Source organism: Anabrus simplex, chromosome X (assembly GCF_040414725.1).
Source record: "Anabrus simplex isolate iqAnaSimp1 chromosome X, ASM4041472v1, whole genome shotgun sequence".
NCBI lineage: Eukaryota > Metazoa > Arthropoda > Insecta > Orthoptera > Tettigoniidae > Anabrus > Anabrus simplex.
In genome coordinates, this window is record NC_090279.1 from 188,527,187 (window position 1) to 188,815,544 (window position 288,358).

At 39.0% G+C, this 288,358-nt stretch overlaps 2 protein-coding genes across 4 annotated transcripts; both read right to left on the reverse strand.

Annotated features, from left to right (window-relative positions):
• Positions 1 to 77,363: 77,363 nt before the first annotated feature.
• Positions 77,364 to 224,137, reverse strand: LOC136886298 (fatty acid synthase). 3 transcript variants are annotated; one of them, XM_067159028.2, is made up of 35 exons: positions 224,093 to 224,137; positions 212,457 to 212,654; positions 202,431 to 202,583; positions 200,258 to 200,431; positions 194,872 to 195,072; positions 186,764 to 187,002; positions 182,888 to 183,118; positions 177,297 to 177,626; positions 174,272 to 174,502; positions 171,612 to 171,801; positions 167,259 to 167,488; positions 165,628 to 165,929; positions 163,275 to 163,419; positions 159,759 to 159,875; positions 157,582 to 157,702; positions 153,455 to 153,700; positions 150,610 to 150,771; positions 142,416 to 142,741; positions 137,607 to 137,903; positions 134,792 to 134,985; positions 131,134 to 131,370; positions 127,643 to 127,769; positions 126,269 to 126,445; positions 124,078 to 124,257; positions 120,000 to 120,198; positions 115,797 to 115,977; positions 109,615 to 109,742; positions 107,178 to 107,428; positions 100,330 to 100,594; positions 96,377 to 96,532; positions 91,786 to 91,986; positions 89,525 to 89,778; positions 87,559 to 87,816; positions 83,548 to 83,790; positions 77,364 to 77,659 (listed from the first exon to the last, which is right to left on the reverse strand). In XM_067159028.2, exons 2-35 carry the CDS (start codon positions 212,650 to 212,652, stop codon positions 77,555 to 77,557), a joined length of 7,047 nt encoding a protein of 2,348 aa, XP_067015129.2. In that variant the 5' UTR covers positions 212,653 to 212,654; positions 224,093 to 224,137; the 3' UTR covers positions 77,364 to 77,554. The 3 variants fall into 3 exon arrangements, with proteins under 3 accessions (XP_067015129.2, XP_067015128.2, XP_067015127.2); XM_067159027.2 differs by having other exon boundaries at positions 126,269 to 126,442; positions 150,604 to 150,771; XM_067159026.2 differs by having other exon boundaries at positions 150,604 to 150,771.
• A 43,308-nt stretch (positions 224,138 to 267,445) lies between these two features.
• LOC137503176 (uncharacterized) lies at positions 267,446 to 279,601 on the reverse strand. The gene is made up of 3 exons (XM_068230668.1): positions 279,474 to 279,601; positions 276,309 to 276,434; positions 267,446 to 267,548 (listed from the first exon to the last, which is right to left on the reverse strand). Exons 1-3 carry the CDS (start codon positions 279,591 to 279,593, stop codon positions 267,462 to 267,464), a joined length of 333 nt encoding a protein of 110 aa, XP_068086769.1. The 5' UTR covers positions 279,594 to 279,601; the 3' UTR covers positions 267,446 to 267,461.
• Between the last annotated feature and the right edge of the window lie 8,757 nt (positions 279,602 to 288,358).

Consider the following 288,358-nt stretch of genomic DNA (forward strand, 5'->3'; position numbering starts at 1 on the left):
GCAGATACCGCAAAGATTGTCAAGCATGGTCCATAGACGGACGAAACGACAATAAATAAATAAATAAATAAATAAATAAATAAATAAATAAATAAATAAATAAATAAATAAATAAATAAATAAATAAATAAATAAATAATCTACAAGTTAGAGAAGCTACAGTAGAGGTCTTAGAAAGAAGAATCCTCAGAAAAATTATGGTTGCTGTGCAAGCCGAAGGTGGATTGAAACTTCGGAAGAACAAAGAAGTTTACCAGAAAATGCAGAGAATCTCTGAGACCATTAAGAGGAGGAGGAGGAGAAGGCTGTGAGCTTGTATTCGGGAGATAGAGGGTTCGAATCCTGCTGTCGGCAGCCCTGAAGATGGTGTTCAGGAACTAATTTTGAATAAATAAATTCTATGCTAGACTGGAGAGAAGAGAGGGCTTATGTTTATATATTTCTAAATATTTGAGTGTAACTTGATATAATCTGATGATAATGAAATGTCGTATGGCTTTTTAGTGCCGGGATATCCCAGGACGGGTTCGGCTCGCCAGGTGCAGGTCTTTCTATTTGACCCCCGTAGGCGACCTGCGTGTCGTGATGAGGATGAAGACAACACATACACCCAGCCCCCGTATCATTGGAGTTAACCAATTAATGTTAAAATCCCCGACCCAGCCGGGAGTCGAACCCGGGACCCTCCGAACCGAAGGCCAGTACGCTGACCGTTCAGCCAACGAGTCGGACAATCTGATGATGACCTTTCAAGAGTAAAACATGACACTCTTTTATTTAAGTTGTTTCTTTTTGAAGTGTAATACTGTTACCGTAAGTTTTGTTTTTCAGACAGTTTATAAATTCATTTATTCAAAATTAGTTTTTGCAGAATGAAGAATCTAACAGTAATATAAAAGGATTCAATTGATGTATTAGGAAAAGACATCAATGATTCCGGACTCTTAGATAAGTTCACCTTGAAATATACTCCTTTGAACTAAAGGGATAGAGTAAAACTTGCTCAAAGCGGAATCGTAAAGGACCAATTTTTTTTTCCGAATTAGACAAGCTTCCGCATTACACAAAACATCATCGCTGTTTCTTTTTTTTTTCTTGCCTTTAGCACCGATCACTACCCCCGTTACACAAAATATGATACTCTATTTTTAAATATTATTTAGAACTTCGCATGGCCTCTGCTATCCAGATTGATATACGTAGTACACTGATTTGTCAGTTATTATCCCTGCGATTTGTCATTGCATGCAGTATGGTACATAATATATAATTCTGGCAGTACCTTAACACTATTTCACAATACTTTCCACCACAACACTCTATACAGTACTTCACAACACTAAGGCTTTTTCCACAGATCAAACAAAGAAACTTGTCCCCCTGTGGGTGGGGTACGCAGACGAAGAATACACCCACGGTATCCCGTGCTTGTAGTAAGAGGCAACTAAAAGGGGTGACCAAGGGATGATTGAATTGGAACCATGAAACTACTTGTGATTAGTATCATTACGCGGGGAACATCATGCGTCGCCTTTACTTGCGAGTAGTAAGAACCATTATGTTAGGTAATGTTCGTGATTAGTAGCAGCAGAGAGCGGTTTACTGTGGGTTTCTAGTACCTGTGATTAGTACCACTATATGAGCGACACCGTTGGTCTACGTGGCCTCTATGTGATATTTCTAAATATTTGAGTGTAACTTGATATAATCTGATGATAATGAAATGTCGTATGGCTTTTTAGTGCCGGGATATCCCAGGACGGGTTCGGCTCGCCAGGTGCAGGTCTTTCTATTTGACCCCCGTAGGCGACCTGCGTGTCGTGATGAGGATGAAGACAACACATACATCCCATCTACGGGATAGTACGAGTCCCTGTGGTTAGTACACCCATGTGAGGAACGCCATGGGCTTGCATTGCCTATGAGTGGTGCCATTATGTGAGAAATACCATAGGTCTGCGTTATCTGTGCGATGTACAATACTTATGAGTAGTACCATACTATTTGGAACACCGTGAGTCTACGCTACTTTTGATTAGTACCGCAACTTGAGAAATAACATGGTTCTACTTTACTAGCGATAAGTACCATGATGAGGCGCGGCTGACCTGGATTTTGAACCCCTTTACACAAGAAGCATCATCGATTCAGGATTGTACTGTGGAATTAGTCGCTTGATCAGAATTGCTATTGTTTTAATATAGTTTCTGGGAAGTTGAGGCATTGCAGGTCGGATCCACTGATTGTTTTAAAATCCATATTCATCCATTCATTCTTCATCATCACGTTTTGAATTCTGGTCAGTGGATGGATTTTGGACTTTTAAATTGACATTTCATTCGTCTCATTTCGTACCATTAGATGTTAGGCCCTTTTAAACAACAAGCATCATCAAATGGACTGTAGGGCCTGTTCGTGGATTCAAATGTTGTTTGAATCTTCTCCTTTTTCTTCCATCTCCTCCTCTTTGTCGGCCTTTCTCTCTGCTAGAAGAGCTGTAGCAGATTCGAAATTGGGGTGTGTTCTAAGTGCTGTTCATCTGCCTCGCAGAGAACGGTTCTTGCTTCACACAGGTAGGATATTGCCGATGCGATTTCAAGCACTTCATTCGTTCAACCACCTGCAGCTCTCCAAACACGAGCGTCATTTAGTCCAAACAATGACATCGATCACACCAGCACCGCAAATGCGCATCAGTTCCTTATACCGCATTGTACAAGCAGATTTTAAAGAATTCTTTCATTCTTCCTTTCCGTTTCCGACTTGAGGTGATTCCGCATTATACACAGATGTGAAAATGATTAGACTCAACACTCATGTTGAATATTTGCACTGTCACACTCAGGGCCGGATTAAAGAGGGGGGGGGGGCTAAAGGGGCTGCAGCCCCGCGTGCCAAGGGAACCCGGCCCTTGGCCGAACCTAAAATTGTATAAAAGGCCCGCTGCTCCACCTCCGTGCATGTATATGAATATTTACACTCGCAAATTATCGAACACGCACTGTTCCTTTCTTCCTTCCTTCCTTCCTTCCTTCCTTCCTTCCTTCCTTCCTTCCTTCCTTCCTTCCTTCCTTCCTTCCTTCCTTCCTTCTTATCAGCTGTCCGCGTTAGTATTACTTAACTGTTGGAATCAATTGCCGTCCGGAGACACGAATCCTCGCTACTTACGCACTGTAAATATTGTAAAGGTTATTGTTGACGAAAATTTAAATCTGGCAGCTTGCGAGTACGGGCTGAGGGGGAAGAGGGAAGAGGTCTAGGAAGTGAATGAGAGGGAACAAGGGAAGCACGGTGGAATGCGCATGCTATACTATATCCTTGCATCAGTTCACCTCTGATTATTGAACCATTCGTAAGTTACAACTGTAATGTTCTTGTAAAATGGATAGAAAATATTCTAGTGGTGCCAAAAAACGTAAGTTCTCTTTTGTATGTCGATTTGATAGTGATGATGAGACAAATGTAAAATATGTTTTGACATTATGAAATATTAACATGAAAAATAGAGAAAAATTGTAGTCTATTTCAACACTTCCGTATTCATCAATTTTAATGGAAGTAGTTCTATAACGACTTCAGTGTGCTAGCCTTACGTGACGGTACGAAGAAGGCCCCCCACATTCTTAAATAGCCCAGGACCCCCAAACACCTTAATCCGGCACTGTTCACACTACATATTACTTGCCTGCTCACAAAAATCTTTTTGTGCTGCAGTGGAGCGCCTTTACTTGTTTGTCTATGTAAAGTAAATTATAGAACACGTTACATTTTATTTCAAACACATCAGTAATGCCATTATAGTCAACAGACTCCGCTATTAACATTAAATCCAATGTAGACGATTTTTAATTTCTCTTTTTAGTGTAATTAGATAAAATGGAGTAGCCTCCATGGCTCAGGCGGGAGCACGTCGGCCTCTCACCGCTTAGTTCCGTGCTTCAAATCCCGGTCAGTCCATGTGGGATTTGTGTTGAACAAAGAGGAGGCGGGACAGGTTTTTCTCCGGGTACTCCGGTTTTCCCTGTCGTCTTTTATTCCAGCAACACTCTCCAGTATGATTTCATTTCATCTGTCAGTCATTAATAATTGCCCCAGAGGAGTGCGACAGGCTTCGGCAGCCGGCACAATTCCTATCCTCGCCGCAAGATGGGGGCTTCATTCATTCCATCCCTGACCCGGTCATTGACTGGAAAACAGGTTGTAGGTTTTCTTCTAGATAAAATGGAATTACATTGAGTGGTTTTATGAAAGGCAGGAGCACGGTCCAGGCAGTGAAATACCTAATAAATCAGGTAGAAGAAGCCTTAAGACACAAAGGAGGGAAATATCACGCAGTCTTTGTTGATTTCAAGAAGGCATTCGACTCAATCGACAGGCGAAAGCTAATCGAGAAAATGAAATTGACAATCGGCGAGAGAGACCCACTAGTCAGAATAGTTGAAGCATGTCTACAGAGGAACATAATCCGAATAAACAACAACGTAGAAATTTCTGAAGACATAATACAGACGAACGGAGTTATGCAAGGGGATCCCATGAGTCCCACACTTTTCAACATTTATACAGCAGATGTGAACCGCATAGTAGAGGAAGGATCAAAAGCAGAGCTGATCCTATACGCAGATGACATGCTGATCGGAGCGAAAGAAAAGGAGGATGTGCAAAGGGCAGTCCGCAGACTAGAGACCTGGGTGGAGGAAAACAGCCTACAGATAAATGAAGAAAAGACAGTACAAATGACCTTCAGAAAAGGTGGGAAATCAACGCCCAAAGACAACATAACATTACACCAAAAGCCACTACAAAAGGTACGAAATTACAAATATTTGGGAATAACACTACAGACAACGGCGGCGTCCTTTGGTATACATATTCAAGAAAGAACGGCAGCAGCAATCAGAGCCTCATACAGCATCCAAAACATTTCAAACCTATCAATCAGCACGGCGATGAGACTTTTCAAGACGACAGTAGCGCCAGTGATTTGAGATCGTGTGGGAAAAGCTGAAGATTGGAGACCTGATGAGAATAGAAAGAATAAAAGCAATGTTCATGAAGAGGATTACCCGAGTCGGAAAGACGGCGCCATCCCGGATGGTATACGAAATTATGCGGGAGACGTTTTTCATAGAAAGAATTCTACCTACAATCAACGGAAGCAAGCAGGGCACTAGTAAACATCAGGGAAAGGAAGAAAAGTGAAATTGACCTAGACTTCTACGCCTCACTACCGATGACTGACGATAGATGGACTAGAGAGTGCAACACACAGCGCCACGTGATAACACGACTCTCCATACATGGGGTTCACCACAAGATATGCGTAAACCAGAAGTTCCATGAGCCAGACGAAGAGTGTACGTGCATTTTGTGTGGACAGAAGTGTAGTAGATATCACATCATAACATGCATGAAAAGAACCAGGACAATTACAGACTATAGCAAAGACTGAAATGTGAAATTTATTTAATGCTCAAACTTGAGTGTACATTTCTCTATTAATTAATTGAGTGGTTATGTAATATTTTCCTTTACTTGAGCGCTGGTAAAATTCACTCTGTTTGTACTATTTACTATTGGAAGCTGACGTTGTAGGATTAGCAACAGACCAAACAGAAATATTTAATTTCAACGTAATATTTAAAATATTATATAGTATTTCACAAAGATTAGTAAATAGGATGACTATTTGACTGAAAATAAGATCGTGTCGGTGCGACGTAAAACCCCTAGAAAAAAAAAGTTCCATGGAAAAAATTAGAAGACAAGGGAGGGCGAAAGCAAAAACTAGGGTAATTTTATTTGTGTCTTCTTCTTTGAGTGTAAAGCAGACCCTACACGGTCAGTAATACTGACAGTACGCATCAATATTGTAGCTGTCAATATATTGGTCAGTACTAGTGCACTTGCTTATCATTGCGGTATTCTCACTGTACAAATAAAAAGTCAATAATCGTCAATACGGAAGGAGATTTATAACTTGAAATTGCGGGATTCTATCAAAATGGATCGTAAAAGACGGGCATGTGTACCTATCATACTAGCACTCTGCACAAAACGTAAACAAGAAGAACCGAGCTCGATAGCTGCAGTCGCTTAAGTGCGGCTGCTATTCAGTATTCGGGAGATAGTGGGTTCGAACCCCACTGTTGGCAGCCCTGAAGATGGTTTTCCGTGGTTCCCCATTTTCACACCAGGCAAATGCTGGGGCTGTACCTTAATTAAAGCCACGGCCGCTTCCTTCCCACTCCTAGCCCTTTCTTGTCCCATCGTCGCCATAAGACCTATCTGTGTCAGTGCGACGTAAAGCAAATAGCAAAAAAAAAAAAAGAAAAAGAAAACCAAGAAGAGAAGAGTATTCTCATATGAAGTTCTTCTTCTTCCTCTTCTTATCTGTTTACCCTCCAGGGTTGTTTTTTCCCTCGGACTCAGCGAGGGATCCCACCTCTACCGCCTCAAGGGCAGTGTCCTGGAGCTTCAGACTCTGGGTCGGGGTATACAACTGGAGAGGATGACTAATAACTCGCCCAGCGGCCTCGGCTGCTATGCTGAACAGGGACCTTGGTGGGGGATGGGAAGATTAAAAGGGATAGACAAGGAAGAGGGAAGGAAGCGGCCGTGGCCTTAAGTTAGGTACCATCCCGGCATTTGCCTGGATGAGAAGTGGAAAACCACGGAAAACCACTTCCAAGATGTCTGAGGTGGGAATCGAGCCCACCTCTACTCAGTTGATCTCCCGAGGCTGAGTGGACCCCGTTCCAGCCCTCGTATCACTTTTCAAATTTCGTGGCAGAGCCGGGAATCGAACCCGAGCTTCTGGGGGTGGCAGCTATTCACACTAACCACTACTCATATGAAGTTGTTGAGGGAAATAAAATATATATCGAAGCAGAAGATTATCAGAACTATCTCCGATGACTGAGGTAGACCTACTGTACTTTTGCGAAGTTACTAGGAATGGTAGAGCCTTTACTAATAAGGCAAAATACAAGCATGCGGACCTATTTATCGGCGGCAGAAAGATTAGCGGTGACAATGAGGAATCTTGCAACTGGTAGAAATGTTGAAGATTTAAAGTTTTCCGCTATAAGGTCACCAGTTACTACCAGTACAGCAGTTGTGGAAACATTTGAAGTCTTGTGTTACGTTTCTTCTTCTTGCTTCCGAATTTGGCCAACTATGGACCGCGTAAAACTTAACGCTTTCTGGCCAGTCTTCTTCTTTTCTCTTCCCAGAACTTCTTCATTCGTTCACTCCTTATTTTTCTCTGCTCCTCAGATATTACAAATTTCGGCCTGTTCTTCCACTGCTCTTCATGAAATTTGTGGTCATCTACTCGAGTTCTGAACTTCTTTCTGTTGAGGATCAATTCTGGTGTTATTTTAATTTCTTCTGCGTCCTTCTTAACCTCCTCCACCCATTTCGTTGTTCCCCTCAATCCAGTTATATATTTAAATATTCCTTTAGTCAGGCGGTTGTCATTCATTCTGACGAGATGTCCGTATAATTTCAGTCTTCGTTTTCGCATTGTGTCCGTGATCTTTTCGGAATACTTGTAGAGATGCTCATTTCTCCTTTTACTCCATGTCCCATCCGTCGTTTTCTGAGGTCCAAGAATTTTCCTCAGAATTTTTCTTTCTTTCTTCTCAATTTCTTTAAGTTCCCCTTTTTTATTTAATATAAGGCATTCTGGACCGTACAGCCCCTCTGGTTTTACAACAGCATTGTGTGTTACGTTTATTCTGGCAGCGTTTCATATAGCTCGATGAACTTTTGCAATAGGCCTACTTGGCGGTTCCACAAGCACCTCCACTTGGCCTTAGTGAGAAACACATTTGTTGTCCATTGCTGCTCCGTTAACACTGACAGAAATAATGACAAGCGCACTCACACGGTCAGTATAACTGTCAGTATCCCCACCACTCTACAGTACTGACGCTCGCAGATCAGGAAATCCGGATCTGCTTCAGTACTGGCCTTTATTCCATCATTCCAGACCGCACGCGATCAGTATTACTGTCAATATTTTTCGGTACTGACGGTTTTATTGACCGTGTAGGGTCTGCTTAATAATTTCCACGCCTCTGTACAAAAGTAAGAACACTGTAACGCCGTAAGCTTCGCGGGACCAAGAAAAAAATGACCGTAGTGGACAAGTTTCTGCGATATTCAAGTTCGGCTTTGAGCACGTTTTACTGTAATACATAATTTTCATGTTGGTATGTTTAGTTCGTAATCCTGCGCGGTTTTTGGTCGATATTGCAGGTGTGTTCACGGGCTCCGTGTACAAAGACTACGGCCTGCTCAAGAACGGCTTCCCTGCAGAGAACGTGGTGAACGGCTCCGTGTCTGTGGTCAAGACTCACGAGTGGGGGCCGGCCGCAAGGAAACCCTTCAACAAGGCGGTGCTGCTGGTTCGAGCCCCGGGGGCGGCCATACAAGCTGAGTTCAACCGGCAGAGTGGAGGACACATCGGGTTCGCATCCCCGGACCGCTACAAGCGAAATAAGGGAAAATGTGAGTGTTTCTTTTCATACTGAGTACATTTATGTAGTTCTTTTTATTTGTGTCTTCATATTGAGTACATTTTTGTACTAATTTTACTTGTGTCTTCATACTGAGTATGTTTACGTACTAATATGTATGTGAGTCTTCATATTGAGTACACTTACCGGTATGTACTAATTCTATTTGTGTACATTTTATGTACTAAGCAAAGCAAAGCAAAGCAAAGCGAAGCAAAGTCACCTCCGTACAGGCCATGAAAGCTCTGGGAGGAGTGGAAGGTAAAGGCTTCCACCATTGTTAACCTCGACACGTGATGGGGTAGAGTGTTTAGCTCTACGGCCGGCCGCCTTTGCCCCCAGGAATTAACCCAGTACTCATTTTTTGTGTAGACTGAGTGAACCTTAGGGCCATATGCACCTCCGGAAGTGGAAATCTCGTTTCTTAAATTTTACGACTTCCTGACGGGGATTCGAACCCACGTCCTTCCAGGCGAACCGAGCACGCCTTCACCGCCTCGGCCAGGCAGCCCCTTTTATGTACTAAACTTAATTTGATTTGTGTCTTCATACTGAGTACACTTATGTACTAATTTTATTTGTATTCATACTGAGTACATTTATGTACTATTTTTATTTGTTTCATTATATTTGTTTGTTTGTTTGTTTGTTTGTTTGTTTGTTTGTTTGTTTGTTTGTTTGTTTGTTTGTTTGTTTGTTTGTTTGTTTGTCTACGTCTTCGCTTGCGTACTTGCGTGCGACTTTTGCAGGAAGTGTTCGATGATGATCAGATCATCAAGAAAGGCTTACGGTCCACTCGTTCGCCTGATTTAAACACCTGTGACATTTATCTTTGCGGAATATATCGACGGAAAAGTTTAGAGAAACAATCTTCGAACTGCAGAAGAAATGAAAATCGAAATTAGGAACACTGAGCGTTCCATCTGTGTCCATTAACTGCAAAGTGTGTTTCGATACCTCATAAGATGTGAAGCTTGCATCGCAGCTCAAGGACATCACGTGTAACATCTGCTGTAAATACTGGTGAGTTCAGTTTCATTTACCAGCTTTATTTATTTATTTATTTGTTTGTTTGTTTGTTTGTTTGTTTGTTTATTTATTTATTTATTTATTTATTTATTTATTTATTTATTTATTTATTTATTTATTTATTTATTTATTTATTTCCACTTCCCTGCGCTGCTGTTTCTCGGTTGCCCACTACGAAGTCTTAAAATATACTTTATTAATTTAGAGTTTCATTTGCACAACATTTAGCATTTGCCAAGATGTCATTGAACAATGATGATTAACGTAAGAATTAAGCGATGTATTATTTACAGTATCATCAACACTGCAGGGTCAAGCTTACGACGTTCGCGTAGCTGTCTCAATTCTTCTGCACATTTACTTTAGGTCTTATTCGATTCCTTATTGAGTCTACTTTCTCCATGTGCTTTTACCCGTTTGTTACTCATATATTAAGACATATTTGTAAAGTATGCAAAAATTCGCAAATTTCAGTCATAATGACTAAAATACATGTTTTATTATTTTCAAATTTACAGTCTCGTTTTAATTTTCCTTCTGTTTTATAATAGACCTCGTTGAGACAAATTACCTCTCGCTCGTCTCTGCGCGAGATTTAGGCGCCAAGCTCCACCGTGCGGTAACTTGCCTTTCGAACTGCAAAAAACATACCTTAGCTGGCGGCCATCTTGTGATGGCGTCAGGCGCATTCGTTCAGCAGCCGTGGTCACGACTTGTATATTCATCCTTATACTATGATGTAATATATAAACTCATTGATGAGCGACGTAGCGCTTTCTGTCTTAAACTCGTCAATTAGTATTTTAAGAAACAATCTTCGGCGAATTTCTTTTAAATCCAATAATTGTTTTTTTTTTAAAATCTATATCTCCATTACTTAGTTTTAGCTGGTACAAGTTTACTTTGTCTTTTAGGCACCCTCTAAACTGAGTAAACTATGTACTAAATATATACCGGGTGGCCAAAATAAAACTGACCTGGACGGTATTTACAATACGTGGTTTCCCATTTTTACATTAGCCAAATACTGGGCATGTACCTTAATTAAGGCCACTGTCGATTCCTTCCCGGTCCTAGCCCTTTCCTATCCCATCGTCGCCATAAGACCTATCTGTGTCGGCGTGACTTAAAAAAGAAAAGAGAAAGAGTTCTGATAAATCGAAACAAAAATTGAGTGTATCGACGAAGAATGGCAACGTTCAAGAATTTCGAGAAAATGAAAGACATTTTAGACCTAGTAAATATTATTATTATTATTATTATTATTATTATTATTATTATTATTATTATTATTATTATTATTATTATGTTTTTCGAATTGAGCCTCTATGGAATGCGCGTTAACAACCAATCTCATTTTTTCAGTGTCTGTGTCTTGTTCGTCTGCCGGCTTTGACATCCTGCCAGTATCTCTTGAACCCATCGATTGGCGCTTTCTTTCGCAATTCTGATAAAGGGTCTCTCCGTCTTCTGGGTTCTGTCTCCATCACAAAACCCTGATAGCTTTTCCTCATCATTCTGAAACTATCCCTGTCACTGATTTCATTCTCCGTAATGCCTACCTCTCTGATCTTTCTCACACTCTTGGAACCATCTCAGCTTAAATGCCTTTGGTTTTAGAAAATTCCAGATTTTCTTTGTAGCCGATCATTATTTATACAGAAGATGTGCCCACAAAACAGCCGTCTTCTCTTTCTTATTGCTGTTGTTATCGGTTCCATCTTGCTGTTCACTTCTCTACTGGATTAAATCGAACCTGTCCGTTGCCAAAGATTTTCCGTTGTAGCCTGCATTCTCTTACAAGAAGTTAATTGACCTGCCCTTTACGATTAATGCACAGGGTCTCCGAAGCATATAAGCCTTCTGATCTAACAGTGCTATAATGTCTTTATTATTATTATTATTATTATTATTATTATTATTATTATTATTATTATTATTGTTACGGAGTTATCCGTGGAATGCAGAGGTTAAAGAAGGTGCGGGCTGGAATGGGTCTAACTACAAGTCCGAAAGATGAATTAAAATATCAATAAAGGTTATATTTTCAATAGACAACAAGATTTAACAAATTTTCACTAGGTGAAATAACAATGAAAAATCAGGTACAATGATAACTTTACAAATGAAAGCACAAGTTTCAGGGGATCATAACAAGATCTGGGCCACGAGCCCTAAGTTTTATAATTCCTGAGCTCTCCGCTCACAACCACAATTTACCAAAGGGCAGAAAAACCCCTAATTACATGGAGCACTTGCTCCCACCTAGTAATGTCAAGCCTCCTAGAGGCACCTTTCAAAACACCATAAAGAGCTGACCCGCTCTCAATCTTTCAAGCCTATTAAAGGCAATACAATGCTTTACAATCACTTGCCATAGAGGCGCAACTTACAAGAATTAAACAGGGGTATCTCGTACCTAGCCTACAGGGCCTTAAAAGAAAAATAATAGGTTAATTAAACGGCCCAAAATACCAATATGAATGGAGGCGTTGCTCGCGCTCCTACATGAAACCTTATAAAACCTAAGGTGCACTAGGCCGATGACACAGGGGCTATTCCCAAACTAGGGAGGTGACTCGTATAAGAACATTTTAATACATTAAGAGAAGAAAATCGGTTATAAAAACGTAGTCACCTAAACTCAAAATGAAGGGGAGCTCGAGAGGGTAAAGCACTCTCTATCCCTGATTTACAGTTAAATAATAAGAAACTTTTACATAAGCCGGCACTAAGTTACATTTTTCGAAAGGTAGGTTACATTGAAAAGGTTTCGGACCTTCCCCGAGGGTTAAACTGCTGAGCTAACAAGAAATAAAGATGTTAAAAGGCCATTACCTTGTAGAAGAGCTGCTGGCGGATGAAAGAGGCGCTTCCCGCCTCCTGCTATACTTCCATACACTAAGCTAGATGTTGTACGAGTGGCGGAGAGCCAGGAAAATCAGCAGTTTTTATACTCTCGGGGAAGATTCGAGACCTTTCATGAATGATTAAGACACACCCACGGTCGTTTATTGGGTAGTTTACAGTTACACATCAACATTGGGGAAGAAAGACTCCATTGGCTGAAAATTAATGACAGAAATTTACGATTGGCTTGCGGAAAGAAAGATAAATATTGCCAACCCACAAATGAAAGAACAACATTTAGTAAAGAACAAACTTATGAATACAAAATATCTTCAAGAAAAGTTCCTTCACTTCGCACCAGGGTGCATGATCATAGTTTTTGGTAGAGACATCTGTGAGAGAATGTCCGCACTTCTTGATAATTAGTAAACAAAAACAATTCGAAATTAACTCAGTGACATCTTCTGATAAACGGTTGAATTAATTCAGTTTTAAAGTTCAGAGTTTCAGCTGTAGAGGAGTACTTTAAGGCGGAAAATTCAAATGTGCGGCGTATAGGTGTACCAACCGGTACAATTATTATTATTATTATTATTATTATTATTATTATTATTATTATTATTATTATTATTATTATATGCGAAGAAGTCCATTAGGACTACACAAAACACTTAGAAGCGTGCATTTGCCTTCTTTAGTGCCCATATTTCTTTCATTCTTTTACTGTGGGCTTCCTTTCTATCTTCAGTCCAGGTTGTTCCGGTCTTCTTCTTTGTTCTTTCCTCTTGGTCAACTTGCAATTTGTGAATTTTCGGATCTGAAGTGTACCATGTTTTGGACATCTGTAGGTGTAGTTCCTACCTGTTTCAAATCAGTTTTGATTTCATTGTGTCTGTTTTGGCTTTACTCCTGCTTTGTTTGGTGTATGTCTATTAATGAGAGACTGAGAGAATGTACTCCTGGCATCCTATATGACAACCAAAGTTAGTACTGTGCCGAGATGAGAAGAATGCAGTAATGAAGAATGTGGCCTGCAAGCACGAACTTCCTGTTCTGCCCAGACAGATCGACTCTTATCTGCTACATGAAAATATTGATTCACACTTTGCAATTTGCTAGATTATAACTGACAAGAACGAAGAGCTGCCAGTAGAAGATAATACAAAGTCGCTTGGGTAGTAGCGGAGTTGCTATGGTAACCATTGCGTCACTGGCTCTGCTGGTGAAAACCCTTTCGCCCCGTGCCTCACCGGGCATGTGCATTCTTCTGATCTCCCACCAATACATACGGTAGAGATCCTATAAACCAATTAACCAAGCACTTTCTTATCTGTTGTTTGAGTAAATATTGATGTAACCCGAAAGGCCACACGTCGATCTCTGTAATTCTTAGGAACGAGGTGTCTCAGTTATAAATTGCTATAAATTGGACCGTAAATTGAGCATTTCTAAATGACGGCTTATTTCGTCATCTAAGTTAGACAAGCTAAACAAACCTATCATACTTCTGTGTCACCGCGGTGTTGAGATAGCAGCTTAGAAACCTTGGTTTTGCACTGAATCTTCCGTTGTTATCTTGGAATTTCCTATCCGGAACTTTCAATCGTCCCGCGTCTTTGTTATTGCAGCTTCAATATTTAGCAGTTATTGAAGATATCATCTGCAATCATCGCGCGGAGAAGTACTGTAGCAGCAGTAGCTAGAGATAAGCTGAAAAAAAAGATCCGTTCAAATTCTGATTTTTAATTCGTCAAGGTTATAAAAGACATATTACGTCCTAAACATGCAAAATATGTACAATTTGACCTCACTTTGTCCCAAATGTCTTCATTTAAGTGTGCATCGGTCACTTCTTGTGACGCAGAAAGGTCATTTTCTGTGCTGATAGATAAACGGATGAGCTTAAATCAAGACAATTTGGAGAAATTGTTTTTTGTTGGTTTCAACATTGGTTTCGAAAGGAACTGAATTTTGATAGTGCATAATTAATTTTCAGTTTATTGTGCCTATTCTGAGATTTGATACCGCATGGAAATCCGGGTCTTACTCATCAATATGAGCTATCTTTCATTTTCCACATTTTTCTTTAGCGAATTATAGATTCTAGATTACTCATATAGATCATCAATTTTTACATATGTAAGAGGTAAATGAATATACACAGGAAAGGCAACGTCTGCCGGGTTTTGCTAGTTTTACGAAATAGATCCACAGCCCAAAATGGTAGCCATGCTAAATTTACTAAATGATGCTCTATTGTCGAATTAGTACGTATATAATCCAAGAGCGTAGTAACCACACGCTATGAGCTTGCACTGCTCTAACTGCAAATAACTCGTGTTAGCAGAGCAATCAATAGTGTGAGATGTCTCCTTAGTCCATTGTCTTTGATGTCAGAGTAGAAGTTACCTCAACATGGCTGTGCCCTTACATTAGGCACGTTACACACCACATGGTTAATCTGAACCACTGGCGGCTCGTGCTGAATTATCTTGGTAGTTCTGCTCTGTAACGCCCAGCCCGTTGCAGTAAGCGTAATAGACAAATCATACGGGAAGTACCAACTGAGTTCGTGTGCATCCGTCCTCCTGCCCCGCAGAAACACCTAACGTGCTCCTCTCTATATGTCTTATCAGCTTTGAAGTTCCAGAAAATTTACGTCTGAATTTGTAAGACTTCCTGATTTCGAGTGACTTCGAAGATATAAACAACTGATTTGTACAATAAACAAGAGACTAAAATGTTACAATAATAAAAACTTTCTTTACCTTATCGAAAAAAATGTTGATGCAGTATGGACACACTCATATTTATAGAGATTCCAGAACCTGCATATCGGCGAAACTTTTAGTGGCACTTCGTTTTACGGGAGTGAAGAGTAAGGAGGGAGCAGTGGCGGCGCGTGACTTTCATCACTGGGGGTTCAAAAGAAGAAAAAATTGCCTCCCCCCCCCCAACCTCTCCTCTCCCCATCTCCGCCAGCTTCTCTTCCGTCGTGGGCCGTAACCTCCTAAACTAAGATGACATACGTTCTAGAAATGTGATCAAATACGAGAGGAGCAGAAAATACGGTAGGCCTACATGCCGAGTTTTACCACATGCAAAATAAGAAATAACTGCTTCATTGAAGTCCGCAGAGTCTCGAACAAAGTTCCTTTCAATTGACAACATAGCAAGAGCAATAAATCTATCCTCGGTCATTGTGCTGCGCTAGAAAGTCTTTATTCTCTTCAGGGTAGAGAAACACCTTTCTGCTTCCGATGTCGTGGGAATAGTAACAACTATATTTAAAAGTTTTCATTGGTATTGCCTTGCCGCTATTCTTTGCCTCAATGATTTTTCTCTCCAAAAGGTAATTATTCCAAAGAAGGCAAATTAATAGGTGTTTAGTAAGTAATGATATGTTTGGGACAAGATATTAATTGGAATTTGACAGTTTAATGTGACTTTTGGTAGTAACGATGCTTTTCAACACTAGCGCTAGTTACGTGCACTATTCTCTGTTGCCTAGTCAAATTCCCGTAAGGCCAACAGATGGCAGGCACATACCCCAACCCCAACAACACGACTAGCTAGTCTTGAGACAGTGGCCTATTGCGCATGCGTAAAGAACAGAGATCCGTTTCTGCGATATCCTGGTCTTGCCTTAGTGCTGGCTTTCGTCCCCTTGCACCTCGCCACTCCCTTCGCCTATGTACGGACGGAGAGATCGCTTTTGCAAGGGGGTTCATTCCAGACAAGTATCCAGCCACAGACCTTGCGCAGCTCACATGAATTAAAAGCTAGTACGAGTATATTACGGATAGAGGGATTTAGCAAGAACTTCGAGATTGACAAGGGAGTTGTGAAAATTACGTCGTTGAGTACAATTTGATATAAACTGGAGGCTCATTGCTCCATTGCGCTATACCAGAAACCGCCACTGGGAGGGAGCTACCCCGGTTCCGGTAATACTGCCAACTGAATGGAAATAAAATCTGAATTGAATCGATAGTATGATTTTCTAAACCGTCCTTTCTGTGTAGGAGTTCTAGGTTGTTCCTGTGATGTACTTTGATTTTCCTCACTCATGTGCGAGCTTAACCTATATTTTGACTTTGCTGAATATACTGCCAGATGTCTCATGGCGATGCATATTCGATGTATTTATATTTTATTATTATTTTTTTTGTCAGAGTTTGCCAATACGAATCTCGAAGATAACCGAGGTCTATCGACTCAGCACTAGGGAGCCGAAGTATCACTAAAAGTTTCGCGGAAGGTACAACCTAGCGAACCGGATTGCTGAACGGAGGGGAAACATAATCTCGTAATATAAGGGATGATCAAAAAGTTTCCGTTCAACGGACATGCAGTCCTGAATCGGGATGCCAATCAGGCAAAATCGCCGTGAGCATTGAGTCACTCCTCCCACCGACAACCAGGTTGAAGATCCCCGCGTCGCAAAACACCGTGAAAAAGTATGTAACCGCCCGCTGCACATCTTCGTCCGAGAGGAAGCGTCTTTTTGAGGGGATCGAAGGCGTGATAATCGCATGGGAGAGACCAGACTATAGGGTGGGTGGGGGGTGTTCGGGTGTCTCCCACTTGATTTGAGTTGGATGAGGCTGGCCTCACAGATCGATGGCGTCTTGTGTCGAAACGCGACCCGCGCGGAACTTGGTGCACCACTCCACAACGGTGGTTTTCGACAGATATGCTGCCCCGTACACAGTCTTCATTCTCCGGTGGATGTCCACCAGTATTTGTCCTTCGGCAGCCAGGAATAGGATAACAGCACGTTGGTCCTGTTTGGACGCATTTGGTAGTAACATCGCCATAGTTCACGTGGCCGCATTCAATGCACGCACCTCGGCACGACAAGACTGCCACACAGATCCCTTTGCCAACATGTTCGTGCTTATACACCCGCAACGGGAATCGCGCTGCGTTGCTTTTCCGCTGCAGCAACGCCCTCAAACGGAAACTTTTTGATCACGCCTTATACTAACGTTCCTGTTTTCATTTTCATGGCTACCTACCTTCGAGGAATTCACTATCATCATGGGGAAATGTCTTCATGATTACCTGTAGAAGGTTCATTCAGTTACTGATGTAATTAATTTTACGGCTTGTCTCACATTGCCAGCTGCATTACGGAGAGTGAAAGACTACCTATTGAAACTTTTGTCGGAAGGAGGTCTGTTTAAACCATTGAAATAATTCTCGGCCACAGTGTTATCTAATAGCAAGGTGCCAACCCGGAGCAGTGACATCTCAATAGAAATCGTCATGCCACGTCTTTCCTTTCACATCCAGCAACACAAGGTCGTCCCGAAAAGGGTGATAGTTCAAGAAAGGAGAAGGTGTGTATTACAGCCGCGCTTGGGGAGGAAGTAGCAACGATTTCAAGAATTGGGATGTATCAACGATACTGCTCCTCCAATATATGCGAATAGGCCAGCCGTGCTGCAAGGCGTGCAGTTCATACAGAACCTTATGGGCGACTCTTAGCCCTCTATCGCAGAAAGTTGTAGTTAAGTGTGCTCTCATGCTTAACCTGATGAGCTGTTGTTCACAGAGTCTATCCATCGTAATTTTGGTCTTCCGCGTCCTCTCTTCGCTGTCATCTTTCATCTGCTGACATGTCCAAATCACCTCAATCTGTTCTGTTCCAGTTTGGCATGTAGTTTTTGCACGTTTAGCCCTTTTCGTATGTCTCAGTTTCTCACTGTATCCTTTCTTCCCTTGAATACCATATTCCTTAGGAATTTCATTTCAGCTGTCTCTATCCTACTCTCATCTCTCTGAGCCATTATCCAGGTTTTTGCTACAGATGTCATTATAGGCGAGTAATATCCCTTGTACATTACTACTTTAGGCCTCATTGGTATATCTTTATTCCATATTAATCTCCGTACGTACCTGGTGGTAAAAGGCACTCCCCAATTGAATCCTTCTAAATTTCCATATCCAGTCTTTCATTTTCTGTCAGTTCTCTTTCCAAGTATTTGAAGTGTTCTTCTATTTCCAGTTCTTTGTTTCCAGCTACTAATACTAAATTGTTTTCATTCCTCCCCTGAAGGGGGAGGCGGGCCTCCTAGACGGTGACGACCATCCCCTCTCCGTCTCCCAAATGCAGAGACGTAGAGGCACGCTAGAGCCGTGGCCACCCCTCCTCTGTTCGGGCGGCCGGTCGAAGTGCAGAGCTGCCAGACCACTTGTGGGCCGAGACCCACTCTGCAACCCCCCGACCTTGTCTCCAAGTTTGAAAACTCTTTTTCCTTCTTTACTTCCTCTACTCTTCAGCTGTTGTTGTACCTCCTCGTCATCTTCTCGCCAGTCCGACTCGTTGGCTCTGGCCTTCGGTTCAGAGGGTCCCGGGTTTGATTCCTGGCCGGGTCGGGGATTTTGACCTTCATTGGTTAATTCCAATGACTCGGGGGTTGGATGTTGGTGCAGTCTCCAACATCCCTGCAACTCACACACCACACATGACACTATCCTCCACCACAATAACATGCAGTTACCTACACATGGAAGATGCCGCCCACCCTCATCGAAGGGTCTGCCTTACAAGGGCTGCACTTGGCTAGAAATAGCCACACGAAATTATTATTATTATCTTCTCGCCAGATCACAACACGAAAATGGCAATTTTCAGCCTGTTTCCAGTCATTCGACCGGGTCGGGAATGTAATGAATGAAGCCCCCATCCAGTGGCGAGGATAGGTATTGTGCCGGCTGCCGAAGTCTGTCGCACTCGTCTGGGGCAATAATTATAAACTGACAGATGAAATGACATTATATTAGGAGTGTGTTTCTGGAATGATAGATCACAAGGAATAACGGAGTACCCGGAGAAACTTGTCCCGCCTCCGCTTTGTCCAGCACAAATCTCACATTGTGTGACCGAGATTTGAACCACGGAAACCAGTGGTGAGAGGACGGCGCGTTGCCGCCTTAGCCACGAAGGCTCAGACATTCCGCCAATATCTAACGCTCTTTGTGTAACCCCTACGATGCGTGATACTGTAGCTTGTGAATCTCCACCCTCAATCAATGCCACGATCCTGGTTCAATCAAACTGAGAAATATGCATTGCAAATGAAACGTAAACACTAGCTGAAGCTCGCAGTCTTCGCTTGAAATTGCATAGTTCACACACCGTAGGCAGTGACATTTGTTGTATTGTAAACAAGCAATTGAATTACTGTGTGTATACCAGGGCCTTTTCACGGTGCATGCACCCGTGCATTGCGCGGCGCAAGGTGCAAAAGACGACTTCGCTAGATTGACCAGAGTGCAGACTCCCACTCCTCGATTTGGAGCAACAGCGCTGTCTCTCTTTCCCTACGCCTATCTCGCTCGCTCCGTAGCGCTCCAAATCAGAGCCGAGTTGAGCCGAGCTTAGCCGAGTCGCCCCGAGACGAAGAGCTGGTCCGAGCCCAGCCGAGTGAGACCGATGCACGGTGCAGATAACCTCTGCGCCTCAGTTTGCACGCGTGAAATTTTGCGAGATTGAGATGCCCTGGTGTATACAGTGATCTCTATCACTTACAACAGGACTACACATGCCCTGCCACATAACGTACCTACTGTCGCGCAAAAAAAAAAAATGTATAGACACCCGAGTTAATACTTTAATAACAAGTTTATCCTTTGCCCCACATAGAAACAAGCTACGCCAAAATTTAGCTTATCTAATTCTACGTTTAATTATGTGGAATAGATAATTTTATCGTACCCAGTAAAAATTTTAACGCAGGTTGAACAAAAAAGTGCCGGTATTTTTTCCCATTTCCAACGGAGTACTCACTTTGAAATTTCATAACTTTAAAAAGAATTGATCTTACTTTTATAGTAACTTATTTTTGATCTGTATACCAAGTTTTTGTTTCATCTCATATTTGTGAAAAAGGATGTAAATTTTGTGAAACATTACTGGGTGATCATGGCTTGTTATGAAGCTCATGAGCAGGGAACGGATTTATATGTACTAATAATTATTGAAATATGTACTTATATATTTAGTAATTTTTATTGAAATATGGAATTATATATGGACTTAAAATTACACATATAACATTAATTTCTATTTAATATCAAAGTTCAAAGAAGCTAAACAAAGTAGATCTACATGCAACATAATGTTGCACTTCTCATTTTAATATATTTGAAGAACACACAATCTTTTATTCTCTGTTAACAAAACAAAAAATGTTCTTTTGAGTGCTGGAAAGTGAATCTTCTCCTATTATCTCTACGGACAGATTTATATTGACTAAAACTGCGTTCAACATCGGAAGAGGTAATGGGGGCATAATTCAACTCCACAATATCTGCTGGGGTTAAATCCAATGTTAATTTTACACTTAAATCTCCACACAGAATTGCAGCAACCTTTGTCATTTCTTCATATCCAGGGTTCTTTGAAAGTACAGTGGCCATCTTCATGTTTGCTACATCCTGCAACTTTACCTGTACCACGATTTAGTTGTTCCACAGTTTTATTCACAATTTCACAACTTTCAGAAAGTGAGAGATGCGAGTTTTGGAGCCTTTTCTATGTTTTTATGATGCATAAAAAATTATGCTGAATGTAACATAAGTCATTTCTCACGCTTGTATAGCAGACAACTGCTTTCGCGGCTTCAATTGAGGCTGCATCTTCAGAGTCCGTGGCATGCAGAACGTTCTTAATACAGTCTATATATTCAACATAATATTCAACCGCTTGCAGCCACGTACCCCACCTAGTTAGAATCGGCTTAGGCGGCAATGGAATCTCTGGGTACATTTCTTTCAAAAGATGAACTCTTCTGTGGGCTTTGAGAAAAACTTTTTTCACTGAGGAAATCAATAAATCTACTTTGGGGTAACTGCGTCTTATCACTTCTGCCACACGATGAAAGGCATGTGCTACACATGTTAAATGAGCCATCTTAGGATATACAACACATAATGCTTCTCCGGCTTTTATCGTATAAGGTGCGGCATTGCTAATAAAAAGTAACACTTTATTATACTTAACGCCCTGTGGCCAGAGGATACCCATAGCCCCATTGAACAGTTTTGCCATAGTTCTGTTATCGCACTTTTCTAGAATATCACAGTGTAAGAGAATCCGTTTAGAATAATCTTCGCTTAACAAACCAATGATTACGTTGCCAATTAGCCTGTCATCTTTGTCTGTTGTCTCATCAATGGAAACCCAAATTGGAAAGTCTTTAACTCTTGCCTTTCAACGTATATGGTTGAACAGTACGTTTTTCTGAACGTTGACTCATCCGGGATGGATCGTTTAGTATATTTCTCGAGGAATTCCCTGAACCATTGATTATTCAATTTGAAGAGAGGTATGTCAGCAGAGATGAGAGCACGGCAGAGATCGGTGTTGAACTCGGACGTTACACTGGAAGTTGCTGGTTGTGTCAGAAACAATTGTCTCTGCTTGGAATATCGTTGTTTGTTAGTCTGGAGTTTACTGTTGAAACGTGCTGTTGCACAAGGAACCTTTGAGTAGATGTCACTGTACAATGACACAAATTACAAAATATCATCTTAGTGTCAGTTGATAAACCATCTTCTTTAAATTCCGATACGCAACTTTTCAATTTTAATCTGGATGACTGAGATACTTTAGGCATATTGTAACAACGTTATTGTCTTCAATGAATATCAATATACAACTGCACACACTGAACGTACAAGAACACTGTGATCCGTCTCGCTGCTAATTCAAACTGCGAATGACTGGTAGTGAACTAGATGGAGTTATGAAGCAATCAAAGGGAATGCCCGAATTACGAACTAATCCGGAAACCACTAGCACATCGTCGATGAATGAGATTTCCCTTGTCACGAAATTATGGCACAGACACAGTCGATGTTATGTAATGCGGCTTATCAGTGCTGTAAGTGTGATTCAGATAGTCACGGTACTGACCGGCTGATCTCCACCACTTCCGGGCTCAACCTCTCTCTTTCTTCGCAACGCTTATCATCAACCCAATCGTGGACAGGTGTGATAATGACCTGCACACCAGTTAAAATATTAATTTTTCGAATATAGATTTTTAATTTATTTCTCCATTATTGAGAGGACTGCTAATTTAATATAATTTAATACTTTTTTAGCCGAAATATGGACTATATTGATTTTAATGACGAATAATATGGAACATATGTGCTGAACTCCAAGATATGGAAGAATATGGAAAAATGAATACTCCATTTTTCAACTCCACGTGTCATGATTCGTAATTCGTAATTTTAGCTTCCCAAAGAGAGATGTATTTACATATAAATCCGTTCCCTGCTCATGAGAATAAAACCAAACCAAACCAAACTCCATGGCACTTCAGCCCTTGAAGGTCCTTGGCCTGCCGAGCGACCGCTGCTCAGCCCGAAGGCCTGTAGATTGCGAGGTGTCGTGTGGTCAGTACGACGAATCCTCTCGGCCGTTATTCTTGGCTTTCTAGACCGGAGCCTCTATCTCACCGTCAGATAGCTCCTCATTTCTAATCACGAAGGCTGAGTGGACCTCGAACCAGCCCTCAGGTCCAGGTAAGAACCGCTGACCTGGCCGAGAATCGAACCCGGGGCCTCCGGGTAAGAGGCAGGCACGCTACCCCTACGCCACAGGGCCGGCACCTGCTCATGAGAATGTCAGAAAAAAATTAAAACGGCTTTTTGCCTGCATGCAATTGTTGAGGAAAGCAACGGGAAACTTCCTCACTGCTTATTTCCCTAGTACGTCTCTTCAGTGACACCTAGGCCATTTATGACAGCTAATGGTGAACCTGTTGAGGATCCAACCAGCCTTCGGGCTGAATACCCAACATACATACATACATACATACACATGGAGTTGTTGATCCCACAATATTCCCAATTTCTCTTGAGGTGTATATCAACCCTATAGGTTCAAACAACTGAAACATATTTATACGAGCAGTGGTCGTTGGGAACTACAAAAAATGAATATTAACTCAAAATGACATGTGCCTTTGTATTACTTCTTTCAACTTAATATTGTTTAGAATAATCGAATTAGTCATACACTTAATAATAAATGACCGAGCGGATGGTTGCGCGAATTGAGTTACGTAGCTATCAACTTGCATTCGGGAGATAGTGGGATTCGAGCCCCACTGGCGGCAGCCATGAATATGGTGTTCCGTGGTTTCCCATTTTCACAGCAGGCAAGTATTGGGTCTGTACTTTAATTAAGGAAACGGTCGCTTTCTTTCCTATCCTATCGTCGCAGGAAGACCTATCTGTGTCGGTTCGACGTAAAGCAAATTGGAAAAGAAACGACACCGAAGAATTTAAGTAAGCCACTCTGTCGTATCAGAACACATTTTGTTATACCACAATAGTTACTTTACTATGTTAATAGAAGTTTACGATAAAGTTCGTAATGGTAGAAAGAGGCCAAACAGTTTGTTTCCTATTATAAATTCTTCGACAGAGGCCGAATATATCTTTAGAAATTCACTGGGCTAACGATCGAAGCGAGAAATATGCTGACCTCGCCCAAGGTGAGCGAGAAACTTGTACTAGTATGTAATGTTCTATTATAACCAATGCATTCGATTCTACGAATATCTCCTTTTAGGCCCTTAACACACGCACGGAGAAACCAATATTTTCAAAATTTTGAGTGATGATTTCTCCTAAGACTATATATTGGTGATTTAAATTTGGTGGTGATGGCTATAGTTGGACCCACGAGAGTTGAAGTCTGACGTTTAGCGCCACCGGCGAGAAAAAAATTGACTAACTGTGCTCGAAAATGATCTGTTGCTATGGCAACGATAACAGAGATGCCCCACGCGGGTTGGCTTACTCTCAGTCTCCTTTGTGCTATTATTCGGAGTAGTACTGTGTTAGTTGTTGCTGGTTTATGTAATTATTTACGTGTTTGTTTCCTGAATATTATTTTCGTTGTTAGTTTACTTTTGTAAGTTAATCACTGACCAGTTGTACAGTTCTATTCTCTATTCTACATGTGCATGCATTTGTTGAGGTTATTGTCACTTTAGTGATTATGAAATCTCATGTTTATCGGCAATGGCGTGGTCTGTCTTAAATGCTGGAATTATTAGCACGAGTTTAGGAACGTGTCAAAGTTTATTTAATTGCTTTAGGCCTACATGTTTTATTAAATATTCAGCCCTTATGAAAGAGCGATATGTCGCAGATGGAGGTAACTACGACAACGCAGCGTACTTCGTAGTTACTGCTTTCGCCGCTGAAATGCCAGACTACAACTCTTGTGAGCCCAGCTATAGACAACTGTAGAAGTTAAATATTTCAGTCATGACTCCCATTGATAGGATAAAATACTTTATCGATATGGTTATAGATCTTTGTTGTAGCAGCTAGTTTAAATTAATTTACACAAAAAGGAAGATCATCATATCAATAAAATAGCAAATGATGCGAAAGAAATAAGAATCATGAGAAAAAATGTAAATCCATTGAAAACAATAGAGCAATGGAAATAAAGAAGCAGTGAGGAAATATACCAGCAACTGATAACAGAGCAAATATAACAGAAACAATAAGAATAACAAGACTAACTTAAACACTACCCTGTACAACGGTTATGCTATGAGGTTTGCATAGACCTTAGGCTTATAGAACTCCTAGAATTTATGTTAATGTTTCTACATTACGGAAGAACGGGTTGCATGACGTTTCCTACAAATGAAATTGGTTTGCATTGTAACCTATTACTGCCTTAAAATCCGATGTATAATGCTAACAGATTGACAAAACAGAGATTCAAGAACCTTTGGAGAAAAAGTCAACAACGAGCTGAATACAAGAGGTAAGAAAAGATTTAGAAAGAAATAAAGAAGGAAGAGAAGAGAAGAGAAGAGAAGAGAAGAGAAGAGAAGAGAAGAGAAGAGAAGAGAAGAGAAGAGAAGAGAAGAGAAGAGAAGAGAAATTGTTAAAATTAACGTTTTAAAAATCTAAGTGTTCCAAGGGAGAATGAAAGAGAAACCGGGTCCAAAGTGATCTTGAGGAGAGAGGAATAAAGCACAGTGAAATACTGGAAAGAACGAAAGAAGAAACAAGAAGGAAGGATCAATTGAATTAGACACGTAGTCCCTATCAGGCCTCTTCGTAAAGAAGAAAGGATGCAAACCGAGTGCTAGGATTTTTATAAGGATTTACAGATCTTTTCTCCAGCCTTCTGTACTGAATATATTATTTATTACCTCAGTGAGGAGCATACTGGAATATTCTGCAAACGAGTTGTTGTTGTTGTTGTTGTTGTTGTTGTTGTTGTTGTTGTTGTTTGAGTCATCAGTCCATAGACTTGTTTGATGCAGACCTCCACGCCACCCTATCCTGTGCTAACCTTTTCATTTCTATGTAACTATTGCATCCTACATCTGCTCTAATCTGCTTGTCATATTCATACCTTGGTCTACCCCTACAGTTATTACCACCTACACTTCCTTGAAAAACCAACTGAACAAGTCCTGGGTGTCTTAAGATGTGTCCTATCATTCTATCTCTTCTTCTCGTCAAATTTAGCTAAATCGATCTCCTCTCACCAATTCGATTCAGTATCTCTTCATTTGTGATTCGATCTATCCATCTCACCTTCAGCACCACATTTCAAAAGCTTCTATTCTCTTTCTTCCTGAGCTAGTTATCGTCCATGTTTCACTTCCATACAATGCGACGCTCCACACGAAAGTCTTCAAAAACATCTTTCTAATTCCGATATCAATGTTTGAAGTGAGCAAATTTCTTTTCTCTTCCTTGCGTGTGCTAGTCTGCATTTTATGTCCTCCTTACTTCTGCCATCGTTAGTTATTTTACTACCCAAGTAGCAATATTCATCTACTTCCTTTAAGACTTCATTTCGTAATCTAATATTTCCTACATCACCTGCCTTCATTCGACTGCACTCCATTACTTTTGTTTTGGACTTGTTTATTTTCATCTTGTACTCCTTACCCAAGACTTCATCCATACCATTCAGCAACTTCTCGAGATCTTCTGCAGTCTCAGATAAAATAACAATATCATCGGCAAATCTCAAGGTTTTGATTTCCTCTCCTTGGACTGTGATTCCCTTTCCAAATTTCTCTTTGATTTCCTTTACTGACTGTTCTATGTAAACATTGAAAAGGAGAGGGGACAAACTTCAGCCTTGCCTCACTCCTTTCTGGATTGCTGCTTCTTTTTCGAAGCCTTCGATTCTTATCACTGCAGACTGATTTTTATACAGATTATACGAATTATGACTCTTAAAAATAATAATCTATCTTCCGTGAAAACTGTGAGAGAAATGTGAAATTGTAATTGTGGTTTGTATCCTTGTTGCTGAACTAAGGGAGAAAGATCCTTGACGTTTCAATATGTGGTGCTCTTGTAGATTCTTATAAATTAAGCTAGAAAACTGATCTTTAAGATAAAGGTTTCAAGTCCAACAACCCTAAAGAAAACGTGGCAGCCCGCTGTCGTTGAAGATTACCGGCTAAATTCATATCTAAAGGGCCGCTAGATCTTGAGCAGAAATTCCATAATGACGTGCGAACAGCGCCCTGTCTCTGAGACGTGTAATACCAGCCTGCGGGCTGACAGACAATGCAATGGGGAGCCGGTGTCTTCACCATGTCAAGAAGTGACTACAAAGGAGCCTTTCGCGCTGTCACAGAGACTGTGGTCAGGAAACAAGTCGATACCACGAGCTCATCAGCGCCTTGCATGAATGAAAACCAATTATCATCTTCCACGTTTTAATCACTTTCTTATGTAAGATCGTTAGACGGTTTTTTTTCTGAATTCCACGAACGGAAATAAAATACCTCTCGCGGACCAAACACACACCCTCTGTGGGTGAGGGAGGCAGACGAATAATACACCCACGGTATCCCCTGCCTGTCGTGAGAGGCGACTAAAAGGGGCGACCAAGGGATGTTTGGATTAGAACCATGAAACTACTTGTGATTAGTACCACCACGCTGGAAACACCATGGGTCGTTATAACTTGCGCGTAGTACCACTATGTTAGGTACCAAATAGGTTTGTGATTAGTAGCGCTATATGAGCGACACCAGGGTTCTGGCTTTCCTATGATTAGTACCCACTATATAAGGAACACCACGGGATAGTACGAGTCCCTGTGGTTAGTACACGTATGTAATGAAAACCATAGGTTTGCGTTGCCTGTAAATGGCGCCGCTATGTGTGAAACACCATAGGTCTGTATTACCTGTGCGAATTTCATTACCTGTGAGTAGTACCATAATATGTGGAATACCGCGAGTCTACGATACTGTTCATTAGTATCGCACCATGTCAAATGCCATGGTTCTACTTTCCAAGCGATAGGTACCATTATGAGAGTGCGATGACCTATATTTTGGACCCCTTTAGCTTGCAAGCATCATCGATTTAGTATTGAGCTCTAGAAGCAGCCCCTTGGTCAGTATTACTATTGTTTTCCGTCCGTTTCTGAGACTGAGGCATTGCGGGTCGTCTCCACAGATTGTTTTTAACTTCATATCCATCCGTTCATTTTTCGTCCTCACGTTTTGAATTCTGGTCAGTGGAGGATTTTATATTTTTATTTTGTCATTGCATTTCGTCTCATTTCGTACCATCAGGGGCCGATGACCTCGATGTTAGGCCCCTTAAAACAACAACAATCATCATCATCATCATCATCATCATCATCATCATCATCATCATCATCATTTTTCTGAACTTGGTATAGTGATTGGTAAAACAATTCACACACTATGTGGTAATAATAATAATAATAATAATAATAATAATAATAATAATAATAATAATAATAATAATAATAATAATAATAATGGTGGTGGTGTTGACGATACTAGTAGTTAAAACAGAAGCACTTTATGCATCTGAAACTGTTATAATTGGTGACAGATCTCGAATACAGATGATCGAAAAACAAGAAAGAAAAATCCTCAGGAAAATCTTAGGATCAAAATGCGAAAATGGAATTTGGATGAGAAAGATATTGTAAGAAATATATAAAGATACACTAAAATCACAGATACAGTCAGGAAACGGCGATTGCAATTTTGTCATCATTTATATAGAGTGGATAATAACAGGCTCACAACTTAGCCTTATCAATAAAAAATGACAATAATTGGCTAAAAGAAGTCAGTGAATACCTAAATGATATTGGCAGTAATGAAGAAACCGTTCAAGATAGAATAAAATTTGGAATCTTCATTCACAAACACACATTTTCTGTAGAGTATGGACTGAACAACGTAAAAATGAGAGGATGAAGAGATACTGGGAAGAGAAGAAGAAAAACCGAAAAGTACTAATTACTTCAAACGCGCTCATTAGCTATAGACTGGTTTGCTGCAGCTCTCCATGCCACCCTATCCTGTGCTAACATTTTCATTTTAACGTTACTACTACATCCTACATCTACTCTAATCTTTTTGTCATATTTATACCTTGTTCTACCCCCTACTGTTCTTACCACCTACACTTTCCTCAAAAACCAATGGAACAAGTTCTGGATCTCGTAAGATATGCCCTATCATTCTATCTCTTCTTCTGGTCAAATTTCGCCAAATCGATCTCCTCTCACCAATACGATTCAGTATCTCTTCATTCGCAGTTCGATCTATCCATCTCACCTTAAGCATTTTTCTGTAACACCACATTTCAAAAGCTTATATCTTTTTGAGCGAGTTATCGTCCATGTTACACTCCCATACAATGCCACGCTCCAGACGAAAGTCTTCAAAAAATATTTCTAGTTCCTATATAAAATATTCGAAGTGACCAAATGTCTTTTCTTAGGAAACCTTTTACTTGCTTGTGCTAGTCTGCATTTTATGTCCTCCGCACTTTTGCCATGCTTATAGTTATTTTACTACCCAACTAACAATATATATACTTCTTTTAAGACTTCATTTCCTAATTTAATATTTCCTGCATCACTTGAATCATTCGACTGCACTCAATTACTTTTCTTTTGGACATAACTTATATTCATCTTGTACTCCTACCCCAAGACTCTGCCCGTACCGTTCAGCAGTTCCTCCAGATCTTCTGCAGATTCAGATAAAATAACAATATCATGGGTAATTCTCAATGGATTGCGATACCATTTCCAAATTCCACTTTGATTTTTTCCCTATATATGTATATAAACATTAAAAAGGAGGGAGACAAACTGCAGCCTTACCTCGCTCCTTTCTGTATTGCTGCTTCTTTTTCTGCTTCTTATTTTATGCTGGCTCCTAACATTAACGTATGACCATTATGTAGGTAAAGTAAACTTGTCTCCTCAAACTGAGGTGGTGCATCTCTTTTCAGGCACACTCCTAATGGTATTTCAACCACATACGAGCTCTCCTGCTATTCTTAAATTTTTGGCAGTAGCGGGAATCGAACCCGGACTCCCGAGGACGCGAGCTAATAACTCTAACCGTTACACCACGGAGGCGGAGGATATAGCTTGCAAACCTTCCATCATATAACCTCATGTGAATACTAGAAGTAACGTAATGGCGACAGACATTCCGCTTTGAAAACAAATGGGGCTTTGGAAAATAGAAACCATAGAAGACATTCTATGCAACAAGCAGCAAAGAGAAAAACACCATCGGAACTATGGTGTTGCAGGAGCAAGTTATACAGATCTGCACAAACGGTGTGCCTTGATGGTTGCCTGTATGATTTACATCACGGGGTACATCCGCAATGAGTTCAAGGGGCAATTTATACAGACCCGCACATGACATTTGTTATGATGGTTGCATGACAGTTTACGTCACGGCGCTTTTTCTTTCCGGTGGAGTGGGGTAACATAGCCAGCGACATCAAATTTCTCTCCTCTCCTTGCGAAGAAAAGAAAAGAAAAAAAAACAGAAACAGAAACGGGAAGAAACTATGAGCAACTCGGCATATGGAACAAAAACGCTTACTAGGAGGTGTGTAACTCAGTTGCAGCACTTCAACCCCCTTTGGGGGTAGCAGTGGTAGAATAACACCCATAGTATCCCCTACCTGTCTTAAGAGGCGACTAAAAGGGGCCCCAGGGCCTCTCAACTTTGGAGGGTGGGTTGGTGACCACGGGACCCTTAGCTGAGTACTGGCATTGCTTCCACTTACTTGTGCCAGGCTCCTCACTTTCATCTATCCTATCCGACCTTCCTTGGTCAACTCTGTTCTTTTCCGACCCTGACGCTATTAGGTTTGCGAGGGCTAGAGAGTGTTTCATTTTCACGCCCTTCCTGGCCCTTGCCTTTCTTTGGCCGATACCTTCACTTTTCGAAGTGTCGGAACCCTTCCAGTTCTCTCTCTGTTTAGTGTTATATAGAGAATGGTTGCCTTGTTGTACTTCCTCTTAAAACAATAATCACCACCACCACCATCTTCCAGCACTTGATTTAGGGAAATGTTGAGTGTCAGTGTCTTTTCTTAAGAAATTATATCAGTGATATGTTAGCATTTCCTTTGTGTTATTAGTGGAGCCCTCATTTCCATGCAAATGCATGCCTTTAAATAAGCTAGTTACACTTGTTAATCTTAGCAAATATTCCACTTAAGACTTAACGGTTCCAAATAATCGTTCTTTTACCTTGAATGTTTTGACCCTTTTAGGAGAAAATTCATGCATAATGCATATTTTGACGAATTTGGATTTAATAGTGAGTACTGGGAGCTTTATATTGTATAATGTGACTTTTCTTCTGACTTTGGCTCATAGGCCTAGGCCTATATAATGTTAAGGTCCGACTCGTTGGCTGAATGCTCAGCGTACTGGCCTTCGGTTCAGAGGGCCTCGGGTTCGATTCCCGGCCGGGTCGGGGATTTTAACCTTCATTGATTAATTCCAATGGCCCGGGGGCTGGGTGTTTGTGCTGTCCCCAACATCCCTGCAACTCACACATCACCCATAACACTATCCTCCAACACAACAACACGCAGTTACCTACATATGGCAGATGCCGCCCATCCTCATCGGAGGGTCTGCCTTACAAGGGCTACACTCGGCTAGAAATAGCCACACGAAATTATTATTGTTACCGTATTTTGGTGGATCAGCAGAGGTGAAAGGAGGTGCGAGCTGGAATGGGTCTAACTACAAGGCCGAAAGATTAATTAAAATTTCAATAAAGGTTATATTTTCAAAACTTAACAATTTTCACATAAAAACTTCAGATTTTAACAAATAACAAGACCAAGAAAGCCGAGATTTAGAGAGACCTTAACAATCTGGGCCATAAGCCCTAATTTTTACAATTCCTGAGCTCTCAGTTCACAACCACATATTACCAAAGGGCAGAAATCCCCTTATAACATGGAGCACTTGCTCCCACTTTTAAGTCTCAAGCCTCTCTGAGGCACATTTACCACAAGTAAGAGAGCTAACCCACTTTCAATTTTCTGACTAACAAAGGCAACCACCAACATTACTATCAACTGCCCTCAAGGCACACCTACAAAGAAACAGGGGTGTCTTGTATCCAATCTACTGGGCCTTCGTGGAAAGAACAGATTAATTAAATGGCCCAAAATACCAAGATGAATGGAGGCGTGTACTTGCACTCCTACATGAACACGTGTTAAAACCTAAGGGGCACTAGGCTGATTAAACAGGGGCTAATCCCACACTAGGGAGGTGACTCGTATAAGAAAAATTTTAATACATTAAAAATAGAAAATCGGTTATGAAAACGTAGTCACCTCCAATCAAAAATGAAGGGGAACTCAAGAGGGTAAAGCACTCTCTATCCCCAATTTACAGTTAAAATAAAATTATTATTATTATTATTATTATTATTATTATTATTATTATTATTATTATTATTATTATTATTATTATTATTATTATTATTATTATATAGGCTAATGTTTAGGTCATGATAGTGGTTTTTTTATGAATGCTGGTTTGCAGAATTTGGGATCGTTTTTGCACGTTATATTTCTATTATTGAGAGACTGAGAGAAAAAGAATGTATTCCTGGCATCCTATCTGACAAATAAAGTTAGTATATACGCTAGAGATACTATAATCCAATTAATCCAATTTCTGAATTTGCCATCAACGAACTTAATAGTACTGATCAGGCGTAATATCACTTAATTGATTTTATTTGCCGCTTTTAGGTCGTAGACAGCTTTCCAGTAGATGCCGCTGCTTGCGTTAAATATGTGGACTTCAGGAAAAAGAATGTACAGCGAGACTTAAAGTATATAAAACGAAATTTTGGCAAATTGTCTCCTACGATAACGAAGTTGTGTACTTAACGAGTTTTGTACGACGGCGAGTCCATGTGTCGAATGTTTAGCACTTATTGAAGACATTTAAATGTGTCTGTAATCATGGCAAGGAGAAGTAGCTGCGGCAGATAAGCTGAACAAAGCGATTTGAACATCCTGATTTTGAATTCTCCATGCTCATAAAAGAATTATTGTGTACAATTTGACATGACTCTTTGTTGTAAATATTGTAAATATGCACCTGTCTCCTGTTGTGACGTAGAAAGATTATTATTTATGTGTTTAAGAATGTCCTTACAGATAAACGGATAAGACAATTTGGACAAATTTGTTGTTCAAAGCTTCGAAAGGAAATGCAGATATAACCATGAATGAAAACCCACAGCCTGTTTCCAGTCATTCGACTGTGTCAGGAATGGAATGTATGTAGCCCCCATCTAGCGGCGAGGATAAGAAATGTGCCGCCTGCCGAAGCCTGTCGCACTCATTTGGGGCAACGATAGATGACTGACAGATGAAATGAAATATTAATGGAGAGTGTTGCTGGAATGAAAGATGACAGGGAAAGCCGGAGTACCCGGAGAAAAACCTGTCCCACCTCCGCTGTGTCCAGCACAAATCTCACATGGAGTGACCGGGACTTGAACCACGGTATCCAGCGGTGAGAGGCCGGCGCGCTGCCGCCTGAGCCACGGAGGCTTTGAAAATATAACGATGCTGAACTAACTTTTGATCGTGCATATTTTCCAGTTTATTGTGCATATTTTGCCGTATGATAGTGCATGAATGCATTCATATTTTGAGATTTGTTAGTGCATGGAAATCCGGGCTCTAGTTATTAGTAACATAACAATTTCATGTTGAACTGACACGTAAACTGAAAACCGGTAGCCAGCTGTTAACGAACAAGAATTTGCATATGTCCATGTTCATCTGCATAGCTCTTTACAACTTACCAAACAGTCTTGCATTTGCAGCCCACCCCGTGGCCATGGTCGTTGAGCCATCAAGTCTATGTTGTCTGACTTCGTGATTATCCGATTCAAATCCCTTCGGTGAAAAAAAGAAATCACCATCAGAGTGAGGCCGGGAAGGTAGGAGAGGTGGTGGTGTACAATTTCTAATCAAGAGACCGTGCCAAACGTTTGGATTCAATTCGAAAACTCTCCGCAGCTTTCATGTGGAGTAAAGCCCACCACACACAGGCACTCTATTTGGAAAACAAAGGTGGCTTTGGAAAATAGCAACCATAGAAGAAATTCTATACGAGCACAGAGAAAAACAGCAGCACAACATTGGTGTTGCAGGAGCAAGTTATACAGTTCCGCACAAACGGTGTGCGTTGATGGTTGCCAGTATGATTTACATCACGGGGTACATCCGGAATGAGCTCAAGGGGCAATTTATACAGACCCGCTACGCTATGCTACGAAACCCAACGGAAAAAAAATCGCTCCAATGAAGTTACATGCAATAGCACACACAGACTGCTATGCTAAGCTGTGCTAACCTAAGCAATACCAAGCTAAATGTTTCAGATCGCCATGGAAGCGATTTTCATTGCTGTAGCTGGCTTCGCGCATGCGCACGATCACGTTCTTGCCCGGCATCTAGCAAACAGTCGTTCCATGTTTGTGGACTTCGTGAATTACCTCAATACAGTAGCTATTATATTGCTTAATTGTCTCTGTGTTTATTAATTATCATGGAAGGCAGACGAAAGGAACAAAAACTGATTGAAGAGGTAAAAAAATACACTTGTCTGTTAAATTATTAAAGATAACCATGAAAGACAACTGTTGGCAAGAAATAAATTAAACTCTGGAGCTTAATTGTACTTTATTTATTGCTTTTATATACACTTTTAACATACGTTCTATGATTTGATTACTTCATTTTTCTTAATATTATCCTCAGTAATAGATGGAAATTCATGAAACTATTCCTGATTTAGATGAAAATAATCTTTAATTCAGCATTCCATGCAATGCTTAACTCAAATGATGAAATTCACCATGAATTATTCTCCCTCCAATTTCACGTATACAGAATCTTCTCTTCTTTCTGTTTTTCTCTTCCTTTATTCTCCACGACAGAGGCCAATAAAAAAGCCGCCTCTTCAATTAATCCACCCCATTTAAACGTCTTCCTCGCATAGTTTAGCTTAGCTTTTTATTCGTGATATAGCACAACCTAGCTTGGCATTACTTAACATAGCGTAGCTTAGAGTAGCTTAGCTTTCTGTGTGTGGTGATCTTAAAGCTGTTGATGGTATTCGTTCGTCGAATGGAGACGTTAAGCCTTGAACAGACCCCTTGACTCAAAAAGTTTGAGACACTCTGTATATCCATTTCATCTAGAATCAAAGTAGAATTACCGAGCTCGATAGCTGCAGTCGCTTAAGTGCGGCCAGTATCCAGTATTCGGGAGATAGTAGGTTCGAACCCCACTGTCGGCAGCCCTGAAAATGGTTTTCCGTGGTTTCCCATTTTCACACCAGGCAAATGCTGGGGCTGTACCTTAATTAAGGCCACGGCCGTTTCCTTCCCACTCCTAGCCTTTCCCTGTCCCATCGTCGTCATAAGACCTATTTGCGTCGGTGCGACGTAAAACAAATAGCAGAAATATATATATCTGCAATATGTTAATGTTGTATATCCCACTACCTACCTAAACTTCATACGGTTTTCGGAGACGGCGAAATGCCGGAATTTGGTCTCACAAGAGTTATTTTACGGGTCAGTAAACATTAACTCCCCAGACTGTTGTCCTCAGTGATTCTGGGGGAAATTTATAGGCACTGCCGGTAAAAAAAACCTTTCTGTGTGCAGGAAAGTGTGAAAATGACATTTTCTTACTACTGGAAAGCCGAGGCCGCGCTCTACAATCTAACCAAAACATCATATGTAGCATTTAAAAGTTATAGCTGCTATTCCACAGAATATTCTACTTCCTACGTGACAGATTATTACGTAGGTTGTCCAGAAATTACGTTTCCCTATTTTTTTCAAGTAAAGTAAACGTATTTAGCCGGGAAATATGAGAATGCGGGACAGATCTACGACATAGCAATCATATACCGGGCGGGAAAGTCAGTAGCGCCACCTGCGAGTTTCGGTCTGTGATGAAGTTTCTACGGAAATTGCGACGAGCCATTCAAACCAAGAGGCGTGGGATGCTCAGTGGAGGTGCAATGTTCGGCGCTCAGGTGTTTGATCATCTGCCATACAGTCCTGATCTTGGCCCTAGTAACTTACATATTTTCTTGCACTTCAAGAAATTACTGTCGTCCTGTCAGCGTTTTGTCACGGACGAAAAGCTGAAGACGAATGTCACACGCTGGTTCCATTCCCAGGCGGCAGATTTCTACGACACCGGCATACAAGAGTTGATTCCCTCAATGCTGGTGGTGATTATGTCGGAAAATAGCTCCAACATTGCTGAATCGGGTGCCAAGAAAGTTTATCGTCTAACTATGTTATCTTTAAACCAAATAAGGAACTTTTATATCTGGGTGGCCCTCGTGCATTAATTCATGCTAACATAAAAGAAGCGAAACAAGTAACATGCTGAGTGGGAGTTTACATAATGTGTGTGTGTGTTTTTTTTGCTAGGGGCTTTACGTCACACCGACACAGATAGGTCTTATGGCGACGATGGGATAGGAAAGGCCTAGGAATTGGAAGGAAGCGGCCGTGGCCTTAATTAAGGTACAGCCCCAGCATTTGCCTGGTGTGAAAATGGGAAACCACGGAAAACCATCTTCAGGGCTGCCGATAGTGGGATTCGAACCTACTATCTCCCGGATGCAAGCTCACAGCCGCGCGCCTCTACGCACACGGCCAACTCGCCCGGTTACATAATGTGTGTGTAAGCGCGCGCGCATGCGCATGAACTATTCGTCTGGCAAATATTTTAAAATAAAAGAACTATGTAATATAATGAAACCAAAACCAAGGGCCTTGGCCTACCAAGCGACCGCTGCTCAGCCCGAAGGCCTGCAGATTATGAGGTGTCATGTGGTCGGTATGACGATTCCCCTCGGCTGTTATTCTTGGATTTCTGGACAAGGGCCGCCATCTCACCTTCACGTAGGCTCAGTGCTGGCGGTGATTATTGTTTTAAGAGGAAGTACAATTATGTAACCATCCTCGATATAACACTAATCAGAGAGGAAACAATCGAAGGGATCCGACACTTCGAAAAATGAAGGTATCGGCCAAAGAAAGAAGGGCGTTAAAACGAAAGACTCCGTAGGCCTTGACTGCTGTAATACCGTCGGAGTCGGAAAAGAACAAGAGTTGACCAAGGGAGGTCGGATAGGATAGATAAAAGTCAGGAGCTTGGCACAAGAGAGTGGAAGCAATTCCAGGAGTCGGCAGAGGGCCCCGTGATGGCCAACCCACGCTCCCAAGTTAAGAGCCCCTTTTCGTTGCCTCTTACGACAGGCAGGGGATACCATGGTTGCCATTCTACCGTCCCCACCCACAGGGGGATTACGTAGGTTGAGTGGATCTCGAACCAGCCTTCAGATACAGGTAAAAAAATCCCTGACCTGGCCGGGAATCAAACCTGGGACCTCGGCTAAGGGTCAGGCACGTTGCCCCTACACCGCGGAACCGGCCGCTACGTGCAACATCTAACACAATTATGTCAATTTTGTAGCGAATATTAACATTCTGTAGATATTTAAAAATCAAATAGAAGCTAAGGAGTAATGATAAGAAAGAATTGTTCATAATTGTGGTCTGTAACTAAATATTTTAAAAATGAAAGAGTTTTTGTCTCTCCTGTAAAACTGTATGTTTTAAACATCTTCCCGTTAGCGACGGTATTCTGTTCATGTGTTTTCCCTTTATTCTGTTCTGTTTTATACTATTTTTCATATGAATCTGTCTTATGGCTGTGGATCATCCAAAAATATGTGTAACGGGACAAAATGTGTGACAAAGTGTCGTCACATTAATCGCTACCACAGGCCTTGGTTTCATTTATTTATTTATGGTCATTAGCTTTTCGCGAAGGGAAACTTTTCCTTTTCATAGATACAGTGAACATTTCCATCGAATGTCTGTACAATGCGTTACATAGCGGTATTTTGATCAAGCTGCGAAATTAGCCGAGAATTAGGTTCAGAGTTTCTTGTTGTTTTCTTTATTTTAGTTATTTGCAGCGGTGGTCTGAAAGCTATATCACCGTGTATACTGGGCTTTGCATTAACAAGGCGTTTTTATGTAGCCCAGCTGTTGTATCGCGTGATTGGTACGTGTGTGACCTGCCACCTGTCGATGTGATCGTAAAGCTACTTTATAACCTCTATAAAAGCGCACGTAGCTGTTAGCCTATTACAAGGGGCCATGCTTTAGGTAGCAGGACCTCCCACTGTCTAGGACTAGTTGTTAGCGTGCTCTGAAATACCCTCATTCTTATCTTGACGGTCTTATGGTGCATCTGTGATCTCAGTGAAGGTAAAAGCTAGAAGATTCAATTAGTGTTTCTTCAGACAGAGCTGAGTAGTTAGTTCAATTCAATTCATTTTTTATTTATTGTCTGTATAACTTTACAGTTGTCAGACGACTTCGAGCTATACCCTATACACAACCAAAAACATGCATTCTAATTTATATACACCCCTGTCTTTCGTAAGAGGCGACTAAAAGGGGAGACCAAGGGATGATTAAATTAGAACCATGCAACTACTTTTATTAGTACCACCACACGGGGAAAAGCATGGATCGCCTTTACTTGCGAGTAGTACCACTATGTTAGGTACACAATAAGTTTGAGACTAGTCGCAAGAGTGGGTGGGTCACTATGGGTTTATAGTACTCGTGATTAGTAGCACCATATGCAGAAAACCACGGGCTTAAGTTGCCTGTGATTAGTACCGTTGTGAGAAACACCACGGGATAGTACGAGTCCTATGATTAGTACCCACTATGTGAGGAACACCACGGGACAGTACGAGTCCCTGTGATTAGTACCCACTATGTGAGGAACACCACGAGATAGTACGAGCCGTATAATTAGTACACCTATGTGAGGAACACCATGGGTTTGCGTTGCCTATTAGTGGCATTATTATGTGATCCAATTGAGAGGTTTTCATTCCCCTCCTTGATGGGGGGGAGTGGCGGGCCACCCAGAAGGTGACGCCTTCTCTCTGCCCAGGTGATTTGTGGGAGTTTGGTGGGTTGTGGGAGTAGGTTGCAGGGAGGTGAGGATTGACTTGTAGAGGAGGGAGGGGAGGGGATTTTTGAAACGCCATAGGTCTGCATTACCTGTGCGACGTACAGTACCTGTGAGTAGTACCATAACATTTGGAACACTGTGAGTCTACGCTACTCTTGATTAGTACCGCAGCTTGAGAAATAAATGGTTCTACTTTACTAGCGGTAAGTACCAATATGGCCGGCCCCGTGGTGTAGGGGTAGCGTGTCTGCTTCTTACCCAGAGGCTCCGGGTTCGATTCCCGGCCAGGTCAGGGATTTTTACCTGGACCTGAGGGCTGGTTCGAGGTCCACTCAGCCTACGTGATTAGAATTGAGGAGCTATCTGACGGCGGGATGGCGACCCCGGTCTAGAAAGCCAAGAATAACGGCCGAGAGGATTCGTCGTGCTGACCACACGACACCTCGTAATCTGCAGGCCTTCGGTTGAGCAGCGGTCGCTTGGTAGGCCAAGGCCCTTCAAGGGCTGTAGTGCTATGCGGTTTGATTTTGGTTTGGTTTTGGTAAGTACCAATATGAGGGCCCGTTGACCTGGATTTTGGTTCCTTCGGACAACAAGAATGATCGATTCAGAAATGTGCTTTCTAAGCAGTCCCTTGGTCAGTAATACTAATTTTTCAATATAGTTTCTGGGAAGGTGAGGCATTGCGGGTCGGATCCACTGATTGTTTTAAGTTCATAATCATTGTTCTTCATCTTTTTGAATTCTAGCCAGTGGATCGATTTTTGAATTATTTTTAACTTTCAGTATTCTGAGTTGGCTCCGCTGATTATTTTAAATTCATATTTATCTTTCATTCTTCACGTTTTAAATTCTAGTCAGTTGATGAATTTTGGTCTTTTAAATTGTCATTGCATTTCGTCTCATTAGGGGCCGATGACCTAAATGTTAGGCCCCTTTAAACAACAAGCATCATTATCATCATCATCATCAACAACAATTTATATACAAAATGAAAACCAGGCGTTCTGATTTATAGTTCATTTATGGAATATAGGTAAGGTAAGGGTTATTCTGCCCGAAGGCAGGTCCGAACCTCCGCAGAGGTATTCCTGAGTCGGAGTTTACGTCCGGTAGGGTGGCCAGTTCCTTTCCGCTCCCCCATTCCCTTACCCCCCACCAACAGCGCGTGGCAACCCATCCAACTCCTGGCCACGCTCAATGTTGCTTAACTTCGGAGATCTCACGGGATCCGGTGTTTCAACACGGCTACGGCCGTTGGCTATGGAATATAGGCGCCTGTTAATTACGAGATCTTTTAAAGACTTTTGATATTTTTTATATTCTTAGGCAGTTTGTTACAGAGTAACATGCCCTTCATATACGGGCTATGTTGCATCTATTTAGTGCGGTGGAAACTCGTGTGGTAATCATTCCTAATTCTTGAGTTATAATTGTGGACCTCAGTGTTACTTATAGTCAATGTTTTGTTATGATTAATAAACAGAATAGATTTATAGATATACTGGCTGTAGTACTCGTCGTGTTTCCCACCTATCGGAGATGAGTGGCAGCAGAAGAGACAAGTCACGTCACAGCAATGGTCAGTGCAATGTTATTGTTGATGAGTTTTATGAGCTTTCGGTATTGTGGGTCTTCACATTTAGTTTTCTTCCGCCACGAACCTGCTACGCTGTCGTAGCAGGGGGAGAGGTGATACTCCTACGTGGCGCGCCCCAGGTGGCGGATGGGGGGGGGGTCCTAACCGGCTTGACGGCGGACTTGAAGGAAATAAAATACCTCTCGCGGACCAAACACACAACCCCCTGTGGGTGAGGGACGCCGACGAAGAATATACCCACGGTATCTCCTGCCTGTCGTAAGAGGCGACTAAAATGGGCACCAAGGGATGATTGTCTTGGAACCATGAAACTACTTGTGATTAGTACCACCACGCGGATAGCATCATGGGTCGCTTTTATTTGCGCGTAGTACCACTATATTAGGTACCAAACATGTTTGTGATTAGTAGTACACAGGAGCACCGTGCAGTCGGCTTTTGCAGTACCTGTGATTAGTACCCACTATATGAGGAACACCACGGGATAGGGGAAGGTCCCTGTGGTTAGTACTCTTATGTGATAGGTTTGCGTTGCCTGTAAATGGCGCCGCAAAGTGAGAAAAACATAGGTCTGTATTATATGTCGAATTTCATAACCTCTGAGTAGTACAATAATGTGTGGAATACCGCAAGTATCTGCTACTTTTGATTAGTACCGCAACAGGACGATTACCATGGTTCTACTTTCCTAGCGATCAGTACCGTTATGAGGGGCCGATAACTTGGATTTTGCAAGCATCATCGTTTCAGTGTTATGCTATAGCAGCAGTCCCTTGGTCAGTAATCCTATTCCTTTACGTCAGTTTGTGTGAATGTAAAGCATTGCAGGTCGCATCCACTGATTGTTTTAAATTCATGTCCATCCATTCATTCTTCGTTCTCACACTTTGAATTCAGGTCAGTGGAGAATTTTAGACTTTTAATTTGTCATTCCATTTCGTCTCATTTCGTACCATTAGGGGCCGATGACCTCGATGTTAGGCCCCTTTAAACAACAATCATCATCATCATCATCATCAGTTTTCTTCCGACGCTTATGTGAAAGAATCTGAACGAAGAAACGTCACCGTAATATTTGTCCCAAATGGAAGACAATAATTGCTTTTTATCAAATAAAGTGTAAAATGAGCGGTAAATTAAGAAATACCGTCGTTACTAGAGAAATATGTATACGTACTTACGGGCTGTAGACAGGACTCCCTTATGTTGTATTCCGCTGCTCGTACCGTGTTTTGTTTCTTTCTTGAGGTCCAGGGCTTTGTCTGTGAATTCTCATGATCTTTGTCAATATGACTAGCGCCGGCAGTTCAAACAGCAAAATAGCATGATCCCTGGGCCAATAAATATATCACCTTAATAAATGAGTTAGGGCACAAAAACGAATGAGCAACATGAAGAAAAGACATCTAATTAATTCAAACAACTTCAGTGAGCAAAGACATCACACACGAAAGTGTTAGACAAACTAAACACGTACGGAAGCGCTGCGACGTAGCAGAAAAAATAGTTGTAAGGTATAATAATAATTGTTACCGTGTTTTGGTGGTAGGTAGAGGTGTAAGAAGGTGCGGGCGTGAATGGGTTTCAAACTACGGAATCAAAGTTAATGTAAAATTTAACGAGGTTATATTTTCTTTTCAATATTAAGTAATAACAAAGAACAGGTACTTAGTAGCCGAAACACAATTTGAAATGTACAATTACAGGGGTTACAGAGTTTGGGCTTCGAGCCCTGAGTTCACACTTCTTGAGCAACTAGCCCAACTTTCCGATATACAAATTTTAATAAAGGGGCAGAAGACCCCAATCAAACCCTGGAGCACTTGCTCCAAATTACATAGTAAAGCCTCCTCGAGGCATGCAACACTCCGTTTCCAAAAGAGCCACACGCTCTTTAATTTAAGCCTCTCCCAGGCCACACCAAACTCCACCTTCAAGTTGTCCTCAACGGACATAAACACAGGGGTAAAATACCCAATCTACTGAGGTCTATTAAATGAAAAGCAGGTTAATTAAATGACCTCTAAAACAATTTGAGAGGAGGCGAACTTGCACTCCTAATACACTTGGTTTTTAAGACCTACTTTGGCTCTTAGGCCACTGATGCAAGGGCTAATCCCATACTACAGAGGTGACTTAGAAAAGAACAATTTGTTTTACGTTATCGAAGCATAGGTTGAGAAAAATAAGTTCACCTCAAAACAATATGAGTGGGAGCTCGAGAGGGTTAGCACTCTCTATCCCAGTATGTAGCTTTACAAGAGAATAGAAGAAAAGAGTAGTTACATTTTAGGAAAAGGTTACATGGTAGAACGCTTCGCACCCGCCCCGAGAGTTAAACTGCTGAGCAGGAAAAGAAAGAATTTATTAATCGGCCATTACCTTATTGTTGACCGCTGCCGAAGAAAGAGGCGCTTCCCGCCTCCTGCGATGTACTTAACACACTGAAAGATGGAACAGAAGTGGCCCGGAGACCCTAAAATCAGCAGTTTATATCCTCTCGCGGAAGGTTCTAGGCGTCAGGGGAAAGAAAACACCCTCCCTCAACGTTTTTATTGGATAGGACCCCGCAACCGATACAAGTTGGGGGAAGATACACCAGATTGGATAGAAATTAATAGAAGAAATTCGGGATTGGATACATTCATAACAAGGGGAAGAAAGGGGTAAATATTGCCAACTTAAACAATGACAGAAAGAAATTTAACAAAGAACAAATTCTTGAAATTAAATTTTCTCCAAAAAAATAGTTCTTTGACTCCGCACTAGGTTGCACTATTGTAGATCTTCAGTAGTGTCCTCTAGAAGAGAAAGTTCACACTTCTTACTTCAAGCGAAACAAAAACACATCAAAAATGACACAGTTCAAAAACTCAAAATTTTCCACGTGGTGACCTCTTCTGAGAAGGTAAAGAATTAACAGCGTAGATAAAGTTCAGACTTCCTCCAGCAGAGGAGTTTCAATTGGCGCACATTTTAAAATAAATTGCGTGGAGGTGTACCGCCTGGTACAATAATAATAATAATAATAATAATAATAATAATAATAATAATAATAATAATAATAATAATAATAATAATAATAATTTCGTGTGGCTATTTCTAGCCGAGTGCAGCCCTTGTAAGGCAGACCCTCCTATGAGGGTGGGAGGCATCTGCCATGTGTAGGTAACTGCGTGCTATTGTGATGGAGGATAGTGTTATGTGTGGTGTGTGAGTTGCAGGGATGTTGGGGACAGCACAAACACCCAGCCCCCGCATCATTGGAATTAACCAATGTAGGTTAAAATCCCAGACCCGACCGCGAATCGAACCCGAGACCCTCTGAACCGAAAACCAGTACGCTGACCATTCAGCCAAAGAGTCGGACAGTTGTAAGGTAATAAAGTATGTATCCATATTATTATCTACAGGTAAAATATTTCGTACTATTTCTTAATATACCGCAGATTTTACACTTTATTTGAGTAAAAGTAATTATTATCTTCCATTTGGGACAAATATTACGGTGACATTTCATGGATCCAATTCGTTTACGTAACCTCTTCCGATTCTGGGATATTAGAGCATCTAATGCAAAGGTGTTCTTCCTTCTTTCTTGTCTTATTCTTCAAGCGATCGTTTATCATCATCTTCACAATTTTCCTTGTCGATACGGTCCGATGACCACACAGTTTTACAACTTAAGACACGACACAAACCATCGCCAGTTGACACGATTAAAGAATACTTTCGGACCGATGACCTCGATGTTAGGCCCCTTAAAACGACAAGCATCATCATCACCAAACAGTACTTTTCATGCTAGCAATGCTCGGTTTGATATGAACTAACCAATAAAAGCCTAATTCATGAACTCTATTATCATTTTCGGTAGGGTAAAACTGTATAAAACATACATGATTGGAACTTTTATTCTCTATAACTTGTGTTATGTAATAGCCCATTTTTCGATTGTACCAATAACATAGTGTTACAAATAAAACTCCATCTGTTTCGTTACCCCAATTTATTCCACGATGGCCCCACACAATTCTCATTAACCATGAATGGTCACTCTTACTAATTACAAGTCTATTCACAAGTCCCTCTTCCTTACGGCACAGCAGGCGGTCCAGCCCGTTGCTATACCTGCGGACGCTTAATCCTTACTTTCGCTTTCCCCAAGTCGAGTCGCCTCATGCAGCAGCTGTGTGTAGACCGCGGGATCTGAACACAGGGCTACAGGCATTGACACACAAGGACTGTTCTTTGGTTCAAATCCACAGACAGTCCAGTCCAGTAATTCGCTGAGCCTCAGTCCACAAAAATACACGAACACACAGTACAGTCTTCCGTTCTGTCGTCTCCACCCACTCACTGGGCTCTCCGACACCGCAACAACAACTCCTCGTTCAGACCTCGGTGTGACTCTAGCCAACACCTCTGCCGCCCTCTGTCCAGCACCGAACCCCAACTCACCGAGTCTCACACTGACTCCACCACGAAGTCCAACTCTGACTGTCCGCGGCTAGCCTCCCTTTTTATACCTCGGGTGATTTCAGCAAAAATTTTCGAGAGGCCACTACAGGCAGAATATTCCCGTTGAATCTCCAAGAAATACACAGGTAAGCCGGCCGCCAAAAATAATACACGGAAAGGCCGGCTCCACCCTACAAGCCGGGAAATAGCAGGTCGTGTGAGTCACTAGCGCCTTCCTGGAAGTACCGAAAGGGGCAGGCACGTAACAATATGTATTTAAAAATATAAATTTTAGGCAATTTCCCCTAAACTACCATTTCATCCAGCGTGAATAAAAAATATTAATAGCCTAGACTGTAGTACCTTATTCCCAGATTTTGCATACTGACTTCCAATAAAAGCTGTGCACCCATTTTCTCGTGGTTCGACGTTGATATGGACTTAGCAACAAAAATCAAAATTCATGAATATCTCTGTCATCACAGCTGGAACGATAGAAGTATATTAAACATAAATGATCAGAAATGTAATTCTATACAACTTTAGTTATGCAGTATTTTAAGATAGGCCAACTAATAACATAAATATTTGAGAATTAAATTTTAGGCCTTCTCTTAAACTACCATTTCAATCAGCGTGAATAAAATTATTTACACCTTAGATTGTAGTCCCTCATTCCCAGACTTTACATACCGATTTTCATTAAATTATCTTCAGCCATTTTCTCGTGATGCACATACATACAGAGAGACAGACAGACAGACAGACAGACAGACAGACAGACAGAGATAATGAAAAATTAAAAGGTGCATTTTCCTTGTTTCTGTGGACACAACCGATAGAGAAATGCAATTCTTTTACATTCTGAGCAATGTACAGACAAAACTCTTATTTTATACTAGCAAATGTACCCGTACGGTATTCTACATTGTATGCGGATATCGAAGTAAATTACTGCACACGCACTGAAAAAGATATTTGTAAATTGCATGTCTCTTAGCGTTTTTCGAGAAACAGCATGGGGAGGTCCCCATACGTTGTCTCCAGTGTAAAGTGCGAGTTACGGAGTTGTGATGATAACGTCAGGTTCACTTGCCTACTGCCATTCACAATCGATTTGGGAAGTTTTCATTATAATTGCAGGCCTCCGTGCCTACTGCGCATCACAATCGTTTTGGGGAGTTTTCGTTACAATGGCAGGCTCCCTTTCCTACTTCCAGACACATTCCAGTTGATGAGTTTTTATAATAATGGCAGACACCTTCTCTGCTGCCAGTCAAAATTGAGTTGTGCCGTTATCATTATCGTTATAATGACAGGCCACTTTGCTTAATGCCAGTCACATTTTAAATGGGTAAACTTGTTGCCAGACACAATCGGGTAGGGGAGTTTGAACAAAATTGTATGCTCCCTTGCCTTCTGCCAGTTAAATCGAGAAGGTAATTATTCATTTCAATGGTAGGTCCTCCTTATTAATGCTAGTTACACAGGAGTTGGAGAAGGACCCCATTCCTACTGCCAGTCAAAGTCGATGTGGGGAGTATTGATTACAATAGCAGACGCCCTCCTACTGACAGTCACTACCGATTTGTAAAATTTGAATTATAACGGCAGACGCACATTTCCTAGATCGCTACAAATTGACTTCAATGAATATATATAGATCGATATACGAAAGTATATGCACGTTTATAATTTTGCAGACCTTCATTTACAGATTAACTGCTGCTAAACAGTACGTCACATCGACAAACGAATTGCACTATAAGACGCCTCTTTCAGCGGTCTATATGTTTGATCCTATGACATTTTCTCGTATCTCCTCTACTTGTGGGTTAGTTTGAGTTAGTAACGTTGAATACGGCGAAATTTGGGTACAGTTTTCTAACAGTGCATTACTTTTCGTATACATATGTGACAGCTAGAAACACAGAATTTGGCTTACATATGGCCACTGGATGGGACAATGTTCTTGCCGAATTTGATGATTCTATCTTTCCTGTAAGTGTGTAAAACTATAAAATGTACATGTAAAAATTACCAAATTCACCTAAAATCGAGAAATGCAGCTCTATCTAAAGTACAAAGGATCGTGATACGACGAAAGTTATAGGAGCAATGTTTTAGATCTCGTCATGCTGAGTTCGACTGTGCCATCCGTTTTGTTATACGACTTGCCGTTTAGCCACCAAGTACCTCAAAACGAAGGTCTGCACTATTATTAATATTGCCTCCATATTTCGACATTTTTCGGGAGAAAAAGTGAACAATCTAAACATATTGGAATTTTTCCGTCGGTTACAGACTAAAAGCTATAATTTTGCCAAATTTCAGTTTTCTAGCTCGTCTGGCAGATTGTGTCGCCATCTTGATTTGGGAGAGGGGGTTGTAAATTAGGACTTTTGGGAAACGTTTAAGCCAATGAAACCTATAGGTTATCACTCTGTATAAGTATATCTGACTGCATTTTCTTATGCTGAGCCCCAAATTTGAAACCTCCAAGGAATTTCGAGAATTTTCAATTTTTCTACGGATCCTGAAGTCATTAGCTTCTCTGGTACCAAGTTTTAAGTTTCTAATATGCTTGGAAGTGCCTCAATAATTCAAGTCTATTTTCATTTTTATACATGCAGTATATATAGATCACCCCAAATCGCCTTCCTTTTATTAATATAGATTACATTTCACCACCTTCCCTAGTGGTTCTAGGAATATCTTGCGTCCATAGTATTTTTTCCAGATAGTAGGTAATATTTGTTCCAAATTTAGTTGACAGCTATGCTGCAACATACAAATATCCATAATCTCGGTCATTTTCGACGTGTTCTTTTCTTCAACCCTTCTCTCCCCTCTGCCAATTGGGGCTTAACGACTATTAATTTCAGCAACGAAAACTATGGATTCGACACTGTTTTTGATTATTTTTCTCTCTCACCCCCCCCCCCCCTCGTCCCCCACCACCTAGGGACGAGAAATCCGGAATGTCACTATTCATCTCAGCGACCCCAAAAACTATGGTTTCGACACTATTTTTGATTATTTTATATCTCACCCCCACTCACGATATAAAAATAAATTATAGAAAAGTATATAAAAACACTCCTGTATTCAAACGCAATGTCATATCAAAATTTCAAAGCTATCGGCGAAGAACTTTCAGAAATTAAAGATTTTGAACAAACATACTTTTACACAATTATTTATTTATTTATATATTGAACCCTTTAGGTCCATATTGAGGGATACCTACCTTCCTTACCTATCAGCAAAGCTCATGAGATCTGTCTCTTGGGTCGTTTCGGGTTCTTCGTCACTTGCTGAGGTAAAGGTAGGGTTCATTAATTCTAATCTATCTACTGGAATGAAAGGTCTATTTAAAAGATTCCTATTTATTCAGGGAAATGAAGTAATTTACTTTGTCAACGATGTCATAGTCAATTGTGTCCACTGGACACCACAATCATTTTTACATAAATGTCAGAACACTGGTGTGAGACTTTAACGTAACTGCCTGATGAGCAATCTTACTAGAAACCATTATCTCAATTATTAATCATTTAAGAAAGGAAAGTCTGGAAATCCTTAAATTCGGCTTCCATGTGAGACCACATGTACCATCATAGTGATTCGTTATGGTCCAGCCCTCGTAACACGAACTCTGGACTCTGAGTATAATTAAGGCCGTCCAATCGGTGTGTGCCACACAGTGGTTCTACGGCATGGACCCTTAATTGAATCGATGTGACCTGCGTCTATGTCATGGACCGACATCTAATCTTCTAAGTTACTTTAAAGTCATTGTGGATGATGACCGCAAGGAAATGATGCTACAATGGCATATGGCCCTAATCTAAGTCACTGAGGTTGATGACCCCCTGATCATCCAAGTTTCTAGGCTGAAGGCTAAACACAATTAAGTTACATCGGTTGATGACCAAAGTTTCCACTTTACTATCCCCAGCACATTCACTGCTCAATCAATCAAAGTTCAATAATTACAACAATAGCAATGCTCACAAACTTTGTGGCAGTAAAATCCATTTCCTTCGGATATGTCCCTTTAATCTTTACTTTTTATTTTTAATATTCCCCAGACAACAAACTAAAATTTCCAGAATGCATCTCCAAGTTATTCGCTTGATTAAAGTTATTTCAAATGCGGTTTCACTGAATTTAATAATTTAATAAATTTAAATGATTTAACGAAATGTTAACAAACAACAAATTTTATCTCCGCGGACTCTGGTTTCCTCACAAATTTCTACGCAGCTGTGATGTAAAATTCAATATTGCGATGTTTATCTGGCTGGAAAAGAATTTGTTACATCATTCATGTCCAGCTATATATATCTCGTATCGTGATATCACACTTTAAAATTCTAATCTAGTCCTAACCGTTATTAACACTTGGATATCCTAATAATCTACGTACAAACCAAACAACTCGCCATATAATTACGATGTCATATCTCGTCATTACCATTATGAATTTTGCACACCCCTCACAGACAAATCGATCATCACGACCATCGCTCTATATTTTGGACAACCCTGAAATCGGGTTACTCTGTTCCTTATACTCAAAGTTCGTGATTTCAAATGTTCATTACGTCCCCAATTACAGTATTTCACAAGACTTAGATCATTACCGGCTATGAATTTTCAACTAAATCCAGCATTTTAACGTTTCCCTGGCCGAGAATACAGTCTCAATACCAAGCCTGTCCCGTTAGATAGCTGAGGTGTCTCACCCCCCCTCGCTCGCTTGGCAGTTACAGGAACCACCTGGTTTATTCACAGATGACTGACTTCTCAAAATGCTCCCTTTAAACTCTGCCGACATGATTCAACAAATACGATATTCTAACCAACAAAATGCACAGATATGCTTCAAGATGCCCACACTAATTATACGCGTCGCCAATTATACCGCTATGGATTTCTATGAATTTCTTTCCATTCTCAACATTATAAAATATTCCTCGGGTTATCATATCCCGGCTTCAATGACAGGACTCTAACCTGATTCGCACATCTCATCTCAACTCATATAAAACATTCCTCGGGCTTCCGTATCCCGGCTTCAATGACAGGTCCAACCTGATTCACAAAACTAACCTCTGTTTCCCAGCTCCACAATTATCATCGACAAAGAACTGGAATAAAATCCTCACTAGAAATACCGACGTATAATATCACACAATGCATTAATCATGAATAACTTCGCATAAATGATATCGTATTTAATAACTTGATTTTTACGAGAAATGACTGAAACATTCTACTAGATCTTTTTATTGTCAGTCAGACATAGTTTAAAATGGGCATTGAAAAAAAAAGAACGTTTCTCTCCGTGACCAAATTCCTCACCCTAGGCTCTCACCCGACAGCGCGCTTCCACTCGATTGAAAATGAGTAACCATGGATTATTATTATTAACGTCAAAATTGCAGACAGAAGAATTTTACGTCGAATGAACATCTTACTCCGACATCACAAAATACAGGCAGTACACTCACACGGATGACGATCTACATTGGACGTGATATCACTTCAGAACCCTATTCAATAACTTTTTACAACATTATACGGCCCTCGCAAGACTTCAAAAATTTATCCAAGTGGAAAATAAAACAAATGACTCTTTCAGTCGTACTCTCACATTTACCAAAACTTAGTAGGGCGACCACTGCGTCGTATATCCCCATTCAAATACACTTTTAGAAATCACGATACGAGATATAAGAGGTAGTAAGATGGAAAGTCACATTACCTTATGTAGTCACACCATTGTTCGTCATAGGGCTCACCTGCGACCCTGGCATTTTATTTAGCCATTTTTACATTCATGGCTGTACATATCATTGTGTTTCTTCAGGTTTCCTGGAATAAAGCATTAAAAAAAAGAAAATACCCTTCACTTGATTGCTTGAACGCACACGATGGATTATAATTATTCCCGCACACGAATTACTTAATCACATTAGAATATTTCAGTACTTTGACCGTCCTATCTGATACACTTATTTCTCTCAAGAAAACTATCTCCCCATGGAGTCAAGACTTAGCCACACTGGCTAAAATCTGCAGTCGAACTCAGTCTACTTTCGTTGATTTGATTTCGCAGAGCAGCTCAACAATTTCGTCCGCTTTGTATCACAAATGCCGGAGAAGGAAGCTTCGTCATGGCGTCCCTTCATATTTATAGCAGTTACCCCCTCTCTTCGGATCTCTCCCTTTGCCGCCAAGAAAATTTCTCTAAATATTCTGACTTACCTAAACTGTAATTTCAAGAGTTTTGAAAGTGACTACATGCTTGCTACATTTCTGGCGGTAGTGTTCATGGACATTTAAAAATTTTACGGGTTCGATTTGTGAGATGATTGACCTCCTTTGATAGGCACTATATTTTTTGACTTGGCGTGGTCACGCCATGTACACGCGCTTTGAAATAGTTCGTAAAATGACTTGAGATTCTTCCGCCGTCGACACGTGTGGTTGACGTCACGTACCCCATAGCGTGGGACCGAAGGTAATCACCCCCTCGTCACGTGTCAAATCCATGCTATCAAGAATCCAACTTTTAATTTAATTGTTATATAATGCATAATGTTTTTAGGGCACAAAGGTCATGGGTTCAATATATGGAAGAAAATGTCATAATATTATGTTTTATGAAATAATTTTTGTAAGTATTTTGATTCGGAATGTGAAAGATGATCTTTAAGAGTTTTCTTTTGCAGAACAAATAGTCGTTCAAAATATTCTCTTGCCACACAACCCCGGACAACTACCCCATAGCTCAAGTGAGTACACTTTTAGTAATACACCTGTATCTACAATTTTTGATACCTACGTACGAATTAGACACGACGGAGCAGTGTTTAATGTTATATTACAAAATGATGACGATAAAATCTATATGTTTATTTATTTATTCTTGACTGAGTGAGTTGGCCGTGCTGTTAGAGTCGTGCGCTTGCATCCGAGAGATAGTGGGTTCGAACCCCATTGTTGGCAGCCCTGGAAATAGTTTCCCGTGGTTTCCCATTTTCATACCAGGAAAATGCTTGGACTGTACCTTAATTAAGGACACGGCTGCTTTCTTCCCAATCCTAGTCCTTTCCCGTCCCATCGTCGCCATGCTGTATCAGTGCGATGTCAAGCTAATTGTAAAAAAGCTCCCATCTCCTAGCACCGGATCACTTGAAACTGGTTTCCATTGTAATCCAATTTTTGTACAAGCATTTGAATTTTTTGTTACAATTTTTATTTTTTAAAATTTATTACTACATTAAATTATCAAAACCAAACCAGAGGAAAATGTGAAGACCTATGCAAAAGTTCGGAATCCCACAGATAGCCTGTCTTACACAGGCACTGTGCGATGGATATGCTTGTCAAGTAGAACATAAAGAGAAGCTGCCTGAACCTTTTTTTGTGAAATCTGGAGTAAGACAACTATGTCTACTGTCGCCAGTCTTGTTTATCATGACAATGGATTGTATTTTTGAAAGAGGCAACGAATAGAAAGCGGGGCATTCAGTAGGGATTAAATAACCGATGGAAGAACTGGATTATGCGGATTATCTCTGTCTTCTTACAGAATGTTTTCGGAATATCAAAATCGAACTGAATGACTTAAAAATAAAAGATGAAGAAATAGGCTTAAAGTCAAATAAAAAGACTTAGGGAATCGTAACAATTCTACTTTTTTTTTTGCTAGTTACTTTACGTCGCACCGACACAGATAGGTCTTATGGCGACGATGGGACAGGGAAAGGCTAGGAGTGGGAAAGAAACGGCCATGGCCTTAATTAAGGTACAGCCCCAGAATTTGCCTGGTGTGAAAATGGGAAACCACGGAAAACCATTTTCAGGGCTACCGACAGCGGGGTTCGAACCTACTATCTCCCGAATACTGGATACTGGCCGCACTTAAGCGACTGCAGCTATCGAGCTCGGTAATTCTACTTTGACTCTAGATGAAATGGTTATACAGAGTGTCTCAAACTTTTTGAGTCCATTGAAGCAGGTGATAATAGGTCCACAACTGATTATATTGAGATAAGGAACGAATGGTCGGAAATGCATATTTACTGTGTTATAGACACACACAGCATAACAACAACATAGCTCATAGTAATTGTTCAAAGTGACAATCGTAAGAGTCAATGCATATATTGCAACGGTGCAAGCAATTCTGCTGCACTCTCGCAAAGATCTTGGGTGTCTGTTGTTACGCTGGAACAGGCAGCGGGTGATAAACAGCATACACCCCTGACCAGCAAATGGACATACTGTACACTGGAATAAGTATCACACAAGATACAAAGTGTTCAACAAGAAACACAACTATGAAAAAGACAAAACTAAAACAGGTGTAACAGGCGCTACAAGGGACCCATGGACACAATTCAAATTTTATTGATTTTAACTTGTTATTAATATTGTTCATCATGCTTTTTTAATCACATTCTTAAACTAAGCAATGTCCAATGATTTGTACATGTTATTTTATCTCATGTTCTTAATACATCTGAGGATGATTGATACCGATCGAAACCTGTACTGCAAATAGTGTATTTTTAAGCATAATTACATTGTACTTTTAATAAGCAGTATTGATTAGGTGGAATTATCCCCATTTTACAATCATACATATGTTGTTGCATTAAAAAGTTTGGGAGATCTGATTCTTCAGGATTTGGATGGAATATTTCAAGGCAGTCACTGCAATTTCTTTTATTAATACCTGATTGAGGTGAAATGTTTTGCAGAACTGGACAAAGAAGAGAGGAATCTTCCCTCTATCACCAACCATTAATCCTATGTTTCGATATCATCCAGCGGGTATTCTTGTTGATAGAAATGGGATGGTTGGTTCATATGTTGATTTGTTTTCCTCATGCACCACATTGAGTTGTGTTTCGGATGTCTCGAATCTGATCGGCGGATGTGTATTATAAAGCCCTGTCAGTGGTCTTTGAAGGCTATCATGTCAGTTTGGTGGATGCTGCCTGTAATAGAGAAAACACATACAGAGGGAGAGAGAGAGAAGGAATTTAAACACTATAATAGTATGTTTATTTTTTTCGATGTTGCAGTACATTAAACTTTATAGTCTTAAATTGGTGTCTTTTAAGAATTTATCAATTGCTCTAAACACCTCTCTGGTTGCTGGGATGTTAAAATGCACTGCTGTATATTGAGTGGTAGTTGATTGAAAGTAAAGTTGTTATTAATTTTTTCGCCGGGCTGAGTGGCTCAGACGGTTGAGGCGCTGGCCTTCTGACCCCAACTTGGCAGGTTCGATCCTGGCTCAGTCCGGTGGTATTTGAAGGTGCTCAAATACGTCACCCTTCTGTCGATAGATTTACTGGTACGTAAAGGAACTCCTGCACGACAAAATTCTGGCACCTTGGCGTCTCCGAAAACCGTGAAAAGTAGTTAGTGGGACGTAAAGCAAATAACATTATTATTATTATTATTATTATTATTATTATTATTATTATTATTATTATTATTATTATTATTAATTTTTTCCGCTGCATTTTGTAAAGATGGCATGATAAGTAGATGTGGTTGAGGTCAGCAATTGCTTGGCGGTCACAGTAAAGCGAGTCTAGGGCTCCTATCCAGTAGAGGTGGTTAGCAAAACTGCCGTGATTGAACAGGGGTACACTTCAGTCATGCAAATTTTCAGATGACCCCCCACCCTCCAGCCATAATAAATATTTACGTCAAAAGCAGGCCATGTCCGGCTGCATTCATACAGATTATTTTCCTCTCCTTCTTGATTTACGTAATTTCATTTATTAGTTAATAGAATTGAAACTGATCTCCTTGTATTCCAGATTGGCAGAATTTTGTGGCTATCAAGCTGGCGGCATGGCGCTATACGAACCTAGACTGGCTGCTCAACTTCACGGGACCAATACACGTCATGTTCTACGAGGACATGCTACGAGACATAGAACAGCAACTCCGCGCCCTCTTAGACTTCCTGGACATCCGAGTTACGGAGTCAGAGCTCGCCTGTGCGTTGGACAGACAAGAAGGAATCTATAGACGTAAGAGGAGAGTTATAACGTTCGACCCCTATTCGGGAGCCATGAAGGCAGCCCTCGCTAAGGAACAGGAGGCTGTGTATGGTGTAATACGTAGTTCAAGGCCTCCCCCAGTGAGGTGATGAACACCTCGCCACGGAGTAAGCAATAGTATCTCCGGACATTGTTAAGAGCTCACCCCGAGTGATACAGAAGACTCTTTCTCACAGTCACAGATATCTACTTCGAATCAATATTTTAGTTTATATGGCCTTAATTGATGGAATGGATGTACTTCATGCTCAGGAGTAAGTTGTAATGCATTACACATAGAATGTAATATAAGAAAGAGGTGAAACATGTACGTAGTTGTAAGTGAATTTACACTGATGAGCCATTATATTCAAGGGAGATGTGCATGAAATCCTTCAAAACAATGAATTTGTTGCTGTTCAAAATGCTAGCTTATTATATTCGGAATCTAATCCCAAAAGGGTTTGGTTGAATTAAATTCCTATGGATATTAATTTCATTATGATCCTTAATGACAAACATTCACAGTTTCTTTAGTGGGACTCATTTTCTACAAATCTGTGTAATACATTAAATTAGTCATGGGAAACACACAGGAATAGAATGTACCAGCAAATGCAGCGCGCCAACTTCAAGTAATTATTGGGGGGAGCGGGGTGCATGATTAACTTGAACACAGGCATGTGAAATTAGGAACAACTGTTAATGCAAACATTCTTATATAATAATGATATTCACAAACAGAACAATAATAGAGCTTGTTTCTCAAATATATTTTTGAACAAATCTCATGTAGTGAGTTTTCAATAACATTCACATGTAAACAGAAAAATATAAATCGATTCATAAATATTATGAAGGATTGTTTTATGTACGAAGCTATGAAAAATTATCACAAGTAAAAAAATTAGAACTTGCTTCATAAATACATTTTCTGAATAAATGTACTCATCAACCTTATCATCATTTTCCCTTATCCAGCTCCTGCCGGGTCGGGGTATTTATGGCATTTCTCCATCTTCCTCTTTCCTTTCACCACTCCTCTTCTACGATTTTGTCCCAGTCTAAATATCGTCTTCTTATGCCGCTCTTCACTGATTCAGTCCACCTTGTTCTAGGTCTTCCTCTTGCTCTCTTGCCCTCGCACTTTGCCTCTAGCATCCGTCTTGGAATTCTATTCTCTTCTATCCTCTTTACATGCCCAAATCACCTTAGTTTATTCTTTTCAACTCTCTCATTTAGCTTTCCTATCCCAACTTCCTTCCTAACATCTTCATTTCTCAATCTGTCTTTCCTATCATACTTCTTAGGAATTTCATCTCACTGCCTTGAATTCTACTCTCTTGCCTGCTAGTCAAAATTCCAAGTCTCAGCTGCATAAGTCAGTATGGGTACACAGTACATTTTGTACATTATCTTTTTACCTTTCCTTGGTACTTCTTTGCTCCAAACAAGTTTTCTTACACTTTGGTAGAATGCATTACCCTGCTGTACCCTCCTGCTTATCTCCATGTCCACCCTAGCATTTTGCATTAATTCACGTCCTAGGTATTTAAAGCTGTCCACAATTTCCAGACTCTGACTACCAATTTTCACAGTGCCCTTTCCTTGCCTTTCCCCTCTCGACATCACCATAGTCTTGCTTTTCTCTGTACTGATTTTTACGCCATATTATTTTCTCAATTATTTCGTTTTTGTTGCTGAACTTCTTTGCTGTTCTTTCCCCAGATCACATCATCACCTGCAAATAATTACTGTATATTGTTCATTTCATGATACAAAATGTGAAAAGCTCTACCACCAGATGTACCACCTGAACAGTCTCCATTGGAAAATGTTCTCTGAAGGAATGGCCGCTTTCTGATCACATTTCTTGATATAAAACTATCTACCACCTTCTCCAGATTTAACGCCTTAGCAGCCTCCGAAGACTACCAAACTCCATGTTTTAAGGGGTCTTAACATCTATGAGAAGAATATTTGGAGGGGCAAAATGGCACTCTGCCCCACTAAGATAATTTTTTTTTGGTGGTGGGGGTTGGGGGCAGAAAACGTCTTGTCCCCCCCGAAGTCGGTGCCACTGAGTGTGGTGGCAGGTTGATGCATGTGTCAATTCTAAGACTCTTGAACATTTCATGTGGTATGCTGGTACGTTCCCTTCTTGTGTGTTTCTCATCATTAACACGTTCCCTGTGGCAGTGAATTTTGATGACTTAATTTTCCGTTGCATCGGCCCTCCGGTGACCCGATGCTGCCTTTAGTTTTTATCGGTTCAGGTCACCGGTGACTTGATGAATTTGACTTTGATCAGTCCCTACTAAACTAAGGTTCAGTTCAACCTAGTCAGCGATAGGGGACAGACGTGCTGAGTCGAGGTGCCGGTAGAGCCGGTGTGGAGTGTGACCGGTGTGTGGAAAAGTAAGACGCGAGGGAAGAGGAAGATGATAGGTGTGGAACAATATCGTGCAGCTATTGGAAGATGGCAGGAGAGATGGAAGAAGGAAACAGCCAAAAATAAAGGAGGTAAAGTGGAAACAAGAATGATGGGCGAGATGATATTGGTCGGTTAAGATATATTCTATTATGGATCTGGTACCCCTAGCCTCCCATGTGTAGCGGTGAATAGCCTTATGCTTGAAGAATGTATTCGTAACAGCTAAACCCATACTAGCACAGAAGTCCAGCAAACGCTTCCCATTCCCATTAGCTTCCATATCTTCCCCACATTTACCAATCACCCTTTCGTATCCTTCAGTTCTATTCCCAACTCTCGCATTGAAATCGCCCATTAGCACTATTCTATACTTGCTGTTGACCCTGACCACGATGTCACTCAATGCTTCATAAAACTTGTCAACTTCATCCTCATCTGCACCCTCACATGGTGAATACATGGACACAATTCTAGTCCTAATTCCTCCAACTGACAAATCTACCCACATCATTCGCTAATTTACGTGCCTAACAGAAACTATGTTGCGTGCAATGGTATTCCTGATAAAGAGCCCTACCCCACACTCTGCCCTTCCCTTTCTAACACCCGTCAAGTATACTTTATAATCTCCTATCTCTTCCTCGTTATCTCCCCTTACCCGAATATTACTTACTCCTAGCACATCCAGATGCATCCTCTTTGCTGACTCAGCCAGTTCTACCTTCTTTCTTCCATAAGCCCCATTAATATTGATAGCTCCCCATCGAATTCCATTTCGTTCGCCAAGTTGTTTCCAAGGAGTCCCTCGCCTGTCAAATGGGAGTGGGATTCCATTACTCCCATAGGTCCGAGGTTTCCTTAAAATGTTCTGAGCTCGGTAAATTCATGAAGCAGGATGCTACCCTACTTGTACCTAGTCCAAGTGAGGATCTCTCCTCTAACGGGTTCTGGACCACCGGTAATTGTATAGTCCTAGCCGCCTGAGCACAAGGAGGGCCATGACTCAGAATATGTCCGAGATGCCCACTCCCATTCCATACCAACTGGTATCCCGACTCTCAGGACCACTTACTAGGCCACTCAGCCGTTGCGCATGGTTCACGAACTAGGTCGTGACTACAGTAACCCACAAACATGAACCTATGAATGGAAGATGCAAAAAAAATATCTTGGTGTCACCGGTGGGCCGATTGAAACTAGCAGTATGCCTCAATCCTTTACTTCAATAGGAACACTATGTTGCTATTAGTTTTGGGGAATGTGTAACTAGGACGTAGGTATTTACTCTGCAATTTTGGGAGGTTCACACCAACGGATAAGAGTAACATGATTCGGGACACATGGTGACCCGAACCGCAAGGAACATGTTAATCTACTATGTAGAGTTGTAGTAAATGAGTTCTAACAGGGAAATAAAACATTTCCAGACCCATGTCCTTATAACATATTTCCTTCTTCTACATGTGCGGAATGCATCTTGAAAGTTTGTCCATAACTTATTGTTACATCCTGTATATTCCAAACCCTTTAGTAGCTCAGGATATACATTTTTAACTGCAAAATTTCTCAAAAATTCATCATACAAAACAAAATTAGATTTTAATGGAGTGAATAAGGATGATTTTCCAGTATTCCCATGGCCATGTTTTACACAAGAAAGGGCAGTTTTCTCCATTCCTTGTGAAGATTTGAATGTTGAGGCAAGCAGTTGTGAAGTTAACATTAAATTCTGGAGACTTCTGCTACAAATTGTGACAGAGTTGATAGGCTTGTACAAGGGATGGCTAAAAGTTGACAAATTTTGAAACCGAATGAAATTGCAAGTTTTCTGAATTTTCCAAAGAATATCTGTAACGTGATTCTTTTAAGAAGTGACTTGTGGTGCAAAGAAGCCTTTAAACTTCATCCTAGGGACTGTATTACCAACTGAAAGCTTTAAAAGTCCAAAGATGGTTTTTTCCAAAGAAAATATTATTAATGATAAGTGTTCGTTTGTATTGTATATTAGAGAAATGTGATCTCTTTAAGTCAGCTGAGCTGACTTTGTTGTTTGTGTTGTACATGTTGACAGAGAGAGATATAGTATTACTATTATTTAGTGTCAGATTGATAAATGTCAACGTAGACATGGTATTGCACAATCAGAGAAAGCTTTACTTAACTTAGGCAATCATGAGTAACATACCATATCTCTTAACATCAGTTTTTCTTTTCATTTGAGTGGTAAGTCTGGTGAAATGACCAAAACCTGTAAAATGGTTGAAACATACTAACTAAGGCCATCCTCACACGAATTGACTGTTTAGAAATTTAGGTCCCCATACAGTTCATCTGGCGAGTGGTGAAGGAGTAACAGTTATGTGTAGCCGAAGCGCTGGAGGAGAAGACCCCTCACGTGGCTGTTTCGATTGCTGCACTGCACTCGAGATTATAAATGATGTCCACAGCACAGCATACAGGGACTCACTGCAAGTGCTATTCGCTCACCACTGAAACGCGGCTGGAAATACACAGGCCAGATCATGCGCTACAACTACCTGCATCACAACAGCAACCACGATATATATTAAACTATGTCAGTATCAGTTTGCACTGTCGGTATTAGTGTTGTGAAACATTGATACTTCAAACATGAATCTGATACAAATTTCTTTATGTTTCAGCATGAATGGGCTAATCTCTTCATAGAGTGCGAACAAGATAATTAAATCATCCCCACAGTTCGGTATTTTTGGGAAGAGTTTTTAAATATGCGCTGGTTATATTGTTTTTTTTTGGGGGGGTAAGCCTCCATGGCTCAGACGGCAGCGCGTCGGCCTCTCATCGCTGGGTTCCGTGGTTCAAATCCCGGCCACTCCATGTGAGATTTGTGCTGGACAAAGCAGAGACAGGACAGGATTTTTTTCCAGGTACTCAGGTTTTCCCTGTCATCTTTCATTCCAGCAACACTCTCCAATATCACTTCATTTCATCTGTCAGCCATTAATCATTGCCCCAGAGGAGTGTGACAGGCTTCGGCAGCCGGCACAATTCCTATCCTCGCCGCAAGATGGGGGCTTCATTCATTCCATCCCTGGCCTGGTCACTGACTGGAAAACAGGTTGTAGGTTTTTTATATTGGTTTTTGTGGGATTCTAAGTCGAAAGACTTATTATTATTGCTCTTGTTAGTATTATGTTATTAAATAGCATAATATACCAGTAATGTAACTAAATTAAGCTGAAGTAAAATAATGCTCAGAATACCTTTTCAAGTAACAGAAAGCTTAACTACATGCATAGTAGTAAGGTCGTAATGAAAATTGAAAAAAAAAAAAAAAAAAGAATGAATTTATTTCTTAATTATTTAGTTATTTTTCACATACATATTCAGTATAATATACAAATCATAAAATTTGTTTTTTATTCCACTACTATGCACTGAGAAAGTCCCTACTATTTAGCAGGTTGCATGAAATGGCTGCCAACTTCAGTCGCTCCATGTGAAGAACAGATGTTTAACTAGTTGCCCAACTCACATCACTAACCCGTCAAACCGTGTGAGAAAGGCCAAACTCTCCAAATAGTTGTTTTAATTTAAATATACAGTTGCATACATGATTGACAGAACGAGTAGAATGAAACAGTGTCATCACTTCCTCCCTTATCTATGGTGGTTAGTGGGTCAACTGTCAGTGAGTGCTGCGTGGGATATTGATGATGGCCAGACACGTGTTTGCATCTCCCAGTACATAAGTAGTAGTAGGCCTACATAAGATGTGTCCGACTCATTGGCTGAATGGTCAGCATACTGGCCTTCGGTTCAGAGGGTCCCGGGTTCGATTCCTGGCCGGGTCAGACATTTAACCTTCATTGGTTAATTCCAATGGTTGGGGGGCTGGGTGGGTGTTTGTGCTGTCCCCAACAACCCTGCAACTCACACACCACTCACAACACTATCCTCCACCACAATAACATGCAGTTACCAACACGTGGCAGATGCCGCCCACCCTCATCAGAGGGTCTGCCTTACAAGGGCTGCCACTTGGCTAGAAATAGCCACACAAAATTATTATTATTATTATTATTATTATTATTATTATTATTATTATTATTACAAAAGATGTAGGCGTGAAGTATGTTCAACCGTATTTCTATCCACGTCAAAAGACAAATACAGTGTCAGTGATGTTGGAAATCAAGCTGTGAGGATGTTATAAGTATTCTGTTTCGTTTTGGGTTGGAGATCAGGATACTATAAAGTACCCAGCATTAGGAATTCTTTTATTTTTCATTTCATTACTTGAAGTGTAGATTACTCTTCACAGCAAGGGAGACCCAGAGAGATGTTCAAGCTCGGAAATCTGCTAAGTATGCTTGTACACTTTCAAAAATAGCAGAGACCTACTGATGGTAAGAATTTTTAAAAATTCAGTTCGGTGTCTAATCAAGAGATTATAAGAATATTATTTTGAATTTAAAGTAAACAAGCTCTTTTGAAAGTGTTTTCCAGTTTTGTTAAAAAAGTTCTAAATCAACTAATGTTTGTAATTGTTATTTTCCAGTGTATTTCTGTTTTGAAGGCTTTCTGTGAAAATCAGGGCGATGGCAAATATTGATTATACCTTCTTGATTAGAAAGTTTGTAAATTCAGTATTTAAGTGTTTAAATACATGAACAGCTGATGATGGGATCCAATATGATTATTGATGTAGCCTACACTGGTGCCATGCAGTGGCACACACTGACGCTAGTTCTTCTACTCGTTCTAGTTATAAAAATTTGAAACATTCCCTTACTCCAAAATGATTCTAGAAGACTCAAAGAAACTGCAAAATATAGTTGTGAATACGATATCCTTAGGTATTCTAAATGTAAAATGAAGGGGCTGGTGCAGAAGGAAAAAAAAGTAAAATGGTTTTATGTTGCTGGCAAGTAATTTTTAATATCATTAAATTATTAATGTACCTATGCTAGGTTTGGCATTTTCTTATCTAAAAGAAAACTGCATTACTTTCATATTTATTATTACCCTTTGTATAGGGGAAAAACAAAAATATTATGAGTTTCTTGTAACAACAAATGAAGGAGAAAGAGGCCCTATAGAATAATATTGTTAAACATGGAGTCGTAATTAATTAATTAATCGACCTGCATTTATTTTAAGACATCACCTTACTTATGCCGGGCGCCTCGATTTCGTCTATCCTATCTCACCTTCCTTGGTGAACTCCTGTTCTTTCCTGACCCCGATGCTATTAGGTTCCAAAGACTAGGGAATCTTTCATTTTCACACCCTTCAAGGCCCTTGTCTTTGCCTGATATCTTCATTTTTGAATTGTCAGATCCCTTCCCTTTTTTCCTTTGGTTAGTGTTATATAGAGGATGGTTGCCTAATTTGACTTCCTGTTAAAACAATAATCACCACCACCACCACTGTAAGTAGAGTCAACACAGTAAGAAAAATGTTCATATTTTTGTAGCAATGTTCTACATCAAATTTCTTTGCAATTCCAGATAATATGTTCAAGTCTGGGAACATGGGGCAGAATGGGGACACTCCCTAACATTTAAAATAGTTGTTGACAAATGCATTTTGCAACCTGTGCTATGGAAGATAATCCTCTGGTACTTGTGCAAGCTGCAATAACATTCATTTTTGATTGTGTGATAAAAATATTTTTCCATTTTTAAATACAAATGGTATAATATTATTATAAGAAACTAATTAGTACAAATTAAGCATACAATAACAACATGTACATGTTCAGTCACGATGACAAAATTTACAAATGATTTTGTCATCATTGTCTTCTCCTACCCAAGCCCACTTAATGCACCTGGCACACTAAGGCTTCTTCCAGACGGTACGGGAATAAATCACACCCGTGTGGTGTATGCACGGGTGCACCCACTTCCGCTGTCTCTTTCACACACAGCGGGTAAATTAGAGCCGCGCAAAACTTCCCGCACTTTCAGCAGTTCCTTTTCAACACACTTTTCAGTGTAGGTAATAAATATGGATCATCATCATCTTCGTCTACTCTACCTTCTACACTTAAGATAAAGGAAACAAAGCCGGGGAATGTGGGTGCACCCAGTGATAGGACAGAGAAGTCAGATGGGAGCTACTGTTTCAGGACTTGAGAATGGATGATGGAAACATTTTTATAAACTACTTTCAGATGTCAATATCCTTCTTTGAAGAACTTTGGCATAAGTTACACAACCATCTCCTTCATGAAAACACCAAAATGAGGGATACCATACAACCTGCTGAACGCCTGAACTACTTACCATATGTATTCTTTTTCTTGTCAGACATATTCTTGAAATCACCAGAGATTTTGCAGCAAATCTTCCGCCATGCCTCTGTTGTGTTTGTTCTGGATTGGTATTCTACCAAAGATCGGTCCCACACCACTGGTCTTTCCGACTCTAAAGTTATCAAGTTCTAAAAGTCTACTTCAGGCTCCGCAACAACCACGGTAAATGACACAGATAAAAGCAAACAAATAAACTGAAAAATTGAAAATAAAGAAATATACCAAATTTAGCAACACTCCCGACGAGCGGGTGCAGATCTACTGACAACGCAGATGCGGTCGACCTGCTATGTGTGATGACATTCATAAATACTAATGTCCAATAAGAACTAACTGCGGGCACAGGACTACATCTCAGCTCTCCCGCGCGTGGTTACTCTCCACCTCCGAGTCATTTGAAAGATTCTCACTCTCTTCTTATTTTGTGACTATTATCCCTGAAGCTTTTTTTTTTTTTTTAATAAGGCAATGATGTCAGTACCTAGTCTTTGAGATGCCCTGGATTTGCTCTGCTGCCCTACTTTTGACAAAGGCAAATTATCATGAGGCACATGTGTGAAACTTGTCCCACGGTTTGAAAGCTTTGGGTTTTCCGCACATGTATGTCATTCCCCTGATAATTCTATGAAATGTGCACTTTGATATCTGTAGTATTGGCTGACAAGAAATGAGCTTCACACAAACATTCTGCGAATGTTGAATTTTCACAACTGCATTCAATATTCATTGACTTGGCCCACAAGGGCGACTTGCATGCACTCTATAGTGTGATGGCAGTAGTGCCAGACCTGTAGAATATGTACCGGTATGACCTAGGCCACCGTACCTCAATTGATAGAGCAATCGACCCAAAATCGAGAGGTTGTGAGTCTGGTGTCCGGTTGGCCATATTTTTCTGTACTTAACATCTCCTCAACGCGTACTAATTGTATATAATACCACCTATAAAAATATTCTGGTCAGTAGGCCAAATGCCTGTTCCTACCTTCCTATTTACTTGTCAAATCACTTTCAGTCACTACTGATCTGCATTGAGGGCAGTCACCCAGGTGGCAGATACCCTATCTGTTGTTTTCCTAGCCTTTTCTTAAATGATTGCAAAGAAATTGAAAATTTATTGATCATCTCCTTTGGTAAATTATTCCAATCCCTAATTCCCCTTCCTACAAATGAATATTTGCCCCAATTTGTCCTCTTGAATTCCAACTTTATTTTCATATTGTGATCTTTCCTACTTTTAAACACACCACTCATACTTATTCATCTACTAATGTCATTCCATGCCACCTCTCCACTGACAGCTCGGAACATACCACTTAGTCAAGCAGCTCGTCTCCTTTCTCCCAAGTCTTCCCAGCCCAAACTTTGCAACATTTTTGTAACGCTACTCTTTTGATGGAAATCGCCCAGAACAAATTGAGTTGCTTTTCTTTGGATCTATTCCAGTTCTTGAATCAAGTAATCGTGGCGAGAGTCCCATACACTGGAACCATACTCTAGTTGGGGTCTTACCTTTGTCCTTTCATAGTTTTAATGGATCTTACTTCTATTGCAAGCAGACCTGGCTAGCAACTGGAAACTGCATAATAATGATAAAAATAATAATATTATTACTATTATTATTATTGCCGGCCCCATGGTGTAGGGGTAGCGTGCCTGCCTCTCACCTGGAGGCTCCGGGTTCGATTTCCGGCCAGGTCAGGGATTTTTACCTGGACCTGAGGGCTGGTTCGAGGTCCACTCAGTCTACGTGATTAGAACTGAGGAGCTATCTGACGTGAAATAGCGGCCCCGGTCTAAAAAGCCAAGAATAACGGCCGAGAGGATTCATCGTGCTGACCACACGACACCTCGTAATCTGCAGGCCTTCGGGCTGAGCAGCGGTCGCTTGGTAGGCCAAGGCCCTTCAAGGGCTGTAGTGCCATGGGGTTTGGTTTTGGTTTTTTTTTACTATTATTATTATTATTATTATTATTATTATTATTATTATTATTATTATTATTATTATTATTATTATTATTATTATTATTATTATTACCTTAATTCTGCTATAGTCATATATGCCTCTAAACCATATCTGAGAATTGGTACAAAATGGGTGTTCAGCAAGAATTTTCATCTCATAACATTTGGCATACAGGTAGAAGTTATCTAAATGTTAAATATATCCTGCTGAATACTCTTAGCCATTTCTGAATACCATAGAGTATAAATAGTTGTGGATGTTGCAATTAATTACCCAACAACAAAACTGCACCAAGCCCTTCAAATCTTAGTGTTAGATCTTAGAATGATTTATTTTGGTTATGTAATGTGTCTTATTCTCGTCTTCATTTGTGTCAACATGAGTGTCTAGTGTTTTTCAAAACGTTCACTGTCAACGAGATTATTATCGGTGCTCTCCCATTTCCAAGAAATGTGTAGACAAAAGACTAACTCTGCAAGAACATTTCTTTAAATGGATTAAGATTGCAGATTCATCAACTATTCTGTCTGTTTTCACTCAGGATTTGAAAGATATAATTTTATTTAATATGTTTGTGACAGTGTAAAGCACTGGTGGTACACACACATTGTTCTCGGAGGCTGTCGTGTACGATCGGAGGTACACGTTTACATTGTTTCGTATCACTCTGCCTTTTCAGTAGATTCTTGTCATAATATGGTTCCAGGAGTTACAGTGTATGGCACAACTTGATCATGTCAGCGGCAATAATAGGATTTATGACGATGGGAAATAACTCCTGAAACCATCAATAATTGCAGGAAAGCTTGATGAGTACAGATCTCTGCAGTCTTACAAACTATACATATTATTGAATACATAAATCAGACACATTAATGTTCCTAAGGGAGCCTTGATGAGAAAAAGGGGCAGTCTGTGTGTGTCCCACCAGTGGTATTACTTGAGCGCTATCTCATTAACAAGCAGCGCATCAGAATTGTAACACTCGCTGATCATGGAGTAGAGTGAGATTTAATCACATCTTATTGGTGTGGTGAGGAGAAACATGTTCTGCTGCTCTGCTAACATTGTCACTTGCTGTTACCAAAGGCCTATAACTCATTAATGAAGGTAGACTTTGAGTAATATTATACAACATTATACTGTTTACCATGGGTAGTACTCAAAAATATATTCTTCTAAAAGGATGTATATTTCTATATATCTCAATCCACAACAATATCGATGACGGAAAATTCCATTTAGAGCAGGGAAGAGAAAAAGACTCTGTTGCGAAATGTTTAATTTTTTCCTCCTGCAAATGTTTGGAAGAAGACATCACAGAATTCCTCAACCTTTCAAACAGTTAAACTGTCTTCCAGTGTGAGAAAAATTTATAGAACAGCTCAGCTACAGAAACAATTCTTTTTATGCTTGCAATTTCCTTATTTCTCACTGGTTTCAGATGAACAATTATGTGCTAACATATGTATCATATTCAGCAATGAATAAGTGAATTTCAGAGGCCTACAAAATAATCGTTGTGAAAGGACAGATAGAAAACGACACATAACATTTATGTACAGTTCCTTATGAATATGCAATTTCAGACTTGAACAAGTTGTAAATTTAAAAGCCTACAGAGTAAATGAGGTATCTAACTCAGACTTGTCAAGTGCATTACAGTATCATTTTCATCTTCCCCCCCCTCATTCACAGAGCTTTATTTAACTTTTTTATTAACAGCTTTTTCAGAAAGGATTGCTCCAACTTAAGAAGAGAAAGTCAAGTCAAAGAGACTTCCATTTTTAGATATTCTAATGCCCTGTTAAATATTCTATTATTTCCATAAACCACACACATGTGGATTAAATAAAAGTTAAATATATAGATGATCTCATAATTTTAGTTTTCTTTAGACCAAAGGTACAGTAAAGATGGTCATTGACCTCTCTCTGTTTGTGCATAATAAAACCAAACTTTTTTTATGTCAGTTCAAGACTCTTCCCTTGTATTGGAGAAGGAAGCAAGGCACAGAATACATTATGTTCTTTTAATATGCATTTTATCTTTGTACTTTTCAATGAATTATTCCAAACCAGACTCTATCCTTTTCATTCTTTCCTTTTCATTTCATCTGCTGCAAGCTCAGATACATACTCACATACAGGTTTAGTTTGGACATTGTTGAAGAAATGGGGTGTCCGTATCCAAAAACGATTTACTACGTTTGTAATGGTTAAAAGTGTGATATGCCGGCCCTGCGAGTTCGATTCCCAGCCAGGTCTGGTTCGATGTCCACTGAGGAGCTATCCGACGGTGAGATGGCGGCCCGGGTCTTGAAAGCCAAGAATAACGACGAAGAGGATTTGCCGTGCTGACCACACGACACTTCATAATCTGTAGGCCTTTGAACTGAGCAGCGGTCGCTTGGTAGGTCATGGCCCTTCGGGGCTGTTGTGCCATGGGGTTTGGTTTTTGAAACTAAATGAGTGAATTAACAGTCTTTAAAAACATCACAACACATACGTACTTCAAGGGTAAGGTAAAACAATTGGATTTTAGGGGCTCGCCATCCATAAAAAGTTTGAATACCACTGATGTACAGTACAATTTTGCCTGCACAAAGGCTTGTTTCTCTTTACTACTTTACACATTTAGTATTTATGGACTTTGTTCTTTTCGTGTCTATTCTATGGTATGTATGTTCAGCAAAGGCTGTGAAGTTAAATTACTGCAGCTATTTAAAATATATGACTTTGATGGCAAGATGTAGTGTTTACAGTGCACTATGTTTTCAGGTATGGGCTAGAACAAATCTGATACTTTCAGTGACCTGTCTCAGTCTCATCCTTGGCTTTGACAATATGAAAGTGACCGAGGTATGAGTGATGCTAGTAATGCCATTCCTTATGCAGCCAGTCCCTGTTATGAATGGTGTGAAAATGTTGCTCATAGGGTCAGTTGGTGCACGCATTTCAGTGGGTTTGGCAGACTGATATGTAATAGCAACTTCTGGCTCAGTGAGGAAAGCAACATGAAACTACCTCACTCCCCATTTCCCTAGTATGCCTCTTCAGTGGCACCTAGGCTATCTATGACAGTTGTTCGCGTAGCTGTGGAGGATCAAACCAGCCTTCGGCCTGAATACCCAACATACATACATTTAAAATATCCCCTATTGAAAATAAAAAACATTTTCAAGCTATGACAATATCATAACTTGCCCAATAAGCCCCAAGCTATGAAGTAACACTATTAAGTGGAAGTAGCCGTAACTATGTTCCCATCAATAATTCAGTCTCCCAAGTGGAATATGCTGCTAATGCGTTGCTAATGGAATATGGTAAGGCTGAGTGCTCCCTCGAGGTCATGCCATTTATTAACTGTGTACACTATCAGGATTAAACTCCAAACTCTTTTGGAGATAGCGAGTGTTGCTTTAAAAGCTAAAACAACAAGGTTATCAGCCCCTCATAATACAGGATGAGTCTGTTGAAATGGACACCTCAAATAACTCATCAGTTTTCACCTTGAATATTGTTACTGAGGGGCTCGTAATTGAATTTATAGTACCGGTACTTTTCTAGGATGTCAGTATCTTTTTATACAGTGTGACCCAGGAGGAATGGTCAACATTCAGGGATATGACAGGAACGATCATTTGAAGCAAAAGTCTTCATATGGACATATGCCCTCTTCTGAATGCTTCCCGAGATAGAACACATATAATGTACATTTTGTTTTTGGACTAGTGCGCACTTAGGCCTATGACTTACCCACCCAACCTCTTTGACGTTTTATTCTAGCTCAACCTACCTCTTTGTTCGAGACGTCTTTCTGCCATTAAACTAGCCCATTGAACGTGCAGTTTTCCATGCTGTGTTGTGAGTGAAGTAGTGTGAGGGATTAAGAGTGTGTCACCGGGCAAGTTGGCCGTGCGCGTAGAGGCGCGCGGCTGTGAGCTTGCATCCGGGAGATAGTACCTTAATTAAGGCCACAGCCGCTTCCTTCCAACTCCCAGGCCTTTCCTATCCCATCGTCGCCATAAGACCTATCTGTGTCTCTGTGTCGGTGCGACGTAAAGCCCTTAGCAAAAAAAAAAAAAAAAAGAGTGTGTCAGAGGGAAACATCGGTTAACTGTGTTTGTACATGGGCTGGCTAAAATGTCACACATCTACACTAGTGAAGAATATGCAGATATGGTGTAAATGTATGTAATGCTCCTGCTGCTGTTGATGAATACAGTCGGTGCTTTCTGACACATCGAATTCCTGATTGTAGAGTGTTTACTAGAGTTTTCAGCACATTGTGCGAAACAGGTATTCTTCCAAGTTCACAATTTTCTTCTGAACATGTAGTTCAACAATAACCCGTGCAGGAACAGAATACATTGTTGAAAGGGTGCGGCGTAGTCACACAAACACATGTATGGCGAACATTAATTCTGGAAAACTTGTATCCATTTCAAAACATCAAAGAGGTTGGGTGGGTAAGATACATACATGTGCGCCACTAGCCCAAAAACAAATGTACATTAAATGTATTCCATTCGGAACAGGGCATATGTCCATATAATTTTTTTGCCTCAAATGACCATTCCTGTCGTATCCCTGAATATTGACCATTTCTGCTGGACTGAGATCGATAGCTGCAGTTGCTTAAGTGCGGCCAGTATCCAGAATTCGGGAGATAATGGGTTCGAACCCCACTGTCGGCAGCCCTGAAGATGGTTTTCTGTGGTTTCCCATTTTCACACCAGGCAAGTGCTGGGGCTGTACTTTAATTAAGGCCACGGCCGCTTCCTTCCCACTCCTAGCCCTTTCCTGTCCCATCATCACCATAAGACATAAAGCAAAAAAAAACATTCCTCCTGGGACCCCTGAAAAACAGTACTAACTTTGCTTTTTTTTAAAAAAATTGAGCACCACTTTTTCCATATTCTAGCATTAGAGAGATTCATATTTCATTTTCATGGGTGTGGTTATTTTCAAAATTTTACAAGTACTTTTTGAGGAACGTGCTTTAAGTTGTAATGATTTTGTGAGGTTCATGTTTATTGTATTTGAGCACCAAAATGTAATCCCAAAAATAACCTCATTCTCTCTAGAGTTTGTTAAAGAATGTTGCATAATTGGACAGTGGACATTGGGTAGAAGTTACAATAGAGAATACATGTGTATAGAAGTCCAATTTTAGTCCTGTTCTTCTACGGGGTCAGGTTGGTAGCAAGTTTTTACGACTGTATGCCCTACCCGACGCCAACCCTCATTAGAGGTGTTAATGATGTATGATAGTAGTAAGGGAGAAGATGAAACCTGGTGCCGGCATATTGCCTACTCCAGTCGAACAGCACCAAGGGGTCTACTCAAAACGTAACATCCCCATACAATGGACGAATCATCATTGACAGTGTCGTACACCCTCGCTCCATATGAGCACTGAGGAGAGGTTCGGAACTGAATCCAGGCTTTTGGCCGGGCTGAGACAGTTGAGGCACTGGCTTTCTGATCCCAACTTGGCAGAAAGCAGCACGACACCTCAGTGGCTAAGCTACTAGTGTCCCACCTAGAAGGCTGAGGTGCGAATCCCAGTCCAGCCAGGGTTGAGATTTTCGTCTCAAAAATCATGTGGTGTTAGGAAGGGCATCCCGCCTTACACTCCGGTTGTATTTGAACACAATCAAATAAATCAGCCTCATGTAGTTAGATTTCCTAGCACATAAAAGAACTCCTGTGGGACAAAATTCCAGCACCTCAGTTTCTCTGAAAAACCATAAAAATTTAGTTAGTGGGCCATAAAAGCAAATAGCATTATATTATTATTTATCACTGTTAATGTAACTGTGAGGCCTTGAAAATTCTCTCTGTTGAAATTTTTTTAAAGTTGAGGGGAGAAAGGTAATTTACACACTCCCTGCAATTTTCATGAGCCACAAGTGCTAAGACAGATAAGCCCTTGTGGTATTTCCTTGTCTCTTAACAAGGGTGACATTCCAGTGGATGTAAATAACCACGCTGCAATGCTTATTTTAAAGGATGTTATTCTAAAACTAGTCATGTAAACTCAGACGAGTTACAATAAGCATAAACTATTTATCTTTCAGGCCTGAACTTCAAATTTTGTTACAATACCACAAATACATTTATGCATGCAACATTCGATATCACTCTCGAAGTACCCTACATTTTTCCAAGCAAAATATAACCAAATATCACCATAAATAACTAACATGATGTAATATGACCAAAACAATAAAAAATGGTAAAATATATGCCTTGCAAAATTAGTCTAAATATGCTCAGAAACATCCAATTGTGCTTAATTCCAACAAGTACCCAAAACAGAAGAGGGGGTGGATAACATTTCCTGCATATCTGAAATCTACTGCTGAGGAGCTATCTGATGGTGAGATGGTAGCCCCAGTCTAGAAAGCCAAGAATAACGGCCGAGAGGATTCAGTGTGCTGACTGCATGATACCTCAGTGGCTAAGCTACTAGCGTCCCACCTAGAAGGCTGAGGTGCGAATCCCAGTCCAGCCAGGGTTGAGATTTTCATCTCAAAAATCACATGGTATTAGGAAGGGCATCCCGCCTTACACTCTCAGCCAACATTATAATGTAAGTTGCAGGCCTTAGGGCTGAGAAGAAGTTACTTGGTTAGCCAAAGTTCTTTGGGGCTGTTGTGACATGGTGATTTGTTTTATTTGGAACTAAACTAGAAAAATTACTCCTGATTTTGTGAACTTTCTCAAACTTGTTGACAGAACAAAATAATGAGATCTGAATTTTTTCCATTTGACTGACAAATGATGCTGAACATTGCACTTGTTGCTTTAGAAGAAGAAGAAGAAGAAGCTGTGATTTCTTTATAAGTTACACTGGTTGTTATTTATTAAATGTGGTGTTATCTTCCCTGTGTCATGTCTGTTGTTAGATAGTGTGTATGTTACTGTTGTCATCTCATAAGACATTTGTAAATAATGTTTATCATCTGTTGTTCAGATTCACAAGATGAATGTTTTGTAAATGATTTATTAAAGATGATGTCATCTTAGAATAGAATATGGATACAGTTCCATGGCAGTTTTCTTCATTTCTCTACCATTGTCCCAACTTTCTCCCCCTCCCTTCCCCAACTTTTTTTAAATATTTTTTTTTAATACTGTCTTCCAATGGCTCCTTGAACAGGATTATACTAAAATGGGCTGTAAACATTTTATTAGATATAAGGAGTGATGCGATGCACGGGGAAGGAAATTAGAAATCCATCATTAAGGTAAGTTCAGTCATTTCTAAAATCATTACGAAGGTGTACACAGAATAAAATATTTTCACACTTGTTTGTAATATAATATTCATCAATTCTAAAAATAAAAAAAAATAAAAAAATATTCTTTTCTCATTTTGGCAGATTATGGACCACATTAATTCAAATTCAACTTCATCTGTTTCTGGGCTTTGATCCTCACCCAGTACTTCTTCAACCAAAATTAAATTATTAATAACATTAAAAAAAATTAAAATGTGATTCAATAGAATCTGAAGGCCTATGGGTCTCCTTCGAGAAGACATGATACATGAGCAACTCGAAACAGCACCCAGATGGATGACAGTTGAGAGAGAAAGGATTCGTGGAGGAATTTAAGAGAGGCTCTGTTATCGAGAATCAAGAAGATGAACTTGGCATATGAACTACGAACACTTACAACAACAAGAACAACTCGATCAATGCAAAACTGAAACACTACCAGATGGTGATCCACCTGGAGGCTTTATACGCAGTTGAATGTTTCAATCTGATGAAAACAGGATTGATCAAGAAGTTGGAACTCCTGGAGAGAAAGATTCAGTGGATTCTGGGAACCCAAAGAACAGAGGATGGATCATACAGAAAGAAAGGAAACCCAAGAATTATATCTCAAGATTGAAAAGATCTCTGATACCATCCGAAAGAGGAGAGCCGTCCTGGAGTAATTTTACTTTGTGAGAAATTCTTCACAATGAATTTAAATTATTTTTTCCTTAGGTTCGATAAGCAGAAGCTCAATGAAATTTAAAATTACTGGGTAGGATAGTAATAAATTCAAATAAATTTAGATAAAACAAAGTATACTCTTTTTAGGAAAGAAAGAAAAATATCAGTAAAGGACACCATATTACTAGAAAATTAAACTTTTCACTTTGTAAAAATCAAGTGAAGAAATTAAACTGAGTTTGATAACAAATAATTTCAACACACACAGTTTATACTGATTTCCTTCTTCTGTCACAGTTTGTCCTTTCTATTTCAACATACTGTACAGCCCGTGCACCTCTCAAGGTCACTGCTGCTAGGTAAAACATTTTGTAACATTACCGGAACTTCCGTTACACATTTTGTCATATCATGTAAATTTTCGGATGACACCCAGGCCTAAGACCCCCAGACAGTTCCTCTTCATCTTCCTGAGTAGGATCACTAGGCCTGCTATGTGTGACAGGAAGGGGTACATAATCTGTTAATCAAGTATATTCTTGGATTTCGCTGGAAGAACAGGCCTTGGTCTGCTGGTAGCTGGACAGGGTGGAGGGATGGTCTATTCCTACTATAATAATTTTCTTTCTATGGTCCACAGAATCGTATTATTCAATACAAGAGTATGAATCACTTGAAAAATAACTTAAATGGATCCTCTGAGCTTGTTTTATTTATACTTCTTCTTTCCGACGAGGCCTACTACGGACCACGTGCCAATTTCAATTCGGTTCATCATACTTTGTTGTTTTCTCTTCCGCTCCTTCCAATATTCTTTCATCCTTTCACTATGCTGTTTTTTTCTGGCCTCGGACCACTTCGCACCAGGTTTCTTGTTCAATCTCCCTTCGAATCCTTCCGTACTTACTACCCTCTCTCTAAAAATCTCTCTGTCCATAATTTCTTCTTCTCTTATATTATTTCTTTCTTTACTTCTTGAATCCAGCTAGTTATTGCCTTTTTGTCCCAAAAGTACTTGAAAATCCTTTTTGTTAATCTGGAATCATCCTTTCTGTAAATATGTTCAAAAAATTGCAATCTCATTTTTCTTATGGTTTCTGTTATGTTTTCTATGTTTCACCATTAGATCTTAATTTCCATACTTCTGTTCTTTTCACAGAGCCTAAGATTTTTCTCGTTATTCTCCTTTCTAGTACCTCAAGTTTATCTACTGTAATCTATAGTTTAGTACCAGGCAGTCACTTGCATATAGGCATTCTAGTTTCACCACTGTAGTGTAGTGCCTTATTTTAAGATTTTAAGATAGACACTTTTTGTTATAAAAATTCTTTGTGATACCATATACTCTTTCCATCTTGTGTACCCTTTCTTCTACTGCAGATTTGTCTAAACCATTTTCTTGAATTATTTCCCCCGATACTTGAATTTTGTTACTCTTTCTACTGGACCAATATCTGTTGCCAAACATTTTGGAGTGTTCTTTATGTTTGTAATAAATTTTGTTTTTTCAATGGAGTTTCTCAACCCTGTCTTGTTGGCTATTTCTTCCAAGAGATTGATTTGTGTTGTTGCATTTGTTAGCTTGCTGACAATACAGAAAAATCGTGTGCAAATGTTAGGCTATTTATTTCAATGCCTTTGCTTTTTCTCCCCAAGGTTACCGGCAAAATGTTTTGTTCTTTTAAGCTTTACATTCCAAATTCTTACAATTTTCTCTAGAACACAGTTGAATAGAAAGAGTGCCAAACCATCACCTTGCTGTACCCCTGTATTTATCTTCATAGGTTTTGATATCTCACCCATAAATTTCATCTTTGAAATTGTGTCAGGAAGTGTTTCACATATTAGGTTTGCCAATTTAGTTTTCACTCCAAATTCACAAGTTGTTTTATCTATGGTTTCTCTATCAACCGAGTCAAAGGCCTTTTTAAAATCTACAAAATTTCACAACAATGTCCTTTGAATTCAATATCCTATGACGAATTATGAATTTTAAGTTAGATCTTGTTCAGAACGAATATCTTTTCAAAATCCAGGTTGATACTCACCCAGTTGCTTGTCAAGTGATGTTTCTACTCTATTCAGCAATATTTTTGAGAATACCTTATATGCAATTTGCAGAAGAGAGATGCCTCTATAGTTATCAACCTTTTGTTTGTCCCCTTTTTTGTACATTATTATTAATAATAAATAATGTCTTTTTACTTTATTTGTTTCATACCGCTCCGATGCATGTCTCTGGATTACTTCTACTTTTACGATTAATTTTCACACATTCCATCAACATTGTTGATTAGCAACCACTGCCACTCATATTTGTTGTTGTGTTTATAATTATAGCCCATGGCTGCGAACACTGACATAGAGATTGGAATAATTTACGAAGGGAGTTGTTCAATAAATTTCCAACTTCTCAGAGTATTTAAGAAAAGACTAGGTAAACAACTGAAAGGGAATCTGCCCCTTGGATGACAACCCTGAGTATGGAACAGTGACTGATTGATTGATTGATTGATTAATATTTCATAACATGTATTTCAGTACAGTATCATCAGAGATAAATGTATTGTCACTAATGTGAAAACAAATATAAATTAGAATGTGTGATCAGCTGAGCGCCCGTTGAGACTAGCCCAGTGCGGCCGGGCTGGCGTGACGTAAATGCGGGCAGCTTACGTAACAAGCATAATACCAATATATTTGGTCCGTTATTTTACAAATTTACTCATTCGGGACAAATATTTCAGGTTTCCTATGGGAATCAACATCTATATCATTTGATGGCCAGGCAGGTATCAATTTTTGAAAATGAGACAGTCTCATAGTGCACTGGCACTGCCGGTGGCTCCAAGTAGCCTATGCAGTGGCCTCCACGATATGCATTAGCCATGCGTCTTGGTGGGTGTGCTATTTACTAAATGATGAGCCTGATTTAGCACACTGGGGCGAAACGCTGGCAACCAGGAATGAGTTAGCTGAAAAATGTATAATGTCCAATAATGGACCAACTATATTGGTATTATAAATTTACTCATTTGGGACAAATATTTCAGGTTCCCTATAGGAATCAACACCTATATCAAGTGAAGGTGATGCCAAGCCTGCCATACAGCAATCTATCATAACAACGTAGTCGAAGGTCACGCCCCCTGAGCAAGACATGCCAATACATTTTCCCTAATATTTTCAAGAATATATCTCTCAAAGTGATGAAACCTTTGCTAGCGCATTACGGGTACATTATTGACAATCCATATATCTCAGTTTGTTTGTGACATGTTTCAGTTTTATGTACATATGATCAAAATATTATTTTGAATTTAAGAATTAGATTTTTTGAAGAGACTGTACATTTTTCTAGTCATAACATTTATGCAATTTCTTGTCAACACGATAATCCTCAGTGTATTAGCTTTACATAGATATATAAAACTTTGTAGATTTATTTCATACCTCACGAATGTATTGCATTTTATTTAGACTAAAAAGCTGCCAAATATGGCTGCCACCACAAGATTTAACATTGCCAGCTATAGGGTTAATGCATAATTTCAACTGCAATATTCAGAAGAGGTATAACATAGCTCTTGAGGGCCTATTGCGCTAGTTGAAAAAGAAAACAATTCTAGAATTTGAGGAAGGAAGATTTGAAGGAATGTCTTTTTTCATTTGGAGCTGCAAGTATGCGAGGTAATAAATCGTCAAATAAAACAAAGATATGAAAAATAACTTTTGTACATCTTCGTGCTCGTTCTTTATTTTGGGTGCTCTTAAAGTCTTCTATTTCTTCGTATCAATCTGACAAAACACATTTTTGACAAGACTCTAAATACTAAATGAGAAAGGAACAACAAGAATTCAGTCGCATCTTGTAGTGAAAGAGATCTCTCTTAGCTCACTCGACACTCCACTACAGGTTGAGGAACTCATTTATAATTCTTGCTGTTTCAGGATTCTCTATGATGCTGGCATGGTTCCCTTCAACTGTGCTGATTTCTACCTTCTGTTGACAGCACTGAAAACAGAAACCATTTGCATTTTGTTAAAAAGCTTTACTAGGAAGTTTGAGCTTTGAATGCATGAGCTGTAAAATGGTTGTTGCAATTGGTACTCAAACCCAAGACATTCTGTTTCCAGGTGGATTCTTGACAGTGCCAGAATTAAAGCAACTCCTTCAATAACTGAACGGGTGGTTGTGATTAAAAGATACTCTGGAGTTAACCAGAAATTTCCCCATGATAAGACTGTACTAAAACTAAGAGTAGTAGATGGAGGGTAGGTTTTGCGTGCACTGCGAAGAGAGAGAAAAGTATGCACATTGTTGGTGCAGTAGTTACACATAAAAATAATAGCAAATAAATGAAGGGCGACTGATAAACGTCAGCAATTTTTAAGGTTGTTGCAAGTACTTCAGCAGACAAATCATGTTATAACATTTCAACATACATGGTTTTGCACTTGTCAGTAATTATATTAATCAATTCATAAGTTATATAAAAATGATTAAATGTGTGTTTTGAAAGAATCTGATGATATTCTTCCAGAAAAGAAATGTATAACTTTCTATGATGATAATTATTGTTGTTTAAAGGGGGAATAACAGCTAGGTCAATGGCCCCTAATGGTATGAGGTGCAATGAAATGAAACGATAATTAAAACTTCAAAATGTATCCACTGACTAGAATCTAAAATGAATGATCATGAAAGCAAAACAGTCAGTGGATCCAATTCACAATGCCTTAGTTGCTGGGATGCTTTTTGTTTAAAGGGTCTCGGTCCCTCATAATGGTACTAATCCCATGGCGTTCCTCCTATAGAGCTACTAATCACAGACAACACAGACCCATGGTCTTCCGCATATAGTGCTGCTATTCATAGGTAAGGCAGACCCATTCTGAACACAGTAGAACCAACTCATTCGAACACAGTGCTCAGCACTTATTCCTGCTAGACAGCAGTCCATGCAACCAAGCGCCCGCTCCCCTGCCACAGTGGGATGCACATGATGGCGCTAATCACAGGCAACGTCCAGACCCGTGGTGTTTTGCACATAATGGCATTGCTCTTTGGTAACATAGACCAATGGTGTGCCTCACCTTACGGTACTAATCACAAGTAGTCTCATGGTTCTAATTCCACCATCCCTTGGTTGCCCCTTTTAGTCTCCTCTTATGACAGGCAGGGGATACCGGGGGTGTATTCTTCATCTGTGTTCCCCACCCACAGGGATTTTAATTGAAGGTATCTTTCAGATTTTATTTATTCACAAATTAGTATCGACAGACTGACAGTTATAAATTAACTCTGTTGAAACTGAAAAGAATGGACTTCACTATAATAAAAATTCCTATGATATCGGTACATAACCATGTGCTATGTCTATCTGCTCCAGGTTAAAAAAAGAATATTTCTTCTCCTTGAAAACTATTTTTCAAGCTGGCCCAGTGGTGACACCTGCTATTTTAGATGTGTAGAGAGAGCGAATTAATAGTAGATAGTCTTGTGATATAAATCCAACAATGAAAAATATATGACTTCTCAATCACTTTTAGTGAAATTGAAGCAATGATGTGTTACCTTAGCTGCTGATGGCGCTACACAGTACATTTCCTAAATTCTGTAAATCAAGCACATCATCTTTGTTCGTTAAGAAGAAAGCCATATTTTCCAGTGTAGACTTAGACAAATGAGACATAAAAACTTTCTAGTCTGTCAAAGACACAAAATATCCATATAAATTTTAACACTATAAACACACCTGTAAAAAATACACACTATTATACAAAAAATGACAGGTTTTATTCTACAAGAACATCCTCAGATTCTATCAAATCACTTAAATCATGCGTATATATGTAGAGTATTGTTTAAGTTGCGTAAACTTGTCAGTGATAGAGAATAAGGTGATAATATGAACAAGTATTAACAAATAATGATGATTTTTTTATAAAAACTCAACCATCAACTTTTTAACATAATGAAAAAATGTTGTACTTATCCGGATTGCCGAAGCTTAGTTCGATGTCGCCAATCACTATTATACAACTGTTGTTAAGGAGAGGCTAGTGGAAGGTTTTGGGCAAAGCATGTTATTCCGCAGAGAGCGGAGGGCAAGCATGGGAGGGGAGAGCAGGTCAGTTCCTTCCCCATGTTATAATCAGCATAGTGTACCAGGAGAAGGAATGGGGGGGTAAAGAAGTTATTAAACTTCTTCATGTTAAAATGTATTTTATGTACAATGGATAAATGCAATTAAATATTATAAATAAAGTGCGGAACTGGACTGGAAAGTATCTAATAGACGTTATTTTTATGATTAGCCATACTCTAAAGGCTCTTAACTGCTAATTTAAAGAGTAAGTATTGACCGGATGTTATGTAAGTAAAGCGAAGAGCATGGAATTCTTTAAAACTTAATCAAAAGGTATAGTCGAATGTTCCACCTTTACAATACTAAACAACTCTTTACTTATTTAATTAACATTTAAAAATAAAAAAAGACATTCCATGACTTTTAAATGTTAATTAAATAAATTAAAAAATTGTTTAGAATTGTAAAGGTGGAACATCTGACTATACCTTTTGATTAAGTTTACGAAAGACAATATGGGCTTTATAACGAAATTTATTTTATGCGTGATTTCTTTAAATGCGTATTGTTACTTAGCTTGGTTTTAGCTATTTTTGTGATGTAAATTTTTATTGCTTCCTTAATATTCAACGATTTACTTTTATTTTCGATGTGTAAAATTTTAAGAACTGTGTTGTCGTCTGTGAAATACTGTCAACTGTCGTATATGTGCTCTCTGAAGGCTGAATGCTGATTATATCTTATTGTGTTTTTGTGTTCTTTGTATCTTGCATGGAAATTACGTTTTGTTTGTCCTACATATGTGGCATTGCAGTTAGGTTCTTGGCACTTGAGTTCATAGACTCCTGACTTGGAGAGGCTGTCTTTTTTTGTTTAGGTCGCACTTGCTGATGTGTCTTGGCAGTGTGTTGTTTGTTTTAACGGCTACTTCTAGACCTTGTTTTTTTGAAAATATTAGCTACTTTGTATGTGTTCTTGTTAAGGTAGTTAAGAATCATATGTGGTAGTTTTCTGGGCATTTTTCTTATGTTTATTTAATAGTTTATCTACTCTGCCCAGAGGGTGGTTGTTTTCCTTCAAGATTTGTTTAACGATTTGTATCTCTTCATTGAAATCCGTTGTGCTCATTGGTATCGAAATAGCTCTGTATATCATTATGTTCACTCCTGCTATTTTGTGTGTGTATGGGTGATTCGACTTGTAGTCAGTAGTGTGAGACATCTGAGTGGGCTTTCTGTATACTTTGTAATACAGCTTATCATTATTCCTACTGATTGTGATGTCTAAATAGTTTATTTTCTTGTTAGTTTCTGGTTCCATTGTAAACTTGATGGACTTGTGTAAAGAATTTAGTGCGTTTAATAACTGGTGTTCATTAGTGACGTCATTATCATAAATGCATAATCTACGTATATGCTCCAGTGTACGATTCTTTTTGAAGTTGTTTAGAAAAATGTTAGTTATTATACCTGACAATAGAGAGCCCATGGTTAACCCTTCTTTTTGACAATAGATTTTATCGTTGAATGTAAAGCAATTTTGGATTAACGTCATTCTAATGTTTTCTTTAAGAAGATTTTCCATAATTTTAATGGATTCATCTAGTGGTATGTTGGTGTACATGCTGGTGATGTCAAAGGATATTATACATGTGCTCTCTGTTATTTTTAGTTTATTTAATTCTTCAATTAGTTCTGGGCTGTTTTTAATTGATTTTCTCTTTTAGAATTTGGTTGAGTTGTTTGCTTAAATTATAACTTGTGCATCTTTAAATTTATTATTGGTCTAATGGGACACGAGTTTTTGTGTATTTTGGAGAGGGCTCTTAGTGTGGGAAGTTTGGGATTTTTGATGATAAGGCTCTCTTTTTCTTGTCTTGTGAGAATAAAGTTTGTTTCCTTGATAGCAAGTTTTATTTCGTTTTGAAATTTATTGGTTGGGTGGTGTAGTTCTTTAATTCCATTGTTGTTGATGAATTCTATTGCTTTTTCTATGTACTCGTCTTTCTTCATTATGACCGGTGTTCCCTTTATCCGCTTTTGTGACGATTAGGTTGTCGTTTTAATTTTGTTCTTAACTGTTTTTAATACCGAGTATTTTGACACAATTTGGTTGTTTGGTGGAATTTTCATGTGTGAATATTTTTAGAGCTTCGTTGGTGGCTACGTTTATCATTTCTCTTTGTGGAGAAGGGATTTTGTCGCAAGCAATTTCTACGTCAGTAATTAGCCGTTTTATGTTGTTTTCGTTATGACGTTCCTGGAAATTGAATTTGAGTCGCTTCTCTAGCAGATTTTTTTTATTCTTTGAAAAGGTAGTGTCTGAACTGTTAATTAGTCTAGGGTGAAAATTAGCGAGTTTGTCGTGGTTATTGTTTTCTGTTTTTTCTGTTTAATGATTAGGTTACGTATTTTATTGTTAATGACCTTCTGTTTCCTGACTGCTTATTTTAATGTAATCGTGTAAAAAGTTAGAGAAGGATGTCCATTGAGTGTGGTACCAGAAGTTGCTTAGGTTTAAATGGATGCATAGAATTTGTTTGTTGGTTTCCTGTGTCTTAATGTATGTAAATTTAATTTTGTTTCTGATCCATAATAAATGTGATTGGGATGTTGATATTTTAGCTGAAGTTGTTGAGGGTTTAGCTTTTATGAGTATGTACTTAGGAACAAGCTTCAATTCTAAACATGTCTTATTAAATGTAACTGATGTGTCATTGTTTATGATTTTATCTTAAGTGACAAGTTTTTGGCTTAACAAATTATTTGGCCAGTCAGGCAAATTACGAACTTTTGAACTGCTGGTACATTGTTAGGTGAAAGCATGCCAGCTAGTTACAAAGTCACTGATATGGATTGGTTAGGTCTGTTTAGTGACAAAACCATTGGACTGCGATCAAGCAAAGGAGCCTAAGCACCCCCCCCCCACATACACACACGGGTTAGGCCCACGAAACGGCTTTAGGCATTTAGTATTCCATATGGTGATTACAGGTTGCATTTAGTAGTGTTTTTATTGTGCGCAGGTTGCTAACAGAATGCATTTGTCTTGATTGTTGGGAATGACATCATATCCGATTATATCACAGCCAATGGAAATGCTAGAGTGTGTTCTTCAGCAATGGAGAAGGGTGCGTGCCAAATTAAATTAGGTTATAAAAGTAAATTTACTTCTGGGGGCTGGTGGGTGGGTCTCTGGCTGCCGCAGTGAATACATCTCTCCTATACAAGGTATTCCACATAAGATTTGTACTAATTCAAATCCCGTATAATGCTATAAAACTTACTGAATTTCTACCCTAATCCTTCGATAATGTTACAGGCCATAGCAGTGTGCTCTGTTAGCAATGAAAATCCACAGACTGTTTCCAGTTTAAGCCAGAAAGAATGAATGAAGCCCCCATCTAGTGACCAGGACAGGAACTGTTCTGGCTGCTGAAGCCTGTTTCACTCCTCTGGGGCAGTGATTATAGAATGACAGATGAAATGAAATGATAATGGAGAGTGTTGCTGGAATGAAAGACAACAGGAAAAAAAAACTGAATACCCAGAGGAAAACCTGTCCTGCCTCCACCTTGTAGAGAACATGGAGCGACCGGTACTTTAACCACGGAACACAGCGGTGAGAGGCCATTGTGCTGCCAATAGCCTCTATAGTGAAAATCAAAATAGTCATCTAAAGAAAAAAGTTCAACATATTTAGTAAGCTGTGGTCTATTACTGGTGCCAAGCTTTAAAAGTAAACCTAACTTTGAATGAAGGAAACAAAAAATTATTCATTGGAATAGATCAATGATTTTCAAAATACTTACATCATTCAGCAGATTGTCGACTAGTCCAGGTAGTGACGGCACGGTTGGACGCAGCAGGAGAACCGGAGAGGCGAGTTTGGTAGGATGTTCCCAGCGGTAGGGCATGGTACATTTGATGAGAGCATCGGTGGCATCAGCAAACGCCTTCAGGTACGCCCTGCTATGATGAGTGTCAGGTGGGGCATGTTCCAGCAGTTGCTCTGTCCTCTCGGCCCAGTACATTTTGTTCAGCTCTCGTCGAACCTGAACAATTCACACCATCTGTTGTCATAATCTTGTTTCAGAAAATTAATTACATAATCCCTCTATTACACTAGAGGCCACATTTGTTATTTTCCCCTCCCAAACAAGCAGAACTCAGATCTATTCACAGTCATAAAGTGTCTAAAAGATGAATTTGAAATAGAAAGTGTTCACCACTGTGGGCGAAGGCAGGAAACAGAATACATCCATGATATCCCTTGTCTGTTACAATTTACAAACGTCATCATATAGATCTGCATTGATACAGTTTAAATTAAGAACTAGTGTTAGCTACCATCTACCAGCATTGCATGTCATATTTTCAAGAAATGTCATTCAAATTTTTACACTGAAAAAAGTTTTAAAATTTTTTTTACAAGAAGTGATGGACAATTTTATGTAAATATTATTTATTGTCTTCGGTGTATTCTCAAATAGTTCTCAAAGGACATGGGTTCTTCCATTTTTAAAATTATTAGACAGCAACAATGAGTATCGTACTCTGTAACGAGATGTTATTGCTGAAGAAGTCTTAAAATAAGACGAAACATGTTCCAAAGTATGTTTAATATATTTTAATATTAAATAGTTTTCACTTGTAAAGTGAAGTGTATTGATTGGGTGGACCATTAAATCTAACACTAGTTCTTAATCCCTTGTCTGTTGTAAGAGGGAAGTAAAAGAGGGATCCCAGGGGTTTTCAATTTGAGAACAAGGACTGATGACAATGGGACCTGTAGCTAGCTGAGCCCGGCACACTCCAGCCTCCCTTGATCAGCTCTTGTTCTCTTCTTACCCTAACACTATTAGGTTTACACAGCCTAGGGAGTATTTCTTTAGCCGATACATCCCTGGAGGTTTGGTACTCTTCCATTTTTTGTGTCAGTTGGTGTTACATTTCTAGGGGAAACCAGAGGAATGTGGGAAGGGGCACAGTTAGCCTAGTGGCTTACTGTTAGTTTCCCCTCTCCCCCCCAAATGAACAAGGTTTGATTCCGGTTCATCCCAGATTGGAATTTTCACCTAAAAATTCACAATGTTTCAGGAAGGGCGTCCGGCCTTAAACCCCCAGTAAAAACTCAAAATGAGCCAGGTTGGCCCCTGAGACCCCAGAAATTACTGGGATAAGCTGAGTAAAATTCTTGTTCCAGAAAAACCACTGTATAACATTAACCCTTTGGGGTCCAACATCATTAATTTTCGGTTTTAAGGTTTCACATTTTATATGTTGGACCGAAAATGGCACCGAGCTTTATGCAGGATTTAGCCTGGACATTTCTATGCTCCACACTGCCACCTACTGTTAATTGGTTTTAACTGAATTGCTTTTTCTTTGGAGATAATTTGTCCACTAGTGAGTTCATAATTTTTATCAACATGGCATCCACAAGACACGACATGAAACCCAATGATGTTTACGGACGGTTTTTTGACAGTGGCGATATTGACGTTAATTTGTTGATCAATTCTGAAAGTGAAATTAGTGTTCCCAAATCTCAGAACAATTTTTTGAGTGAGGAGAAGGAAACTGAGGTGGAGGACAGTGGCAAAAACAGTGACGTAGGGGGTGATGAACGAGGGTGACTATGATTTTTCAAAGTATTCTCACAACAGTGGTATGGAATACATGCCTTCCAATACAGGAAAGAAGCTAGTAGTTTTAGAGAACAGTTGTCAGATATATAATATGCAGCAAACGGCAGAAAATAAGACTGAAGTGAGTCATAAGCCTTTCAGGGATCTAGTTATCATGAGGCTTATGGTGGGATGCTACGAAACAAAATGCCCATAAGCATGGCCAATGGATCTGCTGTGATGAAGAATTTTGTCTGAATGGGAAGCTACATATCATAGATGCTCATGAGGCAAAATAAAACACACCTAAGGACTGCGTCGTGTGTTCTGACAGGAAGGTGAAAAGGATGCCGAAATAAGACATCATTTTATTGTGAGACCTGCCCAGGGTACCCAGGATGCATCCAAACAAATGTCTCTGGAAGTACCATACTATCTCAAAATATTTCTGGTAATTTTATTAACATGACTGATAATGAAGTTGTAATGTGCAGTCCATATTTTTAATGTAAAAATTCAGCATACTTATGTGAGTAGGTATTTCCTTCCCATACTTGCCTAATGTTCAATTGGACCTGCATAAGGTGCAGGTAAGAAATTAATTGGACCCCAAAGGGTTAAATCCATCAATAGTCGTGCAAAAACTAGCTGAACACACGCGCTTGCAAAAGAGTGTCTCTAGGAACAACCACTAATAACAAACTTGAAATCTATTGGTTGGAAAAAAAGTGACAATATAGTAAGGCAACAATGAAATCAATAATGTGACTAGCTTTCATGCAGCTGAGTTATGGAGGTTACTATCAGCAGCAGACAAGTACGCAAAGTGCGGAAGTAATATTACTACCAACGGGTACACAGTGTTAATCTCCCGGGCCCAGTATATGGGAGGCCAGGACAAAGGGCGAGCGATAGGGGAGTACCACCTACATAAAAAAACCTGGCCCAGTTGGTGGCACCTTGTAACAGTCCTTTGCCAGGGTTACGGTTAAGTTCTTAACAGTAGCTTCCGTAGTGCTATTGCAGTTGTTAAGCTAACAGTAGCTTTGGCGGAGGAGACCTTCGGAATGGCGTAGTTGGTGGATGAGCTGAACGAGTACTTGGTTTGCTGCACTGTAGATGAAGTAGACAACTACTAAAGGCTGACAAAATTGCCAATTTAATGACTGAATAGCCACTCAAGGACAAAGAATATGTGATAACTGGTTCGCATGTTTCCAAAGGGATATAAGCAGAGGTCAAGCACTCTACTCATGTAAAGAAAGCGAAAGCAAACCGACATGTCTCATTTCTTTTCATTCTATTCTTCATTATGTTTTAACACACATTTTTAGCGTCAATTATGTAAAAACTTTAACCCTTTTCTTCACTGAAGATGGCTGAAACAAGTTGAAACATGTATGACTATATTATTACTCCATCTAATAGTGGAGATGTGTATGTATTGAATAGGAGGAAACATTAAATTTTCCTTTGTAAAGAGAAAGAGATTAGTTGTTGGAGGGGGTGTTCTACAGAATGAGCCATAACAAATGTATAATTGTACACGCAAACTTTAGTTTGAGTGATTATTAAGATTTTAAAGAGAAAGAGATGCATATTTTACAATGCAACTTTAATGTTTTAGTTATTTGACAAGTCTGGCATTTTAATTGCAATTTATGTAGAAGACTGATTATTATATAATTTTACAATTTATTTGGTTGACAAATCTAATAATTTAATTTCAAATTGTTTAGTATAAGAAACTTCAAATATTTTATAGAGGAATTTCTTATACTTAATTATTTATATTTAATTATTATATACTTTGAGATAATTATTATATTCGGTGGTTTATTAGGCCGCTGAAGAAGAGAACAGTCAAGGTTCTTGAAACATGTACGGCATTTAATGATAGAATAAAACAACTTTGAATGGTATTGGCAAGGTGAAGTTATATAATTAAGAGTGATTTTCAATGGTGGCTAGATTTAAGCCAATACGGACCATACTGGTTAAAATAATAAATTTGTATTAGGCCTAAGAAGTCATCATAAAAGGATGGAGGAGGATTGTTTTGAACAATAATAGGATAAGCCATGGAACATATGAAGGAGGCTTGGTCATTCACACACCCCACCTGCTGGAGTGGAGAAATCAATGATGATGATGATGGCTAGTTCTCATACAGATACTACCGTTCTACCTTACCCTGTTTAGTTTTTGTGTCTCTTGTACTCCTAGAAGGGAAAGTAAGTGGAAGACTAGCCAGATCTGCATGCGGTCCAGGCCTTCCTCGCTGCCTCCACACAGTTGTACTATCAGGTTGGGAGTCGAGTCCAGCAGCACCACACGGCCTTTTTGTCCTTCGGCCTCCAACACTGCTGCCATCTCCAGAGCAAGTAACCCACCGAATGAGTGACCCACCAACATGAAAGGTGTATCAGCTGGTAGCTGGCTCTGCACATGCTGGAATAACAATAAAACAACAACACAATGTTGATCAATCACAAATACTGGATTTACATTCGTAGAAGTTAACATATTTCTCCAAATCCAAGACAACATTTTTCCCTTAGAATCTCATGTGAAGAATCAAGGGTCGTCTTGTATTCGCAATCTAACAATAAAAACACCACTGGCAGCTACCATGGAAATCACGCTGCTTCCCTTCCCCCCAGAATGTGCCAGAGGGCCTGGTGAGGAAAGTTCAGATGCTGTATGAGAACTGTACGAGCTGTATGCGATTGGGTGACGGACATTCATCCTGGTTCAAGACCGAAAGTGGAGTCCAGTAACGCAGTGCACTATCCCCATTATTGTTTATCACCATCATGGATGACATAATGAAGAACATCAAGAAAACCTGTGATGAACTAAATGCAATGGCCTTTGCTGATGATGTTATCATCTGGAGAGAAACTGAGGAACAAGTACAGTCGAAACTCAATGAATGGAAGGTTAAGTTCCAGGAGTTCAATCTCAAGATAAGTGAACTCAAAACAGTAGTGATGGCAATAAACAAAGAGGGACAACCAGCGAACATCATGCTAGGAAACCATCCACTAGAAAGTGTGGAAAGCTTTACATACCTCGGCAGTGTATATCTCGAGATACACTAACCACAAAGGAGGTGGCAAATAGAGTGCAGAAGAGCTCTCAGTTTTACCAGCAAGTACGAACACTCTTCTGGGATCCCAAAGTACCAACAAAATCAAAGCTGGTGATGTTCAATCAGTACTTCATACCAATCTTAACCTATGGTATAGAAAACTGCGCCCTCACTAAGAAAGACTCATCAAGGTTGCAGGCATCCGAGATGAAGTTCCTTAGGTCCACAATTCAAAAAATCAAACTAGACAAGTTGAGGAATGATGTGGTTTGGAAGGAAGCTGGGATTGTTACATCATTGTTAGATCGGATCAGCATGTCCAGACTGAGGTGGTTTGGGCATGTAATGAGGATGGAGCCAACAAGGACAGCATATGTTAACTTGGAGTGACAAGCGGCAGGGAAACGGATGGTGGGAAGACCAAGAACCCACTGGATGGACATCGTAAAGATGGGGATTGCAGATCGGGGAAGGACACTGGAGGACGTCATTAACAACAGAACATATCTCAATAAGACAGAATGGAAGAGGCTCGCCAACAGTACCCGGAAAACTGGAACTGTAAAATGATGATGATGATAAATATATTAGAAAAAAAAAAAAAAAAAAAAAAAAAAACTTCTACTCATTCTTCTTCTTCTTCTTAATTTCCCGTTACCAGTCTTCTGGGTCGGGTTATGGCGGACTTTGGTTCAATGGAAATGGCAGAAGAGGCAGCCCTGGACTTGGGGATAAATACGAGTTCAATCTGAAGAGGCCAATGGCTTCGGGCAGAGGAGACTCTTCAGAAGGGCTGATGGTCCCTTGGTGGAGATAATACCACAAAAGTCCATCTAGCAGCGTCTGCGTTCCATGTTAGGGGCAGCTGGAGAAAGTGTCTGTTTCCCCATTAGGGGTGGCGAGCCCATCACACTAAAAGCCTACAAAATGACTGAGAGTAAGTCGAGGCCTCAGAAACAAAAGGCAATATGTAACGTTTTTATAGCAAAAGTTTGGTTTATAATCAAACACATCGTGTATGTCATAACATTTGTAAAACTACAGAGGATGATTTAAAACACTTACAGGTAAGAGGAATCCAACCAGGTCCTGGATAGTTACTCCTGGAATGTGGTTAGCAAGCTGTAGAGCGTAGGATGGCCGAGAGAACTTGGATGCGAGAGGTTCGAGGAGCTTGGCCACGCTCACTAGACCAGGCAACAAGAAGACAGGTGAGCCACTATTACCAGCAGAGGGCAGTTTCACCAGCGAAGGATACGAATTCTGCTCCTCGGGAATTGTGGGCAACAGGAGACGAAGGTGCTCCAGCTCCTCCGCAGCTGAAACATTGGAAACAAACAGATTAGATCCACTTGCAAAGAAGTAATAATTAAACACATGGAGCTGAAAATGCCAGACTAATAAGGAAAATGAGATGCTTTAAGAGTGTCTTAACTTCAATTTATGGTGTAGTATTATATATACATATATGAGTAGAGGTATCTGTTTTTTGCAAAGTGCGAAAATTATTATTAATATTTAGAAATTTCATGATCCGTATTGAAGTGGGATTATAATATTTAAAAATTAAGAAGGTTCCTCCTATTTTGTATTGAATAGGAGGAACCTTCTTAATTTTTAAATATTGTAAAGTGCGAAAACACAAAATATTTGCAAAATTTTACTAATTCGGCTCAAAACATGGAATTTTAAACAAAGCTGCAAAATAATGCACAAAATTGTGTGGAATCACTATTTGATCCAAGAAGAATAGCGAAAGATGATTTAGAAAATGATGAATGGCTCTCATCTGATAAAGCAAATTCCCGTCGTACGAGAACTTTCAACTAGTGTTTAGGGATCTAGTCTGTAGTTCACGTAGAGCAAATAAAGATATTGACGTGACTGCTGCTGTAACATGGACATTTTGTGGAAGCCACAGTGAAGGCTTTATGGATCCCAGTCAGTAACGTTGATATTGTGCGGTCATTTTCAACGTATTGTAATGTAATATCTCATAGAACAGCTCTGACTCCCAGTAATATTGAACTCAAGTTATCTATGTCTTTTTCAGACTGATGTGTAAATTATGTAAACTTGTTAAAGTTGCAAGATTTTCTTTTTTTCAAATATCATTTTGATATATGTATTATAGTGTTTCAGCAGGAAAATGACTCCTGATAATTGTACATCTGTAAAAATAAACTATGTTTTACTGCAAATATGCTATCAACTATAAGCATTTAGCAAAATGATTGACGAAATAAAATTTAAAAAAATATATATACCAAAATTATTTAAATGACAAAATTAGGCAAAAATTTTCACCACAAATATGTGCCTCTACACATGAGGCATCTAGTATCAAAAGCCGGCACTAACAGCTTTGTCAATGAACCGACTGCAGGCCTTCGAAATGTGGACGTATCGCAGAATGTTCAAGATTCCATGGGTAGATCACATCACCAATGAGGAGGTACTCCATAGCGCCGGAAAATCTTGTAAAGTCGTAACTCTCAAAAAACATAGAAAATCAGCGTAATACAGTCTCATCTTCTGAAATTACAAATATAACTCAATACAAGTGATCGCAGAAGGTAAAAATGGACGTAGATGGAGAAGATCATCTTCGACGCCGAACCTCCGATAATGGTTCACGTCCACAATATGGCTACTGTGGTACAGAAAACACAAAATTGGGGAAAGTTTCTCAATGATGGACTCAACCTTCAAGAAGAAGAAGCCGAAATGAAGGCTGAAATTCTACGTACGCCTAGTAAGAATTGATCACAAACAACTGACCAAAAAGATCTTCAAATACGTCATGGCCACCTCTAAGAGGGTAGCAGAGATCAAGAAGGAATTACATAACAGAAGAGAGCTGAGAAGAAAAGTCGACAGTCTAAAATCATTTGAAGAGAAACCCCTAAAACGGAGGCCCGAACAGATCATTTCCGAAGAGGAGAGAAGGATGAGAAGTGAAAGAAGGAAGAGTTTTTGGGAAGAAGAAAGGTAAAGAAGCCTTAAGTTCTATGTGGTCCACAGCTGGTCAAATTTGGAAACAAAACAAACAAAAATGTGCCTGAGTGAGTGAGCTTCAGTTGTTCACACTTGAAGACTAAAGCCAATATCAACTGCTCAATGAAGTAGTTAGTTTTTGAGAGAAGTGTAGGCAGTAAGAACGGTAGAACAGACAAACAAATTAGAGTAGATGTAGGATGTATTAGTTACGTAGAAATGAAATGGTCAGGACAGGATAGGGTGGCATGGAGGGCTGCATCAAACCAGTCTACGGATTGATGAGTCAAACAAGAAGTACAAGATAACAGAACTGATTAATTACTCACTGCCAGTACGTCGCTGGATGTTCAACTCCACCAACATCTGGAGCCTGCTAACAGTCAGCTCGGAGACGTCTGTGGCGCTCATGTACAGTCCTAGCTGTTCCTTGAGTTGTTCTCGAATTACCTCAACAGTCATAGAGTCCAGGCCAAGATCCAACAGTTGAGTGTTGGGATGAGTAGCAAGGGTCTTCGCATCCTTAAAACCTATTTTTAAAAATACATAAATTTATTTATTCATTCTGACACCAATATGTGCATAATGGATTCATTTCAAAACTGGAAAAAAAAAAAAAAATATATATATATATATATATATTGATTGATTGATTGATTGATTGATTTTGTATGTATAAGGGGCAGTCAAATGTTGATACGTGTCAATACTGCCATTGCTGTGGTAGGAGAACAGCATAATGACAACTCACAGGTGCACGCAGTTGCTGGGTTATGTCTTTGTTGGTGCGTGGACTGGTCTAGTGTGTTCGTTCAGCTGTCGAAATGGACGCAAGCAAAGAAGAGCAGAGAAGTGTGGTTCATTTCCTGGTGGCTGAGGGTGCTGGAGCACGCGAAACTCATCGTCAAAGGTCTGCTGTGTATGGTGAACATTGCATGTCCATGGCGAGTGTGCATGAGTGGCATAGAAGATTTGGAGAATGGTGCACATCACTGCAAGACGATGCTTCAGCGATTTGGTTGGGAAATACTTCAACATCCTCCGTACAGCCCAGATCTTGTAATTTTCACATTTTTGGCAACCTGAAGAAAGACATTCCTGGACGTCGGTTTCGTTCGGATGAGGAAGTGCAAGAGTGGGTGTGATTGTGGATCCGTCAGCGACCTACTTCTTTCTACAAAACTGGAATTGATTGTCTCGTCTCCCAGTGGGATAAATGTATTAACGCTTTTGGTGATTACATTTGAATAAAAACCATTCCATGGATATGTTGTAGTGGGTGTTCGGTTTCCATTTGACTGTGACTGTCTCTTATAGGTGAGGCAATACAGACATGTTTACTTCACCCAGAAGGATAGAGTTTTGATTTTCCTTTAAAACCAAGAAATTTAGAAAATATTTTATTTTGAAATTCACAAGTTACTAGTACGGAGATTCCAAAATTAGACATAAACTGGTGTTCAGGTCTAGGGAAGTTCCTCCCCTTAATTCAGGCAACTGTTCCTTTTTCTTCCATTATCTTGTCTCGCCTATCCTCTGCTCCCTTGACCTTACCCTCAACTGTTGAAGGCTGCAGCTGAAAATTTTGGACCCATGACTTTATGTGTAGTGCTTCCTTGGTAAGTCACTGCTCTCCATCTGTTTCCTATACATATTTCACTCTTGTTAGCATTCTTATCCAAGCATTTAAAATTAAAACAAAAGGTATGTTCTTTATTAATAATTAAATCCATTACCAGTCACAAGTTTTATTCAATCTTCTTCAGAGTGCGTTTCAGAGTCTAGGCTCCATCATCAGGTGGCGAAATGATGGCATTCATTTGTTGCTCTACCCGATACACAACTCCTTCCAAAGAGAATTAACCTATTTCAGTTAAGAGTAGGGGTTGTGTGCGTTATGAATTTATAACATCTATGTTAAATGAAGAATATCCTGAAGATCAGACAGCTCACAAATAGATGACAGAGGAGCAGGCACTGGAGATTCTGCTAATTATTCTCACAATTGCTCCAGTAGGTAGATATCATAACAACTTCGATGGAGAGATAGAAGCTATCTTGTCCTACAAAATATGATTTATAGAGTCAATTCATTTGAAACAGCAGTCCTACTCACAGATTCACTAGCTGCCATACAAGCAGTATCCTCAAATATCAAACCCCATTCATCAAGAATTCATGACATTAAACATCTACTTACAAAATTAAAAACTGTAAAGAGAAACATCAGTTTACAGTGGATCCCTGCACATGTAGGAGTAGAAGGCAACGAACTGGCAGATAAACTAGCCCAAAAAAAGTCACTAGTACCTACATGAGAACCAAACATCTGGCAGCTAACTCAATCAAGAAGATAATCACAAATAAAACCTTTGAAAAATGGAAGAAAGGAACTACCCAACTTACTACATTGAAGAAATGAAAAAAAAAAGAAGACGACGTATGGGACAAAAATAAAAGCAAGCCGAGGAAAGAAGAAGTGGTGATCTTCACACTGGAAACAAGACTGCTTAGCTGCACATCTAGTTAGAATCAAAATTTACCCGACAGAAATGTGTACCATCTGCAAAATTACTAGGTCAGTGACAGACTCGAAACACCTACTTCGGTACACAGGACTCAATCCAACCCAACAAAAACAAGGCAATCTACCAGCCCTATACTGGACATCCAGAAACAAGACGAAACAAGACTCTGTTCCCTAATACATCTGTACTTTATTAATGTTATTTGTATATTACTGTTGTCTAGAGACTTATCAATTTTGTATTGGAGTTACTTCCCAATAAAGTCATAGGTTACAGCAACAACAACATCATCTAAAGTATGTTGGGTCAGTTGTGTGTGTTGTCTATGAAATAGCTGCTAAAGTTTAATATTGTTTTATCATTGAGCAGAATGGTGTATATAAAATCACCTGTAAAAACTGTGAATGTTTTTACATTGGACAAACTGGAAGAGGGTTTGACATCAGATTTCAAGAACACTTGGCAGCACATTGGCTACATAACCATGAAAAACAGCAATTGCTACACATCTACTTGGCAGAGGACATGAAGTATCAGATATTAAAAATTCTCCCACCATTTTACATTTACACTTAAAAGGGATAGAATTAAATATTTTAGAAATTCAAGAAATGTATAGAAATCAATCAATCAATCAATCAATCAATCAATCAATCAATCAATCACTACTGATCTGCATTTAGGGCAGTCGCCCAGGTGGCAGATTCTCTATCTGTTGTTTTCCTGGCCTTTTCTTAAATGATTGCAAAGAAATTGGAATTGTATTGAACATCTCCCTTACATTTCCAATTTCTTCGCAATCTTTGCAATTAACACATGCTCAATGATAAAACTGAAAATGAATATTTAAAAACACTATTAAACTTCAGCATCTACTGTATATTTCATAGACAACATACACACATAACTGACCCAGCATCTCATAATGTACTTAGCCCCTACTCTTAATTGAAATAGGTTAATACTCTTTGAAAATAGATGTGTATCGGGTAGAGCAATAATTGAATATCATAATTTCGCCCCGACGATGGAGCCTATAGTCGTGATATTGAAAGATGTGTTCTGACAGTTCTTAGAGGGAGCTCTGTTTACTGCCTGCCTGTGTGGGAAGAAGGGAGTAGGGGGTATGGTTGCCACGGAGATAGGCCTGTTGGCCGGCTCGTGTTGCTTGGAGTTGCCAAACCTCTCCGTTCTGAGTTACGTACAACACAATACAGTGGTCTGAACGAAGGAACAAGTGAGCCAGAAGTGAAGTGAAGGAGAAAGGAATGCAGAAATGTGGCAACACCGTGCAATGGTCCTCCCTCCAGCCGTATCTGTCAAAACGCTTGGATATTACAGGTACAGACACTGAAATGCATTTCAAAGAAGATTCAATAAAAATTGCGACTGGTAACAGATTTATTTTTACATAGTTCACACTCCCATGGAGCACTTTAATCAGTCATACAAATTAAAGTCTAATAGTATTAAATAGAGTCAGCAATTCAGCTTCTTCCTCCGCTCCCAAAACCTCTTCATCCTGTTGGATCTGGCTGCCCTTTGGTTGTCAGTAATGGTGTACATCCTTCGTTCAAATGTTATGAGTTTGAATCGTAAGTGTTTATTCCTGAGAATCTTCTTCTCTTCTCTGCCTTCAGTTTGGAGCATTGATAAATTTAATTCTTCCAAATTATTTGTGATCTCTGTGAACCAAGTGTTCTTTGTTTTATTTTTCCAGAAGTAACTAAATAACTGCTTCACTAGTCTGAATACATGAAAAAAAAAAAAAAAAAAGTAATTCTCCTTTTCCGCACTGTATCTATTATTGATTCACTTTCACGATATACCACTTCATTAGGTAATAATCTCCACAGGCCATCAATTTGGTGTTTCTTATTGATGATGTCCTGATGATTCCTCTAACTACTTAATTATTTATAAAGAATTAATTTACAGCCACGGACAAAGCCTAAACAAACCTTGGTTATGTTTAAAAAAGATGTGTTGTTAAGAAATGTCAAATTGCAATAAGTGAAGTTGCTTGGTGATATGCTGATATCATTTTATTTTGGTCATTCATAACAAACCACGAGAACAAATAATCTTCCACATGTGTAGACAACAATGTTTGTTATCTAGTTAACAACAAAAAAGCACTAGTGCTAGATGCAGCATATTGTGTCCATCACGTAAGGAGAAGAGATAGTCCTTACAAAGTGTAACTTTATTTCCACATTCATAGTTTTTTAAATATTGATTTTCTAAGTCATTTTTAGCAATTTCTAAAAGTTTAATTTATCTTTTTTTGTAGTCTGGTTTATTGATGTTTACTGTAAGTGGCCACAGAAATTAAAAATATATCATGTTCTTAGTGCTGACAAACTGAATTTAAACACTTTCCATCACTTACCAAGTAATTTGGCTGTCAGTTCCATAAACGGTGCAGGGCTGATCTCCACGATCTGTTTCTTTGGTACTAAAATGCTAGACACAAGTGGATTCGGCTGTTTCAGGAAACTGTCCACTGCTTCTAAACTCGATGGAAGACCTTGTACCAGTACATCATCTGTGAAAGACAATAATATAAAAACTTTAATAAATGTCTGGAGAATTACATGAAATCCTTTATCCAGTTGGAGCAGATTTCTCATCAGTTACCACTGCTTTTGATTAGCTACATTTCATTAGAACCTAGAATAATTTCTGGGAAAAAAAGGAAAATCATTACAGACCTGGAAAACCTTGGGCTACCAACTGAGACTGGTCACCAAACGTGGTCAATTTGACAAGTCTTCTCTGCCATTATACTTGGCTGTCTAGACCGAGTCTGCTATCTCACCGTCAGATAGCTCCTTAATTTTATTGGTCTCGCATAGGTTGGTTGGACCTCAGACCAGCCCTCAGATCCAGATAAAAAATCCCCGATCAGGCTGGGAATCAAAATCAAAGAGCCCCAGTACGTGGATGGCACACTACCCCTACACTATGGAATTCTTCTTCTTTTTCTACCACTTTTCCCACACCTGCGGGATTGCGGGTGCAAACTGTGTTGCACATGGGGATTTGGCCCTGTTTTCATGGCTGGATGCCCTTCCTGACGCCAACCCTATATGGTGGTGTGGCAGTATAATTTAAAGGGGTTTAGTATAATAACTGCCAACTATGACTTTTAGAATGCGTGGAATTTAAAACGTATCATTTAACAATGCACCATAAACTGCAAGACAGCAATTGGCTGTAATTTGTTAATTGTGGTACATCTAATATCTTGATTGGACGGCTTTTATTCTGTGACTACATTGTGCGATCGTCAACTGTCGACGTGCGTTGACTTGTGGACCTAGTCTGTGAACTGGGAGTTAGCAGCCGGTTATCTCCAAGATGGCTGTCTTTGGAGCAACGCTCTGTCTAGCCATTATGGCTAAAGGAAATGATTACCTTCCGTCCTAGTTAAGGGACTGAAGTGGTTATGGAGCCTCTTACTTACTGTGTACCTACTGAGTGATAAGTTATTTGTTTTGTTTTATTTACTCTTCAAGTAGGTGATTAGTACAGTGTAATTTAAATCCTTTTTTTAACTAATCATGTGTTGTACTACTATTTTATATAAGGGTGCCTGTAGGGATTATTAATGGACCTCTTCGTCGGTAAGTTTTGAAAACTTCATATTTTTGTGAAGCTACCTCGTCTACCATGACCAACCTGGCACAAGAAGTTCCCACAAATTCAAACATATCTGACTGCGTTATTGACTATAAAGCGCAAAGGTGATGCATTGTTAGTTCTTGTGGTATTGTATGAAAACGTTTCTAATTTCGTGTTCATTGGTTGAAAAATATTTGAAGTACTTTAAAAGTGTTCCCCTGTAAATTCCAAGGTGATATTCGCTATGTACTTTGAAGCCTTTAAAACAAAAATTAAGTGTTTTTCTTTGGTATTATATTTAAATACTGTTCTGAGTACAGCTAAAGCCTAATAGCATATTATTATCATTGTTAATATTTAAATTTGATGTTCTCAGATGTGTTCTACTTAACTTATTTTCTTGGTTTATAATAATAATAATTATTATTAATAGGTTTCTTGGTACCTAACTCATTTATTTTCTATAAAATATTGAAGGTGCTATTATCCTTTTGGGGCTTCACTTTCTTTAACGTTATGAACTTATTCTGCTTCTCGTAACTTTATTCTTGCTATTGTTGTTGTTGTTGTTGTTGTTGCATCATCTTACAATACAATGGTTATGTAATTGTTGTGTCAAGATGATGTCTATTGATGATATGATTTGATTTGCATTGCGTCATCGTTACGAGTTGTCACTGCCTTTCGGAAAGCGTTGTGGATCAGATGCTTGTGTGGTGTAGAGGTCAAGTCTTTGAATGATGATGACTGTGGTTAATTGTAGCCCATATTAAGTAACTTTTTCGAGGTGATTTAAGGAATGTGATCTCTATAATGTTTCTTCGGTTTAATTTGTGATGTGATTTGGTGAAATTAATTATTTTTGGTGTAAATGTGCCGTGTTTAGGCATGTCGCCAACTTGTAAATTTCCTAGTTTTCTCCTTTGCCTTCTGCCATTCACGGTGTTTTGAATTTGTTTGTTTGGATATTTCACCTTCCCTTCTGGTTAATTTTCTTTATTTTATTTTCGTGTGACCTTTAAATGGAGTTGTTATTATTATGCACTTCAATATTCTAGTAGAAAAATTTGCTTACTAAAAGGGGTACCCCGTTTTTTAAAATTGTTATTGAGAGCTCTCAAACTGGTATAGTCATATGACTATCGAATAAAAAGTTATTTTTAAAAAGGAACTGCAGTTCATGTGCAAATTTTTTAAAAAAAAGGTATTAAATGATTTGTGATTTAAAATTAGTTCAGTGAAAGAATTGATTTCTTCATATTCTTGATTTAATTTGTTTAGTTTAATTTAGTTGTTTTTTATTTAATGAATCATTTATGGGTGTTACTCTCCTCAACATGATAAGCAGCGGAGTCCATACAGGTGTAGTTGGATGACGTGGGGGTTGAAGAACTGAACAGGCTTGGCCTGCTAAAGGCGCCAATCTTAACCCCATCGAACATCTTTGGACGAGTTGAAACACCCACTGAGAGCGAGACCATAATGCCCACGATCTGCTCCCACCCTGTTCGAGATTTTACAAGAAGAATGGATGTCAATTCCTGAGGCAACATGCCAAAATATAGTGGACAGCCCTCTCAGAAGGATTGTGGCTGTCAGAGCAGCAAAAGGTGGTCCAATGTCATACTATGAATGTTGTATTCCGAAGTAACTTGCTAATGAACTTCTGTCTAACTTTTGGCAATATAATGTATTTTTCAAAGCACAAAATGTATGAAGCCAATATGACAGCATACAACAATGGACCTGAAGGAATTAGGATCACCAAATCTATTCACCACATCTAGTAACATAATACCTTTCTTACCAATCTGCTGGAAGGGAAAATCATGGGAAAGAAAGGTCAAGGACGACCGAGAAAAAAATTCCTTCAAGACTTGGCATACAGTTTTCATTATTGTCTCTATTGTGACATGAAACGAGGAGCTGAGGATGGAGAACATTGCCTTTAGACACTGATGATAACGAAATCTACTGGACCAAGGTGAAATCAGAAAAATCACACTCGCACGGGGTTTTGAGGATGATGAGAGAAAGACTAACCAACATGTATGGTCCCTGCTATGAATACACAACCATTCACTATATATGGAGGAATACTGGGCTAAAAGAAAAAAAACAATAAAAGTTTATTCCGCGTGATCCTAAGTGACCCATTCACGACAAATAATAATAATAATAATAATAATAATAATAATAATAATAATAATAATAATAATAATAATGGCGTGTGGCCACCGAAGTGGCCTCGTGCACATCTTTCGGCTTGACGCTGTATAGGCGACCTGCGCATCAGTGAGGATGGGACCCTACCTATGAGGAATTTCAATGCTGCCACACACACAGCCCCCAGGCCATTGGAATCTCTGGAATGAACCAATGATGGTCAAAATCCCTGTCCCGGCTGGGAATCAAACCTGGCACCCCCCCGGACGAAAGGCCAGCACAATAATCAATTAGCCATGCAGACGGACGAATAATAATAATAATAATAATAATAATAATAATAATAATAATAATCATAAAATAAATAACAACAACAACAACAACCTGCTGCATGCTCTCTTCCCACTTAATAGTCTAGGAGGTCCTTGTTAGTTTGAGTGGAACTTTTCATATACCCTCACAGTACCACGTAATATTATTCAGAGAAGCTACCATTGCTTTTCTACAGGGTATAAACAACATAAAGTATTGGCTCTTAAGACCATTACTCACCTAACTGAGAGCCATCCTGCAACTCTGCGATGGTTGGCAGCTGGATAGCAAGAGCTGGAAGTCCGTCCTTAGCTCGAGCTTCACACACCCGCTCTGCCGCTGACCCAGCCATGGCGCGGGCAGTTTGACGAACCTCTCCTCGCCCGCTAGCGGAACTTGAGAAGGCCACAAAATGTTTGAGGTCAGGACACAGCTGGCGTGAAGCTGCATCAAGCCGCCGTAGCGGCATTGCTAACAAGTGCTCCTGAGTAGCTGTGTTTGGTCCCTAGGGAGAAGTAACAATCAGAATTTTTAAATTAACTATATGACAATGGCTGCTGAAATGCATGTGCAGGTGGATTAAAAGGCTGAGAGCATTGTGTCAAATGAACATTCAATGTTTTAGCCACAGGTTCCCTTTCATCAGGACACTAGTAGAACATACCCATCTTTGAGAGCCAGTCATGTAAATTCATGCTGAAGTAATGTAGATCCTGCGATGGATATACACTGTATAATAAAAAAACAACGCAGCAGGAAGGAATTGTCTGATGGCGATAAAAAATTGGTGAATGTGAGGAACAGACATAAAAAAACAAACAAAAGTGCAGAACAATCAAGTGATTTATTGCAGAGTTAGAGCATTACAAAGTGAGGGTATCAATAAGGTGTTGGTCCACCGCTGGCCTGGATGCAAGCTGTCACTCTACGTGGCATAGACTGATAAAGTTCCCGGATGGTGTCCTGCAGAATTTCATGCCAAATGGTCTCCAACTGTTGGGCTAAATCAGCGACATTCACAATCCCCTTCCCATGACGTCCCAAATGTGCTCTATGGGGGAGAGATCTGGTGACCGAGCTGGCCAAGGAAGGATAGGGCAAGCTTGAAGACAGTTCATAGCAACACGTGCCGTGTGCGGCCGGGCATTATCTTGTTGGAAAGTAAGGCCTGGATGTTGCTGAAGGAATGGTAACACAACCGGCCGTAGAATGTCATCGACATACCGCTGTGCTGTCAGCGTGCCAGGAATGACTACCAGAGGGGTCCGGCTATCAAAGGAGATGGCACCCCAGACCATCACTCCCTGTTGTGGGGCTGTGTGATGTGCAATAGTCAAGGCAGGATCCCCACGCTGGCCTGCACGTCTCCAAACACGTCTGCGGTTGTCGTCAGGGCACCGTTGGAAACGGGACTCGTCACTAAAGACTATACGTCCCCAGTCAGCGCAGTTCCACATTGCTCGAGCGTGACACCACTGTTATCTGGCCTGACGGTGTACAGGCGTGAGTGGTAAGCGGCGTAACGGGCAGCGCGAGCGAAAATTCCTCTCGCTCATGCGTCTGTTAATGGTCATGGTGGACACATGTGTGCGGGTCACACGCAGGATCATTGATAACGACGACTCCGGTGCTGTGAAAGCTGTTCTGACAATCGCTCTGTCTGCCCGTGATGTTGTGGCCCTCGGTCGACCACTGCCGTCCTGACGCTGATGCCTGCCGTTGCTGACCCATTCTTGCCAGCACCATCTGATCGCCACATCACTTCGACCCACATGTTCAGCGACAGCTTGATTCGACCAAGCAGCTTCTTCAATCCGATCACACGACCTCTTTCAAACTCTGACATCTGCTCGTAATGAGCACTAATCCTTCGGCGTGGCATTCTTACAGCCGATGTTAAGATAGCGCAGTCGAATGCAACAGCTACTTTGACCATACGCTTCAGAATTGCGCCTTATATATACCTGATGCATGCACAGTTCAGACGCGTGGGAGCTCCCGCTATTCATTCATTGGACACGAAAATTTAATCATTTCCATGTTCGGTCCGAATGTCTTTGCATACGTAATTTCCTCACAATCGGACAATGCCTTCCCGGTGCATCACTTTTTTTTGTTATAGAGTGTAACAGCAGGTGATTATTTATGAACTTATTTCAATATAACAAAATTTCACTATAACAAATTAATTTCTGAGGGCCCCAAAATTTTGTTATACTGGTATTTTACTGCATAAATGTTAATTTTTCAGAAATTATTCTTGGATTTTCTTGAATTACTGCTTCTGATACTGCTACTTCCTTTTCCCATTGTTGTGTGAACCATAATTAGAACAAAAATTATGCAGTCTTTCATTCTGAGGTGGTTTCACAGTTTTCTTATTAAGTATTTTGGACGAGAGTTCTCATAGCTTATCTTTAATTTCAACCCAGTCTGAAACCATAGAAATCCCTACATTTAAATCTGCCAGTTCACAAAATACAGTAAGGCTGACTAATGTCTCAAAGCGTAGGCAAGGGTAAACCCAGCTGCCACATGGGAGGAAACAGGTGGATTAACGTGGCTCAGCGAGGTTGAGTATAAAGTGAGATGAAACTTCATGGCAAATTTTTACAACGGGATCTCTCCTTGTCAGAGGGGTTAATGAGATGAAATGAATTACGTGATATATGATAGTAGGAAGGGAGAGGATGAAACCTGGTGCCAGCACATAGCTTGGTCCTGTCGAATAGCACCAAGGTGTCTGCTCAAGGCTTAACCGTTCAAGCCGATGTTAAAAGTTGGCTGAGTTTTACTCTACAGCTGTAATAAATTTGAGAAAAATATCACAATTTTACATGCTATTGCAAACATTGCTATAACTTCTAAACGACTTGTCTGATTTTCTTCAAAATAAGTGGATACGCAGTTCATATCATGGAGATGTTGTATCTATGTGGCATGCAAAGTAAAAAATAAAAAAAAATAAAAATACCTAATTACCTTCTTGTTGGAATAAAATTTGAATCAACAGGTATCCATGACCACTCGGGTGAGCATTCACTTATATTACTATCATTATGTACATCATGCATAGTTTCCTGCTGTGCAAAATTGTCATCACTAACACTTTCATAATCACTTGAATTATTCTCATCAACAGTTTCACCTAACATGCATTCGAGAGGTGCATTAGATAAATATAGACCACGCGAGGACACTGCCATGTTGTTTACAATGATCAACATTGATGAAACAAATTCTTCTTGCGCCAACACAATGCCGCATTACGGTAGAAGATACTCCCCTACACAGAATGATGTCCTGTGCTGCGAACCGTGCTAAAAGTTCACGTTGACAACCAACAGATGGCACACAGATGTACATCTAAAACATCGCTAGCCTAGTCCGTACGGGTATACGTCAAACCGCTCCTGGCAAACACTTCGAACCGGCCTGAGTGGTCAACATCCCCATCTGAAAAAAGACTCGTCATCAACAGCATCATATTCCGTATGAATGCTGTGGAGAGATTTGGAACTGAATCCAGGTTTTTGGCACATAGTCTAGTGATTAGAAACTGTATACCGCCACCCCTCCTACTCCGCCGGCCAACATTCTAATAGGGAAATTGTTTTTTGACCAACAGGGTCCGAACCAGAAAACCACGGTGTCAGACCATATAGACTAGACGTTTTAACAACCATAGCCACTCGGGTATTATGCATATAAAGGATTCAAATTAAAAATAACTTATAGAGTTATGAAGTATCTGAAGGCAGCCACGTGTCGGCTAGAAGCTCTTTCATTCTGTGTTTGGAGCCTCAACTACATTCTGTTCATTTGTATTTTGCATATAACTAGTTATAATTTTACAGTTAAATACTAAGTTTTTATATTAAAAATTAATTTAAAAATGAGAGAATGCATAATTCCGAGGAATAACAACACTCAATTATTATTTAATTGCAAATAGTATTCTATCTGTTTTCGAAGAATTCCTAAACTGGATTTTGTTATATGTCATTACCTTTTTCAAATAACCTGTTATGTTAATATTAACAAAGAAGTTCAATATATGGGGCGAAGCTGAACTCCACGGACAAATTTTCGGAGGCTGTTCAGGTACACCTTCTGAGCATATTGGTGTAAAGGACACATGGTCTTTGGTGGCTCATTACAATGTAATTGCATTTCGTTTGGTTTGTTGCCCCAATTAGCTTTGTACATGTACTGCACTGAAAATAATAAATACTAGTTCTTGACAAATGCCAGGTGTTGGAATTTTGTAGTGCAGGAGTTCTTTAACGTGCCGAAAGCCAACGATGCCGTGATCATGGTGGTCGACCTTTTGAACATTACCTGTTAAGGGAACAGCTCTGCATTTGTTATGTACTGTACTGTACAGTACGCTGACAGAACAGATTGAACACACTGTGACAAAAGTGTACGTGTTTCAACTGAGGTAATGCAGCAGCATTACTCTGTGTTTCGTGTTGTTCATTTTGGTTATTGCATATTACAGGCTTTTTCACTGATATGAATGTATCTTCAAAGAAACAAGGATGACTGGGGTAACAAACCGAGTAAATTATAATTACATTATTACTCTGTGACGAGCAGAAAGGTCAGATCAGACTTGCAGAGAAGCCTCTTGAAGTAGTGGAAATGTTCCAATACCTGGGGAGTGAATTAACGGAGAATGCTCGACTGGATGCTGAGATTAGTAAGAGGATTTGAGCTGGAAGTTGTTTCCATCATAGTGTAAGAAACATGTTATGGGACAAAGATGTGCCACTGGAAGCAAAGGAAACTGTGTATAAGATGTATTACATACCCATAACAACATACGGAGCAGAAACTTGGACAATGACAAAAAAGGACAAGAGTCGAATACAGGCAGCCGAAATGTTTTTGAGGAGTATGATACAGAAGAGTAGAAGAGACAAAATAAGGAATGAGAAAATCCAGGAAGAAATTGGAGTGGAAAAAATGAATGATAGAAAAGAGAAGAGCCGACTAAGATGGTTTGAGAACATGAAGCGAATGAGCGAGGAAAGAATGCTAAAAAAGGTGATGGAAATGCAAATGCAAGGAAGGAGAGGCCGTGGACGACCACGATTGAGATGGAAAGATACAATCCAACGCAGTATTATAGAAAGAAACCTGGACAAGGGACACAGTGTTGGAGGAGGAGTGGTGGAAAGACCGAAGAAAGTGGAGAGGAACCATATTTGCCCCTACCCGGTTACAGCTGGATAAAGGGAAATGATGATGATGATGTACGAGCTACCAGAGACCATGGGTTCCTTATATCAATATATTCTGAAGGCAATGTTCTCCCTAGGACCTTGTACCAAATAAAAATGTAAATACTGTAAAGCTGTTTATTTAAATGATAAATCTTCATTATTGTCAGCATAACTGCATCAATTACATCAGAGTTTAAATGTTTAGCTTGATTATCGTGCAGCGCCGTGCACGAGCGGTGTCTGTATTAGCGTGGAATCGCATACGAGCACCCTGTTCCACATGCCATTACAAACCCGTATGGCACTCCACAGCAACCGAGTGAGTTCTAGTGTTATATGATTGTGAATGAGCAGTAGAACACTAGAAGTTGAAAATACTCAGTTATGTCTTGTGTGTGATAATAACACTGAAATAGTTCAATTTCAGCATTAATATTATTGTTAATGCCCTGAGGGGACTAAAGTGAAATTTTATCATATTCCTTTTATACATGGTATTCGCCACCCGGATACTCACTGCTGCCACCCAGCTGATAAAAATTTCTGGAGAGAACACTGGAAGATATCCCTGAACAACCTGTGAAAGCTTGTTGGTAGAGTTTGGCTTCACCCCGTATAGTAATGAATGGGATCCTAACAGTGCCCATGACCACCACTTTGAGAAAGAAGAAGATTCTTGAGATTTTGAGCTGCCAGACTCAAAACTCTCAAGCAAGAAAAATTTCCATGTAGGTATTGTCTATTACAGGGGAGGATTAATATCAACAGTTCTCACGATATATGATCATTAAGACATAACTGCTAGCCGATAGAGACCAGATCAAATACTGAAAAAGAGGAATTATATATAGTCTGTACAAAGATCAGTTTGCAGTGTTAAGAATCGAAGGCTATGAAAAAGCAGCAGCAATCCAGAAAGGAGTGAGGCAAGGCTGTTGTTTGTCATCTTTCCTTTTCAATGTTTACACAGAACAGGCGATAAAGGAAATCCAAGAGGAATTGAGAAAAGCGATCTGGAGAAACTGCTAAATGGTATGGACACAGTCTTGGAGGAGGAGTACAAGATGAAAATAAATAAGTCCAAAACAGAAGTAGTGGAGTGCAGTCGAACAAAGTCAGGTGATGCAGAAAATATTAGATTAGGAAATGAAGTCTTAAAGGAAGTAGATGAATATTGTAATTCGGGTAGTAAAATAACTGATGATGGCAGAAGTAAGGAGGACATAAAATGTAGACTAGCACAAGCAAGGAAGGGCTTTCTTAAGAAAAGAAATTTGCTTACTTCAAATATTGATACAGGAATTAGAAATACTTGTTTGAAGACTTTCATATGGATTGTGACATTCTATGGAAGTGAAACATGGACGATACCTAGCTCAGAAAGAAAGAAAGAGAATACAAGCTTTTGAAATGTGGTGTTACAGAAGAATGCTGAAGGGGAAATGGATAGATTGAATTACAAATGAAGAGATACTGAATCGAATTGGTGAGAGGAGATCAATTTGGTGATATTTGACCACAAGAAGAGACAGAATGATATGGCACTTCTTAAGACACCCATGTCTGGTTCAGTTAATTTTTGAGGCAAGTGTAGTTGGTAAAAATGGCAGGGGTAGACCAAGGTATGAACATGACAAACAGATTAGAGTAGATGTAGGATGTAGTAGTTACATAGAAATGAAAATATTAGTACAGGATAGGGTGGCATAGACAGCTGCATCAGACCAGTCAATTAGACTGATGACCCAAACGACAACATAGAGACCAACTGTAGTAGTCCCCACAGATCAATTAGAATCATACAATCATATTATTACAGCACCCACTACATAACATAGAGGAGAGAGAGAAACTTACAGCATCTCCAATGTGGAAAATAGCCGAGAGAGGAGCGACGCTCTTAGCTTCTGCCAGCAAAGCTTTAACACCCTCGGCTGATGACACGTCAACAGTAGAGATGTGCACGGTGACACCTCGAATTTTCCATAAGTGGATGCGTTGGTGCTGGAAGCCAGAAGTGATACCGTTCTGAGAAGTGAGTACAAGGTGACGGGCTCCTCTTGACACCAGCCAGTTGGCAAGCTCCAATCCATAACCCTCCAAATTACCTGCAACAAACCTTGTGTTAGTCATCCGAAACAGAATATGTCAGAATCAATGATGTTATAGGTGTACCCATAAACAAAAACTTGATTACAATAAATGGTTTGACACAACTAATAATGAAATGAAGACTTACTTTGCACTATGTATTATTATGACTCAAGTAAAAAAAAAAAAAAGCCCTCAGTGAAAATGAACTGGTCAAAGAGGAGTAATGTTGAAACTTCGCTATTCAGTAAAACAATGCTGTTTGTGCGCTCCTTATTTGTTTCAAGATTTCTGCATTTTCATGATAATGAAACTGAAGATAAGGTAAGAAAAGTAAGAAGTGTTGTGGAATACCTAAATGACAGATTTCAGTCCCTTATACCATGTTACTTATGATACAGTGCACTGTACATAGGATGTTCCATTTTGAATTGGTATTCTGTGTCGCAGATAGGCCTATAGCTAATATTAGAATTCAAAGGGTTAATACTGGATTAGAAAATACATGGAGGACAATGCTTTATCATGTAGTGAAATTAAATGGCATATGACTTTTAGTGCCGGGAGTATCCGAGGTCAAGTTCGGCTCGCCAGATGCAGGTCTTTTGATTTGACACCGGTAGGCGACCTGCACATCACGATGAGGATGAAATGATGAAGAAGATGACACATAAACCCAGCCCCCATGTCAGCGAAATTAACAAATTATGGTTAAAATTCCCGACCCTGCCGGGAATCGAACCGGGACCCCTGTGACCAAAGGCCAGCACACTAACCAATTAGCCATGGAGCTGGACTTTATCAAGTAAAAACCCATTGATAGAATACACTTATAAGAAAAGAAAACATTACGAAGATCCGAACCAACTACCAACAGTTAAACTATCAACAGAGGAGGAGTTTCCTGTGAATAGGGATATTATAATAATAATAATAATAATAATAATAATAATAATAATAATAATTTAGCCACATAACGAGGATGGAACAACAGACGCATCAAACAATTTTTTGTTTAATGTTTACAGATGTAAGTATGGCAATACAGGAGAGAAGAACTTTCTGAAGATTAATACAAGTTTTAAGGGTTTCCAGGAGAAACAAAGCAAGAAAAGGAGTTACATGTGGATGGAAGAGCAGAGGAAACAACAAAGCGGAAGAAAGAAGTACTGTTAGTGAGCAAGAAATGAAGCAGGAATTAAATAATGCAAACAAGCATAAATAAGTGCAACGGGTTACTTTACGTGGTTCTTCGATGGGGAAATTTGAAAGATAATAATAATAATTATTATTATTTTGCATCCCTCTAATTTCTATGGTTTTGGAGATGCAGATGGGCTTGAATTCTGTCCCACAGGAGTTCTCTTATTTGCCAGTAAATTTAGAGACATGAGGCTGACATGTTTGAGCCCCTTCATATACCACTGGACTGACTGGGATTGAACCTGTCAACTTGGGCTCAGAAATCAAGTGCTCTATCATTTGAAGCACTGAGTTTAGCCACCATAAATGGGTTCGGCATGCCTGTTATATGACCAATACCAGGCTTCTCTGTCAAAGCCTTCACACTGAACTTTGCTCTGGTACAAGATCCTATGGTGGCCCTATGAGACGCTACAGAAAAATACCCTTAACTGTGTTAGCAAGTTACAGAAGGGGCAAAAGAGGGATCCCCTTTCAACAGTAATACAACAAGCCTTGGAAGGAGGCCCCTTCTTTCCCACAGCTCGCCCTCTGGTGTGGAGAATCGATAAGATCACCAGATTATTTATTCACCGACAAGACAAGGATGACATTTTGTGACAATCAAACTGTATTCTCAAATCATTCTACAATACTGACATATTCATGAAACAAGGAGAGGTCACCTCAAACATGGAACCAACACAGAAATATGTGACCGTTTTAACGTGTATGGATTCTAGAGTGATTTGATGTTAACAAGGTGGAGTGGAAACTCAAGAGAAATCAGTGCTGCTGCATTTTTTAAAAGTTTTTAGTGGCCTGGCTTTCAAGATCAAGATCAAAGGTGCCATCAACACAACAAGGTTTTCATCACAAGTTACTCAACACTCGTGGTAACTAGTCATAAATGTAGTTTTAGGAATGCAAAATGGTTCATTTCGTCCCCCACCCTGTCTCCACGAAAGAGTCAAGCAGAATTTATTTTCTGGATACACCTCATTTGTAAATTGTTACTCACCAACAATGACATAAGAATGTTCTGGGTTGCAGTAAAACCGTGGGTGAGCGAGAATGGTCACCCTTTGGGACTCATCAGATCTGATCCTAATTAGTACCTTGCCGATATGCTTTCCGGTTGTCATGTAACTGTAAAAAAAAAAAAAAATCATTCTTAGGTTAGAGAAAATCATATTAATATTATCGTCATAAACGATCAAAAAATGAACATAGTTCTACAATTTAAATATCTTGGAAAAGTCATCATTACAATTTAAATGAGAAAAAAACATGGATAAATAAAACTAACAAAATGAAATAATGAAGCTTTTACAACCTTAGGTCTCAATATCAGCAAAACGAAGACAGTTGGCTTGGTGATGACTAGAAACTCTCCAACTGTTCATCTAAGAATTGGAGATGAGGAGATGGATATTGTAGACAACTTCCAGTATTTAGGTAGTGTTCTGTCATCAGACAATACCATACATCAAGAGATAGGCAACAGAATACCAAAAGCTTCCAAATTCTATCACGCTGTACGTCAAATACTTTGGGATGAAACATTTCCACTAGTTTCCAAGATCAGCTTGTACAAAATATATCTAGCACCTATATTGATGTATGGCCTGGAAGCAGCAACACTTACTGGACCAACAAAGAGTCGTCTTCAAGCAACAGAAATGAAGTTCCTCCGTTCTTGTCTACAATAAACAAAAATGGATAAAATAAGGAATGTGGATATCTGACAACAGCTTGGATTGGAAAGAAGCTTGCTGGAGACTCTAGAAATGAAAAGATTGTAATGATATTGTCACATGAAAAGAATGAACCCTCACAGGACTCCTTGAACATACTTTGACCACAATGTTCCTGGGAAGAGACCAATTGACCTCGTGATGTTTGGAAAAAACAGATAATGAAGGACCTTGAAATTAGAGATGTGAACTGGTGTCGCATATATGAGCAGCATCTGTGGATGGACAGAACAAACTGGAGGAAGCTTGTACACAACCGCACCCGGCTTGCTGGAGCAAAGAAATGATGATGATGAAAATGAAATGAAGCCCAATTTCTAACCTGGTTAACATATAATAAGAAATGCCAGTCAATAGACACTAAGATCCAACACTACAAAACCAGTAACTCTCCCGGAAGCTTGGTGTAAGGGTAGCGTGCCTGCCTCTTACCCGGAGGCCCCGGGTTCGATTCCCGGCCAGGTCAGGGATTTTTACCTGGACCTGAGGGCTGGTTCGAGGTCCACTCAGCCTACGTGATTAGAATTGAGGAGCTATCTGACGGTGAGATGGCGGCCCCGGTCTAGAAAGCCAAGAATAACGGCCGAGAGGATTCGTCGTGCTGACCACACGACACCTCGTAATCTGCAGGCCTTCGGGCTGAGCAGCGGTCGCTTGGTAGGCCAAGGCCCTTCAAGGGCTGTAGTGCCATGGGGTTTGTTTGTTTCTCCCGGAAGCTGCTTATGCTTATGAAACCTTGTTTCAAATTAAAAACAAAGGAGGGCCGATGACCTCGATGTTAGGCCCCTTTAAACAACAAGCATCATCATCAAAAACAAAGGAACTGATCAGCTCCTCAAAACTAAAAGAAGAATCATCAGAACTTGCATAAATAAAAAATACCAGGTCAAAGTAGTTTGGAGAATCCTTCCTAATGAAACTGTCTATCGAGAGACTGATCTGATCATCAGCACAATGAAGAAGAAAAGAATCTAGTATTTCTTTCACATCTTGCGACTGCCAGGAAATCGGCTTTTATGACAACCAGTGATGAGAAATCTGGGAAAGAAGATAGGAGGGCAATTGATCCACAAAATTATTATTACAAGTAGTAGTAGTAGTAGTAGTAGTAGTAGTAGTAGTAGTAGTAGTAGTAGTAGTAGTAGTAGTAGTAGTAGTAGTAGTAGTAGTAGTAGTAGTAGTAGTAGTAGTAGTAGTAGTAGTAGTAGTAGTAGTAGTAGTAGTAGTAGTAGTAGTAGTAGTAGTAGTAGTAGTAGTAGTAGTAGTAGTAGTAGTAGTAGTAGTAGTAGTAGTAGTAGTAGTAGTAGTAGTAGTAGTAGTAGTAGTAGTAGTAGTAGTAGTAGTAGTAGTAGTAGTAGTAGTAGTAGTAGTAGTAGTAGTAGTAGTAGTAGTAGTAGTAGTAGTAGTAGTAGTAGTAGTAGTAGTAGTAGTAGTAGTAGTAGTAGTAGTAGTAGTAGTAGTAGTAGTAGTAGTAGTAGTAGTAGTAGTAGTAGTAGTAGTAGTAGTAGTAGTAGTAGTAGTAGTAGTAGTAGTAGTAGTAGTAGTAGTAGTAGTAGTAGTAGTAGTAGTAGTAGTAGTAGTAGTAGTAGTAGTAGTAGTAGTAGTAGTAGTAGTATTATTATTATTATTTGATTATAATAAACTCTATGGCAGTATTAGACAATCAATACTGACAGCAATAAAAAAATTCATAGTCATGTGTCTAATCTGATATTTTTCTAGACCTCCATATGTGTTACTGATACTACCATTACACATTTTTATGGCACCCTGGTTGATATCCCAAAGTAAATATATTTTATGTAATGCATAAATTCTGAGACTAAGATGTATTAGTTTCTAATTCTTACACACTACACAGACACACAAGAACACTAGTTCGTAGAGTGATTAATTATTGAATTTGGTGATATAATGAAGGGGCTGCTGTAAGGGGGTTGGAATTTGGTCTGTGAGTGATTAGAGGTACTGTTAAGAAGCTAATTTAGGTAGGTGGTGGAGTGTGTTCGTTAACTGTATTTGAGTTAGGAATGTGTAAGTTATTTAATGTGTAAGTTAATGTGGAGTTTGGGTCATTGTGGCTTGGAAGTGTTTATGGTGTGTAAAAGGAGTCATTATTATAATAATTTAATGAGGAGTTTGGATTGGTGTAAATGGAGTATAATTAAGTACATCAGAAATGAAATTAAATGAAATGAAATGGCATCGAATGAGGATGAAATGATGTTGAAGACAACACACACCCCCAGCCCCCGTGCCAGCGAAATTAACCAATGATTATTAAAATCCCCGACCCTGCCGGGAATCGAACCCGGGACCCCTGTGACCAAAGGCCAGCACGCTAACCATTTAACCATGGAGCCTGACACATCAGAAATATAAGTGAACGTAAAAGTGATTAGGATTAAGAGGTTGAATTGGTGGTGTGTAGAGTGATTAATTATTATAATGAAGGTTGGCTGAAAGGTGGCTGAAGAGGCAAAAGGATAATGGTGGAATTGAATCGTTATTTGTAAGGGGTCGACTGGGTATGTGCGAGTGATTATGTGAGAATGATTCATTATTGAGTTTGGTGATATAATGAAGGGTGGCTATAAGGTAGTTGGAATTTGGTCTGTGAGTGATCAGAGGTACTGTTAAGAAGCCTAATTAGGTAGGTGGTGGAGTGTGTTTGTTAATTGTATTTGAGTAAGGAGTGAGTAAGTTATTTAATGTGTAATTTAATGTGGAGTTTGGCTCATTGTGGCTTGGAAGTGTTTCCGGTTTGCTAAGAGTGATACATTTTTTTAATGGTAAGAAGTTGGAGGTTGAGATCATAGGGAATAATGAGAGGTAACTTAAAAGTAGAACAGTGCACAAGGAGGAATCGGTTAAAAAAAAATTAACAAAAATAGAAAACACAGACTCAGCAGATGACACAACGTTATGGTTGGTCAGCAAGTTGTAACAGATCGTGAGTGAATATGTAGGAGTGTTTTTTGTGTTTTTTATGTTTTTAAAATAATTTAAATTTTTTTTCCTGTTCAGACAGTTGGCGTGCATATGATTGCCGCTTTATTTTATTTCACATTATCGTATGTCATTTTATTGTTTTGCTTTTGCCGTTTGAAATATTGCGTTACTGTGACGTATTACCATGGTGACCAGATCTCCAATAGGTACTGGCCAGTGGCCATTTGGCCGTGGTGAAGATTATTTATTCTAATTTGCCCTATTTTATTTGTTTGATTGCTTATCTTATCTAATTCAACTTAATTTCATTTAAACCTTGTCAGTGTAACTAATGTGTTTTCAGTTTAAGTTGTAAGAGCTTGTCTAGGTTCGGCATTGTTATTTTTCTCCATTAACAGATCAATAAGGTAGCAAATACAGTAGATCTGGAGGAAAATAAAGAAATAAGAAACACTAGCTTGCATTCCTTCTACTCTTACCAATTTAGTCACACTAGTTGTTCACTCTACCACTTACAAAATACAAAGTTCACATTCAGACTGTTCCACTACTGTCACTTATACTCTAAGGCAGTTCCACAATTATACACTATCACACTATCATGCAGAACATATTCTCACAATTCTGTACATTGTACACTGTACGTACACTCACAACAATCTTTATTCGCTGTCCCTTACTGATCCCTCATCGACCTCTCTCACTGCACTAGAAACACAAACGTTCACTTCACAACAGATGAACACAAGAGACTCAACTCCTCGACAACAGTCAGAACAAAATGATATCCTCAGGTCCAAAGACAGAATATTTAAATCTAAGAATTTCATTTTTTGTCCGTTTTGAACTGAGAACGTAAGATAGGACCCTTTTAAGGTGGACCCTTTTAAGTTTCCTTTAAAGACAGAATACTCGCAGCACTGCACTACTAAACTGCACTGAACCCTCAACTCTGAAAAAGAGGACTCACCGCACTCTCGCACACAGAACTCCCAGTGCTTTATAGCAGTATACTCGCTCAACAGCACTGAAACTGCCTGAGCTCATCTGGCATGCCTTAACCCTTTCCCACCCGAAAGCACCCGGCTGCATTATCTGCATACGTCTGCAATCTATATGATAGTTTTGTATTTTTGTTTTACAGTGAAGTGTTTATAAGGCATTTATGAACACAGTATAATCTACAAGGCTTAGGAATAAAATAAGAGTGATAAAATCTGTCTTGACGTTGTCTAGGCAACGGTCTTAAATTTCCGTGAGCGCGGGTCAGCTGTTTCGTTTGTAAGCATGGCGGGACTGAATACTGCGGATATTGAAACCGAGCTGAATATAGGCGAAAAAAATTACACAGAATCATTGAGTAGGGATGGAGGTGAATTTTTAGTGAGTAAATAACATATCAACGAAGATAATTTTAGTGATAACAGTGATATAAGTGAAAACGGATATTGAGAAATCGGACCTGATGCTGATACGGCGGCAGTTCAGATAACACACACATTTCGTTTTGTTACTCAGAATGATTATATGAATGATGTTGAACCTGTCCATAATTTTGAAAGAGTATTATGAGAAATAGATTATTTTTTTTACATACGTTAGGAGGAAACAAACTATTCAGCGACATAATCAATAGCACATATATATATATATATCAATGCAGCATTCAAGCAGGCACATTCCAGTAAAATGGACACAGAATGGGAAGACACTTGCTCAGAGGAAATAAAAGCTGATATACATGGACACCATTCCACTTCCAGAATCGCGTGATTATAGGTTTAGAGGGATTGTTCAAACATGTCGGAGGTAGTCAGATTTTTGAAAGGTAAAAAGAAACCCATTCAGCCCTCCAAATCATATGATGTCAGCATATAAACATCTGTAATATATCAGCATTTACTTTACAAGATATTAGAATCATTCCATATTGACGGTTTTCACTTTACAAAGGAAAAAATTAAATGTATCCTCCTAATTCAATACAAAACATAATTCCATCATTAGATGGAGCAATAAAATTCAAACATGTTTTGACTCGTTTGAGACATCTTCAGTGAAATAAGGAGGGAGGTTAAAGTAATCTCCATAATACAAGCTAAAAATGTGCTAAAAACATAATGAAGGAACAAATGAAAAACAAAAGATACAGACGGAAATAAAAACAATAACAATATACAATATTTACATCCCTAAATGGAGCAATAAATAACTCACTGAGACAAAAGGGTTAATATAAAACATAACTGAATTGAAAAAAATGTGCTAAACCTAAGAAAAGAAAATAAAATAATAGATAATGCTTCCTGTGTCAGAGATTTAGAACATATGCACCAAACAGAGGTGTATGTTTCACAGTTAAAAGGTGAGAAATCCTGTGCAAACTCCGTTCTTCAAGGATTCCAGACACAGACCCATCTCTGTCTGATTCTTCTGATTGAATCTGCGGCTCTTGATACTGACAGAAAAGGTTAAGTAGATAATGTATTCTTACCTGTAAGCCTTGTCAACCTCAGAATTATCGAAGACCGTCCTCTGCAGAGGCTTTACAGCCCCCTTCTGCAGCACAGTCTTCACTAGTTTGTGGAAGTCTTGTTTAGTCTCCTTGCTCGCTGTCAATATGCTTCTTAGCGATATCGATTTGAAAGATGTCTGCTTCAAGAAGATCTCGAGACCTGCACATTAAAAAATTATAATAATGTTTCACTTAATACATCAAACACAAAAATAAATTACTGTGGTAAGAGGGAGCAACAGAAAGAGGAGACAACAAGGACAAACATGAAAAAACACAAGGCCAATGACAATCTCCACTTTTTAAAATTTTTATTACTGTTAGGTTCTTTAGTCTGCTGAAAGTAATTTTGAGTAATAAATCTACAAACAACCAGAAAAATAAAACATGTTGTAACATATTTTACCTGAAAAGAAAGAACTTAATTACAATAGAATGTTTGTTGTTTTAAGGGGCCTAATACAATAGAATGACATGTTTCGTGCTTGAAAGAACAAACAAATAAAAACGTTAATAATAATCAGATTCTACGAGTGAAGACCTTAACAGCATCTTAGACAGAGAAGGAGACCTTTGGAATGGTAAAGATGGTGGATGAGGCAACCCATCCTCTCTGGGGAAAATTAGAAGAGGAAACCACTGCCTTGTGGAGAAGAGGGATTTTCAAAGGCTAAGGGAGTAAACCCAGAAAGAAAATCCTCAGATGTGTTAGGCTTAGCAGGTCAGCAGATGAGTAAATTTGTACTTGCTTTCAACTATAATACAAGCCTCGGATGGAAGTTTAAAAATGGAAATGGAATTGACAAGTCTCTGACTACAGTTGCAAAGTATGATGGTAATCCTGATGTTCGTGCAAGTGTTAGATCAGAGAACAAAACCCGATTTAGAACAATGAATGGGAAGGAAAACAAATTGATTGACTTAATGGAGAGACAAAAACTCGACATCCTGGGATTAAGTGAAGTAAAATGGAAAGGGAAAGGAATGAAGAAACTAAGAAAGGGGTACATGTTGTACTGGATGCGTAACAGTAAAGTGAAAAGAAATGGAGTGGGATTTTTTTTTTTGCTATTTGCTTTACGTCGCACCGACACAGATAGGTCTTACGGCAACGATGGGACAGAAAAGGCCTAGGAATGGGATGGAAGCGGCTGTGGCCTTAATTAAGGTACAGCCCCAGCATTTGCCTGGTGTGAAAATGGGAAACAACGGAAAACCATCTTCAGGGCTGCCGACAGTAGGGCTCGGGCTAACTCACCCGGTGGAGTGGGATTTATAGTGAAAGAATGTTGAACCAATAGCTGAAGTTGAGTGTGTAAATGAAAGAATTATAATAATGCACATACATGTAAACAAGGAACTACTGAAGATAGTACAGGTGTATGATCCACAGACAGGATGTAGCTTGGAAGAAGAGTTCCTCAATGAACTGGAAACACAGATTGTTGGAGATGGGGTCATGATAATGGGAGATCTGAATGCTCATGTGGAAACTGATAGAATGGGATATGAGGATGTTCTGGGCCCACATGGGTATGGCGATAGAAATGAAGATGGAGAGAAACTGTTGGACTTTTGTATCTGAAATAACCTGATAATAAAGAACACATGGTTTATAGGAACAGCCATCAGATCGGTCGATATAGTTGGGTTGGATAGTATGGAACACTCATCGATTTTATAATAACAGACCGAGAATGGGGAAGATACGTCATGAATACGAAGATAATCCCCAGTGAAAGTATGGGGAAGGTGATCAAAGATTACTAATTATGGAATAAAAACAAGTAAAAATCCCTAAAATTGTATTGAAGAAGTAACCAAAGATCTGGATTTGGGAACTGGAGGAGGAGGATAAAAGAATGGCATTCCAAGATTGTATAAAAAGGAAGTTGCCTAACACGGAAATACAAAGTGGAGAAGAAGAGTGGAACAATTTAAGACAGACATTTGTGGAAGCAGCAATTGAGGTATGCGGAAAAACAAAAGCAAATGTTAAGGGAAAGGAGACATGGTGGTGGACAGGCAAAATAAAAAAAAGAAATAAAAGAAAGAAATGGATAAGGAAAAGCAAAAAAAAGTATCAGAGGGATGAGAATAAGATAGAAAGGTTACATGTGGAATACAAAAGACTGAAACTGCAAGTAAAGAGGAGTATCAAGGAAGAAAAGGAGAAATGTTGGGGAGAGTTTACCAACAAAATTGAGCAAGATAGTCGAGGACATCAGAAACTATTATACAGAGTAAGAAAATCGAAAAGAATAAATCAAGAAAAAATCAAGGCATTAGAGAGAGAAGATGGATCCATAGTACATGACGAAAAGGGTCTTCAGAAGGTGATGGCAAAGTATTTTGGAAAACTTTAAATGAGGATGACTGCTCGGACGAAGAAGGAGTTACAAAAATGGAAATAATAGATGGAGAAAAAGAAGAGAACCCGATAACATGGTTGGAACTTGAAAGGGCAATGAAAGCAATGACCAAAGGTAAAGCAAGTGGAAAAGACAAATTCAATGCGGATATGATTAAGGCAGCAGGAGGCATTGGCTATACAGAGCCCTCAATGCCATATGGAAGGATGAAAGGATACCTGAAGATTGGCAACAAGGAAGCATTGTACCATTGTTCAAAAAAGGAAATCGGAAGAAATGTGAAAATTATAGAGGTATAACCCTGTTATCACATGGGCTAAAATGGAGAAAGTCATAGACAAAAGACTGAGAGATATAATAGAAACACAGTTAGAGGAAGAACAATATGGCTTTAGACCAAATAGGTCAATAACAGACTTGATATTTACAGTGCGAACGATAATGGAAAAACATCCGGAAAGGAACAAGGAAATCATATTGGTATTTTTGGGTTTGGAAAAAGCTTATGATACAGTTAATAGAAAACATGTATGGGAATGCCTACTGAAAAGGAATGTACCAAAATCATTAATTAACAAGATAAAAATGTTGTATCATGAGAGTAAAAGCAGGGTACAAGTGGGGAGTGGTGACTCTGAAACATTTTATACACAAAAAAGTCTCAAGCCAGGAAGTGCACTGTCACCATTATTGTTTATTATATTGTTGGATGAAATCATAAAACATGTAAAACAAAGTATGAGTAGTGATGAAGTGAATGCTTTGGTATTTGCAGATGATGTGGTGATTTGGGGAAAGGAAGAAAAGGAAGTACAAAGGAGACTGGACGTTTGGAATGAAAATCTGAAGGAGCTTGGAATGGTAATGAAGTACAAAGGAGACTGGACGTTTGGAATGAAAATCTGAAGGAGCTTGGAATGGTAATTAGTTGTCCGACTCGTTGGCTGAACGGTCAGCGTACTGGCCTTCGGTTCAGAGGGTCCCGGGTTCGATTCCCGGCCGGGTCGGGGATTTTAACCCTAATTGGTTAATTCCAATGGCACGGGGGCTGGGTGTGTGTGCTGTCTTCATCATCATTTCATCCTCATCACGACGCGCAGGTCACCTACGGGTGTCAAATAGAAAGACCTGCACTTGGCGAGCCGAACCCGTCCTGGGATATCCCGGCACTAAAAGCCATACGACATTTCATGGTAATTAGTAAAAAGAAAACTGTAGTCATGCACTGTGGAAAAGAGAAAAAGAGAAGCCATGTGAACATAGATAGAAAACAGTTAGAGAATGTAGAATATCTGGGGAGCATTATTAATGGAAGTAATGAAATCAACCCTGAAATTAACAACAGACTAAGTAAAGGTACAACATTTTATCAAATCAGAGAGCTTTTATGGGATGACAAAGTACCCAAGAGAACGAAATTAACATTATATAAACAGTATTTCATACCAATTGTAACATACGGACTAGAAATGCTGGTAACTAATAAGAGACAAGATAGTAAGATCCAAGCAATAGAAATGAAATTTTTAAGAATATCGGTTAAAAAGACGAGAAGAGATGTGTATAGGAAGCTGTGTGTTATTTTGGTGGAGGACAGTGTCATGTGTGGTGTGTGACTTGCAAGAATGTTGAGGACAGCACAAATACCTGGTCCCCGAGCCAGGGAATTAACCATTTAGGATTAAAATCCCCAAGCTGGCCAAGAACAGAACCCGGGCCCTCTGAACCAAAGGTCAGTTATGCTGACTCTTCAGCCAAGAAGACACACAAGAAAGTTGATGAATAACAAGAAAATGGAATGATGGCTCACCTAACTGACTGTGGTTAACAAGATCGAACATGCCCAGCTCCAGGAAGCGACCACCAAGGGCCAGACAATTTATGGACATTTGGAGTTTCCTTCCCGTGAGAGAGTTGAGAACAATATCCACTCCATTCCCATTGGTCTCTTCCAACACCATCTGCTCGAACGATGTGTCCCGGGAGTTTCCAATATGGCTCTCCTTCAACTAAACACACAGAAGTTCTATATAAGATTGTGTCAGAGCAAACAGTCAGAATTTAGGAGGCACTAACTGCCCAATATATCAGATTGCCCTTGTTCCAATATTATGCTCCTACCATCAAAATCAGTGATACAAGTATAATGGAAATTTATATACATAGATAACTAAGCTAACTTTAACCTCTTAGCATAAAAGCCCGAGTATATTCGGGAATGTCGCTTGCTGATCGATACCTAATTTTAAGGCCCGAATGTACTCGTTTCTTGTCGTTTTTCAGTATTTCCACCAGGTATTTATAAAATTACTACTTCAGGTTCCTATTTTTGCCAAGAGATGTCTCTGACTCAACCGTAATGGTTGTCAGTGACTCAGGCAGCTCATTTACACGGCTTTTCCGTATTTATTGCTATCTAAGTGTACTTCGTCTGTTAAGCGAAAATGGAGAGTGAAGAAAAGTTTGACATTGAGTTTAGTGAGTCTGATAGTTTTGTGTGCGCGATGCTAGAGGGAAGAAGGCATGAAGGGAATCCACATAACATGTTTAAGGAGTGCGATGTAGCATTGTGTGTTGATCCTTGTTTTAGGACATTTCACACAGCCACAAACATATGAACAATGTCTTTCTTGTACAGTATTGAGTGTCATGTTATCTTACTTGCCATCTGTTTAGTGCTCTGTTATTTATTTTACATGTAAGTTAAAAGAAGAACCCATAAATATATCACGAGTATACTCAGGATTTTAAAACAGGAACTTTACAGCGGCTTATATTTCATTGTTAATTTTGAAAAATTTACTTTCATTGTTACCACTGTCACTGTTTTTTAATAAAGAGTCTATTTTAACAAAAAAATTAGGTAAAAACGAATCACAATTTTGTAAATAATTCCTATGTTCTTCTGTTCTTAATCTGCTTACCCTCCAGGGTCAGTTTTTCCCTTGGACTCAGTGAGGGATCCCACCTCTACCACCTCAAGGGCAGTGTCCTGGAGCTTCAGACTTTGGGTCAGGGGATACAACTTGGGAGAATGACCAGTACCTCGTCCAGGCGGCTTCACCTGCTATGCTGAACAGGGGCCTTGCGGATGGGAAGATTGGAAGGGACAGGCAAGGAAGAGGGAAGGAAATGGCCGTGACCTTAAGTTATGTACCATCCCGGCATTTGCCTGGAGGAGAAGTGGGAAACCACAAAAACCACTTCTAGGATGGCTGAGGTGGGAATCGAACCCACCTCTACTCAGTTGACCTCCCGAGGCTGAGTGGACCCCGTTCCAGCCCTCGTACCACTTTTCAAATTTAGTGGCAGAGCCAGGAGCCTCCGGGGGTGGCAGCTAATCATCCTAACCACTACACCACAGAGACAGACTAATTGCTTTGTTAAGAGGTTAAAAGGTACAGTGGTTAAGATCCTGAAAAAAGACATCTCTACTGTACATTATAAATGAATGAATTCCTAAGCTTTAAACTTATAATGAAGGGTACATTAATATGAAATATTACTGCATCATTCAACTTGGAATTATTAGAATATGTTTAGATACAGTACAATCTCAGTAATCTGGCCCTCTTAGGAGTGGAAGGGTGCCAGGTTATTGAGATTTGTAGGCTACACTTCTAGTCTAACAGAAAAAATACTGTACATATTCAAAGAGATTCAACTTTATTTAATATTGTATGTTAAACACATGCTGCTAATATTTAGCGAAATAACTCAAAAATATACTCTCAGTTAATGGGTGCATTCCTGAAGAAACCATGCATAGAGTGCTTTGACAACTTTTGGGTTATCCCCTCTCTGTGGTCTGTCTCTCACTTGTTCCATATGCAGCAGCTTTTACGCAAGTCTCTATTTTTGTCTGGCTCTTTTTAATATTGTAGTCTGATGCACATCTGATATTATATTGGTTCGGTAAATCAATTTGTTTCTCACCTCAGTACAGTTTTTTACGGATATCACACTTTTCACTTAACAATAATGTTTTGCGCTTGTGTATCTCTGAGTTTGGCGTAGTTCAAACCACAGCTGATACCTAACACACCATGCTCAAAAATATGTAGCTACACAAGGAACACAGAGCCATAGCATACAGTAGGTGTTATAACAGTAATACAAGTGTGTCACAATTCAAATTCAGATATTTCAACGCAATATGGCAGGCTGAAAATAAAGGCTGGATTACTGAATGGCCAGATTATGGAGAGTGTAGAGTTGTATAAGAAACACATGCAGAACAGTGACTTACTGTGTAAACATGTGAAGATAGAATACACACAAAAAGGGCACAACATTTTAGGCTGCTGCTTTCGGTCGGTGGAGGATAGAATTAATTAATTAATGAATTAATTAAATTGATTCCCAATTTATGGGTTGCCATTATGATAAAGCATACCATATACAGTCTCAGGATTGGTTTCATCAAACTCTCTTAAGGATTTAATGTCACGTTAAACCGCTTTAACCTACTCGTTAACACAACGGTTGTTCCATCAACCTTCGTTAACGCCAGTGCGTCGTTAAACTCTCTGTTAATATAACATAGCAATCTCGCCCCGTCAAGTTGCTTAACGTCATCTTAAAATAAGAATGGATAGAGGAGGATTTTTGTTTCATGCTTATTTGCTCTATTTAGATTATTATTACAATGATGAGAGAAAAGAAATTTTTATGCACGACATGGCAGTGCAGTGTAAATTCTCACAGCCGCCCTTCCATACAAAAAAAAAAAAAAAGAGAGACACACACACACTCTATGTGGATGACACATTTTATAGTAAAAACTGGCAACTACTGGTATTAAAGAGGCATCTCACGGTGACTCCATTGATTTGTTCATAAATATTTGCCATCCCACTGGAATTACGAGGCGAGAAATAACAGCTTTGAGATGTACAAGATCATTTCGTCTAGACATCCCATAAGCCTAACATTTCCTTGCTTTCGTCTTTCCCATCAAAACTTCCTTGGGCTCCTCTTGATCCCTTCTAAATAGAGCAGAGAAAGGTCATCTCCATACATGCCATGAAGGCTCTTGGAGAGGTGGGGGTGTTTTAATGCACTATGGCTAGGGAGCAAAGATCTGCATTCAGGAGATGAGTGGGTTCGATCCTCACCGTTGGCTGTCCTAAGAATGGTTTTCTGTGGCTGCCCACTTTCACTTGAGGCAAATGCTGGGACAATTCCTATTCATAGACCACAGAAAAACTCCTTCCACCTCCTTACCTAATTTCATTCACAATCATTCATTTCATATTTGTTAGCTCCTCGGGTGAGGTTGGCGACAGGAAAGGCATCTGGCCGTAAAAAACATGCCATATCATTTCATCCCTGACCCAGTATCAGGAAATGGGACTAAGACATACATACGGTAATATTTATGAATCATAAGACACAACAGACAAATAAGAGTGGAATATGATGCAAGCTATTAACAGTATAGGTCACTTATTATGTTAAACTATACCCCACCAACCAGCAAAACATTTGCAGGTATACAGGGGGAATATTTTACTTTCTCCAAATTTTTTTTTTTGCTAGTTGCTTTATGTCGCACTGGCACAGATAGGTCTTATGGCGATGATGGGATAGGAAAGGCCTAGGAGTTGGAAGGAAGCGGCCATGGCCTTAATTAAGGTACAGCCCCAGCATTTGCCTGGTGTGAAAATGGGAAACCACGGAAAACCATATTCAGGGCTGTTGACAGTGGGATTCGAACCCACTATCTCCCGGATGCAAGCTCACAGCCACGTGCCCCTGACCGCATGGCCAACTCGCCCGGTCCAAAAAGAATAATCAGAGAAAAGTAAATCTTGGGTGGGAAAAAAATCTTCAACTTGCTCCATGCTCAAACTCCGTAGACAAAGTAAAAAAAAATGTATTAATACCTGTGGGAATCGATGCAAAAGGAAATCTTTCTTTTCCTGAGAGCCAACTGTAGCGAAGACAGTGACACCATGGTGAAGAGCTAAGTTAATGGCAGCCTGGCCAACGCTACCTGCAGCAGCGTGGATCAGGATGGATTCTCCTTTCTTCATTTCACCAATGGCTATCAGTGCATGGATTGCCTGGAAATAGAAACACATCATGCTTAAATTACAAATTTACCAAAATAAAAAAATTCTTCAAATTTTGCTAAAAATTGAAGCAGGCAACTGGTTAAAATATCTAACCTAATTCCTATCCTTTAAAATTAAGTAAAATAATCCTTCACAGTGTTTATTCTAAACGTTTATACACCAGAAAATTAAATTAAAATAAAATAAAATATAGTGAAATATAGTGAAATTCCTCATGTTTTAGAGTGTAAAGGGAATTGCTTTGAATTTCTCATAATGATGATGATGATCATCTAGTTCATCAGCCCCTAATGGTATGAGGTGCAACAAAATAAAACGATAATTAAAACTTCAAAATGTATCCAATGACTAAGATATAAAATGAATGATGATTAAAAAAAAGACCATGAATCCAAGACGATCAGTGGATCCAATTCACAGTGCCTTATTTTCTGAGACAATGCTTGTTGTCCGAAGGGGTCCAAAATCATGGTCAATGGCCCCTCATAATAGTACTAATCACTGATAGAGCAGAAACATGGTATTCCTCTTATAGTGGTACTAATCACATGGTGTTCCTCACATAGTGGTGCTAATCAAAGGTAATATAGACTCATGGTATGTCACGCATAATGGCACCACTCACACGTAACACAGACCCATGGTGTTCCTTACATAACAGTATGACTCACAAGCCATGCAGACCCATGGTGTTCCTCACATAACGGTATGACTCGCAAGCAATGCAGACCCATGGTGTTCCTTACATAACGGTATGACTCACAAGCAATGCAGACCCATGGTGTTCCTTACATAACGGTATGACTCACAAGCAATGCAGACCCATGGTGTTCCTTACATAACGGTATGACTCACAAGCCATGCAGACCCATGGTGTTCCTTACATAACGGTATGACTCACAAGCAATGCAGACCCATGGTGTTCCTTACATAACGGTATGGCTCACAAGCAATGCAGACCCATGGTGTTCCTTACATAACGGTATGACTCACAAGCAATGCAGACCCATGGTGTTCCTCATATAGTGGGAGGAATCACAGGCGCCAGCTAGATCTGTGGTGTTCCTCCTATAGTGTTACTAATCTCAGGTAACACAGACTCATAGTGTTCCTCACATAGTGGTACTAATCAAGGCAACATAGACCCATGGTGTTCCTCATATAGTGGTACTAATCACAGGCAACATAGACCCATGGTGTTCCTCATATAGTGGTACTACTCACAGGTAATGCAAACCCCTTCCGAACACAGTGGAACCAAACCCATTCGAGTGCACCCCTCGGCACCTATTCCCGCTAGACTCTAGTCTTTGCAGCCAAGCGCCCACTCCCCACTCAGTGGGATGCAGACAATAGTACAAATCACAGGCAATGCCCAGACCCATGGTGTTCGTCACATAATGGTACTGCTCCTAGGTAATGTAGACCCATGGTGTTCCTCACATGGTGGTACTAATCGCAAGTAACGTTGACCCATGATGTTCTTCACATAATGGTACTAATCACAAGTAATTGCATGGTTTCTAATTACATCATCCCTTGGTCACCCCCCTTTGGTCACCTCTAACGACAGACAGGGGATACTATGGTATATTCTTCATCTGCGTCCCCTAGCCACAGGGGGTAAGCAAGAAATGGTGACGGGCCATATTTTGAATACTCGGTACCTTAGCACCATGTCACGAACGAGGACAACTCAGTTGGAATACAAGAGAGAAATGGCTCGGTATTACATTCAATCTTTTGGTGCTGAGCAAAAGGGAGCCGCTCACCCATCAGCGGGGCGTGTGAACTTATAATATACCAATTTCCACTTTGCTTGGTTGTTCTGACTACACAAGTGTATAGTGTTACATACATACATGTAACAGTCTGTGTTTCCAAATCTAAAACAGACAGTTTGATAAAAGTGGTTTGAGTAGTTTGTTTACCTTTCAATAAATACGTTTCAGAAAAAGAAAAGAAAAAACATTCCTAGCAAAGAGAGGTCTCAACTTACTGTGGCATATGCTACCGGGACAGTAGCTGCCTCTTCCAGAGTCCAGTCACTTGGAACATCCCACAAGAGGTTAGTATCAGCATCCACCAGGTTAGAGATGGCACCACCAGGAACAATGCCCATCACTCGCCGACCATCTGATGTGCGGCCAGAGAATTCAATCCCCTGTAAACACTTCTGGAAAGAAAGAAGATTTCATTTACATAGTATTCAAATTCATAATTCTCCCAATTCTTCCCAGAGAAAAATGAACAAGAAAAAACAGTAAACGGATGTTAAGAAGAGTAATCCAAAAACATGCTCCCCTGCAAGAAAAAAAGCATTTGTCACAAATGTGACCAGGAGCAAAAGAAACACATACAATCAATCAATCCCGATCTGCATTTAGGGCTGTCGCTCAGGTGGCAGATTCCCATTTCTGTTGTTTTCCTAGCCTTTTCTAAAATGATTTAAATGACATTGGAAATTTATTGAACATCTCCCTCGGTAAGTTATTCCAATCCCTAACTCCCCATCCTATAAATGAATATTTGCCCCAATTTGTCCTCTTGAATTCCACCTTTATCTTCATATTGTGTTCTTTCCTACTGTTAAAGATGCCACTCAAACTTATTCGTCTACTGATGTCATACCACGCCACCTCTCTACTGAAAGCTCGGAACATACCACATATTACATGTTATAAACCTCATTTTAGGTCTGTATTGAAAATTTTACAGTTCAACAATAATAAAGGTGTTTTAATTTGTTCCACCTATTCAATACTTATATTTTGACTTATAGTGGTTACATAAATAGATTCTTAGTTACATGGGACATGTTTCGCCCTCAATTAAGGGCATCTTCAGCCTATACACAATCATCAACAATACAACTAAATTAAAAGTGGAAGTTAAAAGTTTAGTCAGTTATTAAAATTTGGAACATAAAAATGTGAAAAGTGATACAATATATAAAGATGCTAATGGAAAACTGTCTTATGATTAAACTATAATCTTGTCTGAGACTAAAACTTCTTCTATTAAAATTCTAATTAAAAACAGTTCATATTTTATATGAATATTTTATATGTCACTGGATAAGTCAAACGTGGATGATTTGAGTGGCGACATATCAAAATTATCTGTAATTAAATTACAGTAATTTAAAATAAATAAATTTGCCATGGTATGAATTAAAATACTGAATGCAACAGCCACTGAAGTGATAAGTTATAGTTTCTCATTTCAAAATTCCGTACGCTCGGACATAAATATATCACTTGTAACATAAACGATGACCTTCTGTGGCTATTGTGTAAAATAACTAATTGTTTATCTTTTAGCAAATGAGTGTGTTTGAATCATGCAGTTCCTTTTAATAGCAGATGCTAACCTGGTCATCATCTACATCCTGCATTATCTCTGGTGCAATTCTTCCTGTAGCTAGCAACACATCCTGCAGGTTGAGAGCAGACCAGGAAACATGGACAAGTTTACGATCAGAAGATGAGTTTTCAACACTGGAAATGGGGATAAAACACAATATTATGAGAGGAACAGAATGGTATACCTAGAATACAACACATGAACTTAGATCAACTTTAAATAAACATCAATGAAACACTCCTACAATGCCATATTAATAATTCTTTCAATAACCCATACTAATTTTCTTTTGCTGCTGGTTCAACATACCACAAACACATTGAAGGTAATGGAAAAATGCCATGGGTATTTGTTAGGTCCGCCCTGTCGAATTTGACATCATAAACCAAAATTCCTCATATTCTCAGATCCATTAACTTACACTAAAAACACAAATAGTTAAAAACGTAAACATTTTTAACACACACACACTTTCTCTCTCTATTGTCGACGAAGCACTTTAAAAGTTCATATTAAAAACCACTGTTGATCTCTTCGATGAAGTCAGAAATTAAAATATCAACATCTATGGTCTTGCTTGCTGTTAAAAATACTGTTAAGATGATCTTATCCTTCACAAAGTTATGGGCTTTGTACCTCATAAGACATATTTGGAATGAGCTGCCCCATACACATAACTTTGTTGGATAAACTGAAACTATGAAGGTGCTTGTCCAAATGTAAACAGAGCAGGTCAAACAATCCCACTGTGCCCTTGAGATGAGTGCCTGGTAGATGTTCTTCTCATTATAATGTACCAGGACAGTGAATGCCTTCTCGCTCTCCAGCCAGATACAAACTAACAACAGATGTTGAACATCTGCTTCTTAGGACGACTTTTTAACAGCAAGCAAGACCATAGATGTTAATATTTTAATTTCTGATTTCATCCAAGAGATCAACAGTGGTTTTTAATATGAACTTTTAACGTGTTTCCTCAACATTATAGACTTATCTGCTATTAATGCATTTTAGACAAGCATTGTACAGGAAACTTGTATGTGAGTCAACATTTTTTACATTTTGAACTATTTGTGGTTTTAGTGTAAGTTAGGTTTATGGATCTTAGAATATGAGGAATTTTGGTTTATGATGTCAAATTCGCTGATGAAGAGAAAGGCAATTTCTCAAAAAATGTACGAATAATAATAATATGTCAATTATAATAAACATTGACAGGACAGAACTAAAAATACCTGTGGCATTTTTCCATGAGCTTAGTCAATATGGACCAATCAAGGACTAAAACTGGTCAAACTTGTTGACATTGAAGGTTTTCACGGCTGCAAGGAGGGGAAAGGATTAGAATTGAGAAGGTGGCCTTAATTAAAATACATCCCCAGCATTTGCCAAGTGTGAAAATGGGAAACCATCTTCAGGGTTCCGACATCGGGATTTGAACCCACCATCTCCCAATGAGAGCTGTACGACCCTAACCACACAACCAACTTCCAGCTACCTTAGAAACATAAAAACTGGTGTCAGAGGACCTAATGCCCCAATACTACTGGGAAAGCCAAGCTATGGAGTTCAAAATAAGAGTCTGAAAGCAGAACAGCATAAGTACACAAGCATAAACATGTTTTTATATAGTGACCTATAGCTTTTGCGAGCTTAGCCGTTTCGGTGCCGCAATCGAGTTTACTCAATCAGTGGTAATTGATTCATAAATGTTGCGGTTAATTTGATTTGAATGTTGCGTTGTCAGTGTTGTCTTTGAATAAACTCCATTTACTCGTAACATGTTAATGCTTCTGTTACCCGGATGTAAACAATTAACACACAGCTTTCAAGTGCAACCGCAGTAAGCACCGTAAGGATGTTCTTTAGTTTCTGGATTTTGATAGTGGTGATTACATGTCTGACTCATTGGCTGAATGGTCAGCGTTGAGGCATTCGGTTCAAAGGGTCCCGGATTCAATTCCCAGCTGGGTCAGAGATTTTAATTGTGCTTGATTATTTCTTCTGGCTCGGGGACAGGGTGTTTGTGTTTGTTCCAACACTTTCCTCTTCATATTCAGACAACACACTACGACTACCAACCACCACAGAAACACATAACAGTGATTACATCCTTCCATATAAGGTTGGCGTCAGGAAGGGCATCTGGCCGTAAAACTGGGCCAAATACACACACACACACACACACACATACATATATATATATATATGTGTGTGTGTGTGACACAGTTTGCACCCGCGACCCCACAAGGGTGGGAAAAGTGGTAGCAGAAGAAGAAGAAGAAGAAGAAGCAGATAATGGTGACTAAGTGCCACGTGGCAGGGACAGAAGTGGTCCTGAGTTGATGTGCCTTTCAAATGGTCTAATGATGAATTTGTGCTAGCTATGTCGAACACTAATTTGACTCCAAAACTACAAATTGAACTTCTTGTGAACAAAAAATATTAATGAATGTTGTGGACAAAACTAACATTTTATAAATGAACAGCTGAAGGTAAGCAAACACATCCAATTTTTACCATCAAACCCATACCAAGTTTGACATGAATATGTCTTATGGCTGGGGGTAACGTAACGCGACAAAATATGTGACGGAAGTGACGTCACATTAGTCATTACCACAGACCTTGGTCACCTACGATGCTGTGGCTGTGGATTTGTGTAAACACAGTGTGTTCAAACAGAAAGTGTACCGTCAATAAACTCACATTAGTCTTTACCGTAAGCATCGGTTGCCAAAAATGCTGTGGCTACAAGTTCCTTTTACATAGAATTACATTTCTCCTTGTTATAACACTGAGTTTGATTTACTGAAAGACATATTTATGATCATTAGTTTTTCGCAAAGGGAAATGTTTCTTTTTTTTTTTTGTTTTAAATAATTTTGAGATTGATTGATTGATTGATTGATTGATTGATTGATTGATTGATTTAAAAAAAAAATATTTACACCCCCCAATTTATGGGTTGCCATGCAAAGTGCTTTACTATGGTATACAAATCTGTAAACATATTATATTATATATTTAGAAAAATTATGAAATTTTGACCAAGACATTATTGCTGGTTATAAAGATGATTCCTTAGAAGTTGAAGAGAGCCTCTTAAGGCTGATAATGCCATTCCTTTATATACATTATTTCCAAAGTGAAAATAAGAACAAAAGGATTGAAATAATTTTGGAATGGTACCCCAGCAAAGTGCTAGCAGTCCAATCACAGTGCCACTCTTTAAATTGTATGCGGTTTTGATGAAGTCTGCAGTTGGTTCAACACTTAATTCTTCCAAAAATGTTCAAGTGGAATTCTTTAGATTTAATCAGTAAGTACATTAGCATAACAGTAGATAGTAACTCTCTGACCTTTGCTGCAAATGCATTAAGCAATGTGAATGCTTAACCCACTACTGCTCAAGAATTACCAGTTATCTAATATAATGGAAAGGACATTATGATTCATTTTAAAAACTGTCCGATTAAGATGAGTATTACACAGTACCTGACAGGATCCAGTGGGCCTTCAAACCAAGTGAGGGAGTTGAGATTGCCAAGCTCGGCCGAAGCATTGTAATAGTGAGGTACGATCGTGGGCTGGATGGAGAGAGACAGGTGGTAGTAACCGCCCCACTTGCCGTCCTGCAGCACGTTCACAGCCAGGTCCTTGTCCAACTGGGTGCGATACAGAGCAAGGCCAGGATCAAATGCTGGTGCCTTGGGGTCTTGGATGAGGAAGCATCTAAAAGAAAATAAGATATTGATTATCAACTGGAATACAACATACTGTACCTAAAAGGTTTAGCAAACAAACAAAAAAAAACCCCATAGATATTCTTGATAAATGAAGGACCCTCCGAAGAAGGATCTAGCCACATTTTTCAGTAAGTTTAGTTTTTTGTGGAATAAGCGTCTACACCATCTCAGGTTACTGCATGCGAACTGTAATAGTCATATGTTTATTAGAAGTAGGTAATTTGTTTGTTATAAAACTTCTTTGCCTGGAAAAGAAGGTCTATGCCACTCATTCACGATGGATGCCAGTGTGTTGAATGTTTCGTACAACGAGTTAAAAAAACTTGAATAAAACAAGAAAAAGGAAGATAAATATGGATAATTGGAAGGATAGTGAACGGAAAAGGAAAGGAAATAAGGGTGAGGCTTATGCAACAAGGAAAGGAGTTATAAAAGAAGCAAAAATGAGGCCACAACAGGTGAGTGGAATAAGGGTCTATAATAAATAGGTAATGTTGTGCTAAGGAAGATCCTTAGAATAAATTTGGTCATTGTTTAATACTTACGGAACCTTCCCATGTACGAGAGCTGTTCCAGAGTTCTGACTTCAAAGACCTAAGCCGACTACAGGGAATGTTGGTCGAAGACCCTAAATTCAAGATTACTGATGCAATGTGGCTGAAGTTTTCTGAAGATGACCCCACATCTGTGTATGTGCAAAGATCCCAAAATTGTATTGCTCCTTTGGAAAGATATACCTTAGTTACAGGTGTCAAGAACAGATGGAATCAACCACTCCTCCTGCCTCAAGAATTGCCACAACTCTACGGTTCAACACTGCCCATTAAGAAAGAAAAAAGTATGATCTACTGAAGATGTGTGACTATATGCCTCAAGAATTCAGATGATTCTATAGTGATTTGAAGTGAATCATTCGACAATAAGTAAAACTATCAAACAGTGAAAATGTAGTTTAGACCCTTATTCCATGATTTCAAAGTAAGAAAGTGCTTTTTTACTACCTCAATAAGGTTAATTTGTGATCATTTGATTTCCAAGTGTTCTTTAAGTAATCTGATTTATTAAAAAAATATATATTTTTCATTGTCTCATTATTCAACAGTTTTTTCTGTTTCCTGAACATTTTAGTTTTGTGGCACAGAGCCTTATTTCAGGAGGGAGGGGCTTCAAATAATTAAATCTTGTATACTTGTCAAACCAGAACTTTTCAACAACAGTTGAATCAAGTCCGTAGATTATCGGGCAAAATTTTTGTCACTGATGAAGAGAATGAATGTGGTTCTTGAAACATGTACGACAGATTAATTCTTCTCCTTCTTCTTCCTGATACATTTCTGCTTATGCAAGTCATTCACAGGGCCTCTTCCAATTTCCTCTTTCCTCCCACAGTCTATCGCTCATCACTGTCTCCCATTGTAGTCCTCTCCAATTTACATCATCCTCCACCTGATCCCTCCATCTTGTTTGTGGTCTTCCAATTGGTCTTCTTCCAGGTTCTGTCCATTCCAGAACTCTTCTTGGTAATCTTTCTTGTTGCAAGTGATAAATATCATTATTGATCCGTATTGAAGATACTATATGTAGGATGTTAAGTAGTTTATTATGTCACCTATTCTATACATTAGATTTTCTAATCCTTCTTGTCCCATTCTATTGACGCAGCCAAATCATTTCAGCCTACTTCTCTCCATAGTTTCTTTTAGTGGGTTGATCTGTAGCGGGTTTCATATTGTTTCATTTCTTATCTTGTCCCTCCTCGTTTTACTCAAGATCCCTCGCAGAAAGTACATCCCTGTCGCCTGTAATCTACTCAGATCTTTTTTTTTTTTTTTGTCCAAGTCTGACATTCTGCTCCACAGGTCAATATTGGAAAATAATATGATTTATATATCATGATTTTTGCTTTGGTAGGTAATTTCCAATTTCTAATTATGTATGATACACAGTAACAAAATTTTGAACAATTTCCTATCCTCTCCGAAATTTCTTCCTTGATGCTTCCTTTCTTCTTCTTGCTAGTGGCTTTACATCGTACCGACACAGATAGGTCTTATGGCGACGATGGGATAGGAAAGGCCTAGGAGTTGGAAGGAAGCGGCCGTGGCCTTAATTAAGGTACAGCCCCAGCATTTGCCTGGTGTGAAAATGGGAAACCACGGAAAACCATCTTCAGGGCTGCCGACAGTGGGATTCGAACCCACTATCTCCCGGATGCAAGCTCACAGCCGTGCGCCCCTAACCACACGGCCAACTCGCCCGGTGATGCTTCCTTTCCCAGTTAGCTTACTTCCTAGGTATTTAAAAGCATCTACTTCTTTAAGAATTTTTTTTTTTCATTGCAGCTAACATCCATCATTTTTCTGTTTTCTCTACTGATTTTTCATTATCTCACTTTTTGTTAAACTTATTTCCATGCCTGCTTCTTCAATTAGTAAGGATTAAATAGGTTTCCTTTATAGTACTGACAAGGCGGACATATTACCAGTGATTTCTCAGTGTTGTTATTAGACGTGTGTATTGTACAATAGATGGATGCCTCTGAATAATTCTTCTGGCCCAGGGACTAGGCGTTTGTGTTTGTCCTAACACTTTCCTCTTCACACAACACACTACACTACCAACCACCACAGAAACATGCAATAGTGATTACATCCCTCCATATAGGGTTGGCGTCAGGAAGGGCATCCGGCCGTAAAACAGAGCCAAATCAACATGTGCGACACAGTTCACACCCGCGACCCCACAGGTGTGGGGAAAGTGGCAGAAAAAGAAGAAGAAGAAGGTTGTACAATAGATGGGTGCCCATTATGCTTAAAGGGAAAGTTTATAACATGATTATCAGACCTGCCCTCCTGTAAGGCTCCTAATACTAGGCAAAGCAGAAGCTGCACGAACAGCAAATGCACTCCACACAGATGTGACGCTGCAGAGGTCTGCAGATGTTAATCCAAGGCGACCGAATGCACAATGAATATACCATTATTGGTAAGAAGCCCGAGGAGTGGCAACTCCACTGGTATGAGCATGTCAAGCAGTATGATCAGAATAATGCTCTTACCATCACAGAACCAAGGAGAGACCGAGGATGCCAAGAACAACATGGTGGAGAACAGCTGAGACCACCCGAAGGAGAAAGGACATCCCTGTTACCTAGATACAGAAGCAGAGGGAATACTCTCTACTCATCAGAAGAACCAACTATACTGCGAGCACATACATAGCCAGGGGAAAGAAGAATGAAAAAAAAAATCTCTCTGTTTTCAAAATTTGATTGACTTAGGTTGAACATATCTCTTTCTTTCTGCTGAATGTGTTAAGAGGGGCTGGTAATCTTGCTATTTTGATCCTTAAAACAGCAATCGCCACCAAAACCAAGGTTAAACTACCAACAAACCAAAAGTTCTCACCTGACAACTTCACCACCAGGCTCCTTGCGGACACAGTTGAACATTCCCAGGATGCCATTGAAGGGTTCCCCTTGAGCCAACAGCACCACACGTGCCGGTGGTTTGGTCTCCAGGAGAGCAGACTTCAGGCTGGGCAGCCATGTGCAGTTCTTCTCTGTGACACGAATGACGGTGAGGTCTGCAGCCTGAGTTCCCTGATTCAATGGAATAAAACCACAATGTACATTATATCAACCAAAGAGAAAGTTAGGGTTTACTAAATATGACATCATGTATCCCATGATTACAAACTAGAGACTAACGAAAGAAAATACACTGTTCTGACCATGTGAGCTTCCCTCTCCCCACACACATTGTCTAGCTCTGTCAAGGTTTTCAGTAAATTGATGTAAATTATGAACACAGATAATTCAAGAGAGAGAGAGGGAAAAAAAAAAACAACCACCAATCACTGCTTAAAATGACACAATCTGACAAACATACAAATCTCAAATCTCTATGGTCAATCATCACTGACTTAGGGGACAATCTGGAGATAAACTGCTCTGTTTACCTTACATATGAGATATAATTTTAAATATGCTAAGGAAAACATTCAATTTTTGCTTTAAATTCATAGGCTCAATTGCAATTTCAATGAAAATCTGAAACTTGGTAGATAAAAATATTTTTTTTAAAATTGTTCATTGATTTTTCAGTATATGCATATAGCATAAAGTTTTGTGAAGTTAAATGGAATATTAATAATGGTGTATGCCCTACAGAGAGGCCTGATGCAGATGTTTCAAACTGATGCTCTATAGATAGCCTGTAAGGATGTATCCCCACCTAGGATGAATTCTAATGATGAAGACAGCACACGCACCCATTCCCCAAGCCAGGGGAATTAACCAATTAAGGTTAAATTCCTCGACCCGACCAGGAATCAAATGCCTTGGGCTGCAGGCTATCATGCTAAGCATTTAGCCATAAAGCTAGACAATGGAATATTAAAAGAGAAAAATAAAATTCAATATGTAAAATTGGAAATTTGGAAGAAAAGAAAGCAAAACAAAGTTTGATACAGTTTTCTCCATTAAAGACGGATCATCAGTCTAGGAATACCAAGCCTGCCTCTCACCCACAGACCCTGGGTTCAATTCCCAGCCTAGTCATGTATTTTTTTTTTTTTTTTTTTTTGCTATGGGCTTTACGTCGCACCGACACAGATAGGTCTTATGGCGACGATGGGATAGGAAAGGCCTAGGAGTTGGAAGGAAGCGGCCGTGGCCTTAATTAAGGTACAGCCCCAGCATTTGCCTGGTGTGAAAATGGGAAACCACGGAAAACCATTTTCAGGGCTGCCGATAGTGGGATTCGAACCTACTATCTCCCGGATGCAAGCTCACAGCCGCGCGCCTCTACGCGCACGGCCAACTCGCCCGGTAGTCATGTATTTTTACCTGGAACCGAGTGCTAATTTGAGGTACACTCAGCCTACATGGAAACAATTGAGGAGTCATCTAATGGTGAGAGAGTGCCTCAGTCGACAAAGACAAGAATAACAGCTGAGAGAATTCATTGTACTGACAATGCATCACCTCATAATCTGCAGGCCTTTGGGCTGAACAATTATTGCTTGGTAGGCCAACGGCTATCAGAACTGTTGTGCAATGGGGTACTTTTTCCTCTACTGAATCATAACTGAAAAGTTTACAGAACCAGATGTTTTCAGCAAAATGACCGCAATACCCATTTTTTTTTTTCTCCGAACTATTCCCTTAACACCTCGCAGCATATGCAGCACAATGATACGCTGTAACATTTGAAACGTCCGCTATGTGGATTTTATAATAGTTATTTGCTTTATCGTAAGAAGCAAGGAAGGAAGAGGCAACTTTCAGCTATACTCCGAGCTATCTATTATTGCCAAGTGAAGTCGAATACCTTCATAGTAATTTACTTTGTTAAACTCTGCACACCTGTTTCAAGTTTGCTCGGAAACATGTCAGGTTCTCTAGCAGAGTTGTTCGTGACAAAGAAATAGATCATTTACTTGCAAATAATGGTGGAGAAAGTAATTAAGAGTGTGAGAGTAATACAGAGGAAGAGTTTGCTGTATCTTCCAGTGAAGATAGTGATGCTGATGACGTAATTCGTGATAATATGCCCAGAAATGCAAACTCATGGGGTAACCACCATACAAAGTCACAGTATTGATGTGCAGCTGTCCAGGGATAATCAGGTTAGCATATGTTTATACTATTATGTAATACTTTTTTTGATCATTTTCGCCTGCCCGTTTGGAAATTATATGATGCCGCACTCAGCATTGGGAGTACTACAAATAAAGCATGCTGTGAGTGCAGCCCGGAGTTTTACAATGTCACACTTGAGGGGTTAAGCAAGTATAAACAAAAAATTCACCAGTGCCTTCATAAGACAGTGGTGAAGTGTCACTAAAGTGTTTTTTCATCATGCACTTCATATTCTAAAACACAGACATTGTAGTCAAGAGGGTTGAGGTCAAGAGTAGTAGATGGCCAGTTAGAAGAGGAAACCACAAAGGAATAATTTGAGATCTTTAACCAGTGTCTACAGGACTGTCCCATGTTACACACTAATTTATAAACAATTATTTTCCTCCCTCTCTCTCTCTCTCTCTCTCTCTCTTCACTGGGTTTCAGACCCAAGTGTCACAAGATTCAAAATCTACTGACTATCAGTGGTATTTTCAATCATGCTTAAACCCTCAGCTAAGTTCTAAACTCAAACTGAACGCTCTACTGATGCCATACAAATGTTGAAAGCAGGAGGTGGTGCTGGAACTACTCACCTTGTTGAGCAGCACTATGCGATGGTTGCCCACCATCTGGTCCAGCAAAACTTGCAGGTTAAGGCGAGTGGTGCCAGATGTGGACACTCCTGCAGGCTTCTCCTTGCTCAGAATGACTCCTCCTGGAGCCAAGGCATCTACTGAATTCTGAAGCAACTTCAGGTCACTCAGTAAGTTAGTGCCTACCACCAAGTTGCAGTTCTTCTCTGACGACAGCCTGTGGTTGGCCACATTGATACTCTCATTCAGGTTGAACACTCTTGTTTCATTGACATCCATCAACACTGTGAAATTTATCTGTGAACAGAGTGTCGCTACCATTTAATGCATAGAGCAAAGAGATTACCAAAGAGTTAACAGTGATAAAATGCAATAATTATTCCTTTAAATGGAATGTTTTATATTTCCACCATTCAATACTAATAGATATAAATACATATGTTAGTACATGTTTCAGTCAGTAAGACCTTTTTCCGTTAATGAATGAATTAATTAATTAATATAAACCATTCCACTTCAAGGAATAATTATTTTATTAGTTAAAGTCAATATGGAACAAACATATATTCATCAGTTGATAAAATATAAACAAACAAGAAACATGGTGTCAAATTTCCATTTGCAAAAATCAAATTATCATAAATATGTTTTTCAGCAAATTAAACTCACACTGACAACAATTAATTTATTTACATCTAATGAATCGTTTCCAAGAAACATCTCTATGGAATTTGGAGTCGACAAGTGTAGGATTCAGTGTATTGAAAAGGGCGAGCTGACTCAGAGCCTATGAAACAAGCACGAATGAAAGAGTCAGTTCTATAGAGAATGATGAGATGAACTCACAATATTAACAAGGGAAATATTTCAACTCAAACACTTATATGCGATTCCAGTATCATCATCCTCCTTCTCCTCCTCCTCCTAGCATTTTCCTACTGGTGCAGGCTCTGCTGTTTCAATCTTGGCTCACAATTTTGTACAACCTTGGGCATCATCTGGTCTTAAGTTCAGGGTCTTCATATCAGCATCTACTGTGTCATGCCAGCACTGCTTTAGACGTCCACGCGGACGTTGCCGATTAATTTCAAAGGAGTGGGTGAAATCGGCAACTGTTCCAGGTGCAGCACACAGGACGTGACCATACCATTGGAGATGTTTTTCCTGTGCCTTCTCAGTGATAGGTGCAATGCCCATTTGCTGGTAGTTGGTGTCGTTTTTGACACGATACAGGAGTGTGATGCCCATCGACCAATGGAGCATACACATTTCTATGGTGTGGCAATTAGTGCTCCTTAGCTTTGTCGAATGGTCGACATTCACCACCGTATAAAGCAACAGGACGTACTAAGTGGTATATTTTGGAATTCAGATGTAGTGACATCCCTCTGTCGCAGAGTACGCATGTGACCTCCCTCCATCTCATCCATGCTGCCTTTATCCTACTTCACACTTCATCACCTATCCCACCATCAGTTCATAGGCAAGATCTTAGATAACCGAAGTATGTTTACAATATAAGTCCAAGCTTATTGTAACACTGGTGTGAGATTCTGCATCCACTGTATGTACTGCAGATCAGCAATGAGGCTGGTGTATTCTACAGCTGAATACTACTGCTCAACCTGGCTTGCGAGTGGCCACAATGGACTGATAAGACATCCAACTGAACCAAGCAATGTGTATCATTGCAGGGTACATCTGACCAATGAACACTCTCTGTCTTTCCATCCTAAGTCACATGCCACCTCCATCCCTAAGAAGATTACAGTCATTGCTTAACTTATGGAAGAAAATAGAAAACTTTCCTCACCTCCCTATCCATTCTGGCATAGCAGCTTCCCCGGCTAAACAACTAAAATCCAGACACCCTTCTTGGGGTACTGCAATTAATCTACAAGACAGACCTTTAAACGTATCAGAAGCCAGGAAAGAACCATGACAGCAATCCTTGTTACTCCATCATCACATCATTAAGAATCCTTGCGTGCACTGGGATGAATTTCTCCTTCCCAGATGAGAGTAGAGGATGCTAAACAGAGTTAGGTCAGGAGCTACTCTGTTCAAATGGGGATTGAAGGTAGGCATTCTCTTCATCAATCTCAGTTCTACGTCCATCTCTTTTCAAGCCTCGACAAGCTCGTTTCTGCTTCCCAGCTTCATCAGAAAGGTGGGTATAAACACTATCTATCTGAAAAAGGCAATGTATGAAGATGTGGAGATTCTTCTTGTCCTTTTGTGTTCCATGTTTGTCCTCGTTTCCTATTTTTGTTGCTCTCTCTTCCCATAGTGACTTGTCATCGAGTTCATCCTGTTATACAGGGTCTCTCATATAAACTCAGACTGAATGCACGGTGTTTGTACTCTGCGCTACGGCAGCTGCCTCAGCTGAACTTATGTCGCGCGCGGCCGCCCTGCTTCAAGCATGTATACAATCTTATATGAAATCTTACCTTATAAAAGATGCTGGAAGTGTCGTCCTTCCTGGGTTGTACAGGCATTGTATCTGGTAATCACATTCCAGCTGATGCGAGTGAGTTCTGCCACTGTAATGTTTCTGATTTCATTTTCAGTTCCTCCAATGTGTGGGGATTTGTTCGATACACTTTTTCTTTCAGTTTCTCCCACAAGGAAAAATCCAACACTGTTAGATCTGGACAACGATAGAGAAATATACCAGCACTGATCACTCTGGCTGCAAACATTTCTGAGATTGTAAAAAGGGAATCTTCTGCTGTATGAGCAGGAACTGAATCTTGTTGAAACCACCCACACCATTTTTCTTCTTCCATTAACTGATGGAAGAACGGCATGAAAATGTCACCTTGGTATCTCTCTGTATTTATTGTCAACTCAAAAAAAAAAGCCCCAATTATTTGTCTTGTACTTAGAGCACACAAAACACCAATCTCCGTATGATAATGAGGGACTTCATAAAGACCATTAGGATTTTCTGCACACCAATAGCGAGAGTTATGACTGTTCACACGACCATTAAGATGAATCCAGAACCTTTAAATACGACAATACAGTGTCGCAATGATAACTGACTCACCATATTAACAGCTGAGATTCGGAGTGGTGACTGATGCTTGCCAGGTCAAACACATGCAGGCTGTTCGCACGGTCAAGAACTATGCGCGCGCCTCCCATTCTGCAACTGCTGTAGCAGAGAGTACAAATACCATGTGTTCGGTCTGTGTTTCTAATAATAATAATGTTATTTGTTTTACGTCCCACTAACTACTCTTTTACAGTTTTCGAAGACGCCGAGGTGCCAGAATTTAGTCTCGCAGGAGTTCTTTTACGTGCCAGTAAATCTACCGACACGAGGCTGACGTATTTGAGCACCTTCAAATACCACCGGACTGAGCCAGGATCGAACCTGCCAAGTTGGAGTCAGAAGGCCAGCGCCTTAACCGTCTGAGCCACTCAGCCCGGCGGTCTGTGTTTCTCTCTTTCTCTCTGACTTGATTTGAAACTTGTTTGTTCCTTACCTATACATATTGCAATTGAGTGTCCTTTATGCGCATACAGAGGCTCTATAGAGAACTTGCACTCTATCTCAAGTGAAGCTCCTCTCTGACTCTGGAACTTTAGTTGTGAACTTGAGATGGTTGTTGCACATGTTGTATACAGTATTGTATTCATCTCATGCTAAATAATAAATAAGAAGCATACTGGCTTCGGAGCAGACCCAGCTCTTTCATCAGTAGGGCCTGGATTTTTAGGTGGTAAAAATCTTCATTTTAGAATTCTTGTCTGCCTAAAATTTATTTTTTTTTTTTTTAGGTTTTGCTTCGTGGATGTCTTCTAAGAATGTTTTCATGAGCGGTGTTATTCCTGGACTTATTTCTCCTAGCTACATTAGCAATGTGTGCAGCTGTGAGTTTGCATTCAGGAGATAGTGAGTTCGAGCCACACAGTTGGCAGCCCTGAAAATGTTTTTCCGTGGTTTCCCATTTTCACACCAGGCAAATGCTGGGGTCTGTACCTTAATTAAGGCTACGGTCAGTTCCTTCCTACTCCTAGCCCTTTCTTGTCCAATAGTCACCGTAAGACCTAACTGTGTCGGTGCGACGTAAAGGCAATTGTACAAAAAAATGTATATATTGCAGTGCAGTTTTCAGGTTAGTTATGGGAAACTTACTTGCTTGGAGCATGTGAGAGAGAAGAGACTACTCGACCATCCGTAGTAAAGTTTCAATCTACAGCAATCCATTTTTCAATTTAGACATTGTTTCGCCATACATCAATCAAGGTTAGAAAAGTATTGTAGCAATTATTCACCACGCTTTCTGTCTGCTGTAATTTCTGCGGATGACTGGAGGCCACCCCGTTACGTTCTTCCTGACTGTCTAGCAGCTGCATCACATGTCACATGTGCAGTGGGAAGCATGGAACGTGCTGCATTTAATGGTAGTAACCTGAACTATCCGTCCTACTGCTTACAATAGTGGTCGAAATCATGTTATGGTAAATTTAAATGGGAAAAAGCGGCCTATGACCTAGTTGTTAGGCCCCTTTAAACAACAAGCATCACCATCATCATCATCAATGGGAAAATAACATTCTTCATTTGAACAAAGTAAAACAGCTATTTAGTTTATTTTAGGTGTCAACCCCTCACTTAGGTATTTCTAGGTACAATGAAATTTACATATTCTGTTTCAGAAAGTGTGAAACGAATATACATCTTGAAAACTGTTAATTAAATAGTGAGGGGGGGGAAATGGGTTCAAAACCTAAAAATTTGAACCCTAATCATCAGCTAGGGAACAAGGAGGAAGAAGATAAGACTATACTGACCTGTGTGAAGGGAGTATCATTGATGATGCTGACAAGGTGCGGTGCGAGCAGCTCAGCCTGTGAGCCATCTCCTTTGTCGAGTAGCTCGATTCCTCTAAGGGACTTACTACCCTGGTTCTGCACCATTATCTGAACACATACACGGAGCAGGTCCTGCAGGTCTGAGAGAGGGCTCTGAGTGACGAAGTGAGGAATGAACTTATACTTCTCCAACAACAGTTTGCTCGATGGCTTCTGGCGGGCAAGAGAGTGCATCTTCAGGCCTCGGATTTGTATGCCACCAGACTCGATGAAGTTGATGCCTTTGTGCACATGTACTGGGAGAACTGCAAAAATAAAATAACTCTCAAAAATAAAATAACTCAAAAATAGAAAGGTCTGAGAGAATTACTTATTTAATATTTATTTGTGTCCTTCAACACCTACAGCGAGCACATCACGAGGGAGGTCCTTGAAGAGTGGAATGGCGCCACTGCAGTTGGTGGCAAGGAAATTAGCAATCTGCGATATGCTGATGACATTCCGATAATAGCCAAAGACCAACATGAAAGGGAGACAGCCATACAAAGACTAGAAAATCGGAGCAGGGTGTGTGGACTCAAAATTGACAGTTTGAAGACCAAAGTAATGATCACAGACCACCACAACAACAACCACCACCCAGACATCACAAGAGTCGCTGGCTATGATACCGTCATCCACTTTGAATACCTGGGATCCATTGTCACTAACAAAGGCAAATGTGAGCCTGAAATGTGCAGGCGCATGGAATGCGACAGCAAAGCTGATTCACATCTGGAAGAACATCTCCATCACTGTCAAGACGAAACTAAGATTGGTGCAAACTCTCACCTTCCCCACTGCAAAATATGCAGCAAAAACTTGGACCATGATGATGCCAAATCAGTGCCATGAAACTGTGGTGCTATAGAAGGCTGTTGCGAATACCATTGATGGCACACTGTATCAATGAGTCGATTCTGGGACAAGTCGGCGCAAAAACAAGACTACCGACCCCCCTTGTGAGCTAACAGCTTTTGAAATACTTCGGGCATATTGCCACGAGATCAGAGACAGTGGAAAAATTAATCATTGAGCGGAAGTTGACGGCCGAAGATCCAGAGGACGTGTACCATTATGATTGGCAGATAAACTCAAGAGCCTGACAGGAAAGAGCCTGCAAAATGTGATCCACCATGCTCAGGATAGCGAAAACTGTCCTGTAGGAGAACTGTCAACATGCTTTTGCATCGCATCATGATGTCACCTCACCTTTTGTAGGGTTAGAACATGAGAGAGAGATTTATGTCTTTAGCAGTAGCACTTAACACACATATCAAAAATCATAGGCTAAATATGAATAAAACGATAATTTTAATACATAATCTGAAGCAACAAGGAGTATGGATTAAGTAAATTAGAGAGGAAATGGAAGAACTAGAAATAACTCTGAACTATTTCCAAAACAAAACAGAAAATTTAAAGAAACTGTAAAACATAAAAATAAGATTTAACCAATTGAGGCAGACATTGTTGGCACAATGAATATGCCCTAGAGGAGGAATTATTTTAAAGGAAATTTGTGTCTACAACTTTCTGTGAAAAAATTATAATTATGGAAATTTCAAACTTTCAAAACATAAAAAGAAAATGAACAAGATAAAATACAGAACATTGCATGTTAAAACATATTTTCCACGAACTGCAGAACATGGAATATGTTTAATTTTGTTATTGTCCTGCACCTATATCCAGTCCGTTGGCACATGTACGTCACATTTATCTTCTCTTTGCTACTCCTCTTCATTTACGACACTATTCAATTCGTCATCGTCAGAACTAGAACTGATACTACTCACTTCACTGTTACTTTCATCGAAAGAATTATAATTATCATCATTTGAATTGTCCGCCTCTGTAGCGTAACGGTTAGTGTTATTAGCTGCCATCCTCGGGGGCCTGGGTTCGATTCCCGGTACTGCCAGAAATTTAAGAATGGCAGGAGGGCTGGTATGTGGTTGAAATGGTACATGCAGCTAACCTCCACTGAGGGTGTGCTTGACAAGAGCTGCGCCACCTCGGGATGAGGACAAGAGGTTACTTTTTTACTTTTACATTTGAATCAAAGATTTGATTCCTTTTCCTTTTAGCTGCTGACGAGCTGCCATGTTCGTTTACTTGTAAAGTTGAAGACTAACCACTTGAAAATATCAAATGAAACCAAACTATCATCGATTATCGATATATGTATCCAAAGAATATGAAAAGAGATGTCACTCACATATATACCGAGTCACAACTATCTCCATCTATTGTGGAATCAGTTGAATTGCATCGTAACGTGCACCGCCGTCTCAATCCTATATACTGCCTGCTCTATGCTACGCGGTTAACATGCTTCTCAGAGCGAGCTCTTAGTGTCGCAAACCTCCGCTAGGGGCACCAGCTAACACACCCAACTTATCTCCGTACCCACGTTGTTGTGTTCCAGTGCGTTTGCATCGAGTATTTAGGTATGTGTCTCTGGTTGTAAAATGATGAATTATTCTGTTCCTCTCTGGGTATCATAGCAAGAAATCCAAATTCTTCAGGTGTGAGGATTCCTGAAATCCCCCTAAGAAAAGAACTTTGGAAAAATTAGTTTAATGCTATATCAAGGCAAGGATCAACCAAGGGTAGTCAATGGATTCTATCTGATTATTCTTGTGTTTATAGCCTGAATTTTAGATATGGAGATAAAAGATAAAACTAAAAGAAAAATATATTGAGGCCAGAGAGTGTATTAATTCGGTTTTTGAATTATCCCCATTACCTTCAAACCAGAAAAAATAGCTCCACGAAAAACCAGACAATGGCAAAATATTTCATCGGAAGAAATCTATGATGAAACAAGTTCTTCAACCGCAGGAAATACATTAGATGATGAGTACGAAATTCATGTGAACATCGATGTGTCAGTCCAAGCCAATATTCCAACGAGTAAGAATGACAGCAGTGATCAGAAAATCAAACATTAGAGGCTCCCATCGACAGTTGTGAGACTGAGATAACAGCTGATGACTAACTGTAATGAAGTTAAAGACTACAGAGGAAATTCGAAGACAACTCAGAAATTGAACGCTTGAATAAAGTAAAGGAAGCAGCTAAATATAATGATCAAAAGACCGTTTATCTTTAAAATCATATCCATAATTTTCGCAGGACAAATCCGCGCGGTCAGAACAAATCACACGGTGCTAAGTGGCTTGGGGAATAGTATCCCAAACGGTTATGAATATTGCAGGGCTCCTGGTCTAGTGTCAGCTACGCCACAAAGTACTCTGGAAAGGTAGTCTAAATGGAAAATATTGATAGCATTTGTAGGGATTTCCCAATTATTGAAGAAAAAACTTAGAGCTGAATGCAAAACTCTCAGACCAACAGAAAGGAGTGTAACAGTGATTGCCGATTACATGGCTAATTAGATACAGCTCCTCTACGAACCAACCAGTGACAAGTTCGTTTGCGTGGTCGATGTTGAGGGTGTATGCGGCACTGGTATTGGAAAATATCCTGCTCTCACGAATAAACTGTTGTGTTTTGTTGTAAACGGACTTTCAAAGTACTGTAGTTCTCTATTCATGCTGCTTACTTCCTCGTTAAAGGCTTAGATGTCTCCGATCTATTCCTTTTAGTTCAGAAATGATTAATGCTGTTGATTGACAGTCATAGACCAATGTTTAAATATTTTGGAGAGGGAAAAGTGAGAACCTGTGTGACTCATCCATGTTATCTTACTCGTAAACTTCTTTTTCAGTTTTCACTATTACCATTTGATAAATGTGAAGTCCCAGTTCCTAGACAGTGAAATAACAGCAATGGCATCATCACCTCCAAATACGTGAAAGAAGTTTATAGCCTCCAGAGAGACTTGACATCCAAGCCTGTTTGGTATTACGAATAAACAGAGCAATTCGGAAAAGATTATTGTTCTGCTGTACAAATATTTCCCCAGTGGTCACTGCTGCTATTCGCTTCATGAAAGAAAACCATGCCCGTTTATAAACACATGTTTAGACTTTTCATACGTGGGATCGACAGTGTGCTTCATGGAATCAATTTACAAATTTTTCACATTCCACGGCGTTATTGACAGAACTTACCACATACGGCAAAACAATCCAGATTGTGTGCATTTCTATTAACCAGCAGATAAAATACTTACAATTGTTAAATGATGATTTCAACGAGTACGTTAGAATAATTCAATTGGAATAAAAACGTTGAAAACTGAAGTGTCTGACTAATGAGACGGCAGATGCTGTCTCGCTAACTAGGAAATCTATAATGGAATGTGTGTCTTATCTGTTACAAAATCGGTTATTTTATGTTCTCACTATATGATTTTCTGGGGACGCAATAGAAGCACTGTTTAATGCAGTGTGATTGGGTGGTGGATGTAATGACATGACGGACGCACGCACTGCATTATGTGCTATAAAACGTATCCTGATATAAGGTCATGAACAAAGGGTCAGCAAAACAGTGATAGAAAATTGTTTGCGTTCACTGCTGGTAAATAACTGTACGAAAAGAACTGCAAAGGTGCTCCGTTACTCGTGTCGATAAAATTCTGAATTTTTCATATAACATGCAGCAATGGGATGATCATAATATATATATTGTAACTAGTAAGATTTTATATATTTTACGTTTCTGTATCTTAAGCCAAGCTCAAATGTGAAATGTTAGTTTCTGTATCTTCTCAATTAGTAACATGTTAAAGATTATTTTTCATTATGAAATATCGTATGGCTTTTAGTGCCGGGAAATCCCACGACGGGTTCGGCTCGCCAGGTGCAGGTCTTTCTATTTGACACCCGTAGGTGACCTGCGCGTCGTTATGAGGATGAAATGATGATGAAGACAACACATACACCCAGCCCCCGTGCCATTGGAATTAACCAATTAAGGTTAAAATTCCCGACCCGGCCGGGAATCGAACCCGGGTCCCTCTGAACCGAAGGCCAGTACGCTAACCATTCAGCCAACGAGTCGGACTATTTTTCATTTTATATTGGTTTTACGGACGAACTCTCATTTAACCAACATGTGTTCTGGGTGCGGTAAGTGCTGCCATCTGCAATGTCGCTGTAAACGTAATTCTTGCAGCACAGAGTAGGCAGTATGTAGAGATTGAGATGGCGGTGGTAATGTGTGAACACGGAACAGTTCCGTGATTCTTCCTCACGTCCATAGTAGCGGAGCACAGGATGGTTCCGTGATTCTGCGTCAATGGGTTAACCAAAAATAGACAAACGACATACAGTGAAAAGGGTATTTACAGATAAGGAATGACAAAAAAAAGACCAGAATGAATGAAAAGCTGCTGGGAAATTTGGAAAGAAAACCTAATGAAGAAAATAACCAGAAAATGATTGACTGAAATGGTCAAATAAGGCCATGAAAGCAGCAACAGCAACAGCAGCAACAGGGAAGAAGAAGGAGAAGAAGAAGAAGAAGAAGAAGAAGAAGAAGAAGAAGAAGAAGAAGAAGAAGAAGAAGAAGAACAAGAAGAAGAAGAAGAAGTAGAAGAAGATGGTGATGATGATGATGATGATGATGATGATGATGATGATGATGATGATGATGACACCATAATCATGCTAGAAGTATACAGTCCCCTCAACAACAACCAATCAATCACTCCAGAGGGTGGGGGATTTGCATACATACACGGTGTCCCTTGCCTGTTATAAGAACCAAATAAAAGGTGCAACGTCTTCTGTCTCTTATCTTGTGAATATGGTTTGGTGACCACGAGACCACTAGTTGATTATGGTATTCTTTCCATGTATTTTTGTCAGGTTCCTCAGTTTCAACATTCCTATCTGATCTCTCTCAGTCACCTCTTGTTTTAGGTTTGTGAGGTCTACACCCTCTGTGGCTAGATCAAGGGTTTTAACTTGTGGTTCGTGACCCCTTGGAGGTCTGTTGGATGGGATTCATGGGGTTTGTGAACATCAAATAAAAATTCAACATTTATATTCAGTACAATTTTATAGTTATAAAGCATGATAGTTAAATGGTAAACATTTGTGACCGTTCTTCTTGCAAATGAGTTTTTAAATACATTAATTTTTAATCAGCTGACTGCTGTTTATAAATAAAATTAGAATCTGGCAATGTGGAATGTTTACCATGAAAATAACTTCATTAGCAGCGTGGCTAATGCCTGCAATCGAAGTGTCAGTTGACACGAGCTGCTTTACAATTTGTTGCCAAGAATAAGAGCAGCCAACTATAAGCGAGCATTTATAAGAATGAAAAAATGAAATGGCGTATGGCTTTTAGTACCGGGAGTGTCCGAGGACAAGTTCGGCTCGCCAGATGCAGGTCTTTTATTTTGACTCCCGTAGGCGACCTGAGCGTCGTGATGAGGATGAAATGATGATGAAGACGGTACAGACATCCAGTCCCCGTGTCAGCGAAATTAACCAATTATGGTAAAATTCCCAACCCTGCCAGGAATTGAACCCGGGACCCCTGTGAACAAAGGCTAGCATGCTAACCATTTAGCTATGGCGCCAGACATTTATAACAATCAAGGGGTCTTTTTTGAGTCCGCCCTGTCAATACTTAATACATACAATGACAAAGTTGGTGTCAACATTAAATGTACATGACTTGAGAAAGGACCTTTCTCTTCATCAGCTAATACAAATATTAAAAACAACCATACATATCTGGGTCCTCAAGATGATTACAACACATAATAAAATATATCTAAAAACTTACGGTCACTTTGAATGACACTGAACTTCACGGCATTAGATAATCCAAATGCGGCAAGGAATTCTGTGAGAGTGATTAAACTCACTAGCAGGCCTACATAATTTTATTTCAACTCAAAGATATACTGTATGGCAACATTATTCAAATAGTTATTAGATCTCTGTGGTGCTTTGTACATCATAACTTTTTGATTCTTTGGTGTATTGTGTTCACAAACAGTGTTCTCCACACATTCAGTGTTCTCCCCAGAAATTTTCGTCAGCCGGGTGGCAGGAATGAGTAGCCGGAGAGGGAATACTACGTAAGAAATGAATATGATAAAATTTCAATGTATTCCCTTCAAGTCATTAACAATAATATTGGACAGGTAAATATTAACTGCAAAATTGAACTATTTTAGTGTTATCATGGCGAACGAGACATAACAGAGTATTCTGAACTTCTAGTGTTCTACTGCTCGTTCATAATCGTGTAACTCCAGGGCTTACCACTCGGTTGCTCTGGAATATGGTGGTGGTGGTGGTGGTGGTGGTGGTTATTGTTTTAAAAGGAAGTACAACTAGGCAACCATCCTCTATTCACATTAATCAGAGTGAAAAAATGGAAGGGATCTAACACTTTGAAAAATGAAGATATCGGCCAAACAAAGACAAGGACCACACAGGGCGTGAAAGTGAAAGACTCCCTAGGTCTCGTGACCTAATACCATTGAGATCTGAAAAGAACAAGAGTTGGCCAGGAGAGATCGAATAGTATAGATGAAAGTGAGGAGCATGGCACAAGTAAGGGGAAGCAATGCCAGGACTCAGCAAAGGACCCCGTGGCCGCTAACCCACACTCCCAAGTTAAGAGCCTCTGGGGCCCCTTTCAGTTGCCTCTTACGACAGGCATGGGATACCATGGGTGTTATTCTAACGCCCCCACCCACAGGGGGAAATGCCAATGAGTTTGTGATGTCCCGCGGACTCGAGTGCTTGCATCCATTAATCCAGACAGAGCTCACGCACGACACTACATGAGAGTGAAGCTAAACATTTAAATTCTGACGTAACCGATGCAATTATGCTGACAATAATGAAGACTTATTATTTAAATAAACTGTTTTACAGTAATTACCTCTTAATTTGGAGCACCCAATGACTCAGATATGTATTAATATTATGTAACCAGCACATATCTAGGTCAGGTTTTCCGGGCGGTCTGCCAATTAAAAAGGTTCTATGGAGAACGCTGACATTATAAATTTGCAAGCATTACAATAATGAGAGCACTAGAAAAGTAATTTTAATAATAAGTTTCTGATATATATTATTATGTGTTGTAATCATTTTTACAGTATACAGTAGCATAGTATAGCACAGTACATTCAACAGGTGCCATGGAAGCAATTCAAATTGAACGAATGTCTTCTCACCCTTACTGTTCTGGGTGTCCTCATTGTGTTTGGGGATGTTGATAGTCAGTTTCTGGATCGCGCTTGGCAAGCGTAAGTCCTCACGCTGGTCTCCCAAAAGCTTGGCTTGGATCAGTCCTTCAAGTTGCAAGATCCAGTTCTTGTTGGTTTTTATCTGGGCATACGTTCCTGCAACATACAGACATTTACAACAACAGCAACAACAATAATGGCGTGTGGCCCCCGGAGAGACCTGGTGCAGGCTTTTTTTTTTTCACCTGTGACGATGGGGCCCTACTTAAGATGAATTCTAATGATGAAAGACAACACAAACACCCAGCCCCCAAGACAAAGAAATTAACCAATGAAAGTTAAAATTCTTCAACCCAGCTGGGAATCGAACCTGGGACCTTTTGGACGAAAGGCCAGCACACAAACAAATTAGTCACGGAGCCGGACATTTACAGTCATTACTATTAGGTATTGAAATGTTTAGCTTACATTGCCTATGCAGTTTTGACACTGAATATTTAACTGTGAATTGCATTTAGTACCACAATTTTTCATTATACATCAATACTGAAGATCTGTCAAATTGGCCTCTCAATGAATACTGATATCCATCTTCCTGATGAGTAAGGAAGCAGAAACCAGCTCATCAAGGGATGAGAAGAAATAGATGTAGCAAAATTGTAACTGATGAGAAGAGAGCCAATCTGTTTGAAAGCAGCAGTGTATGAAAAATGTGGAGACTGTCCTTGTGCTTTAGTCTTTTCAGGTTTGTTCTTGTCTTTTCCATTGACGGTTGCAGAGTAGGCTTCGGCCATCAAGTGGCCACAGCTAGTCCGTTGTCCGACAGCACTGCACTCCGATTGACCGACCGAGCAGAGAAGGTGTGCCCGCGGCTCTGCGATTGATCTACACCTCTGTATTCGGGAGACAGAGTGGGGCTGGTTCCATCGTTGGCTGTCCTGAGAATGATTTTCCGTGGTTTCCGTTTCTCGTGCACTAAGGCGAATGCCGGGACAGTTTCCTTCAGGGACAGAGTGAAAAACTGTTTTAGTAGTAGGCCTTGTCTTTCCTTTCTGTGCTCCTTTTCCCCTCCACTTTGGCCTGTTATTTAAGTTACCTTATTATGAGTACCTTTTAATATGTCTATCTTTCTACCTAGACCTCAAATATCCTCATTCACCTACCTCTGTTCCCTGTATTTACTCTTTGTCTTTCTAATCACTGGCCAGCTAGCTCCCTCTGTTGATAAGTGGTAGTATCGGCCTCCGGATCCTAAGATAGCAGGTTCAAATCGGCAGAGGTGATCAGATTTTTTGAAGGGCAGAAAAAAAGTCCCACTTGCCACTCTATGGCATACGGTCAACATGAAAAAGATCTCTGGTGATACATTTGGTGTTTGCCCACCAAAATTCTTTTCTAAAAGCTCTCAGCCACAGAGAGATCTGGTTTACTCTGCCATCTATCAGGCCTAGAGTAAAATGGAACATTGAAATTGATGAGTAGACAGCCAGATGGCATCAAATTTTTTTAAAAATGCCTCAGACCATACAATTAGTATTGTTATTATTTTAACATATTCTCATTATTACAACTGGATTACAGAATAAACACAAAGAACTTCAATACACACAGATTAACAAATTTAAAGTGCTGATTGTCGTTACAATGAATTTTTAATTTGACCATTTTTATGGTCTCTTTCGATCTGTATTAACTTTTACCACTGATCTCATTACACTGAAAATCAGGAATTTAATAGGAGTCTGTCTCATCAATACTTGCATCGTCCTTCTAAAACTTCTGTAATATTCTTGGTATTGAGTACCTCTTAGGTACCAGAGACAAGAAGTAATGTATATAATCATATATACATATTTACACACAAATTATTTAAAAAACTACTGATCATTCATATGGGGGAGTCATGCAGAAGAATGTTCCATCCCGGATGACATGATAGGTGGGTAATGTGACTGCTTTTTGAAGTTCTATGTAGCTGAGTGGATGTAGATTGAGAATTTTGAGGCCGTTTTGTAGTCTTTGGAATAAGACCACTGCACGCTATGATTATTGGTATTGTGATAACCTTCTTGGCTCTCTACATTGTTTTAATTTCCACTCACAAATCCGCGTACTTGGATATTTTCTGTGTGTATGTTGCATCATCATCATCATATTCATCATTATTATTATTATTATTATTATTATTATTATTATTATTATTATTATTATTATTATTATTATTATTATTATTATTATCTCTTTATACGTGATTACAACTAAACACTATAAGTTAAAATTTACTGGAGGATAACGGTGGTTTGTTTTTCAGCATGTTGAACTGAGCTCTTAGAAAGTTCAACTGCCTTAAAATGAAGTTGCTTTACCCCTACTTCATACACTCGTATTATCCAAAATCCATATATTTACTATCCTTTTTGTTCAGATGTTAGCAAAAAGAGATTTCTTTTAATGTGTTGTATTGTGTAAAGTCCATTGGGATTACACCAACGCTTTAATCTGGGAACCCGGGCTGAGTGGCTCAGACGGTTGAGGCGCTGGCCTTTTACCCCACCTTGGCAGGTTCGATCCTGGCTCAGGCCGGTGGTATTTGAAGGTGCTCAAAATATGTCAGCCTCATGTCGGTAGATTTACTGGCACGTAAAAGAACTCCTGCAGGACAAAATTCCTGCACCTCGGCATCTCCAAAAACCATAAAAGTAGTTAGTGGGACATAAAGCAAATAACATTATTATTATTATTTTTAATTTGGGGAAAAAATGCAAGTAGTAACATAAATTTTTCCATCATTGGAAAAATAATTTAGAATGTCTGTCATGATAACTGATCTCATACTCACCGTTAAGATCTGAAGTGACAAGACTGCAGAATTCTCCTGAATAGTTGTATCCTCGCATCTTGAAGCGCTTGTAGATGTCCTTTGAGGTAAGCTGTCCATCCTGTGTTTCTGGAGGAGACAAGGGCAATGATTCTTTGCTCACATCCTCAGGGATATAAACTCGACCACTAGCAATGATGATGTTGCTGTCGGAGACTTCAAAGTTACCAGATCCTTTCTGAACCATCACCACCAGCTCAATCTCATCTGTAAGGAAAAAAGAATAATACAACCATTAAGGAAGAGAAAGTTACACCTTTGAGAGTCTGGCTACTGTCAGGGTCAGAAAGATTTCGAAGTATTCACAAGTTAAGCATGTAAAAAGTAATGGAAAGGAACAAACAAGTACAAATCAAACCATATGTACAAAGACCCGCTTTTGCTCGTTGGCGGCTCTGTCTCCAAAGCCCCAGTTGCTCTTCATTAGAAGTGATCATTTAGAAAATTATTGTGGCAAAACAGTACATCGTACCACAAAACGGATTGCGCCACCAGACGGCCTTTTCAGTAGCCTACATGTCTGGTCCTATAACATTTTCTCAGAGAATGGTGATGTACAGCACAGATATAGGTGAACGTTTTGATTTCGGACAAATTTTGTATGTTTTTCACAAAATGAAAAGTTATTTTCCTCACCTAATGGAGAGCTATAGTATTGAAACCTGGGAGGTGTATCGTGGATGAAACGATCTGCATCCGGTTCTTTGACATTTCGTCGTATCTGCATTGATTGGTTTCAAAACTTAAATTAGGCTGACATTCGAGTACAGTTTCCACATATTCCTTTCATTTTTCCATACTTGCACAGCAGCTATGAAGGTTGGAACTTAAATAGTGGCAGTTACATGTTAGCAACCTTTACTGTCCTTCAATGTAGTCACCAGCATTGTATATAACCTGTTGCCAGTGATGTGGAAGTCGTAGAATACCTTTAGCAGAGCCTGTTCTGTTGATGGTGCGAATGGAGCGGTCTACTGCCTGTCGAATCACTGCAACAGTTCTGAAGCGAATGCTCATGAATCGTCTGGTTTCAATCACTGCCCAGTAACGCGGCAAGAGCATGCACTTCTCCTTCAATCGTAGGACGACTTGCCCGATGAATGTCCTCCACAGTTTGCCGACCATCGCTGAAGGGTTTTACCCAACGTGCCACTGTTCTGTAAGGCAATACAGATTTCCTGCAAGTCTCTTGAAAGACCTTGATGACACTGTCATGCTGTACGACCTCTGGCACATTCAATCTTGATCCAACTCTGCTGTTCCTGTTTGGAAAATAATGTGACAACGTTACGTTAGACCACTAGTTCACACGCAATTGTGTTTCTCTCACTTGTGCGCACGCAGGTGATGTGGGAAGGGCGAGTCCATTTGCTCTGAGGTAATAATAATAAGGTAAGGTAGGTATGTAACCAACGTGTGCTATCAGCTACAATATTAGATTCCATTGCATAGCGTCTCCACAGCAGTGTTGCCACTATTTAAGTTCCAACCCTCATAGAATCATACAATTTGGCTCACATATGACCCATGGACGTGCCTAAGAAACTGCCAAATTTCATGATTCTATCAGTCTTATAAGTGTGCCAAACAGTACAATTAATTATGGAAAATGTAAAAAATAGAGACATAAAATCAGAAAATGCAGCTCTATCTAAGGCATACGGGATCGAGATATGACAAAGTCAAAGGACCAAAGTTGCAGATCTCTTAATGAAGGGTATCAAATGTGTTGTCCGTTTTGAGATATGACTTACAGTTTAGCCACAAAATACCTTGAAACAATGGTCTGCACCATCATGAAAACTGTCTCTACATTTCAATATTTTTCGGAGGTAAATAGATAAACACTGGAATTTTTTTGGAATTTCTCTGTCAGTTGCAAACCAAGAGCTATAATTTTGCCAACTTTAAATTTTCTAGTGCACATGGCAGTTTGCATCAATCATTTTGTTTTTGCGGAGGGGGATTTAAAAATTGAAAATTTTTTTGGTAATTTTCCTTAGGTTACAACCTAATACCTATCAGTTTGCCAAATGTCAGTGAGTCAGTCAGTTAGCCTTCTGACTTTACATAGTAGAGATAGGAACATTAAAAGAAGAAAAAACACATGATAGGATAAACACAATAACACGTCAAGTCAGAGAGAGTGAGTAAGGGGTGGGGATAAGAAAGGGACATATATAATAGGACGAACACAATGGCAGGTCAGTGTGGGAGAGGGAGGAACAGAAATAGGACATGAGGACAAACATAGAAGCACAAAAGGATAAGGATAATCTCTACACCTTCCTAAACTGCCGTCTTCAAATAAATAGGCTGCAACAAGTGATCAGAGAGAGGAATATGCCATCCTGTGACATGCAACATCACTTTGATAGCAGCCAACACAATGCTATGCTGATCCTATGGAAGTCAGATGCCAGCGCCAGCTTTATTACCCTGCAATGATCAAAAGAACCTACGCAAAGCTCACTTCTCCGTGCATTCTCTCCGAGTGGATGTGTGACATCAAAGAGGAGTAGTGGAGGGGGTCACATGCTGTCTGGCCAACGTACTGTGCACACTGTGAAGACGTGGTGACAAAAGTTTTGATGCCACTTCTGTATTTGTTTTCGCGCTCTTGTTTTGTCGGTCTTATACTCATTTTCTTTATTTAGTTGTAGTCCTATAATCCTTTCTTGCGTAGGGTTTACTGCAATCATAAATGATTTTATGTAATAGTGCTGTGTAGCATGTTATTCTAGTGATAGTGTCATTTGAGTGTAGTTATGGCTGCTACTTCAAAGTCTGGTAGCAAATCTGGATAGGCACGAAGTGGACAAGCCTGAAAAATAGGCTATAACGTAACTGGTAGCCTATGAGAACATAAAACTGTTTGTAAAGTTAGTTATATTGTTGTGGCTTGAACAAGTGAAGCAACAGGAGTTTTAAAGTCAGTGGTGAAACATGTAACAGCAGAAGGGAAGACGTCTATGGCCAAGGGTTGTCTGCAGATTTCAACATTTGATGGCAAGAAAACAGTCCATTAGAAAAGGATCAAAACAGACGGGTTCACGAAAGGTGTGATATGTCAGAAAATAAAGTGAATTTTACATGATGAAAGAAGAAAAAAACCTTTACCTACATTGAAGAAATTGAAAATGTGTTAAAATCAGAAAATATACTTGACTGTAGCTGAGAGTATCTTCGTAGATTATTGAAAGAGATGGGGTTCGAGTGGACTAGGTGCTGTAATTCTCAAAAGCTGTTGATAGAAAAACCTGATATCGTGGCATGGAGGGGAAGGTGCCTCAGAAAAATTTGTCAATACAGAGAGAATGGTTGGAAAATTGTGTATTTAGATGCAAGATTTCTTCATTCCACTCACCCCTGTCTGAACATTCTTGCAATCTGATACAAAGCTGGGAAAATAACAAGCTATAGGGAAAGGTCCTTTCATTATTGTTATACATGCCGGGGGACAGGAAGGCTTTGTAAACAATGCCTTACTGATATTCAAATCAAAGCAAAACACTGGGGACTACCACGACAACATGAACTTGACCAATTTCTCACCCTGGGTGGAAAGGTAAATGCTATTGAACTTAAGTCAAAATAGTGTGATAGTATTAGATAATACTAGTTATCACAGCACACAAGAGAATAGGAAGCCAACAATATCGTTGCTCAAGAAATACATAGTTGATTGGCTTACGCACAACATCCTCTGTCCTCTGTGTGTGTGTTTATTGGAACAGTATATTTCTTTAAAATATGGTTTACAGCTTGGGGATTGTAAATAGTTCCATTTAAGTCCAGGGTTAATACTTTGAGGTTACTTTACTTTCCTTCTTTAGTTGCATTGCGTTTCCAGCATTAACAAAAAAAATAACCTCAGTCGATAAGCCTGACTGCAGCTACTTACAGTATGTGTTAACGACAGTTTGACAGCAAGCCTAACAGATGCTTGTCCTTGATCTTGTATTGTCGGGGAATATCAGGATGAGTCAGAGTGAGCTGTGTGAACCAAACTAGCTGAGGGTTCTTTTGTTTGTTGTCAGTTATAGTTTCTTCTCTTTGACAGTAAGTTAACAATGAAGAGCTCTCACCTTGAAGGGGAAGGAAGACGGGACGGTAGAATCTGACGTTCTCAAAAGATATGCTCACATCCTGGTATAACTGTGTGCTCTGTGATGGACTGATCATGACTGCTGTCTCCCAGGCAAACACCTGAAACATTTACATAAAGAAAATTATAAAATGAATGTATGTACGTTCAGTTCTCTACAGGGTTGGGTATAAAGTGAGATGAATCTCTGTAGCAAGTTTTTATGGCCGGATGTCCTTCCTAACGTCAATCTCACCCAAGGAGTTAATGAGATGAAATGAATGACATGACTCTTTGATATGGTGTATTAGGACAATACTTCTTTAAATTGTAAAACAAAAGATTGTGTGATAATGTTTTGTTCTTTGATCTGACCACTGAGGAAGGGAATGGTTGAGATTTCCCGAAACATGTTTGGTTTAATAAATCGTTTTTCTTTCATTTAATGAGTGTATTGATCAAGGCAGATTCAAATAAACTATTTTAAATAGTTACATTATACATTCATGATAAATGATAGCAGGAAGGGAGAAGGTGAAACCTGGTGCCAGCAAATAGACTATTCCTGTTGAATAGCAGCAAGGGATCAGCTTAAGGTTTTACGTCCCCATCCCACGGACAAATCACCATCCATATGAGCACTGCAGAGAGGTTTGGAATTTAATGCAGATTTTGGCATGCAATCTAGTGATAAATGAAATGGCGTATGGCTTTTAGTGCCGGGATATGCCCGAGGACTTTGGCTCGCCAGGTGCAGGTCTTTTCATTTGACGCCCATACGCAACCTGCGCGTCGTGATGAAGACGACACATACACCCAGTCCCCGTGCCAGGGTAATTAACCAATTATAGTTAAAATTCCCGACCCTGCCTGGAATCGAACCCGGGACCCCTGTGACCAAAGGCCAGCACGCTAACCATTTAGCCATGGAGCCGGACATCTAGTGATTAGAAATTGTATACCACCACCACCCCTACCATGCCAACCAACATTCTGATAGTGAAATTTTTTCGACCAACGGGACTTGAACCGGCTAACCACAGTGTCAGACCATATGCACATCATGCCTTAACCAGGCAGGTTAAAGTACTTCTGCAGTATCTTTTAGAATTCATAACAACTGAAGGGACAAAAGTCATCATCATGAACTATAAATTCATCCACATTTTCAATAAATCTTATAACGTTTTAGTATTTTGACAGTCTAGACGATAATGAACACATGTTCACACAGCAAATGTGAAGTGAAAAGTTTAACAAGAGTTCATTTTAAACTAATTTTAACATAATATCTAACAATAAAGAAATGCCCAAACTAACCATGGACAGATTTTTTTAAAGATGTCCACGATCTAAATTCATCATCATCATCATCATCATCATCATCATCATCATCATCATCATCATCATCATCATCAGCAGCCATTCTATCATTACATGATGTGGCCTCTTTAAGTCATGAACTCAGGTAAATCTTTGGCAGATCTCTCCATTTGGAACAGTCTTGAGCAGTTCTCTGCCAGGTAGCAAGCACAAGCTACTCTCTTGATGCCTTTGTCCCATCTGTCTGGCAGTCTTCCTCTAGGCCTCTGATGATCTCTTGGACTCCATTCTAACACTAGCTTCGTCCATCTGTCATCTTCTCTTCGAGCAATATGTCCAGCCCATTACCATTTTAAAGTGGCTATTCTCTCAAGAATGTTATTAACTTTAGTGACTGATCTGATATCATCTGATCTCTTCTTATCTTTCCTTGTAAAATCCAGCATTGACTTTTCCATGCCTCTCTGCGCTGTCCTAAGTTCCCCTTTTGTAAATTTGTTCAGTGTCCAGGTCTTACAGCCATAAATCAGCACAGGTAGAATGCACTGATCATAATAAACTATTTTCTAAATTATACAGATTTTATTCATACAATTGTAGCCAAGTGCATATCCATGATGAAACACAAACTACTCTATTCATTTAAGAGGCTAACATCTTCGCCTAAGTAAATGGAAGGTGAACATGGCTTATTATTAGTATAAATAATCACAATTACAAAGAAAATAAGATGTAAAATGCAATGCACCGTTAGCAAAAAGAATGATTTATAAATGTTCAAAAACGTTGGCAGCAACTACAAAAGGTACATTTACAGAAATAAGTGAGCCGATTTCAAACTTCACAGCAACTTACCAAGCAGGCAGAGAACGGTAATAAATATTGTCCATCGATGTTATTTCCAGCAAACACCTTATACTCATCATCTTTGATACTAATGGGAATGGCTCGTTCTCCACTGCCTTTGGTTTCCTGAAAATATAATGAAGTATGAATTATGCACCTGTCTGCAGCCAGGGCCATATAAAAGTCTCTGTTTAGTTACAACCTCATGTATTTCAAGTTGGAAAGAAATAGAATTAGAAATGGTTGTGGAAGTAAGGAGAAATTGAAGGAACTTACTAGGAAACTGAATCTAGCAAAGGAGTCAGCTAAGGATAACATGATGGCAAGCATAACAGGCAGTCATACAAATTTTAGTGAAAAAATGGAAAGGTATGTATAGGCAGAAAGAGATTCCAAGAAAGACATTCCAGGAATCATTAGTGAACAAGGAGAGTGTGTATGTGAGGATCTACAGAACACAAGAGTATTCAGTCAGCAGTTTGCAAAGAATTTTGGTTACAAGGATAATGTTCAGGTAGAGGAGGTGACTAATACTAACAAAGTATTAAAATGTACCTACAATAACAAAGACATTTAAAATAAGATACAACAGTTGAAAATTAGAAAGGCAGCTGGAACTGATAAGATTTCTGTGTTGTGGATGTGGTTGAACAGCTTGAAAAAGGAAGTCATAATTAACTAATATCAATCAGTTTAAGCATTTATGTATTAATGTGATCTGGTCCAACTTCTTTGCCAGATTTTGCAATAATTTAAACTAATTTGCCTGCACCCCCGCTTACAAGACAAGAATTCGGTGTAGGTGCTGTGATGTCACAAAAAAAAAAAAAAAAAGTGTACTCTGTGAATGATAAACTGAATATAATTGATAGTGCGAAGAATGGAATGTTGAATGTGTGTATTTTAGGTACAGTGTCTTTCATAAAATTGTGTTCTCTTCTATTCTGCTATTTTTTCCCTATCTTCTGTCAGCCTATAGGTTATTTTTCATTTACTGCAGTTAAGCTGTAACGCAGGGCAAAGCATGTGAATGAAGTATTTACTGCAGCTGATGGCCATATAAAATACAATGTACATAACATATAATTGCATAGAATTATAAATATTCTTCATTTCAGATTTAGGTTAGAAGCTTTTTGTTCCAACGAAACAGAAAAAAAAAACATACACAGATATTTTAGATATTTGAGGTGCAAAACTCTGTCAAAGTTTCATGACTCTCCCTACACTACATTACAAGGACGGTTTGAAAAGTTCTCGGAATCACCGCTAGATGTCAGTGCTAGAGCAACGAGGTTCCCGCCCAATAATCACACATCCTTTGTGAGTGAACACGTGGCGCATCAGTGCTCTAGCTGCAGGAGTGTGGTAGTGACGACTCTTTGTTGTTGTTCCCGCGTAGTGATTTGTGACAATGGAAAAAACTGAGATTCGAGCAGTGATTAAATACTTTGTAAAGAAAGGTATGAAAGCAAAGGAAATTCATGCTGACTTTCAGAACACACTGGGGGACTCTGCTCCTTCATTTTCAACTGTTGCCAAGTTGACCAGCGAGTTTAAATTTGGTCGGGAGAGTTTGGATGATGATCCTCGCAATAGACGGCCAAAACGTGTTACGACCCCAGAATTTATCGCAAAAGTGCATAAAATGGTCATGGAGGATCATCGACTGAAATTGCGGGAGATTGCTGAAGCTGTAGGGATGTCTTCTGAACGGGTATATTATATTTTAACCAAAGAATTGGGTATGAAAAAATTATCCGCAAGATGGGTGCCGCGGCTCTTGACATTGGACAATAAACGCACCAGATTGGAAATGTCCGAACAAAGTTTGGCCCGTTTTCAGTGCAACCAACAAGATTTTTTGCGCCGGTTTGTGACTACAGATGAAACTTGGGTCCACTACTATACCCTAGAGACAAAACAGCAGTTAAAGCAGTGGAAACATGCTGATTCACCACCACCAAAGAAAGCAAAGGCAGTGCGTTTGGCCGGAAAGGTCATGGCCTCAGTTTTCTGGGATGCAAAAGGCATTCTGCTGATAGATTATCTTCCTACTGGCCAAACAATTACGGGGCAATACTATGCAAACCTCCTAGACCAACTACAGGAAAAGATACTGAAACAAGGCCTGGTTTGGCAAGGAAAAAAATTATCTTTCATCAGGACAACGCTCCACCACACACAAGTGTTATTGCCATGGCAAAACTTCATGAACTGGGGTACGAATTGTTGCCATATCCACCTTATTCACCTGATTTGGCACCAACAGACTTTCATCTATTCCCCAAGCTGAAAATTTTCCTCGGTGGACGGAGATTTTCTACAAGGGAAGAACTGACAGCCGAATTGGAGAGGTATTTTGCAGGCCTGGAGGAATCTCATTTTCAAGATGGGATCAAGGCATTGGAACATCGCTGGACCAAATGCATTAGTCTACAGGGAGACTATGTTGAAAAAATAAAAGCAGTTCCACCGAGGTAAGATACTTAATTCTAGTACATTCCAAGAACTTTTCAAACCACCTACGTATATGATATCTATTGCACCAATCTCCATATAATTTGCATTTACACTCTGTACGTGGTAAGTGGTACCTTGCTGTGTTGCAGATTTGGTGGTGAAAACCCTCTGAATTTAGTGTAACTGTACTAAGTTGTGAACTGATGTGTAAAAATATTACTTTATACAATGAATGAACGCATTCTTCTTTTTCGTTGTAGTCATCTTGGTTGGCTTTATGAAAGTCATGAGAAATAATTTCATCATGATCAAGGGAAGGTGTTACGAGAGTTGAGCTGTTGATGACCATCGGACAATGCAGCATAGCAGTGATACAGAATTTCCATGATTTCTTTGAGCAAGAGTGACATTGGTTTGGAATTGTCAGATACAAGGGATTCCACTGTTATATTCCTTCTTCTGCTTTCCCCACATCTGTGGGGTTATGGGTACGAACTGTGTCATACATGTTGATTTGCCCTGTTTTCCAGCCGGATGCCCTTCTTGGTGCAAACCCCAAACAGAGGGATGTAATTACTAATGCATGTTACTGTGGTGGTTGGTAGTGTGGTCTGTTGTGTTAATATAAAGTAGAATGCTTCATATCTGGCAATTCCAAAACAATGGCACACTCTCTCAAAGAAATCATGGAAATTTGGAATCACTCCTGTGCTGCAAGTCCCCGAGCCATAAGAATTAATCAGAAGTGACTAAAATCCCTGACCTGGCAGGGAATCAAACCGGGACCCTATGAACCAAAGGACAGTATGCTGACCATTCATCCAAGGAGTTGGACACGAGGGATTCTACTGAAGTACCAAGAACTAAATTATATGTTGTCCAGGAAGTCAAAAACAAATAAAGAGAACATTCACAAGAAAATATTTTTTCAGCAACCTAGTATGTAATACAGAACAAAGTTCTTACTCCTCCTACTTAAAAACCTAGTCTTTAACTATAAAAGACAATTCAATTTGAATAAGAAAAACTAAAGGATAGAAAGGAGAATGTAAACAAACTCACCTCGTCTTGGTACAAGGCGACATACCACTTCTCTGAATGATCCCATTTCACTAACGGGGCCGTCATAAATGTACCACGGCTCACAGGGTACTCCACAGGTGGGTAGATCTTCGACAGATCCATCTCCAGACCATTCTCATACAACCTGTATCATGAACATTGTCATTATTTTTATACAATAATATAATGTTAAAAGGTACTTCAAGTGTAATAAAGAATTTTCTGTATTTTTCATATTCAATATGAGACATTTTTGTTACAGGGGGCAGACCACAAATTTACACTATACTGAGAGTCCATGAAAAAATATCTACTTTAAAGGACAATAATAAAACATATGAGGCCTTGTGTTTATCGACAGCATCATTCTGTCAAAAATTAAGTTGCTAATAGGGAACAATAAATTAATTTTACTGACAGCGAGTTTAATTATCAACAAGAATTGAAGCAAAGGTCCTATTGCTTGCATATGACATAGTGATATGGATAGAAAATGATATGGAAGTACAAGAACTAGTTACAGTGGAACCTCATTAACACACTGACGACGGGCCCCGAACGGAAGCTGCTACCCCGTGTAGACCAGATAATTCAGACTTCCAAGAAAGGAATTACACTGCTGCACTCAAACTACTGTAACTCGAAAATTATTCAAGGTGTCGACCTCAAACTTGGAACATGTACTCACTACATTGCTTAGTAGTCTGTACGGTGTGATACCCTTCAAAGCAATACCATTTGTGGCTCCATTTAATAGTCTTTCTAAGCACTGTGTAGTATGAATGCCCTATTTGTACCTTTTGTGTACTTAATGCATTCAAGTATACAAGGACTTCCGTTTACAGTTACTCCCTGTTTAAGGTTAGCTGTTAATCATTAGAAATATCTAATTCAATGTCACTCATTACCTGTTACAACCGTTCTGTACATAATTAATCACAATATTATCACTAGTCGTCGGCAACTGAATACGCCGCGCCATGTTGATATCTGCCCCAGAGCTCCAGGGAATAGCTCTACATATCCTACATTATTTTGTTCAATACAAGAAAATTTAAAGAAAGAAAGCAATAACTTATAGTCCATGACTACACCATTTGGAACTCCTAATGTTGCCCACAATTTCATCAATAATCAAGGAAATAGAGGTGCATAAAAGCAAGTATTCTCGTAGCCCGGCACCTACTGTCAGCTGTCACCTATCGTCAGCTGAGAAACTACAGGAATTTCCAAGGGTCATCACCCATGTGGCACATCAGACAATGAATCTGCATATAAATGTTGAATTACTTCGTCGTAAAATAGGGCACATTGCCATCTTGTACAATGATTCTCGGCACGTAAGAACACTCATGTATATATGAAGTTTCAGTAGCTACAAAGACTGTACAATTAAAAAATTACATCAACACGAAAATCTACGATCCCTTTAGTCCATGACATGACTGAAAGTAGTTAAAATTATAGCCAACAATTAGCACAAGCTACAAACAATGCCCATGCGTAAAAACTGAGATCTCCAGGGCCGGTCGTCAATGTGTTAATCTGGACTAATTGAGACTCTAGGTTGTGCGAATAAATGAAAATCTGGAATAAACAAAATAACTTATGAAATGAGCCACAGAGACAGTACATTTTGAACACTATTCAGTAAAAAGAACGTGTACAGTAGAGTATTTTAAATTCAAGAAATACAAAGGTTATTTAGTACAAAAGATATAATGCAATATAGTATTAGGCCCTACAAAATACAGACTAACCACCAGCACCCAATAAAATGAATTAATTTTATTTTGATGTGGAAACACCATCTAGCAGTTCTTCATCAGCTGGTGGTTATTTACAGTGGCATCCTGTGGCTTGCATACTGCTAACACAACTCAAGTAGATTTGGTGATTGATGATCTGACTACAGAATCAACATTTACCAGTTCCCGTTTTACAATTGAAATTGTAATGATTAGCAGTGATGGAACTAACAATTCTATGAATATCAATACAAGAAAGAGTCTGGATGATGAGCATACTACAGAATTTAGAACCTAGATTTTACACTTAGTTCATTCCAGATTTTAATGTTAATTGTGTGTTTGTACATTAGTTTTCATGTCAACTGTGGGTTTTTACATTCGTTTAGTTATTACATGTATTACATTATGGCTGAAGATGGTCAATCAAGGCCGAAACTAGTCCCTAGGTTAGTAATGTAATTCAATAATATTGCACAATATAGTTCTGAAAAAGGTGGACTATATGACATTAATTTCATAATTATAATTGTAATCACAATTCAGTATGGATCAAAACCATGAAGTTTATATCCTATGACTTTATCTAAGAATCTCTTACGTACTTTCCAAGAGCGGAAAGCAGCACCTGGGTACCATCTTTGCCTCGCTGGGTGAGGGAAATATTGACAGCATCCTGGTGAAGACATCGTTTGAGGATGGCCTGTAGCAGTCCATGCGGTGCAATCTCGATGGTGAGAGCGTTGTTGTGTACGTGACGACTAGCTTCCTCGAACAGCACTGGTTTCAGCAGGTTATTGACGTGGTACTCGGCCGATGAGAGCTTGGCCGCTGGAGTATCCCATTCGGCTTCAGGTACTGAAGAGCTAATCCATTTCTCTGAGCGAGGCTTAGGATTTGGTATCACCTGTTATTAAAGATATAAATTTAACAGGTGATGCACATCGCATAGACAGGAAGCATTATCTGAAATGCTACTGTACACTTTGACACAAAAAGTGATCGGCGGGGTAAAAGATCTCACAAAGATATGTATACACTGAATGTATAGGGTAGTCAGAAACAATATGAACCGTGTATAAATGTGTTAGAGGATTGGTCATACTAATAAATAATTTGAAACAATAATTTGATATCTCACCCTGTTGTTATTTTATATGCTTCTGAAGTTAGCCAATCAGATCACTTCGCGGGCGAATTCAAATGGGCTAAATCTGCACGACTTAAGACCTTACCTCACAGAGTGTCTAATTGCCAACAATGACTCTACCATTAGAGAGACACAAAATCCAAAAGGGATAGCTGTCCTAGAACAAGGGGTACTACACAGTATCGTATTGATAGTAATGCACTTAATGCCATTCCAATGTTCACACTATTTATCTAAGGATAAAATGAGCTTACTCTTTTTTAATTTTGAAATTCTTCAGTTGCGCAGCTATCCCCGACCAGGAAAACTTTATTTTTCTTTACATACACCAAATAAATGGTGATTTATCATTGACAATAAATTATGTTAAAACATCTCAACAAAAATCTCTTAAAAGCAAAACAGGAATACCAAAACGAAGGAAGAAATTAACTGAAAATTTTGTGACAGATCCCTGCGCACCGAAGAGCAACCCAGTAACCTCCCAGCAACTGGCAGACATGTGATACTTTTCTTCAAAGTACTTAAAACGGGGTTTGTAATGTCTCTTCTTTTCAGAATCAACTTCTTTGGCCTGTGAACTGTTTCTCTCAAGCCTTGTTGGATCAATAAAAACGCCAACGTTTCTCTTCCTGTCAATCGTGACAATGTCTGCACGTTTACTGGATCCATCGCTAGAGATACAGTGCACTTCTTCAAAGACTTCGAATCTGCCAGATTTTTTGAGAAGTTCCACAATACTGCTCCTGACCCTATGGTGCCCACCCCCACTGATGAAGGGTGCAGCCAAAAAGTTTGGAAACATGTATTTCTTGTATGTGTACTCTATGCATGCAGATGGAAAGATGGCTCTGCATCTGTTTCCTAGACTTATATATACTGTATTTTGCTCCTGCTAGCTTTCTTACTCAAGGGTTTAATGAACTGTGTATCTTAATTTTGGAGTTACCTAACAGAAATACTTTCTTTGGACTTGTCAACACATAACATTCAAATTTGAATTCTGTTTTATAAGCTTTTCAGTTAACTACAGATGTTCTATCACTGGAAAAAAAAAAGTTTTTTCCAAGATCAACATCAACTCACCGGCTTTAAATATTTCAAGAGTGCAGGACCGGCATGGGCAATGTACCGACTGTGGTACGCAATATGGCCAGAGGCAACCTCCTTGGCAAAGATCTTCTTCTCTACCAATTTCTTGACAAATTCAGACAGTTCTTGTTTTGGACCAGATATTGTTGAGCTGTTATGAGAGTTGTGACAAGCCACTTCCACCTCGGGGGGACACAGGTCCTTGATCTGACTGTAGCCCAGACCTGAAAACAATCATCGTAAGACCAACATGAAAAAATTGAACAAGCATGCACACAATGTTCTCTCCAGATGTGCTGGATAAGGAGCAATGTCACAGAGATGGTGTAGAAATTATGGTCAGTTATTTTAGAGCTCTAGTTAGCCCGCCTGGTGGCCATGATCGTTAAGGCGCTGAAGTCTAAAACGGTCTAACACCGAGGTTAGCCGGTTCGAGTCCCGTTGGTCGAAAAAATTTTCACCATCAGAATGTTGGCCGGCAGGGTAGGGGAGATGGTGGTATACAATTTCTAATCACTAGATTGCGTGCCAAAAGCCTGGATTAAATTCCAAACCTCTCCGCAGTGCTCATATGGAGTGAGGGCATATGACGCTGTTGATGGTGATTCGTCCGTCGGATGGGGACGTTAAGCCTTGAGCAGACCCCTTGGTGCTATTCGACAGGAGTAGGCTATGTGCCGGCACCGGGTTTCACCCTCTCCCTACTATCATATATCACGTCATTCATTTCATCTCTCATTAACTCCTCTGATGAGGTTGACGTCAGGAAGGGCATCCGGTCATAAAAAACCGTCACGACAAATTCATCTCACCTCATACCCGACCCCGTAGGGAAACGGGACAAGGGTTGGACAAACATTTTAGAGCTCTAGTTCATAGTTCAGAAAATGATTCATGCAACTGGAATATGAATCTCAGCATTGCTACAGAGGATAGCATCTCTCAAAGTGGTCATTTCATAAGCTCTACGAAGAAATAAGAAACAGAATATCTATGGGAAAAGAAGATTTCGGAAAGGTGAGAGGGCTTTTGGCATCTAAGGCAATCCCTACTGATTTAATGAAGAGGTTCGCAAAGTGTTTTGTGTGGAGTGTAGTGTCATATCGATCTGAAACATGGATGTCAAGACAGAAGGAAACAAAGTATTTGGAAAGTATTGAAATATGGTTGAGGAGAAGAATGGAAAAAGTGAAGTGGACAGATAAAGTGCTAAGAAAAGTAGGAGAGAAGAGACACCTGATGAAAATGATAAGGAAGAGGAAAATATCTGGTTGGGTCACATACTACGTAGAAATTGTCTTCAACAGAGGGTGATAGAAGGAAAAATAGATGAAAGAAGAGGAAGAAGAAGGTTTGGAATGTTAACAGATGTCAAACAAGGAAGAAGCTATGAACAACTGAAGACAGAGAATAGTGGAAGATGTCCAGTTGATACCTGTCTCAAAACAGATTCAAAGAAGAAGAAGAAGAACAAGAAGAAGACTTAAAGATGTGATAGCCCTAAGGATTTGTTACCTAACACTTTCCCCAGAATGAATCTAGTGTTCCTGACAGGAGATTTTCCTAAAATCAATATTTAAAGGTAAATTTCCCAATTTAAAAAAAATTAACAACATAACAAACCACAATGGTAGTTGAATAAAGGAAGATGGAAAGGTGCCATAAACATCCCAACCTAGCAGGAACTGCAAGAAAGAAATGGAACAACATAACAAATAAGAATATGTTTAAACATTTTATTTATTTATTTATTTATTTATTTATTTATTTATTTATTTATTTATTTATTTATTTATTTATTTATTTATTTATTTATTTATTTATTTATTTATTTATTTATTTATTATTTTTTATGTATTTAATCTGTTTACCTGTCCGGCTCCACAGCTAAATGGTTAGCGTGCTAGCCTTGGGTCACAGGGGCCCCGGTTCGATTCCCAGCGGGGTCGGGAATTTTAAACATCATTGGTTAATTTCGATGGCATGGGGGCTGGGTGTATGTGTCGTCTTCATCATCATTTCATCCTCATCACTACGTGCAGGTCGCCTACGGGAGTCAAATCAAAAGACTGCACCTGGCGAGCCGAACATGTCCTTGGACACTCCCAGCACTAAAAGCCATACGCCATTTCATATGTTTACCCTCCAGGGTTGGTTTTTCCCCGGACTCAACGATGGATCCCACCTCTAATGCCTCAAGAGCAGTGTCCTGGAGTGTGATACTATTTTTTTTGCTAGTTGCTTAACGTCGCACCGACACAGATAGGTCTTATGGCGACGATGGGACAGGAAAGGCCTAGGAATGGGAAGGAAATGGCCGTGGCCTTAATTAAGGTACAGCCCCAGCATTTGCCTGGTGTGAAAATGGGAAACCATGGAAAACCATCTTCAGGGCTGCCGACAGTGGAGTTCGAACCCACTATCTCCTGGATGCGAGCTCACAGCTGCGCGCCCCTAACTGCATGTCCAACTCGCCCGGTGAGCGTGATACTTCAGGTCAGGGATACAACAGGGAGGGAGGACAAGTACCTTGCCCAGAAAACCACTCTGGGGATGGCTGAGGTGGGAATCGAACCCCTCTACTGAGTTAACCTCCCGAGGCTGAGTGGGCCCCGTTCCAGTCATCATACAACTTTTCAAAAAAATAGCTTTAAACTTAAAACTGCTATGCTGCTACACTGAGCAGGGGCCTTGTGAGGGATGGGAAGATTGGAAGGGATATTGGTGAGAGGAAATCGATTTGGTTAAATATGACGGGAACACAGGCCATAATAATTGGCACGTATAAATCTCATGCTAAAATACAAAACACATCTATACCCAGTCTTATGCTCAGTGGAATACCAGTAACAATTAGTGATCATGTAAAGAACCTTGGAATAGTATTCGATAAATATTTAAGTTGGTCAGAACATGTCACAAAAATTTGTCAAAGAGTATTCTATTCATTACATTCTGCAAAAAGGATGAGAGACTTCCTTCCAAGAAACACAAGAAAATTATTAGTACAGAGTCTAATATTTCCAATATTTGACTACGGAGATGTAGTGATAATAGTATGAGCAAAACACTTTCATGTCGACTACAGTGAGCCTACAATGCTTGTGCTCGATTCGTATTAAATATCCCGATCCAAACTCATATTAGCCCTTTCCTCTCTCAGGTGTCCTGGCTAAAATTGACTGAACGACGTAAATACCACGCTGTTTTCCTTCTCCAAAGTATTCTGCAAACAAGCAAGTCAGACTATCTTAGAACAGACTTTAAATACCTCTCCCCTTCCGACAGAGCTCCCTCAAAGTCATCCAAACGTTCCCTCTTGTCCATTCCCCTTCACCACAGTAACTCGTACAACAACTCATTCGTACCTGCTTCCATACGTTCCTGGAACTCAATCCCAGGTGAAATTAGAGGCATAGGCAATCCGAGGCTATTTAAAAGGAAATGTTTAATGTGGTACTCAAATATGTAAAAAGTAGATTTCACTAACGTAAAAAATTAATAATTAGCTCTTAATTATCAATAAGGATACAAAATTATAGAGGTTACGTAAAATAATTTTAGCGATTTTTAGAAATATATGTAAAAATTATTTTATGTACATTATTCCATAAATTGTATAAAGCTGTTGTGTAATATGGTTTGGCATAATAGCAGGCTTCATAGCCTGAGCCCGGCCATATAAGAAAGGCAATATACTAAACTGAACTAAAATGACAGGACACATTTTAAGACACCCAGGACTTGTGCAGTTGGTTTTCAAAGGAAGTGCAGGCAGTAAGAACGGTAGGGGTACACCAAAGTATGAATATTACAAGCAGATTAGAGCAGACATAGGATGCAGCACTTACATAGAAATGGCGAGGTTAGCACATGATAGGATGGCATGGAGGGCTGCATCAAAGCAGTCTATGGACTGATGACTCAAACAACAGCAACAAACAACAACAGGCAAGGAAGAGAGAAGGAGGCCTCCATGGCCTTAAGATAGGTACCATCCTGGCATTTGCCTGGAGAAGAAGTGGAAAACCACAGAAAACCACTTTGAGGATGGCTGAGGTAGGAATCGAACCCCTCTACTGAGTTGACCTCGTTCCAGTCATCGACCACATTTCAAAAAAATAACTTTAAACATTTATAATCATATAAAACATTGCACTGAACCGAGACTATGTAAAGGAACACATAATAGGATAAAAATAATGACAGATCGGTATGGGAAGAGTAACAGAAAGCGGAGATGAGAACAAACATGGAAACACAAAAGGACAAGGACAATCTGCACATCTTCCCACAATGACCTCCAATACTGTGTCAATACTTCATATGCATTGGTATCGTACTCACCAACAGCTGCCATAGCACCAGGTATGAGTTTTGTCTCAAGGGAACAGAGACCACGGTAGTAAGCGGCCAGGATCACCTGCTCTGCTGTGAAGGTTCCATCAGCATAGGCACAGCCCAATTCCCCCACTGAATGGCCAATGATGCCATCAGGAACAATGCCCAAGGCATGCAGAATATCTGTGAGACCAATCTGCAAATAAGATTGTTCTAGATTATCTCAAACATAACTTATTTTGCAAAGCCTCTTAACTAATTTATGCCTTATGTTGAAATTTTACAACTAGTTATTCACATACAGCCAAATCTGGTTAGGACGTTTTTGTAGGGAACAAAAAAAATATCAAAAAGGGAACATGCTAAAGAAAAAAAAAAAAAAAAATGGCTTTTAGTGCCGGGAGTGTCCGAAGACAAGTTTGGCTCACCAGATGCGGGCCTTTTCATGTGACGCCCGTAGGCAAACTGCGCATCGTGATGAGGACGACACATACACCCAGTACCCATGCCAGTGGAATTAACCAATTCTGGTTAAAATTCCCAACCCAGTTGAGAATCGAACCTGCGACCCCTGTGACCAAGGCCAGCATGCTAACCATTTAGCCATGGAGCTGGACAACGTGCTAAAATATGAAGAACAATTATGCTCTTAAATTTAAAGTTAGGTTTAAAAGTAAAATAATTATGATAAAGTAAACTCGTGTCCTTATCCCAACGTAGTGCAGCTCTTTTCAGGCATGCCCCCAATGGAGGTGAGCTGCATGTACCATTTTAACCACATACCAGCCCTCCTGCCAGTCTTAAATTTCTGGCAGTACCGGGAATCGAACCCAGGCCCACGAGGACGGCAGCTAATAAACACTAACAGTTGCGCTACGAAGGCGGACAATAATTATGATGAAAACAAAGAAACAAGTGTTTATAATAAGAAGACATGGATGGAAGAAGGGCGTAACTCAAAAACACACTATTGAGATAGTTTAAAGAATTATGACATCAATCACTTTTCTCAGAAATACAGAATTTAGGAATATTATACTTAACTACATTCTTGATTATTTCATAATATGTACATCAAAAATATTTATAAATTTTGTGGTTTGTTGTCAGTTTTTATTTTGGAGTTACGCCCTTATTCCATTTTCAAGAAAAATTTTCATTTAAAATTAATGTTATTTACATTGTTGGAAGCATGTAGACAAGTTTTACAGGTTAGAACATTTGACAGGTCACAACATGTCATTAGGAGAGTCACTATATCGAGAATTTCCTACTCTCACAGATTCAGCTTCCCAGGAAATATTTTTAAACCATGCACGTGCATCTGTGCATACAAAGCTTACTAAATCTTTAACATCTTTTAATTTTCAGGGTTTAATACCGACATGAAGGACTGGGATTCCACCCAAAGTATCTACAGACCTTGTATCCTTCAATAACTGAAGCTTGTCATGAAACGTAATATAAGTCTGGCTTCCTGATACAGTTCCTTCAGGAGAGTAACATAATATGACATACTTTTGAATTGAAAACTTAAGTCCTTTTGTGTGTGGTGTTGCAAATGACACTGGGCCGAGAACGGCAGACCATTCGGATAGTAAGGATTTGGTATCCGAATCATCTGAGGTTTCACTTGGTATATATTCACTGTCATCTGCTGAAATATCAGATGTTTCTCCTCCCGAGACTACTCCTGCGAAAGTCGTTTCGCTTCTGATGAGTGATGAGTGCTGGCTCACCGTAAGTCAGCATTGGAGTGTATTTTAAGTCAGGCACGAGCAATATTTGGAAGAACGGCGCAACTAAATATAGCACTTCACACGCCATCTATTGACACTACCGAGAAGCCATTTAGGTAGTATCTAGAACAGCCTGCAAGGAACGTATATATGCAATTTACCGAATAACGGCACAACCTGACTTAAGCCCTTCTTCCATCCATGTCTTCATAATTAATGAAATAAATAAAGAAATAATACTTTTTAAGAGCACCAACCATAGTAAAACATCAAGGAAAAACGTTCTCAGAGATGTGAACTATACAAGTTGTTTACAGTTATGTTTAAAGTTAACCTAGGAATGTCCAACATCTAGGCGATTTGCATGGATTAGCATCTGCTTTCTCAATAAACTTTAATTTTTCATCATTTATAAACCATCTAGTTTTCTTCTTCCCCGTAACTGAATGTCCCACAAACCACTATGTGCAAGTACAGTAGGCCTAATTTATGTATGTTGCTACACAATTCACTTACGAACATAAAATTAAGCACCAACACGTCAGCTGTATATGTACGTACAGTAGGCCTAATTTACTAACGTTGTTACACAATTCACTTGCGAACGTAAAATTAAGCACCAACATATCACACGAGTTACTGTTGCGCTAGGGACATGAAATTCAGTTCTCTACCAAATCCTTACAGAGGCTAGCTGTCGCTGGCGATTTTGTGTGCGCAAAATGGCTGGCAATGCTGATTTAAATTTTTTATAGTGGGAGTTACGAACGTACTAAGGAGTGACGTAAATGTGCTATCCAGGTTTCTTTAGCATGTATTTAATAGGACATGGACTGGGACTTTGGAATAATGATGTAAAAACCAGGGAAATGCACTAGATAGGGATGTCTTAACCAATTTCGACAGTATTTTATAGTAAGATGTTACCTGGATGGCAGCGATTCCCACAAAGCAGTTGAGTACGTTGTCCCAGAGAGTTGGATCGTCAGCAGTGATGATATGGTAGATATCTAAGCCCTTTGGTTTGAGGATATCATCACACAACTTGATAGCAGAAGCAAACAGAGGAATCTGGAGCAGGGACTTGCCCATCCCAGCCCACTGACTGCCCATGCCAGAGTAAACAAACCATAATGGCCGACGTGTACCCGTGAAATACTGTAGAGAAAAGATATAAGCAACAATTAGCACAGAATTATTTTCAATTTTATGAACACACAAACTTTAGTCCTACTAGGAAATGAACTCAGACCACTGGCATGGATTAAAATTATACCTCAACGTGGTACAGATAAGTCTTTTATTTTTGCTGAGTGAAAACAAGAAGAGAAAAGAACCAAAATGAAATATCTGTTAAGAAATCTTGATGTAGATTTGGTTTCACAGAGAGGCTGTTTCACTCGTATTTCCGGCTTTAAGGAGTTCTTGTTGGTGTTGGTTTTTTAAAACGTAGAATGCATCTATTGTTTTGTTCCAATACTAGGCCCTTTCTAAAAATTGGTGTGAAAAAAATAAGAGTGAACACCAGACTTCCTTTAATAATGTCAACCCTACGAAAGCAAGAAAACACCAGAGATTAAGAGAGAAAGGTCCAAAGAGTCTGCCAAGATAATGTTTAAGGTCAGGTGACACAAACAGAGGAACCAGCTTTCGGGGCATTCACAGTAAAATTAATATAACTCGAGATCATGATGTGATAGCTTTTACAATGAGATTGTTCATTTCATCTATGTGAATTTCTATTGATATCTGTTGTAATATTTTTAAGAAATCTTGATTAGGTGTGTTAAAAATTAAGAAATACTTGAGAACTTTGTGTGAAAATTTCCAAAACATCTCAATCATTTTCTTTTTTAAAGAAATCTTTAAACCTAAACTATTATTTCTAACACCCACTCAACATCCTACGCAACAAATTCCATGCCAAAGAAAAAACCTGTAATCCTGGCTCAAGATTGACTCATTGCATGAACACCTTAAGTGTCCAAATGGAAGTACGGCTGCACTGCCATCCATTGAAATTCCTGTAAACACTTACAGTAATGTGTAAAACAATCCAAATTTCATGAGTAAGAAACCCCTCCAGCATAAAAGTTGCTAGTTTTTTTTACATCACACAAACACAGACAGGTTTTACGTGGCGATGCCTGGTGTGGAAATGGGAATCCACAGAAAACCATCCTCGGGGCTGCCGACAGTGGGGTCCAAAACCACTATTCCCTAAATACAAGCTCACAGCTATGTACCCACATCGTGTAGCCAACTTGCTCAGTCCCAGGATAAAAATTAATACGTACGATATCCATGTACAGTGAATTTGCAAAAAACAAGAATTCACAATGTTTTGAAGACTTGGGTCATTTCTTAAATTTTTCATCTTGTCATCAAATACAAAAAAACTGATATTATCCACTAATATGCAAACAAACTGTAGATATTATGAAACATTTTTCAGTACACACAAATTTAATTTTTTTCACAATAAAATCGGTTCAAGGATGCAGGAAGAAATATTCTGCATATATATTCAGGTAATATCTCCACAGTACTTTTACTTTTCCTCAGAATATGTGATAAATTGACAGCCATCATTTCACCACCATAGCTTCTTTATTCAGTTCTCTACACATTTAGAATAAAGTATTCTCTATCGTTACAAATAAGCTTGATAGCATGCCACATGTAATGAAATGGGCTTTCTCCTAACAACCAAGCTCATAACATCTTTGTTTGTAATCAGACACCACTATATTCAAATATAGGATTGTATGAACTACAATAATTTTCTAATTTATCAAATTACTGGACTGCAGTTGTACTTTCCAAAGGACACTCAAAATCTTCCAGCAGTGAGGACAGTCCTCATGGTTCTAAAAAGCTCCCATCCATTTTCTTGTTCTTTATCATCGATATAGCCAACGGCCATAGCCGTGTTGAAACACCGGATCCCGTGAGATCTCCGAAGTTAAGCAACATTGGGCGTGGTCAGGAGTTGGATGGGTTGTCACGCGCTGTTGGTGGGGGTAAGGGAATGGAGGAGCGGAAAGGAACTGGCCACCCTACCGCACGTAAACTCCGGCTCAGGATCACCTCTGCAGAGGTTCAGACCTGCCTTCGGGCAGAATAACCCTTACCTTACCTTACCCTTATCGATATAGGAAAGAAGTATATGAACAACTTGATGCACTGAACAAGAAAATTGAGAGGTATGTTATGAAAATCAGCACAGGGGAAAAACAAAACCATGGTGATTTCAAGAGAAAAAAGACAAGGGAAATGCAGTGTGATGATTGGTGCTCAAAGGCTTGAAATTGTTGACAGTTTCAAATACCTAGGGAATGAATTTATGCAGAAAACATGGCTGGACATGGAGATTAGCAAGAAGGTGCAACAGGGCAATGTATTCTACCTGAGTGTAAGAAACCTTGTCTGAAATAAGAAAGTGTAAAGAGATAATGTACAAAATGTATTATGCATCCATACTGACTTATGTGGCTGAGACAATTGCAAATAGGGAGGAGAATAGCAAAATGAAATACCTAAGAAGTATGATAGGAAAGACAAGGAAAGACAGAGTGAGAAATTAAGATGTTAGAAAGGAAGTCGGAATAGAAAACTTAAATGAGAGAACTGACAGGAAAAAATTAATACGGTCTGGACATGTAAAGAGGATGGAGGAGAAAATAATACCGAAACAGATGATGGAGATGAAGTTTGAGGGAAAGAGTGTGAGAGAGGGAGACCCAGAACAAGCCAGATCAATTCAATAAAGAAGAGTTCAAGAAGAAGAAACCCGGACTGGGTCAAAATTATAGAAGAGGAATGGCGGAAGGAGAGAGGAATGTGAAGAAGTGCCATAAATGCCCTAATCCAGCTGTTACTGGATAAGAGAAAACGAGGATGATGATGAGGAAAGAAGTCCGTATCACTTTTATAATATTCCATACTGTACCTTCACATCAACAGCTGCCTTGGTTTCAGGCTCTAAGAGAGTATATCCTCGATACAAGTATCCTGGAGTATCAACACCGTGGATGTCACTGAGAAGCCTCACACCCTCCACGTCGATCGGCTGGTCTTGGATCTCTTCCAGACAGGAACGTACCGCTTCCTCGGCACGTCCCGACATGATCAGCAATCTGGGAATGGTGTCTAGAGGCAAGCCATTGTTGATTTTATCCTTGTTCCAACGGCGGAGCAGGACGTGGCTCAAACATCCATTCAGACTGAAGGAGTTGATGGCAATGAGTTCGCCATTGAAAGGTGTAGGCTCTGTGACAACCTGTAACAAGTTGAGGATTATTTATTTATTTATTTATTTATTTATTTATTTATTTATTTATTTATTTATTTATTTATTTATTTATTTATTTATTTATTTATTTAGTTATTTATTTATTTCATGCCTTCATTTGTGGCGAAGTTAAGGCTCACGGCCCTCTCTTACACTTAACCACATATCTAATAAACTTTATAAAACAGAATAATGAAATAATTTAACAAAATATAAATCCTAACCTCATTCATTCTTCCATTCATACTGCCATTCATACAAGCTGGTTATACATTTAATAGGTAATCTCGGGAAGACCGCTTGAAAGAAACTAAGGAAGTGCAATTCCTAACACTAACTGGAAGGGAATTCCATAGCCTTGCACCAGACACTTGAAAGGAGCGGTTAAATGAAGATGAGCGATGCACAGGAATTGAGAGTGTCGTAGTTGATCGTGTGTTGTATTCATGAGAGGAGGAGAGTAAATTAAACTTTGAGGATAAATACTGGGGTTTAGATTCATTCAGCAGAAATACGAGAGCAGCAACGTGAAGATGTTGTAGTTTATCGATTTTTAACCAGGAGAGAAGTTCATAATAGGGGGAGATATGAGTTGAAAATTTAATTGAAAATATAAACCTAATGCATGAGTTCACTGCCCTCTGTAATTTTAGTGTCTGTTCCATGGTGGCATCTATCATTACAATATCACAATAATTAAGTATGGGAAATATGAGGGTCTGGATAAGTTTAATTTTCAAGCTTTGTGGAAGAAGTGATTGGCGAGTTTTGAGAGGGTGAAGTGACGAGTGAATTTTCCTACAGATGCTTGTTATGTGCTCACTCCAATCTAGTGTGTCACTTATAATTCCAAGATTTTTTACCGACTTCTGAAATGGTATAGCTACACCACAAAGCAAAAGTGAAGGCAATAATTTCTTATTAAGGATATTTAACTGCCTTTGTTGCCCTATTATAATAGCTTGTGTCTTTTTAGGATTAATTAATAAACAATTCTTATTAGAATAGGAGCTAATCAGATTTAAAATGGAATTCATCTGATGAATTCCAAACTCAATATCAATAGCTTTACAGTGATAATATATTTGTAGATCATCTGCATATAAATGATACTTACAGTTACTGAACTGAGAAGATATATCATTGATATATAGAGTAAACAGAAGAGGTCCAAGCACGGATCCCTGTGGGACACCTGTTTGCTTCGTCTTCCAGTCTGTGGTAGTGCCGTTTATGACAACACGTTGTCGCCGATTGGAGAGGTACGAAGCAAAGAGCTGAATAGCAGAGGGACCCAGATTAAATCTTTGTAGTTTCGCTAATAATATGTCAATATTTACTGTGTCAAACGCACTACTGAAGTCAAGTAGAATAAGTATAGTAACTTTCCGCTCATCTATAGCTCGTCTAATGTCGTCTGTAATTCTTAGCAGTGCCGTCCCTGTGCTATGTCCTTTCTTGAAACCAGATTGGAAGGGGTCACGCAGAGAATATTTTTCCAGATATTGTTCAAGTTGGCTATAGATCAATTTTTCTAGAGCTTTAGACAGTGCTGAAAGAATGCATACAGGACGAAAGTTGGGTGCTACATTAGCTGGCGACTTTTTTGGAACTGGGACAACTTGTGTATCTTTCCACTTTGTCGGAAAATAACTACGGGAGAGGCATGCATTAAATACGTCAGTAATAACCGGCAATATTATATCCATAATGTTAGTAATAAAGAAAATAGGGATTTCATCAGCCCCTGTTGCATGAGATTTAATTGAAATCAGTACTCGTCTCACTTCAGACTCTGAAACAGTTCGAAATTCGAAATATGGACGATCAGATGATTGTTACAAGTAACTATTCTCTATTGTAATAATACTTGAGACAGATGATTGTTGTCGTATTATAGACTTGATGGTCGCCTGCACTATATCGTGTTCAGGAGTAAAAACATCTGGTGAAAAGTGTCTATTAATATCGTCAACCGGTATTTCTGGTTTAGCATGGTTCACAGGAGGCCTTCCAATACCTAATGAACGAAGTTGTCACCAAGTACTACCAGCGTTTATATTATTGGATAGACACCGGAAGTATTCGAATTTCTTATTGCGGATAATTTGTTTAATTCGATTTCGCAGTACACGGTATTGTTCAAATGTGTCAGCTGATAAATTTCGTTTGTAACGTCTATATAACGAATCACGCTGAGCGATCAAAGATTTAATTTCAGTTGTCAGCCACAGACAGGGCGGCCGTGTTACTTTCACACAGCGCTTAGGAGCATGCTTACTGTAAAGTCCATGAATATGAGAATTAATATTTTCCAGTTTTTCATCTATGTCATTCATTAGTATTATGTCACCCCAAGGACATTTGCATGCATCTTCTTTTAGGTGATTGAAATCTATATTTTTAAAGTCTCTAAAAGTCACGTATTAAAAGAAAAGGAAGCAGCCATGGCCTTAATTAAGGTACAGCCAGGTGTGAAAATGGGAAACCACAGAAAACCATCTTCAGGGCTGCCGACGGTGGGATTCGAACTCACTATTTCCCGGATGCAAGTTCACAGCCGCGCACCCCTAACCGCACGGCCAACTCACCCAGTAAATTATATTAAAAAATAGTGTTAAATTTCCCTAAGGGAAAATCAAATAATCATAAATATGTTTTATATATAATATAATATTAAACACATTGTGTACATTAATTTTACATATTTACATTTTAAATTTGAATTTGATCATTCCTTAGCAAATGTGCTGATGGGTTGTGCAGTCCATTAGGTGATACCTAGAGCAGGTCATGCCACAGAGGTAACAGATACACCTTTCGCCAGGAATATGGATTCTGGAGTTTACACATATCCGTCCATGGAACCCATGGACCCTAAATCTTGTGAGGACGTGGCATAGCTTGTAGTTTGGTCCTTTCCATCCATTGCTTCTCATTACTTTTGTTACACAGAAGCCTTCAGGGGTCTGCTGGGCTTTCTGTCATCTTTCTTCCTGGGCAACTATCGATGCAGCAGTATCAGGAAGTCCATAAGTGTTTTTTATATCTCCTAGGAAGAAAGTTTCAATTGCTATAATGTATGCCAGTCGGTTCTCTGTAAATTTTGAGAGCTGGAGGATTCACTTTAGGTATCTGGCCTTTGCACTTTCAAGTCTTTTTGGATTTGTCTTATATGTCTCTTGGTCATGGCCATCCATCAACAGTTACTAATTTCAGATAAGCACCAGCCATACGACATAGCCTGCACGGTTGCTAAGTTACAATGTCTGACCATCCATACACAGCTTACATCACAGCCTGCACGGTGGCTGGGTTACGAAATATTTCATTACACAAACTTTCAGATGAACCCCAGTTCTAAGACATATTTATGTCAAAAGCTGAAATGGACATGAACACATCAAAAGGGAATGCAAAATTCCCTGAGTATCAGAACACTTGAAATTTATATGTACGAGTATTTTATCAGTCCACTCTCACTCACACAGTGTGAATGATGAGGTCAACAGTATTCTCGTCATCGGCTAGTATGAGTCTGACTATTGTCTGCAAGCCGAGTTCCATCTTAAGTCAGAGAGATCAACATGCTCAACATACATTTCACAGTGTAGCAGGAAAGGTAAGTATACACTTTACTGTTCAGTGTTTTAACTTGGTTTTTATACTATCACAAAAGGTGAAGAAGAATATTTATTGGAAGCTTAAATACTCATATATATCTCAATTATCTTCCTTGGACTCAGCTTGTTGGGAGTTCAGATAACTAACTATTCTGATTCTAAGGACACCGAGATCATAGTGGGTCATCCCCAACAATTCTTCTTGCTCAGGCCATACATATGTTGTAGTAGTACTTGTTCTGAGGTTCTTTTCTCAGTAATTTTCATAAACACTATTATTCACAATTACCCAACTGAAGATACTATAAAAACACACATGGTTATAATACAATGTCCTACGTTTTCACCATAAGACAATGAACGTGACATTGTTTTGAGTTTATGCCATGTGAAAGAGACAAAGTGCAAGGAAACCTTAATGTTTCATGAAGACTTCGGTCCATTTTTTAAAAAGTGAACAAGAATGAAATCTGAAGGTTGAAAGTTTGGTTCTTACCAGGTTTGGTTGGCTGGTTCTATTCCAAACTTAATACACGGAAGACCACACGGCTCATTGTTGATTCTCAAAATGTGGAGAGGCTGACTAGAACATATCTAATGTAAGATGCAGGCTTGGACAAAATGTCATTGTATAATGGTTATATTACTTGAGATAAATTAATGACACTTGCTGAAGGATGTATTTCACTATCCTGCAAGCGCTCATCTCTATGGCACACAATGCCGACACTGGATATTCACGCTGTGACACAAGATGCTGAATGACGATGATACACAGCCACAATATCACAAGCAGAAAGAGTGTTGAAGGAAAAATATGAAACAATCCAGGAATTCCAGAAATACCTAGTTCTATTTATAAGTGAAAAGTAATAGCTTGTAGCCATATCAGCCTGCCCTCTTGTCTGTTGGGAATGGTGCAATCTTATGAACTACTGTATAGTTTGAAATCCTTCCCACTGTGGGAGATCTGCTTTCTGTGGCCAGAAAAATGTTAATTTATGTAGCCAGTCGTCCATCAATCACTAAGAAACTGTGTAAAATCATGCAGCCCATCATCAAAGAGTTAACAACTCTTCAGCATATATATGCTGAAAGTCTAAAATTCGTGAAAGCTGTTTCTTTGACATTTTAACTGCAAACAAATGAATATGCTGAATTCTTCAGTAGCAGCCATTTCACAGTGTAGCAGAAAAGGTAAGTATACACTTTACTGTTCAGTGTTTTAACTTGGTTCTTATATTATCACAAAAGGTGAGGAAGAATATTTATTGTTATACAACATGGGGGCTTAAATTTTATTCTGCACTAGTGTAATAGACTATAGTTGTTTTTTTTCTTACAATTTGCTTTACATCACACCAACACAGATAGGACTTATGGCGATGATGGGATAAGAAGGAATGATGATCGGGAAGGAAGAGACTGTGGCCTTATTTAAGGTACAGCCCCAGCATTTGCTTGGTGTGAAAATGGGAAACCACAGAAAACCATCTTGAGGGCTGCTGACAGTGGGGTTCAAACACCCTATCACCTGAATGCAAGCCGACAGCTACATGAAAAACTAAAGTGATGTGCGTGACTCAAATTCCATAAGATGAGCAATCTGCACATTGAATACCATACCTGTATTCGACCACTAGAGATAGCCTGTGATCCTTTAGAGGGAGTGGAATAGTTGATGTTTGGAGCCAATTGTCCAGCCTCAAAACATAGTAGAGCCTTAACTGTGCCACATAACCCTGCTGCAGCCTCGGGAGTGCCCATGTTAGACTTGATAGAGCCAATTGGGAGGGGAGACTTGCGACCCTTGCAGAAGAAGCTGTCGATCACGTTTAATTCACAGTCATCTTGGATCTGGAACACAAAATACCCGCTGAAGTTTACATTTTCTACAAAAAATAATTTTCTATTCTTAAGAGCTGAGCTGGATCAGGAAGAAAAGCAATAGGAAGATATGGCTGGTGGAACAGAAGGTGGGGGGAACTGACTAAATTTTGGTGGAAAGAGTAAATCACAGACAGTTGTTGGAAGTAACAGCCCAGTCGGAAGTAGCTTTTGATCGTGATCATAGAGTAGCAATAGAAAAAATGGAAGTTGGGTAATATGATGAGAATGAAAGAAATACAAGAGAAGAAAATAAAAGTATGAAAATTAAAAGATATGGACAAGAGGGTAAGAGAGCAAGAGGAAGACCTAGAGCAAGGTGGATTGAATCAGTGAAGAGCGGCATAAGAAGACGAAATTTAGACTGGGACAAGATTATGGAAGAGAAATGGTGGAAGGAAAGAGGAAGATGGAGGGAGAAGTGCCATAAATACCCCGACCCAGCAGGAGCTGGATAAGGGGAAATGATGATGATGATGATGATGATGATGATGATGATGATGATGATGATGATGATGATGATGATAACTGAACTAGAGGAGATAATGAAAAGATGGAATGATTTTTCGATGAACTTCTGAATGTGAGCAGTGGTTCAGACGAGATGGTAGAGGAACAGTAAAATGACACAGAAGCCGAAAATGGTATCACGACAGAACAGGTGGAAACTGCAGTCAAACAACTGGAAGTGGCGAAAGCAGAAGGAATGGATGATTTGTGTATGGAAATGATAAAGGCAGCAAGACCAGGTTGATCTACACTATCTGAATAGGCTACTTACATGTATTCGGATATGAAAATATGTGCCAGATGACTGGAGTAAAGGAGTAGTAATATCTATATTTAAGAAAGGAGACAAGAAGGTATGTGATAATTAGTGAGGAATCATGCTCATATCACAAGTAGCAAAAACAGTTCAGAGGATAATAGAAAGGAGAATGAGGGTGAAGGAAAAAAAAAAAGAAGTAGTGCAGTAGGCTTTAGAAATGGAAGATCAACATCTGACCTCATTTCCAGTATGAGAGAGATAATGGAAAACCGATGGGAATGTGGAAGAGAAGTGGTGATGACATTTCTTGACTTAAAAAAGCATACAATAACATCCCCACAGCAAAGGTATGAAAAGTCCAGAAGCAGAATGGATTTGGAAAACAAATGACTGAATACGTGCAAACAATGTACAATAATATCATTGCAGCAGTATTCAGACCCCTCAGGATGGGACAAAATGGTTTAGGAAAGTGAGGGGTCTAAGACAGGGAAGTGTGCTGTCACCATTGTAGTTCATAATGGTAATGGGTAACATTGTGAAGGAGACAAAGGAAAAATATGGATACAGAAAGCAGAAGATGATGCATTTGAAGATGACAATGAGGTGTGGAAAGGAAGTACAAGGTCAAATGGATATGTTGTTGGCTGAGAATGTTGGAAATTATGCAATGGAATGAAAGTATAGAGAAAGGCAAGACAATGATGCTGATTAGAGGAGAAAGAGAAGGAAAAGGTATGGTAAAAACTGAGGGACAAGACTTTGAAATTGTGGAAACCTTCAAGTACTTGGAAAGCAAACTGATGCAGGATTGAATATGGAGATTAGTGAAAGAGAAATGCATTTTACCAGAGTGTGATGAACTTGATCTGAAAGAAGGAAGTGTAAAGAGGTCTAATGTACAAGATGTGTTATTGTCCTATACTGACATCAGAGATGTAGAAGATCATGAAACAATAGGAGATTATTAAAGTTTAAAGAAGTATGATAGGAAAGACAAGAAAGGACAGAGTAAGAAATTAGGATATCAGGAATAAAAACAGAATGGAAAAAGTATTCTGATTCTGAAAGAGAAGGGCTGTAGATATTTATAAATGTGTAAACATAAGTCTGTATTTAGCTCTATTTCTTCTATATCTGTATGTTAGTTTAGAGAGAAGACAATCAATTTCCTTCAACGTGCCCTCTACAGACAAACGTCCATTTACTTTTAAGTATGACTATCTGACATAGCAACTCAGAATATGGGAGTAACTATTACACCACTTTAGTAAAACTGACAAAAGAGAGAAATCTCTTCCAAGAAATCAGTGCTGATCCCAACTACTAACAGAAATGAAGGACATATTAAATCCATTTTTGCATGTTGATGCGGATGCATATTGAAGGTAGATAATCAACACAATAATGTTACAAAAAGAAACAAATTAAATTTAGCCTCAAAAGCAATAGCAGTCCTGAGTAATGGTAAGGTGATATTAATTTTAATAAATTAACTTCAAGGCCAGCAGAGCTAAATAGAAGCCGAAATCACCACTGCTATTTTGGCGAAACATCTTCTGTGGACAAAGGATCATAAGATCAGAGATATAAGTCTCTAAGTAATAGAAAGGACAAAGTGAAGTTGTATATACTGTACAATAGAAAGAAAACAACATAAAATAAGACATCAAGATTGCCCCTCAACGAGTGTTAATGCCTGCCCTCTTGATAAAGCCGGGAAGCAGAAACGAGCTCGTTGGGGGATGAGTAGAAATGGCTGTAGAAGAACTGGGATTGATGAAAAGAGGCTATGTATTTGAAGATGTGGAGATTATCCTTGTCCTTTTGTGTTTCCATGTTTGTCCTTGTCTCCTATTTCTTGTCCTCCCTCGCCACACACCGACCTGCCTTTACGTTCATTCTATCTTGTGTTCCTTTTCTTGTTTCTCCTTTCTATCTGTCTATATGTATGACTTCAATGGCAGTTATGTGTGGGAATAGAGAACAACAGAATGAGAAGACAGGGAACAGCAAGGAAATACAAAAGGACCAGGCATCAACTCTCATTGAGGGGCCATCTTGATAGATCTTCGCTCTTAAAGTAGAATAATAAGATAGCTGGATTAAGACGGGAAAAGGGAAGAGGATAAATACAGGATGTAAAAGACTAATAACACAGGACAGACACAGAAGGAGAAATGGCAGACTTACTTAAACCAGTTTTCTTTTCAACAAATGTCTGTTCTGAACATAATGCTCATTGCATTCCTATTACTGTATATTTTATTTTTAAATTATTAAGAGATTTAAATTCCATGTCTGTATCTTCCGGGATTGTAGGCCGTGGTCTAGGAGCATATGATGGTTCTGATGTTTCACAAAAGACTGCGTTCGTCATCTTCAAGGGTTCTGAATTACTTTGATGGCTTCGAAGCTCTCAGTGGACTGGAGTGGTGACAGAATTCCACCTCAACATATAGTACAGGCTGTAGTCTGCCATGGTAGGGGTACATCTTCTTTGTCCAATGAGTGAAGCAGTGTGGAGCCCGGTGTTGGTCAACCTGCCTTGGCAGAGACAGGCAACTGATCACTCATTGCTTTGTTATGGCCTGCCACAGCCACCGTGTGAAACATCGGGACCATCACATGCTCCTAGACCAAGGGCCTACAAGCCCGGAATATATAGACATTCTTCGTAATGCTGACTGTGAAAGCCTCAACTGCTATACAAATGCATGGTTTGTAAAGTGTTCAGCCATGTACATACACTGTTACTGATAATTCTGAAAATACTTGAATCATACTCTTCAACTGTTACTTGAATGAAGCCATTAAGAAATAGTTAGTGTTAATTTTGTGAATACCTTCAAGCCATTGGCGTTTGCTTCAATAAAGTCAACGGATTTTGGATCCACACCACATTCGTCGTAAAACTCTCCGAGCATCTTCATCTGCAGGTCGTGTGATGGCACCAACATTTCCGTGTCCTTGTCTCCTTCAAAGGTTGACTTAGCGTGTACTACCGTGGCGTACACTCGCTTCGCATCCCTGGCTTTCTGGACGAACAACACTGTCACTGCTTCTGAGCGTACAATCCCATTAGCTGTCAAATAAAGAGAGAGATGTTTGTCTTTACACTTCTGTTCCTCCTCCAAAGTAATAACATGATCATTAATGCTGAATATTTTACACTTAAGTTGCCCCATAATCTGTGTTTTATCAAAAATTAAGTTCCCAAAACAGAACTATAATTTCAACGATTGAAAATATTATACGTTATAAATATTCAAGCTCTTTAGACCTTTTCAACTTTGAAATTACAGTGAAAGCTCATTAGTGTGTTCCTCATTGACACATTTTCCTGCTTAGCACATTGTAAATTCAAAGTCCCGATTCACACGGCATTAAATCTATTTAAAAATAACTTGCTTATCGCGTCATGAATTTTCGCTATTACCGCTTAGTACGATCACATTTTTCCTAGCCCTGAAAATGTTATTTGTCAAACAAAGAAATGGGATTTTCAACTCGGGAAATAGCTGTCACTACTGTTGCGTGATTACGGGGAAAGGCTTTGAATTCCTGAACTTCACAGGATAACGTGCACTTTCGGATAGCAAGCCATTAGTCTCAGGAATGTTCAGTTTTTTGCTGGTTAGGAGCAAGATTGCTGAAAAATAGTGAGTCTGTTTGTGCTTATATTTTGCATTCCATTCAGTAGTTAGAAATTTATAATGTCCAATAACGGACTATTTATATTGGTATTATAAATTTACTCATTCAGGTCAAATATTTCAGGTTCCCTATGGGAGTCAACATCTATATCATCTGATGGCCAGGCAGGCATCAATTTTTGGAAATGAGACAAAGTCTCTCATAGTGCACTGGCACTGCCGGTGGCTCCAAGTAGCCTACGCAGTGGCCTCCATGGTATGCACTAGCCATGCGTCTTGGTGGGTGTGCTAAGTACCAACTGATGAGCCCAACTTAGCACATTCGGGCAAAATGCTGGCAACCAAGAATAAGTTAGCTGGAAAATTTATAATGTCCAATAACGGACCATTTATATTGGTACTGTAAAATGACATGTCGGAAAAAATCGTGTCTAGTGTTTCCATATTCCTGTTGAATAGTTTTTATATGTATATTCAGTAGTATGTTTTGTCGCTTAACATGTTTTTTTTCCTTGTCCCCTGCAGAAACGTCTTAATGAGGTTTTACTGTACCAGCATTTTGCCCTGGTGTTGCATAGGGTTCATCAATTGGATTGTCACACCTCTGGATGATGCTGGCAGAAGGTGCACTATTGAGACACCACCGCAAGCTTCCCTTTGATATTTATGCAGAGACTGTGCGCTAGGGGAGATACAGTATGTACCTCCACTAGTAAGGATATCTGCCTTTGACTTTTGGAAAAAAGAACATGCAGATAATGTCACAACTGAAAAAAGCCTAAAGGACTCTAGTGAGGGTGCCATGACTCTTCATGAACGTTGACTCCAGATTATAGAGATTTCTTATTAAATGCAATTGATTTGTCAATGTTCATGATTTTGATTTTAAGTGACTTGAGTTTCTTGGCTTCACAATTTGCCTGACTGATCAAATAATTTGTTAAGAAGGAAGCCATACTTTCCAGCGTCGACCTCAGTTAAATGTAACTTAAAGGCTTTTCAGTCTGTCGAACGCACATGTTAAATATAAACTATAGCATACCTGTAAAAAAAAAATACATGCTATTAAACCTAGCTGGGGTGTTTTTTTTTTTTTTTTATATCTTGAGAGGTCACTGTGTTTGCACGAGTGTATATTAACAGAGGTCATGTTTACCCTCCCAAACAAGGGCGAGTTTTTCAAAATGAAAGGCAGTGCATGAAAGACTGCATCTGTTCAGAGTTTTCTTGCTGGACATATTAAACCTAAATGTTAACAGTTTCCGACAGTCTTTGTTGGATGAAAGTTCTGTATAGAAATAAAGCTTAGGTGCAATGAAAATTAAATGTGGACACCACAAAGCTTTGCTCAAAACGAATGCAGGGGTCAGTTTAGTTCCTGTGGCCATTATGGTCTCATTTCTCTTAGAAAGCCACAAATCAATTTGGAGATCCTTATGATGCAGACCAGTACGGGATAAAAATAGCTGGAGGTGTAGGAAGAACCAGGGGCTGTACCAACACATGAACAAGCCCAATGTGGTACAAAAACTGAAGGCAAGGGAATCGAGATGGGCAGGACACACAGCACGTATGCCTGAGGGAAGCTGAACAAAAGCAGTTATAGTGAGGAGACCCGAGGGAACACGAACAATAGGCAGACCCAAGAAATGATGGGATGATGGAGTGAGAATGGATGTACAACAGCTCGGAGTCCATGACAACTATATACAAACCACGCAATTCCATAAGTTCTGGAGGCAAACTGTGAAGATGGTGCATGATATCCATGACCCTAGATTGCCAGAAAGAATGAATGAAATTATGGCATGATTATACCTTCTTGGTCAGGCCTCTCTTGCTTTTTCCACAACAAGGACTACACCAAGGTTCTGACATACGCTATCATTCATCACATGCATACAGTGGGTCAATCCGAGAGCATTTTCATCTACATGATGTGGAGAGCTTGCCCCCTCTTTCCTCAACAAATGTCAGCATTCTACCTTGTAGGAAGCTACTGGTTACATCAAAGTTTTATACATTTTTGCTTTCCCCCCTCCTCCTGTGTTTCTACATAATTATCCTAACAGCAAATTCTAGCTGACCTGTCTCTGAGTTGCTGCATAAATGAAAATTATAAGGAAGAAAAAGTCAAAAAGTCATAAATACTAAAACCAACAAAAAAGTATTAAGTTTGAACATAAGTGAGTGGCCTATGTGTTTAGCTGTATGCAGGTTTCATTAAAACCTCATTTAATACAGAAACACTGATTTTCAGTCCAAAAGCTCACCTTATGGCCATGATCGTTAAGACATCAAGTCTATATTGTCTGACACCGTGGTTAGGCCAGTCCCATTGGTCAAAAAAAATTTGCATCAGAATGTTGGCCAGAACGGTGGGAGAGGTGGTGGTATATACTTTCTAATCACTAGATTGCATCCCAAAAGCCTGGATTCAATTCCAAACCTCTCTGCAGTGTCCATATGGAGTGAGGGCATACGACACTGCTGATGGTGATTCATCCGTTGGATGGAGATGTTAAACCGTGTGGAGACCCCTTGCTGTTATTCAAAAGAAATAAGAGTATGTGCCACAACCGGGTTTCACTTTTTTCCTTCCTACCATCATATATCACGTCATTCATTTCATCTAATTAACTCCTCTGATGAGGTTGACGTCAGGAAGGGCATCCGGTCATAAAAACTCACTATGAAGTTTCATTCACAATTATAGATTGAGATTTCCCACCTAATCAATACAATTCACGTTAAAAATACATCAATACAGTACCGGTTTCAATCTCCTAGAGATTATCTGAAGAACATGAACATTAACAAGAACATTAAAAAGATAAAACTACAAATACATCAATTTAATAAGTTACTTATTCTAAGACGACATATGATTTTTGGTATTAACGATAAAATGTGCGTGATGACATTTAAAAAATAGCAATATATCACGTCTATAATTCCCTTCACTTGTATTGTTCTTGTATTCTTTTTTTTAAATAATAGATCATCTTCCACTTTGAGATGGGTCAGTTATAAATGGTTAATCCAGTTTTGTTGTTGAGTGAATAAAATTGGTTAAAATGTATCCATTTCAAAATAAATGCTTCTTAGTTTGGAGCTGGATCTAGTGTCTTGTTGGTATACAGTATTAATTCTTGCCAATTGTTATTATGTGGTTGAATAGGGTGAGAACATCCCTTGCTGTTATAAGTATGCAGTACACTTCCAGTAGGAACATGAACAGCCAGTCTGGTAACAAGAGAACATCCCAATCTATTATGTGGTCCACCATAAACAGTTCACAATAATTATAACAACAAGGGATGTTCTCACCCAGTTCAACAACATAATACCACATGTAGGATGCTGAATAGTTTATTATGTCACCTATTCAATACATTATAAATTTTTAACATTTAGGAATTTATCATTATTTCCATATGAGACATGTTTTGCCCTTCTTTGAGGGCATCATCAGTCATAAGGCATAAATCAGGTACCTGATTTGTAATAAAACTGTAAATACTAAGATATAAAATTGACATATTATAGTGGGAAAGTCAAGAGAAAAACAATGTTCAATGATGATATAGATAACAATATATCAGCCGTTGGCTGTAAATTACCAGTTGTGAAGGATAACAGCATCAAAATGTTAGGGTATGTCCTACAAAGGATGACTTAATATATTAAAATGGGGTAGTTTAAGGGAAAGATAAGTGTCTTGCACTAATAGGTAAGACCACAGGGTATTTGACAGTGTCCAGCAGCAGTGGTCCATATGAAGTACCGTATTTCACGGCATAATCGTCGTACTTTTTATACCAAAATTGTCGAAAAAAATTGTAGGGTGCGACCATTATACGATGAATATTTAATACCAGTATTTGTATTACTCAAAAAATGTATTTATAACTAAATTGTATTTGATACAAATTTAAGATGCACATAATACTCGCGTTTATACATCAAAATAATTAAAATAGTCTAAAACAAAATTCATAATTTTTCGCAACAATTCGGCGAACGTTTTTCCAACCTGAAAATAAAAATGAACGTATTAAGTTAATTTGTCATTAATTTGAGTATTAAAGTTAAAATATTACACTTGCAAACAATTATCGCTTTGTTGTGAAATGCGGACTTACCGGTACGCAATTTATTCCAAATCTTCGGTGTCGCTATCGCAGGTTTCACTATCTGATGCGCCGTCCTCGCCTCTGTTAATACCAGTATCAGATTCTTCGTCTCCCTGCCACACTGCGTCATCTTCGGAACCATCTAGTGCATTCGAAATCCCAGTCCTTTTGAAGCTCTTGGAGACTAGTTCAGGTGGTATAAGATCCCAACTCTTCTTCACCCACGAGCATAACAAGTCCAAGGGTGGACGCCTGATATTTCCGGCGGGCGTCAATTGCTGATCGCCGCTCATCATCCACTCATTGTAAAATCGACGTAAGCGGTCTTTAAAGGGTTTATTAACACATACGTCTAGTGGCTGCAAAGCAGATGTTAGGCCACCAGGAATGACTATCTGTCGTGTCTTATTTGTAGTCAGAATTTGCTTCACTTCGTTCACGAGGTGACCTCGGAAACTATCTAAAACAAGCAGAGCCGGTTGTTTTAGTAGTGCACCAGGTCTTCTATTCCACACAGTTTTAACCCAATCCAGCATGAGTTCTACGTCCATCCAACCCTTTGGTTGCACTCGTACATGAATTCCACGGGGAAACTGTATATTCTTAGGCATCGTTTTCCTCTTGAAAATGATGTAAGGCAGCAACTTTCTCCCGTCAGCTGTAATGGCTAGCATTGCCGTGCATCGCAACTTCTCACTATCGCTGGTTTTCATTAATACACTCCGTGATCCTTTTAGCGCAATAGTGCTGTTGCGAGGCATATCAAAAAAGATTGGAGTCTGATCGGCATTACCGATTTGAGAAAGCAAGTACGAAGTTTCCTTGCGCAAACGTATGACAAATCGGTGAAAATTTACAATCTTGTCCGTGTAATCAGCAGGCAACTTTTGGCTTAGTGTTGTTCTCCTTCGCACTGACAGATTGTGTCGTCGCATGAACCCCTCAATCCACCCACGAGTCGCCTTAAACTGAGTTACCGGTATGTTGTGTTTGCGCGCTACCTCCTGTCCCTTAATTTGTAACATTTCATATGATACACTGCAGCCATTGTTACGTATTTCACTGACGTACCTAAACACTTCTTCGTCAATTATAGGAAACTTCCCTGTTTTAGGACCTCTAAACGCGCGTCTAGAAGGGTTTGTGCTTTTTAGCTTGTTTTTTACTTTCCGCCAGTCACGCACCAACTTTTCACTCACAGAAAATTTTCTTTCTGCAGCTCTGTTCCCGTGCTGTTCAGCGAAGGCAATTACGCTTAGCTTGAAGCCCGCAGAATAGTTTCTATATTTACCCATAATCGCTTATAAATGCTTCACATGTTAATGTTTTGCGATATAAATGACTTTCCGTAATTCACTATTAAAACAAATTAGTTCTGCAAACACCCAAAACACAAATTAAAAACTTAAATTCTCACGCACACATGTCTACAGTAATCACGTAAATCTGAAACAAATAAATGCATCTGTGATCTGTCCATTCCAGAGCAGCCAATACTGTTAGGCAGCAAGGAAGCATGCAACAATTTATCAGTTTAGCTCGTTGGTTGCGACACACTACTGTGCTTGCGCAAAGCTCGCAAACCGGAGCTCTAGCTAGCGCGGTGTAGATCTACTGTATAGTTGACTGTATTCCGAGACGTCAGTAACAAACATTCATTTTTTTCAATTTCTTTTAAACATACGGTAATTAGGTTAATATTTCTTCCCAGTTATTGATGATTTTACATTACTGACGAGTTTATAAAATAAAACTTTAATAGCATTGGATAATAATTATCTTGACTGCTAGGATAAAAGTTTTCATCCCATGCCCGGACACTTATGACGTAGTAGTAAGATAAGAGTCTAGCGATGACAACTGAGACATCGTAAATAATTCCGTGGAAATCTGCGTTATCGTCTTGGATTTCACTTCGTGCGCAATAACACAGGAGCCGGCCCCATGGTGTAGGGGTAGCGTGCTTGCCTCTTACACGGAGGCCTCGGGTTCAATTCACGGCCGGGTCAGGGAATTTTACCTGTATCTGAGGGCTGGTTCGAGGTCCATTCAACCTACCTAGCCGGTATTTCCTGGCGACGTTGCCGATAAGCGATAACTTACAGCCTTACGTATTTCAAATGGGAACTCATAATATGTAGGTGGTTAATAAATAGTACACTGTCTCGCGACCACGTTGTCAAACTGCCGATAGTCTACCGGTAAGCCATGCGTCGTACATATACCGGTATTATTTATTTATACGTTGTGCAACGTGTCGCAAACGTGACTGTGTTGCCAAATTGCCCATAAACCATACACGTATTTAAATTGCGCATTCATGTGCAACTTACGTTGCAGTTCCATTTACCTTTTAACCAGATTAGTGAACAAAATTTGGACGTGCGACGATTATGTAATTAAAGGTTTAAAGTCCGATTTTTGTATTGAAAATAAAGGATGCGACGATTACGCGGTGGCGACGATTATGCCGTGAAATACGGTATTTTGACAGTGTCGTCTTAGAATAAGTAATGTATTAAATTAATGTATTTGTTGTTTTATCTTTTTAATGTTAATGTTAATGTTCTTCAGCTGAAGATGAGCTCTACGAGATTGAAACCAGTACTGTATTGATGTATTTTAAATGTGAATACATACATTCAAAGATATTACCATATTTACGCGAATAATCTCCGCACCCTAACTTTAGGTAGGCTTATTTCGAAAAAAAAAAAAGAAATGCCAACTTTGACGCAAAAAACTGCATCCCAATTTCGTGTTTCAATTTTTTTTTTTAATGTGCGGGTATTATTCGGGTAAATACGGGTATTTACGCGAATAATCCCCGCCACCGTATTTACGCGAATAATACCCGCCAACGAATAATCCTGCACCCTAAATTTAGGAAGGCTGATTTTGAAAAAAAAATACCCGCACCCCAATTTCGTGCTCCAAATATTTTTTTTTTAATGTGCGGGTATTATTCACGTAAATATGGTAAGTATTGATTAGGTGGGAAATCTCAGTCCATTATTGTGACTGTCATATCAATACGGACCTATAATGAAATTAACAACTTACGAAGATTCATCTCACTTCATAACCGACTCCATAGACAAGCGGGACAAGGGTTGGACATACAATATATAATAACTTACATTCCAAGCTGATCAAGCTTACCATCTTCATCAAAGGGTCTTGGCACTCCATCAGCACTGAGGACTCCCCTTCTCATGAACTGTAACATGAGATTTGGAGCCAAACACAAATTGGCAGCAGCCACAATAGCTGCCTCGCATCTCCCATCTCGGACAGCTCGGTACGCCTGTTCCAAGGCTGTGGTGCCGGAGGCATGGCCTGAGTCAAGCATGTAGCTGGGACCTGAAAAATAATTTAAGTAGAAATATATTAGAATCCAACAAGTATATGTTAAAAAACTGGATATCTTGGGGACATAAATCAATTTTCTCCTCATGTACATAGGGTGACCAGACGTTCCTTATTTTAAGGGATTGTCCCTTATTTCTCTGAAGTATCACGCTGTTCCAGCAAAAAATATATGGGACACATATTCTCCTGTATTTCGTGAACCGTCCCATATATTTTCAAATACCGTGTTTAAACTTTGTCACAAAGCTCTGATATATATTTCTCATTGCGTAAAGTAATTACAGTTTGTGAGGTGGGCAGTAAATGTAACAAATCAGTGAAACAGGCATAAGATAAAATGTAAAAATGGCAACTTATAAGCCTGAACTGCTTTTTGCAACACTTGTTTTTGTTATGTTCTGGAATTGGGCCACTTCCTGTTTCTTCAATAATAATACATTTTTTTTTTACAATATGCTGTACGTCGCACTGAACAGATAAGTCTTATGGCGATGACGGAATAGGAAAGGCCTAGGAGTGAGAAGGAAATGATTAAAGTACAGTCCGAGCATTTGTCTGGTGTGAAAATGGAAAACCACCGAAAACCATCTTCAGGGCTGCCGACAATCAGGTTTGAACCCTCTATCTCCCAGATCCAAGTTCACAGCTGTGCACCCCTAACTGCATGGTGAACTTGTCCAGTAATAATAATAAGCTGTTAGGGGCAGAGCTTGCAACGGGATATAGTGGGTTTGAGTCCCACTGTTGGCAGTCCTGAAGATGTTCTCCATGGTTTTTCATTTTTACACCAGACAAATGCTGGGGCTGTACTTTAATTGAGGCCATGGTCACTTCCTTCCCACTCCTAGGCCTTTCCTATCCCATCGCCGCCATAAGACCTATCTGTGTCGGTGCGACGTTAAGCAAAATTTAAAAAAAAAATTATAATAATAATTACTGGTTTTCTATAAATAAATGGTACTTTTTGTGAGGTCTGTGGCTCATGTTAAGAAATTCTAAATAGTACATAATCAACAGCATTCAAAGCGTCCCGTATTTTCATGCTTGTAATCTGGTCACCCTAAGTTAAACATAATAACAGTTCATTATAAAAAATGGAAAGAAACCAAAAACCAGTCAAATTAAGCCAAATACTTAGGTGCTCACACAATAATAGCTTAGTGTGGAAGGAGGAAGCGACAGAGAAGACAAAGTCAAACATGAAAAAATAAACAGACAAGGACAAATCGGGCTCTCTACTCATCAATCCCAGTTCTTCTATATCCATTCCTTCTCATCCTCCAATGAGCCTGTTTCTACTTTTCAACTTCATTGGAGGGGCAGGCTTCAACACTCATTAAAGGATCCTCTTGACAGAGCTTCAGTCTTGATGTGAGAAGAGGAGAATAAGAGGAAAAGCAGAAAAAACAGGAAAAACAGACAGATACAGGCGGTAAAATGCTATGAACACCTTGTCGTCGTCATCGTCAGCTTTAACTCATTTCCGAGTAATTAACTTCTTCCAATAAATTCACTTCTGCCTGTGGATGTACTTTAGATGGTTGAACAGACCAATTCTAACATGGAATAAGCATCCACACAGATTGCACAGAACTGCTGGAGGAGGGCGTGGTTGTGCTGCACAGAATTTTCGTGCCTCCTGGCCTCTTCATATCTGCGTCGTTCCCCTTCAAACAGACCGACAGCAGCAGGGATAGTCCAGCACCAAATTGTACGGTCTTGAGCAAGCGTGACCCAGGTTTGTGGATTGAGACCTGTCATCTTCATAGTGTGCTTAAGCTGGTCCTTGTAATGCCTCATGGGAGCTCCACGAGGTCTGGTGCCAGAACAAAGTTCACCATACAGGATTTGGCGTGGAAATCTGGTATCACTCATCTGACAGATATGGCCAATCCATTTAAGGTGATGACCAATGAAAGACAATTCTATGCTCTTGGCATGCGCTTTCTCAAGAACAGCAATGTTGGTGACATGGTCTCCCCTTTTGATCCCAAGGATGGATCAAAGATTTGTTGGTGGAAACGCTCAAGCTTTTTCAGGTCACGTCAGTAAAGGGTCCAAGTTTCACAACCATACAGTGATGTTGTGATGACAACAGCGTGGTGGTGCATGACAAAGATAAACACAAGACAAACATAGAAAAGGATGGGTTTTTTTACGTCGCACCGACACAGATAGGTCTTATGACAACGATATGATAAGAAAGGACTAGGAGTGGAAGGAAGCTGCCGTACCCTTAATTAAGGTACAGCCCCAGCATTTGCTTGGTGTGAAAATGAGAAACCATGGAAAACCTTCTTCAGGGCTGCCAAGAGTGGGGTTCGAACCCACAGCTCATATGGCATGCCTTCCATGAGCTCAGTGTGTTTGAGAGACTCATCAACTGGGTCAAGAACACCAGTAGCCAAGTGTGATGAACAGCTGATTTTTCCAACAGTTTCCCGGTCATGGCTGGTGTGCGTCAAGTCTCAATACTATCACCAGTCCTGTCACTTTGGTCAAAAACTCCATCCATACCTGCCAACTTTTAGAAATAAAACACAGGAAGATTTTCTAATTCTTGGATTTAACCGCGTATAATGCGCCACGGTCTCGATGAAAAAAAAAGCCTACAGTTACAATGCCAATTGACTATAAAATTTAAAATCTAAAATTTAAAAACTAAGAAAACATAAAAATGGTTACAAAAAAATGTAAAAAAAAACATGGAACAAAATGCATAATAGTTTTCTTTATTAGACTGTAACACAAACAGAAATTCAATTTTACAGGTATCTCTGAACACTTAGAGATAACGTCTGTTATGTTTTGTGGCCATAACATGAAGAAAAAATACCAGAAACTGTCAATGACACAGCTCTCTGAAATACATTCAACTCATTCAAATTATGAACACAAATGCAATGAAATACACGAAACTACCACGTACAAAACAGATCAATATGTCTCATACATTATTAACATACGACTTCGACAGGGGAAAAAGCACAGAACCGAAAGAAAAGTCACGTGGCCTACAACTCCAACGAAACTACCCACAGAAACGATGTTAACAGCGCGCGAACAAGAAACTCAATCTTTCGTCCCGATTAACGCAGTCACTAGCGCGTGCTAGTCTCTCTCTTGTAGGATGATTGCCATCCCGAATTCCCAGCTTTACAACACACACGACGTTGTAGTGAGTGGGAAATACGATAAACAAAGGTGACAGACGACACACTTGCCAAATAAATACACTTGAAAATGAGGCTGCATAAATTACACAAGCACACAATAATTCACCTTAGGGGAAGAGTATTGACCATACTGAGGTTTGTTGGTCAAAAATTGGAGGAACTAAAAATAAATCGGAAAATCGGAAGAAGAGTTTAAAAAACGGAACGTTTCTGGGTAAATCGGAAGGGTTGGCAGGTATGTCCATCATACAGGACTTACAGCTAAACATGCCCTGAACCATGCTCTAGGCCAGCAATGGCGAACCTATGACATGCGTGCCACTAGTCGACACGCGAGCAAGACTTCTGTGGCACATCAGACAACGTATTAGCATATTATTTTAATGTTTTTAATAAGTAATAAATAGGGAAAAAATCTAGCAACATAGTATATTTTAACATTCATCATCATCATTTCCATTTATCCAGCTTTAGACGGGTAGGGGCAAATATGGTTCCTCTCCACTTTCTTCGGTAGGGGACGCCCTAACATTTTCCGAGGTACCATATCTGCTTTATCCATATAGGCTATTGTTATGATGGGCTCGCCACACCCAAAGGCATTTTATACCTACTGCCAGGTTCAAAATTAGGCCACCCCTAACATGGAGTTCAGACGCTATAGGTTTGCCCCCTTCCGCCATCTCCACCGTACCGAAGTCCACCTTCTCCACCATAGATGCTGTTGAGGTCTTTACTCGTAACCCTGAACTGGGACCCATACCAGATGTTACACACCGGGTCAGTGTGCTCTGGGACTCACATAGGCAGGGGCGCCACTCCCTGAATTAATTCTATGGCCATACTTTTTACAAACTTCATTAGGTTGAAGTAAAAATATATCTTATTCTTAAAATTAACTTGTTTTTAAAATGTAGGTTTCAGTCATGTTTGCAAAATAAAATCATGCAACATTCATTCGAAGGGATTTATATGCAATGCAATCTAATACCTAAATGAAGTCAAATGAACGGTTCATGACGAGTTTAAAGGAAAATAACTGATGGCACACTAGGCAGTAAAAAGTAATAAACAAGACCTTAACTGACATGCTAGTTGGCAAAGGTTAGCCATCCTTGCTCTAGGCTGATGGCATCATGTTTGCTGCTGCTGCTGCTACTACTACTTCTACTAGAGGTGAACTCCAGTGGCAAGTCCACTCTTGCCTCAACCACTTCAAACTCTGCCTGAACATCCAGAACACAATATATCTGGAGACGTTACAACTCATGGAGCACTCCAAATAAACAGACAAAACTTAGAAAAGGTGAACAATTTTTAGTATCCTGGCTCTCATTTCCAGGATGATGGTTGTACCAGTAGCGACGTGCAAGAAAAACTAAATGCAATCTCGATGCATAGGCAGAAATTCTGTGGAGTGCTTAGTGAGAAATGAATGCCAGTCCACCTCAAATCGATGATCAACAGGTCAGTCGTCTGCCTTGTTGCACTGCATGGCACTGAGTAATGGGCAGCAACAATGGATGACGAGAGCTGTCTCCATGCCATGGAGATGCAATTGCTCTGAGGGATACTGCGTACTTCTCTTCACAGCGATGCAATCTAGACACCATTTGGAAGAAATATAATGCTTCTTCAATTACAGAAAAGTTGAGAGAAAGCTGGCTTTGTTGGTACAGACATGTCCTGAGGATGATATTCTCCACTGTTGCCAAATTCACTTACCCCTGCAAATCTAAGGCCAAGAACAATGTGAGTGGCTAAAGCAGAGGTAGAAGGACACCATCAATAAGGATATACAACCTCAAGATGCATTTGATTGAACAAATTGGCATTCCATCATCAGACACAGCATTCTCTAAACCAAAGCCCTCTACACTATTCATCTGAGGAGACAGAAATCAATGAAAATTCATCCCTACAAAATATTAATTCTGAAGTTCCCTGTTCATGAAAAAAAATTCCATAAATTTGCACGATAGAAATTACAAAAGACTCACCTCTTAAATTGAGCGAATATGAGATGCGGTTGGCATACATGGCACGACTTGTTCCTGTCAGTACCAATCCATTGACATCTGCTTTGTCAAAACACATCCTCATCTCAGATTCACCAAAGGAGACACCAGTAAAGACAGCCACACAACGATTCTGGAAATAGCGAGGATTGAACCCTGCGGGAATATAGATAATAGGGAGTGTTACAATTATTTGCAAGTGACCTTTTTACAGCAAATCATTTGGTTTACATACGCACGTACATACATACATGTAGTACTTGGCACATAACACTATACACTAAAAAGCAAATATTACCATCCTATTGTCTTTTTTTGAATGGCTCATCACTGCTGTCAACTTGACTAGCTACATATTGAAATCACAAGACATAACCATCAACAAACTAACCTCAATGCAAGTATCACTAATGGAAGTTCCCTTACCAAAGTAAATGATCAATCAAGATATTCATAATTAAGTCGGTTTTCAAGATCAATGAGGAGTTAAGGAAATAAACACTCACTCTCACCCCCACTCAATATAATGTTAAATATTTCTGCCTTTATTTTGATATATGTCTTACTATAACCATATTCTTAGGTTTTTGCCTGGTGTAAATAATTAATCTCCCTTCTTGAAATTTGCTATAACTTGTCGGACTGGAGTGCAAGCATGCTGTAATGATACACACGAGCAAATGTATTACATGTACGTATGCCGCAAGTCAATAAGAATACACAAAGGCTAAGTTTTTTTTTTTTGCACGTTGTTTTACGCCGCACCGACACAGATAGGCCTTACGGCGACGAAGGGACAGGAAAGGGCTAGGAGTGAGAAGGAAGTGGCCGTGGCCTTAATTAAGGTACAGCCCCAGCGTTTTTCTGGTGTCAAAATGAGAAACCACCATCTTCAGGGCTGCCGACAGTGGGGTTCGAACCCCCTATCTCCCAAATACTGGATACAGGCCACACTTAAGTGACTGCAGCTATCAAGCTTGGTAGAGGCTAAGTCAGCAAACTGTACAAACGTTGTGACAGGACAAGGTTAAGTTAGGTTAGGTTGATATCGAAATTTATTTCCATTACAATGAGAGAGAGAAAGAGAGAGAGAGAGAGAAATAGAGAGAAAGAGAGAGAGAGAGAAAGGACTTTCCCATTCCTACGTTTGTAACTAACTCTGTGGCATTATTTAGTTCCATACCTCTCATCATTAAATCATTTAAAACCGAGTCTGAGTCTGTTATTCTTTTTTTTTCCTCCCACAAGAGTTCTTTTATGTGCCAGCTGATGTATTTGAGCACCTTCAAATACCACCGGACTGAGCCAGGATCGAACCTGCCAAGTTGGGGTCAGAAGGCCAGCGCCTCAATCGTATGAGCCACTCAGCCCGGCAAAATGTTATTTTCTTAGGTAACCTCTTCTCTTTCATTTGTCCTCGCATGACCCCACCAGCTTCATCCAGTGAGATTATTCCCATTTTAGCCTTTATCCTCTTATTCCCAGTACCCTCCTGCCATTGTTCCCACCTGCTAGTACCAGTAATAATTGTCGTTACTTGCATGTCGGTTACTTCCAACTTACCAATAAGATATTCCGAGTCCACCCAGCTTTCATTCCCATACAGCAAAGTTGGTCTGAAAACATACTGATGTAAAGAAAGTTTCATCTGAGAACTGACTTCTTTCTTACAGAACTACAAGCTCACTCCATTAGCTTCATTACACTTTAATTTAATCTCTCTTACTATACTACCACCCTGGGAAAATACTTGAAGTGATCCCTCCATTCCAGTTTTGTTTTCCCAACCTGACATTCAATTCTCTCAGGTTTTTAGCCTGCTATAATAATGGTTGCGGCCTCCGAAGAGGCCCAGTGCAGGTCTTTCGAGTTGATGCCGTACAAGCGACAAGGATGGAATTCTAATGATGAAGACGGCATACACACCCAGCCCCCAAGCCTTTAGAATTAACCAATGAAGGTTAAAATCTCTGACCCAGCTGGGAATCGAACCCAGGACCTCCTGGACCAAAGGCCAGCACGCTAACCATTTAGCCATGGAGCCAGACTCTACCCTGCTGATACCACTTTAGTTGTCAAAATGCTAATTCGACACCATATTCTACTGTAATTCCAGAATATATTTATTTTAAATCTACGTTCTTGATATACTCACCGGCATCGACAATTGCTTCATACGCCACTTCATGAAGAATACGAACCATGGGATCCATGTTCTGTACCTGATTCACTCCAACATGGAAGAACGGCTGGTCAAAGAGATCCAGGTTGTTGATCTTACCAAAGCGTGATGGGGCTCCAAGAGTGACTGAAATAAGTAACACCACCACATTACAGACATCGTGTTCAACAATTTCATAAGCACACTGGAAAAAAGTTAGCTGAAAGAGCACACACTCATCGCTTTGGAGCAATGTAGATGATGTTGCACTGGTGGTCATATGACCCTTCACCACTGACATATGACCATGGCAATGAAGTGGTGTGAGAGTGTGTACACGCCAGTTGGCTGTACAGAAACAGCACATCAAGATAAGTTGAAGCAAAGGCGTGTCAGACTGGCATATGTGGGCTATCGTGTTTGGACGTGCCCATGAGCACACAGTGAATTGCTGGTGTATCAACATGAACTGTCCAATGTGTCTACCAGGAACGGTGTGCCACTCATGGCCATGAACATGGTGTAAGAACTGTGATCATAAAAATATTGTAAACCAACAGGAACCAGAGACGAGTGTCATGCCTTGTCAATGAAAATCGGTTTCAAACCCAACAGTAACTGCTGGTGTCAGTGAATGAACATTTCTGAGTGAATATTGCAAAGGGAACTGCATGTAATGAATATCTGGAGTCAGGTCCCTTGTAAGAGGCCATTACTCACACAGGCACATTTAGTTAAACATCTTCAATGGGCTAAATTACACCAAACGTAGACGGCAACTTACCGGAAGAGTGGTACGACAAGTTCAATTCTGCTGTTTTCAAATGCATAAGGCATCAAGTGAACCTTGGCCAAATGAGGCATTTAACGCACACTGTGTGCAGAGTGTATTTCAGGCCAGAGATGGTTCTGTGATGTTTGAGGGGTGTTTTTTGTACTACTATTTGGGATCAATCATTCAGGTCACCGTGAACATGAACCAATATGTTTATTTCAACATTCTAGGTGACCAAGTGTTGCCCTTCATTTAACGACTTCATGATGAGTATGCTGTGAACACTCCCATTTTCCGTGATGACAACAGACGTGTTCAAAGGGCATATGTGTTTGGTTTGATGAACATACTGACACAGTCACACCTCAAATGACCTGCTAAATCCCTCAATCTTAATCCCATAGAATAAAAAATGTGTGGGACTATTTGGAACAATGGGTGGAACACAGACATCAGCATCCTCGCAATTTGGTGGCTCTATAGCATCTCATCATCAGCGAGTGGCTACGAATGGATATATTAAACCTGTAAGTGCCAGCCTATCTTGCTGATTCTCATACATAAATTGCAACATTGTTTTACCTTAAGCAAACTCTTGAACATTTATAATGTATAATAATGCCTGTTCTTAAGTTTTTTAACAAAATACTTTTGAACACTTTTGAATTTTTTTTTTAAAAGCACATTATGAACAATTAAAAAAGATAACTTTGAGGTTCTTCCTTTTGTCAAAACTAATTCAGTACAATATAAATTTAGAAAATACCTGGAAAAGAAAACATCTGTTAACAAATTATACCTGATAAAGATACCATTAATTAGAAACAGAATGGCATGTTACATTCTTGAAAGAACATAATCAGATGTGGTCTAAGCATTTAACCACCCTGCAGGCTATGGATTCAGAGTACACATCATCATCATCATTATCATCATCTAAAGGCTATGCCTTGTTTTTGTAAGCATAGTTCCTTTTTTCTTTTAACAAGTTGCTTAACGCCTCACCGACACAGATAGGTCTTGTGGCAACGATGGGACAGGAAATTTACTTGGTGTGAAAATGGGAAACCGTGGAAAACCATACTCAGGGCTGACAACAGCGGGGTTTGAACCCATTATCTCCCGAATGCAGGCTCACAGCTGGGCGCCCCTAACCACACAAGAAGTAAGTATAAATAACCACCTAATCGATACTTTATTAATGCCTCAGGCAAAATTGAATAAAATTAAAACTTACAGGACATGTTTCGACCACTTAGTGGTCCTCTTCAGCTGTATAAATAAAGAACTGGAAAGAAAAACATTGACAATAAGCACAAATAAAAGTTCTTTGGAGACTCCTTTGATAAAAATGGAGGTCGTCAGAATAGGTCATCTTGCCTTTCGTTCTAGTTTGGAAAAGATGTTTATTCTGCGCTGTCTAGAGGGTCTGTCTTTGAGCGCGACCTGGTGAAGTAACGATGTGATACAGTTTGACAGTTCATCTAAAATAACATGTGAGGGAGGAGGGAGATTGGGCTGTGCTTCTGCGATGTAGTGTTTGATTATATCTCTTGTTCGTCTAGTCTGTTTCATGTCTACCCATTCTAAGTATTTGCTAATATTCTCATATAAGATGTTTTTATGCTCGTTGTTTTCGTTGAGATTCTCTTCACCGTTTTCCAATTTATCAAGAACGATGTGGATGTTTTCCAGGTTGTTCATAAGATTACCTTTATTAATCATACAGATAATTTGAAGGTCCTGTTTTATATTGGTGAATTTGTGGTTGGACTCTTTCATATGGGCCCATATAGCAAATACTTAGAATGGGTAGACATGACACAGACTAAATGGAAATTCTAAGTTCCCATGGAGGGAATTAGATTATTTTCCACCAATAGAGCATTAGTGATGGGCGATATTTCACGAACTGTGATTTTTTCACTGATATCAATAAATCACGAGTAACGACTGTTTCTTTCTACGCTATCACTGTGATCAGCCGTGATTTCAAGATTTCACTTCACTCTTAACTCCATATACCGAACTAGAATGTTGCTACCTAAACTGTGACTGTGATCGATGTTGTGATCAGTCGTGATATCACGACATGTGCTGCCGCAACGGTATCCACGCGAAGCGATGCGGTCTCTATTGTATTTGGTTCAAGGAAGCAGCATCTCCATGATTACCAACAGTATGGACATTTGTTGATTTCATTTTTTAAGGACGTCAACATATTGTTCAGTATATAATGTATTTGTAGGAATTGAGCACATTCCTCCCGAATATATTAACAACTGAAACACTTATAATCCTCGGCATCGCTTGCAATATCAGTTTTAGGAAATTGTCAGTTGACTCGCAGTGTGGTATTATTTTTAAGCGCGCGTTCCAAAAAAGCGTGGTATACTGTACTCTCCTAGAATAGTAACAAACATGTATTTCTCCTGTATTTTGGAATGCCCGGGGCATATTGTCACTGGAGCTCAGTATTAGGAGGCAAGTTGACTGAAATGGCGTTTTCTAGAAAAAGGAAGAACAGTGACCTGTAGCAGTCCTTTAAAGAAGTGGATGAAAACTTCACATTATGTAATATGTGCAAACAGAAATTGTCTTAAAAAGAAGTACTTCAAATCTGAATAAATATTTGGAATGCAAGCACCTCTCACTTGCTTTGCCAGAAAGCAGTAGTCAACAATTGGCATGTATCTGATGATACAGACCTGGGATTTTAGACTCTAAAAAAATGTTTTAGGCACTTAAAATGGCCTTTTATAGGTTTTTAAAAGAGAATATAGGCACTTCAAATATGCTTTAAAAATAGGCAGAAAATAGACTTTAAAATATGACAATATAGACCTACACTGTAATGTGATATACTTTTTTTTACGTTAAGTACAGTAATGTGGCTACCCTTTCTAAATAGGAATAGTTGCAAAATGAAGGCATAATTAAACAGGTGTTTATTACAAACAGCTATGGATTAGGAAACAAAAAATTTTCATCAGTACTGTACTAAAATTAAATTAAATGCGGAGTACTGGTATGCGTATTTATTTGTGAGGAACATCCCTACTGCTCTTTTCAGTCATAGTTTGCTTTACAGTACATAACAATTATCTTCTCCTAATTTTCCACAGTCAGGCTGCGTCTTTTGTCTGTTAAAACAATTTTAAAAGCAGAAAAAATGTGCTCTACACCTACAGATGTTGGAGGGGCATAGCAAAATTTACCTACATTTTTCAGTTCAATTGCACTAGGTAGGTCTACTTTTCCCCATCCATTACCTAATGTACCCTTTCCTGCTCTGAATTACCTAGATTCTACTGCAATACACTAGCCCACCCGTCTTTTATTTTATCCCTTACTTTACCCCTAGTACTTTGTATAATATTCTCAGCTTCCTCAATTACAAAATATATCTGTTTGAGACTCTACTTTTATTTTTATTTTTGTAATGATTGACTGGAAGAAATCAAAAATTTGCCTGAATATATGCAGAGTTGTCTGTTAAAGGCATATTGTCTATAACAGATGTTCCATATAATACAGGGCAGCTTCCATTGAGGAACCCCAACGGCTGATGATTGGCTGTGGTGGAAAAGAATAGAGGGGAATTTCTCTCAAAAGATGGCTATTCTTGATGGAAGCTTACAGAACACTCTCTTCATTGTTGAAATCAGATTATTTACTGCAGGCAACTTGGCCCTAACTATTTCTGTGAGTCTGTGCAAGGCATGGGCCATGCAAGTAACATGAACATTAAAGAAGGGTAGAAAGTTTTAATGAGAGGTAGAGTAGCAATCATGTAGGAAGCAGCATTGGAGACAAGGAGAAGGTCTTTATAATCATAAACACTCCCAGGATACAACTGGAACCCCTTGTTGATGATGTACACAATGTTTTGCTCTATTTTCTGAAGCTGCTTAGAACAAAGGAGAGCAGTAAATGCCAATTGGGTTCCAGTTTTCCTACTATAAGATTAGCAATGTACCTGCCCACAGAGTTGCTGGTTTTGTCCACATACAACCCTATGTAAGGACTCCCAAATATCCTCTGTGACTGGCAAAATTACCTCCTATATCTAAGTAGTTTTTCTTTAATGTAGATGTTGAAAGTATGTGTTGTTGGTGTATTTCTGTAAACAAATCTCTGAAAACATGACTATGCTCAGAATTCCAGGGAATATTTTCAGCAACTATAGGGCTCTAAACATATGAGCATAGAAACTACTGTGGATTGTGGGAGGTATACTTTGTGTGAGCAGAGTCTGTCCAATGTTACTTTTCATGGTTGATTTTGCTTTGTGACTCGTACTATCAGCATGCTCTTGTGAAATCTAAAACACAATAATGTGATGAAAATTACAGACTAAGATAAGGAATAGCTAATGAATAAATTTTGTAATTTCGAATTATTTCATTTAAACCACTATTACTTTAAAGTTAATTAAGAACAAGAACACTCCAGGCCTCGAAAGGTCTTGGCTTTCATTTACAGCTGCTGCGCAGCTCTAGGCTTGCAGATATTAGATAGCTGTGTGGTCAGCACGTTACATCCCTCAAGTGTATTGCCGTGCCTCTGAGACCGCTGCTCATTGTAGCTTCCCCAATTGCCCTCACACAGCTGGGTCAACGCCTTTCCATACCTTACATTTTTCTAAATTACTGCCGGTACTATTATCTTGGGAAAGGTGCACGGGTATCGTTAACCTTACATTAGGTGGCTGAGAATAGTCATTCATCATTATATTTTTCACTTGTGCCAGATAAATGTGTAGAATTTCATTTCCTAGCACATACCAAATAATCGGTTACCGGTACAGTATAAAACACGACTGTTGCCAATATTGATCCTATTTTTTCCTTGACATATTGGTTGAACTTCGGCATGTCTACAAAAAAAGAATGTAAATAATAAAATGATTATGTTTGTACGCCTAGAAGTAAATTGGCAACGACCGTGTCTGTAATGCAACCAAAATGTAGGCTGTTTATTAAATGCAAAACCTTAGGTGGCTGATTTTCTTATAAATGTTTACACAGAGAAAGCCTAGTCACAATAACAAGGCATTCTCTTGATCACAAGCTACAAATAACAAGCAGCACGGACGATGCGGTGATTGTGATCACGTCACGACTAAAAATCACTGCTATCAGAAAATCACGATATCAAATCACAGTATCGTTCATCACTATAGAGCATATCAAAAATCAGATCAAAAATTAGATGGATGGCTTTTCCGGCGATTGCTCTATTAACCAGCGTTTCGTCTTAGGTCTGACACTAGACTCTTCAGAGTGGGATGTGTCAGACCCTACCCACTGACGCTGGGGTGTATGCAGGTGAACTTATCAGAAGCTTATTTATGAAGCACAGTCTGATAACTGCATACGGGAGATAAAACTCCACAATGGAATTAATGCCCGCCTAGCAATTCCAAATGGAAATTCTAAGTTCCCATGGAGGGAATTAGATTATTTTCCACCAATAGAGCATATCAAAAATCAGATCAAAAATTAGATGGATGGCTTTTCCGGCGTTTGCTCTATTAACCAGCGTTTCGTCTTAGGTCTGACACTAGACTCTTCAGAGTGGGATGTGTCAGACCCTACCCACTGACGCTGGGGTGTATGCAGGTGAACTTATCAGAAGCTTATTTATGAAGCACAGTCTGATAACTGCATACGGGAGATAAAACTCCACAATGGAATTAATGCCCGCCTAGCAATTCCAAATGGAATTCCATTTATCTCCCGTATGCAGTTATCAGACTGTGCTTCATAAATAAGCTTCTGATAAGTTCACCTGCATACACCCCAGCGTCAGTGGGTAGGGTCTGACACATCCCACTCTGAAGAGTCTAGTGTCAGACCTAAGACGAAACGCTGGTTAATAGAGCAAACGCCGGAAAAGCCATCCATCTAATTTTTGATCTGATTTTTGATATGCTCTATTGGTGGAAAATAATCTAATTCCCTCCATGGGAACTTAGAATTTCCATTTGGAATTGCTAGGCGGGCATTAATTCCATTGTGGAGTTTTATCTCCCGTATGCAGTTATCAGACTGTGCTTCATAAATAAGCTTCTGATAAGTTCACCTGCATACACCCCAGCGTCAGTGGGTAGGGTCTGACACATCCCACTCTGAAGAGTCTAGTGTCAGACCTAAGACGAAACGCTGGTTAATAGAGCAAAGCCATCCATCTAATTTTTGATCTGATTTTTGAAACAGACTAGACGAACAAGAGATATAATCAAACACGACATCGCAGAAGCATAGCCCAATCTCCCTCCTCCCTCACATGTTATTTTAGATGACGATGAAACTCTACTTCCCTTCTCTCCAGAGCTTTCCATGAACTGTCAAACTGTATCACATCGTTACTTCACCAGGTCGCGCTCAAAGACAGACCCTCTAGACAGCGCAGAATAAACATCTTTTCCAAACAAGAACGAAAGGCAAGATGACCTATTCTGACGACCTCCATTTTTATCAAAGGAGTCTCCAAAGAACTTTTATTTGTGCTTATTGTCAATGTTTTTCTTTCCATTTCTTTATTTATACAGCTGAAGAGGACCACTAAGTGGTCGAAACATGTCCTGTAAGTTTTAATTTTATTCAATTTTGCCTGAGGCATTAATAAAGTATCGATTAGGTGGTTATTTATACTTACTTCTTGATTAAACATCGATACGGTCATGAAATGGACAACTTGTAATACCTAACCACACAGTCGACTCGCTCCATAAACCATAGTTGCCTGTTAAAAACTAGGACTATCAGTTCCTTATACAAACTGCAACTCATTGACTCTCAAAGTTGCTTTGTGTGCAAGAATCCTGGCCATCTTCTTTCCTTTTTGGCTCGGGAATTTCCTTTCTAGAATAAAAGTGATGAAATGATTATGCCTTATTATGTGCCCTATTCATTTAGCCTTCCTCTTCTCTATTTCATTGATCAGACATCTTTTTTTCTCGTTTATTTCTTTCAACACTTCACATTCCTTTTCCTGTCAATTTAATGTGTTCTGGTCATTCTCCTCCAGAATGGCATTTTTGCTGCTTCCAGCTTCTTAGTTTCTTACAGACCTAACACCTACATCTTACTCCTAACATAGTATTTTACAACCTACTTCCTTATTCTAAAACACAGATTTTTGTTCGTACACAGACAGTATCATCCATCATCATAGAATGTTTCCTGCGTGCTGGATATGGTGTAGTGATGCAACGAGCTGAATATTTCAACTCGTTTAACTCGAGTCAAACGTATTCGAGTCAACTCCAGTGACTTTCTGTTGTAACTCAAGTAAAGAAATTGACGGATGTCCAGGTGAATCATGGCCGACTGCGAAAAGACCTCACTCATTGACGTGCTCCCGAGTCAGAGACACAAACTAGCCCGAATCATCCCGAGATAGACCGAGTGCTTTCTGTTCACTGACTGATCGATTTTTAATAAATGCTAGGAAGAGAACTCAACTTCAACTATCAAGTATTCATTCAATTATAGAAATAATAGTTGTTTATTTTCACATCCCATCTCATTCACAAGACATAGCGATGGTCCCCAACTCGAGTTGCCAGAGTTTACGAATACGAGTTACTTGAGTTGACGAAGTATTCGACTCATCATTTGCTACATGAGGGCGAATATATGAAATGTCCCGAATAGCCTCAAGTTTGCCCCAGTGCTTTCTGTTCTGTGACTGATTCCTAACCTAAGCACAAAACCAGTTACTGTATTAACTTTATTTTTACAAATTATTAAGCCTTTTTCCTTTAGCTTTAGTGTAATGTGTTACAGAATTAGTTTTCTTTACAAATGGTTGATACTTATTATTCGGTTTACGTTTGAGAAGAACTCAGTATTTCTGTTTCTTTATTTATTAAACATTGTTTTCTTAAGCTGCCAGCCAGTATTCATTTAACAAGTATGTGATTTCTGGTAGAAGATACATTACTGTACTACTACGAATACAATTGTCTTCATTTTCATGCTTCAAATGTGCAACCCGCAGCCATAACATAGATTCGAGTAAAGTGTGCGCACACAGAAAGCACTCAGGTTTCCTTACTCTCCTCTTTTACGAGACATAACGATGGCCTTATTGGCGTCTCGTCTCGCTCTCCCTGCCCTACCCGGTCGACTCGTCAACTTCAGTCCAAACTCGAGTTGGTAGAGTTTCCGAGTACGAGTACCTCGAGCTGACGAAGTATTCGACTTGTCACATTGCTAGTAGTGTGGTGTTGAATGAGCTCTCACCAGCATTGTCTCTCGAAGTAGGTCTCTCTTTCCATCATCACTCTCCAGTCCTCTCCTCTACTCTCTATGTCTATCTTCTGTTGGTCCAACCATCGTCCAACAGGTCTCCTCCCACTAACTGTCTGTTCCATGTATGCGTGTGGTTTTCAAGTGCTTGGCATTCTCTTTACATGCCCAAACCATTCAAGTCTTGCAGACCTTAGTGTTTCTTCCAGAGCGTGCTCCACTCCCAAAGATGATCTGATATCCTGACACCGTGCTGTGTTTTTTGCATGACATTCCTAAGAAATTTCATTTCACAGGCCTGCAATTTTCACAACATACATATTTCTAGGCCATATGCGAGTGTAGGAATATGATTTATACAAGGACATCTTGGTCTGTAGGGGTATCTTCTTGTTCCATATCATGGGATGTATAAGGTTATAGAATTCAGACCCATTGTCCACTCCACTAAGTACTTCTTGCCCTACTCCACCTTTGTTTGAGACCACACTCCCAAGGTACAGTATTTGAATTCTTGTACTGTTGTAATGTATTGTCCATCAAGTTGTATTTGGTAATGCGACTCATTTTCATGGCAAAGATTTTTGTTTTGCTCCCTTTCTTCTTAAAATCATTGAACTTGGCTGCCCTTTTGTTGAGCCGGTCTTCTACCTATTTTTCTGTCTCCTCCCAAATAGCAACATCATCAGAGAACACCAAGGCATTTAACTCTCCATTTAGTTCTTTCTTCAAGTCTTTCATTAGGACATCCATGACTGCCACAAACAGCAGAGGTGATTATGAATATTAATCCTAATATTTAACTACTGTAATCATGGCTTGGCCCTTTTGAACTTAGCCAGATAGTCGTAAACTACACCGCTGTGGAACTACAACACTAGATATATAAGCTGCAGAAAACAGCATCTTTGTCGTAGAATAATAAAATATATTCTGGTTTGCCTGTATAATTATATATTCTTTTAACTATTCATTGTCACTTACCGTTATTCCACCTATCGAGGTTATCAGTGACCATGTCCACCTTATTGACCAGATTCTCCCACAGTTCCTTCATATTGTCGGACAAAGGCAGACGACAGGCCATTCCTGAGATGACCACCTCCTCTCCCGGCTCCAATTTGGGGAGGTAGGGCTTTGGCCCATTGACACAGGCTCCATCACTATTCTGTGGTGCCATCACTAAAAGAGGGAACAAGAATCATCACCATCTACATTAAACATTTTGATAACCATCAAATGAACAATATTACATATTATAAAATAGTTCGTATTGTTGCAAGAGATTAGCATCTCTATTGTAAATAAACAGCTCCATATGCTTAGTGTGTGGGAAGTCAGTCTGATATAGCACTAGGTTGTCTGAGTTAGGAGAGTGTGAGGAATTTGATCTGGAAGAAGAAAGTGCGACGGAAGTGTAAAGAGGTGATGAATAAAGGAGTATATTGACTGACATATTGAATAAGCAGCAGAGGCAGACAAAAAGACAAGAGAGTAAAATCCGGGGCAAACAGATGAAATGTTTAAAAACACAGCCATCTATATATTAAAAAAATTTATGAAAACTAAAGGCAGTCAGCCTGGCTATTCTATCCGGTTGATTCCCTTCATTCTTTTTTTAACTGAAAGGTATTCATGCACAGATTTGTTGTCAGGTACTATAAATCACTTAACTTCCGCCTTCCCCAAATTATTTGATTTTTTCCATTTTTTGTCTCTGAAGCAATCATATCTTTGGTTCTAATTGAGGTACAGAGTTCGTTTTGGCCTAAGAACACTCAGTGGATCAAGCTCTTTTATTTCTTAACTATTCAAAATGGTTGACTCTGAGGAATGTTACGAGTGCACATTCAATTTGACATCTCATTTCTTCAACATTTTTTCTCATTGAAGCAATCATATCTTTCGTTCTAATTGAGGTACGCAGTTTGTTTTGGTCTAAAAACACTCAGTGGATCAAGCGCTTTCTTTTGAGGTAATAACTACTTAAATTGGCAGATTCTGAGAAAAGTTATGAGTACATTTGTCTCCATGACGAAGATCTCTGAAGGACTCTTTAAGAGTTCAGCACGTAGTGTTGTTCCAAGGAACGTTTAATTCAATTTCTTTGTGTGATGTATTTTCAAGTGTTTTGCTGACATAATATTACAGTCTATTACCACAGCAGATCATGTGCTATTTCATTAACTCGAAACTTTGCAAATACATCCGTGAGGATAGTAACGAACAACACCATACTTTGTACATAGCAGGTGGAACCAGCGGGAAACTGCTAGTATGATATATTTGTTGCGGACACAAAAGTGCATGTCTCTTGGAATAAAAATTCACCGACTAAAAGTACACTGTAGCGTGTGCATTGGCTGTGTCCACACAGTGAAGTTGACTGTTGTACCGTGATGGGCAATGCAAGCTCTGTCACGTGTATGGTTATTTGTTCTGCTTATTTGATAATAAAGCAAGCTCGAGATAAGAAAATCCCAGGGAAAAGGAAGAGGTTATGGATTAAGAATTACTTTAGGATAAACGCAACTACACACGCTGAGTAACGATGTAGATATTTATTTCTCAAGCGATTCATCACTTTGTGATTGTGGAGAGCAGCAGATAATCCAACATCTATGTCAGTGTGTTTTATGTCCTCCAATGTGCACTATGAAAAACTTGATTGCAGCCTCCCCCAATGCTACTGACGTTGCCCAATACTCGGCAAGAATCATCTAGCTCTCGAATTGTTACTTTATCTGTGACTGTTTGTATAACAGACCTGTATATTTTTATAGTAGGAATGTAGATATCATGTTTTCTTTTTTAATATCTGTATTTAAAGTTGGTACTTCTGACACGAATAAAGAAAGATTTCTTAATTCTACCTGCATGTCCTCATAAGATTTTTACAAGTTGTAGGAAATGACTAAACCAAAAATAAGGAAACTGGACACAAATATGAGTAAAGCTAAACCTTCTGGGATCAGACTTGCCATTACGTTATGGTTTCTTGCTACAAGAAATTCTTACTCCAGTTAAACTAACCTCTTTAAATTTTCCAAACAATGTATTGCATTAATCGTAGCAAATTCATTTCTGCAGCTTTGGCGGGATATGTTGAGGTAAGATTAAGCGACAGCAAATAATACACATTTCATTTTGTTCTTTATTATTATTAAACAGAGCAGTTATTCATGTTAATTAGCTTGCAGACTGAATGCTGAAACCCATAACACTGTATAATGAAGTTAGACATTGTTATGATCCTTATATTTGGGAGGTCATATGAGATGAATGGAGAATCTTCCTTAAAAATGTTTTTTTTTAGTATCCGAATCTATTTTCAAACTTAATGGGACCTTCCCTTTCTACCCCACATATTTTCTTCGACTCCTGACTTCACACTCAAATTGTTTAACTATTTAAGCCACTCTCTCCTCAACTGTGTTACTAGAGCTTAACACTTTCAACACTGTGCCCAAATGGGATAAGGGCGCACTGCTTTCCTGGTTCTAGGTGGCACCCGTATACAATACATGTGATTTTTGCGTGTGTTTATAGGCAGCTGCACGTATCCCATACGGTTTCAGTCCCTTGCTTGGAGGTAGTAGTTTATCTAATGTCCACTAGAATGCAGCAGTTATTAGAAAATTCAAACCTAAATGATAAAAAGTGTAGTTTTCCTTGCCGTGACCTCTACCAAGCACTCAATGTGGCCAATGCTGAGTGCAGCAAATACGTCGTGCTATCAGCTGTGTTACTGTGCAAACATGTCCTCACACCAGCTGAATGATAGTGATATTTTTTACAATTGGCTTTACGTCGCACCGACACAGATAGGTCTTATGGTGACAACGGGCTAGGAAAGATCTAGGAGTGGGAAGGAAGAGGCCGTGGCCTTAATTAAGGTACAGCCCCAGCATTTGCCTGGTGTGAAAATGGAAAATCATGGAAAACAATCTTCAGGGCTGCCGACAGCAGGGTTCGAACCCACTATCTCCTGGATGCAAGCTCACAGCTGCGCGGCCTTAACCGCTCGACCAACTCGTCCGGTGATAGTGATATTTTTAATATTTCATCGGAAGAAGTGGGTTCAGAAATAAATGGCAGTGATAAATACTCTGCTTACGATCCAGATATCATATCGCGTGATAGTACGAGCAAGATTTTTATATGTTATGTCGCTTTCGAGTGCAAGTTTTTCGGCTGCATTATTTTACTCTGAATACAAATGACAGAAACAGGTCACCTCTCCTGAAATTTGTGCTTAATTTTTGATTTAGGTGAAGAGACGCAGGCTGGTGATTCACCTGTATAGTAAAAAAAATGTACTGTAGAAGGTGGTACAAGGAGTGTCTGTGCATAGTCCAATGTTTTCAGGGCTACTATACCAAAACAAACTACTGTATTCCTAAATAGGTAAATTTTGTATTTCAAATGTACTTTTGTTTATTTGTGGCTTATGTAGCCACATTAAATGATTCATTTTCATTGTCTGAGCAGGCTGAATGTAAAAGTTTGTTTATTGTACATTTTTGTATGTTTTTCATGAGAATAGTATAATAAGTATAATGAGTATAATTAAAATACTTTAGATATGTACTTCCTGATTACCATCTTCATTTCAGTTGACTGACACCTTCATATGATACAAAAATCAGGTATGTACTATGTTTTGCTGTTATGTAACAATGTATTAAAACCCAGGAAAAAGATCCAGTTCGCTACCAGGGTCCATGTTAAAATATGTTAGTGTTGAAAGTGTTAACATCATCAAGTTCAAATTCTGAAAACAACTCCAAAATCTGCGACAGCCAGAAATAAAAACTGGACCTATTGGATTGAACCAATTATGTTAATCCCCAGAAGACAATGGTGGTCTCTGTCTATCCTCGTACCCTTGACAGGGTGTGGTGACATGTCATGTACCACTGGAAAGTCTCCACCATGCTTTGCAGTCCTGAGCCAACTGTGTAGCCTCATGGAGAGACTTCCCCCCACCAGAATCTTTACATCCTTGAATGATGTTTTATTTTATGAGATTAGAATACTAAAAAAATCTACTTTTGATAGATTGTTCTTTGGCTTAGCGTTATTTAGTAGCACATTTTTTCGACGAACTTGGGTAACCAAATTTACTGACATATAAGAAATTTTCGTAGTTTATGCGGTAAAACTGAATGAAGTATCAAGTTTTTGACTCGTGTAATTTTTGGAGGAGTTTTTGTAAGATTATAATTATACATATTTCATAATTGTGATCTTTAGCCAAATTGTTGATGGTTTTAATTTGTTTCTGGAATTTCCGTTTTCTCATATTTTATGTTTATTTTCCGTGGTCTATCCAAAAACAGAGAATCAAGGTTCCACTGTAAGTCTATAAATATTATTGACGTAATGGGAAGAAACGCAACATTGAATATATGCAAAATCAATTTCTTTAAAATTCACTTTGGAAGTTTAATTTTAATATGATATACTGAGTTTTTGTGCAACAACAGCAAGAATGTTAAAAATTATTTAATTATTTAATTTTTAACATCAATAATTTCAATACGGAACAATGAAATTTTTATCTTTAAACAGCAAGAATGTCACCTAGCGGAAATCAGTAACAGCAGAAGAGGCAGAGTTCACCTCAACTAACAGCAATAATCAATCAGTTTAACGTTATCGTTGATTAGTTCCAGTGTGTCACCCTGAAGATCCTCTGGATCTATAGATCACAAGTTTAAACCAACAGTAGTACTATTTCCTAGGTTATTCACAATTATCTGGAACATTGCATTGTATGGAACGGAAACATGGTCAATAACTAGCTCAGAAAGAAAGAGAATAAAAGCTTTTGAAATGTGGTGTTTCAGAAGAATACTGAAGGTGAGATGGGTAGACTAAATCACGAATGAAGAGATCAAATAATTGATGAAAGGAGAACAGTTTGGCAAAATTTGACAAGAAGAATACATAATGCAACACATTTTATTTCTTGGCCAATTTTGGTTTAAAAAGATTGGAATTTTGTTTGGGACATCTTTGAATATTCCCGCTTCGTCTCAAAGAGTTTTGTTAATTTCTGAGAGATGGCAGTGCTATAACTAGCCTTCAAAATGGCGTCTGTGACAGAGGTGAGTACCGAACAGAGAGCAGTTACCGAGTATCTTTTGGCGAAAAACCGGGGCATCACAGATATTCATAGGTGCTTGCAGAATGTCTACGGAGACCTGGCAGTGGGCAAAAGCATAGTGTGTCATTGGGCGAGGCGTGTTTCGTCATCACAACAAGGTCGAGCAAACCTGTCTGATCTCCCGCGTACCAGCCAGCCGCACACAGCTGCGACGCCTGCAAAGTTGGAATGTGTGGACATCCTTATTCGAGGTGACTGATGGATCACATCAAACACCTCGCTGCTGAACTTGACGTCTCTGTTGGTAGCGCTGACACACTTATACACTAGTTGGAGTATTCAAAGCTTTGTTCCCACTGGGTTCCTCGACACCTAACGGAAGACCATGAAAAGCACATAAGAAACATCTGTGTGGAATTGCTTGCTCGTTATGAGGCTGAAGCTGACAATTTCTTGTCAAACACTGTCACAGGCGATGAAACATGGATTCATCACTTCGAACCGGAAACAAAATGGCTATTCATAGAGTGGCGCCACACCAACTCTCCCACAAAGAAAAAGTTCAAAACCGTACCCTCAGCTGGTAAAGTCATGGCTAAGGTCTTCTGGGACTCTGAAGGGGTTATTCTGTTCGATGTCCTCCCTCATGGTGAAACGATCAACTCTGAAGTGTATTTTGCTACTCTAAGGAAAATGAAGAAACAACTTCAGCGTGTTTATAGCCACAAAAATGCAAACAAACTTCTCCTTCTGCATGACAATGCAAGACCTCACACGAATCTGTGCACCCAACAGGAGCTCACAAAACTTCAGTGGACTGTTCTTCCTCACCCACCCTACAGCCCGGATCTCGCGCCTTCAGACTTCCATCTGTTTGGCTCCATGAAGGATGGACTTCACGGGAAGCACTACGTGGATGATGAGGAAGTTATCGATGCAGCACAACATTGGCTCCGACATCGACCAGTCGAGTGGTACCATGTAGGAATACGGGCCCTCATATTACGGTGGCATAAGGCCGTAGCATTGAACAGAGATTATGTTGAAAAATAGGGTATTGTAGCAAAAGGATTGGAGAATAACATGGTGTATTGGATCCTCGTTAAAATCAACCTGCTTTTAGAAAAAAAAAAATGTGTTGCATTATATACAGGCCAAATTTTAAGACGCCTAGGACTAGGTTTTCGAGGGAAGAGTAGGCGGTAAAAACGAAAGGGGTAGGCTAAGGTATGAATTAGACAAAGAGATTAGAGTAGATGTAGGATGTAATAGTTACGTAGAAATGACGAGGTTAGCACAGGGTAGGGTAGGCATGGAGAGAATGGTAATGAAATGGCGTATGGCTTTTAGTGCCAGGAGTGCCCAAGGACAAGTTTGGCTCGCCAGATGCCGATTTGACGCCAGTAGGCGACCTCCGCGTCATGATGAGGATGAAATTATGATGAAGACGACACATACATTCAGCCCCACTGCCAGCGGAATTAACCAATTATGGTTAAAATTCCCGACCCTGCTGGGAATCGAACCCGGGACTCCTGTGGCCAGAGGCCAGCACACTAACCATTTAGCCATGGAGCCGGACGGAGAGAATGGAGAGCTGCATCAAACCAATCTATGGACTGATGACACAAACAACAATAATTCACAATTACGTCAGTCGGCGTCCATCAATACAGCTGTCATGACATAAAATATTCAAAATTGAACACGTTTGCAACCGCTTAGATGTCAGTAACTGTTCCCGCTGTACCATAATACTTTTTTTGCTTAACGGAGTTAATTTCTGTGTCTCTGTGCATTTTAAATTATCATTTGAGATATTTCAATAATACAGTCAAACCTGCCCTAACCGACACCTTTATTCAGCGGACACCTCCCCATACAGACAAATTTCCATGGAACCAATTTTATTTTACACAAGATGCGTGTAAAATAAACCTCATTTAAGCGAACACATCGAATTATGGACAGTGGACATCGCCATTAATCTCATCCATTTGTCTTAAGCAGACACTTTAGACATTGCACGACACTTTCTTTGCACAGGGCAATGCCATTCTTTATCTCAAAATCATTATGAAAACATACGGAAATTAAACTAAAGGAAAACACAATTTTAAAGAATTCTCACTGAAAGTCCTTTTGCACTATATTTTTCTTGTCTCGCAATCTAAACACGTTTGTCCCTCATGTTTACTGGGTGATTGAAATGCTATTATAGTATTTCTGCCTCAAAATACAGCATATGAAAGTCTCTTCCTTGTCAAGTTTAACTGAACTACCTGACCTCGACCTTATCAGCAACAATGAGTTATGGATATATTGATGCAAGATACCCTGGAAAATCCCTTGGTAACTCGTGACTAAACAGCCACTGGTAGCATTCCCGGGCAACTACAATTCTCAGAATGTACAAAAGACGACCCTAACAAAAGGTTTGGATTGGTCCTGTACAGAACAATTAACTTCACGGCTACTTCAGCATTCCTATGTACCTTTCTTTCTGTTTTCCTTGGACATGAAATAGTACAAACATTCAAAAATACAAGCAGTGGAAATGAAGTTTCAAAGGTGTTGATTAGGTTTAATTCAAGAATGAACAGAATAAGAAATGAGAGAGAAATAGTAAATGAGGTACCCCTACAAAAAAAAAGATAGAAAAGTCAAGTCTACTGTATAGTGGTACGGACATGTTAAGAGAATGGTAAAAGAGAGGATACCAAGAAAGATGTTAGAAATGGAGATGAACGGAAGGAGACCTAGAGGAAGACCAAAGGACAGATGACTCAAATGTGTAAAGAAGAGCATCGAGGCAAGAAGAAGAAACTGGACCACAGTGACAGATGAGAAGTGGTAGATGGATAGAAAACAATGAAGAGGGTTATGTTCCAAGCAGACCCAGCCTGTGGTTTGGAACTGCTCCAGATGATGATGATTATGATGATGATGATGATGATGATGATGATGATTATGATTATGATAGTTTTGTCTGGCTATTTCTAGGGGAGTGCAGCCCTTGTAAGGCAGACGCTCTGATGAGGGTGGGCGGCAACTGCCATGTGTATGTAACTGCGTGTTATTGTGGTGGAGGATAGTGTTAATGATGATGATGATGAAGCTGGTTCGTAAAGTTCACCTCCACTGGGGGCGTGCCAGAAAAGAGCTGCACCACCTCAACACGAGTTTACTAACAGCAAGACACCTGTTTTCACATCTGCTTCCATAGCAAAACCACCTGAGCCATGGTGGCACACTTAAATATTGACATAAAGAGTCTAAATTAGGTACAAAGTAATCACTGATAGAAATTTAAGGAAAATATAACTTGAGTTCTATAATTTACTTCAAACAGACAAGAAGCAACTCGTGAAATAGCTCCACTGCGGCACAAAAAGATTTTTACAGCATCGGCAGGAAGTAAAAATGTAATGTGATCATGGAAATAATCAAAACTGGTGTTGAATATAATAATTTTTACACCTCTGTATAATACGTACACACAGGGAGACAAAAATTGACCTGGTGGTCTTTAAGATCTCTCCTTCAAATAAAATGGTCATTTTTTATAATGCACAAATAAAATGGATATTTTTATTTATAGGAAAAAAGCACAATTTTTAACCTGGTCAACTTATAACAAAAAATGCTTGTCATTGGTCACTAAGATACAACACTACAAAGCTGTAACTTTACCCGAAGCCACTTACGCTTGCGAAACCTTGTTCCAAATTAAAAATGAAAGAAGAACTGATCTGCTCCTCAAAACTGAAAGCATAATTATCAGAACTTGCATAAATAAAAAGGACCAGGTTGAAGGAGTCTGGAGAATCCTCCCCAATGAAACTGTCTATCGAGAGATTGACCCAGTTACCAGCACGATGAAGAAGAAAAGAATCTCTTATTTCTTTCACATCTTATGATTACCAGAAAACAGGATTTTAAGACAACTAGTGATGAGAAATGTGGGAAAGAAGACAGGAGGGCATTGGATCAAAGAAATTCAAGAGGATCTCAAAACAGTTCGACTCAAAATTACAGATGCAGAGAACGAGAATAAAATTACCACCTTTCTCAAGAATCACAAATTTTCAACTGAAATGATGCACGAAGGCCTGTAGCGATTTCAGGCGAATTAAGAACACTGCAATCAGAATGAATGAAGAAGTACTGTTCAGCTGTTCAGCTAAGAAGAATCAAACAGACAACCTTCAAAGAAAAAGTGTACATAGAAGACTCAAGTGGTCCAATGTGGCCAATAGAGTTAATAATAGATATATCAAATCCTAAATGCTTATGATGAACACAGTCACAACTCAAATATTAATGATAAGTTTGTTCCATCACCTCTCTTGGTAGATCAGTGGTGGTGCGTCTGCCTCTGAATCCCAAGATCGTGAGATCAAAACTGGCAGAAAAAGTTGTTTTACAATAGTGGGGAAAAGTCTATTCAGCTCTCCACATCATATGATGTTGCCACACAAAAGATCTCTAGTGACACTTTTGGCACTTACCCAACAGAATAAACTGACACTTAGCCTTGAATTGCCTGACAAAGATCCCTTCCTCTGCGATCTGGTGGAGTGACACTGAACATAAAAATTGACACTCAAGCAGCCTACAAGGTATCAGATGGAAATGTTTGCACACGGTATCTGAGGCCATACAATTATTACTTCCTCATGAATAAGTATGAAATTGTGTGGCTTAGGAGGTCAGCCTATTTTGGATGCTCTAGAATCCTTTCCAAAACTAAAAACTTCACAGACATGTTGGGAATCCAACAGAACTGGAGATCAGAAAACTAGGTTATTTAACAAAACTTGTACAAAACCTGAGTGCAACATACACAGAAAAGACCCCTTCCTTAAAAATGTCCAGAGTATACACTTGAAAGTCAGATTTTTAACATGTACAAAAAAATGAAATTTTCTGTCAACTAAATTTATTAGCTATCTCCAATAATAATAATATTATTAGTATGTTCACTTAAGGTATGTCTTTTCTTTCTCAGCTTATAGTTCTTTTCTGGTGAAATGAAATGGCGTATAGCCTTTTAGTGCCAGGTGTATCCGAGGACAAGTTTGGCTCGCCAGGTGCAGGTCTTTTGAAATGATGCCGTATGCAACCTGCGCGTCGTGGTAAGGATGAAATTATGATGAAGACAACACATGCACCCAGCCCCTGTGCCAGCGGAATTAACCAATTTCAGTTAAAATTACCGACCCTACTGGGAATCAAACCCCGGACACCTGTTACCAAAGGCCAGCAAGCTAACAATTTAACCATGGAGCCAGATTCTTTTCTGGTGAATACTGTATTTGGGATTAACCATTTTAAAGAACATAAATAAGGCTACTCACAGTAAAAATTAATATTTTCATGCCTCCTCAATTAATCTAGTTTTCCACCACTAACCATAGTATTAATAAATATAAAAATATTAATGCTAGTAAGGTTATGTGCATTTTAATTTCTTGAATTGATTGTTTAGGATATCACAGAGTATATTATGCACATAAATTTACTCTTTTACAGAAATCTGACTTGGGTATTTAGATTACCCTGGTTGGAAAACAAGAGGTGTTGTGAAGCATGGTTACGAGAAGGTTGATGAATACTTTCTTTCTTATTTTCTACAATAAATATGTACTGAATTTTCTGCCTTTCTTCTTTCTTTCTCTCCCTATTTTTGTACTTTATCGTCATAGTGAAGTTAAGCACAAGTATGTCCGACTTCAAAGCACTGAAACCCATTACATAATTTTTTTTTTTTACAACCTGCTTTATGTTGCACCGACACAGATAGGTCTTATGGCGATTATGGGACAGGAAATGGCTAAGAGAGGGAAGGAACCAGCTGTGGCCTTAATTAAGGTACAGCCCCAGCATTTGCCAGGTATGAAAATGGGAAACCATGGAAAGCCATCTTCAGGGCTGCCGACAGTGGGGTTTGAACCCACTATCTCCTGGATGCAAGCTCACGGCTGCTTGCCGCTAACCGCATAGCCAATTTACCCGGTGGCATTAAATTGATAACATTTTTAGCAATAATGATAGAAGTGTGTTTGCTATGACTGGATGATGCATTTATATATTAAGGAGCTTTAAAATTGAGGTTTGTCTACAGAAGGTCAAAAAAGCAGGTTCTTTTTATGTTCTAATTAAAATAGCTAAAGCACTAAACATGTAAAGGGAAATACTGTATACCAGGCTTAAACATAGAAAGTATACATATTTTTCGGGTAGCTAATTAGATAAAATGTGGTCTCAAAAGAAGAAGAAGATACGAGACTGGTCCGAGCACTCATTTTTTAAAACGTTTAAACTCAAGTATCTGAATCCAATCTACCATTAATTGGCACACGCTTAAAAATTTCATGATAAAAAGGATGGTAAATTAAGAATAATGAAGTTTTAACCAGTTAAGCTGCCAAAATTTTGTGTGTATTGATCAGGTTTACATTCAAGATTCAAAAGGGATGAAATTATTAGTACAAACAGTACAAACCTGTGAGTTAAGGAGTCACTCCACAAGGAAAAGAGACTGAAGGAGCAATGGTAAGGAGTGAACAATTAAGTAGCAACACAAGGTCATGTGATAATGACTTTGTAAGTAGAGGAGGGGGGAAGAATAAATTACTAATTCATTGGTCTCAAAAATTCATCACCAAACATTCTATTACAATACAAAGGGAATGCAAATTAACTTGTATATTTAAGTAAGCATACTGACTTTTGAAGAATGCCTCAGAAACTAGGGAAAAAATTAAAATTCTTGGTTTCTTTCTTTCTTTTTTTGTTTGCAATTGGGAATTAGAAGTGGGGGAGGGGCACACAAAATTTATATACAGCAAAAAGTACCCAGGTTTGAGGGATATAGCAGGCAGTGGGGAGGAAGGGGGGGGGGTAAATCAAAATTGAAAAAAAAAAAAAAAAAAAAAACAGCCAGCTACAAAACAGTAAATTTGTTATGCTCTCTGAGTGAATTTCGACAGAGAGGAACAGGTTCAAGGTCTAGCAACTTAAGTGCGGAAATAGATTTTTTCAAATATTGATTCAAACTATGCAATAACTTTCTCCAAAGGAACAAGATTACACGTGTATTATGATTGAATAGAAGTACGGTGTGATTATACAGTTATAAGTAATTTAGTATTTGACTACACAGTAACAGACACTAGATAGAACTGCACAGACAAACTAAGTGAGACTTCCCGACTGACGAATGTATGCGGTAAACGGGTGAATCATAGCTCAGTGTCCCTGACCTTAACTAAAATATACCCCTGCTACCCTTCCTCACAGCACCTGCTACACGCTGTTGCGAGAGTCTCCTCCACTTGCTGTGGCACTGTTAGTCACGACTAGAGCCCGAATTATATGCAGAATCAAAATGAGAAATATGTACATAAATATGTAGCTAAAATTAAAAAATATGTAATTAAATATGTAATAAATAAAACTTATGTAACTTAATACCTAAGCTTTATTTTATGTATTCTTGAACACAGAAAAGGAAACAAAACCGAAAAGTTAAAAGTGCAGACGTTATTCAACCTCTAATTTTCATTTGGAGGCACAATTAATAACTAAATATTTTTCCAAATTTTCTGCGGTCATCGAATGCCTTCAGTCCGTTAGGATGTTCTTATATATTGAAAAAGACCCTTCAACTTCACATGAAGTCACTGGTGTGTATTTCAAATTGCCCTGCAAAGAAATGTTGAATCATTGACTTGCTCAAGCAAGGAAGGTCCTGATCAAGAGAGAAGAAATGTTATCTCATCAAACACAAATATGCTTATTCGAAAATTGTTTCTGAAGACTTTTGTATGTAGTGTAGCCCTTTATGGAAGTGACATACTACAATAAATCGAGGACTGGCGAAGGGATCACAAAAGGGTCACTAAATCTGTGAGGAGAAAGGGAAGATTGATAGACACAGCTCAAGACACCCAAGATTTGCACGGTCAACATAGCTAAAGGATGCGATTCTTTGACAGAATACCTCACTTTAAATTATTAAATTATTTTTAGATGTTAGAGGCGTACAGTACGGTGGGCCGAAAAAACTCGAATTCTTTTTTCCAAGTCGTAATACCGCGGAAAAGTTGCGAATTGGGGAGAATAAAAAGGGGTAGAAAAAGAATCAAAATAGGTTCATTTCTTCCGGTCGCGCACGTGCTCTAAAGTTTGCCGAAACTGGGAAAAATGTATATTTTTACAGTAATTTTCTACCTTGCTTAACTTGTCAATATTTAAATGTAATAGCTCTAGCCGACTCTTACTCCAACCAATAATGATTTAGAAAAAAGAATGGTTCAAATCGGTTAAGGTCTTCCGCTCGCACAGCAGCTGTCAAAAATATAACAAATTCTCGCGCTCGTCGTAACTCGCTCGGGTCAAAGACACTGACACTCAGTCCACCTACCACTCTCGCCACCACACCGTGCCATTGTTGTGTCAGTCTGCACTTATCCCTCGTGTTTGATGTGTGTTTCATTCGCTCTTCCAGTTACTAATGTGGCATTTGCATCTACTGTATTTCGATGTTTGTTTTGTGTTATAACATTTTTGTGTAACTTTGTGACTTAACGGTGGTATACTATAGCTGTACCTCAGAAACTCATCACAAGACAGGTATTTGATTGCCCTATATTTACTGCACCTAAAGACTTTTCATCAAACAAGCTAAAGCTAACGTTAAATCTGTTATCCTTCTAGTAAAGGTAGCGATAGAAACCAAGATATTGGTCTTCATCATCAGTTTCAGCAATATTTACATTTGAATACGAGCACAAGGGTTTCAGATGAGATTCAGATTCATCATCCAGAGTTAAATGGCTGTTACGCGATCTCCTTTCCAATGATTTAATACGTTTCTTTGTTTCAGACACGTCCAACCCTCCAATTTTTCCTATTCCGTGTGCTCTTAATAAGTAAGCAAATCTTAGCTCAACAGCAGGTATTTTGTTTGATTTTGCACACAGTTGACAGCATTTATATAAATCAGGGGTTCTGTTACAAATGCAATTAACAACAATGGGACATTTGCATGCCGATATGTCAAAAAGCAGTGCGCATTTTTGCTTAAAATCCTCAATTTTCTGCTTAAACAAATCTTTATTCTTATCCCGAGTATACAATTTTCGAAAGTTGTAATATTTATCATGCAACGCTTTTATAAGTTGCACAATTATCTTATCTGTAACCATTGGGATGGATGCTTTCTGATACGAACCAATTATTTTGTTAGCTACTGTACTTGCAACGTGTGAAAAACTGACTCTTTTATTATTAACTTTAAGCACTAAGCGGTATCTTTCCTGTGAACAACACCGAATCATCTCCTCACCAGTAGGAAGCTTGTTTGATGAAAAGTCTTTAGGTGCAGTAAATATAGGGCAATCAAATACCTGTCTTGTGACGAGTTTCTGAGGTACAGCCATAGTATACCACCATTAAGTCACAAAGTTACACAAAAATGTCATAACACAAAACACGAGAATTTGTTAGATTTTTGACGGCTGCTGCGCGAGGGGAAGATCTTAACCGATTTGAAACAATCTTTTTTCTAAATCATTATTGGTTCTAGTAATAGTCCACTAGAACTATTACATTTAAATATTGACAAGTTAAGCAAGGTAGAAAATTATCGTAAAAATAACATTCTTCCGAATTTCAGCAAACTTTAAAGCACGTGCGCGACCGAAAGAAATGAACCTATTTTGTTTCTTCTTTTACCCTGTTTTATTCTCCTCAATTCGCAACTTTTCCGCGGTATTACGACTTGGAAAAAAGAATTCGAGTTTTTTCGGCCCAGGCTTTTTGAACTATATTCAAGTGTTTAATTAAAAAATCAAATCGATGTAAAATTAGTGAAAAAAGTATTGTGTTTTCTTTCAAATGCCCTATATCCTTCAAAATATTTAAAATATGTAATATTTATCAAAATATTTATTATGCATTGAAATATGTAAAAATTTGTAACATTAAACTCCCGGAATAGTGATCCCTTTAGTGTAATTCACGGACATTTTAGCTTTTCTTATAGCTACAGATATGGGAACAAAATATGTAATTACATATAAATCCGGGCTCTAGTCACGACTAGTGAAAGGATTTCAAGGTCCAACACTTTCTTAACATTGTAGCTACTTTCATACAGATAAGTCAATATATGTATATGGGGACATGAAATGAAGCAAAATAAACACAGTTTGTTGCACATTTTCCACCTTTTTGTAAGGTTACTATATTTTGCCACCTTTTCCCTTCTATTTTATGTTTCAGCACCTTTTCACCCCATATTTATCTGCATTTTTAAAAGATGACACTTTCTTTCCTTTCTTGAACAGATTTTTAACATGTTGTTTGATCGGAACTCAACACTAGTCAATAAATAAATATCTCTATATATAAATTAATAGTTTTGTCTGTACATTGCTCAGAATTTAAAAAGAATGGTATTTCTGTATCGGTCATGTCCACAGTAACAAGGAAATGCACTTTTTAATTTTCCGTAATGTCTGTCTGTCTGTCTGTCTGTCTGTCTGTCTGTCTGTCTGTCTGTCTGTCTGTCTGTCTGTCTGTCTGTCTGTCTGTCTGTCTGCATGTATGTATGTATGTATGTATGTACATGCATCATGAGAAAGCGGCTGAAGGGAATTTAATGAAAATCGGTATGTAAAGTCGCAGAATAAGTCACTACAATCTAGGCCATAAATAATTTTATTCACGCTGAGTGAAATGGTAGTTTAGGGAAGGCCTAAAATTTAGTTCTCAAATATTTCTGTTCTTAGTGGTCCAATCAATAAATACTACATAACTGAAGTTATATAGTATTAAAATTTGTCTTATACATTTTTTGCTAGTTGCTTTAGGTCACACCAACACAGATAGGTCTTTTGGCGACGATGGGACAGGAAAGGGCTAGGAGTGGGAAGGAAGCGGCCGTGGCCTTAATTAAGGTACAGTCCCAGCATTTGCCTGGTGTGAAAATGGGAAACCACGGAAAACCACTTTCAGGGCTGCCGACAGTGGGATTTGAACCTACTATCTCCTGAATACTGGATACTGACCGCACTTAAGCGACTGCAGCTATCGAGCTCGGTATATATACATTTTTTTTAAACATTTTTTTTTTTACATTTTTACAATACCAACTATGATAACAGAGATATTCATGAGTATGTATTTTTGTTGCTTAGACAATATCAGTGCCGAGTCACGAGAAAATGGGTAAAAAGAATTTAATGAAAGTCTGTATATAAAGTTGGGGAATAAGGAACTACAGTCTACACTATAAATAATTTTATAAGATGCCTTAATATCACAGAGTTGGAAGAAAACAAAATGTGACGGCCTACAATTTAGAAAACTCATAAAACTGATCAACAATAACATAACATTGACCATTATTTGTTGTGATGTGCTTTGTGTCTTCTGTTGCCACTTATTTCCAATAGATGGAATTACTGCTGCACACCGAGTATAACAGCCTGCCTGAATATTGGCGGAAAATAGCTAAGGAGTTAGATCTCTCTCATCTTTAGCATGCCATTCCTCTGGTTCATACATTTTCTGATACTACTGGTAAGTAACACACTGGTTCATCATAGCATTCGAGCTATTCAATCCCTACTCTGAGGCAGTGATTGGAATGAGCAGTGTGCACATTTAACGGAATAATGGCAGAGGAGTGTTCGCGACTGTCTGCGGCCTGGTCGTTCCAGCTCTGGACCTTTGGACTGTTAGATCAGCACCGTAGTACTGTTCGTTCAAAGAGAGAAAATGTGCATTTATCATTTGTGAGTATTTTATATGATAACATTGCTTTTAATTGCTGCATTCCTACTGATGTCATTGTAATGACCTATGCTGACTTCAGCTGGGAAAACCATAAGGACAGTCTTTCTAGAATTACGTAGCGAAGCACAGGTACGTCAGCTAGTTAAAATATAATTTATGGAAAGTGGCAGTAATTTATATCCCAGCAACAATGGCCAACCTCAGAAAGAATGGCCAATCTGCAGCTGTGAAATCAAATTTAAATTTAAACAATGGTGTTGCAACTGTTTAAACTAAGTTCAGTTAGTACTGGTATGAATTTAACGGTTCCACCTATCTACTGTGTACTCTCTTGTTGGCCGTGTTAGTGTTTTACCAGTTTTTCACAACACAAAATCATGTCAAAGGTTAAGAAGGAGTTATGGAGGAGGAACAGTGGAAGAAGTTAAGAACAACCCCAATAGATTTGCTAAAGACAAATTGGAATTAAATTTGAAGAACAATCCAGATGTGGAAACCTTTGCAACTTCGACTGAACTCCTTTTACGAGTGCTGACGAGATATACTCCATTGGTTTCTGTAGATGTCGAGGAGTTTCTCGCTATATATGGATCTAATGAGCTCAAAGTGCCAGCGACTTACTGTCAGAAATTTTGAAGAGGTTGATTAATTATTAGAACTGAGTAAATGTGATAAATAAAGTTCATGTAACCGGTTTAAACCTTAATAAAATGATTTCATCAACACCTTTTTAGCATCTTTTTTATATATATTTTCAGAAACTTTATTGCCCCTTTTCTGACCATACTTTCCACCTTAAAATACTTTCCCTAGTCATGATGAACAACATTTTGTACATATTTCCTCTAAGTATTTTTCATAATAATTAAATAAATTAAAGGAAAGAATTAGCTGGTAAGACAACAGGGTTTGTACAAATTGCCTCTTTTATTTTATTTTATTTTATTTTATTTTTGAATTCCTATAATTCCCAGTTTCAGGCAGCTGGAATGGAATAAAATCATAATATTTTCTCCACAAAGTGGCAATTGCCACCACCGTGCAAGAGGAAAGGAAGCAGGAAGAACTTACAGTATTGAACTGGTAATATGTAAGTGTGGAAGACGTTATAAACTTAATAGATCCAGAAGACTGTCTTACTCAGTACTGTAAACTACAGAGACCTGGTGATGCTACCAGCCAAATAGATGAAAAATATTTTTAAATATTGAAAGCAGAATGGATGATAATTTGAATACCAAGAACTCCATTGGTATTCATCTAAAGTTGATTAATTTATTTCTACTGGCTTTGCTTTAATTTTACATGCATTTATTGGGAATTTTATTTTAACAGAATAATAATAATAATAATAATTTCGTGTGGCTATTTCTAGCCGGGTGCAGCCCTTGTCAGGCAGACCCTCCGATGAGGGTGGGTGGCATCTGCCATGTGTAGGTAACTGCGTGTTATTGTGGTGGAGGATATTGTTGTGTGTAGTGTGTGAGTTGCAGGGGTGTTGTGGACAGCATAAACACCCAGCCCCCGAGCCATTGGAATTAACCAATGAAGGTTAAAATCCCCGACCCGGCCGGGAATCAAACCCGGGACTCTCTAAACCGAAGGCCAGTACGCTGACCATTCAGCCAACGAGTCGGACGAAGTAAGTAAACTCGTGTCCTCATCCCGAGGTGGTGCAGCTCTTTTCAGGCACACCCCCATTGGAGGTGAGCTGCATGTACCATTTCAATCACATACCAGCCCTCCTGCCATTCTTAAATTTCTTGCAGTACCGGGAATCGAACCCGGGCCCCTGAGGACGGCAGCTAATCACACTAACCGTTACAGTACAGAGGCGGACAACGGAATGCTAGTTACATGGTATTCATCTATCCATCCATATATTTCAAAACAAAATATTATCAGTGAAACATTATAAGTATGCTGTGTATTATTGCATCTTCTGCATGGAGCAGCTTCACTTTACTTGTTTCTCACTTATTAAGTGCAGTTTAATTTCACTATTTATATTGAAATAATTATTTTCTTCAGTTTTTTTTTCAATTGGCTTTACCTCGCACCAACATATACAGTATAGGTTTTATGGCGACGACAGGATAAGAAAGGGCTGGAAGCAGGAAGTGTGACAATGGGAAACCACAGAAAACCATCTTCAGGGATGCCGAAAATGGGGTTCGAACTCACTATCTCCTGGTTGCAAGCTCTCAGCTGCGTGCCCCTAATCGCACGGCCAACTCACCCGGTTCCTTCAGTGTTTACGTTTCTTTTGTTGAATTAGTAACTGCGTGCTATACTTTATTTTCTTTGAAGGGTTTAAAGAGGCATTTAATTTTGTTTTCCATCCCCTGAATCAGTAATCACCACTAATCTAGGGGCCAGAATAATGGTGCCAGGCTGCACCCAATTAACAACAAAATTACTATTAATATATATGCATTTTATGGGCTTCATTCAACCACTTCAGTTAATTTTATAAAAAGGGTTTTTCAGTTTCCTGTCAGCCCGGTACTTCATTGTCTCGGAACTTAATTTTCTTTCTCCGCCTGAAATCATCCTTCTTATCGAGTTTCTCGATTTTGTCCATTTTGTATTTTAAATCTTCTACTGAAATTTGTAGTTCCCTCACATCTTCCTTGATTTCTGTAACCCATCTAATGTTGCTCTAACTGTTCCATAATTTTTCAATAATTTTCCTAATGATCCTGTTTTCTGGTGTCCTGACTAGATGTTGATGGATTGAGATTATATTATTAGTATTAAAAGTCATTCAGCTTTCTTGGCAGAATCTCCAGAGCTCTAACGAAGCCTCATACTCAGTCTAAGGCAGGTCTGTTACTGTCAAGGCCAATGTCCATTGTCCACATTGAATTACCATACATGAATAATGTAAGGTCAAAAAGAGGACTAGACCTCTCAACTTAGGGTGCTAAGCCAGCCACAGGAAATTTGCTAGAAACATCACACAAAATAGCGGGGGGGGGGGGGGGGGGGGGGGAGAGGGAGGAGAGAGGGTTTCCCTCCACCGAAGATTTTATCTCAAAGGTTCCTTCCCACTAAAATTGCCTGAGAGAATTCTTTCATTATAAAATAATGAGGAAAATGTACAACAAATTAATGTTTTTTACTGTGCATAATTCCATAAAAACATCAGCAATAATACACATGATATAGAAATAATTGAATGACTGCCAGACCTTGAGCAATAAAGCAACGTAGTGGTGGCAACTCTGCACCTGCAGCCTACTGTTCATGTTTTTTTCATGTTTCACTCTGGCAAGTCCATCTGAACATCTGAAACCTGGGCAAAAGTATAAATTACTTGAAGCCCTCCTCCCTTGTCATCGCTCTAAGTAGCTCGAGCTTATACCACTACGTTACTTCCTGGAAAGGGTGCGTTTCCAACAGGTAGCCAATAGGACAATATTCACATAACTTTCCACTGTTTATCATTCTTTTTATAACAACAGAATTCAAACAAATAGATCTAGGGGAAGGGGCAATTTACTTACTGGTAAACTAGTAGTTAAACCCTATGATCTTTCTCCCCCCCCTGCTACTATGGCATATACAGTAAAGGCTGTGTATGTTGACCACTTTTGGTTGCAGTCAAACCTGCTTGACCTCCTAAGCATAAAAGCCCGAGTATACTGAGGATTTTACATATTTATATAAAATAAAAACCAGAGTATACTTGGGAATGTCGCTCACCGATCGGTACCTAATTTAAAGGCCCGAATATACTCATTTCTTGTTGTTCTTCAGTATTTCTCCCTGATATTTATAAAATTATTACTTCAAGTTCCTATTTTTGCCAAAAGATGTCTTTCACTCAACCGTACTGGATGTCGGTGACTCACGCAGCACGTTTTCATGGTTTTCTGTAAATTTTGCTATCTACATGTACTTTTGTCTAGTCCAATTGCACTCATTTTTGCGGGGGACAACGTTGCTAAACGTCCGTAGGTTTAACCTTAAAGTACCCTACACGTGTCCTCTGGGCGGTGCTAATAGAGCAATAACAACAATAAGATGCCACCGTACTGCCCTACAGGACCTCATGGTTATGCCAATCGAGAAATCAACTTCAATAACTCATTTTTGCCAGTATTTCCCATGATCTTTCTCTTTTGCTAGTGGCTTTGCATCGCACTGACACAAACAGGTCTTTATAGCGACAATGGGATACGAAAGGCCTAGGAGTTGGAAGGAAGCAGCCGTGGCCTTGCCAGTTCATTACATGGCATATACATACATACATACATACATTATCATTATAGACTGTTATGCCTTTCAGCGTTCAGTCTGCAAGCCCCTGTGAATGTACTAAACGTCGCCACAATCCTCTATTTGCAACTAGTGCTGTGGCCTCATTTAGTTCTATACCTCTTATCTTTAAATCGTTAGAAACTGAATCTAACCATCGTCGTCTTGGTCTCCCTCTACTTCTCTTACCCTCCATAACAGAGTCCATTATTCTCCCAGGTAACCTATCCACCTCCATACGTCTCACATGACCCCACCACCGAAGCTAGTTTATGCGTACAACTTCATCCATTGAGTTCATTCCTAAATTAGCCTTTATCTCCTCATTCCGGGTACCCTCCTGCCATTGTTCCCACCTGTCTGTACCAGCAATAATTTTCACTACTTTCATGTCTGTTACTTCTAACTTATGAATAAGATATCCTGAGTCCACCCAGCTTTCGCTCCCGTAAAGCAAAGTTGGTCTGAAAACAGACCGATGTAAAGATAGTTTCGTCTGGGAACTGACTTCCTTCTTACAGAATACTGCTGATCGCAACTGTGAGTTAACTGCATTAGCTTCACTACACCTTGATTTAATCTCACTACATTACAATCCTGGGATAACCCTACGGCATAAACCCAAAATATACATCATGAATAGTTACACGGGCTGTGAAAGTCTAAATGATAATAATATTACGTTCTGTTGTCTTGATTAAGTCTGAGCGATGTTAGGTCTGAGCTGTACATTTCTGTAAATTTTTCTTCAATGTCATACAATTTTTCTTTTTATACAACTTCTAAGAATGGCAAAAGAACTGTTCACAGCTGTTTAGAGGAATGAAAAGTAGAGTAGATTGAAATTGAAAGAACTTGTATGAGCAATGACATAAACTGTAAGTTTCAGGTTGTGTATAAATTTTAAGACATTCCTGAATAAACAGCACTATTATAATAATAATGATAATCATCATCATCACCATCATCGTATGGTCTTGGCTACCAAGTGCAAGCATTTTAATTTGACACCATCTGGGTGCTTGCTCGTTAATTGTCAATTTCGATATTCCATTTTACTTAGGAACTACTAGGCGGCAGAGTAAACCTCATCTCTCTGGCTCAGTTTTCGATGAATATTTTCAGGTAAACACAAATGTGTTAACAGAGATTTTTTATGCGCTGACATTGTACAACATGGAGTGTGGAATGGACTTTTTTTTTTGGCCCTTAAAAAATCTGATCACCTCTGCCGGGTCTTATCCCGCTATCTTGGGATCCAAAGGCTGACACTCTACTGCTGATCCACAGAGGGAGCTAATGGCACTACGATGTCAACATTATCACTCTGAAACAAAGTTTACAACTTGTAAGTGAGACCAGTTGGTTTCCTCGATTGCATATCTGTCCTGTGTTTTTATTTTTTTATGACTTGGCATCATTAGGGCATCCGAGGCTTAGGAAGTCTTTCATTCCTCCCTTTGTGATTTCTTTCTCCCAGAGATAACAGTCTATTGCACAATCCAGCTATCTAAGAATTTAAATACCAAGTTTTGGGAGGCTGGGTTAAGCCTTTTCCTCATGATGTCTTAACAAACAAACAGACATAAAAATTGAATTAAACCTAAATTTTACATTTCTATACTTAATCAAAGAAAGAAGAGAGAAAAATCTGAAGTATACACACACAATTATGATCTTATTTATATATATTTGTACACTCTCTCTCTCTCTCTCTCCAGCTTTTTACATATTCTACACATTCCACATGAAGCCTTTGAATAACAGTTCCCTCAGTGAGTGTAGGGTAACTAGACATCCTCTTTTATCCAGACATGTCCGCTCTTTATAAACCACTGTCCGGGTCCGGGTCCGGGTGGACTATTTAAAATACCCAAAATGTCCTCCATTTTTAGTGACTGTGCTTATTTTGGGATAATCTGTTTTACTACTTCTTCATTATGCAACGGCATCATCAATATCACATTGATATTTATTATTATTATTTAATTTAAGTCGGTGCCAACACAGCCCTGGCATTTGCCTGGTGTGAAAATGGGAAACCACGGAAAACCATCTTTAGGGCTGCCAACAGTGGGATTCAAACATACTATCTCCCAGATGCAAGCTTACAGCTGCACGCCTCTAACCGCACAGCTAACTCATTCGGTTATATTGATAATAGAAATGTGATTATGGATATACAGTACATGTGATTATTCTACGCATGTCTTGTATTATGATAATAGATGCTATTTATCACTCTCTATACTGCATGTTTCTCTTTCGTTTGACTCATTGGCTGAATGGTTAGTGTACTGGCCTTCGGTTCAGAGGGTTCCGGGTTCGACTCCCGGCCGGGTCGGGGATTTTAACCTTCTTTGGTTGATTCGGGCTGGGTGTTTGTGCTGCCCCCAACAACCCTGCAACTCACACACCACACATGACACTATCCTCCAACACAATAACATGCAGTTACCTACACAGGGCAGATGCTCCCCACCCTCATCGGAGGGTCTGCCTTACAAGGACTGCATTCGGCTATAAATAGCCACAACAAATTATTATTATGCTTCTCTCTCAGTAATACCCCGTCAGAACACTGCTATGTTGATATATGACAGATGACAACGTCACAAGTGACAGGAGATAACCAGGATTTGAAGGAAGCCTGTTTTAAATGGATGGTGCTGAAAAGTGATATTGATTATCATGATGTTGAAATATGTACTCTGTATTTGCAACCAATATCTAAATCTTTTCAAATTGATGATGTGAAATATTTTGATCAGTTCTGCAATTTCAGACACTTCCTGAATGAGAGTAGTAATTGCCCTGGATTTAACAAGTTACCTTGTAATAAAAAATGGGCTAAGTATTTCACTTCACATAAGTCAGATGATTGTAGTTCAGAGTTATTAAAATTTGCAGAATCCTTTTTTTTTTCCTATACCAGGGCACAATGCAAATGTAGAAAGACTATTTTCATTGATCTCAGCACAATGGACCGATAATAGGAACCTTTTCAATGTAGAATCTGTGACATCCTCTTAATGGTTTAATATAAAGTAATTTACATGTGTATCTTTTTCTATGTTAGACACGCCGAAACTCCTGAAGGCAACTGAATGTTCAGAAAAATACCAGCAAGGCGTGTAAATTAGTTTCATTGTTTAAATTTTGTAAGAATTTACTATATAACATGAAAATGGATAAATTTTGTTTATGTATGTGAAAATTAGAATATATGTCAAAATTCTGACTCTTAATGAGGGATTTTTGCATTCTCTTTTTTTTTTTTCAGCATAGTCCTCCTTTTTAAATAGTTTTGTCCTTTTTTTTTTCTTCATCTATTTGCAGCTGGTCACCCAAAGTGAGTGTAAAATCTGGGGTGTAGAATTGTATACATCATTTCATGATGGTGATTGTTGCCTGAGATGAATCAGAATAAGAATTGCAATTAATGAGGAGAAAAACAAATAACCCATCCAAGAATACAGCAGTGTGTGAAAACGTAAAGCTTTGTCCTCATTCTTTAGAATATTTATGTTTGTCCTTGACCCTCTTTTCTCTTGCTCCTTCACTGTGTTTATTCTTCGTTTATGTTTCTATCTTCTCTCAGACATGTACTGTACTGTATTTTGAGAATTTCATAAATAGTCTGTTTTCTCTCGACAAAGAAAGCCTATTATAATGATTGTAGGACAGGGTGACCAGAACGAAAATAAATGTTTAAAATTTGACTTTTTTCTAGAATACTTTGATGAAATGATTTCTTATTACAAGTTGTCCATTTCATGACCGTATACTTAGAATGGGTAGACATGAAACAGACTAGACGAACAAGAGATATAATCAAACACGACATCGCAGAAGCACAGCCCAACCTCCCTCACATGTTATTTTAGATGACGATAAAACTCTACTTCCCTTCTCTCCAGAGCTTTCCATGAACTGTCAAACTGTATCACATCGTTACTTCACCAGGTCGCGCTCAAAAACAGACTCTCTAGACAGCGCAGAATAAACATCTTTTCCAAACAAGAACGAGAGGCAAGATGACCTATTCTGATGACCTCCATTTTTATCAAAAGAGTCTCCAAAGAACTTTTATTTGTGCTTATTGTCATAACGTTTTTCTTTTCAGTTCTTTATTTATACAGCTGAAGAGGACCACTAAGTGGTCGAAACATGTCCTGTAAGTTTTAATTTTATTCAATTTTGCCTGAGGCATTAATAAAGAATCGATTAGGTGGTTATTAATACTTACTTCTTGAAATGATTTCTTACAATCAGTGACATCATCATCATCATCATCATTTCCTCCCGTCCAGCTCCCACCGGGTTCAAATGTTTTTTTATGGCACCTTTCAATCTTCTTAACTGTTCCAATTCAGGTTTTGTTCTATTTATATTATTCTTGATTGTTTTCAACTACTTGGTCTTTACCTTGCCCTCAGTCCTTCTGTCTGGGTTTCTATCATCCACTTTGACATCCTTCCCTCTTCCAACCTCCTTAACATGTCCAAACCATCTAAGTTTATCCCTTTCCATTCTATGGAAAAGCTTTACCACACTGATTTCCTTCCTGACGTCATCATTTCTTACTCGTCCTTTCATGTCTACCACACTTCTTAATCACTGCATTTTACTGGCCTACTTGTCAGTGTCCAGGTCTCTGTTGTATGTCAGTATTGGGCAGTAGTACATCTTACACGTCACCTCTTTATACTTCATTGGTACTTCCTTCCTCCACACCAGGTTTCTCTGTTGAATCCTTTTACTGATCTCCATGTCCAGCATCTGTTCACCCACTGTGGTCGTCACGGAGTGGTGGTGGTGATTACTGTTTTAAGATGAAGTACAACTGGGCAACCATCCTCTATATAACACTAATCAGAGAGAAAAAAAATGGAAAGGATCTGACACTTTGAAAAATGAAGGAATCATCAGCCAAAGAAAGACAGGCCACAAAGGGTGTGAAAATGAAAGACTCCCTAGGCCTCCCTACATAACACTGTCAGGGTGGGAAAAGAACAAGGGTTGACCAAGGGAGATCGGATAGGATACGTGAAAGAGAGGAGCCTGATACAAGTAGGTGGAAGCAATGCCAGGACTCAGCTAAGAGCCGCGTGGTCACCAACCCATGCCCCAAGTCAAGAGCCGCTGGGGCCCTTTTAGTTGCCTCTTACGACAGGCAGGGGACACTGTGGATGTTATTCTACTACCCCCAAACACCAAAAGATGTGCCTGCCGTTCATGTGGAATTGGAGTTGCCAAACCTTTCATTTCTCAGTTAGATCTTGTCGCACGCTACAAGAAAATTCAGCAGTCAAAACGAACAAGAGAGCAAGAAGGACATTCATATATTCATGTGATACATTATTTGTCATTACAGACCATTTTAATATCAACCATTATGGTTAAGATTATCAATTAGAATCATGGGGTGTCGGTCTTAAACCCCTGGTCAAAACAAACTCAAAAACTGAGCTGCACCAACCCCAGAAATTACTAGGATAAACTGAAGAATGTTACTCTAGATAATTTAGGCAGTAAAGATTTAAAATAGGAATGGAGGGAGGGGGAGAGAGAGAGAGAGAGAAAATAATAATATTGGCTTTATGTCTCACTAACTATCAGTTTTCGGAGGCGCTGGGGTGCCAGAACTTAGTCCCACAGGAGTTCTTTTACATGTCAGTAAATCTACCAATATGAGGCTGATGTATCTGAGCACCTTCAAATACCATCGGACTAAGCCAGGATCGAACCAGCCCTGTTGGGGTCAGAAGGCCAGCGCCTCAACCGTCTGAGCCACTCAGCCCGGCAAAATACTAGATATACTGTATATACAGACTAATATACAAATATATATATAACAGAGTTCATTCTCTCTTACACAAAATACCTCCTGCAATGTTCAGCAAAAGTAGCCAGTGATGAGATAATGAAGGAACGATTAGCATAACTCTCATTAAATACAATAGTAACCAGGAAATGCGTACAAAGAGGAATGTATATCATTAACACACACTACAGCAAGGTTATGAAGAGCTATTCCATATGCTAATAAATTCTGCAAGATTGTCAACAGGATGTAAGAAAATTCTTCAGAAGCCAATGAGACTATGCAACTCATATGAAGTTCAGCTGAACCCTGGGGTCCTTACATGCATAACTCACTTGGGACAGCATGTTCTTCTGTACATTATAATAAGTTTTATAATAAGTTCCTATGGAAATTACTGACACTAAAGTAACATCTGAACTGTCCTTTAACATGCCTCTGTTTAGAATAACTTACTGCTGTTCGCATAATGGGCTTACGGCATTCTGATCATCAGTCCTGTGTATAGAAGAAGAAGAAGAAGAACCAAGACCTCTGTGTATTTTACTACAGTGTAGGCGATAAAAATAAATAAATAAATAAATAAATAAATAAATAAATAAATAAATAAATAAATAAATAAAAACTAAGGTTAAATGCAGAGCCATACTCTAAATTTGAAAAGCTTTCACTTTCTATGAAGAAGCGTCATCTCATATTCTACAGTCATTTCTCTTAAAGGCCAGAATATCACGCAAAAATTCTTGATCTTCTCATGACTCAGAAACGTACCCACTCAGCAGTGAAGGAGAATCTGACCAACGGTCTCTTGAGTTACTGGTTCAAGAAAATAGCCAATGTACAGGATAGAGGATCTTTAGGAAAGCGTAAGAAGAACTGGTGCAAAGTGATCTGAAAAGTGAAGAGCCACATTCTCAATCAAGATGATGGAATACCAGAAGTCGAGAAAGACTGACATATCTCAACCTTGGTTCCAGTGGCCGAAATCTTATGCTATTATTATTATTATTATTATTATTATTATTATTATTATTATTATTATTATTATTATTATTATTATTATTGTGAGTCCTCCACTATTACGTGCATCCATTTCAATTCGAATCCATTTAAGCTGACTGCAAGTCAATTTCAATATTCCGTTTTATGCCAACAATTGGCAAGGAAACCAGATCTACAACAGGTGTAAAAAGAAAATCGAGAAGATACCAAAGGAACTACTGATAGAAGTTACAGAAAAGTCAAGTCTGAAACGGTTTAGATATATTAAAAAATGGCAATATAACAATTCGGAGAACTGTAGAAGATGGCTAATAATAATAATAATTTGACCTGAAGCTGTACATGCAGCAGAATGCCTCTCAATGAATAACAAAGGTCTGCAGAATAAATAGAAGCCAAAGAATGGAAGATTCTAAGGAAGACTTTCGGTCCAAAAAAGGAAAATGGATAATGTAGCAGAAGGCACAAATATGAACTCTATTTCCATATGGAGAAAATAGCAGACACTACTAGAAAAAGAAGCCAGCCCCATGGTGTAGAGGTAGCATGCCTGCCTCTTACCTGGAGGCCCCGGGTTCGATTCCCGGCCAGGTCAGTGATTTTTCTCTCGACCTGAGGGCTGATTCGAGGTCCACTCAGCCTACGTGATTAGAATTGAGGAGCTATCTGACGGTGAGATAGCAGCCCCGCTCTAGAAAGCCAAGAATAACGGCCGAGAGGATTCGTCGTCCTAACCACATAGAACCTTGTAATCTGCAAGCCTTCGGGCTGAGCAGCGGTCGCTTGGTAGGCTAAGGCCATTCAACTAGGAAAAGAAGGCTTTCTTTCTATGGTCACTTAACACAAATGAGACCAGAAAGACTGTCCTCTCGAATCTTTGCCTTTACAAGAATTTACAAGAATTGGGGATCTTACCTGATGACTTCTTGCAATGTGATCCTTTAAAGAAACTTGAAGGTCTACAGAGTTTTCGAACAAAAGCTAAAATGAAGACAGACAAGGTGTGGAGCGAAGAATGGAAGGAAGCTCACCGAAGAAGGATGCGCGAGTACTGGGGAAGTGTTAAAGATCAAGACAGAAAACAGTTGAAACAGTGTGGTCCATGGCTGGCCAAAACAAAAGAATAATAATAATAATAATAATAATAATAATAATAATAATAATAATAATAATAATAATAATAATAATTATAATAATAATAATAATAATAATAATAATAATAATAATAATAATAATAATAATAATAATAATTCCGAGCAACTGGCCATACTGCTTGATTCACGTAGCTATCAGCTTGCATTCAGGAAATAGTGGATTCCAATCCCATTGTCAGCAGCCATGAAGACGGTTTTCAGTGGTTTCCCATTTTCATGCCAGGCAAATGCCGGAACTGTACCTTAATTAAGACAGTGGTTGCTTCCTCCCCACTCCTAGCCCTTTTCTATCCCATCGTCACCATAAGACCTATCTTTGTCAGTGTAACAGATAGGAAATTGTAAAAAATAAAAATAATAACTCTCTTCAATTGTTATACACCTTAGGAGATGCCAGGGTGTTAGAATTTTGTCTTCAATATCCCAGAAGTCAACAATACAAAGTTGTTACATTTAAATACACACAAATGTCATCAACCTCAGCCAGCATCAAAACCTTTATACCCTAGAAAAAGGGTCAACTAACCAACAATGCTGCTGAGATCAGGAGCAAGGGCGTAATAAGGTTAGTGAATGTACGTTCCAATAAATACTTTTACAGTCCTAGGAGATGTAGAGGAACAAGAATTATGTGCATCAAAAGTTATTTTGTGTCAGTGAAGCTACCGCCACAAGGCTGGCATACATGGCACCTTCAAATACCGCAAGACTGAGCTAGGATGGAACTTGGGGTCAGAAAGTCAGTACACTACCATCTGAGCCAATCAGCCTAGCGACAGAGATAGACAAACAAGTGGAAATGTTCCACACTGATGAACAAAAGGCTATTCTATGGACGGTGAAGCGATCTTACCTTACAGTACAATCACCCGTTCACCAGTACAATCCATGTAGCCAATCCAATGTGCTCTAGAGCTCCATGGTTCCTGTGAAATGCAAGTAAAGCAGAACTGAGAGGATGGGTAGACAGTAACCTTGCAGTGGTTAATCTTATTCATTATAGGCTCAATCACAATACCTGGAATATTTAGAATGTTAATACAGGACTTCTAATCAAGGTTTTCTTGGATTAATATGTAAAGTTGGATTAATGTTACAATTTTCACTCACTACAGTTAATTAGCTAACACCCACAGTAAACAGAAACACAACATCTGAAATCTCCTGGTACGACTGAACAAAGAATTTTAAATGAAACGAAAATCCACAGCCTTTTTCCAGTCATTCGAATGGGTCAGGGATGGAATGAATGAAGCACCCATCTAGCGGCAAGGATAGGAAATGTGCTGGCTGCCGAAGCCTGTCGCACTCTCTGAGGCAATGGAAAATGACTGACAGATGAAATGTTAATGGAGAGTGCTGCTGGAATGAAAGATGACAGGGAAAACCTGAGTGCCCGGAGAAAAACCTGTCGCGCCTCCACTTTGTCCAGCACAAATTTCACATGGAGTGACCAGGATTTGAACCAAGGTATCCAGCAGTGAGAGGCCGACGCGCTGCCTCCTGAGCCATGGAGGCTACTAACAAAGAATTTAAATATAATTTTTAAAATAATTTCTATTTTATACTGTTTCATATGGATTCATCATCAGTGTCTAAAGGCAATGCCTCTTTCCCGTCCTCAGCTCCTCGTTTCATTTCATAATAAGAACCATAATGGAGAATCTGTATTAAGTCTTGAAGGAATTTTTTCCTCGGTCGTCCTCGGCCTTCCTTCCCATAGGTTTTTTCCTTCCAGCAGATTGGTAAGAAAGATATGTCGCAAGGTGTGACCGGTGAATCTAGCTCTTCTTCTTTGTATCGTTAAAATCAGTTCTCTCTTCCCTCTAATTTCTTCTAGAACTCTTTTGTTTGTTGTCTTTTCAATCCATTTAATCCTGGGTATTCGTCTCCAGACCCACATAACAAATGCTTCCAGTCGTTTCCAATCCTGATCTCTGACAGTTCAAGATTCACAGCCATACAATGTCTTGAAGGAATTTTTTCCTCGGTCGTCCTCGGCCTTTCTTCCCATAGGTTTTTTCCTTCCAGCAGATTGGTAAGAAAGATGTGTCGCAAGGTGTGACCGGGGAATCTAGCTCTTCTTCTTTGTATCGTTAAAATCAGTTCTCTCTTCCCTCTAATTTCTTCTAGAACTCTTTTGTTTGTTGTCTTTTCAATCCATTTAATCCTGGGTATTCGTCTCCAGACCCACATAACAAATGCTTCCAGTCGTTTCCAATCCTGATCTCTGACAGTTCAAGATTCACAGCCATACAATGTCTTGAAGGAATTTTTTCCTCGGTCGTCCTCGGCCTTTCTTCCCATAGGTTTTTTCCTTCCAGCAGATTGGTAAGAAAGATGTGTCGCAAGGTGTGACCGGGGAATCTAGCTCTTCTTCTTTGTATCGTTAAAATCAGTTCTCTCTTCCCTCTAATTTCTTCTAGAACTCTTTTGTTTGTTCTCTTTTCAATCCATTTAATCCTGGGTATTCGTCTCCAGACCCACATAACAAATGCTTCCAGTCGTTTCCAATCCTGATCTCTGATAGTTCAAGATTCACAGCCATACAATGTCTAGAAGGAATTTTTTCCTCGGTCGTCCTCGGCCTTTCTTCCCATAGGTTTTTTCCTTCCACCAGATTGGTAAGAAAGATGGTGTGTCGCAAGGTGTGACCGGTGAATCTAGCTCTTCTTCTTTGTATCGTTAAAATCAGTTCTCTCTTCCCTTTAATTTCTTCTAGAACTCTTTTATTTGTTCTCTTTTCAATCCATTTAATCCTGGGTATTCGTCTCCAGACCCACATAACAAATGCTTCCAGTCGTTTCCAATCCTGATCTCTGATAGTTCAAGATTCACAGCCATACAATGGCACACTCCATACAAAAGAAATCATAAATTTCTTCCTAATTCCAAAATTTGAATTTGCACTGATTAAAGGATTTCTCTTATTACTAAACGCCTGTTTGGCAAGTGCTATTCGTCTTTTGATCTCTTTGCTGCACCTGTTGTCATTGGTGATCAAGCTTCCTAGATAAGGGAAACTGGTGACTTGTTCCACTATCTTGTCATTAAGCTTAACGTTGATGTGAATTCATTCAGGATGTTTACTAACTACTAATATCTTGGTCTTCTTGACATTAATGTTTAAGCGTGAATCTGAGAATGCTGATGACAATACATTCAGCATCTTAGACAACTCTTTCTTGGAGTCTGATACAATTGCTATGTTATCTGCAAATTGAATGCATTGGATATAGTGTCCATTTACGTTTACTCCTTTGGTATTTGCCTTAAACTTATTTATGGCTTCTTCAATGAATACATTAAAAAGGTATGGCGAGAGAGAGCAGCCCTGCCTTACACCTTTCCTGATTTTTGCTGTCTGGACATTTCCTCCGATATCTACCATCGTGGTCTGTCCTTCATAGAGTCGCAATATCAGTCTCCTATCCTTCCAATCCAAACCTGCAGCTTTAAGAATTTTGAACAGTTTGTCCCAACTCACGTTATCGAAAGCCTTTCCAATATCTATAAACACTAGAAAGGTGTTCCTATTCATTTCCAATCTCCTTTTTAATATTGTTCGGAGAGCTAAGATGCTCTTGTTCCCATCGTATGCATTTAACAATATTTATTATTAGAACTTAGATTTTTAGGTGCTAAAATGTTTATTTTAGGTGCCTAAAATAGGCTCTCAAATATGAAACAAGGTTCTAAAACTATATTTTAGGCAGCCTCAATTTTACATATTTGAATAAGCGTTTATCATTTAAAATACCATTTTTATTTTGCTGAATTGATAATAATTCCTCAGAGGGAAATATAAAAGAAATTTCACTCACCTCTTTGCGGCAAACATCACAGAATATAATCTTGCCGTCCGATGTGAAGTGGGGGAAACTCCTGTGACGAATTTAATTAAAAATGACTTGGAAGCTGACACTTTTGGCACAATGCACACACTGAACAAAGAGAGAATGTTCTCAGAGAATGAATGAAGAGTTTTATCTCTAGTAGGTCAATGGAAACTCTCCCCCATCTTGTTTACTGCTGTAGGCTTTTAAGGACTTCTGAGGAGTGTAGTTTAAAACTTCCCACTTGGAATGTATTTTAAGAATATACTGTTCAAGATACTGAAAACGAGTCAGTAAATATTTCATTTTCTCGAAATAAATTTAAAGCATTAGGGGGGGAAAATGAGAATATAGACTAATATAGGTTCTAATGACAATTTAGGCATTTTTAGGCACTATAGGACCACCATTTTTAATACATGAAACGTGTAAATACAACTTCATTTTAAGTTATCCCTTCAGAAGTAAAATTGGTTTTTGCCTAAAATCCAAGGTCTGTTTATTAACATATAAAATTATAAGCTGCAATGAAATAAATAGTCTTCTTGAGCTAAAAAATTAGTACAATGCCTTCCACAGAGATAAGTACACCCTCACTTAGTCTGCGCAAACCAATTTCTTCAGATGTGCCTCAGTGTATATGGCCGTTAAGTCTACCTACAAGAAGACCACAGGTAAGTCTCCGAAATTATAGTTAGTTAACAAATTTTTAACATCTACTGTATTTAAGTGAATAGGAAACTATTTTAAATTAGGTTAGAACATAAGTAGATCAATCTTCCCTACCCATTTCACCACCTCACTCAACCATCCCCACATATAATAATTATTTTTATCTTTTTAAAATTAATTTTGTTTAAAACATAACAAAGGTACTGTTTTAAGATTGTTTTTTGAGAAGAAGCAAATTCTGTGTAATTTCACCTAAGCAATTTTATGTGGCTGAAGATGTTCCTAAGGAATGAAACATATTCTACAAATAATTAATTTGCTTAAAGCAAATAACGAGCACCAGGAAATGTTCTCTGCACTGCCTGCATGCTGCTGAGTAAGGTAGCATGAGCAGTTTAGTTGGCAGTACTGTGTCACATCTGTCACCCTTGCTCGCTCGCTTGCTCGCCGACAGGCCAAGGTCAACAGGGTAGCATTACAGGAAAAGCCACACGTGTTAGCTGAGGGCTGTCTAAATCATCAGTGTGTATTGCAGTGAGCGAACGTTCAGATAGATTATTGAAATAGTGCAACAGAATACAGGCGGTAATGTTTATTACTGAAGAGAGAGTTTTTTGGTGGAGTATGTTTTTCGCAAAGGCGATTGATTTACGGGAAATGTTAAACTAAAATTTCAGGCACGGTTTCCTAATTAAGTGTGTCCAAACCAGGATGCTGTTCGGGATTTGATAAGTAAATTTCATGTGACTGGCTCAGTACACGATGTACCAGGAACAGGCAGATGTACAAAACTAATCCAAAAACGATTGATGAACTTAAAGTGAATATCATTAATGATGTGCAGTCCATTGTGCAAGAAACTTTAGTGAAAGTCTTCGACAATATGTGTAGACACAATATGTGTAGACGTGTTGAAGTCTGCCTTCGAACACAAGGATAGAACTTCCAGTATCTGTTATGAATTGCCGTGGTGAGTACAAAGTTTACTGTTTGTTGTTTGTTTGTTTTGATACAAGCGGCAGCAGCCGTGCTGCCAACTTAACTGCTGATGCAGCCTCGCACAGCAGCACCTAGGCACTGTGGAGAACATTTCCTGGCGCCCTGTATATAGCATAAAACAGGTGGAAGTTTACTTTTATTGATTTAGTGTAAATAAGGTTTTATACGGGAAATGAAGCTGATTTCTTGCAATCAACTGTCTGAGCCACTCAGCAAAAAAAGAAAAAAAAAACTATGTACGTTAATGTATGAATATGAAATTGTAAGAAATGTTATCCAGTCACTTTCATGCTTCCTAGTAGTGTCCTAGTGATTGTTTAATTTGCTTCTTAAAAATTATCCAGATCAAACAGCGATGGAAAAAGAGACTTGTTCCATATTTCAGAGGGCAAAGTAAGACAAAATGTGGAATGAAGTGAACCAAGCTGATACTGGTATGAATATACAGACCACACAGAGGTCACGCCTGAAAAGATTGAGGAGGGGAGAAAAAGAACATTTTGAGGAAACAATAATAGGAAAGTGAGGTAATGAAAGACCTCTGAAGAATTAGGTAGATCAAATAAGGAGGGATCTGGAGGAGACAAGGCAGAACTCAACAGATCTCCATGGCGAAGACTCAAACTCGGCATGCATGAAACGAGCTGGAGAATGATGACGATTCTCATGAACTGTTTGTGCAGTTCATTAAACTGAAGGAGCTTGCAATTATGTTTCCTCGTAGTTCACATAGTTCACATAGTAAGTTCTGATGCAAGTGTTTTCTTCTCTACAGCAACCAATTTTTGCTCCATTTCATTTTCAGTGCAATAGTACTAACTCATCTCCCATACTGGCTAATAACTTCACCATGCCCTTTCCCTATTTCCTTCATATACCTGGTTTATTTCTCTAAAGGATTTGGCAAGAGTTTTATGGCTGGATGCCCTTCCTGTTGCTAACCCTCCTCCACTATCCAGGCTTGGGACTGGCACTAGAAATGTAGAAGGCGAAATGAATGAGTGCATATTCAACTGCCTTTAGCAGCTTCTCAAGAAAATATGAAGTACCAAATATGGTCAGCCATTTACTTCAGACTTGCCTCTTGCAGACAAAATCTGTACAGGCCAGCACCTCATAAATCTGAACATGTATGGGATGCTTTAGGAGTTAATAAGTTTAGGTTCTTATATGGTTCTACTGTGAACAATATTTGACACCACATTCTGCCAGCTCCTTGCACCAAAGATTAAGGGTTTGAGCCTGACAGAGGTTACAAATTTTGAAAAATCTATTGAACACCTTATATTTAATATCAGCATGCAATTGATGAATTATAATCCTGTGTGTTTAACACCATTTTATCTGTTGTTTAGATGCAAGCAGGGTTTGAGTTACAGCTCAAAATTGATAAAATAATGAAATATTATTGTTCAAATGAACTGATTAGCTGACCATTTTCGTTCCCCAATAGGGACAGCTATCGGGTGGATTAGGCTGCCTTTTGTTTTTCACTGGAGGGCCTGATGTAGATTAAGTTCTTGGAAAAACAGAAAATCCAAGGTATGCAGTTCACCACAGAGTCATAGTTTTCTATCAAAGACAGAAAGCTAGGATGAAGGATAGGAAGAAACACAACAGAATAAATGCAATGATACTACAGAGGCGAACAGTGTGGACAAAATGAAGAATAAAGAGGACAGACAGGAACAAACATAACATTTTCAACAACAATTCCAATTATTTTCGTTCTTCCAAGTCTTAGACGAGCTTGTTCCTGCTTCCCAGGCTCAGCAAGACGTCAAGTATTCATGTTCATTGAGAAGGGTATTATTGAGGGTATTCTTCAGTCTTGTTACAGAAAATGTCATAACAGGAGGAAGCCGGATAATTGAGGGACTGACAAGAAAAACAAAAAGATAAATATAAATGATCACTATGTTTAGTGATGAATAAAACTGTGCACAGAGTGCAAGAGTTTAGATAAATAAATAAATCCCCCTGGTGCAAACGGCCCTCAGGAGCCTTTAGGAACATAATAGGAGATCACAATGACAGGTCAGTGTGGGAAGAAGGAGCAACAGAAAAAGGACACAAGGACAACATAAAAGCACAAAAGGACAATCTCTGTGGAATCTCAAACAGTGGTTTGACATCCATGAAATTACAACTCTTATCCAGGAAGCATAAAATAATAATAACTACTCCATGATGGACACCAATCAAAGAAAAAGAAGATATCTAATACCATACTATTCAATAATAATTAAGTTGAGCATAAAAAGAAAAGACTACATTTCCAAAATTTGATATTGAAATAAAGTTTCGAAAAAGGATTCCATAGGAGAAATATATAGGGAAAGAGACACAAAAACATAAATATGGATTTCAAAAGGAAATTGAGGGAGAATTTAAGAAATGAATATGAAGTCACAACTGGAATGCAATTGTCTTAAAAAAAAAAAAAAAACAGATGGAAGAAGGAAACATCATTTAGGATAATACAGATGAATGTAGGGTAGATTCTAAGAAAATGTTAAAGACTTTGAGGAAGAATCTTGAGAACATATTCAATGTAACAGGATACAGAAAAGAAATCAGTAAGACCATTAAATGACTATATTTCTGTTTAATTTGCAAAAACACTTTAAAAAATATAGCATGCTTCAGCTCAGATGAAAAATACACAGTACAAGAAATATCTTGGCACAAAAAACAATGAACACCTTTCATTTAAGTCATGTCTTACTGGAAAGAATATGTTAAGAAATACAAAACAAACAAATAATTAACGTAAATTTCAGTCTCTTTTCTTGTACTTCAAGATAATTTAACAATCTCTCCACTGAAGAAGGAAAAAAATATATTTATATGGGTTTAAAACAAAAAAAAAATTTTAAATAGGTTGATAAATAAATAAATAAATCAGCAGAAACATTGCTGTAAAGTTCTCAAAATAAAATAAATAATCAGTCACTAACTGTAAATACCAACTCTACCTCCTTCACAATAGAAATACAAAGTGATTCACTAGGACTTGCCACCACTTACAGAGCTCTCATTTCTGAAAATTTTACAAATTAAAATGTCATATAAACCTACATATTATTTTCTATATTTACAAAGGTACACCAGTTTGAAAGTGGTTTGTAAAAGACTTCTCATTAGTTAATGCTATTTGTTTTACGTCGCACCGACACAGATAGGTCTTATGGCGGCGATGGAATAGGAAAGAGCTTGGAGTGGAAAGGAAGCGGCCGTGGCCTTAACCCTTTTAGGACTTGGCATGTTTAAGAAAAGTACACCTAAAAAGATCAGATTTTAATACTTACTTACTTATCGTATGGCTTTTAGTGCTGGGAGTGTCCAAGGACATGTTCGGCTTGCCCATTGACTCCCATGGGCGACTTGCGCATCTGGTTGTGGAATGGTGATGATAATGTAGGGAGAGGGTGATACTCAGAGCAGGTACATAGCCTACTCCTGTCGAATATCACCAAGGGGTTTGCTCAAAGTTTTACGTCCCCATCCAATGGACAAATCACCATCAACGGCGTCATATGCCCACACTCCAACGAACACTGCGGAGAGGTTTGGAATTGAATCCAGAGTTTTGGCATACAATCTTGTGATTAGAAATTGTATACCAGCACCTCTCCTACTCTGCCAGCCAGATGTTTAATAGATGGTGTGGTAAAAAAAAAAAGAAGTCCTGTTTTGAAATTATCCATTATTAATCCACAACATAGGTAGTAACTAAAATACTGATATGATTTTATTATAGCATATCCAGAAAAATATCCCTTTTTTTGTAAGAAATGAAAAGAAAAAGATATTGTGAATATAAGGAATATTTCTAAACTTGTTCAAGTTTATTCCATCGATGAAATATCGCCAGCTGGGCATTTTAGCTAGTGGAGCCATTGAAAATATATTGTCAGTCAGTCTTTTTCACAAATGTGGGCACTGAAGATATATCATCCTATGAGGGTTAATTATGGTTCATTCCCCGCATTTGCCTGGTATGAAAGTGGAAAACAACAGCAGAAAACCATTATTATTATTATTATTATTATTATTATTATTATTATTATTATTATCATCACCATCATCATCATTATTATATCACAATTTATTTGATTTTATTTCTGAAAGTAAAGAAAAAAATGGTCTTTTAAAAACTATTTTTAAACTGATGTAACTCGGTTACACACTGTTGACTGGACCTGGGAATAACACAATATGGTTTTCTCGTAATGCCTTCAGAAATGAGCTCCAAAGCTGGAGTAACTCCTTGTGAATTACACTGCAACAACGTAATACAGTAAACATATATGTAAGTAAATAAAATATTAAATAAAACTGTATATACAGTTCAACTCTTAAGAATAAAATCACTTATCTTCAGATATACATAATATAAAGTGATGCTGCTCAGACACTATACAATAAGAACCCGTACTTTAGAGTTTTAATGATAAAACTACTTTCATAAAATGTTTTTACACACTTGAGTAAACAGAGAAAGAAAGCACACTCAGGATGTTCAGATATATAACAGTTTTACAGCTATTGCTCACGCAAGTTCAGGAATTATTTATAAATCTCTCTGTTGACCTTATCACATTATGGCTATAATAAATGAATTTGAAAAAACAGAAATTATGCCCCAAAAACAAACACAGCTAAAAGAAGTTACCATAAATGGTAATAAAATCAAAATAGTAACTCAATTTAAATATCTCGGAGAAGTAATAACACATAACCTAAATGAAAAAATCTCAATCCAAATTACAACAAATAGATTAGCTAAAACACAAAAATTAACATGGGATATCTACAAAAAGAAATGTCTATCAATAAATACAAAAATAAAACACTACAACACAGTTATAAAACCAGAAGCTACACATGCAGCAGAAACACTCTTTTACCTGAATAAACAATCAAAGACTGACAGACTTCAGAAAATTGAAAGGAGGATTGGAAGAACCTGCATCAACAAAAAATACCAGAAAGATGGACAGTGGCGGTAAATACCTAACAAGGTCTTGTACAAAGAGCTAGAACCCATTACAGATACTATGCGTAAGAGGAGACTGGGATTCTTCGGACATATCATGAGGATGCAGGATTCGAGACTTCTGAAACAACCAGTACAACACAATCTCGTCTCAAAAAATACCACAACAGGATGTAAATGGATCAGAGAAGTAAGAGAGGATCTGAAGGAAATAGGCCTTACAACAGAAGAAACCACAAATAAGATAAAATTGAATACAAAACTCAAGAATACAAACCTACGCTTTACTCTTACACAAAACAAACCAACAACACGCATTTCAACTGAGGAAAGAGCACGAAGATCGGAGCATCTGAAGAAGTACTGGGAGGACTGCAAAGCCCGAACAATCCCTTCAAAGAGACCTGAACGACGGACTGACTAAAGTGATCCTATGTGGTCATAAAAGAAGAAGAAGAAGAAATGAATAATTGAATTAAAAGTCTCTTTTCTAAAAACTGAGCATTTCCAGCAAGAGATTGTATGTTTTGCTGGCTGCTCAATCAAGTTTCCCTCTTTTAATCACTTTCAGTTTGCCATGCTTTCTTTGCCTCAGCTGTTGTACAGCTCAGGTTAGACCTTTTCTTAGGCAGGGCCATGATCACTGACTACTATGAAAGAGTTAACAGTATGATGTTGCTGAGAAGACAAGTGGTTTAAGAACACAGAAGAGGTCAGTGAAGGCTGCGGGGTGCCCAACTTTCTAATAAAACATTCAATTACAAGAGTTCATCAGTAACAAACAGAAATACAGTTTGAATAAATCAGTTGACAGAAATTTGTGCATGCGCAATTTACTGACAGAGAAAGCTACATTTTCCTATGATATACAATTAGAGTACGAACAAAAGCATATTCACAGAATAAAGCTCAGCCTTTGAATGAACTCCATCTGTGCACCTTGTCTTCGAAAATGGCCAGCTGTTTTGTCAAACAAACATGCCTCACACCTCCACCAGGGTATTTATTTAGCAATTTATTTATTTTTGAGTCAATATCTTGAAAATTATTAATGCAAAAAAAGTTCCTACAACAAGCCTTTTCATACAAAAAATAAAAATAGGAGAGAACATTCAAAAACAATTTAAGAAGAATAAAATGAAAAATACAGGTTTCTAGCTGGCAATATGAAAAGATGATATAATACACCTATATTAAACAAACATCTTCATGATTTTCTACAAAACAGAAGCAGTACCTTTCATCATTTCATACATTAGTACAAGTTTATGAAGAAAAAATGAGGGGGTTTTGTTTAGAGAGACATAAAAGAATGCCATTCTAAATGGTACACGATAATAGTCTAGCTTGAAATTTCTACGCACAGGTCAGGAAAACCTACATTTTAGAACATGCAGTTAAAAACAATTTCAATAAATGAGTCCTTTACTTCAGGAACAAACTTCATTTATGAAATAAATAAATAAATAAATAAATAAATAAATAAATAAATAAATAAATAAAGAAAGAAAGAAAGAAAGAAAGAAAGAAAGAAAGAAAGAAAGTAATATATTCATTAATCAATTATTAATGAAGTAAAACTAAATACATGGATGTATACTCAACATTTCAAAAATTGAAGTCAAACACAGAGTCTAAAAAATGTTTAAAACAAGTTTGCTAGCAATCTTCCTACTCAGACAAAAAATAATACAGCAGATACTATTTCAAGGTTACCAGATACTTCATTTAAAAATCATGGAAAAGGACAAACAAATGAAAAATCAAGTCATATATAGAAAGAAGATGGAGCTCTGGAAATCCAGAAAGGCTGACAGTGTTAAATTGTGGTCCTAAGTAGTTGAAATTATATGTTAAAAAAAAATAAAAAAAAATACTTGTTTCTAGATTCTAAGAGATGCCAGAGTACTAGAATTTTATTTTGAAAACAGGTTCATGCCAGTAAATCTACCGACAATAGCACTCAACCACCTAATTGCCCCAACCTTGAAAAAAGGAATGCAAGAAACTATGTAACAATTCCATGCAGTACCCACTGGTCTCACAAGTTTCTGATTCTGTGAGAAAGAAAGTCCGGCAGCCTAAAACTAGTATTTTTACAATGAAAAAAACTAACACATAAAATCCAATCCCAATGATCTATTTAAATAAAGATATAAGAAATAATTAACTGGAAAAACAGAATTATTTAGTACTTCCATTAAAATCATAGTAAATATAATTCAAGTAACTCCATAACTAAAACAAATGTAAAAACCATAATTTTTAAATAAAATTAATTTGCTTTGAAAAAAGATGCAATATCTTACCAAAAGTGCCGTTCAACTTGACAGAGATAAACACAATACAGATAACATTTATTAATACGTAACTTTCCTCAACTTGAGGGAGCAAACATTTTTGTTGAACTGATGCTTTCTGTATGCATTATTAATGGGAATTAACCAACTAAGAAGCGGTTACTCACGACAACATAGAGAGAAGAACAGTTTATCAGGTTCTTTCATTTCTTTCAAGAAGAAATGTATTTACTTGAGTCTAATGTACATCCTAATTTTAAAAACAGAATTTAAAAAACTGCTGGTGACTAATATAGGCTACATTTTGAGATCTAAACCAACAAGGTCGTACTTTTACTTGACGGTAGATATTATGATCAGAGACGCTGGTCCTTCAGTTCCACATGAAATCTGAACAATAAGGATGCAACATTTCCAAAATCCCACAGGCATTAACCAGGGCAGCCTTGACGAGAAGTCAGCGACTATGTGCCACTCGGCTGTAACTCCCTCTGCGAATCAGTGCTACCAGATCCCAAGATCGCGAGTTCAAATCTGGCGGAGGTAGTAACATGACCTAATAATAGGGATGTTGATGATGCTGCTGCTGCTGCTGTTGCTGATGATAATAATTGCCTACAATGTGCCGTTATTTTAATTTGATGCCATCCAGGCCACCTGCATGTCAATTTCAACATGTTATTCTACCAGAGGGTGGAGTAAACAGAATTTCTGTTCAGCTATCTATGACTGAGTTTAAAATAATTTTGTCTGGTAATGCCAAGCGTGACATCAGAGATCTTACATCATGAAGTGTCGAATGAACTTTCTTCTGCCCTTCAATAATCCAACTAATCTCTCCTGGGTTTGAACCCCCTATCTTGGGATCTAGAGGCCAATGTTCTACCACTAATGCACAAGGGGATGACTCTGTGGGAGGGATTGGGGCAGTAAGTGAAAGAGTCACAACTCGCATGGTGCCGAGTTTGGAAAAAAAGCATTTATGAGGCATAGTGCTCTGTGTGGAACAAGAGGGTGGGTTTTAATAAATTTTTTAAGGTATGTTTTAACGTTTCGAAGGAAAATCCAAAATTCTTAACCGATTTTTTTGAGTTTCGAACCATAAAACAAAAAATATTAGACTAACAGTTTTGTATAATGCAATCAAAATTTTGTGTCTTATCTTCACCTAAAAATTTAGTTTAATGAAAAAAACACATAAATTTTCAAAATGTCATAAAATTTCCAAAAATGTTATTATCTTGAAATTGTTTTCACCAAGTTGAAGTATTTCATTCATAGAATGTTGTGAACTAGGATCTTCTAATTATCAAAAACAGAAAGGGAGCTAGACATAATTTTTGACAAAATTTTAAAAATAATTAAAAACCCGTGTTACAATGGCTATAAAAATAATAATAACAATAACAATATTCACAATATTAAGAAAGTACTAGTTTACAACATTCCCACATTCATTAGCTTTAATTTAATCTATCATTGATTTTTCTATCTCAATTTTAAGGATCTTTAAATTTATTTGAAATGTGGGAAGGTGTGCAAAAAATTACATTCAAGAAAAACAGCACTGAAGTTTTAGGACTAAGTTATGAACATAATCCACTTATTTGGGCACCTAGAAACATGCCTGCTCCATAGGTTGGACCCTCTTTTAGAAGTTTATTGTCTTCTTTTAGTTTTCTTCTGCCTCTCAAGTACTGCCTCCTCTGCTTTTGTTCTGCAGTACTTTGATTTGCACCTTTGTGCAACCATACTGCATCAGCTTCAAGTATACCAGATGATGTGTACTTGCCAGAAGCAATTGCCACCCTCTTCAGTATTTCAGTTTCCACTCCGTTCTCCCAGTTGAAATGGCAAACAGCATCCATCACTCCTAATTTTAAGGTATCAAGCCCCACCTTTATGTCTCATTAGGACACCTTCTCAATACCATGGCATCGAATGACTCATTATTTTGAGTCAATCCATGCAAAGACTTAGCATTTCTGGGTCGGTGAGTTGCTCATATGTAGGCTTCACAGCTTGAAGAATGCCAAAGGACAGGCCTGGTTTGAATTAAAATTGTTCAATCTCATTATTTGCTTTAGCTCACTGATATGAGTTCCTACAGGACACCAATAGTGGGTGGGACGGACCTTTGTTGCTGTCAAATGGCACAATGTGGCCCATATGCCATTTGACATGGCGTGAGTACTGCTTGTGTTGGAACGTAAAGCAATTCCAAATAATTTTGCATCTTATCGATGAGTGCTCCTGTCAGTTGCGGAATTCATAATCACAGTTGCTGCAAAACAATGCAAGGGACATTTCCCAACCAAATCTCAGAATTTCTAGGTTTTTTTTACAAAAACTGTATTACAGCTGAAGCAACTAGGGCAAGCTAATGCAGATAATATATGTGTAAAGCACTCTATGTCAATAATGATATTGTAAATGTCACTAACACTATCAGATTCAATATTTACAGACGGAAGTTTGGACTGAGAATCACTAGCAAATGATTCCCTTACATTAGGCCTACCTTCCGTCTCACTATTTATACTGATAGCACAAGTAACACTGACATTCACCTTGCTATGTCTGTTTCCATGGAATTTTCTCTTTTTCTTTGCTCTACATCGGCTTTTAGAACCCATTTTATACACAGTCACAGAGAAACAAACTCTTTGGTCACAATGTGAATGACCACTTGGCCACAAGGTTGCAAACATATTTGTTTATATCCGTTGCCTAGCAATGGAATAAAAGCTTTGGAATATACAAGTATTGACATCTGTTTGTCAGAACTATGAACTATGTACTCAGGAGGCATGTCACACCAAAGAGGTAAATTTGAATAAGAAAATCTGACACGATGTTTACATGTAAGCAGGACACTGCAGCCACGCCCCTTATCACGCGCGCACGTGGCTATTTAAATCTTATTTTCGGATACTTTCAGTTGGAATATATGTATGAATTATATCTCATTTTGAAGTAGAGACTTCAAGCTTTCATTTCCAGTGAAAAAATTAAAATGGCATTTTTGGGCAAAAAAGGCGATTTCAAACGTTAATACATACCTCAATATGGTACTGTACAGTGATGAAACTGCACTGTTTATTTACATTTTTCTTCATTCCATTACTCAAGGCTTTCTCCTTTAAAGTGAATTGTTCCGCTGCACAGAGAAGTTGCCAGCACATCCAGAATTTGTACAGCAAATCTACATCTCTCAAGCCCCTGCTGCTTTAGGCCACTCAACTTGTATTTGAAACATGCTGCCCACTGAATGACTAAAAGAATTCAGTCCCTAAAAGTACCCTGTAGCATTCACCCAAACGCCCTGTGGAAATAAGTTGAGTGCTGCTCACACCCCCAAGGACTCTGTCCACGACACGAATTTTCGCCATCCGGCAGATTTACCGGACTGACACCGAGACAATGTTACAACAGGGAGTTTGTCCACTATCCGTCACGGCAAATTTACCATTTTGACTGCCGGTGCAGAACTGGATTCCCACTGTGGAGATGGTAGTTGGACGGTATACCGTACAGTGTGACACGCAATAGCGAGCACGTGTCCACAAACCAGTGTACTTGCCATCAGTGATCATTTGGTAGCAAGATCGAGTGCTAGCTTCTCGCAGAGTATCTGTGATATTCTTTCGATTATAGTGTGCAAGTTAATGAGTGTAGACCATAGAGTTAGTATATCATACACTAGAGGTAGCATTGGCGCTGCAGTCGCGTGCAAAGTTGAACGAGCGCGCTGTTTGGCAAAAGCTGGATTGTTTGGCACTGTCACTACTGGAGCTTCCTGATAAATTGAAGTATATACTTCTCTGAAGGAAAATGCCACTCTCCGGTGCAGCTTATGGCTGCATAGAGAGGTTCATAAAGGGCAGTGGCGAATCATTTCACAGGTATTTTTCCTTGAAATTCATTTCCGTGCATATAAAATAGTACTTTGCGTGACACTTACTGTCATGTGAATTGTCCTACTTGGGCTGACTTCACGACTGATTCCCCTGTCGGAGTGAATAAGATTCTTTGGATCTTTCTTTGAAGACTGAAATTAAAGTTTTAGGAAATATAAGGGATGACATTTTCCTTTCACTGAATGACCATGAATATGCAGAAAATCAAGTGCATGATACCAAGCGAATGGCTGCTGGCTTTAGGTCACGTAGCTGTCAGCTTGAACCCACTGTCGGCCGCCCTGAAGATGGTTTACAATTTTTACACCTTAATTAAGGCCACAGTCGTTTCCTTCCCACTCCTAGCCCTTTCCTGTCCCATAGTCGTCGTAAGACCTATGTGTGTCGGTGCGACGGAAAGCAAATTGGTACAAAAAAGAAAATAAGATAAGTTGTGCATGATAGCCTGGAATTGTGCTCCGTTTTTCAGTTTCTGTGTGTATTTACAGTAAGCTAATGAATATATTTTCTGTATATACAGTTTTTTTGCTTTCCCTTCGTACAATACGTGTAGCAGTCCCCATTCATACCTTACCAGACTTTAAAATTTAGAGCCTAAATGTGCAACACCGTGTGAACATCTGAATCCTTTACTTTCGTGAATATTATTCCCTTAAATGGCATATAGGACTATATACAACCATAACTTGTAAATTATTGACCGAGCGAGTTGGCAATGCGGTTAGGGCCACGCAGCTGTAAGCTTGCTTTCGGGAAATAGTGGGTTAAAACCCCGCTATCGGCAGCATTGAAGATGATTTTCCATGGATTCCCATTTCCACACTAGGCAAATGCTAGGGATGTACCTCATTTAAACCCATGTGCGCTTCCTTCCCACCCCTAGTCCTTTCCTATCCTATCGTCGCATAAGACCCATCTGTGTCGGTGCGATGTAAAGCAAATTGTAAAAAAATATTTTTTTTTATTTACCACTTTCCCTTTCCATTAACAGAAATAATTTTACAAATTAAAATCTTAAAGCAAATCATACATTTCAGGAAAAGCTAAATAAAAACTCTATAATAGGCTGAAACCACAAGCGGGTGTCATATTTCCACTTGTAATCGCATTTAGAAAACATCGATGATAATAATAGTAATAATAATAATAATAATAATAATGGATTTACGCGCCACTAACTACTTACGCGGTTTTCAGAGACGCTAAGGTGTCGGAATTTTTTCCTACGTTTTTTCATGTGCCGGTAAATTTATCTACAAGAGGCTGACATATTTGAGCATCTTTAAGTATAACCGTACTGAGTCAGGCTCGAACCTGCCAGCTTGGGCTCAGAAAGCCAGCGTCTAAACCGGCGATGACAATATTTTGTCTACTTTACCCCAAAATCTCGCCAACGCTTTTAGGCCTAAAAGCTCGATCATCGGCTTCGTACGAGAGGGTACATTTTCGGTCATTGAGTAGAATTATAGCAAAGTCCTGGCCATTTACACAAAAGATAGCAAAATATACGTGCCCTCCTTCTAAAGTATGTTGTTAAAAGACTTAATATGAACAGCAAATTGATTTTGTATTACTTAACTGCAACTGAACACCGTCCACTTTTATCACGCATTTCTACTGTATTTATGCTTTTAGGGCTTTCTTTTTTACTGGAGAGAAGCATGCAAGTATACTGCAGTATCTGAGAATGTTTACATGTAAGACATTTAAACCGTATCTATATCCACACAGTTTTAATAGTCCCCACTTTACATTGATGAGTATAGTGGAGTGAGCTTTTTGCCAAACAGCTGCGATTTCAACATGCTCCGCTCGCTACAGTGATTCTCTCGTAGACGGTGGCGCCAGTGCTACCTCTAGTGTATTATTTACTAATTCTATGGTGTAGACTTAAATATTGATAGTAAACTATTAATTATGCTTGTTGAGGGGGGAAAAAACAGTGCTTTGGGACAAGACAACTGAAGAGTACAAAGTGAGGCGGCTAAATCTGCAAGCTTGGAAGGAAGTATGCTCGCACTTGAAGAAGATTTTGAAAAACTGAGAGATAAAAGAGAGAAACAATATAGGTATGCAATACAGGTTGCACCCAATATCTTTCATGTAGCCAGTGTTTCTTTTTGTAAAAATACGTAGTGCGATAAGCATCTATACATCCAATCAACAGAGCTGACTGGACTGGAGTGGAGTGGAAGTTAGAACGCCGCACACCTGCCGTCTCCATGAACAAGGCGATATTGTTTACCTAATGGCCAGCAGAATTACTGTTCTGGCAAACATTTGTGTCATGGACAAGAGGCCTTAAACCATCACAGTTGCAGAAAACAATAAGCTGAACTTTCAGAAAACTAGCAGGAACTCCAGATATATTCTGACACTATGTCCTAAATGTTGGAATGATTAAGAAGATAGTCAACATAAATGAACACCCCAATCTTAGCAACAATCTGAGTTCCATACTACTCCTATGAAAACATTTAAAACATAATGAAACCCAGGCCAGATTTCCCAAACATCAATAACGGATCCTGTTGGAGTTTACACTGGGAACTGCCAATGGTTAGAACCAGAAAAGTGGATCCTATAGTCAAGAAGGGTATAAGAGGGGCAGCCAAATACTTTCAGTCACTCGATGCAAATCAGAAGTACAAGTTAACACTTGAATCAGAAAGTTGCATAGAGAAAAACTCAAATAATAAACCGCTGTTTATATCACGCACAGAGGAAAGTAAAATATCAGCAAAAACAATACAAACTTTGTAACTAATTATAATACTAGTACTAAAGGGAGTTATGTACTACCCATATAACAAAATGAGGTAGCTAGTGCGGTTAACAACTCTTATTTCAATGTAACAAAAACCAGTCCTAAAAAGTCAGATGTTTTGGTTTTAATGAGATCATGTTTTATACATGAGAGATCCAAGACTGACTACCGAGTACAAAATATATCCTAGTAAATAAGAACAATGCATAAATACTACGATCACTTTCAACACTTTTTTGGCTTAGTGTCAGAGGAATGTATCTACAAAATGTCAACTTAACAAGTCTGCATTAACAATCCTCTTTGGGAATTGAAACAACAGTATTAAAAGAGATAAGAAATGTACAATTAAGAGTCAAGTTTGGAAAGGATATGTAAAAAAAAAAAAAGAACTTACCAAAGAAAGAATGTGACTGAAAATAATAATAATAATTTATTTATTTATAACTTATCTAAATTACATTTGCAAATATGCATCAGAATAATAATAATAATAATAATAATAATAATAATAATAATAATAATAATAATAATAATAATAATAATAATCATCATCATCATCATCATCATCATCATCATCATCAACTTTTCCCATACTGTGGTGAGGTTGCAGGTGTGAATTGCTTAGCACATGGATTTTGCCCTATTTTACTGCTCGATGCCATTCACGTATTTTCGGAATTTTATTTACTCATAAATTAGTTTTGACAATGGGAAGAACCTAACCGTTATAAATTAAATGAGTCAAAACCAAAAAGAAATGGCTTCCACTATTACCAAAAATAAAAATAACTTCAGCAGTTAACATACTATTAAAATGTAGGTAGATGTAGATATGTTCTTTTGACATTAAGCCATCGCCTATACAAGTGTGGAAAGCTACTAAGAGGATTTCTTATACCTTCCACTATCACAGTACAGTATTTATGTCAAGGAAGACACAACTCAGGAAGAGTTCTAACCACAAAGATATCAGTCTTACTTATAGAACAAGCTGCATGGAACTAATCTCCAAAGCTGAGAATACAAAGGCACACTTGATGAAAAGGCTAGGAAGCCAATGTTTATGTGGACCATTGTAACTCAGCAGTCATCATTATCAACAAGGTTCTGTTTTAAATTCAATTCAGATCAAGCCTGGAAGAGTACTCTACTCTCTCTCTAGATCCAAATAGAGTATAATAAATTCTATGCACTGTTACAGATATGACAATAATGCAGGACTCTACACACAGCTGATGGTAACAAAAGATGTCCCTACGCTGCAAAATGAATGAACAATTTATACACCCAACATACAGAATTTATAGAAAAGTTGTTAGGGATTTATCTGCTTGAGTTTATGATGTCAATGCCAACTGTGAGATTGAGTGATGGTGGAGCTTCTGTTATTAATATGTTAATATGTACTGAGTGGAACTGGTTCATGGTATGGGTTACTGTAGTCGCGTCCTAGTTCATGAACCATGGGCAACGGATTAGTGGCCTAGTAAGTGGTCCTGAGAGTCGGGATACCAGTTGCTATGGAACGGGAGCGGGCGTCTCGGACATATTCTGAGTCATGGCCCTACTTGTGCTCAGGTAGCTAGGACTATACAATTCACCGGTGGTCCCTAACCCGTTAGAGGAGAGATTCCCACTTGGACTATGTGTAAGTAGGGTAGCATCCTGCTTCACGAATATACCAAGCTCAGAACATTTTAAGCGAGCCTCAGGAGTAACAGGGTCCCACATCCATTTGACAGGCAAGGGACTCCTTGAAAACTACTTGGTGAACGAAATGAAATTCGATGGGAAGCTATCAATATTAATGGGGCTTATGGGAAAAAGAAAGTAGAACTGGCTGTGTTAGCAAAGAGGATGCATATAGATGTGCTAGGAGTAAGTGATATTCGGGTAAGGGGAGATAACGAGGAAGAGATAGGAGATTATAAAGTGTACTTGACGGGTGTTAAAAAGGGAAGGGCAGAGTATGGGGAAGGACTGTTCATCAGGAACACTACTGAACACAACATAGTTTCTGTTAGGCATGTAAATGAGCGAATGATGTGGGTAGATTTGGCAATTGGAGGAATTAGGACGAGAATTGTCTCAGTGTATTCACCATGTGAGGGTGCAGATGAGAATGAAGTTGACAAGTTTTATGAAGCATTGAGTGACATTGTAGTCAGGGTGAACAGCAAGGATAGCATAGTGCTAATGGTGATTTCAATGCGAGAGTTGGAAATAGAACTGAAAGATATGAAAGGGTGATTGGTAAATGTGGGGAAGAAATGGAAGCTAATAGGAATGGGAAGCGTTTGCTGGACTTCTGTGCTAGTATGGGTTTAGCAGTTACGAATACATTCTTCACGCATAAGGCTCTTCACTGCTACACATGGGAGGGTGGGGGTACCAGATTCATAATAGACTATATCTTAACCGACTTCGAATTCAGGAAATCTGTTAGGAATGCACAGGTTTTTCGGGGATTTTTCGATGATACAGACCACTATCTGATCTGTAGTGAACTAAGTATCTGTAGGTCTAGGATAGAGAAAGCGAAATCTGTTTGCAAATGAATAAGGGTAGAAAATCTCCAGGACAAGGAAATTAGACAGAAGTACAAGGATATGATTAGTTCCCAACAGTAGACAGTAAGCAAGTTCAGGATATAGAAAGAGAATGGGTGGCATACAGAAATGCTGTAGTGGAAACAGCAAGGGAATGCCTAGGAACAACTGTGTGTAAAGATGGGAAAAAGCAAACATCTTGGTGGAACGATGAAGTGAGAGCAGCTTGTAAACATAAAAAGAAGGATTTTCAGAAATGGCTCGAAACAAGGGCTGATGCTGACAGGGAATTGGGCGTAGATGAAAGAAACAGAGCAAAACAAATAGTCGTTGAATCCAAAAAGAAGTCGTGGGAAGATTTTGGTAATAACCTGGAAAGGCTAGGTCAAGCAGCAGGGAAACCTTTCTGGACAGTAATAAAGAATCTTAGGAAGGGAGGGAAAAAGGAACTGAACAGTGTTTTGGGTAATTCAGGTCAACTCATAATAGATCCCAGGGAATCACTGGACAGGTGGAGGGAATATTTTGAAAATATTCTCAATGTAAAAGGAAATCTTCATGGTGGTGTTGTGAACAACCAAGCTCATGGGGAGGAGGAAAATGATGCTGATGAAATTACGCTTGAGGAAGTGGAAAGGATGGTAAATAAATTCCATTGTCATAAAGTAGCAGGAATAGACGAATTTAGACCTGAAATGGTGAAATATAGTGGGAAGGCAGGGATGAAATAGCTTCATAGAGTAGAAAGATTAGCATGGAGTGTTGGTAAGGTACCTTCAGATTGGACAAAAGCAGTAATTTCACCTATCTATAAGCAAGGGAACAGGAAGGATTGCAACAACTATAGAGGTATCTCATTGATTAGTACACCAGGCAAAGTATTCACTGACATCTTGGAAGGGAGGGTGCGATCAGTCGTTGAGAGGAAGTTGGATGAAAACCAGTGTGGTTTCAGGCCACAGAGAGGTTGTCAGGATCAGATTTTCAATATGCGCCAGGTAATTGAAAAAATGCTACGAGAGGAATAGGCAGTTGTGTTTATGTTTCGTAGATCTAGAGAAAGCATATGACAAGGTACCGAGGGAAAAGATATTCACCATACTGGGGTACTATGGGATTAAGGGTAGATTATTAAAATCAATTAAAGGCATTTATGTTGACAATTGGACTGCAATGAGAATTAATGGTATAATGAATTCTTGGTTCAGGGTACTTACAGGGGTTAGACAGGGCTGTAATCTTTCACCTTTGTTGTTCGTAGTTTACATGGAACATTTGCTGAAAGGTATAAAGCGGCAGGGAAGGAGTCAGTTAAGTGGAAACGTAGTAAGCGATCTGGCCTATGCTGACGACTTGGTCTTAATGGCAGATTGTGCCGAAAGCCTGCAGTCTAATATCTTGGAACTTGAAAATAAGTGCAATGAGTATGGTATGTAAATTAGCCTTTCAAAGACTAAATTGATGTCAGTAGGTAAGAAATTCAACAGAACTGAATGTCAGATTGGTGATACAGAACTGGAGCAGGTAGATAATTTCAAGCATTTACGATGTGCGCTCTCCCAGGATGGTAATACAGTAAGTGACATTGAATCAAGGTGCAGTAAAGCTAATGCAGTGAGCTCACAGTTGTGATCAACAGTATTCTGTAAGAAGGAAGTCAACTCCCAGACGAAACTATCTTTACATCAGTCTGTTTTCAGACCAACTTTGCTTTACCGGAGCGAAAGCTGGGTGGACTCAGGATATCTTATTCATAAGTTAGAAGTAACAGACATGAAAGTAGCGAGAATGATTGCTGGGAAAAACACATGGGAACAATGGCAGGAGGGTACTCGGATTAAGGAGATAAAGGCTAAGTTAGGAATGAACTTGATGAAGCTGTACGCATAAACCGGCTTCCATGGTAGGATCATGCGAGGCGAATGGAGGAAGATAGGTTACCTAGGAAAATAATGGACTCTGTTATGGAAGGTAAGAGAAGTAGAGGGAGACCAAGATGACAATGGTTAAGACTCAGTTGCTAACAATTTAAAGATAAGAGGTATAGAACTAAATGAGGCCACAGCACTAGTTGCAAATAGTGGCGACGTTTAGTAAATTCACAAAGGCTTGCAGACTGAACACTGATAGGCATAACAGTCTATAATGATGATGTATGTATGTATGTATGTATGTATGTATGTATGTATGTATGTATGTATGTATGTATGCATGCATGTACTGATTCTTATTTTACTGGCAAACGGTCCTTATCCCTTATGCTTTCAAGGTAACAATTTATTAGTATCCACGGTTCCTGTGAAAACTGTCATGGTAATGATCCATCATTATGGGCCTTTACTGTTATTATTTCGTTATTTACATGCCAAATAGCAGCCTTTTGCACGGAATAAGAAGAGCACAGTTTTAACTCACGTTATACTCCACAGAAACTGCCAAATATCCATATTTATTAATATTCTTAGAGTTTAAAACGTGCTCACTGTGTTTACGTCGTAGTTGGTAGCAAACATGCAAGCATTTCTCTCTGTTTTTATTGATGATACTGATTATATAGTGAAATTAAGCAGTATCATAGGCATTATATTTAGTTTACTTGCTAGTTCATTATTTAAATAGTTTTCTTGGGTAATTAGGTGCCTATTGTTAATGAAGTATTAAATTAGTTGGATGCAGTTAGTTCATTTAGGTTAGACCTAGTCATTTATCGCGTGTGACATGGCGAAGAGAGTTCATTTAGCTGACGATGATATCACGGAATATCTTAACAATTATTCGAGTTGTGATGTTCTTTGTCCAAATCAGAAAGTGCAGATGACGATGATAATAATCCAGCACGTCCAGTAAGAAATGTGTATTTTATGTAAAAATGGCTGACTTTTTCAGTGATGCATAACTTTACACAATTTAATCTATCCTTGGATCTAATGCACATAGAATCATGATATTTACCATGCTGGTACACAATAAAACAACCTTTCTACTGACATCAATCACAAACTTGTGTAGTTAACGCCATTTCTCAGAATTACTTCAAAACTTCTGGTTTAGAGACATGACTCATTTGCTGTGATAATAAGTGATATAAGTTTACAAACTTTCATGTTGATATCTTTATTGGTGTGCCTTTCATGCAATTTTAAAAGAAGTGTGTGCATAGTGGGGTAAATATGGCTGACAGTTTTCAAACATCCACCAGCTGAGAGCTTGAAAGCGAAAGGGTTAATTAAGAAAACCACCTTCATAGAACAAGGATATACTATTCAAAACTAAGACATCATCAGACTTCACCAACCCTGACTGATGGTTAAAATATATGGTTCATCAGAAAGAATAGTTACTTTCAGGAAAAGCCAGGGACATAGGTGATATCATCAGCTTATCTTACTGTCAAAGCCTGTAGGGATGTTTGTTTCTGCTATTAATTTGCGGGTATAGGAAAAAATGTCGTCTATTTAAAATTATCTTCTACTCAATATGATGATGATGAGTGTTGTTTTACGAGACCAAAGATCAAGGCCAACAATGCTTGCTATTCACTTTATCCCAACGTTAGGTGAAGAAAAGTGATGTTATAAGACCCAAGATAAACTTTGGCTTCCTAGATCCTTCAGTGTGTGTGGCTTAGAACTTCACTGTAATGGGGACTTTAAAGAAAATACTGCCCTGCACATTCCATACAGATATTTGGTGCAGTTCTAATGATCTTCATAAAAATCATATCACAGTTCCTCGTGATCAGGAACAACATTACCATCCGGATAGTTAGCAACTAGCAGCAAACATTATACGAATTGTCTACCGCCAGGTCTGCTTTTCTTGTCAAAGGAGATTCACTGTCAGAAACCAGAGTCACAGTCTGCAAACAAATAAAAATTAGCAAATTATTTATTCCAATGAATTGTTCATTTTAAAGTACTTTTGGCAATGTATATAACTAAAATGGTATAGGTGATATGTTGACCTTATGGACTCAATTGCAGAAGAACTAACTATGATCAATAAATATAATTGCATAAGACTAATTTCATGTTTTTTGCCCGTATTGAGCTTACTAATATTAGTTACAGTTTCTTGTTATTATATTATTTAATAATATTATAATATTATAATAATATTATTTAATAATAATTATATAATAACAAGAAACTGTAATTACAATAGAGTAAAATAATATATTATTATTGGTCCACCTTTTCAATACAAAATGAAAATTACATAGGGACTAGTTTCGACCTAGTAATAGGTCATCATCAGCCTGAAGTAAGTCAAAGATCGAAGAAAACATAAACAATGTAAACATAAGTACAGTCTCTTTAAAGGTACATACCAAGTGGGAAGTTGAGTAGAGATATATGAAAAATAATAACTCATCCAAATTGACGAAGCACTGAGCGGAATTTATGTAAAGTTCGGTGCGCCGTATATTATAAAAGACCACTGTGCACTAAATGATGCAATAGAGAAGAATAGTAGGTTGAATGCTGGCTTCTTCTTAGCTGTTGTATAATCGAAGAAATTTACGTCGTGTTTTATAAGGTATTTTATAAGGTAATACATGTATTTTGACGTCTATCAATACCTTATAAAACACGACGTAAATTTCTTCGATTATACAACAGCTAAGAAGAAGCCAGCATTCAACCTACTATTCTTCTCTATTGCATCATTTAGTGCACAGTGGTCTTTTATAATATACGGCGCACCGAACTTTACATAAATTCCGCTCAGTGCTTCGTCAATTTGGATGAGTTATTATTTTTCATATATCTCTACTCAACTTCCCACTTGGTATGTACCTTTAAAGAGACTGTACTTATGTTTACATTGTTTATGTTTTCTTCGATCTTTGACTTACTTCAGGCTGATGATGACCTATTACTAGGTCGAAACTAGTCCCTATGTAATTTTCATTTTGTATTGAAAAGGTGGACCAATAATAATATATTATTTTACTCTATTGTAATCACAGTTCAATACGGATCTATCATTATGAAACTTATTTCTTTTAATTAAGAAACTGTAACCAATAAATATGATGTAAGGCTTTTCAGGCATTTGTTCTATCAATCAGCGTTTCGTCTTAGGTCTGACACTAGACTCATCAGAGTGGGATGTGTCAGACCCTACACACTGACGCTGGGGTGTATGCAGGTAAACATGCTCTATTGGTGGAAACTTAGAATTTCCATTCAATAAATATGGGTCGAAAGGTTTTCTTAATCATACCTCAGATGAACTCCAATCCATATGAAATGTCCTTGGATGAAGACTTAATAATACCTCTCTAAATTTTGGGGTAGAAATCAAAAATGCAATCCTCTTCCTCCTCCTCCTCCTTTCCCCTTATCCAGCTCCTGCTGGATCGGGGCATTTATAGCACTTCTCCACCCACCATTACTCTTCCATCATTCTGTCCCAGTCCAGGTTTCTTCATCTTGCACTTCTCTTTATCAAATCGATCCACCTTGTTCTGTCTTTCCCTCGAACTTCACACCCATCATCTGTTTTGGTACTGTTTTCTCTTCCATCATCTTTACATGTCCAAACCGCCTTAGTTTATTCCTATCAGTTCACTCATTTAGGTTTTCCATTCCGACTCCTTTCTCGTTTCTCAATCTGTCTTTCATTGTCTTTCATATCATACTTCTTAGGTATTTCATTTCACTGCCTTGAATTTTATGCTCCTCCCTACTTGTCACTGTCCAGCTCTCAGTGCATAAGTCAATAAGGGTGCATAATACACTTTGTACATTATCTTTTTACACTTCCTTGTTCCAGACAAGGTTTCTTACACTCTGGTAGAATTCATTGCCCTGTTGCACCCTCTTGCTAATCTCAATGGAGAGCCTTGTATACTGCATTAAAGGGAAAAGGCATATAGGTCCTTACTGTTCATAGTTAAATAAACCTCTCCAAAGTTATCCACTTGGGTGTTGGTAAAGATTCTGGAAACATTAAAAGAAGCCACATCTCATAATGCATACTGTGATTCTACTTTTACTTCATTTGCTGATCAAAAATGACTGCCTTTCATATATTTCAGCATGCTTAGAGAATAGGTAAAAGGCACAGGGTGCTAAGTTGGGTGAATAGGCAGGATGCTGAAACACAGAAGTTTCATGTTTGACAAAGACTAGTAAGAACCAACGTGCAGCTGCCTGCAGCCCACAAGTGAAACATCACCCAATACCGCTACAGTTGATAATTCAGTGCTACATCTGTCAGTGGTAGAGAAGGCATATGACTGTCCGTAGAAACAAGATATGGGGAGCTATGAGAGCAAAAGCAGTAAATGAACAGATATTGACAAGGGTGAAAAATATGTATGATGGAAGCGAAAGTTGTGTTAAAGTCGGAATCGAACATCACTACTCAAAATGCGAGGTACTCAAACAGAAATCCACATTCATTAACTATAAGGGTAGCCATGCTGCCTTTTTTCCAGGTTGTCTATACATTAAGTTGGCAATCTGAAAGAATCGGATTAAACTCGCAACACAAACAAACAATACAAAACATACCAAAACGACTGGACCTGAACATCCTAAACATACAACCTCATACCAAACACAAATCCAGAACAACAAATTACAAGTCCAGAGCTCAAAATGTTAATCTGCCATAAAATTATTAATTATAATAATTATACCGTAATAAACCATATTCTTGCCTGGTGGCCATGATCATTAAGGCGTTGAAGTCTAAACGGTATGACACCTTGGTTAGCCGGTTCGAGTCCTGTTGGTCGAAAAAGATTTACCATCAGAATGTTGGCCGGCACACTAGGAGAGGTGGTAGTATACAATTTCTAATCATGAGATTGCATGCCAAAAGCCTGGATAAAATTTTGAACCTCTCCGCAGTGCTCATACGGAGTGAGAACACATGACGCTGTTGATGGTGATTCGTCCGTCAGATGGAGACGTTAACCTTGAGCAGACCCCTCGGTGCTATTCGACAAGAGTAGGCTATGTGCCGGCACTGGGTTTCACCCTCTTCCTTCTTACTATCACATATCACGTCATTCATTTCATCTCATAACTCTTCTGATGACGTTAACATTAGGAAGGGCGTCCGGTCATAAAAACCTACCACGACATATTCATCTCACCTCATACCCGACCACCGTAGAGAAACGGGACAAGGGTTGGACAAACAAACATACCATAATAAACTGCAAATAGCTCACTACACCAAGTCAGTACTGTCAGGTCATAGCATGGGATACTGTATGCTCATGATCCTGAGGAGATTAAGTTCAACAGGAAACTATACACTGTAAAACACACTAACAGCACCAGAAGAGGAACACTCTGTCCATAGAGGCCAGAAACCTAGCCTTCCCCGGCAGGGCAGAACTCATAATCCTGGAAAGAACTAGTGGTTTATCAGGGGTACACCACCCCTTAACTTTTGAATCCTATTTCGCAGGAGTGTTACATGGAGAGCATATATCTGCTATGCAGTAGAACCTCGATTATACGTTCCCTGAAACTATGTTTTTCTGTATTATCCGTTCAAATTACATGGTCCCGCGAGCATTTTAATTAAATTACGTTGTAAAAATCCTGCATTATCCGTTCCTCCAAGAAACGATTTCCCATATCAACCGCCCAGAAACTTCAGCCCCATCAACAATAAATCCTCGATCATGCGTTTTTCAAGAAATTGTATCTCACGAAAGGTCGGCTACAGCATACTTATGGATCCTGGTGTTAACGTCCCATCATTGCGGTAATTTGAGCAAGTACTATACCGGAAAAGCGATCGGCGGTGAACTTGCACCGCATTTACATTGTTTTAGAGAATCTAAATCATAAAGCAGAAAGTGTACACAACAATTGGAAGGAGACAGAGTACATTTTGACAGCTCTACTTGAATATGGAACAAGCTTCGTCAAATGTTCGTACTTGCAAAACGTCTACATTATGTCCAGGTTTAGATGTTTATTTTTTTTACTTTTTTTAGTGTATCGCCGCATAGGTTTTCGGCATTTCACTCAGGGCACTGTATAGTCACTGAGCTTTCAGGCAGGAATCGAAACTGCTCCTTCTTAAGTAACACAAATTCAGTATTTTAATATTATCGTATACGATTATGTTATCACCAAGCGCAATAGCTGCAGTCGCTTAAGTGCGGCCAGTATCCAGTAATCGGGAGATAGTGGGTTCGAGCCCCACTGTCGGCAGCCCTGAAGATGGTTTTCCGTGGTTTCCCATTTTCACACTAGGCAAATGCCGGGGCTGTACCTTAATTAAGGCCACGGCCGCCTCCTTCCACTTCCTACGCCTTTCCTATCCCATCGTCGCCATAAGACATATCTGTGTCGGTGTGACGTAAAGCAAAAAAAAAAATTATGTTATCGAGACCAGAACCGATGTTACTCCTTACATACATAAAGGCATTGGTCCTAATGTAAGACTGGGAATTTCACGTTTTCGTGTTAAAATGTAATAAAAACCGCAGTCATTTTATTTGAGCACATTACATTTAAAAACTTTGCATCATTTCACACTCGTACCGACTTGTACAACGAACGCGCTTTCCAGCTGAGCTCAAGTTTGCGAATAACCGTAAATTTGGAAGTTTTGATGATATTTTTTCTCTTTCCAATTTGATTGTGATTAGTGACGGACAGAATGGAATATAATGCATTAGAGAACTTGAGAATTGATACATTCGAAACCATATTCTCTAGTTCAACATAACCAAGCAGAATGGCGTGTATAAAGCTTATTTTAATTGTAAAAAGTTATATAAAAGAAAACTTATTCATGCCAAAACTTTAGCTTGTGAAAAATATATTGAGAATGCACCCAACAAATGCAAGGCGGCATGGGATGTTATAGTACAAGAAAATATCCCTACTCGAACTCAAAACACATTTCTCGATCCGGAAGAACTGAATAATTATTTCTTAAACTCTGTAAAAGGGGAGATCAAATTAAGGCAACAGGTACAGCTGCGAGTGACTTTCTTCACAATCAATCCTCCCGCCGAAACACTTTCCATTGGGTTGAAATCACATCTGATGAAGTAATTAAAGTTAGCTTAAAAATTATCAAACTCTAAGAGTATGGATTGTTATTGGTTATCTAATTACATCATCAAAAGAATAATACATTTGATTTCTGAACCTCTAGCTTTTATTTTTAATAAGTGTTTAGCATTTGGAGTTTTTCCTGATCTACTTAAAATTTCTAAAGTTAATCCAGTCTTTAAAAGTGGCGACAAAGACTTTCTTCAGAACTATCGTGCAGTCTCAATTGTTCCAACAATTTCTAAAATATTTGATTCACTTTTGTACAATCAACTTAGCAACTATTTTGAAACTTAATATCTCCTATCTGACTGTCAGTTTGGGTTTTGACAAGGTAAAGGTACTACTACTGCTGTTCTTGAAATTGTTAATCAGATATTAACAGCTTTTGAAAACAAGCAGGCGATCTCTTTGGTGTTATGTGATCTAAGTAAAGCTTTTGATTGTATTAATCATGAAATTTTACTTGCAAAGCTTGAGATGTATGGTGTCGAGTATCTCTCGCTGAACATAATTCATACTTAAATAACAGATATCAGTTTGTCTCAATTAAAAATACGTATTCCACATTGAAGAAAGTCACAACTGGTGTGCCACAGGGCTATGTCCTCGGTCCATTTTTATTCATTCTGGCAGTCAATGATTTACTGCAAAATGTCAAATGTCATGCTCTTATATCATACGCGGACGATACAACGTTAATTACAAAACACCAGAGCATCTCAGGTTTGCATCAGATGTCACAGGAAGCTCTTGCAACTGCAATGCATTGGTTTTCATCCAATAGGCTGTTGTGCAATCAGGATAAAACTCAATTTCTCACACTAGGATTATCCAAAGATATTGAAAGTCAGTCAGTCAAACTTTTGGGTTTTCATATTGATGCCAAATTGAACTGGGAAACACACATTGATCATGTTTGTAAAAAAAATATCACGAGTGGCCTATTTGATATGGAAATTCAGGGATTTAGTTAGCAGTGACTACCTTCTTCTTCTTGAGGCGCCTTCTCCTAGCGGAGGTTGGCGGTCCACATAGCCAGCTCTGGACGTGATGTTGCAGCATGGAGAGCATCTTCTGAAGTGCAGTTGTGCCATCTTCGGATGTCCTTCAGCCATGAATTCTTCCTCCTGCCAACAGACCTTTTCCCCTGTATTTTACCTTCAATGATGAGTTGTAATAGCTGGTACTTCTCGCCTCTCATAATGTGACCTAGATATTGGATTTTTCTTTTTTTAACAGTAAGTAATAGTTCTTTTTGTTTCTTCATGCGATGAAGGACTTCGTCATTTGAAATTTTCAGCACCCACGGTATTCGGAGTAGGCGGCGATATAGATACATTTCAAAAGCATCAATTCTTTTTTTAAAACAGCTTTCACATCCAAAGAGAAAAATGGAGAATACATAGCACCGAATCATTCGCATTCTTAATTGCACACTTAGGTCCGATTTTGTAAATAGCTGTTTCATGCTAAAAAATTGCCTCCTGGCCTGTTCTATTCTAGATTTTATCTCCCTCTTGGAATCACATTCCTCATCTAGCACAGTACCTAAGGATGGCAGATTTTGGTCTCTTCCAGTCACACATTACTTATGGACTGTTATTATGGGGGCATTCTTCTTATGTATATAATATTCTTCTAATACAGAAAAGGGTTGTCCGAACAATGTGTAGGGCTGGTGCAATTGACCATTCATTAAGCTTAAAATACTGACAATTATAAATTTGTATATTTATATATATCTTTGACATATGTTAAAAACAACATAAATGAATTCAGTACTAGGGAAAACATTCACCTTCATAATACTCGGGGTAAAGCAGACATTGACATCCCAATTCACAGGCTGTCAAAAACTGCTCACTCACATAAAATCAGTTGTTAAAGATTATTTAATAAATTACCACATTCTGCACGGTCCATTCCTTTAAGTAATTTTAAAAGAAAAATGTATGATTGGTTAATAGAAAATACATTTTATAATACCTCTGAATTCTTAGAAATGCATAATGTTAGTATTAAGTTTTAATAAAAGGTGTATGTTCATTTAGCCTTAGTAATATTAAGTACTATATTATCGGTTGACGAAGCCTATTTCATTGTATATGATCAATGGCAAATAAAGATTCTTGATTTAAAAAATTATGTAGGCCTAATTTACGCAGTACAAGATTTTCATAAACTGCCTACGAACAGTATACCGGTGACCAAATTACAATGGAAGATTTAAAGAAAAAGGGATTTCGCCATCATGTTGGATGCTTTTGTATCCAATGTGCTTTATTTCATTAGATTAGAGAATTAAAAACTACTTGAGGTCGAGTGTTGTTTGGCTTGGTGTTATTAGGTTTTTCGAACAGTTTGATTCATTCTACGATTACCTTTAATTGAGGCGCTATTTAATGGTGAGTTGGCGACCCCGGTCTAGAGAGCCAGGAATAATGGCCGAGAGGATTCATCACACTGACCCTGTGTCACCTTATAATCTGCAGGCCTTCGGACTGAGCAGTGGTCGCTTGGTAGGTGGAAGGCTCATTGGGGCTGTAGTTTGGTTTGGTTTAGGGGTGTTTGTAAGATTATAAGTATACATATTTTTTGTGATGTTTAGCTAAATTATTGATGGTTCATTCATTCTCGGATTTTCTGTTTTCCCGTGTTGTACATTTTTTTTTTTTTCCCCGTGGTCCCTCCAAAAACGGTAAATCGAGGTTCCACTGTATATTAATAAATGCAAATCCTCAAGCATGAAACATAACAGTCTACATTTAGGTCTACATATTAGTGAGGCACAAAGTAGTGGCATTGTTATCATGTTCATAGGAGGTAAAAGCAGCAACATGTGATACAGCATACTATTTCAACTGATGATGATGATGATTATGATAAGGAGGAGAAGGAAGTGGTTTGGAAAGCACAATATCAGATCATAAATTCCACTTTATGACTACAGACTTCTGATATGGGTCAGAATGGTGGAAGGTCATGAAAGACAAGAAAGAACAGCTACCAAGGAATTAAGAAAGGTTGTGATTTTACATGGCTGTCAATATTGTGATCATAGCCATGGTACCCCAGTTTTATCTGGAATCAAAACATAAGGATGTGATTTTTCATTTCAAAAACCCTACATGCAATGGTGGGAAGCTAGAGGAGATCACTCAGTTATCACACCCCCTATGAGACTAAGAGGTGATGAAGAGGGTTTAGAGTAAAGGCAAGGTAAGGGTGTATTCTGCCCGAAGGCAGGCTCGAACTTCCACAGAGGTGTGCCTGAGCCAGAGTTTACGTATGGTAGGGTGGCCAGTTTCTTGCCGCTCCTCCAGTCCCTTACCCCCCACCAACAGTGCATGGCAACCCATCCAAATCTTGACCATGCCCAATGTTGCTTAATTTCAGAGATCTCATGGGATCCGGTGTTTCAACACAGCTATGGCCGTTGGCAGGGTTTAGAGTGGAAGGTTGAAAAATGCCAACCAGAAATAAGAAATAATTCCAGGCTTGCTCAGGGTTCCATATAGATGAGACGTTGGGAACATTATCTAATATAAATATCTGATGCTGAAGGATCTTACCTTCCCAGTCCGACAGCTCTTGATACATAGAGATACAAGATCTTCCAGTCCCTCTATGACAGGCTGCTTGGAGAGTACACTTTTGGGAAGCACTCCATCCCCATGGGATACTGTATGCTGAATCACCTGCAAGCACATACAGAGGAGAGTCACAAAATATAATAACAACAATGGTAAAAACACAGAAATGGCATTGGAGCTTGACTTATTTTAACAGAGATGGGCATGGTTAGTAGATGTTTGCATTTTGCTTAAAGAGTTAGCTACTTTACATTTCATAACCTTAGTCAGGGTGGTTAGCCGGTTCGAGTCCCGTTGGTCGAAAAAATTTCACTATCAGAATGTTGGCCAGCAGTGTAGGAGAGATGGTGGTATATAATTTCTAATCACGAGATTGCGTGCCAAAGGCCTGGATTAAATTTCGAACCTCTCCGTAGTGCTTGTATGGAGTGAGGGCATATGACGCTGTTGATGGTGATTCTTATGTCAGGATACAGTTGGAAAAATAAAACGTGGGCTATGCAGCAACTGGTTCCGTAGTACTTGTGCAGGCTTCAAGGACGAAGGTGAACTCTCAAAAATTATTAAACAGAAATGGTATTGTAAAAAATGCTTAACAACGAAGTGCACAGACAAAGAAAGTGTAGCTAATGATACTCTGAACTTGGAGCAAATGTTCAATCTCCTGATGGAAATTAACAGTGAGGTGAAGAGTTTGACATCTGTTCGGGACACTATGATGGAATTACAACAACAAACAAAAATAATTGATGGTGACCTGGGAAAATTATTAAATCTAGCTCATGAGAAGCTCTTCTGATAAAACAGCAATATCAGATGATCGAGAATTGCATGAAGACAATAACGGAACTCAAAAATGAAAACTCTCTTCTCAAAAAACAGTTAGCTGATGCAACAATGCTGATCGATGATCTTGAACAATATGGGAGAAGGAACACTGTGGAACTTCATGCGATCCCGGAAGTTGCGAATGAAAACATAGTTGATATTGTTAAAACGGTGGGTCACAGTCTGGATCTGAACATCCACGATCAAATGATCGACACCTGTCATCGGCTGAAGAAGTCTCAACACCAGAATAATGCTGGAATAGTAGTAAAATTTGTTAGACGTATTGATAAGGACAATTTTATGAAACAATGAAGGGTGAAGAGGAATTTGAACACGGTAGACACTGGATTCACATTCAGAGACTCTATTCACGTAAACCATAGTTTAACAGCACTCAGAAGGAAGTTGTTCTCCGAAGCTAGAAAAATCAAGAAAGAAAAAATTATGCCTATGTGTGGTCAAGTGCAATCAGGTTGAAAAAGCAAATGGATGATAGACATGTTTATACAGTAAAATCAGTTGAAGACCTGGCCACTTTGTCATAAAATTTACGATGTCTATCAAATTTACCTTTTAATTATTTTTCACTATGTCTAGTAGCAAATATATTTCAATCTACTATCAAAATGTGTAAGGTCTAAACACAAAAAACAAATATATTTTATAACAACATATTATCAGCTGAACATGACATTGTCATCCTCACAGAAACCTGGCTGAAGGAGAATGTATACGATGGTGAGCTTTTTGGTAACAGATATACTGTGTACAGATGGAATCGAAAGTTTGCTAGAGCAGGTGGAGTTTTAATTGCCATGAAGGATTATTTAACCGTTAATAGAATTGAATTCAGAAGAGAGAATATAGAATATATTGTCATAAAAGTGTACATGGGGGCTTTACTTACTATATAAGTACAGTTTATTTTCTACCTAATTCTAAAATGGAAACATACTTGTCTTTTTACGAACTATTTGATGAATGTCCAGATATTTAATTTAATAGGATAATAACAGCTGGAGATTTTAATCTATCAGCAATAAGTGATAATCAATATGACCTAACGCAGGGAGGTCCCTGTTACCGGGCTCTAGCAAACTTTCTCTCCTATCACGACCTTAAATCAATGAACTGTGCTAAAAACCATAACAGAAGGACACTTGACTTAATATTGACCAATATGACTAATTTTAACGTTACTAAAAATGATTTTCCGTTGGTTAGTGAAGATTTTCATCATCCTTCCCTCTTTATAGATTTTGAAACTCTTTATAAAACAAATAAAATTAATAACCCTGAAAGAATTATGCACAATTTCTCAAAAGCAGACTTTCATAGTCTTTACAAAATGCTAGAAAGAGAAAAGTGGGATCATCTAAAAAACATCAGAAATCCTAATAAAGCTTTAAAATACTTCTATCACATTTTTGACAAGATACTGGACAAAACTGTTCCAAAACTGAAAATAAAAACCAGGAAGACATATCCACCTTGGTTTACGAAGGCAATTCTTGAAACCGTAAAATTAAAGGAATATTATCGGAAACGTATGAAGAATTCGGAATACAATAAGATCATGTTTAAAGAGACGAGAAAGCTTTCAAAATCATGGACAGAAAATGCATATTTCAATTAAAAATGAACGGAAAAATACATCAAACTCCAGAGTTATGACTTTAAACAGTGAACCTCTACGAAGCACTAAGCAAATAGCTGATGGCTTTGCCAAATATTTCAGCAAGGTATATGTAAGTAATAGTTACAAAGGTAATAATGAAGTAGGATCTCACATGAAAACAAACTCTTCACTTCCAGTGTTGCATATAGATGAAAAAGAATATATTCAGGCTATAGAGAAACTTAAATCTACTAAGTGGGCCAGATGGGATTCCTCCTTACATAATAAAGGGCTGTTCAGATATATTAATGCAACCATTATGTTATATACCCTTTCAAAACTACTCAAGTGACACAAAGAGGTTTTTCCTGCTTTGTCTTTGTATATTATTAAAACAACTTTTAATATTCAGTATTCTAAAACTGAACTTTTACAGTAATCACATGCTTTAAAATTTGGTTGTAATTTTCTATTTTCTTTAAATGTCAATGAATTATCGTGCAAAATAAGTAGTGTATTTATTTAGTGGGCAAAATTAACACAGTGACTCAGCTGTTGAATTTCCACTTCAAATTCTAGAAGACCCTAAAGTGGAATCATCAAGATTTCAGAGAACAGATTTGATCAAAACATAAAACGAGCCAGAATGGCTCCAGCTGTTATAAGTTGAAGAGAGAAAGGCATTTCTTGCTCACCTCACTTGTTGACAAGCCTTTATATTCACAGTAACCACACTTAAACGGTCGATAATGGAAATGCTTGTAGAGGTGGCGACGCAAGTTGCTAGAATTACATCTCATCACCTTTTGGCACATAGGACAACAGAATGGATAGACATCTACTCGCTGGGTACTCTCCTGTAACAAACACAACCAAGAACATGAAAACATACACTACACAGTTATCAATTTTTTTTTTATCTTGCCTTCATTACAGACAAGTATATTTTATAACATTTGGGTTACAACAACAACAACAACAACAACAACGACGACGACGACGACGACGACGACAACAACAACAACAACAATGTTATTGGCTTTACATTCCACTAACTACTGTAACGGTTTTTGGAGAAGTTTTGAATTCAAGTATGGTAATGTTTATTTTCATGCCATTAAGTAGATACCTTTTGAATGTCTAATTCTATTATACGAGTCTTTGAAGTGCAATAAAATGTCTAAATGTTACATATGTGTACAATAAAACCTGTATAAACTGGACCCTGAATAAACCAGAAATCTGCCTTTAACAGACTTTTTTCATGGTCCCGCTTTATGCAGCCTAAAACAGAACCCGTCCAACGAGGAAACGGAATATTACCAGTCCAGCGAGGGAATAATCTACTCTGGGATGATAAAATACCCCAGAGAGGAAAACTGACCCTGTTTCATATCTACTTCATTCCAATTCTCATCTATGGACTCGAAACGTGTACCTTACATAACAAGGCTACTAGTAAAATCCAGTCAACAGAAATGAAAATCATCAGAACAACAAACCAAAAGACCACGAAAGCCAAGATTAGAAAAGAACAAACAGCAACAAGGCTGGCATTAAAATACCTGTTACCAAGCTTTTAGGAACACACAGGCTACAATGGTTTGGACATATTATTAGGACGGACAGAGCGAGAACAGCAAGGAATTACTCTGAGAAATGAAAGGGGGAGGCCAGTACGGAGGCCAAGACATCGATGGATAGAGACAGTGAAATCGGAGGTCAACAAGAAGAATGTCAAGTGGGAGGACGTAGACGAACAGAAACTATACTTTGACAGGAAAAAGTGGCAAGCACTTCTACACCACAACTGGGAAACTGGAGCTGGAAAATGATAATGATGATACATACAATAGAAACGGCAACCGATTTCTGTTCTTCTTCTTCTTCTTCTTCTTCTTCTTCTTCTTCTTCTTCTTCTTCTTCTTCTTCTTCTTCTTCAGTAACCACCACCACCACCACCACCACCACCACCACCACCACCACCACCACCACCACCACCACCAGGCCCTGAAATTCTGCACTTCCTAACAGGAGATTACGTGTCTCAACATAATAGCGCACTTTCAACACAGTTGCCCTGTTTTTCTACCTGTGTAAGCATGCTGCTCATTCTGCAGCTCTTGTGTTGTACTTGTTATTCTTCCTCTTGTTGGTGAAAAAATTAAGATATGTGTGTATTATTTTGTAGAAAACTAGAGATAATTTTATATTTTACTGCCAACTCCAAAGCACTAACCAAACAAGCAGAAGTCAGAAAAAAAGTAGGTGGGGGAATATTTTGCAATTTCTATACATGTCTTCAGGTAGACCCTAAGGTGGAATTATCAAGATTTCAGACTTAGACATTTGATAAATATGGAAAAACTATATTCAATATAGCTACTGTCAGAGCAGAGATCAACACTAATAGATTTTTGGAACGATTAAAGTAATCTAAACTTGTTTGTTCATATCAACTGAGTTCTGTACAAGGGTATGAAGCCAGTATAGAATAATAAGTACTTACTTTCCGTCGAGGTGGTTGAGAAACACCCCACAGAGAAGAGAGTTTTTCAATCATCCATGCCATGTCGCTAGGTATCTTTTCTCCCGTTTCCTCAACAACAGCAGAAGAACCTGGATGTTCTTCTTGCCAGTGATTGTACAAACTCTCTAGACTAGCTCCAGTCTTCTTACAAGAGCCACACCGATATGGGCTGAAGTTATAATGTCTGGTCATGTGAGCTAGCACAGATGGCCAATCCTCAGGAAAGACCTCTTTACACAGTGGACAGCAAACAGCTTCCCTACGCTCTTTTGGCTGAAAAACGTGAGATAATAGATTAACCATTAATTATGACACAGATGAATTCTTATGTTGAAGATGGCACAAATACCCAAGCCAGACGAATTAACCAATGAAGAACACCACATGCGCCCTTATATCATCAGCATAATGTTATGACACTGCAAATATCTACAACAATTCTAACAAAAATTGATGACTGATCAATCCACTATGTACAAGTTCAACAGTAGTGAGGCCAGAACTCAATTTTGGGACAGACCATTAGTAAACAGGACGGCATCGTTGTTAATGGGTTCTGCTTGCAACAAGTGCTGAAGATTTGTAGACATTACTAAACTGTGTGGTCGAACATAGTGCTGCACCAGGTCTGCGTTTAAACATGAAAAAGACCAAAGTAATGGTCGTAAGTAAGGCCCGGATGTTGATGACATAAACAATATTAAAAAATACACTTTAAAATGACGTTATTCAATGACCTAAAAATTAGGAAAATGCATAATAAAATTATGTTTAAAAATGAATGTTCAAAAATACTTCATAAATTAATAAGTTAGACACAAACTTACAAAGTAAATAATATAGGCCATTTATGTGGAGGCTGCTGAAGACAATGAATACTGGTTGAAAAAGAAACACTGAAAAGAACTAGAAATAATAAAAGATGATTTGTAAAATTAAAGTCTAAAAAAACATTTTGAAAATTATAAGAAAACTTCAGAAATTAATTCCTACAAATTATAAATATGACTCAGAAACAAAGACTCAAAAGAATAAGAATACTACTACATAATATTATATTGAAATGTTTTATTTCAATATTTATATAACTCTTGGTTAAGACTTTCAGATGTAATTTCTTAAAATAATATGGTAATATGACAAAAGGGACAAAATACCTAAAGAAACCAATTTCCTCCACAATAAGACCGAATAATTCTCCAAAATCAAAGGAAATGCTCTATATTTACTTATTCGTGTCAGTAGCACAATATAGATTACAGATGCAAATTAGATAAAATATATGAAATTACAAATTTACCTAAAATTAAAAAAATATTTACAAAATATCGGCCCAGAATTTGGCCACGTTAACAGCACTGATACTGGCCTGCTCCAGATCAAGTTCTGTGTATTTAGCATGGCATAGAGGGCAATTAATAAGATGCCTTGTCGTTTGTACCACGCCGCATTCACATAGGGTCTGATCACCCTTCAGGAGGCCTCATTTCTTCATATCGTTTTTGATCTTCCAACGCCTGCTCTTAGTCTGTTCAGTGCCTTCCATGTAGTCCAGGTTTCTTCATGACCAGGGGGAAGCTTTTCCTCCAATTTTAAGTGTTCTGAATGAAAAGGGAGTCTGGTCTTCCTTGGATCTGCACTAGCAAGGGAAGGAAATGCTCTTAAAATATAGAAAACCCCACAAATGTAAAAAAAAAAAATGCAAAATAAAAAGATAATTTGTAATCGAGGTGCCATGAACAGAGTTTGTATATATTGGACCATTGCACCTGACCACTCAATAGAAATATGGCATGTCATCAACATCCAGACCCTCGACATAAACAAACATTACATAAAATCAGCTTCATGGTCCGTATCGCACTTCAATAGATTCACAATGAAGTATTTATTTATTTTCCACCTAGTCGATACAATGATTGCCTAAGGCAATTTTTATTGGTCAAAAGTGGTACATGTTTCGTATATTATCAACATCTTCAGCCACATAACACAGTTTAGATGAAAAATATAAAATTGACAAAGTAATGCTTTAGAGGAAGTGTCCTTGAAATTAACATAAGATTGACAAGATTAAAACAAACAAATAACTCAAGAGAAAATATATAAATTATTTCTACAATAGAAAGCAGTCGTCAAGGAAACACTTGTACAATATTCCATAGAGAAATTGTCCTAATAAATATTCTTTTCTTAATAATCCATGAAAAAAGATCAATTTATAAATTAAAAATTATACATTTTATAAGTAATTATCGAAATGAAGAAATCCTGATATCACAGTGTGGCTCTTATTATTAATGTAGATGAAAATATAACTAATTCCTAGTTGTCAAATCTTATTAAGCCTGCTTTCCTTTGGAACAGTAACTCCTGTCATTCTTTCACAGTTTTGCGCCGGGTGTAATATTGATGATGCGTTCTTCCTTGTTCTTGCACCTGAGGAGGAGGAGGAGGAGCGGGGGATATAGGTGTGTCAAGAACTTCCTTGCTGTCACCTATAGCTTCAACTGAGGAGGAACAAGTTGTAGGGCTATCTGTAGGTGGAGAAATTCCAATTCTTTTTTCTTGATCCTTCTCAAGCATTTTCAAATATACTAGAATTTGATAATATAATGGATTCTTATATTCTACAGCCTCATTAAGGTTATCATTTTTCTTTACAAGTTGGTCTAGATGAATGTATCTCAGCAGCGTACTTGATCGCAGCTAAAACAATGCTGATGAAATTAGGTCCCGGATTGAACAGGCAAGGACTGCATTCAAGAGAATGAGCAAACTTCTTTATAACAGAGAGTTTAAGATCTCCGTCTGAGTTTACTTCAGTATTATGCATTTTCTATCTTACTTTATAGTGCAGAGACTTCAACCCTAGCAGAGACCACCACAACTTAGATCCTTTGAGAGGTGGTGCCACCGACGCCTGCTCAGAATATCATGGGTTGACAGAATACATAACAGTGAAGCACTCCAACACCTGAACAAAGAGCTAGGCTCGGTTTTATCAACGTGGGTTAAATATACTCTAACCCTGGATTTGTTAACTTAGGTTTAATATTTTAACTTTTTTTTTTTTTGCAAGTTGCTTTACGTCGCACCAACAAAGACAGGTCTTATGGCGACAATGGGAGAGGAAGGAGCTAGGAGTGGGAAGGAAGCGACCGTGGTCTTAATTGAGATACAGGCCCAGCATTTGCCTGGTGCAAACATGGGAAACCACGGAAAACCATCTTCAGGGCTGCCGACAGTGGGGTTGGAACCCACTATCTCCCGAATACTGGATACTGGCCGCAATTAAGCGACTGCAGCTAGTGAGCTTGGTTTAACTCATTCTTATGAGTCACACATTTCACCAAGCTTTTTCAGCAGAGGGTTAACCAACACCGTATTTAATTCTCAATGGAAACAGCTGCCTTACCGATCAAGGAGGCAGTGACTAAAAATCAGAGATTATGAACACACTTCTTGCGTGTTTTTTTGTTTATTTCTTGCGCGGTATTTTGTTTTCCTTCTCAATTCCATAGTAGATATTCTTTCGTGAATGTGACAGAACTGACTGCAGTGATCAAAGAATGGAAAAAGTTCAGAAGAGAAATAGGGGCACGAATTTTTCTGCTTCAGCAAAAGCGTTACCTATTCAGTTAGCCACCAAGTACCAAAGCATAATAGAATGCAAGAAGACTGACGGAGTAAAAAGAAAAGAAAAGGACACATAGGAAAAAATAACAAGGGATTTAATAGCGTTGTCCACGTTACAAAGCATCTTGCAACTATATAAATTTGGAGCTTAGAATCACTACTTACTTGACAATCAACAGAAAAAAGACCCTTGTTGTCTCCGACCATTACATGAAACAACCCTTAATGCAATCAATACCTTTCGAAGAGGAGAGAGAGACCTGTTTTAATCAGTTATGTATACTAACCTCTTGCGAATTTCATTGACGACTACTGACGGAAGTTTTTGACAGTCTTTAACTCTTCAGAAATTGTTCCTCCGATAGACTTTCGAAAGTCGTTCCTTTTTATTGTAGGCCTATTTCTGTTAGAAACACCGTTTAACAAATCTAAATAAAACAACTCTGCATCAAACGCATAATTTACGGCAGCCATTTTGCTTTAACACTTCAGCCCAGGTGAAAGGATGGTTAACTTAACTCTGGCCTTAAGCTAGAGTTAAAATTAACCCTCCTTGATGAAACAGAATGAATAATCAAATTCAGAGCTAAAACTGTATAACTCAGGGTTAAGATTTAACCAATGTTGATGAAACTGGACCCCAGAGGTCATGCACATCAAAAAGAAGAAACTTGAGTATTCTGGTCATATCATTCGAAATGATAAATATAGACTCTTTCAACCTATCTTACAAGGTAAAATTGAAGGAAGGAGAAGTAGGGGGAAGAAGGAGAATATCTTGGCTATGGAACCTACGAAAATGGTATGGGCTCAGAAATCCCACTCTTTTCCGAGTTGCTGAGAACAAGAACCAGATCACGCAGATGATGGCCGACATCCAATGAGGATATGGTATAAGAAGAAAAATTACTAAACATCTTCTGATCTCTTGTGGAACTGCCTATAATTACCTGGAATGGTCAGTCAGTCAACATGTGGTTAAGAAGTTGTCAAGAATGTATAAATATAACCTTACCTGTTGAGCAGAGTCCCTGTCGTCAATCAACCGGACAGGCAGACCAGGATGCATGAAGGCCGTATGAGTGCGGATCTTGGCGCGTTCTATGGAGCAGTATTTGAGACAGTAGCCACAGCGATAAGGCTTCACGTTGATATGTTTCTTTGCGTGTTTGTAGAAAGCATTATTCACAGTCCGGACACCACATATGCACGTCGTATACCCAGCATGTTTGCTTATCACATAGTCTCGTACATTGTGCTTCCTCCAAAAGTCACTGTTGTAACCCTGTAAACATATACAATGATTCTAACAAAAATGTATGGTTTATATAAAAAGGCTATGCTCAATTTACAACAACTTCCACAAGTCATACATAGAAAGATAGGCACACGAATACTAATACATTATAGAATAAATGTCCGACTCGTTGGCTGAGTGGTCAGCGTACTGGCCTTCGGTTCAGAGGGTCCCGGGTTCGATTCCCGGCCGGGTCGGGGATTTTAACCTTCATTCCAGTGGCTCGGGGGCTGGGTGTTTTTGCTGTCCGCAACATCCCTGCAACTCACACACCACACATAACACTATCCTCCACCACAATAACACGCAGTTACCTACACATGGCAGATGTCGCCCACCCTTGCTGGAGGGTCTGCCTTACAAAATTTTTGCCACACAAAATTAATTAATAGAATAAATACAATGAAACTTCAATGTGGGAAGAAGAGGTGGTCTTTTGTTTTAAGAAAAAGTACAACTAGGCAACCATCCTTTCTAAACAAATTAAGTGGAAACAAAAAATGAAAATATAATAAAAATTTTACTGAACAAACATATTTGTAAATGAGGTAAAAAATTAAATAAAAACTTTACTAAACCAAAATGAAATAGACACAAACATACGTACCAAAAGGGAATGTTAACTCAATGAATATATATACATTTTTGCAAGTTGCTTTACGTCCCACTGACACAGATAGGACCAGGTGAGTTGGCCGTGCGCTTAGGAGCGCGCAGCTGTGAGCTCACATCTGGGAGACAGTGGGTTCAAACCCCATGGTTGGCAGCCCTGAAGATGGTTTTCCGTGGTTTCCCGTTTTCACACCAGGCAAATGCTGGGGCTGTGACTTAACTAAGGCCATGGCCGCTTCCTTCCCATTCCTAGGCCTTTCCTGTCCCATTGTCGCCATAAGACCTATCTGTGTCGGTGCGACGTAAAGCAACTAGCAAAAAAAAAAAAAACAGGTAGGTCTTATGGTGACGATGGGACAGGAAAGGGCTAGGAGTGGGAAGGAAGCGGCCATGGCCTTAATTAAGGTACAGCCCCAGCATTTGCCTGGTGTGAAAATGGGAAACCACGGAAAACCATCTTGGGCTGCCGACAGTGGGGTTCAAACCCACTATCTCCCGAATACCGGACACTGGCCGCACTTAAGCAACTGCAGCTATCGAGATCGGTACTCAGCGAATAACAGAACACCTGAAATTTGTATGCGCTTCAATAGTCCACTCACACACATACAGCGAATGATGAGATCAACAGAATTCTCATCACTAGCTAGTATGAGTTTGAATGTTTCCTGCAGGCCAAGGTTCTGTATTACGACAGAAGGATGGGCACACACTGTGAGGGTGTGGGCCAGGGTGAATTCAGCACCACATGAACACACTGTGGTGGAGGCCTTCCCTCTTCAGCAGGCAGGAGTGCGTATATCGTCCATCACCTAGACTACGGACTCTCTCCGTGAAGGCCAGAAAAAGGACTGCCAAACGGGAGGTGCCATCTTAATTGCTCTCAGTTTGTTGGGAGTTTGGATAACTATCCACTCCAATTTCCAGAATGCCAGGATGGTTCAGAAGATTAGAACAAATATCCCCAGCAGGTACATTCATAGGTCTAGGTCAGGGCGTCTCAAACGCCCAAAATCTCACGCATGCAAACTGAGGTGCAGAGGTCCTGTGCACAGTGCATTGTTCCCACTCTGCTTGGTGCTTCACCTCAGGGCGACTCGGCTAAGCTTGGCTTTGGAGCGCTACGGAGCAAGTGAAGAAGGGGAAGATAGGTGGAGCGAGCGAGACAAGCATGAGGAAAGAGAGAGAGAACGCTATTGCTCCAAATCGAGGAGTGAGGGTCTGCACTCTGGTCAACCAAGGGGAGTTGTCTTTTGCACCTTGCACCGTGCAATGCACTGGTGAATGCACCCTGAGAGGCCCTGGCCTAGGTGATAAAAGCACCACTTGTTTAGCAACTTGATCTGCCAGTTTGTTGCCCATAATCTCCACCTGGTTTGGAAGCCATGCAAAGGTCATTTGGGAACCAGCACCGCACAACCAGGCTAGGTCAAGAATCCACTGCACTATTGGGTGTTTCATGAAACATGTATCAACAGGCTGCAGAGAACGTAACAAGTCAG

Excerpts from the sequence above, each read along its gene's own strand:
- LOC136886298 (XM_067159026.2), bottom strand. The coding sequence starts at position 212,652 with ATGGCACCACAGAATAGTGATGGAGCCTGTGTCAATGGGCCAAAGCCC. Across the intron at positions 171,802-174,271 it reads TGGGAATCGCTGCCATCCAG|ATTGGTCTCACAGATATTCT; the intron begins GTAACATCTTAC and ends TCTTATTTGCAG. Across the intron at positions 77,660-83,547 it reads TCGACAATCTGCTGAATGAT|TGCTGTCAACAGAAGGTAGA; the intron begins GTAAGTATTTTG and ends TTCTGTTTTCAG.
- LOC137503176 (XM_068230668.1), bottom strand. The coding sequence starts at position 279,593 with ATGTGCCAAAAGGTGATGAGATGTAATTCTAGCAACTTGCGTCGCCAC. Across the intron at positions 276,435-279,473 it reads AAGGCTTGTCAACAAGTGAG|GTGATTCAGCATACAGTATC; the intron begins GTGAGCAAGAAA and ends ATGTGCTTGCAG. Across the intron at positions 267,549-276,308 it reads AGAGCTGTCGGACTGGGAAG|ACTGTGACTCTGGTTTCTGA; the intron begins GTAAGATCCTTC and ends ATTTGTTTGCAG.